The sequence below is a fragment of the Hoplias malabaricus genome, chromosome X2 (assembly GCF_029633855.1).
Source record: "Hoplias malabaricus isolate fHopMal1 chromosome X2, fHopMal1.hap1, whole genome shotgun sequence".
Lineage (NCBI taxonomy): Eukaryota > Metazoa > Chordata > Actinopteri > Characiformes > Erythrinidae > Hoplias > Hoplias malabaricus.
In genome coordinates, this window is record NC_089819.1 from 22,480,193 (window position 1) to 22,761,900 (window position 281,708).

Genomic DNA, 281,708 nt, shown 5'->3' on the forward strand with positions numbered 1-281,708 from the left:
AAAAATGGCTCACTCTTTCCTGGCAATGATGCATTATGGCCCATTACTGTGTGCCAAAATTCATAAGAGGATTGTCAAACATTGCAGAAACAACATTTCAGTTGTTTAATCCAAGATTATGTTATATTTCATCTTCTACTGTACATAACATTGTCAAATGACTGAGGTAATCCAGAGAAGTCTGTTTGTGTTGAAGCGCATAAACATTGAGTCCTCAGACAACAAGGCATGAGAAACTGTCATGCTGCTGTGATAGCTTTGGCCTAATGGGCTTGGGAACACTTTGAAAAACCCTTGTCGCACAACGCAGTCCAATGCTGCAGCAAGCTATTCAACCTGAAACTATTAAACAAAGCAGAAGCCACAGAGCCCAAGCTCCTCCTTGATGGCCAAGGTAATGCTAATGATAAAAATAAACATCCAGACTGTTATCAGCAATAAGTGCAAAAGCAAGTATCTCTTGTGATACGGGAGTGCATCAGTGAGCACAGCATTGGTGACTTACATATGTGAGAAATTTTCATTGAATGTAGACTCATGGGTTTTTAGCAAGACGTGCTGCTGTCAAGACAATGTCTTATACTGAGAGGTACATGGTTATTTCAGCAAGACAAAGCTAGGTCTTATTCTGAGTCCCGGTGCTTGACTGACTTGCCTCTAGCCTCTGTTCAAACATACTATGTGTGTTGCAGCCATCAAATTCTAAATGTCTTTATTTTTAGAGAATACAACCAGGTTGTTGTGAAAACAACAATTTATTGTGTGCTTTTGTCAGTTAAATAATGCTACAAGTGAATTAACAAATGACAGATTGCGGGGGTGCAGCAGGTAGTCCCACAGTCACACAGCTCCAGGGACCTGGAGGATGTGGATTCTAGTCCTGCTCCGGGTGACAGTCTGTGAGGACTTACGCCCCCTCCAGGGTGTGTTCCCGCCTGGCGCCCAGTGATTCCGGGTAGGCTCCAGACCTATCGCGACCCTGAATAAGCGGTTCAGATAATGAATGAACGAATGTTTTAACTGCATTTGACAAAACGTCCAAACTTTCCTAGAAATGGGGTTTGTAAACAAAAATAAGACCCAAGGTATAGACTTGATTCTGACACTGATGACGATATTAAACTGGTCCACAAAAGACCACCTGGGAGCTTTTTATATTTACGATAGACCTCTGATCTAAATTAAATTTTATCCAGAATCTTAATTTATTATAAGACTTAAAATATTTAGAAAAATTGGTAACACTTTAAATGTAAGCCTGCTAATTACTGACTAAGTGCAGAGTAAGTACGTGTTAAATAAGCTGTAAGATATAATAAGTACTGAGTAAGTAAAAGGTATGATACTAGAAATATGTGGTTATTACTGTGTATCTTACAAACACTTTCCAAATAAGGCACGTAACTACGTTCCGAATCCATTTGTACTTCTCAGCATAATTATAGATGACAACATTGAATTAAAAGTATAACTAATTATGTAAGTGATCATAACAATTATTATCATTCTTCATAAATAAGGAATGCAGCTTCTATTTTCAATTGACTGTGTTTCTGAATGTAATTATAGATTCTTTATAATTATTTACAGTGCTCATACAGAGAAGGACATGGTCGGCTACTTTCATTACGGGCACTAGCAGAGTTTCATGGTGCTTTGTAATCATTAGGTTCAGGGCATGTGATTTACCACAGTAATCATCACATACTTCAGAGATATTTTACACTGTTTTGTCTACATGTATTAAGGCATTATATGAACATAGCTAGTGCGGCATGGTGGTGCAGCAGGTTAGTGTCACAGTCACACAGCTCCAGGGGCCTGGAGGTTGTGGGTTCGATTCCTGCTCCGGGTGACTGTCTGTGAGGAGTTGGTGTGTTCTCTCTGCGTCTGCGTGGGTTTCCTCTGAGTGACTATCTGTGAGGAGTTGGTGTGTTCTCCCTGTGTCTGCGTGGGTTTCCTCCCACAGTTGCCCTGTGAAGGACTGGTGCCTCCTCCAGGGTGTATTCCCGCCTTACGCCCAATGATTCCAGGTATGATTCCCACCATGACCCTGAACTGGATAAGGGTTACAGATAATGGATGGATTACTTGGAATCAGACAATGGTCACCACAGATGTTTGAGTACCTATAGGCTTGTTTTAAGCAAGGATGGGCAAACATTCCACTTACAAACTCACAACAATTTGTATCCTCTCTACTCAAATTATTAAACAGTGTAATTAAAAGGAAAGGTGTTTAAAGTAGTAAACATTCCTCTGTCCCATGTTTTTTGGATTATGTTAAAGGCGTCAAATAGTGTGCTTACAAAATAAATTCAGGTTGGTAATGTGAAGTCATTGGAAATATTTTCTTTGTACTTTTGTCAGTTAAATAAAGTTTCAAGAGAAATAACAAACCACAAATATCTTCTTTATTGCATTTTACATAAATATCCCATTTCCAATTTGTCTGGAAATTGTTTTTATTGAAGTATACAGCCACATTTTATGCCACCCAAGAATATGATCTCTTGGCCAACTTCACTGTATCCACTGAAGGCATAAAAAACATATTTAATATTTTTTAAGTGATGGAAAATGTTTTGGTCGTTCCCGCTATTGGCTGTAGACACTTGGCTGTAGTTATTTAGTGTCCAGAAGTACAGAGCCTGGGCCAGTGGCCTTATGAAGGGAATTTGTTCTGGCAGGACCTGAAAGAAAGCACCTGAATAGTGCTCAGGGCTGGTGGGAAGCCCTTTTATATTCACTAATTTCTTCACCCAGGATTAGGATAGCATTTCAAGGGGAAAATTTTGGAACTAATATCAGCTGCTGCTGACTGGGGGCTGGGAATCGAGTCTTTGATGTCCGGGTAGCAGCTGTCATTCTCAGCTCATGATCAGTGATCAGTGCAGTAATGCCATTTCATGGTTGCACAATCTGAGTGCAGACAACAGCTAACTGGGTTCATACTCAACCGACATTTTCAGATGTGTCACTATTTCACTTTACCATACGTTACATTAAAACTGAGAATACATAGGTGGCTTCTCTGGTCATTTGGGATAGTACAAATAATTGAAAGTTAAAATCTCTGTAAAGAAAATCAGTAAGTTGTAGCTATCAACAACTTTCAGCACCAAACCACTTTCAAGTACTTTCTTTTTTTGCTTTAATTTAATTTTGCAGAAATGTTGAATGTCTGTGAAACCACAAGAGAAAAAAAAAGTTTCTTTTACAGGATGATTTGACCCATATGGATTTTCTGTCAGGATGACTGCAGCTTCAGGATATAGTTTGCTCACAGTTGAAAATGTAATCCATGCTTATTCCATCTTGATATCAATTTTGCTGCACCTGTTCCTGACGAGTACACGGATCTCCAAGGAACCCCACACACATCCATCAAAAGAGACCTCTATAGAGTGAAATATGTAGGATGAACATTTCAGATGAAATGTGTAGGATGTACAGTGTTTCAAACAGATTCCTAAGGCTTATTTAAGAAATATCAGAGGTGTCAGACAGCAAAGACAGTAAGAATTACACTGACATTGGCCACACTGTCTGCACTCACTGCGTATCATAACCATGAGGAACATTTCTACCAGTAAGATCAGCAACAACATTAGTGCATCCAGTTTTTTTAATGTGATATACTCCATTGGTAATCAGACTAATGACTTAGAGAGAGAGAGAGAGAGAGAGAGAGAGAGAGAGAGAGAAGGCAGAGAAAGAGGGAAAGGAAGTCAGAAAGGCAAGACAGATAATTTGTACATGTTAAAATAAATAACAGCAGGTAGGTGTCGCAGTCACACAGCTCCAGGGACCTGGAGGTTGTGGGTTCGATTCCCGCTCCGGGTGATTGTCTGTGAGGAGTGTGGTGTGTTCTCCCTGTGTCTGCGTGGGTTTCCTCCAGGTGACTGTCTGTGAGGAGTGTGGTGTGTTCTCCCTGTGTCAGTGTGGGTTTACTCCGGGTGACTGTCTGTGAGGAGTGTGGTGTGTTCTCCCTCTGTCTGCGTGGGTTTCCTCCGGGTGACTGTCTGTGAGGAGTGTGGTGTGTTCTCCCTGTGTCTGCGTGGGTTTCCTCCGGGTGACTGTCTGTGAGGAGTTTGGTGTGTTCTCCCTGTGTCTTAGTGGGTTTCCTCCGGGTGCTCCGGTTTCCTCCTACAGTCCAAAAACACACGTTGGTAGGTGGATTGGCGACTCAAAAGTGTCCGTTGGTGTGAGTGTGTGAGTGAATGTGTGAGTGTGTGTTGCCCTGTGAAGGACTGGCGCCCCCTCCAGGGTGTATTCCCGCCTTGTGCCCAATGATTCCAGGTAGGCTCTGGACCCACCGCGACCCTGAGCTGGATAAGGGTTACAGATAATGAATGCATGGATGGATGTCTGTAGAATTGTAAAAAAAACTTGTTTACTTCCAAAATCTTTCTTAATACAAACACAATTGTATCATATTTTCCTTTTCACATTTTCTCTTATTTAACACGTACATTAAGAATTATCAATTGAAGAAAACGGAAAAACTGTGGCTTTATTTTATTTATTTTTTTGCTGCAAACAGCCTACTCATCAGCATGGAGAATATATGAAATGGAGCGTATAGCTCGGTTAAGTACAGGAGATAAGATTAAGTAATGAGAGGGTTAGGCTTATGTAGAAAGGAATTATGATACAAATTTCTTTGCATTTCTTGGCTCTTTAAAGCAGCAAAAGTAAAGAATAATGGGATCTCTACCACTGTGGTACAGACACCATGCGATGCCACTGCAGCTTTGGAATTAATGCCTGCTCTGAACAGCAGGAGACCAAATTGAAAATACTGATCTGGAAGAAAGGAACCTTCACAGTAGAATGTGGTCAGTTAGCCCAGACTGAGACCTGAGGACTGTGAAGTTATAACTGAATTTATGCCAATTTTCTTTTGCTCTTATTCAATGATGTTCAAGAGTTTTCCTAAAGCATCATCAATTCTCTTTGTACGGGATGTACAGTGGTCAAATTCTCTCAGACGAATTCCAGACAAATGATCAAATGTTGAGAAACAAATGGTCATGGTACAGTAGCAATTAATCTGTAGGACAATTAGAATTAATATTCATTCATTCATTCATTCATTCATTCATTCATTCATTCATTCATTATCTGTAACTGCTTATCCAGAATCATTAGGTGCAAGGCGGGAATACACCCTGGAGGGGGCGCCAGTCCTTCACAGGGCAACACACACACACTCACATATTCACTCACACCTACGGACACCTTTGAGTCACCAATCCACCTAACAACATGTGTTTTTGGACTGTGGGAGGAAACCGGAGCACCCGGAGGAAACCCACGCAGACACAGAGAGACCACACCACACTCCTCACAGACAGTCACCCGGAGGAAACCCACGCAGACACAGAGAGAACACACCACACTCCTCACAGACAGTCACCTGGAGGAAACCCACACGGACACAGGTAGAACACACCAAACTCCTCACAGACAGTCACCCAGAGGAAACCTACACAGACACAGGGAGAACACACCACACTCCTCACAGACAATCACCCGGAGGAAACCCACACGGACACAGGGAGAACACACCACACTCCTCACAGACAGTCACCCAGAGGAAACCTACACAGACACAGGGAGAACACACCACACTCCTCACAGACAGTCACCCGGAGGAAACCCACACAGACACAGGGAGAACACACCACACTCCTCACAGACAGTCACCCGGAGGAAACCCACACAGACACAGGGAGAACACACCACACTCCTCACAGACAGTCACCTGGAGGAAACCCATGCAGACACAGGGAGAACACACCACACTCCTCACAGACAGTCACCTGGAGGAAACCCATGCAGACACAGAGAGAACACACCGCACTCCTCACAGACAGTCACCCGGAGCGGGAATCAAACCCACAGCCTCCAGGTCCCTGGAGCTGTGTGACTGCGAAACTACCTGCTGCGCCACCATGCAGCCCAGAAATAATATTTTTTAAAAGTAATTAATAATATTCAGTTATAATTTTTTTATTCACCAAATTGTCAAGGAATACACCTTTTACAATATCTTTAAAAGAAACGTGATGCAGAACTCCTGTACTCTTCATTAAAAGCTCAGATGTACTCACGAACAGTATTGTCTGCTGAGTGAAATCAGCCATGTATTATTCTTACTTATCATTTAATGAATGAATATCTGCAGCAGCTCTGTGGTACAGGCAGAGAGAAATCTATAGAGGTAAAAGGCCATTGTTCAAAAGAAACAGAAAACACTTCAGATTCATCCATGTGATGAATAGAGAAACCTGAATAACCTGAACATGACATGGTGCAGATTAACTAGTGCATTGTCACAGCCATTTGGAAGTTTCCAAAAGTGGTCTAAGTTGTTTTGTGCTTATTGACTTGCACATATTCTTATTTATTTGTTTAGTTTAATTATTATGTATAGATTCGTTAACACTTTAATTTCCAGCCCGCTAATTACTGGGTAGGTACAGAGTAAGTACTTAAGTAGTAAGTATGCTGTAAGATAAAATTAGTAATGAGTGTAAAGGGTATGATACTAGAAATATGTGGTATCTTACAAACATTTTACAAATAAGGAAGAAGAGCAGAAGAGAAACACACTCACACCTACGGACACTTATTTTTTTGAGTCGCCAATTCACCTACCAACGTGAGTTTTTGGACTGTGGGAGGAAACTGGAGCACCTGGAGGAAACCCACACAGATACAGGGAGAACACACCACACTCCTTACAGACAGTCACCCGGAGGAAACCCACGCGGACACAGGGAGAACACACCAAACTCCTCACAGACAGTCACCCGGAGGAAACCCACACAGACACAGGGAGAACACACCACACTCCTCACAGACAGTCACCCGGAGGAAACCCACACAGACACAGGGAGAACACACCACACTCCTCACAGACAGTCACCTGGAGGAAACCCACACAGACACAGGGAGAACACACCACACTCCTCACAGACAGTCACCTGGAGGAAACCCACACAGACACAGGGAGAACACACCACACTCCTCACAGACAGTCACCTGGAGGAAACCCACACAGACACAGGGAGAACACTACCTGCTGCACCACCGTGCTGCCCATTGTTCCTTCTTAAGCATCTTTATTTTTAAAAGTGTAGAGCTGTTTCACAAGATTAAATTTTGAGGTGCTCCCTTGTTGATCTTAAGGAATAATTTTGGCTTGTTTTCCACTATATGGCCAAGCCTTGTGTTATGTAAAAAATGGATTTGTTCAGTGTTGTGGTGTCTGTGGTGAAGGTTGAAAATGAGAGTGGTATCATTATTGTGAAAAAGATTGTGCCAGTTTTCCCAGAAATTGAAGAGAGGGGAACATATTGTTGGGAACGAAGCTCTTATCAGCCGCCATCTTGTAAACCACATTGTGTTTGTCAGACACAACTCCATTTGGAAGTCACTGAGGTATTGTAGCAAACCAGGCACTTCTCCAGCCTCTTGAATCAGAAAAATGTACTCTGTGAGAGAGCAACCATTGTATTCTCCTATACTGTTTGCTTCTATTGCTAATAAAACACTATTGAACCGTGCTAAATCTAAATAGCTATTGTTTATTCATTTTGAGGGAAATAAATTAAGAAAAAAATTTTATGTTTAAAGCTGGCAGCTTTTGGCTTTTTGTTTCTGCGGAAACGCTTGTGTTCACCTTGTGTTACCCATGTTCATGGCTCTGAGCATGTCATTAGGAGAATAATTATTTTCCTTTGTGGAGGAAACTCAATGAGCTGAACTGTGGAACAATGGCTCATGACAAATAACTCAAAGAGAATTTGCCTTGCCTAAAGCATCAGTGCATGACTTACACCATCATGTGTAACTTTCTACAAAATAAAAATTCTGAATAACACCTTTACACATGGTTTTAATTAAATGTCTAGGACATGCTTTGTTCAAAATATCATAAGGATCAAACAACACAGCAGTGCGCTCTCCCTGTTAGTACTCTTGTTTCTCCACATTAGATTTGTTGTTCCTCTGTTTAACCTAATATTTGCACCCTCGTATAAATGTTTGTCCAGCTCTGTGACTGGAGGTCCAGAGACAACGAAGCAGGACAACCCTGAAGTACCTGCTTTCTACAAAAAATGAAGCACAAAATCAGAAAAATATATTTTTATCCCATGTTTTCAGACTCTCAGAATTTCCTTTTTTATAATATGTCTTCTTTGATGTTTCCAGTGTAACAAAATTTTAATATGAATTTGTGGAGTCACTGGGCGGCACGGACGTGCAGCAGGTTAGTGTCGCAGTCACACAGCTCCAGGGGCCTGGAGGTTGTGGGTTCGATTCCTGCTCCGGGTAACTGTCTGTGAGGAGTGTGGTGTGTTCTCCCTGTGTCTGCGTGGGTTTCCTCCGGGTGACTGTCTGTGAGGAGTGTGCTGTGTTCTCCCTGTGTCTGCATGGGTTTCCTCCGGGTGACTGTCTGTGAGGAGTGTGGTGTGTTCTACCTGTGTCTGCGTGGGTTTCCTCCGGGTGGCTGTCTGTGAGGAGTGTGGTGTGTTCTACCTGTGTCTGCGTGGGTTTCCTCCGGGTGGCTGTCTGTGAGGAGTGTGGTGTGTTCTCCCTGTGTCTGTGTGGGTTTCCCCCGGGTGACTGTCTGTGAGGAGTGTGGTGTGTTCTCCCTGTGTCTGTGTGGGTTTCCTCCGGGTGACTGTCTTTGAGGAGTTTGGTGTGTTCCTGCTGCTCCGGTTTCCTCCCACAGTCCAAAAACACATGTTAGTAAGTGGATTTGTGACTCAAAAGTGTCCGTAGGTGTGAGTGTGTGAGTGAATGTGTGTGTGTGTGTGTGTGTGTGTGTTGCCCTGTGAAGGACTGGCGCCCCCTCCAGGGTGTATTCCCTCCTTGCGCCCAATGATTCCAGGTAGGCTCTGGACCCACCGCGACCCTGAACTGGATAAGGGTTACAGATAATGGATGGATGGATGGATAATGAATGAATTTATGGAGTCACTGTGAAATTTTCACAGACCATAAATGTCACAAATGGACAAATGACAAACATGGAGATATAAGGTTTTGTTCAGACAGCAGCTGCTTTTAAATATATTTTGTCAAAAAAAAAAAAAAAGAAAACAAACAAAAATCAAATAATGACAAAATCAGATCAAATTATAGTTCTGCCAGCAACAATATGAAGTTTACTCAGTTATATTCAAAGCAACAAATATATATAAACTCATGGGAAATAAACCTCAGTCAAGAGGCAGCCAAATATGGTGCAAACACAGGTTTTCTTGATTTTAAACTATAAGGAAAAGCATGTAGTGACCCGACTGTTTAAAATAACCTCTACTTAGCACTCAGCACACGCAAAATAAATATGTTATTGTATCAAAACTACGTATCTCAGAAATGCTAGTCATTTAGATGAAGAGCGATGAGTTTTTACAGGGTTTATCAATGACTGGAGGGGCCTTTACCAGTTTATCACTGTTCAGAAGTGTTAATAAACCACCACTCACTGATGGATAAAGGGATTGTGGACCACTTTCTCTCGACTTCACAAAGAGAAATATTCAGTGAATGCTTGAAAACACTGGTGGGCAGAAAGTTCTCACTCCCAGATCTCTCGGGAAAAAGTGTCATAAATCAATTTCAAAGCCTGAGTTTCATCCATTGCAGGGCTGTGAGGTAAGAATCGCTTGTACCTGAACCTTGGTGGGAAAGACCTGAACCAGGGAGAGAAAAAGTCCAGAATAAAAGTGTGAAAAAAACACAAGAAAGTGGTGGGGTAAAAAACAGAAGCATGGTGGAAAAACTCACATCTGCTTTAGAAAAATCACAGCTCAAAAACTGCACGCTGGAAATAACCTCCTATTGTGTTGTGTGAAATTAGATGTGATCTGTAAATATTAAAAAAGAGATTTGAGCAGCTGCACATGGGCCAAAGTCTATCAGGCCCCCAGTATTGGATGGTGGAAGAGTGGAACTGTGTTCTCTATAGTGATTAATGAGCAGATATGTGGGTAACCAAGTGTGTATACGTTTTTGGACATATGGTGTGTTTGACTCAAAGACGGTGAGGAAATGTTTCTTCAGTAATAGTCTAAAATACATCACAAGCATTGGGAAAGGAAGAGTGAGTCACAGTTCTTACAACACTCATTTACGTCTTGAAGGACATCATGAAGGGTGGCGCAGCAGGTAGAGTTGCAGTCACACAGCTCCAGGGACCTGGAGGTTGTGGGTTTGATTCCCGCTCCGGGTGACTGTCTGTGAGGAGTGTGGTGTGTTCTCCCTGTGTCCGTGTGGTTTTCCTCCGGGTAACTGTCTGTGAGGAGTGTGGTGTGTTCTCCCTGTGTCTGCAGTGTGTGTTGCCCTGTGAAGGACTGGTGCCCCCTCCAGGGTGTATTCCTGCTTTGCGCCCAATGATTCCAGATAGGCTCTGGACCCACCGTGACCCTGTACTGGATAAGAGTTACAGATAATGAATGAGGACATCATGAAACTTCTCAAACCTTCACATTTCATATTTCATCTCCATCCCAATGTCTGGTCAGTTCAACTGTGACCTCTTGCACCTGGTCCAGCTCTAATGGCCGTCTGCTTTCCTAGTGCGAGGCTGCGTCTACATTTGAGAATCTCTCTACCACTTCACTGTAATCTTTTATTCTCATCTCAAAGCTCTGAAGCTGACAGTTTATATAGGAAATCTAATATTGGTGATGGAAGTCTTTTAGGGAGGAATAGTTTAAAAATCAAATTCCTCTCTATCTGCCACCAGTGACAGTCTCTTGCTAAAAGTGTAATTTAATAGCGCACAGAGCGTGGATGTTTCCACGGCTAAAGCTGTTTGTCAAAGTCAACAAAACACTACGAATGTAATTCTTTCCCTGCTTTCATCCATCCAAGAGAAAAAGAGATTGATGTTGTGTGTGTGTGTGTGTGTGTGTTGGGGGGGGGGGGGGGGTCAGGTCCATGTGCCAGTCAAAACAAACCCAGAGTCTCTCTGACACATTCTCCCAGAGGAAATGAGAAATGTGAATAAACAGCAGGCCAATTTGAGCTCCTGACCACTACACACTGCTTACATTTACAGGTCAATGTGTCAGGTTTCTGTTTTTTTGTTCCGTTTTTTTTTTTGAGGGATATTTCAGAAAAGAAAGAAAAGTTGGTGTCACCATTTCCTGTCGCCCCCTTTCAGTCTCCTTGTCACTGTGTTTAATAACAATGCACAGCCTAGCGGCACGGTGGCGCAGCAGGTTAGTGTCGCAGTCAAACAGCTCCAGGGGCCTGGAGGTTGTGGGTTCAATTCCCGCTCCGGGTGACTGTCTGTGAGGAGTGTGGTGTGTTCTCCCTGTGTCTGGGTGGGTTTCCTCCGGGTGCTCTGGTTTCCTCCCACAGTCCAAAAACACACGTTGGTAGGTGGATTGGCGACTAAAAGGTGTGAGTGTGTGTGTTGCCCTGTGAAGGACTGGCGCCCCCTTCAGTGTGTATTTCCACCTCGCGCCCAATGATTCCAGGTAGGCTCTGGACCCACCGTGACCCTGAACTGGATAAGGGTTACAGATAATGAATGAATGAATGATTATTTGCATTGGTGATGCTTCTACCTCAGTGTGCATCCATTATGGTTACAATTGTCTGATTCTACAGTTTCCTTAACTATTATGTTCTGCATGATGCTTCCATATTGTGACATATTCCACCACGTACTAGTACTATTAAAGTACATTTCTAGTACTTTGAAATATACTTCAATTTTTTACCTGAGATTTTAAGTTGGTTAGAACATTTCAGACAGTGCCAGTGTACTTCTAAAGGCTTCTTTGGCCAGTTTTAACTTTTTAATAAAATATGATTGAAAAATTTTCTTCAGGATCCTGAGATGCAACCACCCAACCACAGCATCCCCTGCCCTTTCTGCCCAGTGTGGATTAAAGGAGGATGTGAATGTCAATAACACATGATATTTGTGTGGTTTTAATGCTGTTATGTCGGAGGTACTGGCTCGTGGGTGGCTTGAGAAAGGCAGAAAGTGGCCAGTTATCGGAGGACTGTGTGTGTGTGTGTGTGTTGGGGGGGGGGGGGGGTATGAGAATGTGCACTGCTGTGTGTTCTGCAAATACTGGATCAGCGCTGAAAAAGCAGCGGTGTGTGTGTGTACAGCAAAGTCCTTCCAGTAAGAAGGAGCGCAAAGAATGCCTTTAAAGATGACTGTCATCTAAACAGATGGGAGTGTAAAGAGGAAAAAGATAGAGAGATAGAGAGAGCGCTGACATATCTGCCTTGCCTTCCCACAATGCAAACACCTGCTAGGCTCATGTGTTTTAATCCATTATCCTTTTTTCAGACATAAATTCCACCAAAGCACATCAGGCTGGAGGCCTGTGCTCTATTCAGCTCTTTGGTCACCTAGAGTGAACCCACCCTAGTGGCCCTCTACACGTCCAGCCTGGCCAACTGTACCACAGCCAGCACTGAAAATGGCACTGAAGATGAAAAAGATAATTAAATAAAAACAATGCAATTTAAGCGGGATGTCCAAATATTTGTACTGTAGTCCATCTGCTACTCTGGATACTTTATTAGCCCCATTTCACCTTGTTCTTCGATGTTCAGGATCACTCCAGAGCAGGTATGATGTTGGTGCTGGATCATTCTCAGCGCTGCAGTGACACCGACATGGCTGTTGTGATAGTGTGAGTTGTGCTGTTATGAGTGGATCAGACACAGCAGTGCTGCTGGAGTTTTTAAAACCCTCAGTGTTTCTGCTGGACTGAGAATAGTCCACCGACCAAAACATCCAGCCGACAGCGTCCTGTGTCAACTGATGAAGGGCTAGAATACGACCAACACAAACTGTGCAGCACCAGATGAGCTACTCTCTCTGACATTACATCTATCAGGTGGACCGCTGAGGTAAGAGTATCTAACAGAGTGGACAGTGAGTGGACATGGTGTTTAAAAACTCGAGCATCACTGTTGTGTCTGATCCACTTGCACCAGTGCAACACACACCAGCACACCACCACCATGTCAGTATCACTGCAGCACTGAGAATGATCCACCACCCAAACCATATTTGCTCTGTTGTGGCCCTGTGGGGGTTTTGATCTTTGAAGAGCACAGTGAAATAGGGATAATAAAGTATGCTAAGAAACAGGTGGAATACAGTCTGTAACCGTAGAACTACAACATGAACCACAAAAATGGAGTTACGTGTTTTACACTGGAGAGTGACGATATGAACATTGTGCCATAATTTATTGCAATTTGATGCTTTTGCAAATACATGTCCTTCTCTCTGGACCTATAGGCAGTCTGCAATTTTTCCTGGAACTGAACTGTAGTGTGTTTGTATAGCACTCATTCTGTAGCTCCACTGAGTGAGTGAGGTGCCACTTAGTAGAAGAAATGGTCCTCACAAGAAAAGAGAGAGAGCGAGAGAGAGAGAGAGAAAGAAAAAATACACCCAATATGATGTTGAGATGTGGTCAAGTGAGGATGTGCTACAACAATTCATCTTACAGAATCACTCACAACCTTTAAGAAGCAGAACAGTACTTTTCCAGAATCATGTTGCCTTTAAGCTTTTTATTTGTTAGTTTTCTTAGGCCCAGTCCCAAATGGCAACAATAGCAATATTTTTGTGTGTCCTTAAAACGTTTTTGAATTTTCATTTATGGAATTGGACCGATTTTTATGACAAGTGACATTCAATTTAATCATGTTACAGACATAGCTAATGCAACAGTGGGAGGCTTGTTCAAGGACTCTCACTGGTTTTAACAGGGTGTTCATACACCCCTTTCTACAATGTGGAAATATTTGGATCAGTGGTTCTCAACCCTAATCCCGGAGGCTTCCTGCCCTGCACATTCATATTTTTCCCTTCTCCCAAAACCTGGTCCAACTAATCAGTTAATTAATAAATACTTCACAGTTGTACTGGGTGTGTTAATGCAGGGAAGCTACTAAAATATACAGGGCAGGTTGCCTCCAGGACCAGGGCTGTGAAAAGCTGATTTGGATCATTTTTAACACAGTTACACAGTTGCTGTTCTGACATTTTTATTAGATCAATATTACAAATCACAAAAAGATTTATAACTAATAAGGCCATCAGAGGTCATTATACCTTTTTCTGCTATTCTAGTGTATCTGATATTTATGTAGCCTACATTCAGCACCCCACTCACCTCATTTCTAGAAAAAATGTCATACAGAGCATTCAATTTAAACTGAAGCAACAGATTGGATTAGTTCAGGAAACAGTTAAATCTACATTTACCTATGATGTCCTGCTATGTCTTACAAACCTACTACTCTCTGTTGTCGTATAAATTCACACTGTTAATTTGCCATTGTATTTAAGGCACTCAATTATGCATCTTCAAAAAGACTTCTTTGCTCATGCTGAACTGATGGCAAATGACTTTTCAAACCAGTTCACTGTTGCAGACAAATTTCCAACATCTAACCAATTTTGAGTTTTGAGTTGTGGTGGGTTCCTATCTTTTCAACCATTTGGTGTAAGGTGGTAAGAACAGCTGTTAAGTCGGTTTGTGTCTGGCCTCGGAAAACATCAGATTTTGAATCAGATCTTGTTCTATTTTCTGCTTTTGTTGGATGCGTTAAAAATCAGGCCGACCAATCAGAGCGCTGTTGTCATGGTTACAAACCAGCAAATGAGCAGGATGGCGGCAGCTGAACAGCTCGACATGTTCAGAGCAGAACACAAAAGCTTAAAAAATAACCAACATGCTGAGAACTTAAATGCAGAAGTAAACGAAAATATAATCCCTTTTAATGAGAAGAGTAACATGCAGAAGCAGAGCTTCAAACTCCCCCAGTGACCTTTAGAAACACTGCTGAACTCCCTGTGTTGTTCTGTAGACTGTGGTGGATTCAGTGGATGTCGTTTAGTTGCAGTGTTTACAGTAAAATGACAAATTCATCATTGTTCCTACTCAATAAATACATTTATTCATCCTCTTCCAGCATCTTCCTGTGATTTCAGAGTGCTGAGACAAAAAAAAAAAGTATCGGACGCAGTGTGAAAGTTCCACTATGTTAAAAATCACATCAGTTATTTTTTTATGTGCGAAAACATCATATTCTGTGTGAAACAGCCTTAAGAACTGGGTACAGTATTACACATATAATCAAACTCACTCCCTGTTTCCATCTACTTTCAGGGGAACAGTGGTACACAACATAATCCAGCCCACTCCCTGTTGTTTACATGTATTTACAGAGTAAACTTACTTTGTGGTTTCTGTGTTATTGATGAATAAATACATTTGTTTAAACCTTTGCTTTTCTTGCTCTATAAATTAGGGAATGATGCACTTAAAGTACCAGGTAAGTACACTTTAAAATGAGGGGAAATAAACCCTAAAATGTGGAAGGATACACTGTAAGTGCTGGGCAAGTACATTTTAAAATGTAGGCTGTATTTATGAAGATTGTTCATAACTTGATTGCTGCTGCACAGAGTCTGTAAAACATCAGATTTAATTGAAAAATTTAAAGGTGGTAAATACATACATATACAATATATACTAGAAGCCATCTTAAGTGAAATAAACAGTCAACGCTAGGCTAGGGAAATGTGAAAATAGAGGCTAGGACTAATTGCTAATTTATTATTAGTTAGGGTGACCAGATTTGAGATGGTGAAAAAGAGGACACTTTCCCGTGGGGGGACGTGCATACTGACCAATTAAATGTTTACAGAGAAGGTTATCGACCAATGACGGTAGATCTACAGTCAGAGCGTCCAATCAGAAGATTTTAGGCTACTTCACCACGCCCCCTTCTCACTCAAGCGAACCAATCGGAGTAGGGGAGGTCGGGACTAGTTTGTGAATGAAACTTCTCGAAGTTCTATATAAGCTCTAGAAAAACAAAATCCCGGACGTTTGTGAAATTCTGGCCGGACATTTTTTTAAGTCTAAAAAAGAGGACGTCTGGTCACCCTATTATTAGTGACATCATGTAGGTGCTCCAGAGAGTCCCATTTTATTTCATGATTTTCTACGGACACTATACAAGAGTGGGCACCTGTATCCAAAATGGAGGCACCTTAAATGACATGAATTCAGTCATAACAATGATTTTAAACAAATGTTTAAACATGTAGTGTGTGTGTTTACTGAACTCTTTGTGGTTTTACATCTTAAGTACCGAAAACATTCCTCAATCTTCAAGGCTGCCCAAGCCTCCCAAAGACCATCTGTGTACCATTCCTCATCGTCCCAAACCTGGATGCGGGCAACCAGCATATGAGTACAGACAACTACAGCTGTACATGGCTTCTGTATGGCAGCTTGTCATATATAGTGAGGCTGTCTGTCATTTAAAAGTGGTCTGTATGCAAATAGCATCTCGTCTTTGTCGTCTCACAGCATACACCACCAACCACTGCCACAGAAAAACCACAGTCCTGTCCCTGAAAACACGTCCATCCCAATAACCCTCAGTCTCTGTGGACTCAGCTGAGAGGCAGAGCAAAAGCCAAGCATCCACATGAGTCCCATGCTGCTTATGAATAGTCACGTAAACAGCTAGGGGCAAAGAGAACAGTGGTAAGGTGGGGACAGCACTTTTGCATTTCTTGATAAGCCAAAAAAAAGAAGCAAACTATATTTATAGATTATTTATTATACATTTTCATATATACGTTATGTTCCAAAGAGTGGGTCTCTGATATATATCTCTAAGACATCCAGACCACAAGGTATGTCTGTTTCATGATATTTTCACTGCAGTAACAAAAAGTATTGGAGTATACTTGCATTTAATATTTTGTCTGGAATGCATTTAAGAAAATACTTTATATATAAAGATAAAGTAAACTTGGCTTGGGTATTTGGGTGGAATAGCTGAGAGTAAATAGTACAGAGGTGGAAGTAAACCTGATGTACACTGTTTTTAGCCAACACAAAACCTGATAAACTTTTGGCTTATTTTATTGACATATGATTACAAGGTCTGAGCAACATGATTTCACAGCTACTATATCTAAATAAACTACTAAAAGACCACTAGTGGCCCTGTTTCACTGCATATACTCAAACCCTCTATTTTTTGAAGTGTATAACTAGTAAAGTTCATTCATTCATTATCTGTAACCCCTATCCAGTTCAGGGTCGCGGTGGGTCCAGAGCCTACCTGGAATCATTGGGCGCAAGGCGGGAATACACCCTGGAGGGGGTGCCAGTCCTTCACAGGGCAACACACACACACATTCACTCACACACTCACACCTACGGACACTTTTGAGTCGCCAATCAACCTACCAACGTGTTTTTGGACTGTGAGAGGAAACCGGAGCACCCGGAGGAAACCCACACAGACACGGGGAGAACACACCAACTCCTCACAGACAGTCACCCGGAGGAAACCCACGCAGACACGGGGAGAACACACCAACTCCTCACAGACAGTCACCCGGAGGAAACCCACGCAGACACGGGGAGAACACACCACACTCCTCACAGACAGTCACCCGGAGGAAACCCACGCGGACACGGGGAGAACACACCACACTCCTCACAGACAGTCACCCGGAGGAAACCCACGCGAACACGGGGAGAACACACCACACTCCTCACAGACAGTCACCCGGAGTGGAAATCAAAATCACAACCTCCAGGTCCCTGGAGCTGTGTAACTGCGACACTAACCTGCTGCGCTACCGTGCCACCCAACTAGTAAAGTATACCTATCATTTACTTTTTTATAGTTGCAGTACAAAATATAATGTTAATTAGGTGTGTACTCAACTTTTACTACTATTATCCTATCATTTACATTTTCTAACCTAAAAAGTGGGCACATTTAGTCTCAAGAATGATTGAAATAGTACACTTACAAGTTAAATACTAGTAGGCTACATTGATGTTAATATACATACTACATAAAATATACTTGGGGAAATAAACTTCAACTTACTTAAGTTTCCCTCATAAAATAAACTTTAAGTATACTTTTTTGGTAAGGTTGGGAATACTAGGATTAGTTCTGGATCACAAAGCCCACCTCCGCTGACCTGCCATTGAATGGATCTCCATTTTTCAAGTGTACTCCACTGCTTCACAGCCCAGGGTGGATCTATAGCCCTCTAGCTGATGTGTGGATATGAGCAGAGTGAACTTAAGCTAATGTGTGACTATTGTGGAGCATCTCATTAATAGGTATAGCTTAACCTAAACCACTAATACGCATTCAGAAGAAGTGATTTGCTATAGAGTCAGGCATATTACCATTTTGCTCAAATGTACATAGCATGTTAGCCACCGTAGGCACCAGATGATCACTGGAAAGTGTCAAAGTGACTGGTAACAACCTAAAACATTTCTTTCATTAAAGGCCTTAGCACTAATCAGTGTGAACAAGTGTATGGGCCATTCTCAGCAGAAGTCAGTGGGACTTCTCTGTGTGTCGTCCATAACAAAGGTACCTACGCATGTGTAGATAGAAGGCACATTAGTTTGGATTCTGCTGGAGGCCTATGTGAGGACATCAAGGCCTCCTCATTCACAAAGTTCAGCAAGCTTCCAAAACGCTGATCCCTGCAGAGACGATGAATATTATCGGCAGCTCCCTTGAAGCGATGCATACAGGGCTAAACAAGCGCTCTGGAAGAGCTGAACAAGCCAAAAAAGTGATACAAACTACCACCGGGATCAGATATTCCAATAATAGGAAGCACCTGCACCTTTCACTGGTTCATGCCTGATGCTTTTTTATGCCACTTGGAAAAGGAATTTTTTCAAAAAAAGAGAGAGAGAAAGAGAAAGCCTTGGCCATGCAGAGCGCTGATCAGAACTCACAAAGGCTACAGAGGAATAGCAGGGATTGTGCTGGCACCTGACTCTCCAGCTGCCATCTCTTGGCACGGCTACAAGGATTACCATCCAATTTATCTCTTTCTTCACAGGCTTACCACTATCTAAACAGCTCACCACTTCAAAAGCGTGGAGCGGCCATGGCCCCGTAGCCTCGGAAAGAAATGGGCTTAAAGCAGCTTCAGTTAAACACGCTGAGCACAACACCACACATATGTTTTTGATCTCTTAGGGGGGAAAAGAGGAGGAGTCTCTATATTGCCCCCTACCTCTCAGTGGTGGTAACACACATGGGGATTGACATGTAGCCATAGATAAGTCACTAGGTTTCCTCAGCACAAGGGTCAAGTTTATACTTACCAGTAGCGTATTGAGACAGCCATAATACAAACAAGCAAGTGTTATCGAGGCTTTACAAGAGCATTGATACAAAGGCAGCAAGGGACAGACAACGCAGACAAGAGAGACACCTTTAACACTGCTCCGTGTAATCATACTTTATTATTGTTTGGGAACTGAGGATACAAATTGTTGCAGGTACATGTAATTTTTGCCCTTTCTTACTCAAGAAAAGTCTTAAGTGGCATGTGATTCTCCTCTAAATAATGCATCACAGGACCACTGGCCTGTGGTCAGGCCAATCAAGCACATGCACTCTGTGTCTGTGAAACCCCACTCTTGTAGCACATGCAAAATGAGACCTGGCATGTTCTTGCTCAAATAACCAAGAACTTCCTGGAAAAAGACATCACTTGATGGCAGAATGTCTCTTTTGGAATCCCAATATACACCTCCACAACAATGGTAGCTTCACAAATACAGTATGTAAGTCACCCACCGTGTGGGCAAAGGTACACCTCCCCAAACCATGGCAGGTGCTGGCTTTTGCACCTTTCACTAATAACTCTCTGGATGATCCCTTTCCTATTAGAATTTAATTTGTTTTTTTAGGGTGTCCAGCCTTGGCCTACAGAGATTTCTTCAGATCTCAGGATTATTTTCTCAGCATTACGTTTCCTAGATGGTGAAAGACCTTAATCCTTTGAAATCTGGTGTTGAGTAATGTTCTTTTTGAACTGTTTGAAAATGCTCTCATGAAGTTTACCACAAAGTTGTGAGCCATGACCCATCTTGGTGGGTGCTTTTTATCTGTCTTACGTTCACTTGCTCATAGTGGAATGTGTGAAAATGGTGGAATTTGAATATCTGACCAAATTTTAATTTTGTTAGTTAAAGTTTCAAGAGAACTGACACTTCAGATTCTTGTTCAATGCATTTTACATAATGTCCCAGTTTTTTTTTTTTTTCTGGAAAAGGGATTGTACATAAAATTTGAACTATCATTTTGAACAGAGGAATTACACTTTTAGCTCTTATATACTTTGCTTCGTAAACTTACACCATGTTGGGTAGTTTTTGTAGCTTTAAAATCCATTTCTTTTATACCTTTCTTTTATACACTTCAGCTTGATTATTATTGAATACTACGTTTTACCAAGTGTGTATTTTGTGGTGCTCAGACTGTGTTCCAATGCAGTCTGGCAGCTCAAATCAAAGCATGCCCAGTGCTGAAATGAATAATAACATTTTTAACAGTCTGAGCAAACCTGCTATCATCCGTAAACATGCTAATCAATATCAAAATAAAGTATATATAGCAGGTTTGAACCTATTAAGCTGTTGGTGGGAACACAATCAAACCTGGTAAATATTGTTCAGCTGTAAGATTACAATTATGTGCCAGTGCACTATGTTCAAAATCAATATCAATATACACCATATGATCAACCATAACATTAAGAGCACCTGGTTTCTACTCTCACTGTCTATTCTCTCAGCTCCACATTCAACAATTACAAACTGGAGTTCATCTGTTGCCCAGTATACATTGTTTGCCGCTTTCTTCAATATTCAGGGCTCCTACAGGATCACCACAGAGAAGGTCAGCCACACGGATCGTGGTGGTGGTGGTACATTAGTGTGTGTAGTGCTGGTATGAATGGATCAGACACAGCAGTGCTGCTGGAATTTCCTTTGCAATGAATTTTAAAGTTGGTTTAAAAAAAGCCAAGAGGTTTAGGTTGTTTATATGGATTTCAGATTTATACCATATAGACTTAAATTAAGAAGTATAGTGAGATATAAATTTTTGTCCAACTCTATGTATAGCTGCATTTTTTTTGTTGCTCAATGTTGAGTTTCTAAATAAGCCTTTTAGCCAATTCCCATTAACTTAGTAAAGATACTGAAGCACAGACAACCCTTCAAAATCTGACGTTTATTTGCTTTGGGCTATGAGATACAACCACAAAGACAATGTGCAAAGAAAGCAAAGATTGACATTTCAGGAAAGCTGATGAGCAAAGGGTGAATATTAGAAGATCTCAACGGCAACAAGAGGACAGACAATAAGAGAGAAAACTGACACTAATACTGGTATAAGTAAGTTCATGAAAATACACAAACTCATAGCATTCAAAATATCAATATATCAATACAGTATCAAGGTTTACAATGAGCTTGTTTTTTTTCCCCAAAAAATGTTTGGCCTCTTAACAAAACCACAAATCTTTGAAAAGAGAATACAAAAATATCTGTGAGAGCTGGTATTAAAGGCAAGATACACAAGAGGCCTGAATGAAGAAAACAGACAGAGGTCTATAATGTCTGAGTGAATCTCACAAAACACAGGAGCACCTCCTCAGGCTTCTCCAGCTGCTGAAACAGCACGAGGTCCATCAGCAGGTTGAATCAAAGACATATCCCAAGGTACAGCTGCTGCTTTTTTTTCCTTTTTTAAAATTTCATTTTACTGAGCTTATTAATAATCACAAAAATTAATGAGTTTAGGGACATGAACCCGTGTTGTAGGAATATCACTAAGGACGACTGGCAGAATATATGAAAGAAGACACTGGTTTGACCATGAGTCTCTATATTACCAGACAAATCTCTTAGAAATCATATATATATTTGTTTTTCATTTCATAGCTTATATATGAACTACAAAAGCATTCTGTCCTTCTGTCAGTCCACTCATGAAATGTCAGGTAAAATATTGCGCAAGGGATAACATACATACAAGCATAGTGAAAGAGCTTCTTCAGTACGTGTAGTGAAGCCGCATGATTGAGTTGATTAAACAGCCACTTGTGCACTTTTGTGCCTCTGCTCTGGTGAAAACAAGAATGTATGTTTTCTTCTAAATGAAGGTGATCTTTAAAAACCAAGCTGCAGAGACACAATGAGGTCCACAGAGAAAAAGAAGCTGGCGAAGGTAAAAATGAACAAAAAGCAAACCAGCCAAAAAGAAAAAAAGGAACATAATGAAATGATCATTCGTCCATCAGCTGGTCTCGTCTTCTTCACTCGTCTTCTGTGGGGCTGCCTTCTGACTGCTCCTGAGAACACACACCAGCCATGGAGAGAGATTATTATTCCCTTTATTAACAAAAAACTATCTTTCCACACTCCAACAACTTCCCTCAAAACCCACCCCATTAAAAAAAAAAAAAAAAAAAAAAAAAAAAAAAAACACAACACTACAGCAACAATAACAATTTGTGCGATGCCCCGTTGTTTTAAAACTGGAAAAACGAATGTTATTGCTCATGTGTGCATTGCACTTTGTGACAAGAAATTGGCTTAGTGCCAAATGTCACCCTCCACCCCTGAAGAGGCACACTGTAGATCAGAAAATAACAGCTTCAGTTCCAGTCAAACTAGTCCCCTGTCTGTTTGTGTGTAGTTTTTATTCATCTGTGTAGTGCACTATGAAGGGAGTTTGGTGCTATTTGGGACACAGATCGAGTCTCTCCTTCATAGCTGCTTCATGTGTACAGGCAAATCGATGCATGACGTCCGATCTTGCCGTTCACATTCGTGTTGCATGCCCGCAAATCTGATACAAAAACAATCTAGGATTACTTATGAAAGTGATACATATCAGGGCAAAAAATATCAGATGAGTCTCTTCAGGCTGGTGATGTGAACATAGTGCAACAGTCTGATCCTCATATGAGGGTCTAGGACACAGAGGCACCAATCCTTTGCCCCAAGACTAGCCCAAGGTACAGGTATTACAGATTTATACAGTACTGATGTCCATAGTCATAACCTGAATCATCATACCTCCCAGGTTAAACTAATCCACTCGTGGAGCCATGTGAAATCATTAATAGAAGCATTACATTTGTCTGGATCTGGATGACAGTAATGATTAAAACATTTATGAATTACTGTAACCATAGTAAAATATTATTTTAATAAGCCTACTCCTGACATGCGTAGACCTGCTCCTCCTTCTGAAATCCAGGCCCCACTAGTGTCCGGCACTGACAGCTGCTCTGAGGAGACTCATTACATGAAGGGGCTGGGATACATTCTCACCCCTGGATAATGAGACACTCTGACAGAGACAGCCCCATAACAATCCTCACGCTACATAGGACCTGACACTCTGACTACAGCTGACCAGATTAAGAGCACAGAGAGGAACATTCTGGAAAAGTGAAGCCAGAAAGGACTTACGTTTTTCGTGTGAACTGCAGCCGAGGGGAACAAAGACAAGAATAGAGTGAGTAAAGGAGAAGGAAGGGTAAACAAAGGGAGAACACTGATCTTAAATCGACACCCTGTTCCACAGCCTGATAAACAACAGTAATTGTAAATGTATATGATGATGATGTATGGGAGAACACATGAATATTCGAATACACAACATATTGAAACAAATATATAAAGAAGAGGGAGAACAAGGTTTAAAAAGCTTTGGCCTAAAGGTTAAAGAGGGCTTGGGACTGGTTTGATCCCCTCAACTGCCAGGAAACTGAATGAACAGTGTGTCTCCATCCTCATCGTCATTTATGGCTGCTGTGCCATGAGCCAGGCACCTAATCCCCAATGTGCATGTCTGCCTCTAATGCCCTGTGTGTGAGAGTTAAATACGAACACAATATTTTATAGCACTGATGTGCACCTGTGTGTTTATGGCTGCATGTGAATGAAAGAAAACAGCACTTAAAATTGTAGAATGTCATTTTTAAAAACGTGGAGGATATATTAAATTTTTTAAAATCAACAAAAGATATCACAGAGCGTTCAATCAAAAGCAAACGACATCCTGCAGTTTTCCTCAGAATCAATAAAGTGTGTTCCAAAGACGTTGGTCTCTAAACATTCACACATCATGTTGTTTTTAGGAATTTCAGAGCAACTTCTTAGTAGTCTGTGGATGATAAATAATTTAAAGACAGTGCTGCCACACAATCCTTAAAAGCTTAAATAACCTGCATTCTTGAACACAATCTAGCGACAGCAGCACACAGTTCTGTAGTCAATACTAAAAGAGAACTATCAAAGAATGTGTGTGTGTGTGTGAATGTCAGATGAAGGAGCATGTGCTTTTGTTTGCTGATAGTAACGTAGACCTACATTCTCCTCCTGGTCCTCGTCACTGTCGTCGTCACTGACCACAGGTTTGGCTTTTGCCCGGCCTGGACGCTTCCTGCCTTTGTCATGGCGCTCCTCGCGCTTGTTCAGCTTGATCTTTACTTTCACTGACTTGGCTAGAGCAGGAGCCCAAAGAAACAAGAGTCAATCATACATTACATTGCTATATCCATAAATAACATTCATTTTGGATAATATATACATTATGGTTCACCATCTCAGCTGTCACTGTCCATTTTCTCAGCTCCACTGTCCACAGAAGAACCTTGTAGTTCTACAAATGCAGACTGTGGTCCAGTTGTTGCTGTGTATACATTGATTACACCCTTTCACTCTGTTCTTAAATGGTCAGGACTCCCACAGGACCAATTTGGATGGAGGATTTTTCTCAGCACTGAAGTGACCACCACGTATGTGTCACTGCAACACTCATACCTGCTCTATGGTGGTCCTCTGGGGGTCCTGACCATTTAAGAACAGAGTGAAAGGGTGGACTACAGTCTGCATTTGTAGAACTACAAGGTGCTCCTGTGGACAGTGGAGCTGAGAGAATGGACAGTGTGTGTAGAGACAAGGTGGTCATTATTTTAGGGTTTGATGTGTGTATTTAAAGTTGACAAATTAGCTCCCTTGTTCACAAGTGGACAGAGTTCTGGGGTGTCTTACTTAAACATCTGCGACCTGCTTTAGTAAAAATACAAATCAGGGAGTACAGTACTGTTCTCCCCTTTCTAAAAAACCCTTCTCTTCTCCATCTTCATTTTCACATATTTTGGTTCCTGGTACAAAAATATGCAAATGCATTTTTATAATGTTTTTTTAAGAATAGGTTCCCTACAAAAGAATTTCCCCTACATAACCTTGAGCAGAAATAACAAGAAAGCAAGAAAGCATTCTACACTGGTGAGAAGAAAAACTAATTGTCAATCAAAACTGTGAAGTGGAGCGATTGCCTGGTCTGACATAAAGGTGTTTACTTTTTATCAGCACTTTATCAGCAAGGTTGTGTTGCGAGTGTCATCATTCAATCATTAATATGCAATGACATTCTCAGTTCAGGTGTTCTGTAAAACAATATCTCACTTATACAAAACTGTCATTTGCAGTGCACTAGACGACTGGCAACAAAGGGAACATATTTCTGACATTTTTAAAAGCCTGCACATTTAGAAAATGTAACCAAAAACCAATTTTATGATACAGGTTACTCATTAAAAATAGTAACAAATTGGACTTATTTGCAAGAAATACAAGGAAAAATAAAGGGAAATTCTTACACTCAGCCTCTGACTCATCATCATCATCGTCATCATCATTGCTGTCATCTTCGCTCTCTTCTTTGGCAATCTTCTGTCTGGCACTCTTAAACACAGACTGCAGCACAATGGAGTCCTCATAAATCTGAGGGGAAAAAAAAAAAAAAACACCAGTGTGTTAGTCACAGCTAGAAGATAGCAATGAGGACCTTGGTGCATGGCTGAAGAAGCTGTCGTTTCTTCAAGTACAATTCAATATAGAAATAGTGGTTAATGAACAGGTGACATAATTTAAAAAAGTATACTCTTTACAAATAAAAGCCTTTCCTTTTCTAACCGGAGAGCAAGAGTTATACACAATAGCTAATGCTATCATACAGTTAGGTCAATGTAAACAAACCAAATATACACATATAAGAGATAATTTTCAGAAGAGTTGTGTCTGAAAGAAGGTTTACTGAAAGCTAAACATACCATTATCAAGTTATTACATTGACATAATAGGGTATGGCTGGGCGATTAATCGAAAATTAATCGAAATCGACATTCAGAACTTCTAATCAACATAATCTTGTCTATATCGATTATATTCATATTTTATTCTGGTATGTCCCCACTGTGTGTTCATGTACTGCCCCTTTAAAACCGAACTACCAAGCTGTAGTCACATGATTCTGCCCCTGTCTGCCTCATGAGAGCAACCTAAACTCAGAGACCGACCGTGTGGCTCGAGCAGATCAGACCAAAGGAAATACAGTGTCTGTGGTGTGGGCGTGCTGTGTTTTGACTATAATTAAGATGACACTGAACAAAAGAAGTCAAATGTAAATGCTAAGAAAGTTTCAGCCAAAGCTCAATCAAACACCAAATATAAACAGTGCTCAGAAAACAAGAGAGGAACAAGCTCCCGGCAACATTAGAAAAAATACGCCAGCTTTAACACTGGAGCATATTTACAGCACGAGCCTCGTCACTGAGCTATGAGGGTCAAAAACACAAAAAATATTAGTTCATTAATCATAATCGTGGTTTAAGGTACAATTCATCGTGATATTGATTTGTGCTCATATCAAACAGCACTACAACAGGGGGTTTGGAGGCCAAGAGTACAAAGTTCTACAAAAATGTTGGGAGAGTTATTTTTTAATGTGAGTTCTCTACAGATGTGAGCATTTGAGAGCAGATAAAACGATGGAATCAATTATAGAGAGGAGGATTTGCGTCCTTAATTTCACTCTTTCTGGCAAACAACTGGGGACACTTTTATAGCAATCCAAAAGAAACATGCAAAAAAAGAGGTTATAAGTGGAAAGAGATGCTTAAATCTCAAACATGCAACATTTGCTGACAAAACTCCAACTAGAGGAAGGACAGGGTTCTGATAGAAATATAATTTATAAAGAAAATGTAATAGAGCAGACAAAAATCGAATAAAATTCGACAAGCTTCCTCTGAGACTCAATATATGACAAAATACCCCTAGATACCCTCCAAAACACAGCTTAAATACGGCACATTTTACTAGTGAATAATCTGAAGCATCACCAGATGTCAGTGGAGATTCTTCTGCATGGTGATCTGTGATCTGACTTTCATAAAAAAAAATTCATTCCATAGTGTTGTTAGAGTATCTTCATTGAGATAATAGCAGTGGACATTACCCGCTTTCACTCACTCACCTGGGAACCTTCCAGATTGTATAAAAGCAATAGAACAATCAAGGTCATGTGCTATCATGAAATAACAGCACGGCTGAAATGGACTACAGTGACTACACTGCATCACAGCCATGCTGTTATTTCATGATAACACACTACCTCTCGTGTTCTACTGCTTAAATGCGTAAGTGGTAAAAATACAACCACACAAGTGAAAAAATCTATACATAAAGGACAATGTACATCACAAACGAGCAGCATAATGATTTTTGCACTAATGGAGTTCAGCGTTTGTGAAATTGTCAGTAAATGTATTCTTTGTACTAAGAGCTGCAGAGAGAAACGTAGTCAGTCTAAAGAGTAAACTAAAGTGGACTAGTATCAGTAACAATGAGTGCATCATAGTAGTATAAATGATTAGACTCAACAGGTAACAGTGTAGTGTAGTTTTGCACAGTTCAGACAGCAGATCATCAGTCACTTAATCTCCTTAAAGTGTCAATTAAATGTCACTTTTATGTGGAACAAATAGACCTAGCTTTTCACTGCCGATAATTCTGAGTAGCAAATATTGTGGTGAGTAAACAAATGACTTTATAAGAAAAGAAATGAGCGGCCGTTTCTGTGTCACACACTTGATACCTTTGTTACCTCAAATATGAATCACGATAGATGTTACAGCCATTCAGTGTTAATTTCTATTTTTTTTTTATTTATATTGTTCAGAAGCCTAATATCCAAGCTTCTCGTCTGTCAAAATCAGACCCACGACGCACAACGTAAATTAGTCAGACAACCATAGCTTTCTGTCTCTCCGTGGCTGCTGTAGAGAAAATTTAGCCCACTGTTGATGCTACCTTCTAATGCCGAGCAGAGCACTCAGTGTCGTCTTCACTTAATTTCCAACTGTGAAAAAACTGCCAAATGAAATTTTCATTCCTAACAAGCATTTCGACAGCTCACTAACACTTTCCTGACACACAAACCTCTCCTGAGAAGCCACCTTGTCAGTGTAGATGTCAGTGGAGATTCTTCTGCATGGTGATCTGTGATCTGACTTTCATAAAAAAAAAAAAATCATTCCATAATGTTGTTAGAGTATCTTCATTGAGATAATATCAGTGGACATTACCTGCTTTCACTCACTCACCTGGGAACCTTCCAGATTGTAGGTTTGAGCATTAACACAAAGGAGCATTACGTCTTTCTCCAAATCACCCAGGCTTCTGTACTTATGGTTACGAACTCTCTCCTGAAAACAAATCACAAAGTGATTCAAATATACAAAGCACTCCAATTCCCATGCAGCAACTATAGCCTCTATTCACACTGCTGAAAAAAGAAAAGAAAGGCAGACAGCAATGGCACAGAATAACAAACTGAAAAAAACCCACAGTGAACTGTAAGCATTTAGTATTATTATTCTATATAATACTACTATTATAATACTACTATAATTAGTAGTATTATGTTCAATTGGGCATTAATAATCAAAGGCTTCATGCCTGGTTAATCCCATTATCATATGTCCTAAGTTAATGAAAGGGTCAGTCAATCCTTTATCATGTCACAACTCTGAATAAAGAATAGAAAGTTGAGATTCAAGTTTAAGTTAAATAATTATCTTCAAGGGAGGGACTGAGCTCTTGCTTTGATATTTACCTTGATCTTCTTGAAGTCCACTGGCTTCGTTATCAGTTCGTAATACTCTGGCAGCTCTTTCCTGGAGGGCAGCTGCACAAAGACTTCACTGAGCTGGCGGCCTGATCTGTAATCAGACACAGCAAGCCAGGTTTAGTCGGATTCTTCTGAACAGCACGAACATTAAGAAAGGAATACGTGGCTGGCAAGGATATCCTGCTGACAGCATCTGATTTTCAGAAGCGCTTGCTGTACAAGTCTGTTTACATTAAAGGAAAAAGGATACCGTCAGCCATGGACAGTTGAACACGACTCTTCCAGGAATCAAACCTAAATTTTAGCTGAAAGTATTCTTCTAGTGAGATATAGAATTTAATTTAGGTGTGACAAATAACAGAGAAATATAAGATGTGTGTCCTTTTACTTGGGTGAAACTAGAATTGATACATTTATAAATCATGTTGTAAACGTAGATCTCCCCCTCTCCTTTCCTTGCTTTATTTATCTTGCACAATGATAATTTTACATGTAAAACAATCGTAAACAGCCAATCACAATAAATGATACAATAACCATAAACATATTATGGACTGCTTTAGTTCTGGTGTGATGTTACAGTGTAACTTCACTTATAAATCAGCCAACGAACCAATCCAGTAATACAAAACACTGTTACAATATCACAAACTATTTTCAGCTTGTAACAGCTTGCCTTCTTAGACGCGGCCTGAAAGTGGGTTTTTAAACAGGTGGTAAATGAGATTTTACTGTCACAGGGGTGGTACTGCACTAACATGGTTAAATCATCCCCTGCCAGAATCCTAACAAGGTAGAAGCACACATGTCTTTAGATCACTAGTGCAATAATGAGTCATTCTTTACAGACAGTAAGTGTCTGTCAAGAATCATAGAAGGTTGATTCATCACCAATTTCACCATTAATTCAGGCTTAATTCTGGTTAAATGGTTGTGTGCTGGCCTCCACAGACCAATCAGAATTATAGTATGTAGCTCTTTTAGAAGGATAAACATCATTATTTATTCATTCATTATCTGTAACCCTTATCCAGTTCAGGGTCGCGGTGGGTCCAGAGCCTACCTGGAATCATTGGGCGCAAGGCGGGAATACACCCTGGAGGGGGCGCCAGTCCTTCACAGGGCAACACACTCACACCTACGGACACTTTTGAGTCGACAATTCACCTACCAACGTGTGTTTTTGGACTGTGGGAGGAAACCGGAGTCCCAGAATCAAACCCACAACCTCCAGGTCCCTGGAGCTGTGTGACTGCGACACTACCTGCTGCACCACTGTGCCAAACATCATTATGCACATGATTATTTACCATCAAAATTTACTGCATTGTTTAAACAGCTCTGCTGATCTAAAAACTACAGTGGATGGAATACAAGTAGCAATATTTGTGTATTAGTCACACAACTGCTGCCACTCTAAATACCCACAGACCATGTTACACAGATGCCAGATATTATACAGAAGCAATAACTATAAAAGCTTGCCATATTTAAATACGAAACAATGAAAATACAAAAATAAAGCTAATTCTGAAAAATCTTCTAGTTTTTGATTAGCACCAAATGAGTGCTCATTGCATGGAGCCTATGAGGGATACAGACAGGTTAGTGTGGCATTTAGTGTGAGCAATTTATTGTGCAGAATCCATTCGGATGAATTATTGATTAACACTGTAGGGGACAAATTATCCTTTCAGTTCAGAAGTGGACATGTCAACTGGTCAATAAAAAAACAACTAGCAGCATCATACTCCCTCTCACACAAAAAAGAGAGAAGGATGCAATGTTGGGAAAAATTACACTGAGATATTTTGTCTTTCAGCAGTGCAGGGTGAGTCAAAATTTGCAGGACACCCTTTTAATTCCTTGATGCGCTACCTCATCACCTTCCCATTGGAAAAACGTGCTCTTTTTTGATCCAATATGGCAGCTTTCAAGATGTTCCCGACATATCCCAAAAGATAAACCCCTCGCCTGTTTTATTAATAATGCATAAAGGGCTCATCTGAGAATTATAAATGTGGTGTCTAGAAGGGATACAGGATATTACAGAAGCAAAAACTCTGCTCATTGTTAAAGCAGCATTAATATAACGAAGCTTAAATAACATTTAAGGGAATTTATATGAGTGGCAAAATTGGCCATTTATAATAGTGTTCAGAATTGAAAACTTTAATACAAATAAAAGAGCAGCTATACACTGCTCAGCTATTCACGCACTACTGTGTGTCACTCACAGCAACCAGCAACAAACTGTGTGCAAGAATGGAGCAAAATAACTGATACTGGGCAAATATCTGCTCTGCTGTGGAAAATGGGAATGGTGTGACTTTTCCTTTGTGTGTCAGGCAGCCAAAAATACTAAATTAAGTCATATATAGCAGTGTGTGCACCTCTCTCTTGGCTCCTCTCGGTTGTTGTCTGCATTTCCCCCACTACCTCCTTGACTGTTCTGACTGTGAATCTGTTTCTTTTTTTTTCGTAACTCAGACATGCAGTGCCAGCTTCATCCATGCTGTGCTTGTGACATCACACGCCCTGAGATTTGACTATCGCACATGCGCTCATTGCGATGATGATGATGCAAAAATGATATCATGCAGCAGCTTCCAAAGTAAGACTTTCAAAGACAAGTCTTCTGTCCCACTGGAGACCGAAGGTCAAATATATAGGGTCATTGTTTCTGAAAAGAGGTGCTACTGTAAAACTATTAAGACTTCCACAGATGCATGGTGCATCTACCAGCTTCTGTATTGTTTGAAATTCTGGATACAGTGATCTTGGTTCTTTTAAACCATTCCAGAGTATTGAGTCCATATGACTAGAAGACGGCCAGCCTCCCTGAAGGGCTTGAGTGGAAAATGTGCGCAACAAGCCAGAGCGTAGCTACAAGAATCACTTGCAATTAAGAAGAAAAGTCATACTCAGAAAGGGAAAGAATGTGACTTCATGGAAATCAGGTAGTAGGTTCTTGAAAAGAAAGTGATGTGGTGGGCTGTGAGGGGAAAAGACGAGGCCAATGGGAGCATATTTAAGAAAAGCAATCTAAAAATGCTGCCCGTAAAAAAACACCATACATTCAGTACATAATCACAGCGAACTGAAAAATGACCCAGCAGGTTAATCAGAACTGCCTGTGCAATAAATCACCTCCACCAAATATTAAAGTTAGCCTGACTGTGAAGTAATTGCTAAGAGACCGTTTGAACTGAGGGTGAAGACGATGAGATTGGTCAAATTTAAACAGTGTTCTTGGCTTAAAGAATGATTTTTTTTCCATTCTCTTACCCATCTCTGTAGTTGATAACAGTATCAATGATAGCAGTCATCTGTTTAGTAAGTTTTGGGGGGTTGGGGGAAAGCTTCTCAGCCGGGGGTCGACCCCTCCTCTTCTTGGTTTTCTCTCCTTCTTCGCGCCTAATGCCTTTGTCCACATGTCTCCTCCGTTTACGCTTCTTCAGTCGGATCTCTTCCTCCATCTCCTCCAGGTTGCCATCTTCAATAGCCTGCAAGATCAAACCGAGATGACAATGAGACTGTAATGGAGCTTTCAAAGTCCCGTCTACAAAAGGTCAAATCCTGCAATTGAGTGAGTTCCCATTTCACTGATCTGGCTACTATGCATGACAATGAGTTTCTGACTTGAAACTTATTGTCATTTTCATCTGGCTGTCATGGCGGTGATCTCTCATTAAATTTGTCTTCACTGTATCTAGGGATGACTAAAACTACAGAATAGATTATGTCTGATTAAATCAGTCAAATATGGGGCCGCTAGGAGTCACATCACCCTTATAACCTAGTTTGATTGAAACACGTTAATTTAATGCAGTAGTGATCTTAATTACACATCAGTCAGTCTCCACCTCCTCTGCTCTTATTTTAAAGGATCCTCAGTTAAGACAAACAGTTGTTTATAGTACCATAAACACAATAATTGCATGCTTAAAATATTCTTTGCATTGTGAAAGGGTTCCTTAGATCAGTGTAAGTTGTATATGGTTCTATAGAACACCTTTTTGGAAATGGTTCTATAGAGCACTAAAAAAAAAAAGTTATATTCTGCAGAAGACCCCTTTTTGGTTATATTTATAACTTGTTTTAAAAACAATACGTTCAATACATTTCAATATATTTACAATCAATCTAAAGAGCATGTTCACAATGAAAATAAGTATCCTGTAAATAGGCTAAGGTTATCTTGACATCGTAGATTCAATATAGGACAACTGACATTACTGAAAGACCCATGGAGAACCATCTTCTTTAAGAGAAAAAAACAAAACTGGGACAGAAAAAGCATTGACCTGAATAAATAAAGGGCAGTTGCACCTGACAGTGACCCACCTGCCACTAAGTATGACTTATGAGTCCTTCAATAGACTGAATGAGTCCCCACCGAAGGCTTCAGAGAAGACAAAGATGGAGACAGAGTTTTTGACAGCCCAAGTATACGGCAAGACATGTCAGAATGGAGGGGCATTACTATTTGTAGTTATGTTCGGAGTGAGGTGTGCACTGACACACCGTGTAGTACATTGCCGGGTCATTTGCTTCTCTTTTCTTATGGTTCTCTATAAAAACATAGATCTGAATCCTTGCTCAATCTACTTGTATAGTTAGTCACAAAAAGCAGCTATTTTGCCTTGTTAGATGTTTGCGTTTTCACTGCATTGACATGGACTACTGATGCTGCCACTCACTCAGTCTTATTGACACTTACAGAAGTTTTAGCAACAATTTAATAGTTACATGCTCATAACACTACACAAGTGTATTTAGTCCTCAGGAAAACAGAGGAGGATGTTTTGAGACAATAATGTTTCTACAAGATTCACAAATAGAGTTTCACAATTTGTTTTCATGGTCATCTAAGTCTTAAAAACTTTCAAACATTCACAGCTTCAAGGCTATATATCTGAACCTGGTAAAAATAATCATTCATTGTCTGTAACCGCTGATCCAGTTCAAGGTTGGGGTGAGTACGGAGCCTACCCGAAATCACACTCATACATTCACCCCTAGAGACTCTTCTGAGAAGCCAATTAACTTACCAATGCATGTTTTTGGAAACCAAAATCTGCCTTAAATCCCACAGAAAATCATTTTTCTACAACAGAAAAAAACTAGACCACAGAAGGATTTGTAAAGCCATATCATATTCTTAAATGTACTGCACTGGCATATTCAAGTAATAAGTCATTAGAGGCCTTGTGGTTTTACAGTGGTTAAAGGGCTTTTAATTATGTAATTGTTTTTAAGATTCTGGTGCTACTGCTGTATTTTTCTTTTCGGCTCAGACAAGGCTTAACCAGTTAAAGGCCTTCCATGATGAGCCTGAAAACTGTTCATTATTCTGCTTGATTCAGCTTTGAGTATTTTTAGACAGGTGTACAAACTATATGACATTATATTTATTACCATTATGGGATGCCACCTTTCTAATAAGCGCACTCTGTTCGTTATTATAGAGTATAAATGTCCAGGACAAACAAAATAATGAGATGGAGAGTTTGAATTCAGATAGTTTCTTTGTGCACTGCTTTTTCTTTAAATGCCTGATTTTCCTTTTTCCTCTCTCTTTTTTTGGTTGAAGGAAATCGAAGAAAAGTGTGAAAGTGAAACTAGTTTAAGTGAAAAACTTAATTCAAACCCCATTTTCTCTGATGAATCTCTTCATTTTCTAACTTCACCTATCCATCATTTAGACTTTTTTATTTGCACTAAAATCCCAGTACATAACTGATTAATCATCACAATCAAAGCCTGATCCTTAGCAGTAATTCTGCGCACCTGCTAAAATTTGAAGCCAGGTGCTCAGACAGAGAGACGGATCATCTGAGATAAACTGATAAGCTGATGCTATCAGACTTCCAAATTTAAAGAAAAATACTGTGTAAAAGTTCTGCAATTGTAGATTTGATTCTAAGTTAGAAGATATGCTCATGATCTATATGAGGCTTTAATACATAATAATAACCATGATATCATCAACACCAATTAAATAAATATAATCTTTAAAGGCTAAGCACCAGCTCTATGAAAGTGTCAAACAAATAAATACAGTGGAATTTGAGTTCCTAACTTGTGTTTATTGATAGTCAGAAAACATGTTATTTCTTACTAATTCAAGGAATAAGGTTTAAAAGACCGTTGGTCCCCCCCACAACGGTGTTGGGAAACTCTAATAGGCGTCTTGCCTGTGACGTAGATGGTGGACAACAACTCTAGAAGCTGCACTTAATTTAATGCAAAATGAGGAAAAGGTGTGTTGTTTTTGGCTGCAATCATTCAATGTACAGTGGGACATCTGTGCACAAATGGCCCAAAGATCCCAAAATATCCAGAAAAAGTACTAAATTTGTCAAATTTGGAAAGGACCATCCGCTCACTCCGTTATCTGTAGCTCATTTCACTGGCACTTTTCCAACAATATGGGCATGTAAGGACACCAACGAAAGGTGTTCAAGAGCCTCTGTAACATGGAGGTAAACAGGGTAAGGACACTCACTTCGCCTGTTTTAGTTGGTGTTAGTTGACGTTAGCTTGACTTGCTAAACTCTGTGTCTCAGATTATAAACCGGCGTAATGCAGCTACGTAGCGGAGTATAGTGTCGGATGAATTCGAGTTCGACTTCGATCACATTTACAAGAATAACGGTACCTCTAAATTTGAGTTTAGCTTATTGCTAGGCTATTGTCGTGAATAATGTTGGTTATTTAGCTAGCTAGATACTGTCATAACAGTCAGTCATAATGGTGTTTTACGCAGCGTTGTTCAGCTGTTGTCCACCAGTGACGTCACGGTTGCGTTCAAAAATTTCCGTAGCGTAGCCAATTTTGATAAACTTAAACTGTTAGTCAAAGAGCACAGAGATTATTAATATTAATAACCTTTTAAATTATATCTAACAATGGACCTTAAAACACTTACTGTCCTAAACCCTGTGACTTCTTTGTGCTAGATGGTATTCACATACCTTTAAAAGATTCTGTGCATATTATACCTCTACAGCTTTTCATACTGTATTTCACTGTATACTGTATACTGTCTCATAAACTAAGAAATTCAACTTGGGGTAACAGTCAACTGTATCCCAAACTCACTCAAGCATTGAAAGCAATTTGTTGAGCCACTGAGCCATGTAGATATAAAGATATTTGTTCATAATTCCCCATGTAAAAGCAAATTTAAATGATGACTTCCAGGCCTAGTTACAAAAAATGTCTTTGAAGATTGCAACAAGTAACAGTTCCTTTTCTATGACAACTTCTTGTGTTGATCCCTCAAGCTCAGTGCGGAATTGACAATATTTCATCAGCAACAAAAGCATGAAATATGATGACAATGGCAATTCATCTATAAACCAACTGACAATGAAAACAAGTTATTGACGTACTGGCACACTGAAATGAAAAGCCTCTTTGCTTTGAAAAATGTACAGAAGATTCATGGTTTCTGCAAAATCTAAAGAAAATCTGATAACAGCATGTCAACCCCCTGAAAGAGCCCTTGAGGCATACACCCACTTTTTGTTTTTTTGTGTTGCTTCTGACTCCCGTACTGTACAAATTTACCATCACTGAATTTCTCTGTTCCTTGGCGGTCTGGCTCTCTAGCTTGACTCTGTTTACCTTAAAACACAAGCACTGGTACATGGACTCCTAACCTGAAAGCTATTCTGCTCCTTATCATCATCTTGTGAATCAGCTAGCACTGTCAGTCAGTCGTTACCTGGAGTGGAATAGGAAGTAAGCATCTGAGGTGGCTTCTCAGGAGAGGTTTGTGCGTCAGGAAAGTGTTAGTGAGCTGTCGAAATGCTTGTTAGGAATGAAAATTTCATTTGGCAGTTTTTTCACAGTTGGAAATTAAGTGAAGACGACACTGAGTGCTCTGCTCGGCATTAGAAGGTAGCATCAACAGTGGGCTAAATTTTCTCTACAGCAGCCACGGAGAGACAGAAAGCTATGGTTGTCTGACTAATTTACGTTGAGCGTCGTGGGTCTGATTTTGACAGACGAGAAGCTTGGATATTAGGCTTCTGAACAATATAAATAAAAAAAAAAATAGAAATTAACACTGAATGGCTGTAACATCTATCGTGATTCATATTTGAGTCATTTGTTTACTCACCACAATATTTGCTACTCAGAATTATCGGCAGTGAAAAGCTAGGTCTATTTGTTCCACATAAAAGTGACATTTAATTGACACTTTAAGGAGATTAAGTGACTGATGATCTGCTGTCTGAACTGTGCAAAACTACACTACACTGTTACCTGTTGAGTCTAATCATTTATACTACTAAGATGCACTCATTGTTACTGTTACTAGTCCACTTTAGTTTACTCTTTAGACTGACTACGTTTCTCTCTGCAGCTCTTAGTACAAAGAATACATTTACTGACAATTTCACAAACGCTGAACTCCATTAGTGTAAAAATCATTATGCTGCTCGTTTGTGATGTACATTGTCCTTTATGTATAGATTTTTTCACTTGTGTGGTTGTATTTTTACCACTTACGCATTTAAGCAGTAGAACACGAGAGGTAGTGTGTTATCATGAAATAACAGCATGGCTGTGATGCAGTGTAGTCACTGTAGTCCATTTCAGCCGTGCTGTTATTTCATGATAGCACATGACCTTGATTGTTCTATTGCTTTTATACAACAGTTCAGGTATTAAATCTTGAAATATATAAACGAAGCTGTGAAAGTAGTGTCAAAAATGTTCATGAAATTAGTAAATCCTTCCGTCAAATTATAGTTCCTCAACTTGTAGCGTGTTGCTGCGTCACAGTTACGAACTCCACAGCACTGCACTCACCGCCCAGAGTGGATCAGCCTCAGTTCACCACTACAGAATCACTAACCTGCCGAGTAAACTACCCAGACCCCTAATCTGCAGAATAAACTACTCCAGATAAACTTGCTTCTGACCAAGAGAGTCTTTACCTAGCCCGGTGAGCTCAGCTGAGCTGCAACTGTCTCAAATTTCCACCTGTTCTCTTTGAAGTGCACCATAAGAGGTAACAAGCCATAATGCGTTATACTTCTAATGTAACATATATCCATATTGAAACACGGTTGCATGACTTAATTTTAAACATTTAGTGCTCTGTCCCAAACTCAGTCATGATTTACACGTAATGTTAGTGCACTATGCAATGAATGGGGAATGATTTGAGACACCCTGGATGTGCAGCAAATATAAAAAATAAATAAATAAAAAAAATGAAGCTCCTTGTGAACGCTAAGGACGATTACAGTAACTGAATCTCCAATCTGCCTTCTCTCCTCTGGTATGTATTCTCATTTTGTGTTCTTAACTTGGCTTTGTCTCAAGTAAATTTACTTAATGTCGTATTTTGTATTTGTGTCGAATTAAATGGTCTTTAACGCCAGTCACTGCCCTCAGTCTCCATTTATTTCAAGAGTTAAAAGTGTTTATAACAGTGAATGATTATAACTGGAGCGTGATTTTTTTATTGGTATTAGTATTCTCAAAGTAAACTGAAGACTGAAGTTATTGGTGTGAAAAATAAACTGAAGCTAATTTAGCGGTGAAAATTTTTTATATGGACAGCTGCAGCGTAGAGGGTTGTTAGCAACGGCGTTCAGCGGACTGATACAGTGGTTGTGAAAAAACTAAAGCATGCTTTATTTCGCAATAACCGCACAGAGCGCTTTTCAACCAATCAGAGTGCGTGACTGGAACTAACCGTATAATAGTGCAATACCTGCTAAGGCTGCTCTTATACAGAACACTTATGTATATATATATATAGATTCTCCTCACTCTTATTATATTATGATTCAGAGCACTGTTGGTCCAAACCTATATTTAATTCTGTAACCCACTTCTACATCTCTACTCTATTTATTGTTATTTCTGTATGTCTTCTCTTGTGCACTATGTACATTACTGTAACCTTATCATTTTTTTCAGGATGGATAAAGTGTTATCTTCTTTACAATTGTAATCAAAAAACAATTGCATTAAATTCTGAAGATGTTCCCTCACCATTTGCTGATCTCCAGTCTGTTTGTGTCTAATGTGTTTATATAAATAAAAAAAAAAAAAAAAAAAAAAAAAAAAAAAAAAACACACAACATGGCTGGTCCGGTATGCTAGACTTTCTCAAAGGCATCCAGAGTTTAAGACAACTCCAAACATCAAAAAGCATGAACCAAAATGCGGATTTTGTTCTATTTCTTGCTCCATGTGGGTAATTCAAACAGTGAAATAAAAGTTAAAGGCAAGGTAGACTTCAGCCATATACAAACAGCATTTTTCCCCCTCAAACATACCATTCCATCTTAAAAGACACAGGGCTTCTGAACATAAACAAACCAGAGAGAACTTACATTTCGCACAGCACAAAAACTTTTTTGGAAATGGGGTTTATAAATAAATTAATAAATAAATGGGACTCACTCGCAACCACTGTTTTTCAGTCAGAGTATCGCTGTAGTCCACATCCCTACGGTGACGTGAGCCACGACCAAAGATCTTCTCCTCCTCTTCCTCACAGGTTAGCCGCTCCACCTCAGCGTCGTCTTTGATAATCCAGGATGGCAACTCATCCTCCTCCATGAGACGAGGCTTACGTTTGGGGTTCCGGGCGTCCTCACGACGGCGGTCCAGGTCCATACGCTGGAAAAACAATGCAAATTTATTCTCATTTAGTCTCTTATCTCTAAACTTGATACAACTGAACAAGTGTAAGGAGATGATCATGTTAAACTTACCATAAAAAGCTCAAACTCATCCTCATTGCGGGCAATCATTTGATTTAGAGTTTCATCATCTGGAACTTCATCTTCCTCCTGATATTGCAAGCAAACCAATATAACTATTACTGCTAAAACACATATGTTTCAAGGCCTGTTTAGTTACTATTACCAAAGTTGAAGAGGAAATAAAAACAAAAGAATATGACATTGAAGTCAATATGCTTCATTCTCCATGTAATGTTTTTGGGATTTTTAATACATTTTACGTTTCTTTCATTATCAGTGAATCATTGCTGATAACCAGATTGATGTCATTAAATTATGGTTAACTTGTTATTATCTGTTATTAACTGTGTTATTGGTGTCTTTTCTGTTAAAGGCAACAGTGTGATAATGTTCCTAAACAGTTCTTAAAATCAACAGCTACAAATTTCCTACTAAATTATCATCGAGTGTACACAAAAATTCAGGTTTTACCCTTGTACGATTATGTGAGTTACAGGATCTCAGCAAGCCAGAATCAATAAGTAAACAGCCCTTTGAATAACAGCTAAGTTCTGCTTGTTTATCAGTAAATACTGAAACAGAGACAATTGACTGCAATTGCTATGCAAACCGCTGTGACATGATAATCAAATTCACTGCATACTTGTGTTTCAAAGCTTTTCAGGGCATTTGGGTGCACCCCACTGAGAAGCTGTATTTTTCACTGAATGCTGAAAGTGGATGTAATGCACACTGAGCTATAATATTGTATGTTTTAAGAGCACACTCTACTGGTCAAATAGAAATCTCTGTTACACTGCTAATGCAACTGTTATGTATAATCTATGCCAGCTGTGCCACTGAATGCAATATTCACGGAATATTCCATGAAAATGCTCATGAACCTTTTAAGTAATCTTACAAGTCATGTACCAACTTGTGGCATAATGCTGATCGCAGCATCCCTGTGGATTCTCTTGAAAACATCTGTGCTCGGAGTACTGGTATCACAGCGATATTCCAAAGACAAATAGTTTCTGTGAATGTTTCAGCTTCCCATTCCTTCTTAAGCATTTGATCATGAAATTAACTAAATCATATTCCGTAGCATATCAACTTCAGTAATTGCACCAACACTACTCAAATAAAAAAATTAATTCTCATTTTCTCCAGTGATAAATATGCATTGACCACAGCAGCTAACAGGCTGACCTTGCTTTTTCCTGCAGACATACCTCATTCTGTTCTTCGTGCTCCAGAATAGCCTGCAGGAAGGCCCTCCGCTCATGGCTGGAGGACTTCTGGTCAAACATGCCTGCCTGAATAACTTTCTGATCCACGTTGAGTTTGTACTTGGCTGCAGCAAGGATCTTCTCCTCCACGCTGTTGACGGTGCAGAGGCGCAGGACACGCACCTCGTTCTGCTGCCCAATTCTATGAGCACGATCTTGAGCCTGCAGGTCCTGGAGACAGGGATTAAACTGTCAGTCATGTTTTAATAACTTGGCTGCTATGGAAAACGAGGTAAGGTGCCTTATACACTAGGGTCCTTCAGAAAAGGGAAATGATGCTCACTCAGTAAATTTGTAACAGAACCAAGGTTAATGTGTAGCATCGTGCAGGGGATGTAAAATATTTCAGAACCAGAAAAAAATCCATGAATTGGCTAAAGCTGCCAGCTGAAAAATGTCTAAACTCCAGGCATACAAATATCTAATGAAAACCATCATCTTATCTAAGGCTAAAGAAAATAATCCTCACATCCTGGAATAGGTTTTACCCAAAACCATTAGCACAACATTAAAATGTAACTCATGAGAGCTTCATGTTTAAATGACTGAGGTTACACTGCCTCGGGCATCTATCTTAACTTGCTACTCATCGGCTTTGCCACAGTACAAGCCTCTAATACTCTCCACTTGCTAAGGTTATGAGAGAGAGAGAGACCTGGTGGGGGTTCCAGTCGCTGTCAAAGATGACAACAGTGTCTGCGGCCTGCAGGTTGAGGCCCAGGCCGCCTGCCCTTGTGCTCAGCAAGAAGACGAAAAATTGTGAGCCCTCCTCATTGAACTTCTTTAGCAGTAAAGCACGGTCTTCAGATTTGGTCGTTCCTATGTGACAAAAAACAAACAAGTACTTAAAAGGATATAATTGTGGTACTGCACATGGAGGTGTTGAATATCACTCCCTTCTTACCACTTGGTAAACTAATGCTTGTGAAACTCTTCTGACCTCTTCGGTAAACTAATATTTTCTCATTTCTGCTATTTAACCTGGAGGTTGTGGGTTCTATTCCCGCTCCGGGTGACTGTCTGTGAGGAGTTTTAATGTGTTCTTCGCATGTACAGGTGGGTTTCCTCCGGGTGCTCCGGTTTCCTCTCACAGTCCAAAAACGCACATTGGTAGGTGGAATGACGACTCAAGTGTCCATACGTGTTAGTGTGTGAGTGAATGTGTGAGTGTGTGTCGCCCTGTGAAGGACTGGCCCCTCCTCCAGGGTGTGTTCCTGCCTGGCACCCAGTGATTCTGGGTAGGCTCCGGACATGTGCTTACAGACAATGAATGAATAAAAAACAGAATAGTGAAAATATAAAACACTAAAATGGGAACAAAATACAAAAATTTTGGGGAAAAAAAAAAATGACAGACTCACAGGACCCTAATATATGAATTGGACGTATATTAATAATAAATACAAAAAGTGTCTGAATACGTGTTTTCCCTTGCTGTATCTTTAAAATACACAGGATTAGTAAATATACATGACTGTGCACTTAAAACGAAGGTGTGGGTCACCATCTAGTCGTAGGTAGAGGAAGTTGCGGTAGGCAAAGTAGTCCTCCATAATGGTCATTAGAGAGGTCATCTGACAGAAGAGGAGAACTCTGTGGTTGGTGGCGTGCAGCTTAGGCAGGATACGGTCCAGCAGCTCAAACTTTCCTGAAGCCCGGTACAAGTCAGGACTGGGTGATAAACAGTGAAAAAAAAATGTCAAAATGGCACAGCACACCAACAGAGTCTGCGGAGACAGATGAAGGTTTTTTTTTTTTGTGACCCACTTATGAACCAGGTCATAACTAATCCTTTTTGGTCATTTTAAAGTTTATGCATGAGTTAGTTTAATTTCAGGACTGCTTACCCGTTTATGATGCCATTGGAAAAACCTAAGTGTTCAGCAAATGACTCCTGAACAGATAAAGAGAAAAAGTGTGAAACGTTTGACGCCACTTGAGATTCCCGTTGATTTTTAAAATGCTTCTCTTTTGTTCTGTCATTTGGCACTCACCTCAATGTGCTGGAACATGTAAGGGTGGTTGCAGATCTTCTTCAGCTGCATTATGGTGTTCATCAGTGTTTTTGCTCCACCTTTTCCCTGTGGAAGTGTAAAGCACAGTAAACAGTTTTGTCTACAGTCAACAGTTTTGGTGTGACCAGAACAAAGTGAAGTACTCGTGCTCTTCCTTCACTTACCTTCTTGTCTTTCTCTGAGCCATCAGTAAGCAGGATGCCCTTGCCTTGCATGTGTCTATAGAGAACCTTCTGGATAGCTGACATATCACACTTGATAACATACTCCACCTGCAGATAAATGAGATTTTAAATTAATTGTTGTCCAACTGCAGAAGTGTGCCGTGTCAGATGTGGCAAATCAGAAACAAAAACGGTGTTTTCGCTTATTTATTTTTTTGCATTTACCTTCTCGGGCAGCTGAGACTCCACCTCTTTCTTCAGTCTACGCAGAAGGAAGGGACGCAGCACTTTGTGAAGGCGGCGGATAATCAGGATGGTCTCTTCTTCATTCAGGTCCACCTGTCGAATTATCATTATTATTCAGATTTGTTCACTCTTTCAACAGGCTCATCTTCTTCTCTATGCTCCAGTATATTCAGTGTTTTAACTTAACTTAAAACAGAGGTATCATACCCTTTCTCCCGTCATGGCAAAGGGAGCATTGAACCACTGTTCAAAGGTGCTGCAACTTTTAAAGATGGTGGGCAACAGGAAGTTGAGCAGGGCCCAGAGCTCAGGCAGCTTGTTCTGCAGAGGGGTTCCAGTGAGCAATAACCGCCGGGGGGCCACATAGTGAGTGTTTAAAACCTGGGTCAGCTTGCAGTGATGATTCTTCATGCGATGGCCTTCATCAACAATCATGTACTTCCAGCGAATCTAAGAGAAAGAAAGAAAGAAATATATACTGACTAAAGAATCCAAGGATACTTGTCAAGCAAAAATAAAGCAGGAGAATCTTAGTCACTGAAAAAGAAAAGAAAACCTTTTGAAATGGAGCTCTCTGTACCAGACAGTTCTCACCTTGGCAAGAATGTGCTTGTCTTTGATGATGTACTCGTAGGTGGTGATAAGAACATTGAACTTCCCGCTGCGAAGCTGTGGCACCAGTGACCTCCGCATGGATGGTGTGCCCTTTCACAAAAACAAACCCACACATGAGCCATGGTGTTTTGTTGGCTTATTCCCCAAGTGTTATTTACTGTTTCCTGACATGCACAAAGACTCAAAATCGGTGCTGACCTTGTAAGCAATTTTAACAATCGATGGCGCCCACTTGTCAAGTTCATAAACCCAGTTGGACAAAGTCCTGAGAAAGAGAGGAAAAAAAGATCAATACTGTCATTTTTATGTGAACAATTCCCTCAACACTGAAAAAGATGCGATGTGCGTGGGGCGACTGGGGGTCAGAGTTAATAGGGAATTGTGCAAAGCGTGATGCAGCTCAGAACGCATTTTCCACTCCCAGACAGATCAATCTTTGTTATTAACTTGAACCTCCTTCTCTAATTTGTCATGCTTTATATATTTCTCCCCCCCCCCTGATTTTCTGCTCACAGCTTGCGGTTCTCAGAGTGTGTGCCACACAGAGATCACAAGTCTCCAGCACAGTAATAGAGGGGCAATGATCCATGAATAAATTCCGAATATAGCCAGTTTAATGTGAGGGTTTCTTTCATCTGGAAGCAAGAAATCATCTGTGCTCCCAACAGGCATGAGAAAGTGTTAGGGCAGGACACACTTTGAATCTTTAAATTGTAAAGCTGTATTTATAACATGTACGCTCCTCCTGAATTAATCATGGTAAATACAAATTATTTACATCGCCAGATTGTAGCCTATAACATTTAAGTTCTTCTTATTACACTCTGTTAATATTCATAGCCTTATCTCCTTTGAATAACTGATCTTTATCTGCCAGTGCCAGCAATACCATGTTTTACGCTTTGTTAATAGCCTGGCTAAATCTGCTTACAGAACCCAAGCCTTCATCTTTTTCTATCCTCTCTTTCATGGCTTCTTTGTACGTTAGACTATCATATTGTGTCAGTTGGCCTGTAACTCACGACAGTGGTACGATGATCAGATAAGGGCCATTGAGCCTCTTGTGTTCCATTAGGTAAGTAATAAGGGCAATGGTTTGGATGGTTTTCCCTAGGCCCATCTCATCAGCCAGGATGCCATTCAGGTTGTTGTTATACAAGGACACCATCCACTCCAGTCCTTGGATCTTAAAAAACGGAACAAAGAACGAGTATTAGTTTCTTACACTTTGAAAAAGGCTGTTATAGGAAATGAAAGGAAAACTAGTTTTAAAAGGAACTTTAAATACATCCTAACAGACTAAAAAGCGTTTTCTACAAACATTGGACATAATCAGAATATTTCTGGAACTTGCATTCAGTCCAATAAGCTTTGCCAAGACTCCTATAAATTTAAATTATCAATCAGGGAAGTACTTGAGCAATCAGGAGAAGGGCTGATAAGAAGAGAAAATAATGTTCTCTCAAAATCTAAAGATAAATCAAAAAACTACACATTTCAAGAGCTACAGACTAAGTACCAGGCACCAGCTTCTTTTCAAGTTTATCTATTTTTATCTCCTCTCACTTTTTAAAGAGTCTCCGGACAATATGAAAATTAAAGCTGGGAGAAGATCACTCAGAGCATTACAGCAGACTGTGAATCTTTCCTAGTGCACTGGAAAACTACTTCTGTTCTAACTTAAAATTAAGTAACAAGGCTTCACCACATTTCAAGTTAACTGAATAACTTCCTAAGATCTATGATTCTCATTCTGTTAATTGTCTAGTAGTCATCATCATCATCATCTTTGCTGCTTAATCCATTTCAAGATTGTGGTCAGTAGTCCTTCAATTACCTCTACATTTTTAAAATTTCCTTAAAACTTTTTTTTAAGTAAGAACAACATTTTTTGTAACAGTTGGCTTTTGGATACACATCACCTGGTACTGTTTGAGTGTCCCATTTATCAGTAAACTCGACTGTTTCTCCACTCTTTCAATGACGGCATGGGCGACTCCATAGTAGGACTGAGAACTGGTCTGTCCTGCCTGGACACTGTATTCATCGTCTACATCCTGCTTGGCAGACCTACAGAGGGCAGGGGCAGGAAGAGTGAGCTCACATCCTATGATATCAGACTGGTCTGAATAGCTTGGTAAAAGTTTACGGGCGAACATGAACTCATTTACCCTCTAGCCCTAAACAGTGATTTCTGCATCACACAGTGTGCAATACTGAACAGACAACTCATAACAGGATGAGACAGGCAGAGCCAAGTGACCTCAGGCACAAATAAATAAATAAAATGAAAAAGAATCTGACAAAAGGAGCAGTGAAAAACACAACCCCAGCAAAAAACAACAGTTATTGTAAAGCAATCAGCCCAACATCCATCTACCTCCAGATCTAAGGCTTTTTTTTACAGCTTTGATGTGAAAATAGTCTGCGTACTCTATGATGTGCTTGGCTGCTCTTTCAGACACTTCATCGCTGTTGGGATCAATGATTTTCTTTTCCTCTGATTCTGCTCTGGAGACCACCTCTTCTTCATCCTGGGAGGAAAGAAGAGCAGATTATGTCAGTCTGACCCTTTTACTGAAAGCAATAATGTTACAAATATTACTTGGTGGCAGAAAAAAGAAGGCCTGCTATGAAGGAATATTGGAAGGTGTTAATGGGTGTTGTTGGGAGGAGACAGACACAAGGTGCAGGTATTTGTGCAGTGGAAAAACAGCACACTGACCTCCTCTTCAAACTCAGAGCCACTCTCTTCGCTGTCTGACCGAGGGGCCACTTCATATCTGTATTCAAAATGATACAAATGTAGGATAGAAGCAAATGAGCTTGCGTAGGCAATATATTAAATCTGTAAGCGAAATGTAAAAAAGGATTCCATGGACAAATTAAAGGCTAAGCACCAGCTCTATGAAAGTGTCAAACAAATAAATACAGTGGAATTTGAGTTCCTAACTTGTGTTTATTGATAGTCAGAAAACATGTTATTTCTTACTAATTCAAGGAATGAGGTTTAAAAGACCGTTGCCCCCCCCAACGGTGTTGGGAAACTCTAATAGGCGTCTTGCCTGTGACGTAGATAGTGGACAACAACTCTAGAAGCTGCACTTAATTTAATGCAAAATGACGAAAAGGTGTGTTGTTTTTGGCTGCAATCATTCAATGTACAGTGGGACATCTGTGCACAAATGGCCCAAAGATCCCAAAATATCCAGAAAATGGACTAAATTTGTCCACTTTAAACGGGCACTTTGGAAAGGACCATCCGCTCACTCCGTTATCTGTAGCTCATTTCACTGGCGCTTTTCCAACAATATGGGCATGTAAGGAAACCAACGAAAGGTGTTCAAGAGCCTCTGTAACATGGAGGTAAACAGGGTAAGGACACTCACTTCGCCTGTTTTAGTTGGTGTCAGTTAACGTTAGCTTGACTTGCTAAACTCGGTGGCTCAGATTATACTCGGCTACGTAGCTGCATTACGGAGGTTTATAGTGTCGGATGAATTCGAGTTCGACTTCGATCACATTTACAAGAATAACGGTACCTCTAAATTTGAGTTTAGCTTATTGCTAGGCTATTGTCATGAATAATGTTGGTTATTTAGCTATCGCTAGCTAGATACTGTCATAACAGTCAGTCATAACGGTGTTTTACCGCGCCGTTGTTCAGCTGTTGTCCACCAGTGACGTCACGGTTGCGTTCAAGAATTTCCGTAGCGAGCTCGTGTTTTTCCGTCAATTTAATAAAATTGTCAGTTTTAAAGCAAATTAAGCTGCTATTTTCATTTTAATTCATACTTATATCTGTCAGTAACTAAAATAATGTGAAATATATTAATGGAGGTCCATTAAGTGGTGCTTCGCCTTAGACTAGAGCATTAAATCTGAAGTAAGTAAATGTCACACAACTGAAATAAATACAGAGGGAAATAAAGTGACGACATCCTACCCAGGGTTCATCTCGAGCCAGGCTTCCAGCTGACTGGACTTGGGTGCGTCTGTGCCCTGTAGTACCTTTCCAGTCTCTGTTTGAATGACTTTGACTGGGAGCTCACTCATCTGACTGCTCTCATCTATGGGCTGCAGAGAAAGAAAAAAAAAAAAAAAAAAAAAAAAAAACAAGACAAAGATTTATGCTTAAAACTACTCTAATTGAGACTAAAAACTTCTAAAAGCCACAGAGATGCAAAGGCTTAAATACACCTTAAGCTTACTTACTCTGCTGAGAGTTTACACTGATAAGGCACAACATTAAATATTACTTCTCTGTTTCTATACTCTTTCTTTTTTTTCAACTTCAATTTTATCAGTGTTTTCCTGTGCAAGGTGCTCCAAAATGTTAGATGTTTCAAATAATGTGGCAAGTGAGTGGGCACAATGTTTGAAAACCCAAGCAGCACTGAAGCATCTTAACTTAATACACACTAAAACACCACCACAACATCAGTGTCACTGCTGAGATGGCTGCTGTACTCTGTCTGTTTGATCATTAAGGAACGGTTAAAGGTGAATAACAATGCATGCAGAGCAACATGTGGACATGTAGTTTGATCAGAGGTGGATGGATCCCCTTTGAGAGTCTTGGTTCCTCCCAAGATTTCTTCCTCCAGCCTCAAGGGAGTTTTTCCTTGCCACTGTCGCCTTCGGCTTGCTGGCATTGGGCTTTGATTTAAATGTTCTGTTCTGATACTACGTGAAGCTGCTTTGTGACAACGCTATATAAAGAAATTTGATTTGGACTACAAAACATGAAATGTTTGTGGACAAGAAGTACAGAAACAAGGAGGTCATTTTAAATGTTGGGTCAGATCTGTGTATACAGCATTATTTGGGGAGGTTTTTATTGGACTAGAAAGTATAATTTTTGTTTGAAATAATTTCTCTAAAATACTGGGGGAAAAAAAAAATAAAAACAGCATGGGATGCCCAAACTTTTGCATACAACTTTAGATTAGGAGACCTCCTAATGCTTTTAGTGACACACCTCTCCATCAGGTCCAATTCCTCCAAGACTTTCAGCTTCTCCATCTTCCTTCTGTAAGGGTCAATGACAACAAAAAAAAAAACACAATTAGGCTAATGATAATAACTACAATTGGACACTCTATATAAAGTTATTACTAACAGGTTATTATTAGTAGATATTCTGAAACTTGTTCCCACGTACCTTCTTTTTCTTTCTCTTTTTCTTCTTCTCCTTGGCGGCCTGAGCAGCCTTGTGCTCGTAGACCAGAGTTGTGAGGTTGGCCACATACTCATCTGTCTGCTGGAGTAGGTACGCTAGACGTTTGTCCTTCTTTTGGTCAATCAGTTTCCTGTAGCCTTCTTCATCTTCAGCCTATACCAGGACAAACAAACAGGGTTGTTTCTGCATACTATTTACATAAATCTGTGACTAAAAAAAAAAAAAAAAAAAAAAAAAAAAAAAATCTGCGCAAGTGTAAAAGATGATATTTCCCAGAAGTTAGTCAGATATACCTTAATAATTTTGTATGGGTATTCAGAACAACAAAAAGTACCATCAGTCTCCTCATTCGCTCTTTCTCAATCCTCTCAGTTTCCTTCTTCTGCTCCCTCTCTGTGTTTGTATGCCAGGTGGCGACTGCCTTGGAGAGCTTCTGAATCTTTCCAGAAATGGATCTATGGTATTCCTTGAAGTCCTTGGCATGCTGGAGGATGCTGTTAAGATATTCCTTATAAAAAGAACACATATCATTACATCACACATGTGCTGTGGAAAATGTCAATACTTAGAAATTTGATGTGCCCAAAAACAACAATATTAATTTAACATAATATATACAATCATTCATAATAGTATGCAGCGGCGATTGCTCCAAGACTGCAAGGGAAGCTCAGCTTCCCCTAAAATGTAAAAAAATAAGTGAACAAATATATACTGTTGTGTGCCTTCAGTGCTTTAAACTGTGAGGACGCTGAGCGTCCACAGAGTTCAATAGCGAAGCAGCGAAGTGCAGCGAAACGAGACGAGTCATTGGATAAATGCTGGGCTTTGTCCCGCCCATCGGACGCTCAGCGTCTCTGGGGGTCTACGGAGCAGTGGCCAGCCCGAACGCTCAGCTTCTGTATGATGATTGGATGATCGGTCTGAGGCTGAATCTCTTTTTGATTGACAGCGAAATGAGCGAATCAGCGATCCTTTGGTGTAAAGATCCGTGGGAGCACAGGCGGACACACTTCACATGGGCCAAGGCCGTTTAAGCCTAGCTCTGCTGGCCATTGAGAGGACACTAGTCAAGTCCCTGGAAAAGACGCCTTGTTGGTACGACAGGGTCACAGATCATTTTGTTGAAAAGGAACAGAGAGTAGAATCTACGTATAAATAAACTGACACATTTTATGATGTAGGCCGAAATTGAGCTTTCCCTCCTTGAAAGAGCAGCATCCCCCACTGATAGCATGATTATTCATATCAGAGATTTCTAAAACAGGAATATTATTAGAATTATAACAGATCATTTTATATGTTTATAGTTGCCTTTTTGCGTTGAGCAAGTTCAAAACAAAAGTGAATCAAAGTGATTGAGGCTGTGGATAGCAAAAATACCTGTATATGCAGGTTTCACTCAAAATACTTTCTATAAAACAGTGTTTATTAAATACCCAACTACAGAGCTATAGGACGTTTATTTAACCTGATCAACGTATGAAGCAGCTCAAGGTAAATACAGACGGAAACAGAGAACACATACACAAATGATAGCATGGTGAAAACATCAACACGTAACAAGTAAATCTACTGCGCCCTACCTGATGTTTCTGGCGGCGCTTCCTCTCCTGCTCAATCTTCTGCTGTTTCTCCAACTTCTCTGTCATGCGCGCCTCTCTCAGAGTCTGCCTCTTGCTGCGCTTGTAGGCTTTCGAGTTGAGGGCCGTCTCCAAAGTCGTGTCTCTGCGCATACAAGCCACTACGTCCTGCCGGAGCTGAGCAACAGAGTGCAGTGTGTATTTGTGTTTAGACATGAAGAAACACAGCAGGGTAGTTTATCAAACCTTTCCACTTTAATTATCCATATTAAAAGAGATCAGATCAGTAGATGTTAGGCCTAATGTTTCTCTACATTTTGTAATGTTTAGGTGTCTTTTGAGCATTCCTAGCAGCAAAAGATATGTTTAAAATACCGTTTTAGTTCTCTTTACACTCTTGTAAAATTTCAGATTTAGTTTGTTTCTCTAGAGTAAAATATTTAATACCAAACCACTCTAAAGAACATAACAGTTTATTTAAGCTGAAAAATCTATTGTGTTCACTCCTAAGTTTTTAACTTTGAAATCAGTTTGACATACACCAATCAACCATACCATTATGACCATTCAATGTCCATTCTCTTGTCATACACTCATTCTCAATGTCCATGTTTCACTGACCATACCAGAGCACTTTATGTAGTCTTATAATTACGGACTATAGTCCATTAGTTGTTCATCCTGTACTTTAATGGTCAGGAGCCCCAAAGGACCATCACAGAGAAGGTATGATTTTCATGATGGATTATTCTCAGTGCTGCAGCAACACTGTGGTTGTGGTGTGTTAGTTTGCGTTGTACTGGTACAAATGGATCAGACACAGCAGTGGGGATGGAGTTTTTACACACTGGGTACTGTAGTCTGTCATCAATGGACACAGGACCATGTTTGCTGGATATTTTGGTCAGTGGACTATTCTGAGAGCTTTAAAATCTCCAGCAGCACTTCTGTGTCAGATCCACTCATACCAGCACAACTCACACTAACCACCAGCATGTCAGTGTCACTGCAGAATTGAGAATGAGCCAGCACCCCAATCATACCAGTTCTGTGGGTCCTGACCTTTAAAGAACAGGGTAAACAACAAATGGACAATAGTCTGTAATTATAAAACGAGCTCCTGTATGCTCAGTGGAAAATGGACACTGAGAATGAGAGTATGACAAGAGAATGGACCGTGATGGTAGAAACAGGAAGGGTGATCAGAATGTTATGAATGGCACAGATGCACATCCACCTCAGAGTTTATACATTTATGCAATTCCCTTTGTTAATATATACATTATTAATGCACTGATTGAGGTTGTTTCAAACACATCCAGCTGATAGATTAAGACTAGCAGAGGCTTACTACATTTAAGAGTATTTAATGAAGACTCTTCATGTCTTCAGTATGTAGTAAGAGTTCCACCTAATGGATATCTTAGGAACAACATTTTTGTGATAACACTGGGGCTGTAAAACGGTACCTGGCGCTGGAAATTGAGCAGTCTCAAGGCTTTCAGTTCAACTGTTGCTTTAGTTCTCAGGTCAGGAGGTAATGAACCTGGCAAATTCTCCAGCTCTTGAATTCTGTGGGCAATTCTGGCTTGCAACCTTCAACAATGATACATGCAATACACTTCACTTAATAAAAAAAAATACAAAAAAAAAAGAAAAGAAAGAACATTACTTCTCTTTTTGTACAATTGCAGAGTTTTCAAACTTAGGAACCATAACCAGTCAAGAATTTTACTGAGAGCACAGCATCAGATCTAGCTCTCCATTCATTTAATAAAAAACATTTTAAAATCTCCATTGGGAAAATTTCAGGATTTCTTTCAAAAGTGCAATTTAAAATTCAATAGTAACAAACCTGAATTTACCCCTCTGCCAACACTACAGTTTCATTAGCTAAATTATTAAATTAAGACAGAACTAGCTTAAAAGCAAGCTAAAGCCCTCCTCTGATCTACAGGGAAGACTGTGGTCACTGCAAAATCACAAGCTGTCATAGCACTCACATGTAACACATACACAACAAAGAGATATTTATTAGGGATGCATGAATACCGAGACTGCTATTGGGTATTTGCCCAATATCATGTTCATTTAGTCATACTCTTATTCGCAAACGAGGCTCTAACACCAACATCCGATACCTTGTGCCTAATGCATGTTGCTGTGAGAACTCAAAATGTCGCGATCTGGAATTATTTAAAAATCAGTGATGGCAACCCTAGTAAAGTGGACCGCAGTAAGAACCCGAGAGCAGTGAGTATGCCAGGCTGTTTTGACTGAATTTCCTCATGTTTGCAAGAGCATTGTTTGTTGCCTGACGTTATTTTTCCTCAAATTAAATAATTTTATCATGTTCTTAAATAAACACTGCCAATTAACAAACGCTCCCATGTGCGGAACTTCCCAGCCGTTATCGTATGACGGAAACTGTCTTCCCAAAGATACACAACACTGTACAAATGCATATCAAGAGCTTAATGCAGCTCAAGTTACTAATTTATAGATAGACAGGTACTTAGTTGATCCCAGAAGAAAATTCACATTATTTGGTCGTGTAATTTGGGGAAACGCTAAATAAAAATGGACAGTTCCAGAAATAAACAATAAAGTTTTATCAATCATTCATTCACTATCTGTAACCCTTATCCAGTTCAAGGTCGTGGTGGAACCATTGGGCGCAAGGCGGGAATACACTCTGTAGGGGGCGCCAGTCCTTCACAGGGCAACACAGACACACACACATTCACTCACACCTAAGGACACTTTTGAGTCACCAATCCACCTACCAACGTGTGTTTTTGGACTGTGGGAGGAAACAGGAGCACCCGGAGGAAACCCATGCAGACACAGGGAGAACACACCAGACAGACAGTCACCCGGAGCGGGAATCGAACCCACAACCACAAGGTCCCTGGAGCTGTGTGACTGAGACACTACCCACAATAAAGTTTTAATTAAACAAAAATGTTTTAATTAACAACTACACTATTACACAATGCTCCTGACTGGTTTATTCAAAGCAAGTATCGGTATCGGCACGTACAAAAATACACATACTTGTACTCTTACTAGGTTGGAAGGGGGAAAAAAAAAAAAAAAAAAAGAAAGAAAAAAGGTATTTATGCATCCCTAATATTTTAACAAAACTTTGTAAATGTAATATTGTTTGTGTAATTCATGACTCAATACATTAATTTGTGTAGATTTTATCCTCGTCTGACCACAGAAAACTGAAGTGTATAAAACCAAATATACAGCTATATCTCAGTTCCTTTCTGGGGAGCTCACACCAACCATATGGACACTTTTATAATGAGAGCATCTGGGAAGATGTTCTCATCTTTATCAAACATTAATTGCAAGCCAAATAATATTTACAGCGGAAACGATCAGGTTAAAGGTCAGTATCTGGAGCACAGTCACATAGAAAGAATGTACACCAACTGGGGATGCAAAAAAAGAAGAAAAAAGAAAAAGAATAAGAGGGTTAACAGTCTGTCTAAACAAAGCCTTTGTCTTCACAAAAATGCCACTTCAAATGCTTCCTCTAACAGGTGTCATAAGAGGGGACAAGTTAATGTGCTCACTGCTCAGTAAAAGAAAAATAAGAAAAAAAAGAAAAAAATCAATGACGGTCAAAACAAATGTCTGTGGCTAACAATAGTCTTGTCTCTGTCCAAAAAAAAAATAATATCATAGGTGTTGTCTACCTTTCCTTGCACAGCAAGAAGCCACTAACAGTTCCACACACATCAACAACAGCAAAAGGTTATGGCACAGGTTGGAGTAAAAACTTTTTAACAAGCTGCAAACAGCTGTGGATGTGAGAGACATGTACCTGTACTCTCGCTCCTGCAGGAGCTCCACAGGGTCGAGGCCCTGGGGTTTCTGAACAGGAGTGATGCGGTTTTGTTTTTGCTGGAGTTGGATGATGAGTGATGGCTGGCCTGGGCCCTGCTGAGGCTGCTGCTGTGGCTGAGGTTGGGCCTGAGGCTGAGGTTGTGGGGTGAGTGAAGTGCTGGGCATGGGCTGCGGGGCTGTGGGGGCCTGAGGAGGGGCAGGAGAAGGTCTGCCACTTGGGGCTGGGACAGGAAGCTTCTGGGGGCCAGCTGGGGCATCAGCACCTTGTCCTGAAATAAGAGTTGGAAATTCATTCATTCATCAATATATTGTAACCGCTCATCCGGTTCAGTGTCATGGTGGGTCCGGAGCCTACACAGAATCACTGGGCGCTAAGAAGCAACACACCCTGGAGGGGGTGTTCAAAATTTTTCAAGACAAAATGTAATGCTTTTTAGGGGTGGGCGATATGGCCGTAAAATAATATCACAATGTTTCAGGGTGTTCTGGCAATAACAATATCATTGGCGATATGAACAAAACACTTGAAAATACTTTTATTAATTTCAAGAACACATTAATGCAACAAAAATCAATGTTATATTAATATTAATCACATTAAATATATATTAATAGCATTCAATTGTATTATTTATGTTTTTAAAAAATCAAATTACAAATGCAATAGTTTCTAATATTCAAATATAAAAGTGACAAAAGAAATCAGTAAACATTTGCTTATTTTCGTAAACAACAGATGAAAATAAAATGACGATATTATTGCAAACGATACGATGTGGCACAGCCCTAATTTACAGTTTCATTGACTCAATTTTGACCCCAACAGAGCTTTTGACTGATTAATTTTTGTTGCATTAGCGCTGAAATTACAGTTACAGCTAAACTACAAAGTCATTAAGAGAAAATGACTGCCTCATGTACATTTCATCATCCACAGATTTTGAAATAAAATGAGCAGGAAAACATGCATTTTGGATGCTGTTAGCTGACAGTTATTCAAATCAAACAGTTCACATTTAGTGCTTTTCCACCAAAACAACTCTCATTTTTGAACCAGTTCCATTCCTAATTGTTGGAACCTTGGTTCTTTATAATGAACACATTTCTACAAGTTTAGAGGGGAACCAAGGATACATCATCAGTGGCGGGCATCGCTGTGGCTGTATACAGTGCCACAGATAAACTATTAGAGTCATGATAGAGTCATTGATTATTTTTGTTTACAGTGGAGTCAGATCAGAGTGAGATATAATACTGTGTAAATGTTGCAGAGTTCCGAGCCGTTCTGCTGAGCATGTGAACAGCGGAGAAACATAACCAATGCAGAACCACAGCTCTGACCAATGTGCATGGCGTCACATTAAACACAGCACCAGAAACACATAAAAACAGCCATGGACGATGCCACGGTACACTCTGAAGAACCAACTCTTCTTTGGTTCCAGCTAGAAACCAACAGAGTGCCAAACTGTTCCAAATTTAGTTTGCGAACTAGAACCCTTCCGGTTCCTCATTGGTGGAAACAGGGGTGAAGCACCAAATTCTGGGCCCTATGCACAAGCAGTGCCCATGGGACCCCCCTCAACCACCAAACAATTAATTAATAAAAACATTATTTATAGTTCACCTCAGATTAGCGATAATGTATCATGTTATTTCCAATTTTGTGTTATGACGTTTCAGCACTGACAATCGCAATGGTATTGAAGCGTTTTATAACCACAGGAGTGTATTTAATGTAGGCTATTTGCTTTCACATTTGGGCTAACCTTCCTTGGGCCTCAACTTGTCTCTTTTTTGCCTCTGTTTTCGGATTTAGCTTTCTTGGACATCATTTTCCATAGCGTGGATACAATGCGCACTGCTGCTTCAGCAAAATTAATGCTAAGTTAAATGCGCCTTATTAAAAAGCCTGGTGAAGGCAGACTAAACCATTACATGCAAGGGATGAGGGTGCCTGTCCTCAGACAAGATATGTAGGCTAGGACACACAATTAAATCCATCAATCAACCGATTTATTTACCCACAATATTACATTTTCATTAATTAGCAACATGTATTGTGATCTTTAAATAATATTAATACTTAAAGTAAAATTCCAGATTCCTCAAAGGCCCCCCACTTGGGGCACTGGTAACTCAGTCCCACTTTTAACCCCACTACAACACCCCTGAGTGTAAAAGCGGTAATTGAGATCCTAACATCTGAGAAAATACACATAAGATATTCTATATTTAAACAACAGTATTAAAACCATGTACCAGTTGAGGATAAATATTATTACATACTTTTACAATGTACTTTATTACTTACTACTGTCACTCGTCAAAAAAAACTTATTGTTTCCATATTTAGACACATAGTCATTCATAAAAAAATTGACCCTTGATAGAAAATATGCTGAAGGTAAATGGCAGGACAGTGAGTTAGATAAACTGCAATCCATGTCTGCATAGGAGTGTTTAAATTTGTTCACTGGAGTCACAGCTTGTGTTGACAGGATGTCTAAGAAACCAGCCATTTATGAATCCATTGGAACTGTACACTATGACAAAAACGCAGTGCTCCAAATATACTGACCTTCTGACTATTTTACTTATCAAATCAGATATTGCCAGACTGTAGTTCCAATTACAGCATACAGCTCAGAGGGTCCTGAACACAGACTTCAGTACTTTCTTATCTATCAGAGCTGTATTAACGGCAGAGAACAGAGAAAGTTCATTCAAAAGAAGAGCTGAGTTTAAAGATGACCAGACTCACCCTCAGCCCACGGTTTTGGCCCTGAGCTCTGAGCATGTGTAGGCATGGCAGGAGTGGGACATGGACCAGAGTTAGGACCTCCATGGGGCATTGGCATGCCTGCAAAAAAATTAAAAAAGTGCACTAACCAAAAATTCACTGTACAGCAAGTGTAAATACAAACTGGTGGAACTACAACAGAATTTTCTTTATTTCTGTGTTTTGGCTACTCCCACAGTGGATCATTACAATCCACACATTCAACTTGGTGCAGGTTTTATGTTTAATGCCCTTCCTAATGCAAAATGACCCCCCCCCCCCTGATTTGCCTTTAAAAATTCTATAACTCCCAGTACGTACCTGGAGGTCTGTTGTAAGTACCACTGTTGACAGGCTGCTGCTGCATTGTGGGAAGGCTTCTCTTGCCCTGTACGGCCAGCTGCAGGTTCTCAGGAAGTGGCTGCCCCCTTCCCAGGATCTTGTAGGCCAGGATCTGAGCCCGGAGTTGCTGCAGTTGGATGGGGCTAAAGGCTGAGTGCCCACGGCCTTGTTGTCCCATCCCCTGAGGGTCCATTTGCATCATGGGGCCTGGCTGGGCTTGGGGTATTTGAGGTGGGGTAGGACCCCCTCCTGACATAGGGCTTGGCACATGCTCTGGCACAGGTCCCATTGGAGAAGGGTGTGGGGACATGTATCCTAGAAAAAAAAAGAAAACAGGAAATGCGTTTAGAGGGAGTAAACTTCTATTTATAGTAAAACTTTTAGCATCATTATTCTTAAGTTGTAGAAATAACAATGTGACACACCATATACCAACATATTTATTGTTGTCTCTAAACCTGATACAATGTAATAATCAGACCTTGGCTGTGCTGATCCATTGGACTCTGTGGAGGACCCATGCCACTGTGCAGAGATCTCATCCCAACACCTTTCATCTGGCCATAGTGCATGTCCTCCCCCATTCCCTTCTCATGCATCCCCTCCACTGGCTAAAATGTGTCAGCAAAAAAAAAATAAAAAAAAAAAACATAAAAAAAAGTAATAACATCAGCCTAATCAAATAATATATCTCATTAAGGACACAAGCACAAAGCATCTGTTCAAAACTGTAAACTGCCAGAGGGAACTGAAGCAACACAGAGTAAAATGTAAATCCTTGAATCTAGTCTTTTCAGTCATCCTCCTACATACCTTGTGCAAGGGATGCATGCCATCCTGAGAGAAGTCTCCTGTCCCTTGACCCTGCAGGACATGAGGAACACTAGGAGGTCCTGGGCTTGGTCCCATCATACTGTGAACAGAACCTGGAGATGGACCTGGACCAGGACTGGGCCCTAAAATTGGGCCTGGGGACAAGCCAGCACCTGGAGAGGGACCAGGATGAGACATTCCAACTGATGGGTCGTTTGGCGTGGACATCTATCAGCTGAGAATCTGCAGAGAAGTTGGGAAATTCACAGAAAGGGATTATTTAGGGTATTGCTACCAGACACATATTTTTAAAAAATGAAGGACTGGATATTAGCAGGACAAAAACAAATCTGACAATTGCCTAACAATGTGTTAGACCGACTCAGACACATTCATCTTTAGAATAAAAAACATGTTATGTAGCTAAGCAAATAGTGTTGAATTTTATAAATATCCTGATCATGCACTATGCAAAGGAATGAATGAATTAAGAACTAAAATGAAACTTTTAATAAAAATACACTAGGACTTTTTAAGGGGGAAACTTTCATGAACTAACGGAGGCCTAATGCTTGTTGTAAACAAATATGGCGGGCTGACTCCCAAATGGCTAGGTACTACCTACATAGTGCACTTCAAAGGGCATAAAACTACAGACTTACACCTAAATAACTCACAAAAACGTTGGACGGTGTGTCCTGCACCCTATGTCTAACCTTACGTTTTGCTTTCGTTTGTAAATATAACTCAGTATTTGGGTGCACAAGCCTTAATTTCATGACTTACGTTGTGCACTAGATAGAAAGCTTTGTGCCATTTGGGATACAGCCCACAGACATTGAGCGCGATTTTTTATTATTATAATATCCAGTGTTATTTGCCTTTCTTGTGGTGAAGTACATGACTAGATAAAAGCCTGTGATAACGTTAATTTGAGGGTGAGATGAATTAACGTTATTATTTTGGGACGGCAGCGCCATTGCAGTTCCGTTAAAATCTGGCAGAGAAAAGTTTGAACGACTTCGCCATGACAGCTCTGCGTAAAATAACACGGAGCTCGAAACACGGGCGAAAACAGTCGTGTTTTAGGACAAAACACCAATTTATCTTTGCAATCCGAGTACCTCTATAATACTAAATACATGTTAAAGTCCGAACCTACGCACAACAATAACAGGCTAGGCCAGCTTCACATTAGAATTCTGTGTTCCACCTTAAATGGAGCAGCAGGTCAAGCGCTAGAATGCAATCGCTCGGAACAGCAGCTCCATTTAAGGTGGAACGGAGTATTCCAACTAGGAAGCCCAAATTTCAGCTCCAAACCCTGCATGTACAGTTATGTTAGCATGTTTTAACAGCCCCGAAGCCGTTTCCTTGACACTAAAACTGCCTTCTGTTGTAAAGAACATGCATTTTTTATAATTTTAAGATAAACAATAAAAGACTTGATTACCTTAACGGGGACAGAAATCGATATTTGAACCTAGCGCATTATCTCGCCTTCAAAAAATATGACTGCCATTAGTGGATCCCCTCCCCCTCTGTTTTGCTGACATCTTCAAGTTTTTAAGCATTAGTTTTCTGATTGGTTTATAGGAGCCGTGGCGTCAGAGTTTTTGCAATATGACTGGTTTAGTCTGTTGTCAATCAAACGTTTCTACATTTTTTAGGGGGCGGGACTTTATGGTCACTTTCACTATGCAGCGCCGAACTTGCTGGAACTGTAGAGAGACAGCACTGTGTCTCTGTCTCTCTCTCTCTCTCTGGTTGACTTTGGGTGTTTTAACTCACCCAAAGATCATTTAGCTCTCTTCAACAGTGGTGGTCACTAAGGGCATAAAAAAGAGGTCCTAAATAGATATGGAGTGGAGCTCCAGGGGTGTAACATTTTATCAATGAAATTTTCTGATTTTTTTTTCACTTTTGCAATGAAAGTGGTAGGACTATAATGGCCGACTGGGTGAGAACAGCCTGTGCTGATGCTCCCTTCACTTCGGTTACATCCAGCAGCTCTCACATTCCTGTCGTCATTTTCCTATCAGAAACAGTTTCAAACCAAATTACATATTCCATCTTTCCAGGTCTTGAATGATCAAATTAATAAAAGTCTCATTCTAATCAATGGTGGATTGATGAAGTAGTGGCCCCAGTATGGGTTCATACTGGGTCTATAGTACATGCTGGTTATCTGCATGTAAACCCAACTTTCCACTAAACAGCAATGGTGTATAATTGTAATATTTTAACTTCTTGCAGTGACACAATCTCATTGACTGGTCACATACAGGTGTAGCATTCTGTCTGATGAGTCCTGCTACTTTATTATAAGACATTCTTCATTCATTCATTCATTATCTGTAACCCTTATCCAGTTCAGGGTCGCAGTGGGTCATGGAATGCGCCTGGAATCATTGGCGCAAGGTGGGAATACCTCCTGGAGGGGGCGCCAGTCCTTCACAGGGCAACACAGACACACACACACCTACGGACACTTTTGAGCCGCCAATCCACCTACTAACATGTGTTTTTGGACTATGAGAGGAAACCGGAGCACCCGGAGGAAACCCACGCAGACACAGGGAGAACACATCACACTCCTCACAGACAATCACCCGGAGGAAACCCACGCGGACACAGGGAGAACACACCACACTCCTCACAGACAGTCACCCGGAGGAAACCCACACGGACACAGGGAGAACACACCACACTCCTCACAGACAGTCACCCAGAGGAAACCCACGCAGACACAGAGAGAACACACCACACTCCTCACAGACAGTCACCTGGAGGAAACCCACGCAGACATAGGGAGAACACACCACTCCACCATGCCGCTCTATTATAAGACATGATAAGTGAAAAATCAGGAAACACAGTCAAGTAATTTTTCTTTGTTCCTGAAATTTAGTTTGTTAGCAGCAGAAATGATAAACTGCAAAATTGGAAAAAGGGATGGAAATGTTAATTTCTTACTAATGTAAAAACAGACACTGAACTGAATTTTTAGTAGAGACATGGTCACAGCAGCACTGGACAGAAAAAGAGGCATCAAATGCTCCGTCCTCCAACTCTCACCAGCTACCCTTCTAGAGACGAGGAAGGTCATGAAGATCGTTTCTAAGAGTGACGTCATGAACCAAGCAATGGAGGAACCACAGGCTTCACAACAGCTCTGGATCCAGTAAGTGTGGACGTACCTGTGGATGTTAAACATATAGTAAACAAAAGGCTGGGTCACAGAAACATTCTCCAAACATGAAGAAGATGCTATGATAAATATTACCTCAACAACGTTTAACACATTTCTGTTCAAGGCTCCAGTAAAACACCGAGCTGCACGGCGGTGGACGGTGGACCTGCAGCGCTGAACCGGCACAAGTGTGTAATGATTCAGCTCTCAACTCTCTGACCACTTGAACACGCATGTTTTAGGTCCCAAAAGAGTATCTGTCCATCGAAAAGTGGACCTCTGGTCACTGCCGAATGGTTCCAAATATAGTTAATAAACTGGAGTGTGAAATATAGCTGAGCTAACAACAGATGATGTAGTGTAGTTCCTATTCGTGTATGTGCGTTTCAACATTAGGCACAAATGCCTCTTCTTATCCACATACTGAACAGAGTAATTTATCAGTTCCAATTTGTGAATTACGGAGCCCTTAAAGTCCGATGGTGGAAAAATATTATTTAGAGACTCAATTTAGTAATCCGTCCCTCAATTTAGTAATCTGTTTCCTCAATTTAATAATCAGTTCCCTCAATTTAGTAATCCATTCCCTCAATTTAATAATCCGTTCCCTCAATTTAGTAATCTGTTCCCTCAATTTAATAATTAGTTCCCTCACTTTAGTAATCCGGTCCCTCAATTTAGTAATCTGTTCCCTCAATTTAATAATTAGTTCCCTCACTTTAGTAATCCATTCCCTCAATTTAGTAATCCGTTCCCTCAATTTAGTAATCCGTTCCCTCAATTTAGTAATCCGTTCCCTCAATTTAATAATTAGTTCCCTCAATTTAGTAATCTGTTCCCTCAATTTAGTAATCTGTACTCCCTCAATATAATAATTTGTTCCCTCAATTTAGTAATCCATTCCCTCAAATTAATAATCCGTTTCCTCAATTTAGTAATCTGTTCCCTCAATTTAATAATTAGTTCCCTCACTTTAGTAATTTGTTCCCTCGATTTAGTAATCTGTTCCCTCAGTTTAACAATCCTTTTCAGACAGACATGACACAGGCTATGCATTAGGACATTGTTTGATATCTCCTGTCCATTCCATATTTACACATTACAACCACGTTTTATAACTAAAACATTAATAATTCAGGTCGAGGACTCCATTTTGTTTTTAACTGAGTGAGTTTGGCGCTGCACATTCAGCTGGAAGTGGGACAGTGGACTCCTGTTGCGCGGCACATAACCGCGACCAAACTCACATCTCATTCTCAAGTAAATTATTCAGTAAAATCCAATTGACCTGCTATTGACTTTATTTATCAATTATCGCATAAAAATTTAAATAAAACCTAACGGGGGTATTGTGGACATAATTAAGCCTCAACCGAGGAATATGAGGTCGTGCAATACCTTAAATTGTCCGCAAGAGGGCACCCTAAGATTAATTTGACACCTCATTCAATGTAATGGGGCATGGACACTTTGGGGGGAATAAAAGGACACAGTTACACACCTAGTGAGTCCATTATTACTGGCCAGAACCCAATATTGCCCATTGTCATTGTCCATAACACAATCCTTGCAATGAATGATTGCAATTAATATTCACATAAATTACAGTACAGACACAATCACCCTTCCGTTTAGTCGCAGGGACTACATTCCCAGTAAACAATTAGCCGTTGATTCAACGTTGAAATAACGTAATGACTGCCGTCTAATCAACGTTCTCTTAAGGTTGAAAATGAAAGTTGAAAAGACGTCCAAACACAGACATTGAAAAGACGACTATTAGACGTATTTTGGACATCCATTGATGTTATTAATTGGTCCCGAAATAAATTACTTGTATAAAACGCATTTTGGACGTCCACTGACGTTATCGATTGGTCACCACTTAACTAACTTATTAAGATGGATTTTGGACGTCCATTGACATTTAAAATATGTCCTTGACGGACAGACTACTTTTAGACCTATTTTGAACGTCCAGGGACATTCCTTGTTTACTGGGTTTATTCATTATCTGTAACCCTTATCCTGTTCAGGGTCGCGGTCCAGAGCCTACCTGGAATCTGGAATCATTGGGCGCAAGGCGGGAATAAACCCTGAGCAACACACACACACCCCTAAGGACACTTTTGAGTCGCCAATCCACCTACCTTGGACTGTGGGAGGAAACCGGAGCACCCGGAGGAAACCCACGCGGACACGGGGAGAACACACCACACTCCTCACAGAGAGTCACCCGGAGCGGGAATCGAACCCACAACCTCCAGGTCCCTGGAGCTGTGTGACTGCGACACTAACCTGCTGAGCCACCATGCCGCGCGCGGTGATGGCTCCAGTGAAAAGTTCCACTCAGCAGATGCAGTGTTTTTCCTCAGGGTGCCAGCGTGGTGCTGCAGGAAGTTTCACTGCCACAGTGCTCCAGGTTCCTGTGTTCACTCCTCAACTACCGACTTTTCCACCACCGAGCAACAGGTCTGTCTTTAAAGGAGTTTGATGTGCTCTCCCTGATCCTGCCAAGTTGTCCACTAGGTGGCAGCAAAACCCCTCATTTCGGTCTCAGTTTTTCCTGTAATGTTATGGATTCAGGTTGTTCTGTAAATGTGTAAACAAACAAGCAAACAAACAAACAACAACTATCCAATAGTATTCAATCTGCAAACTCTGGCACTGTTCTTATTTACGAGTAATTACTGTTCTTAACACCTTTAATGTGACCCCTTTCATATTTGTTAAGTTTATACACTCTACAAAGCTTTCTGAGTAATAGAATGAAGAAAAATATTGATTAAGATACATTTCAATATAAAAATAATCATAGAAATGAATGAATTTGAAAATTAGAGAAAAGTTATATTTATATCTGGACACAACACATCGGTGGAATGATTTATCCTCAGGCCATAAAAGATCAAGGATTTCTGAAAATAACCATTTATACCACGGAAAGTGCTTGCCAAAGACTTTTTGTAAAATGCATATTTATTGTTTTAATAAGTTTTCTGGCCTATTTATCATTTCTTTACATTTTTTGCCTGTTACATAACTTTCTGTTTAGACATCTCTGAGGCTGTGGAAATTCCTATACGTGTGTAGACTCAGTGTCTATTCTCAAAGCTTCTTAATCGGATTTTCCCAAAAGGAATGACCCACGTATTAGGAGCAGTCTATTTGTGGAAAGTGAAAGTGAGTGATGCGTTTTGTATAAAAATGAGAGAGGGTCATTTGCACCACCCTCTTCGGTGCACTTTGTTTTGTTCTTCACTCGTCAGCCTTCACCATGAGAACCACCACTTTCACACTGCTGTTTCTAGTCATTTTTATGATGACTACAACTCTGTGTGCAGGTAAGATGATATGTGACTTTAGCAATGTTATAAATCTTATTATTTGTTATCTTTTCCCATTGGAAAAAAACAAAAATGAATATTTTTTTAGGACTTTCTTAACTGGACCTTGTGCTTTATTTAAACAAAGTTATTTATTCATGAACGTACTTATTAACTCACTCCTTTTTGGCCTCTCCTACAGGGCGCATTGGAGGACAATCAGAGCGCTGTTTGTGCGGAGGAAAGCTCCAGAAACGGGTGAAGTTTCAAAATGTTAAGGAGATTAACTCTTTCTCCCCAAGTGCCTTGTGTCCCAGGACTGAGCTCTTGTGAGTACACACTTTTTTTAAAACTACAATAATGCGCCCAAACCCTTTTCCCAAAACCCTTGTTATAAGAATAAGGATTAATTAAAGGTTAAAAATAATAATAATAATGAAACAGATGCATACACAATGATCATCATATTCACACATTCCTTCGTTTAGGACCTGTGGGAATTTAGGTTCACATGAGCCCCAGTGCCAGGTTCACAGCAGACGTGACTTTTATTCAGAACAACAGAAACATAGGGATTTCAGCCACTCACACGTTGTGTCTGTCTCTTTCTCCTCTATCACCTCGTCTGGTTCTCTGTACCTGGAAGCACACTTCTGCACATTTGACAATAGGAGAGTGATAACAGATAATGAGCCTGACAGAGTGAGAGGAGTTATGTGGCCTCAGCCCCCTCTCTGTCAGTGCTGTCTCCTGGGTCAAGGTTTCCTGTATTTTCCCAAGTTTACTTTGTCACTAGGGCTGTGGGGGCCCATCTGACAGCTGACAGAGGTGACTATAGGTCTTGTTTTTCCCAGGAATATCCTCTCACACACCATGCCAGTCCTGTACTTGAAGTCCCCCTACAACATCCTAAAAATGATGGGATGTGTTCCCACTTTGGTAGAGACACCACTCCATCCGGCCTCTGGGGGCACTATTAGTATTAAAATAACACAGTGCTGGTGTTAGTTTTTTTACGTTCATGTTGTTAATGTAACACTAATAGAGTTGGTTTAACACGGGTTAATTTGCTGAATTAGAAATATTCAAGAAGTCAGAAAAATGTCAGCTGTGTGCACCCAGTAAACAATTAGCCGTTGCTTCAACGTTGAAATAACGTAATGACTGCCGCTAATCAACGTTCTCTTAAGGTTGAAAATGAAAGTTGAAAAGACGTCCAAACACAGACATTGAAAAGACGACTATTAGACGTATTTTGGACGTCCATTGACGTTATTAATTGGTCCCGAAATAAATTACTTGTATAAAACGCATTTTGGACGTCCACTGACGTTATCGATTGGTCACCACTTAACTAACTTATTAAGATGGATTTTGGACGTCCATTGACGTTTAAAATATGTCCTTGACGGACAGACTACTTTTAGACCTATTTTGAACGTCCAGGGAACGTTCCTTGTTTACTGGGCAGTACCTGGCAGTTACAGACTGTGAATTGACATGAGAAAACCCAGTGTGTGTGTCATTTATCTTCTTTGCTACAAAGGATCACACTCAAGACAGGAAACAAAACATGCCTGGATCCAGATGGAAAACAAGGAAAGAAAATCCTCAAAGGGAAACTTGGGAAAAAGTGAGCATCTCCTACCACTTACATTTAAATTTCTAAAGTGGATAAATGTGGAGAGCTTGCTGAAACTATTGTTGACCTGTGTTTTTCCCTTCTACCTTCAGAGGAAAGATGTCCAAACGACAAGGAGGAAGGAAGCAGGCGAAGAACCAGCCGTGAGCCCACAGTGCGCATCCTAAGACTTCTGCAAACAGATCACTTTTTATAGTCCATATATGTTCTTAAACAATATAAACACAAAACGTATCGTATTGCTTTATATCTTTTTAAACATTGTTTGGATGCACTGAAATTGTGAGAAACTATAATGAGGATTATTACAATTTATCTCTTGTTTGTGACATTTACTTACTCCGATAAAAGAGAAAGAAAAACAATAAGCCACATGTTGAAAAGGAGGAAGGACAATAAAATAGTATTCAGTACAGGATTCATCAAAGAATATTACCAAACTACTAAGGGTTTAATCATGTGGATGGCAGTGTGGGTACCTTCTACATAATACCAAATAATTTATGGACAATACAGGTCTTTTGTTGTAAATGTCTCTGCACCACTTTGTAATTCACAACAGCAGCTGGTTTGCTTTCAGTTGCTGTTTTTTCACTGCTTCAATTTCTCTGCTGTAATCGCTAAACTATTACCTATGCTGCATTTATGATTACGCAATCACATGGGTTTAAACACAATGTGTAGAACACTGTATTCTGATTTGTGCCACAGGACGAAGCACAAAGCTTCACAAACCTCTTGGGCAAAGAAACATGAACTGGATATTAGTAATATTCTGTGGGCCCAAGGTTTTTACCTCCTACACCTATTTTAATTCCAGGTGTATAATTTAGAAGCTGATTTAATGCCTGTAACATTTGTGAAAAAGTGATACCTGTAGATGTTTTGAAAGCTTTCCAATGTATTAATAACATCCAGAAATATGTTCCAGTTTGGCTTTTAAATTCAAAAATGAAACATTGAAATTAGGCATTACATATCAGTAAATATACTACATAACTGGGATTAACCTTAAACAAGCGCAGTAAGAGTCTTTGCTCTGATATAATAGTGTAGTCATTTGAAAGCTAAAGGAATATACCCCACTGACGCATATCTAAATCAGACCACACCCAGTTTGGGAACCCACTGCCCTAAGGTCTGTGTGCCACTGATGTACAGACGGTATCTGCACAAACAGTATGATGTAATGTTTAAGGTTTGATTGTTGCTTTTCTGTATCAGCCGCTGCCTTCTCCTTTCAATGACAATCACCAAAGAAATGTGTCAATCATCAAAAAAAAATAAAATGATCCACTTTCATATTCTATATGTTTCAGCGTATAGATGGTCTACCTCTTGTTCTTTTTCCGCTGTTAAATGATACATGTGCATTTAATTTTCTAAAAAATAAATAAATATGTTTTGGAAATTATTAGACTTATTTATTTAAACCCAAAGGCTCTGATGTGTTTTCTAGTGGGATCTTTACATCATTTTGTCGTGAAGCTTCTGAAACATTTGGGTTTAAATTAAATGACCTCATTTACTTACTCATTGTCTTTTAAGGAATACTGTGGGAGAACTGTTGCTGAGTGAAATGCATGTCTCAATTTATTTTTTTTTTTTCAATTCAGCTTGGCTTTATTGGCATGACTGTTTCAGTAACAATGTTGCCAAATCACATAAACAAAATTACACTGAACATATATTTTTTATATATTTGAAAAAAAACAAATACTTAATTAACCGATTATTTAAGCAAATTATCATTAATTTGCTTAAATAATTACTATAAAAAATATTTTAAAATACAATGAATAGATAAAGTCTTTCTCTCTCTGTCTCTCTCGCACACACACACACACACACACACACACACACACAAAGACCTTCTGAGCCGAAGAATATTCACATTGTCATGAACGGCTCTCTGGGCTACTGATAAACACATGCACAAACTACCTCAGTGCTGAGCCTGGGGAGTGCGCATAAATGAATAAAATGATGTTGACTATTATTATAATAATATAGCACCTTTTTACACCCAAGGACGCTTTACAATTCACACTGCTCAGAACATTCAATCCACACACACTGGTGAGAAGCGGCAGCCAAACGCGCACAGTTCCCGACCAGGAACGACCGTCCACTGAATCGGGCACTAGGATTTCACCCAGGACAGAGTGCCAATCCATATCTGGGCACACACACATTCATTCACTCACATTAGAGAAGTCAATGTTTTTGGACTGTGGGAGGAAACCGGAGCCCCCGGAGGAAACCCACGCAGACACAGGGAGAACATGGGAACTCTAACCAGATGGGACTTGAACCCAAGATCCCAGTGCTGAGAGGCGAACGTGCTAACCACTAAGCCACCGTGCCGCCATGACTACACTGAGTCGTGCTATTACAATCATAAAATGTAACTTTGAAGGTACTCTAGCCATTATAACTACACAACAATCGATAGAAAGCACTTATTACCAGAATCAATGTCCAACGTGCTAATCTGGCTAAAGCTACCACTGGCCCTTTTTCTTCAGTAACCTTTAAAAACTTATTATAGCACTGTGCTCAACAAGCTTGGGTTCCACTGACACAAAACGTAACTCTGTCTATTATAAACAGCCAGAGCTAAACAGCTAAAGTTAGCAGCTGCAAACCCTGGCTCACTCATTAACGCTCAAAAACCTGATTAAAACACTTGTCAACAACATTTATCATTGACTAATACAAGAATAACATACTACAAAAGTTACTTCTCCAATTTGGGTCTTGATGCCTGTTTCAACTCACTATTGAGTAATGTCAGTCCAAAATTAACACTTGAACAGCTGCTCTCACTCTCTCTTTTTCACCTCCTAGCTGTCTCTGCCATCATGTCCGTACTGGGAAAACCAATCTTGGTTCTTTTTGTAGCGAGGCAAACACCTGTGTGCTATGTGCCATAAGGCGGTATGCAGTCCTTGCGAGAGATCTCTGCCATGTGATTCTGAAGTTGCATGGCCAGGTTTTTAGCTGAGAATCCCCTGGAGCAGTAAGAGAGGCTTTATTCTCCTTATTACAGGTCAGAGGAACATTACAATCCATTTAAAACTGTCATTTTTAGGTAAAAATACTACATAGAGTCTCTTTAGTGGTTTATCAAGTTCAGGGCCCAGTGTGTCTGCCCAGCAAATTCACCAGTGTTAAATGAACATTTTTAGTGTTAAATTAACAGTTAGTGCAATAAATTAAAACACTCTCAGTCTTAATTAAACACTAATAGTGTTAATTTACCACTGGAGAATTTGCTGTGTGGAGCCTATAAGGAATCATTTCATCACAGAACATCACGCATTCACTCAACCACTCACATCAGTGGATATTATTGTACAGTTAATTCACTTAACATCGTGTTGGCTTTGATTGTGTGAGAGGACCCAAGCACTTTGTGGAAACCCACACAGACACAGGGAGAACACACATCCTCACAAAACCTGAAGCTGTGTGACAGCATTACTAAATGTCAAACCTATGTGCTGGGTGGCACGATGGTGCAGCAGGTAGTGTCGCAATCACACAGCTCCAGGGACCTGGTTGACTGTCTGTGACTGTTTGTGAGGGGTGTGGTGTGTTTTCCCTGTGTCTGCGTGGGTTTCCTCCAAGTGACTGTCTGTGAGGAGTGTAGTGTGTTCTCCCTGTGTCTGTGTAGGTTTCCTCCAGGTGACTGTCTGTGAGGATTGTGGTGTGTTCTCCCTGTGTCTGCGTGGGTTTCCTCCAGGTGACTGTCTGTGAGGAGTGTGGTGTGTTCTCCCTGTGGCTGCGTGGGTTTCCTCCAGGTGACTGTCTGGGAGGATTGTGGTGTGTTCTCTCTGTGTCTGCATGGGTTTCCTCCGGGTGACTGTCTGTGAGGAGTGTGGTGTGTTCTCCCTGTGTCTGTGTGGGTTTCCTCCAGGTGACTGTCTTTGAGGAGTGTGGTGTGTTCTCCCTGTGTCTGCATGGGTTTCCTCCGGGTGACTGTCTGTGAGGAGTGTGATGTGTTCTCTCTGTGTCTGCATGGGTTTCCTCCGGGTGACTGTCTGTGAGGAGTGTGGTGTGTTCTCCCTGTGTCTGTGTGGGTTTCCTCCGGGTGACTGTCTTTGAGGAGTGTGGTGTGTTCTCCCTGTGTCTGCATGGGTTTCCTCCAGGTGACTGTCTGTGAGGAGTGTGGTGTGTTCTCTCTGTGTCTGCATGGGTTTCCTCCGGGTGACTGTCTGTGAGGAGTTTGGTGTGTTCTCCCTGTGTCCACGTGGGTTTCTTCCGGGTGACTGTCTGTGAGGAGTTTGGTGTGTTCTCCCTGTGTCTGCATGGGTTTCCTCCGGGTGACTGTCTGTGAGGAGTTTGGTGTGTTCTCCCTGTGCCTGTGTGGGTTTCTTCCAGGTGACTGTCTGTGAGGAGTGTGGTGTGTTCTTCCTGTGTCTGCGTGGGTTTCCTCTGTGTGACTGTCTGTGAGGAGTGTGGTGTGTTCTCCCTGTGGCTGCGTGGGTTTCCTCCGGGTGACTGTCTGTGAGGAGTGTGGTGTGTTCTCCCTGTGTCTCTGTGGGTTTCCTCCCACGGTCCAAAAACACATGTTGGTTGGTGGATTGGATACTCAAAAGCATCCGTAGGTGTGAGTGTGTGCGGGAATGTATGAGTGTGTGTGTTGCCCTCTGAAGGACTGGCGCCCTCTCCAGGGTGTATTCCTGCCATGCGCCCAATGATTCCAGAAAGGCTCTGGGTCCACCGTGACTCTGAACTGGATAAGGGTTACAGATAATGAATGAATGAATGACCCTATGTGCTGCCAATAAACAATTAGTAAAAAGTAATAAGTAAACAAAGCAGGAATATATTATGTTTATGTGCAATTACTGGTCATTGTAAATGTGCAGTGAAATGAGTTTTCTGCATTTAACCCATCACACACACAGAGCTGGGGGCAGGTGCTTTGCTCAAGGGCACTTTATGAATGGATTGATGGAGGAGGACAGTTCTTTCACTCCCACCACCCCCAGTTTTCCTGCCAGTCCTGGGAATCAAACCAGCAACCTTCCGGTCCAAAACCCATTCGGACCATTAAACCATAAAAAAACAAAAAAACAATTGGTGTATTTCCAAATATCTAAATAAGAAAAATAAATATAAACCTCCCAGCTGGCGTGAGGTCTCAGGGGATTGCCCAGAAACGTCTAAAGGAAGTGAAGAGAGTCAAAGAAGTCTGGGATTGTAGACACTGCAACCCTGAAATGGATAAAGCACATAACCAGATGAGATATGAAGGAATTCCCCTGGTTAATGTTAATGTATTAATGTAAATAAATGGATGAATAATAAAATTTTGTGTATTTATTTTTTTTCTGGAGCATACATATATAAATAGCAAAGCCTAAAATATTCAGACATTAAAAGTCGAGTGTTTACCTTCTGAGCATGAGGAACTTGACCTTATGATGTGTCTCATATGACCTCTTGATAACATTGCATTTTGTGCATTAAGTTGGCATTCATTCAGGGGGAAAAACACTTAGAGGAACCACATCATGCAGCAGCTTTCATTATAACTATGTCTCATCACCAGATGCACTAAAAAAAGCAGGGTTTAAGCTTTAGATCCTCATCCTTGTAACTTAATGGCAAACTGTGTCAGCTGACACACTCTGTCTGTGTTTGCGTATCACTCATGCATGTGTCTTTCCAGATCTATGAGACCAGCCCTTTCAATCCTTTTACTTGAAGAGAACTGAACTAAAATGATACAATTCAATAAAATACTAATATAAATGTGGTAAAAAAAAAATAAATAAATAAAAAAAAAGTGAGATTGCATTGTATATTTTTTTAAAAGTGAACATAAAGTTTGCAGTGGATTCAAATTCAACTGAAACTTATTCTATCTAAAATTATTACCCAAGGAGTCTTATGATTCTGAAATCACTTTTTTCCCCCCAGCGTTTTTATAGCTGCATTTCTGCATTTTCCATTTGTTTTCATTTACACAATGTCAGTGATATCCATCCTCACCACTAGGAGGGGTTCTACAAGCTCCGCTGTTAAACTTTGTGTGATACAGTACATTAATGATGCAAAGTCAATAAGCAGACGATAGTAAATGCTGGATGAATACACACACACACCCCACTCTAACTCATCTCGAAGGAACTGGTGGTCCATCACTCCAGAGAACGCTGCTCCTTTAAGCCCATGCTTTACACTGGGCACCTGCTCCATAGCATTTAATTCACATAGCAATGCTACACTGTCTGAAAAACCGTCTCTGTGCTGGTACCCTCAAGAGTATATATATATTTATTTATATATATCATATATATATGTATATTCAGTTACTTTAGGGAACATAATTGTACCTTATTTTATTATAATTGTATAATTGTAGATTTTAAAATTGTGTTGATTACATACACCTCATTGCATCTTCAGGACACATAGTATGTTCTTTTATTTAACACATCCCTGCAATGTAATCTTTTATATATATTTTAAAGAGCACAACTGGACTTTAAAATGAATGTTGGACCTTTAAAGGTACATTTACACTCTGTATACCTTTGGTGACAATAATGTATCTCCAGCGTGTCTTTATTAGCTGTGTTGGTGTATCCAGGCAATGGATGGAACGGAATGATGGTCATGTTTATATCTGTGATAGATAAGTCTGTGTTTATAACAGATATGAGATGTCAGAAACTTTGTGGAAAACACCTTGCAGTCTGCCTTTAATAAACCTAGAAGATTTCTGATCATCAGTAGCAGGAGCATTTTGTAAAATCCAGCCTAGACAATACCCCAGGCTTCATTTTGTCACAGTGATCTAATGTTACCTTGGAGCTGAGCTGAGTATAAATAAAACGGTTTTCCGAGAAACGATAACAGTTGGCACGAGAGGAAGTTGTATAGCCCACCATCAGTGGCTTCCTGCCAAACACTAAGTAGCTATACAGGCATGCAGCGGTAAGCCCCATTGGTTTACCAGTAAGTCTCACCAGTATAATTTAACATCACATTCTTAGGCCTTTTATCTACACATTGTATTCTTTTTGTCTTTTTTTATTTCCCTTTACTCAGTAACAGCTTCAAAGACATCTCCACCAACATTGAGACTCATAATATTGATTTGTCTTCTCAAAGTGAAGAGATGGACACAGGCAACTGTACCTTTTTCAAACCTGAAGATAAAGAGGAGCTGGGTCCTCTCCTATTTCTCAAAGATGAAAGTTCGGAGCTATTTCTAATTTAATTTGGATCTCCAGCTTTGGAAACTAATAGCTTCTACACTGCATATATAAAGTATATACTAATATTTCTAATATTATATTGTTATATTTGTCATTATGAGATTCTGATTAATAATATTATTTAGTTATTCAAATATAACTCAGCTATTAAATCGGTTTCTATTTACTTGTTTGATGTTATGTAGAGAAAGTGTCATACTGAATAAGTCTAAATGATGGTTATAAGCACTGCAAAAACACACTGAATCCAAACGCCTAGAAATAGGCTCAAGGATCTTATAATATTCCTACGACAACCTCATACAGTGTAATATTGCACACGGAAAGATTTAGAAATACACTCCATTATTCATTTCTATTTTCATTTTTAATGAAATATACATCTCAGTTAATTAGGTCTTAAATATTACTCAATCAGCACAATGTAGTGATGTGCAGCACATGCTAATTATCTCTCTTCTTTATGTTTAAAATAGATTTCATGGGGAATATTTGTGGTCGGAGAGATTAGTTTCAGCTGCCTTTGTTCCTCCGAGGAAAAGCAGAGAATTAAACTCCTACACGCATTGACCCACTGCGCTGGATTAAAGACTTCTTCTTTCTTTAAAACGCTACAATTTCAACGAATTCTCAAGCAAATGGCCTTTAATGCTGTGGTGAGCTCAGAGAGATACTATTTTAAGGACATCTGCAGAAAATGACTTAGCACATGTAAGTCTTTAAAGAGTTTATCAAAAGAATTCAAGAGTCAAGAGAGTTTTATTGTCAATTCTGCATATGTGCAGGACGTACAAAGGAGTGAAATTACGTTACTCTCCTCTCCAAGATGCAGTAACATTTAACAAAAATATACTAAATTCAACTAAACTAAGTATATAAATATATGAAAGTGTATAAACAGAAGACAAGTGCAGGACACACGATACCAGCAGCTCACTGATAGACATACATGAGACAATGGGACACTGACTGGAGGTAGGATAATGGATGTACAAAGAAAATATGGAATGGAAACGTTTAGTTTTATTTTAACGCTCTTTTTGGGTCCTTGTCTTCAAACAGCAGTCACTACATATATGTATTGCACAGTGTTTACTGTGTTACAGGTGATATAGTTTACCATGTTAAAAAAATAAATGTCCTTACAAGAACACTAGGTACGTTTCGTTATTTTTACTCCTGGGCTCCCCCTGCAGTTGCAGAATGTAATTGACTTATACAACACTTTTTTTTTGAAGCTGTAATTTTAACGTAAAAAATACTACCTTTTCCTTTACGCAAACCTCCTGATGCTGCATCTCTGTATAATAGTATCTTCCAAATCAATAAATATAACACTGCTATGTAACACTAACAGATACATTTATTGCTCAGTTTCACACAGGAAAACTATGGTGCAAAATTGCTTCATTTTCCTCTCATTAGTTTCCATTACAAACAGCAACAAAGTGTATAAAAAGTGCTGTTTCATACCAATGATGTCACCAACATTTCAGCACCTAAACAAACATGACCCGAGAGCCCCAGCTTTTGTGAAAATGTGGGAAATTCCAAGACAGAAGTGGAAGTGTGACATCATAAGTAAAGTGAAAGTCATTTAACACTTAAGGAGAGTGAAGCACAACCCTGAGCATTTAAAAGGGCTTCATTCTCGAGGATCCATGAGCATTCACACTAGCACCTTCAAGATCATCACCAAGAAAATCACCAAGGAAAATATGAAGTGTACAGCAGCTGTTGTGATTCTTGCTTGTCTGGTTATCGTCCATGTACAAGGTATGTGTTTTTCTCTCATATTCAGACCTTAGCCATTTTGACTGGACATCTTTTATATCTTTTATTCTGTTTAGAGCATTAAACATTGGAAAAGTAATGCAGCAATTTTTGTTCTTTTAATCTATTCACAGGACAAGCCAGGCCCAGTGTAATGAGGTGCTTATGTCAAGGTGCTGGTGTGAAAATGCTTAATCACAAACGTGTTGAGAAGATTGAAGTTTATCCTCCAGGTCCCTCTTGTGGAAATATGGAAATTATGTAAGTCCTTTATCAACCAAATCATAATCTATAATGCCTCAAGATTACATTCCTTTCAGCCATCTGATGTGTTTGTTTTTGTTTGCTCTATTTTAGTGTCTATTTGAAGAATGGTGCTGGGGTAAAATGCCTCAATTCAGCTTCAAAATTTGCCCAGAACATCATCAGGAAATTCATGGAAAAGAGGTGAGACTGTCAGTTTAAATACTGAATATTGATAGTTGTGTATAAACAAAGCTGATAATCAATTAAAAAAAATACAAAAACAGAAAGAAAAACTGAAAACTACTTGTATGTTTTTCTTTTTTATGCGAGATTAAATGAAAAACCAGCATAAATATATTGTTTTAAATAAAATGTTTGTTTTTTAGGAATGCTAACCAGGCCAAGTCCCCGTGAAGATGTGGAAGAGGAGACCCTTAGCATCTTCCATTTCAAAAAAGTGCCCAGCTACTTGAACTGGATATACCTCCGTGTGCTGCATGAAACTGTAAACATTCCTGTGTTTCATTCATTCATTCATTCTGTAACCCTTATCCAGTTCAGGGTCGCAGTGGGTCCAGAGCCTACCTCGAATCATTGGGCGCAAGGCGGGAATACACCCTGGAGGGGGCCACTCCTGTGTTTATTATTATTTATTTATGAAAGAACATGTTTGTCCTAATTCTGTGTGTTTTATGTATAATGTATAGAACATTTTGAACATATTGTTCAATATTTATATATTTTATTTATGGTTTTCATGTTTTAATTATAAGTTAATAAAGATATAAAATGCCTACAAGTCCAGAAATCTTTTTTTTTTTTTTTTATGAAAAAGCATTCTCAGTTATCAGGATTAATCCACTGTCTATTAATAATTACAGTTATGCAGTAATTTGACTTTTCAAATAATATTAGATAAAAGAACAAATATCAGAAACCCAAACCACCAACGAAAACTATAACCCAAAACCACCTAGAGAAACCCAAACCTAAGCTATAACCCAAACCACCAATGAAAACTATAACCTAAACCACCTAGAGAAACCTATAACCATCTCTGTGTTTTCTAAATGTCCCACATTTATCGTTCATTTCAAAATCATCTGTAAAATACTGCAATGTATTGTTTTGAATACATCATTTAGATATAAGAAATGAGAGCTGAAACAACATCATTCATCAGACCCCAATGCATTTGGTGGCACTCATATGGTTAAGATGGGCATTGGCCAAATATGTTTTGATAAATGGGCTGCTAGTGGGACCCAGTGGTGTTTTCTACAAAGGATAAATGGTGGCAGCCCAGTAGCACTCAATGTATGAGGCTCAATGGTCCATAGCATGTTGTAATGATTTAGAGAGTTTGTATTTTGTGTGGGCTGTTCAGTTTGGGCATTCACATGGCATTCAAAGGGCATTCATATGTGGGGCCCACATATAACCCATGGACAATTCTTGTTGGTACTGAGCTGGACTGACCATGTGTGCCCCACAAAATCAAATGCACACAGTGTTACTGTGCAGTGTATATATCATTCACACACAGTTGGTAACATTTTCACTTAAAAAGCATAAAATAATGTACTGAAGTAGTTGTACATGAGCCTAAGGCAGTCCAGGCTTTGTCTGATCAGTGAGTGGGCTGTTAAGACAGATCTTGTCAGAAGAATAGACTGATCACCCCAGGTCCCGGAAGTCAAGTAATATCAGTAAATCAGATTTTTACTTAAATAACCTTTAGGTGCATAGTAGTGTATGCCATTTACTGTTTGGTTTTACTGTAAACTACAAAAATGGAATAAACTTTAATTAACTCAAACAATCACTCACAATTTTACTTTTTAAAAATGCAATGAAATATAGTGCTTCTTGTGTATTTTATATATAAAAAAATATTGCATTAAAACATCTTCCTGGTTTCAAGGGACCTGAAAGTGAGGTAAAATATAAAACAAATAGATATATTCATTCATTATCTGTAAGCGCTTAACCAGTTCAGGGTCACAGTGGGTTCAGAGAGTACCTGGAATCATTGGGCACAAGGCAGGCACATACTTTTCGCAGGGTGACACACACTCTCACATTTACTCTTGAGTCACCAATCCCCTTACCAACGTGTGTTTTTAGACTGTGAGAGGAAACCAGAGCAAACCCACGGAGACACGGGGAGAACACACCACACTCCTCACAGACAGTCACCCGGAGCGGGACTCGAACCCACAACATCCAGGTCCCTGGAGCTGTGTGACTGCGATGCCTACCTGCTGCACCACTGTGCGGAACACAAGTACACATAGTTACGCGTAAACATTGAGGGCACAGAATATACAAATGTAACTCTTTAAATCTGATCAGAAAAAATATACTCAACACTCAAACACCTATAAACCTATAAACAAACTCATACAGCTCCTACTTCCCAGAAAACCATGCTTTCCCAAAAACAGTTAACTGAAGGAACTTTGTATTTATAAAAGTATTATGTCATTTCCAAGTCAACTACAGAAACATGCATTGTATATTTTTGTGCTTGTGATTCAGAACTAATTATTCAACACCAGCACCTAACTTCAGTATGGTTCTCACAGCCCAATACAATTATATCCTCACAACAATGTAACAATATCTAGTGTGAAACTATCCTAGAAGAGTGGAAGCTGTCACTGCAGCAAGGGAAGACAACCTTCTTGTCATAGCCTTTATTTCATACAAAATGTTGGATGAATTGGTGTAAAAAAACTTTTGAACACAGGAAGTGTATCCCACCGCATGCTTACAATAACTCAACAAAGTAAAAAGCAATGTATGTCTTTTAATGAGGAATGGAAATCTAAAATAAAAAAAATCTGCATTAGATTTCAACATTAATTCAAGAGGGATCTCCAGGTGGAAACAGGAATGGATAAGAACCTTTACAGTTTCGGTTTTAGTTTTCTACAGATCAGACACATGCCCATAATCTCCTCTAAATAAACACAGAGCTGCCTCAAACACTTCTCTTTTCTCTGAAAATCCTCAGTTGCAGAGAACTCACCAAACTTTTTGCTTTTACTCTGGAAAACAATATTTATATTAATGGAAGTAAACACAGGCTCTTATCCATAATAATGTGCCATGTAAATTGTATTAATGACTGTAACTGGTTTGTATATATATTAACAATCACTTCAGGGGTCGGGTCAGGACAACAATTATATATGTTCAGGTGAGTTGAGATAATGAAGATATTATTCAGGTCCAGGATTTATCTTGAAATTCTCTTTAATTTGACTTGTCCATTAATATTAATCAGGTACAGGTCTCCACATGTAAATAGAAGTGAGTGTGGTATTCTATACAGAGATAATAAACAAATACAATTAGAAATACTGATCTACAAATCTCCTTATTACAAATACAACATAAAATGTCTATAATAAATAAACATCATTAAATGCTTGTCACGAGGCTAAGACCGAATCATAACGTACTGCGTCACATACAGGTTTACATATATCAATTAGGTAAAGCTAGTAGCTAGCAGCTACTTTCCCCAAATTACTTAAAACACTCGACAAAACCCAGTGAAAATATATATATCTCGGTCCTATACAACCTCGGTCTTTAACAACAAAAGATAAAGCAAAAATAATGTCACTCACGTTCAATGGACGCACACTACCAACGAGAACGACCAAATGAAGACCGTTTCATGCCTCTCTGAACCACGTTTTTTGCATACATTTGTTAGTTATACATTGTTGCATTTGGGTAGCCACCTAGTGGCGGAAAAAATAACTACATACAAAACTTAACTACATGCATACTAAACTTGAAGCATGAGAACATGTAAATTAATAGTCTTTTGTACAGCCGCCCCCAAATTTGGTGGGCAAATTTGACCACTAGTTGACTGTATTATCTTGAGGTAAGGCTGACAGTTTGATGAGCCGAACAACTGGGCGTGTGTAGGTCTGGTTCTTTACTTGAACCACAGCTGTTCTCACACGTCCATCTGATCCAGGTATGACGCTCTTCACTGTTCCTACTTGCCAGAGGGCTCTTGGTGCTTGATGATCAACAATGAGCACTACAGTGCCTACAGCGATATTATCTTTCTCAGTCTGCCATTTCTGTCGGATCTGTAAGCTGGGTAGAAAATAGTGGATGTAGTGCTTCCAGAAGTGATCCGCTAATACTTGAGAATGACGCCACCTTTTTTGACTTAACAGCTCAGAATCGGGATAGACCACTTGTGGAAGGGAGGAGTCTGGCCGCCCCATCAACAAGCAGTTGGGTGTGACTGGGTCTGGGTCAGCAAGGTCAGAAGAAATGTATCCCAGAGGCCTAGAGTTGAGTATTCCCTCTACTTCGATAAGGACTGTCCTTAATACCTCTTCTGGCACTGTCTGAGCTCCTAAAGTGGTGCGGAGGGCATTCTTAACAGATCTCACCTCTCGCTCCCATGACCCACCAAAATGGGGAGCATTGGGGGGATTAAACCGAAAGTGAATCTGTTGAGAAGCAAGTTGGGTTTTAACTGCAGGTTCAATTGCATTAAAGGCTTCTTGTAGCTCCCTGCTTCCTCCTTTGAAATTAGTGCCCTGGTCTGAGAGGATCTCATAGGGTTTTCCTCTGCGAGCTATGAAACGTCTGAGTGACATAAGAAAGGAGTCTGTATCCATGTTTGGTAACAGATCAAGATGGATAGCTCTAGTTGTAAGGCACTTATATAAAATGCCCCATCTCTTTTCAGTGCGTCTTCCTATCTTTACAAACATAGGGCCAAAACAGTCAACTCCTGTTGAATAGAAAGCGGGTCGGAAAAGACGTAAACTGGACGGAGGTAAATCTGCCATTCTTGGGACTTGTGGGCTGCCTCTCCATTTTCTGCAATCAATACAGTTACGCTGGTGATTCTTGACTGCCTCTCTGCCTCTTAATAGCCAGTATTTTCTGCGCAGCTCTGCAAAAACACGCTCTGCTCCAGGATGGTGCAGCTGATTGTCATAATGCTGAATCAGTAACTTGGAGACTGGGTGAGAGGAGGAAAGGAGAATGGGATGCAGCACAGCTGGACTTAAGCTGTCGCATCTGCGGAGCCTACCTCCAACCCGGATTAAACCTGACGTCTGATCATATTCAGGGGTTAGCGTAATCAATCTACTGGTCGACGGGAGCGCCTTACCGGCTTTGAGTAATGTCACCTCTTCAGGGAAGCTCTCAATCTGTGCATGTCTGAGGAGTGCCAACTCAGTGTTGTGATAGTCATCAGCAGTGGGAGAGGTGTCACAGGGAGCCCCTTGTCGCGCTCGCATAGTAACTTCTAGTAGCTCTTTGAAGGTATTAAACTGCTGTACTTCAGGAATAGCTGGATCTGTTGCACTAGTTGTCAAGCCACAAAAGACGGTACTCCTTAGCTCCTCTGTTTCTTCTGTGACTTGGGCAGATGGTGTCTCAGGCCAATGGTCAGATGAATGCAGCAGAAAAGAAGGTCCATTGCTCCAGCGACTCACTCCACTGAGCTGAGATAGTGTCTTCCCTCTCGTGATATCGTCTGCTGGGTTAGAGGCTGAGTCAACGTAGTGCCAAGCTCTGGTGTCTGATAACTCTTGTATCTCTGAGACTCTTGTGCCTACAAACACTTTAAATCTGCAAGATTCGGATTGGATCCAATTAAGTACTGTAGTAGAATCTGTCCAATATACTACCTCTCGGATCTGGATGGTGAGTTCTTTGAGCAACACTGAAGCTAACTGTGCTCCGGTTAAAGCGCCACACAACTCTAGTCTAGGAATGGATAGTTGCTTCCTTGGCGCAACTCTGGATCTGGCCGCTAAGAATGCCACTTGAACTTGTCAGTTACCACCGTCAGTGCGCAAATACGCCACAGATCCGTAAGCGCGTTCAGAAGCGTCACAGAACACATGAATAGTTTGAGTGGTGGTACTACAGTATGTGTTGTGGTCAGTATAGCACCTGGGCAATGTGATCTGGGACAATTGAGGAAGTTCTTCTTCCCAAGATTTCCAAGCTTGAATCAGATCTTCAGGGAGATTGGGATCATCCCAACCTCTCTTCTTGTCCCAGAGTCGCTGTACAATGATCTTGGCTCTGGTTGTGTATGGAATAATATATCCCAGAGGATCGTATTGTTGAGCAAGAAGGCGGTAGATGTTGCGCATAGTCAGTTTGAGGCATTCACTGTGGTGCTGCTTATAACGAATTGTGTCTGACTTACACTGCCATAATAGTCCGAGTGTGCACTCTTGAGGATCAACCTTCTGTTGTGTGAACCAGAGTGTGCTGCTCTCTGACCTCGAGCTTTTGGGCAGATTTTCAATGACAGCAGGGACATTGGTGGCCCATTCTCTGAGCTCAAATCCACCTTCAAGGAATAATGTCTGCAATCGACTCACCAGCTGCTTGGCTTGATCTTCTGAATGGAGGCTCTGCAAACAATTATCAACGTAGAAGCAACGTTCTACTGACAAGCGAGCATCCTCTTCTTGAGCAGTGTGCCTCTGGACATGAGTCTGTAGTGCAAAGGTAGCACAACATGGACTGCATGTTGTGCCGAATGGAAGCACTTGCCACTCGTAGATGGTAGGATCCTGGTCTACATTAACATCTCGCCACAGAAAGCGAAGGAAGGGTTTGTCCTCATCCAGCAGGCGGACCTGATGAAACATTCCCCTCACGTCGCTGCTGATGGCTACAGGGTATTCTCGGAACCTAAGTAGGACTCCCAAAAGGCTGGCTCCTAGCGTGGGTCCAGGAAGGAGGTGATCATTGAGACTCTGCCCATTGAAATTAAAGGAGCAATTAAAGACTATTCGGTACTTCCCATTGTGTTGAACAAGGTGATGTGGAATGAACCAGGAATAATTGCTCTCTTTGGCTCTGGATGATGATATGGCTTGGACGTAACCAGCGTCAATAAGCTTGTGGATTTCTTTGGAATAGATAGCAGCTTTCTCTGGGTCTCTAACTAGCCTTCTCTCCATCCCACGCAGCTGCGACAGAACTGCTTCTTCAGATGCATGGAGAGGGGGAAGGTTCTGTTTCCATAACAATGGAGTTCTATACCTGTTCACACCATTCACCATTACTCTGGTGGTCTTTTCCTCTAATATGCGGACTGCCTCGGCATCCTGTCTCGATCTAGTGATCAACCGCTCACTCCTGTAAGGCAGCGTATCTAGCTGCCACAACCTTTCCACATGACTTAGGAGCTCAGCTTCTGGGGACCGGCAGGTAGTGAAGAGACACTGCTGTGTGGACAGCTGGTGGCGTAATAGACTTGTAGGGCCTTGTAAAGTCCATCCTAGTCTAGTGTGAACAGCTGCAGGTCCACCGGGTGGACCAAGACGTACTGGTTCCACTGGAGTCACTAAATGTGGGTAATCTGACCCAATAAGCAGTAATGGTTGGGCCCCTTTAATGGCTGGCAGTGGAATGTCTCTGAGATGGCGGTACTTTTCCTGCAGAGCTTCGACTGGGTATGTATGACATGCTAGATTCAATTCTTTAGCTGTAAAGGCTTTGTTGATTTGATATGACTTGTTAGGTTGTGATACGGGAGCAACTGAGAAGGAAACAGTGGCTCCACTGATGGTACAGAGTTCTTGACGCACTGTGCAGAGTGTGAGATCTTCAGGTTTCCCTTGAAGACCAAGATGAACTGTAGCATCATGTAGCAGTATTGTGCGCTCTGACCCATCATCCAATATTGCATAGGTCTCAAGTACATTTGGGCCGCTCTGAAGGAGGACACGAATCAACTTGAGTAACACTTGGTGGCTATTAGCTGGACGATCAATGTACAGAGTCTCTGACACAGAACTAGTAAGGCATGTGCTTGGCTCAGGTGCTTGGGGTTTCCCAATCGCTGTAGGATTTTGGCCGATATTGACCTCATGCAGGATATCCAAATGCTTCCTCTCGCACTGTTTGCACTTGGCTTTGAGGTTGCACTTGGCTGCCTGATGTTCTCGGCCACATCGCCAACATCGACTGTTTGATTTAATCCACTCTGTCTTCTGCTCTACTGACAAGAGCTTGAAATTGCGGCACTGATTCAAATAATGTTGCTCAGTATTACAGAAAGGACAGTATTTCTTTGGCTTGTATTGGATGACTTCTTTCACAGTTGGCTCCTTATCCCCTTTTACCTTTGAATGACAGGATTCACTACCGAGTAAAACAGCAGTAGATCTTTGTGACTTATAGTCGGGACGACGACTCTTAAACAGAGCTTGTCTCTCTCTAACAAAGGTACTGTTTTGCTGGTCACCGCTAACTTGAACTCGTATCTCATACTCAAGCCAATCCGCCAGATGAAGCAGGGTTGGAACTGGAGTGGTGATGGGATTCACAAATCTGTAAAAGTTTGCTCTTAGATCATGTGGCAACTTGACTAATAGGCGAGATACATGTGAGCCACACCTCAATTCTGTCCATCCTTGGCTTCCAAGTTGTTGCAGCATCCCCACTAATGCGCGAACTTGAAGGGCGAATGACTTAAAGGCTTTAATATCCCCAGTTCGGATATTAGGTCCATCCATCAGATTTGAAATCCTCTTCAATGCCAGTTGCTGCGGTTGACCATACATCTCTGTGAGTGCCCTTATAGTGTCAGTAAATGGGAGTGGACTGTTAGTGTATGAGTCAGCTATAAGTAATGCCTCTTCACACTTGAGATGGTCCATGAGTATTTGAAACTTAAAGCTCTCTGAAGCATCATACGGAAGTAAGTTGTCCAGAGCTAGTTTCAATCTAGCAAATTCTCGTGGATCCTCGGATGTAAAGTCAGGGATAGTTGGTTTGGGACCACGATAGGAATCTAGAGCTGGGGTTTTACCATAGGACGGATCACAGTGTGAGTAATAATATTGTTGGTCAGATGAATATCTGCCTCCTTTATATCTATCTCTGTCATATCCATAATGAGATGAATAAGAGTCATCAGGATGAAATCTGTAATCAGAAGAGTATCCTTTCTCATGCCCATAGTAGCAGCCATCACGGAGAGCTCTTGGATTATTTATTCGATAGGGCTTAGTCAGACTATAATCATCACCATAATATGGATGACTTGGATTAGGTGTAGAGATGCTGTAAGAGCGGTAATATCTGTCATCACAGTGATAGGGCTTATCATAGCGATTGTGTTCGTCATCAATTTTGGGACGATACTTGACGTAATGACTATCACGTGAATTAACACAAGCTTTACTACGTGTCTTACAGTCCTTGTGACGTGACGGATCCTTCTCTGGACAGTAATCAATGTCTAAATCTAGCATTTTGGCTTGGGAGCAGGGAGATGAGCTTCTAGATGTTGCTGGCGAAATTTCATCTTTAGTGATTAATCCTGCTTCCTGCAAGCGGCAAGCGAGGTCTTCCACAGAATCACAGTGGCATTGTGGAGATGGAAGGGCATCACTACACACAGGTGGAGCACTTACCAGCAGACGTGGGCCTTTATGACCACTAGATGGCGTCGGCTTACTTGTATGTGCTGGTGCATTGGATGTATTCTCATCTCCCCGTTTGGACGGTAAATGATGTTGTGAGGCCTGTCTAGGAGATTTTTGGATCATGTCTGTAAGACGCTGGACATCTCTGCGTAACTGATCATTTTCATCTCTCATGCTGTGGAGATATCTGATCACTTCAGATGAAGATACCTGCTGTTCGTCAGAAACGAGGCACCTTGGGTTGTAACTGACTTCATAGTCCTGGAGGTAGGATGGTATATGCCTTGATCTCTTTGGCCGGTCTACGTCTCTGATATCTCTCTCATGTGGCCTGGACATATTGACTGAAGTGGTTGTTTGTATCCGGCTCGAAGGACCAATTTTGTATTAATGACTGTAACTGGTTTGTATATATATTAACAATCACTTCAGGGGTCGGGTCAGGACAACAATTATATATGTTCAGGTGAGTTGAGATAATGGAGATATTATTCAGGTCCAGGATTTATCTTGAAATTCTCTTTAATTTGACTTGTCCATTAATATTAATCAGGTACAGGTCTCCACATGTAAACAGAAGTGAGTGTGGTATTCTATACAGAGATAATAAACAAATACAATTAGAAATACTGATCTACAAATATCCTTATTACAAATACAACATAAAATGTCTATAATAAATAAACATCATTAAATGCTTGTCACGAGGCTAAGACCGAATCATAACGTACTGCGTCACATACAGGTTTACATATATCAATTAGGTAAAGCTAGTAGCTAGCAGCTACTTTCCCCAAATTACTTAAAACACTCGACAAAACCCAGTGAAAATATATATATCTCGGTCCTATACAACCTCGGTCTTTAACAACAAAAGATAAAGCAAAAATAATGTCACTCACGTTCAATGGACGCACACTACCAACGAGAACGACCAAATGAAGACCGTTTCATGCCTCTCTGAACCACGTTTTTTGCATACATTTGTTAGTTATACATTGTTGCATTTGGGTAGCCACCTAGTGGCGGAAAAAATAACTACATACAAAACTTAACTACATGCATACTAAACTTGAAGCATGAGAACATGTAAATTAATAGTCTTTTGTACATAAATCATATTGCACATGCAGGGGAATGCAGTTTTATAAGTCCTACCAGAGGGCTCTTACTGGTGAAGCAACTCCCCTAAAAATGGAATTGAGCCCTAAGCCTAATGCTGCATCCGGGTGCCCTTCGGAAGGCTGTAAAAACCAGGTGGTTGAGTACTTCACTGTGTTCGGGTGCTTGGCTGAAAATCTGCCCCAGGGGCCTGGAGGTTGTGGGATCGATTCCCGCTCCGGGTGACTGTCTGTGAGGATTTGGTGTGTTCTCCCAGTGTCCGTGTGGGTTTCCTCCGGGTGACTGTCTGTGAGGAGTGTGGTGTGTTCTCCCTGTGTCTGCGTGGGTTTCCTCCGGGTGACTGTCTGTGAGGAGTGTGATGTGTTCTCCCTGTGTCTGCATGGGTTTCCTCCGGGTGCTGCGGTTTCCTCCCACAGTCCAAAAACACACGTTGGTAAGTGGATTGGCGAAAAAGTGTCCGTAGGTGTGAATGTGTGTATCTGTGTTGCCCTGTGAAGGACTGGCGCCCCCTCCAGGGTGTATTCCTGCCTTGCGCCCAATGATTCCAGGCAGGCTCTGGACCCACCACGACCCTGAACTGGATAGGGGTTACAGATAATGAATGAATAATAACTAAACGCTTTTTAAGTAATAACAAATCTGATCATTATATTTGACTTTTATATACAGAAAACAACTAATGGTTAATACGACTTTGTCCACCATTCATCTGCAATTAAAACAATTAAGTTGGTAATCCCCAGTTTCCAACACAACATAAGCACCATTTTTATGCACCCAAAGTCAATTTTGGAGATTACTACAAAAAAAAAAAAAAACACTTACGATCAGTTTATGACGAGTTATTTTCACTAATAGATAAACATGTTAAAACGAGTGAAATTCAGTAGAGTCACTTGGTTTTAACTTACTGCTGTTCATTGATTAACTTTGTCCAAATAATAAACAGCAGAATGTTACTTTTTCTCAAATGCTTCTTTACATTTCTGAGAGACACACTTTCAACTCTATTGTTTGATTCCTGTAGCCACACCAAACTGGTACTTTTTCCAGGATTAGATAAAATCCAGGATGTGGCTCAGAGCCCAGACCCATGACTCTGCTACAATCCAAACAACGAGATAAAACTGGACTTTGACTGCTGCTGGCCACAGGAAACATATTTGAAAAGATTTTGAAACGGAAAGGAAGCTGTACTGTGCTATGGAAAGTGAAAGCAGTTCAATTAAAATCAGGATGAAAAGGGAAGTTGATCTTCTGATCCAGGACATAACATTGTTTCTCTAATATATTAATACATTTTACATACATTTTCCCCCAAAACTGTAAAATATCGGCTGTACTTTACCTGGTCTTAAAATGTTGTGATGAAGAGATTAAAACGGACTCTCTGGATGTAATTTTCTAAAATCTGCATTAACATCCATTAAATGTTAAGAATATTTCTATCTATCTATCGTTGCACTTATATGGCGCCTTTTTAGATACACAATCCACTTTTAAAATCCACTCTGCTCAGAACACTCAATCCACACCCTGGTGAGAAGTGGCAGCCAAACGCACACAGCGTACTCTTGACCAGGAACGACCGTCCACCTGGAGAACCCCATCGGGCACTAGGGTTTCACCCAGGACAGCGCCAATCCATATCTGGGCACACACACATACAGACATTCATTCACATACACACTCATTTATTTACATACCAGGGCATTTTATTACAGAAGCCAATTCACCTACCCTCCATGTTTTTGGACTGTGGGAGGAAACCGGAGCCCCCGGAGGAAACCCACGCAGACACGGGGAGAACATGGAAACTCCACCCAGATGGGACTTGAACCCAAGATCCCAGCGCTGGGAGGCAAATGTGCTAACCACTAAGCCCGCTTCTGCTTTTTCTTTCTGCTTTTTCCCTCTGCTATGCTAAGTTTCCATTTTGAAAATTAAAACTGAAGTATGAGTAATTTGTTTTTAAAACTGCAAGAGCAGTGATAAAATCATTTGAAAAACAACACCAACATAGTCTTCATAAACACTTCTTTCAATGATCTGAAGGGCGGCACGGTGGTGCAGGTTGGTGTCATAGTCACACAGCTCCAGGGACCTGGAGGCTGTGGGTTTGAGTCCCACTCTTGGTGACTGTCTGTGAGGAGTTTGGTGTGTTCTCCGTGTCTCTGTGGGTTTTCTCTCAAAAGCACGTGTTGGTAGGTGGACTGGTGACTCAAAACTGTTCGTAGGTGTGAGTGAATGTTTGTGTTGCCCTGTGAAGGACTGGCGGCCCCTCTTGGGTGCGTTCCTGCCTTGTGCCCAACGATTCTGGGTAGACTCCAGGTACACCTTTACCCTGAAATGGATAAGTGGCTAGTGATCCCTAAACTAAAACATTTCAATTGCTATGTCTAACTTTTCTGTTAAACTCAGCAAAAGGTAAAATTCTGGTCTTTATCCTCACTGTCAAAACAAAACCTGTTGAAAACTTTCACTACTGCTGACCACAGTAAAAAAAGAACTTCCCGAGAAGAAAGAAGATGAACCTGAGAGGAAACTGTACTGTGATTTGGAAAGTGAAAGTACCTCAGTTAATATTTGGGAGCAAGGGAAGCTCCAATCTGAGTTGAGAAAAAACCTTGTGTCTCAATCTTGCTGTGTTTTTAATATTAGTTTCCCATTATTTTAAAATATCAGCATTGCCTCCAAATTTTCTGATTATTTACAAGTAGAAATGCTCAAAATATACTTTGAATCTTTATATTATTGTTCATTAAAAGTTAATATGGTCCTTCCTTCTCATCAAATTTGTCCATTTTGAAAATACGAGGGATTTGTTGTTATTTACTTTCTCCAGGCAGCATTCATTTTAAGAGCGGCATTATTTATAAATGCTTCTTCAGCAGTGACAGGATCATCTTAATGAATGACCCCAGCAGGGTCCTAAGAAACACGTCTGTTATTACTGATTGTTTAGATATAATGAAATGTATGGTATTTGACAAATTCAGAGTGCATCATCAAACATTCATTCATTCATTGTCTGTAAGCACTTATCTAGTTCAGGGTCACGGTGGGTCCAGAGCTCACTGACTTTCCAGTTAAACCTGGTTCAGCAGCAAAACTTCTTGGTGTCATAATTGACCCGGATTTATCATTTGATCAACACATAGTCCATATCACTAGGACAGCTTTTTTACATCTTCACAACATCGCCAAGATTAGAAATGCCTTTATTACTTCAAGGCTTGACTACTGTAACGCACTACTGTCAGGATGCACCAGCAGAAATTTAAGAAAACTTCAACTAGTTCAAAATGCTGCAGCCAGGGTTCTCACTAAAACTCGAAAATTTGAACATATCAGCCCTCTTCTATTATCACTTCATTGGCTGCCTGTAAAATCCTGCATTGATTACAAAATACTGTTATTGACGTATAAAGCCCTACATGGGCTTGCTCCTGAATACCTTCAAAATTTCTATTTCCTATTATGAGCCTCCACGTTCACTCAGATCACAGAATACTGGATTTTTAATTGTTCCCAGAATTCAGAAGGCCTCAGCTGGGGGAAGAGCCTTTTCTTATAAAGCCCCCCAACTCTGGAATGATCTTCCAGAAAATGTTCGGGACTCAGACACAGTCACAATCTTCAAATGTAGACTAAAAACTCACTTGTTTAGTTTATCTTTTTGGTAGTTAATGCTCCCCCATAAATAAAGGCGGCAGATCCAGGGGGTCCATGGACACAGGGAATTATAGTAAACTGAGACGCTGGTGCTGTCGTCCCGCCGCTTCACGCGATCACTCAGGTTTCTTGACGGTGGAGCGGAGGGATGTCAGTGTTTCAGGAAGCTCCCGCGTCTAAACCTTTCTGGTTCTTCTCCTTTTAGTTAAAGCTGTCATAGTCAGATCTGCCAGAGTCCGCCCACCTGTCCGTCTGGACACTGATGGATGACTGTCGAGATCCTCCTCCACGCTTTAAACCAGCTGCCCATGCTCCAGCCACCACCGAGTGCCTTGAAGCTGCCCCTACACTGAAGTTCTCATGGACTACTAACTATTATCACCAGTAGATTGACCAGAGGAGGATAGGTCCCCCCTTGTGAACGTTGGTTCCTTCCAAGGTTTCTTCCTCAGCTGAGGGACTTTTTCTTTGCCACTGTCGCCCTTGGCCTCGCTCACCTGGGGATTTTTACATCTTTACATTCTTTACATTTTTACATTCTTTACATTTTTACATTTCATGTCAAATCTTTGTCTTAGTGAAGCTATGTGAAGCTGCTTTGTGACAACATCAGTTGTAAAAAGCGCTATACAAATAAATTTGATTTGATTTGATTTGATCTTTTAACTAACAATTTAATGGAGAGAAAAAAGTTAATGTATCATTTTTTCAATGTTATGTTTAAGTTTTTACAACTTCACAGAAGAATGATATTCTGGCCAAAAAATGTAAGATAAAAAAAATAAATATATAAATAAATACAATTTTAATTCAGTAGTATTGTATTTTGGTCTAATGTTATTATATTTTTTGCAGAAATTACTTAAGGCAAAGAACATGCTGTGGGGAATAACATGACTGTGTAATGAAAAACATCCCTTCAATGTTTTATCTGATATTGTAAAATTACAATCTGAACAACTTTCAGAATATTGCAAAAAATAAATGAATCTATAAAATTTTCAGTTGTCAAGCCCCTTCCAGGGTGTTTTCCTGCCTTGTACCCAGTGATTCTGCGTAGGCTCGGGACCTGCCGTGATCCTGAATCCGATAAGCGGTTACAGACAATGAATGAATAAATGAATTGTGGTCAGATTTATTCACGTATCACAAAAGTCTCATAAAGTAAAAATAATAAAAATATCAAAGCATTTAGGGCAGGCGTGGGACCAACTATTTAAAGCAGTGGAATGAGGCGTGCGCTTTCCTGAATGGGTTAAAAATCCAGCAGCCACACCGGCCATTTGCAGATACGATTGCCCAGCCCTGCTTTAGAATAAGATTTATTTATTCTTTCTGGTCTGTTTGCCCAGTTTTCTCTTAGTGAAAATGTGAAAATGTCCTGGTGCTGCTTTGAACAATGATAAAATTCAATGACAAAGGAAAATACATCCAGATCAGTGTGACGTGATTTTGTTGAGTAAAGACTAAACCATTTCAAAGAAATGCGAAAGCACTATCAAGAAGAAGCAAGTTTTAGGGAAGTGAAAGCTCCTCCAAATATGGCCCTTTCCGTGTCATCAACGAGGAAAAGCCCAGCGTGAGCGTATAAAAGAGACGATCGTGCTCACTTTCAATCACTGCTTCATCCTCTCAGCTGTCTGAGCAGAAACAAGCCAATTCAACATCCAGCATCATCCAGAACATCATCAGAAACAGAATGAAGTCCGCTGCAGCTGCTGTTGTTGTTGTTTTCCTGCTTTTCGCACAAGTCCATGGTAAGAATCTCTCTTTCATTGACCATACCCTGATACACAGAACTGGAGCTGATTTATGAACTGATACACACCACTACAGTAAAGAATATCACTGTATGCATTTACAGGACAGATGAGGAGCGGAGTGAAGAGGTGTCTGTGTCAGGGTCCTGGACTCAACATGGTGCGTTTACAGCGGGTCGAGAAGATCGAAGTTTATCCTGCTGGTCCTTCCTGTGAAAACGTGGAGATTGTGTAAGTGTCGTAACAATTCAGATCCATAATGATGTGCACTACCACATTAACACACTGCATTCAGGTTTTTAACTTTTTGATTTTGTTCTTTTAGTGTCACATTCAAGAACGGAGCAGGGCAGAAATGTCTGAACCCAGAATCCCAGTTTGCTCAGAACTACATCAAGAAAGCTGTTCAGAAGAGGTGAGGACTCCCACTGGAACATGTTTATATTCATCATTTTGAATGTTTGAGTTATTAATTGGTGAAAAAGCAGAAGTTGATCAAAAATAAGAAGATTAACAGAATGCTGTTTTTTTTCAGGAGTAACCAGTAAAACCTGACAAAACACCAGCAGGATGTGGAAATGGAGCCTGTGAATGTCATTAGAACTCTGCACATGACTGAGTTTTCAGCCATATTTAAAATATAATTTAAGCTTGACATGCTTTATATAATTTAACTGTATATTGTGTATATAGCTGTATATTCCCTGACAAATGTATAAACTATAGTGACGTTTTAAAATAAAAATAAAAACTTTTCCAAGACTTTGTGTATGTTGCTGTTTTTGAGGTTCTGAATGTTGGTTGTAAAAAATAATATAATAATATAATCCTTTCTTAAATATACCATAAAAGACCTGATGACACTAGAAAAATGCCAAATAATGATTTTGCACAACACCATTTGCAAAAAATTGGGGACATTTTGTAAAACGCAATTAAAATATAGAATCTGTGGTTTGTTATTTGCTTTAAAGGTTTATTAATGTTTGGTGGCCAAACAACTTTGTAAGTAATGTTACTGATGACAACACCAAAGTCTGTTCAAGAACCAATACTCAACAATATTAGTAGCCTAAATGATGGGAATATGTTAAACATTTAAATCACACACTGAAAATAATTATTCCATTTATATTCATCCATTGTCAGTTTGATTTGAAAGCTTAACATTTCTAAGTAGACTACAGTCGTTAGAGACCCTCCCACAGGCGGTGAAAATGGGCCTCTACTGACTATAAAACTTAAAACAGGCACAGGGTCCTGGAGGTTGTGGGTTCAAGTCCCGCTCCGGGTGACTGTCTGTGAGGAGTGTGGTGTGTTCTCTCTGTGTCTGTGTGGGTTTTCTCCGGGTGACTGTCTGTGAGGAGTGTGGTGTGTTCTCCCTGTGTCTGTGTGGGTTTCCTCTGGGTGAATGTCTGTGAGGAGTGTGGTGTGTTCTCCCTGTGTCTGCATGGGTTTCCTCCGGGTAACTGTCTATGAGGAGTGTGGTGTGTTCTCCCTGTGTCTGCGTGGGTTTTCTCCGGGTGACTGTCTGTGAGGGGTGTGGTGTGTTCTCCCTGTGTCTGTGTGGGTTTCCTCCGGGTGACTGTCTGTGAGGAGTGTGGTGTGTTCTCCCTGTGTCTGCATGGGTTTCCTCCAGGTGACTGTGAGGAGTGTGGTGTGTTCTCCTTGTGTCTGCATGGGTTTCCTCCGGGTGACTGTCTGTGAGGAGTGTGGTGTGTTCTCACTGTGTCTGCGTGGGTTTCCTCCGGGTGACTGTCTGTGAGGAGTGTGGTGTGTTCTCCCTGTGTCTGCGTGGGTTTCCTCCGGGTGCTCCGGTTTCCTCCCACAGTCCAAAAACACACATTGGTAGGTGGATTGGTGACTCAAAAGTGTCCGTAGGTGTGAATGTGTGTGTTGCCCTGTGAGTGACTGGAGCCCCCTCCAGGGTGTGTTCCTGCCTTGTGCCCAATGATTCCGGGTAGGCTCCGGACCCACCGTGACCCTGAACTGGATAAGTGCTCATAGATATGAATATATTAATTCATGAATGAATGAATGAATGAATGAATTATGGATATGAATAAATTAATTACTACTAGTGAAAATTAAATGTTTACTAATAAAAATAGATTTTGTAATATCCAGAATTACCTATGTGTTAATTAAAATTAATTTCTTGATATGATTGGGTTGAGTTTTGTTATGAAGTACTAAGATGAGAGTAAAAATGTCACTCTTAATTTATAAAATACATTTTTATTAGTACAAATTGTATAAAGCTTTTCAAATATTGTTTACTGAAAACTGTTAAATTCAAAAGAAAGTTTGTGTACTTTTTAGAAAAAGTTTCTTATCTATACTCAAGGCCATTTTACTCTTTCCCACTCTGTTTTTTCTTCTGATTAATTGTGTTTCTGTTTTTCACAGCCTCACAGCCTTTGACAATCTCTAGACTAACACCTGGCTTTTCCTTGTCCTCCCAAATACATCACGCCCCTTGATCATTATTTTCAAATGTTGTTATTGTTTATTTATCATTATTGTTATATCATTAACAAGGGTTCTATTATTTTCCAGCCAAGTTTTACCAAATAACAATCTCAGGCTTCGTGTCTCAGGCCTGGCCTTGGGTTGGTTGTCTCTCACAGCTGCCCTGTCTGCTAACACTATTGCTGATACTAATAGCTACAAACTACCACAGGCCTCTGCCTTGGATCCAGTAGGTGCTGTAATAATAAGACTTTTTGTCAGAGCCTTTGTTCACATAAAAAATGTATGTGAACTCTTTACCAGATTTCTGCTGAAATACAGTGGGCTTCTCTAGTGTCACTGATAAGCTTTCTCAGGCCTAACAGAGCACACAGGCTCACTGTATGTTGAAGGTATGTTGCTGGTTTCTTCCCTTCGCTGCCATAAGTTTTTTGCCCATTGTTTGTTTTTAAGGTAGATATATAAATGTGTCTGTGTTTTAATGTGTTTCAGGTGTTTTATGGCTGAGTTATAAGTGCAGTGCAGTCAATTGATTTCTGCTGTAATGCAGAAGGTATGTTTAGGGCTCACCTGGTTTCTTAATTAAAATGGTTATTATATATTGATTTAAATGCTATGTGATTTTAGGTTCCTGGTTGCCTTGAGAGTTGGGTGCGCCATTTTACCTTGTAGGAGGTTAATGGTCAACAGGTAATTGTCACCCACATAGAAGTGTATTAATGCTGGGTGCTCTTATGTTTATATTTTGTTTGTTTTAAAGAGAACAATAGCTTGACTGCTACTGTTTTAGCCCCTTTTTTTCTTTGGATTATTTGTATTATTTGGTTTAATTTTATTAGTTTTTTTGTGTGAGTCCACTTTTGAGGAACTGAGGGACTTATATTTTGGGCTTAGTCCCAAACCGTTTGTTGCTAATTCTCTTGTTAAATCTAGGTACCTTCCTGACAGGTGGTTAGTGGTTGATGGTTGATTTGCAAGAAGGGTAAGGTGCAAGGGGGCAGCTGAAGTGCCCTTGAGCAAGACACTGAACCCCCAAATACTCCTCGGGCACTGGGGATGGCTACCCACCCTTCTGGGTGTGTATTCACAGCCCCTAGTGCACTAGTGTGTGTGTGTGTTAACTGCCACAGATGGGTTAAATGCGGAAGACACATTTCGTTGTACGATGTACAGTGACAAATAATTGCACATTACATTACATTTGGGGAACGTCCAAGCCCTGGTGGTTTGTAGCATGTTTGATCATTGTTTCCCTTTCATTTCCCCTCCCTTTAATGGATTGACTCCCAAATCTTCCTAGTTGCAGCCAGCTCCCATCTTCCCTGTCTTTAGCTGTCCACTTTTGCTGATTGTGCTTTTAATATTAAAATTTTAAAGGTTATCGCTGCTATTACATATTTGCTATTAAATTTAGCCAAGTGTCTAATACATCTTTATAACTCAAACCTATCAAAACAATGTCTGTTTTCTTTATCATACCATATACAAACTTGTGTTCCTCTTTAAAGGATTTTAAGTGAGTAATTCTGTTGGGTGTTTAGTGCAACAGGGGTGTATTTGTTTTTTTTTTTTTTTTATTAGGAACTGTAACTTTACCAGTGATCACTTCCCTCACATGGTCCTCACAGACTAGTTCATATATTTGATATATATAAGTGCTTACTTACTTTAATCAAAATAATAAACAGAAGAAATGTGCTCAAATCTTGCAAATATTCCCCAGCAACACATTTAACTCAATTCAGTTCAGTTTCATTGCGCTACAATCAAAACTTCCAGTCTTGGTCAAGGCCGAGACGCATCCGACTCTCCTTCAATACAAATAGTGTGGTGAAACTGGACTTTCACTGCTGCTGATTGCTTTATTTAGAACTTCCAAAGAACAAAGTTGAAACTGAGAGGAAGCTGTATATTGCTGTGGAAAGTGAAAGACAGCTCAATGAATGATCTGGGAGAGAGGGAAACCACAATATTTGAAATTCTTCCAGAATTTAAAAATGCCATCTGCACTTTACACAGTCTCAGAACTTTGTGATCAACAGATCTGTAGAAATTGTTTGTAAAATATGTAAGAATATTGTCCTTCACTGAAATGTACCCTATGCTCACAATCACTAAACCAAAACTCACATGTACTTTTGCAGTTTTATCCCCAAGAACAGAACAAACTGATGCATGTGGTTTCTACTGTGCTTTTTCAACTTATAACAAAAGTAGTTACAAAACCTTCTCACGCGCATTTTCAAATTTCCAACTTTTTACAATTTTCTTTTTGTTTTTGGATTTTTGAATTACAAACACACATATTTATAACTTATTTGTACTCCTAATATTAGTTCTTTCTCACACGTGTCAGACTGAGTGTAAAGTTGTGCTTGGGTGATTGCAGTTCATGTACAAGGTTAACGTACAACATTAATATTGTGAAAATTAAGAAATTGTCAAATTTACGTTTAATCTATTATGTTAAATTTGACATTTTCTTCAACTTATAATAATACACTATAATTATGATATAAGTTTAAAAAACTCAAACTGCTGTTTACCATCTTTGACAGAACAGAACCTCAGATCTCAAGCACTGAAACTTCATAAGGGAAAAAAATTCAATACATGATTTAATGCAACTCACTTTAACATTCAGCTGTATACTGTTTTCTTTACATGACATTATGCCTTTTGCTGAAATTACTTATTGCTTATTATTACTTATAAAGTTATTGTTGGAAATAAGTTGATGCATTGAGGAAGCATTTTCCAGGACCCTATAAAATAAATACCCTTCCACTTTAAAAATTCTTCTAAGGACTTCATTAAAATGCCATTTTGTTACAAATTACCTTGTGCTGCTTTGAACAACGATGCAGTACAGTGACATGATAAAAAATACAGGCCAGACTGACAACATTTGGTTGAGTAAAGACCAAAACATTTCAAAGAAATGAGAAAGCATGGGCAAGCAGAAGCATGTTTTAGGGAAGTGAAAGCTCCTCCAAATATGGCCCTTTCCGTGTCATCAACGAGGAAAAGCCCAGCGTGAGCGTATAAAAGAGACGATCGTGCTCACTTTCAATCACTGCTTCATCCTCTCAGCTGTCTGAGCAGAAACAAGCCAATTCAACATCCAGCATCATCCAGAACATCATCAGAAACAGAATGAAGTCCGCTGCAGCTGCTGTTGTTGTTGTTTTCCTGCTTTTCGCACAAGTCCATGGTAAGAATCTCTCTTTCATTGACCATACCCTGATACACAGAACTGGAGCTGATTTATGAACTGATACACACCACTACAGTAAAGAATATCACTGTATGCATTTACAGGACAGATGAGGAGCGGAGTGAAGAGGTGTCTGTGTCAGGGTCCTGGACTCAACATGGTGCGTTTACAGCGGGTCGAGAAGATCGAAGTTTATCCTGCTGGTCCTTCCTGTGAAAACGTGGAGATTGTGTAAGTGTCGTAACAATTCAGATCCATAATGATGTGCACTACCACATTAACACACTGCATTCAGGTTTTTAACTTTTTGATTTTGTTCTTTTAGTGTCACATTCAAGAACGGAGCAGGGCAGAAATGTCTGAACCCAGATTCCCAGTTTGCTCAGAACTACATCAAGAAAGCTGTTCAGAAGAGGTGAGGACTCCCACTGGAACATGTTTATATTCATCATTTTGAATGTTTGAGTTATTAATTGGTGAAAAAGCAGAAGTTGATCAAAAATAAGAAGATTAACAGAATGTTTTTTTTTTCCAGGAGCATCCAGTAAAACGTGAAACACAAGCAGGATGTGGAAATGGAGCCTGTGAATGTCATCGGAACTTTGAACTCAGCCATATTTAAAATATAATTTAAGTGAAACATAAATTTAAAATATAATTTAAATTAAAAACTTTTTAAAAATATTGTAAAACTTGTAAACTGTGTATATAGTTGTATATTGACAGATAAATGTGTATAAAATGTATACTGACATTTCAGGAAAGATTATTGAATGTATTATTATTTTTGGACGTCTGGGTTTCTTGGACCTGTGCCCGGATAAGCAATGGATAATGGATAGATGGATGTATGGATGGATGGATGGATGGATTACTTTTGATGTTTTACATGTTATACATGTTAAATAAATTAAACTGAACCTAAATCCATGCCTGCCTCTTGACACATGTATTTTCTCAAATATACTGTAAAAACTTCAAAATATAACCGTAGGGAAAAATAAAATCTGAGCACTATTGTATGTCCTATCCGATTTTTGGATGTAAGTTGCCAGACAAAATTTAAAACCAAATATTAGATCAAGTGAAAGAGGTAAAGCAGGTGAAACATACCATTTGAACTGGCTGAGAGATATATCAAGAAAGATGTAAGAAAGTAAAAGAGGTCCAATCGTTAGATAACTCACCATATGTTCTTATATTGTATTTCTGTTAGTCAAATAAAACACATAAATAAAGAAAAATCTATCTTGGGCTGATACTGTTGGAGAAAATTGAAGATGGTTATATTCAAAATATATTTCAATTTCGGATTGAGGGAAGTATGTGGCAATACTTCAGAATTAGAATCAGAATATAAAAGAGTTATTCTTCATTTAGGGGAACTTTGATGTCCCCAGGTTATAAATTCATGTTAGAAATACTTTATTACATAAAAATTAGCTTAGGTATTAAATATATCATTTATTGTATCATCAAAAAACATATGTGACAAAATTATTATGATTTCTATATTTAAAAATGTTATAAACATCAATACTTTGCTACTATGGCCTTGTCCTAAACCCAGACTTTAAAAGTTCTCCACTCCAGTAAAATGACATTTCATAAAATACATCACAACGTATTTATTATTATTATTTAAAAGAAACACAGAATGTGTTACTTCAGTTCATATCTATACAACCTAAGGAATATTTTAAACAATTAATTATTGTCACCAACATACCTGCCATTACCACAACACCCTAGGATTTCTGTACGGAATTATGTGAAGTGTCATAAACATGGAAACAGAGACTGACAGAGGAGAACATGTCAGACTTGAGATAAAAGTGACATGTTAATGTTTGGAAATGTGAGTAATTTAATAATGTATTCCTCCTGATCATAGATTAAGTTTATTCAGTATCATTACCTTTTATGCTATCATAAACACAAAGGTAATCTTAACATTATGTACATGCGTTTAAAGTGCATATTTTAATAGCCGTTGACTAGTGCTAGCAAAGCCACAACCTAGGATATTTTGACCTCAAAAAGTAAAAATTGCCATTACCACAACATCATTACCAACACATTACTGACTGTGATGCTAAAGACACTCCATGATGGCAATGACAGATTTTCAGTTTCACCATCAGTATCTTTTTATCTGTTTTGATATTAAACATTATTAAGCATAGTAATGTAATTCTACAATGAAATTCAAGTAAAATGCCTTAATTTCTAAAACTCATTTTCAATGTTGTTTAGTCAATATGGTCCACAAGACATCAGCAGACAGGTCTAGGGAATACAGAACAAAGTAAAGAGAGTTCCAGTGAAATACTAGGAATATCTTGATAGCGAAAAAGGGAAATACAAAAAAAAGTAAAGAGACAGGAAGGCTTAAAGCAATATCACAACTTTCAAAATGGGAACAAGACACACAACGCAGACAATGGAAAGTTAATCTATGAAATAAAAGAGCCAGTGATAGGATAAAACAGGAAATACAAAAACATTTAATGACAAACACCCCTCCTAGGTCTCCTTGCACTCTCTCTCTCCATTTTTACATTTTTTCTGAGCATTGTTTATTGTGCTATGTTTTAGATATGCTGTTTAATAATGTCATTGTTACATTTAATTCTCTTGAAATCAAAGGGGATGCATTTTTTTATTGATGTCATCGCCAAAACATTACGTTATTATCAGAACACCATTGTCATTACCGCCATGATACTTAATTTATAGCAAAAGTAGTTTTAAAATTTGCAATGTTGATTTGTGCTGTTGATGTGAAAAACCTCATGAATACTTCATTCAACCATCTAAATATATATATATATATATATAATGGGATATCCATACATTAAAAACATAAAATAATGATTTATGAAATCAGCTATATCTTAAATTTAACTGTGTTTACTACTTAAATGAGTTTAAACAAGCCACATGGCTCTGTTTGTTATTGTTCTTGTTCTTGTACAAAGCCTCCTTTGTAGTCCTGCCCTCTTGTTATCTGTCCCAGGTGTTCCCTTGTCTGTGCTGTGTATTTAAGTTCCCGCCAAAACATTACGTTATTATCAGAACACCATTGTCATTACTGCCATGATACTTAATTTATAGCAAAAGTAGTTTTAAAATTTGCAATTTTGTGCTGTTATGTGAAAAACCTCATGAATACTTAATTCAACCATCTATATATATATATATATATATATATATATATATATATATATATATATATATATAATGGAATATCCATACATTAAAAACATAAAATATTGATTTATGAAATCAGCTATATCTTAAATTTAACTGTGTTTACTACTTAAATGAGTTTAAACAAGCCACATGGCTCTGTTTGTTATTGTTCTTGTTCTTGTACAAAGCCTCCTTTGTAGTCCTGCCCTCTTGTTATCTGTCCCAGGTGTTCCCTTGTCTGTGCTGTGTATTTAAGTTCCTTTGTGTGACTGCTTCTTTGTTTGACATTTACCTTCTCTACCTGTGCTCTACTGTTTAGATTACCTTTTGTGTGCCTGTCTGGTCTATCTGTTTCTTTCTCTTCCCCTTCCCCTTCATACCGGTACCGCTCTAATCAAGTCTGTTTGTGTTTCTAGCTAATTTTTGTCTCTCTCTCACGTTTCCTCTCTATCTCAATCTTTATCTCTCTATCCCTTTCCATCGCTCTTGCTTTGCCTGTTTGGTTAGTCTGTTTAACTCTCTCTGTCTATGTTTAGTCTGTTTAGCTCTCTCTGTCTAGGTTTAGTCTGTTTAGCTCTCTCTGTCTAGGTTTAGTCTGTTTAGCTCTCTCTGTCTAGGTTTAGTCTGTTTAGCTCTCTCTGTCTATGTTTAGTCTGTTTAGCTCTCTCTGTCTATGTTTAGTCTGTTTAGCTCTCTCTGTCTATGTTTAGTCTGTTTAGCTCTCTCTGTCTAGGTTTAGTCTGTTTAGCTCTCTCTGTCTATGTTTAGTCTGTTTAGCTCTCTCTGTCTATGTTTAGTCTGTTTAGCTCTCTCTGTCTAGGTTTAGTCTGTTTAGCTCTCTCTGTCTATGTTTAGTCTGTTTAGCTCTCTCTGTCTATGTTTAGTCTGTTTAGCTCTCTCTGTCTAGGTTTAGTCTGTTTAGCTCTCGCTGTCTATGTTTAGTCTGTTTAGCTCTCTCTGTCTAGGTTTAGTCTGTTTAGCTCTCTCTGTCTAGGTGTAGTCTGTTTAGCTCTCTCTGTCTAGTTGTCTCTTGTCCAATTATCCTGTCTTTTTATCTCTGGTTTCCTTTGTGTCTCAGTTCATTGTCTTTGTTTCAATAGTCAGTTATAGCATTTGCTTCTGCAAAATTCTGCATGAGCTCAGTTGTGGCCATAATTCATTTTTAACTTTAAAGCATGAACACATTGTGACAGTAAATCTGGGTAGGCTCTAGACCCACTGCGACAATTTATTAATCAATCATCTGTTATTAATAAGCGATTGATAACGCACCAGTCAACAGACACACGCCATTTGTCGTCCAGCTAATGAATGTTTATATGACATGTAAAATGAGGCCTTCTGTAAAATTATGGATAACTGTAGAAATTATTGATTTAAAATACTTTGTTTACATACAGGGTATAGTTCTTTTCAACTTTGTGTGTGAGTAAAAGGAAATATAAACAAATTCAGATTTCATGATTAACACATCACACAATATTTTCAACTTCACTTCCAACTAAAAGAAAAAAAAAACGTTTTACATTAAACTCGATGGACAAGAAACTTTTGATAACACACATTGAGGCATGATATTTGGTTTTCTGTGGGAAATGGCGAACAGAAACTTAGGTTTCAGTTTCTTTTATCCCTCTGAGTGCAAACATTATTCTCCTCCAAAAAAAATTCAACCACCTCAGAGTTCTCTTTTCTCAGAAATTCTTTGTTGCTGAACTTACAACTTACATTAGACTCCATTACAAAGCCAGCTGGGGAGAACAATTAGTTATAAAATAAACACAAGATTAATTCCTTTAATTTATTTAGTCAACTGCATAAATATATTAAAAGTCATTAGGCTCCACATATTGAAAGTGACCCACTTGTACCAGCGCAACCACCACATCAGTGTCACAGCAGCACTGAGGATGATCCACCACCCAAATCATACTTGCTCTGTGGGGGTCCTGACCATTGAAGAACAGGGTGAGTGGGGCCTACAAAGAATGTAGAGCAAAATATGGAGTACAGCCTGTAATTGTAGAAATACAAAGTGCTCCTGCAGCTGAAAGAATGGACAGTGAGTGTAGAAACAAGGAGGGGGTCATAATGATATGGCTAATCTCTGTGATTTCTCCTGGAGAGTAGTTCCAATCGCCTTCTCAGATGTTTCTGCTGAGAAACAAAGCACAAGAGAGTCTCCTGAATATGAAACATACTGTATACATATTCTTGGATTCCCAGTATTTCTCAATATTTAGTGTTTGTCTGCCGATTGCATAAAATTAAAGTGTAGACACTGCTGACAAAGCAACATACTGTCAAGGAAGAGGGAAGTAGATACTGAGAGGAAGCTGTACTCTGGAAACTGAAATTAACAAAAAGTTTTTAAACACTTTTCTGGATTTCCCAAATATAATTTACCATTTGTGAAACAATTCATCCAAGAGCACCCCACATCGGATTACCTGCAAATGTCATAACCTGCCCAAAATATTTAGTTTATATCTCAGAATTATATATATATATATATATATATATATCAAAGGAAATGTACACCATGACCACAACAGGCACAGAGAAAAGAACCAAGGGAATATGGCTAAAAGCCAGCATTTCCGCACTTGCCTTAATGCTGGGTGCCTTGCATTTGAAAGTAAACAGAGGTTCGTTCTCTACACGGGCTGAACTCTTTGAACATGCCAAAATTGGATTTTATCAGTTATAAGTTATCAGACTGCTAGTTAAATATTAACAAGATGTGTCCAACTTGCCAACTTGTCCTGATTTTTGATGACTATCCAAACCATTTAGCAAAACCAATAGCAAGCCTGTGCAGCACGGTGATGCAGCAGTAGTGTCACTGTCACCCAGCTTCTGGAGTTGTGGGTTAGCTCCTGGCCTTTTGACCCTGTCTCCCCCTGTTACAATTCTTGCCTGAAGGCCTTCCTGTAAGTGTGCATTTTGATGACAGTGTCAAAGGGTGAGCGCAAAGGTACAAACGGTGTAGCAGAATGGGACACTCACAGAACACATACAAATGTAAATATACCTGCATAAATCGGTGGTTACTAGTGTAATCAAATGTAATTTAACTTGTGGGTCGCAAGCCTACCCTGAATCATTGGGCGCAAAGCAGGAACACACCCTGGAGGGTGAGCCAGTCCTTCAAAGGGCAACACACAAACACAATCACTCACACCTATGGACACATTTGAGTCACCAATCCACCTACCAACATGTGTTTTTGGGCCGTAGGAGGAAACCCATGCAGACACGAGGAGAACACACCAAACTCCTCACAGACAGTCACCTGGAGCAGGACTTGAACCCACAACCTCCATGTCCCTGGAGCTGTGTGACTGTGACACTACCTGCTGCACCACCGTGCCACCCTGCCATTAAAATAACACTGTTACATTGGAGTCAGTTTCTGTCAGAATCAGTTTTCTCATGTAAGGCTTTCGATGATGATACACTGTTCTGAATTGTCTGACATGCAAAAAGACACATTCGTTGGTGGGTTGGCAATGAAAAAGTGTTCACAGATGTGAGTGAATGTGTGAGTGTGTGTTGCCCTGTGATGAACTGGTACCCCATCCAGGGTGTGTTTCTGCCTTGTGTGTGCTTTGGACCCCACTGTGACCCTGAGCTGGATGAGTGGTTGCAGACAATTAATGAGTGAATGAATGAATGAATAGCTGGCCTTATTAAAGCTATACAGATATAATATAATATAGTACATAAAATAATATATGTACTATTTAACCAAAATGTAAAGCTAACTTGCTAAATAACATGAACTCCAGCATTTCTTAATAATATTAAAAACATTTCTGCACCATTATTTTTAAGACGATCTGGTTGATTGTCCATGTTCTGTTTGATGGTCATGTCTAATCCGTACTGAATAATACTACCTTTATATATTTCATGAATGTTTAATGAGATTTAATGAGTTTATTATTATATTTTAAAGTTTTGTTTTGTTAGTCGATTTTATTGTGCAGCAATTTGGCTGACGCTTGTCTTTTAAATGTGCTCTATAAATACATAAGACTTGACATGACTTACATCAGCTCTAAACTCAGCTTACATTTCTGACCAATTTATAATGCAATGTTCATGCTTTTCCCAAATAATTCTGCAAAATACCATATTCAGCGCTATGCCAATATCAGCCAAAAGTGTGACAAGGACCATTTCAAAAAGATCTCTGTAGAAATCAGAGAAATGAAAGAGGAAAAGGAACCAATTACTAAAACAAAGTAGACCTGCCGGTGTCAAAAGGGAAAACCCTAGAGTGGAGAAAAATTAGGGCACATGATGACCTTCCTTTACCAGTCAAATCGTATTTCAGTTATTTCTGAAATCTGTATTTTACTTGTTATAACTTACAATTATTATCATGTTACAGATTAAAACATAACGAGTTAGGAGTCTTTCCAAAGGACTCATACTGGTACTGGTACTGAGCTGAGAGCAGTGGTGTTACACACAGCACAATACCAACTACTTATAAGAAACACTACCTTAGTCAACTGAAGAGATTGGTGGGAGGATGTGACGTCTACAACATTGCATCGATTCAATTTAATTTCCAAATCACACCTCCACGTGCCATTCATTCACACATTCACACCTGTGGAGAACTTCACACATTCATCCAGTCACTCACACACTCACATGTGTGTTTGGATTATCAGAGGAAAGCAGAGCACCTGGAGAAAACCCATACACACACAGGTAGAACACACCACACGCCTCACAGGCAGTGAACCAAGGCAAAAAACTCCATGGACCCCCGGGTCTTGAGTTGTGTGGCAGCGACACCAACTGCAGCACCACAATGCTACCCCGTCTTTTGGGTTGTTATAGTAACATAGTTGTAGGTTTGAGGAAAAATATTCATTTGTGCAGCTTTTTCCCTTAAAATATCCTGCATGGGTTTAAAAAATGCACAGAATAAGACTAAAAATATAAAAAGATTACATTTAACATCTTTCTTTGAGGTAGCTTTCAGAGGCAGTATATGGGTTGGAAATCTCGTTCCTAATGGCATGCATTGGAGTGGTATTTGTGATCACAAACTTAGCACCAGCAAATGACATCATTAAGATTCTCACGGTTGACTGACATTAGATCCTCACAGAATTGTCCCAGAATCTATTGTATCATTCACAAATCTTGAACACACCTGTGATGTATGGCTTAAGTTCTGGCAATTGATCTAATTTTAAATGATTTTAGATGCACAATTTAAAAGATTCAATAAATACAATAATTATGTGATTATCTACAGTATGACAATAATAAGGAAAGTCAATGTGCAATAATTGAATTCATTTAAATTATAATTAATTGAATTATTTCATAAAATAGCTTGCATCACTGCTTTAAATAGCTGCAATTTAACAAAACATAGAAGACATGAATCAGCATGACGATAGTTGTCCTTGTGAACTTTTGCATGAAAGTCAAAACATTTCAAAGAAATAAGAAAGCCATGCAGAAGTAAAAAATATGGAAGTGAAAGCTCCTCCAGAAAAGGCTCTTTTCCACCACAACAGTGGGAAAAGCCCAGCGTGAACATATAAAAGAGTAGATTGTGTCCGCCTTCAATCACTGCTTCATCCTCTCAGCTGTCTGAGCAGAAACAAGCCAATTCAACATCCAGCATCATCCAGAACATCATCAGAAACAGAATGAAGTCCGCTGCAGCTGCTGTTGTTGTTGTTTTCCTGCTTTTCGCACAAGTCCATGGTAAGAATCTCTCTTTCATTGATCACACCCTGATACACAGAACTGGAGCTGATTTATGAACTGATACACACCACTACAGTAAAGAATATCACTGTATGCATTTACAGGACAGATGAGGAGCGGAGTGAAGAGGTGTCTGTGTCAGGGTCCTGGAGTCAACATGGTGCGTTTACAGCGGGTCGAGAAGTTTGAAGTTTTTCCTGCTGGTCCTTCCTGTGAGAACATGGAGATTGTGTAAGTGTCGTAACAATTCAGATCCATAATGATGTGCACTACCACATTAACACACTGCATTCAGGTTTTTAACTTTTTGATTTTGTTCTTTTAGTGTCACATTCAAGAACGGAGCAGGGCAGAAATGTCTGAACCCAGAATCCCAGTTTGCCCAGAACTACATCAAGAAAATGACTGAGAAGGTGAGAACACCAGTTTGAATTGAGTGTGTATATATATATATAGATAGATATGCACTTCTCTTAGCATTGACAGAAAAGATAATTATCCATGTATGTTTTTCCCTTTCCTTTCAGGGGTCTACACTAACGGAATAAGAAAAACAAGAGTGAAGATCTAGATCATCAGTTACAAGCTATAGTTTACCATCCCTTAAATCTTATTTCTGTTCAAATCAAAACAAATATCAATTAATGTCTGTTTCTACACTGTAAAAACTGTAAATACGCCTATTGAAATGCTTCTATTTAAGACAGCTTTTGATGACTAAATTAATGTACAAACTTTTTGGAAACACATTGTAAGATATTTTCCCTCATATCTTTAATATATGTATTACATCTTTTATCCTTTGTATTTTATATAATTCAACTTATCAGACAAATATCTTAAGCATATGTCACTTTGATGGTCCTGAAATGTATTGAAAAAAGTGTTATGTTCATGTGTTATGCCAAATAAAAACATCATTTGAATGTGAATCTGAATGTGTGTCTTGCTTTTGGTATCTCAAGATTTTGGATGAGATTAGAGTTGACTTTCTGAGTCACTTTAAGGTACAATTTACAGATAAATCAGAGCCCAAACAATTCATTGCCTTTTTAAGATTAGACTAATAAATGAACTCACTGCTCTAATGTGCATTGGGCAGTGAACTTGGCAATTAATTAGACAGCTAGCAGTAATTGTAGAAACTGGTCCATTGGTGCAAGAGTCAAAAAGCACACTGTCTTTGAACAAACTTAAGTTTTTATTCAGGAACTAAAACCTGGTGTGCAGAGCTATTTTTACATGGCTGTCTGCATGAGAAAAGTATCTCTGCATGAGGTACAACTGAACACTAAACCTACCCCTAACTCTAAACCCAACCCTAACCCTAACCTCACGCTTGCTGATTTAACCTACTTACTGTGTAAGACCCTTCCACTTGCTGGTCTCCAGACTGCAGAGATATAGACTTGTGGAGGGTTGGGTCTGCATGACTGAAAAACCCCTAGGGACTGGCCTATCCATAGTACACATACAGGTACGGTAGCTCATGATGGACAAGCAGGGCAAACTTTTAGCCAAATGATCCACACAGTAATAGTGCACATGTTTCTTCACTGCATTAACAGCTTAGCCTAATGGTGTTAGATGAATATTAACAGCAGTGTGTGAAAGAGTTGTACTCAGTTTGTTCTCTAGTTCTGAATAGGTTAGATATCTAAAGGTCTGGATGATATCTGGTGGAACTAAAGGGACAGTTCCTGTTTTGTGTTTCACTCTCACGTGTAACTGAAAGAATAAACAAGACATTTTTTTTTCTTTTCTGTAGGGGATATTTTCCAAGGGTCCTGATTTCCCCCGTTCAGTATTCTGTTAAAATACATTAATTTGTGCATCAAATCTAACACATTAAAAGCCAAATTATTTAATAAATAACATTTTTTTCACCCTATTGACCAGTTTCCAAAATAGTCATTTATTAAAGCAAAACCTGGGAAACTAGGACCCTTTGCCATGTGCCAATAATCAGTGAAATAAATGTGGGAAGCAAAAGAGCCCTGGAACATACTCTGAAAAAAAACTTACTTTGAATTGACTTACTTTCTATTATGTCCGAAAGGTAGCGTGAAATTTAATCATTGACCTCTAGAGATATGGTCTGAGAAACATGATGGACGTTAATCAACACAATGCTCACTAAACAAACACTTTTAGGAAAGTCCTTTTGAAAAAAGGAGTTATTACTTCAAACCCATCTGTACATTGTCTTGTCGTCATATCTCATTAGCATCATGTTATGTTCTTTACCTGTGCATTGACTGTCCTGTGTGTTTTTATTGCATATTGTCCATTCGTACATATTGCTGTGGTTCTGCTCTAGAGCCTGAAAAACCACATTTAATTCCTGTGCACATCATATGAGGAATGACAATAACATCTTAACGACTTTACAATAATTCAGGAAAATATAAGAAACAAGTCGACCACAGCACGCTGTAATAAATCCGAAATCCCACGCCAATAGTGACTTGCACGAGGCCTATTCAGCGATTAGAGACATTCTTTCCAAGAAATGAAAGGAAGATAAGAAAAGGAACCTGTGGCTCTGTGAAACAAAAACTAAACCTTACTTTGGGTCAAAACAACCACAACATGACATGGGGAAACCCAGATGTGGTGTATATATTACAGCCCTGGAACACTCTCACTTACACACTGAACTCCAAATCATCTCTGCACCTGCTCAGATCTGCAAGACCAAAGACGATGAAGACCGCTGCAGTCCTTGCTCTGATCTGTCTGCTGCTGGTGGACGTCAGGGGTAAGAAGAAACATTTTATTGTGTTAAATGTGGAATTTTCATAAGGTATGACATCACTCTTAAACAGCAAATTAGGTTTCAGATCCCAGCTCAGACCCCACATCCCTCACTATATCAAAAAGAGACTAGACCATTAACAACTGACTTCAGACCAGCTAGTATTGATGCGTATTCTACTTGCTGATGGAAATTCATTTGGTTTTCCAGGACAGGCCAGAAACCCCAAAGGAAGGTGTTGGTGTGCTGATGCTGGCCTCAAAATGGTGCGTCTAAATCGGGTGGAGAAACTGGAAATTTTGCCTCCAAGTGCTTCCTGTGGAAAACAAGAAATCATGTAAGTAGCATTAATATTATTGCATATTATTGAATTTTTAAGAACCTTTCAGTTTATTTTGTTAAGAAATAAACACACAGTGCAGTTTCCGAAAAGATGAGCGCATCAAAAGATCAATCACTCAACTCACGTGGATATGTTTGTGCCCTTATTTGTGTTCAGTGCTGTTATGAAGGATGGTGCGGGAAAGAAATGCTTGAATCCAGAGTCCAACTTTGTCCAGGATCTCATCAAGAGAATGATGGAGACTAAGTAAGTTATAGTGGTTATAGTATTATTATTTCAAAATACCAAATGCTGTTTACATTGGGCTGAAATTTCATAATCAACGGACCATTAGAAATGATCAACAATCACAAGACAATTTTATTAAGTTTCTTTTGAATTGAAAGTTCTCCAAGCATTTCTGTATTTGTGTGAATGAACCTATTAGTAGATGTTGTTTTTATAGTGACAGTATAATGATGCTGCATCTGAAAATTAATGAGAATAAAGCACTTTAACAGCTGTATAAGTAAAATCATAATGTTATATGAGTGAGCAATAGATTCATTGATGAATTACTGGCTGTAGTCTTATTCTAAGAGCTTTTGGGCCATTGATTTGGTTGGTTTGTCCTGAAATAGCGACTCAGGGGAAAGTCTTCAGGCATTTTCCTGTTATTTGAAAAAATATTTTAAAAAAAATTCAATGATGGAGTAAAATGAACTTTTTTAACAGTTTTTTAACAGTTGAATCCGTATTTACAGAAGTTTTTATGTGTGTTTGTGTTATAGAAAGCAGCAGTAAAAAATCTGATATCTCCTGCGATTTCACACCAGAAATGTCCTGACGGCAACAGAAAAGGCAGCTTTTCATCACTCAAACTCTGTGATGATATTTGAATACTCCCCAACTTTGTTTTTGCACCTTCCTTTTCAATTGAAAATTTTAAATTTCTTTTAAACATATTTTGAGTAAAACGCTAAACACTGAGATGTACACTGTGATTTCTTTTATTACCTTGTGTCAGTACACCTTGTCTTTTTCTGTTCATTTGACTTTCAATATGCAAAGGTTTGAAATAAATTCTACAGTCTTCATTTGGCTCTTCATAGATTAATTAATTATATTCCAGAATGAAAGGTTTAAAGACAATAAAACAATGAAATAATACCATCCTGAAATATATGCCTTTTAGATTTTATTTGAAATGTCTAATACATACACTAAATAATTTCCTTATGTTTTTATACTACTACTACTACTACTACTATAATAATAATAATAATTATAAACTCTTAATAAAGCACCCTTCACACATTAAATAGAACCCAGTGTGTTTAAAGCAATTAAACCTAAAACCCAAAGTTAGAAAAAAGCAGATTAGTGTCACAGTCACACAGCTCCAGGGACCTGGAGGTTATGGTTTCGATTACCACTCCGGGTGACTGTGAGGAGTGTGGTGTGTTCTCCCTGTGTCTGCGTGGGTTTCCTCCGGGTGACTGTCTGTGAGGAGTGTGGTGTGTTCTCCCTGTGTCTGTGTGGGTTTCCTCCGGGTGACTGTCTGTGAGGAGTTGATGTGTTCTCTCTGTGTCTGTGTGGGTTTCCTCCGGGTGACTGTCTGTGAGGAGTGTGGTGTGTTCTCCCTGTGTCTGCGTGGGTTTTCTCCGGGTGCTCCGGTTTCCTCCCATAGTCCAAAAACACACGTTGGTAGGTGGATTGGCGACTCGAGTGTCCATAGGTTTGAGTGTGTAAGTGAATGTGTGAGTGTGTGTCAGCATTGCGATGGACTTGTGCCCATTCAAGGGTGTGTTCCTGCCTTGCCCTAGGTAGGCTAAAGACCCTGAACTGGATAATTGATTACAGACAATGAATGAATGAATGCATGAATGAGTGAAATAATGAATTAATTAATAATCACATTATTCATTCATTCATTATCTGTAAGCGCTTATCCAGTTCAGGGTCGTGGTGGGTCCAGAGCCTACCTGGAACCACTGGGCGCAAGGTGGGAATACACTCTGGAGGGGGCGCCAGTCCTTCACAGGGCAACACACACACTCACACATTCACATCTACAGACACTTTTGAGTCACCAATCCACCTACCAACGTGTGTTTTTGGACTGTGGGACTGTGGGAGCACCCGGAGGAAACCCATGCGGACACAGGGAGAACACACCAAGCTCTTCACAGTAATCACATTATATAATAATAATAATAATAATAATAATAATAATAATCATAATAATACATTATATCTAAATAAGTTTAGAAGACCTCAAGCTTTGTGAATTTCGATCAATAACCACTGAAATGAGATCAATGTAAATTTGTGCTGCAGTAAATATTTCTCTCAGCAGTTTAAAACCAAACCGAATTGACCACATCTGCATGTGCTGCTCTTTCTGCGGTCTGTTTTACTCTCAGACAGAGCATTTCTAAGAAACACTAAGAAAGAAAGAGGAAGTCCCAGTGGCACAAGGCCAGAATGATGGACCTGAGGAATTTACCACACAAATTTAGCAAACACTGTCTTGTTTAAGAGACAATTTGTCCTGATTTTAAACAGCTTCAGCAGATGGTCTCATTCTCCTCACACTGCTCAGGGTAAACGTTCAACAGTCATATTATGATATGTGTGATAACTTTAACACAGACCCCAAATTATTTGTGTTCAGCAAACGTGCCCTACACATCCTCACCAAGGATTCACTTCTGCACGATTTAATTTCTAAACGATTTTGAAATGCTCAGCTTAAAATACCAAAAGAGAGAGGCGCTAAAATGAGAATGTGCCAGATTTATGACATATATTCTATTTGTCGACACATTTATCTCAATAAATAAAAATGGTGAGCACAAATGTGTTTCTTCATTGTGTGGATTTATTCAAACACAATAAGCAACAATGTTCTAACACAAAAAACATGTAATTTGACTATGAACTCTCTCATTTAACTTATTGGTTTATGTCTCAATATTTGTGGACAGCTGTTAATTCAGCTTTTCTTCTGAAATGCAGGGCATTAACAGATAGTTTGGTCTCACGTTACTGGATAACAACATTTGCTTTTCTAGAGGGCGGCACGGTAGCGCAGCAGGGTAGTGTCGCAGTCACACAGTCTGGGACCTGGAGGTTGTGGGTTCGATTCTTGCTCCAGGTGACTGTCTGTGAGGAGTGTGGTGTGTTCTCCCTGTGTCTGCGTGGGTTTCCTCCGGGTGATTGTCTGTGAGGAGTGTGCTGTGTTCTCCCTGTGTCTGCGTGGGTTTCCTCCGAGTGACTGTCTGTGAGGAGTGTGGTGTGTTCTCCCTGTGTCTGCGTGGGTTTCCTCCGGGTGATTGTCTGTGAGGAGTGTGGTGTGTTCTCCCTGTGTCTGCGTAGGTTTCCTCCGGGTGACTGTCTGTGAGGAGTGTGGTGTGTTCTCCCTGTGTCTGTGTGGGTTTCCTCCGGGTGCTCCGGTTTCCTCCCACAGTTTGGATTGGCAACTCAAAAATGTCTGTAGGTGTGATGTGTGAGTGTGTGTGTTGCCCTGTGAAGGACTGGCGCCCACTCCAGGGTGTATTCCCATCTTGCACCCAATGATTCCCACCGCGATCCTAAACTGGATAAGGGTTACAGATAATGAATGAATGCTTATCCCTTTTTTTGTAAGGATTTGATTGATTTTGGCCACAGGACTGTAAGTCATGTCATGTACTGATGTTAGATGATTAGTTCTGAATCATGTACAACAGTCTAACTACTGAAAAGTACTCAGTCACTCCAGTGAACCCAATTCCACTCTACATCTGAATGCTGAGGGGCTTTATGGCCCTCTAATCAGTGCTCAGCTTTAGACAAAGGCATGACAATCTTGAGCTCATATTAAATCATTAGAATGTGACTTTTCTTTCGTCGTCATGACACATGACTTTCTGAGATGACTTGATGCAGTCACGTGAAACAGAAGCACGTTTGACGGAGTGAAAAGGGCTGCTTTGTGGGTCCCTACATTCCAAACTAAATGATTTCTTTGATTGATACAAAGGCCATGTAGCCCCCAGCTTGAAATATGTGAAAAGCGCTTACACACAACTGCACTGAAGAACATAGCATGGCATTAAAGAGCACAAAACTGACTGTTTTGAAGAGGAAATAGAGGAGGAAATTCTTTCATTATAAAAAATAATGAATTTTGTGCTGGCTTTTACCACATATTGCGCAATTTTAACCGTTTTAAGCCTTCTACAGTCCTTTCCCTTTCACTGTTGTTTCTATAAGAACATCAGATGCCCTCTGTGTAATGTATTTATTTATAAACACATGCAGAGTAAAGATGAAGAGTGAATGTAACTATTAATAGATGGGCTGGACCCGTTCTGTTGCAAATGTTCTCTCTTTGAAATACTGCAATTTCCCGCCAGTCTCCATCTCCACATCTGTACATCAGTGGATATGACATTACAGCTTAATGTACTTATACACTATGGGGTGGTTTCCCAAAGGCTAGTCCTGGACTATATCCTCCTTTTAATGGAAAATCTCAATACAAATGCTGTGTAGTTCAGGACTAGGCTTAACCACCTTGATAAATTACTGTAATTGAAGTTAAATTAAATAAATACATATTAATGTGCATAGCTCACTGTCAAATTCAATGACAGGTTTTTCATTAACATTTATTCATTCATTCATTCATTATCTGTAACCCTTATCCAGTTCAGGGTCACGGTGTGTCCAGAGGCGGGAACACACCCTGGAGGGGGCGCCAGTCCTTCACAGGGCAACACACACACTCACACATTCACTCGCACGCGCACACCTACGGACACTTTTGAGTCACCAATCCACCTACCAACGTGTGTTTTTGGACTGTGGGAGGAAACCGGAGCACCCGGAGGAAACCCACATAGACACAGGGAGAACACACCACACGCCTCACAGACAGTCACCCTGAGGAAACCCACGCAGACACAGGGAGAACACACCAACTCCTCACAGCTGTAACATTTAAACGACCTAAAATATTTAACAAAAATAATCTACACAATCGACATCCATATACAATCTCCCAAACTCGCTCACTCACTTCCAAACTCATTCAAACACTCACTCACATTTTCTTTATTTCAGTCTCACTCCCTCATTCTTTCACTCACTCACTTACACATATACATACACAGTCACTCACTCACTGACTCAGTCTCATACATACTCGCTCTTTCACATCTAGTTCTCTGTGTAATGTGTGGATAATGAGGCTACATCGGCTTTTAAAAGCACTTCATTTAAAATAGTCCCCAGAGAAAAACTATGTTTGGTTTTGGTCACATGTTTTTCATTGGCATGAAGGTAACTCTCAGGAGCATGGGAAAACCTGTCAAAAGTAAACACAGTTCCTATGACTCATGAGCAAGGACAATTTCTGGAAAAGCTGCACGTTGGACTGTGCATCCTGTAAAGACCCCTCTGGTTTATCTGCAAGTGTGCATAAACACTACCCAAAAGGCTGGAGGTTAAACTGCCTTTGAGGCGGAAGGACCATAATTGGAACATAATTGATATATGTGATTGGTTAAAACATATTTACGTTTTGTATTTAGTATTTTTAGGCAGGGATTTTCAAATTCCACACCAGTAAAGCTTTGCCTAGACCAGAGCAAACATATCAACTTAAATCTGAACTGAGGGCACAAAACATAAAAGTATGAGCGGTCCACCAGAATCCACCAGAATCCTCACACATTCATTCAACAATGTGTTAACTCATGTTCCCTTAAAGTTGCTTGGAATTTGGGTCTATATAAAAAGAATCTACTGACAGAGGGTTGTTAAAATAAATATAAATTAATGAATGGATTAATTAAGCAATAACTAAGCAAAAAATGTTGAAATATATTGAAGGATACTTGTAACTTGTTTTGGCTTTCAGTTGTTGATGATGTAAAATGCGAATATAACTACTACACTTTAAAAAGAACCAGCTTAATTGAATTGCTTCAATTGGTAACAAGTAATTCAATTAAGTTTATCCAACTTAACTTTTTAAGTTTTTTAAGGTTAAACTTAAAAAATTAATGTTAATTGTTACCAATTGAAGCAATTCAATTAAGTTGGATCAACTGATCTCTTTTTAGAGTGTAGGCTATTTCTGCACAGGATATGGCACTGAATCATAACACAAAAAAACATTATGAAGGTCTGAACTTTAGCCTGAGGAAATGACCTCTAACCGGATCTTAAATACCTCTGGCCTAGACCCTAGTGGTTTGCCTGCTCTGTCTGCCACAAATGACTTTTGTTACTCCACATTTAGTTCTCTTTCCTTATTGGTTGGAAGTGAGGCAGAACTCTTAATATTCTTTGCTTGAATGGAGGGTAATGAAACTCTGTGGCTTTGAGGAAGTTGGAGAATGTTATAATGCTCTGCTGCCTCTGAGGCATATTCTGAAAAAGTACTTTAATGTACATATGAGCTAAGACTGCTGCTTCAGGGGAAGGTTTACTGGTTTATGGCAAAGGTTTACTGGTTTTAGGGTGGCACAGTGGCGCAGCAGGTTAGTGTCGCAGTCACACAGCTCCAGGGGCCTCGAGGTTGTGGGTTTGATTCCCGCTCCGGGTGACTGTCTGTGAGGAGTGTGGTGTGTTCTCCTTGTGTCTGTGTGGGTTTCCTCCGGGTGACTGTCTGTGAGGAGTGTGGTGTGTTCTCCCTGTGTCTGCGTGGGTTTCTTCCGGGTGACTGTCTTTGAGGAGTGTGGTGTGTTCTCCCCGTGTCTGCGTGGGTTTCCTCCGGGTGCTCCGGTTTCCTCCCACAGTCCAAAAACACATGTTGGTAGGTGGATTGGTGACTCAAAAGTGTCTGTAGGTGTGAGTGAATGTGTGTGTCTGTGTTTCCCTGTGAAGGACTGGTGCTCCCTCCAGGGTATATTCCCACCTTGCGCCCAATGATTCCAGGTTTTATATCTCTGCCCAGTTTGTGTTAACCAGTCACATTCATCCGCACCTGTTGGCTGGTAACCAATTATGTCCCTTCTGCCTCAAAGGCAATACTGCCCCCAGTACCATATTCAGTAGCACTTTTCTGCACGTGAAGTTTACCTGCAGTAAAAGAATTAAGAAACTGCTTTGTGGCCTCACCTAGTAAATCAAAATGAGGTGTTTTTATGAAAGCTACTGTACATTTACTATAAAGAATATGGCATTTTTAATACAGAATCGGTGGTGACCAAAACAATAGTATATCAAACCAGAGCAGAGGAAATATATCGTAATCCACCCACTGTCAAAACATATTTGACTTTAATGACATGAATGAGGTCAGCTCTTCCTGAATTTACAAGGACATTTTCAGCCTGTATGGCCTGATGAATAAGGCACAATACCGGTCAGCCAGGCACACACACAGTCACTCACACACACACACACACACACACAAACAAACTCACTCACACACACACGTACAGTCACTCACACACACACACACAGTCACTCACACACACACACACACACACACACACACACACACACACACAAACTCACTCACACATACAGTCACTTACACACACACATACACACACACGCACACACACACACACACACACACACAAACTCACTCACACACTCACGTACAGTCACTCACACACACAGTCACTCACACACACACACACACACACAAACTCACACAATTATTAACCATTCCACACAGTCAGTCAGTCACACATTCATACCTTTTGACAATTTTTGACATATACACATTCACCCAGTCATATACACATTCATTCCTGTGAAAAAGTTCACACATTCAGTCACTCACACAGGATTAAACCCAGGATTCTGAGACCTTGGGGCTGTGTGGCACCGTATACAATATATTTAACTTTGTGGATTTTTTATTTTTACATGGGTTCATCTTTATTGTACAGTTTGTGCATTTTATGTTTTCTTTAATTCCTTGATTCATTGATTGATTCATTTATTGAATTAATTTAATTTACTTATTTATCAATTTATTTTCCCACGGCATCTTGTTTTTCTACTTTGTAGAAGATAAGGCCCACTCTACACTGGGAGGTAAAAGGCCTCAATGAAGAAGGTGAAGTCCTGTGGGTACAGTTAATTAAAGATGTACTGACCCTTTAAGCAATGTTTGTTTATTCTGTCCTCACATTGACACGGTGTGACAGCGGATTCATGAGTTAATTCTCTTTCCTGTGCTTCTTCCTGTATTTGTTTTTTACTCTCTCCTGAGATTTTCAAGAATCTCCGTTTCGTCATGCAACGTACCACACCCTTTATTCATGGTCTGTAACCTCTTATCCAGTTCAGGGTCACGATGGGTCAGGAGGCTATAGTGGAATCACTGGACGCAAGGAGGGAACACACCCTGGAAGGGGCATCAGTCCTTCGCAGGGTGACACACACTCACATCTATGGCCTCTTTTGAGTCGCCAATTCATCTACCAGCATGTGTTTTTGGACCGTGGCAGGAAACTGGTGCACCTGGAGGAAACCCATGTAGATACAGGAAGAACACACAGACTCTGGAGAATCTCAGAAGAGCAGGCGTCCATTTAATTTAAAACCACTCTCCTTTAAATCAGCTATTGTCCAGTAAACATGGCAGCATGCAAACAGAGACTTCTGACTCCATGAAAAGATATCCCACTAGGCCCCATCACCAAATGTTCTAATAACATTAAATGGCTCCTGTCAGTTACAGGGCCTTAGTATCAGCCTACCCCCATCAACACCCCCCAATTTCCCATACACAGACAGGAGGATGGGTGTGTAGGAGTGTGTAATTACTAATTTCTTCACTGTTGTTGTTAAACACACCTCTGCAGCAGATGTTCAGCTCTGACCCTGCTTTTCAGATGTTCGGATTTGTCTCTTGAAAGGACCCAAATGTCCTCGTTTGTAGTGGCATGAGTTGTTGTCTGTGGGCTCACCATCAGGAAGAAGGGTGTCTTGTGGTGCTCCTGAATCTTGCTACACAGGAAGCCCAAACACTGTGTTTTATTTCACCTATCTGCATTTGTGCCCATATTTCAGGGTACTTAAATGCAGGCTGCTTTGGCAGTATGGCTGTGTCTCAATACCCAGCCTCAAAACAATACTTTGCTACTTGACAAATGTCCACATTGGTGCTGTCCAAACAATTCAGAATCATACATCTCCAAATCTAAAACTTTGCAGGAGAAGGCAGGGACCTTCATTAGTTCTATTGTAAGTCAAAGTAAACAGATTTAATTTAAAGCAATTTTCATTTCCCAAAACCAATAATATTGAGGAAGATGTTTTCCATCGGACAGTCAACATATTCTCAAATGGTTTGAATATGATGGAATTAATGACTGTGGCATGTTCATCACTCATTCATTCATTCATTATCTGTAACCTTTATCCTGTTCAGGGTCACAGTGGGTCCAGAGCCTACCTGGAATCATTGGGCGCAAGGCGGGAATACACCCTGGAGGGGGCGCCAGTCCTTTACAGGACAACACACACACATTCACTCTCTCTCTCACACACACACACACACGGACACGTTTGAGTCGCCAATTCACCTACCAACGTGTGTTTTTGGACTGTGGGAGGAAACCGGAGCATCCAGAGGAAACCCACGCAGACACAGGGAGAACACACCACACTCCTCACAGACAATCACCCGGAGCGGGAATCGAACCCACAACCTCCAGGTCCCTGGAGCTGTGTGACTGCGACACTACCTGCTGCGCCCTATCACTCATTCACTCATTCATTATTCATCTAATCACTTCATCATTGTCCTGTTCCTGAAATCTATCTGAAATCATAGGGTGCAAGACAAGGACACACACTCACCTATGGACCATTTCAAACAGCCAGTCCGCCTACGAGTACATGTTTTTGGACTGTGGGAGGGACAGGAAACCCCTTCAGATACAGGAAGAGCATACCACACTCATCTAAACATATCTACTACCATTTCAGGTTTAAAGACCAGAAAACCTTTACAAAACAACAAATGCTTCAGGAGATACCATCAGTTTGAAATTCATTCATTCATTCTAGATGGCTAGAGTCAGATAACAAACAACACTGCTAGAAATCCAGACATCATATCTATTGCTTCAGCTGGATCACAGTGGGAGGTATTGCAGTGGTTAAATGACCAATGGTGGACAATGGATACTGTGTATTTTAGTCAGCGGGTTAGAAACTATAATGTGAATTCTGTCAAATTGATGATGCTAACGGATATAATTATTTCCCTAAATAGAAGTGTTACATAAAAATGAGACTGAAATTCACATTTAAATGTAGTTATTGTCGAATCAGAGCTACACTGTGACTGAAACCTACACAGAAACCTTACACTTTTCAGTTTCAGTTTATTTCAAAACAGCCCATAATATGATGTTGATGACAGTTTTTCATATAATTTCCACTTACCGTCATTATCACTGTGTGGCACTAAAAACCGAATCTAACTAGAGCTGGCTGCTGTGAAAACAGTTACTGTGATGCAATGCAGAAGAATCCACTGAACTTTCTAAAGCTATTTAAAGCTCACAGGCAGTTTTCTGAAGGAATATAGGGGGATTTTTGAGAATTCAAGGTGCTTTCTGATGCTCAGGTATTGCTTAAACCTGCTCTTACATTTCCTGAGTGAAGTCATCCCTTATGCTGTGCATAATAAGATTTCTATTCTATTTCTTTGTTATGGTTATGTGTTGAGATGGAGATGGAAAGTAAAATCTTTATGTAAAATCAAACCTATTAATTTCACAGAGGAATGCCTCTGTACACAGCACTTTAATGCACTCATACAGCACTCATATTGGCTTCAAGGATTAGGTTGCACACATAGTGAACAGTGTGTCTGCATTTCTGCACTGACTTGTGCTGGGCTTCTGAACTACTGCACTCATCACTGGACAGGATTAGTGACACTTAACAATATATTTGCCATTTAAGTAAAAACGTAATAAAAAAAAGCTTTTGCTGTTTCCCTGTTGTAACTTAATTGAATATCTCTGTATAGGTAGCAGCTATAAGGATAATCTCACTCAGCCAATTCAAAAACGTGTTTTAGACTGTGGAAGGAAACCAGAGCAGACACTGAGAAAGCACACCTCCACACAGATAGTGAGCGGAGGCATGGATTAGACCCAGGATTAAAAAACCCTGGAGCTGTGTGGCATTGACAATGCCTGCAAATCCACCATGTCACTTATTTATCAGTCCATTTGTAAGGACATTTTAACTCATTTTAATGTGTGGCTGCCATTTTTGAGTTACAATATAAAATAATATAAAAAAAAAAGTATAAATTGGTTTGAAAATGTAACATTTTTTTATAAATAATACATGACCTTGAATTCTGCCTAACACCTAAACCTATTTAAACCATTAAAATTAGGTTTGAATAAGTTTATACGTTTTGGCAAAGGCTTCTGTTACTTATTAAATAACTTAGAATCAGACGCCAAACCTACCTTGGTTGATCAAATAAATATTGGACAGAGGGAACAATACATATATTGTATCATACCAAAATCCTCTGTTAAATTCCTCAATTCCTTGCTGGATTCCAAACTTAATTCATCATTACATTCTTTATGTCATAATTGCAACATCCATGAAGCAACGGAAAATCCCACTTTGGGGGCCATCCCCACAGAGCTGAATAAATTCATCCTAAGGTTTCTGTTTCGGCCAGTTCATTCTTTCCTCTGTTTGTGAGTAGACAGGCAGCTGAACACAACTCAGCCATGAACCGACCCATCCTGCTTCTGATCCTGGCATCTCTGGCATGTGCTACTTTCAGTTCAGGTATGTGGGGATTATATAATCGTTTGGAGAGAGGAGGATGAAGTGTAGCTGTTACTAAATCAAGGACTGGAAGCAGAGACTCTAGCAGCGATTATCTGAATATTGTTTGTGTTCTGCCTAGATAGAGAGATAGATAGATAGACAGACATAGATTTGTTTAATTATTATTCTTTATGCTGACATAGTAAAAAGTCAAATGTTTGTACATCTGGTATTGAGCCACTGTGCAAAGGTCAGAGCCACAATGTATTGATACATTTTCCACTTATTACTCATAATGGAAAGTACTAGAATTAGTCTGAAAAAGATTTTTCTACTACACACTTAGTTCTAGTTCTAGTTCTTGGCTTTGATTTATGGTCCTCAGTCTTTTTTGCAATCAGTTCACTTCCCACATAAGACAGATACACAGTTACTGGACAAAATGGCGGTAACAGTTGTTGCAACTGTTTGGCTCGTTTGAACAGCAATCATGTTATTTACATAACAACCAACGGCTATTGCATACATTTGAAACATACAGCCATTAAAAATCAATGAAATATGGAGCGACATATACGTTTGAGCAGAGGGCCCATGGTCATTTATCCCTGATCAAGAGGAACCATTTATTTGCACATAACTTTTACATTATGTCTTACATTCTTTAAACTTTCAGCAACAGTTTGTGTCTAACTAAAAAGGTCTATCCTTATGTGCAGCTTTCCGACTGGACGGACGACAGCGGTGTCTCTGTACAAAAGACTACACAGTCCAACCCCAGAACATTGTGCAGTGGAAAGTGTATCCTCGCAGCCCTCTCTGCAGCAAAGTTGAGATTGTGTAAGTGTCCACAAATAAATTCAGCATATGTTTTGCTATATTTTTACATCCACTTCAAATGTACAGTTTATATTTTGTGAAGAGAATTTAAAGTTGTTGCTCAACAGAATGTGATCTGAAATAATCTCAAGTTGTCAACACAACAACAGAAAAGGCCCTAATTGTCAGGATTCACGGAGCGGACTGACGGAGGCGGACGCATTTGCTAAAACACGGTATTTTAATTATAATGAAAGAAATAACAAAACAATGACAGGAAACAGTAGTTACAACACAACACGAAATGAAACTAAACTAACACTTAGACAGACTAGACTGGGGAGCGAAACGACGACGAGAGAAACTACGGAGACAGACAGATAACATGACTGACATGAGAAAGGATAAATGAGAATGTGAACGAAATGAACGACCAACAGGACACGAGACAAGAGAGCTTAAATACCAACACAAACGAGACACACCTGGACAGATAACGAGGACGGGTAACACATGACACGGACGAGGAGGCGGAACAAAGGCGGAGACTCGAACATAAACAAAACAGAGCCATGTGCAAATAAAGCACATGGCGGGGACAACAAACTGACAGGACGAAGGCGTGACAGATGCCCCCCCCAAGAACGCGCAACTCCTGGGCGCGTACTCCTAAACCCCCCAGGAGCTGGCACAGGAGAGGGCACGGAAAACAAGACAGGACAACAAACCAACGGGTGACAGGACTCAGGACAGGACGGGAACAGACACAGGAGCTGGGGACACGACAGGACCGAATATACTAGACGGGACATGGGACATGACAGGAGACTGACAAAGGGGGGCCACAAGAGACGAGAACGGACTGGACAGGACAGGAGTGGACACATGGGAATTGACGGGAGACTGGACTGGAGACAAGACAGGGGACTGAACGTGGGACGGATACGGAGACTGGACACATTTGGGGACAGAAGACTGGACATGAACAGGGGACTGGAATGGAGACGGGACTGATGACAGGACCGGGTGCTGGGACTGGACGGGAGCAGAGACTGGTGACAAGACACTGGACAGGATAGGAACATTAGACTGGACAGGGGTATGTGACTGGACAGAAGACAGGACAGGTGACATGACACTAGACGGATACGGAGACTGGACATGAGACAGGACAGAGGGTTGAAACGGGGACTGGACAGGACTAATAGGGGACTGGACATGAGACTGGACAGGGGTCTGAAACAGAGACTGGACAGGACTAACAGGGGACTGGACATGAGACTGGACAGGAGACGGGACAGGTGACTGAACGCGGGATGGATACCGTGACTTGACATGTTTGGGGACAGTGGACTGGACAGGAGACGAGACAGAGGGTTGAAACAAGGACTGGACAGGAGACGGGACATAGGGTTGAAATGGGGCCTGGACAGGACTAACAGGGGACTGGACATGTTTGGGGACCAAAGACTGGACATGGGCAGGAGACAGGACAGGGGACTGGAATGGAGACAGGACCGAGGGTTGAAACGGGGACTGGAGAGGAGACGAGACTTGAGACTGGACAGGGGGTTGAAACATAGACTGGACAGGGCTGACAGGGAACTGGACAGGACTCACAGGAAACTGGACTGGACTAGGTAGGGGAACAGGGACCAAGACATTCAGGGGGACAGACATAAACACAGTGACAGGGACCGGGACAGACACAAAGGCAGAAACGGGTACAGGGACAAGGACAGAGACGGGAACCAGGACAGGGACAGACAATGGAACCAAAGTAACAGGGGGGTGCCCAGGACTGGCTAATGTCTGTGTGGCAGTCTGAGGAACCAGCCTGGGCACAGTTCTGGGGATCGGCCCTGAAGTCCTTCGGGCCGACCTACGGACATGGACAGGGGAGGCCGTAGCCACAGTCACGGGGACAGGAGCGGCCGTAGCCACAGTCACGGGTACAGGAGAGGCCGTAGCCACAGTCACGGGTACAGGAGAGGCCGTAGCCACAGTCACGGGGACAGGAGAGGCCGTAGCCACAGTCACGGGGACAGGAGAGGCCGTAGCCACAGTCACGGGGACAGGAGAGGCCGTAGCCACAGTCACGGGGACAGGAGAGGCCGTAGCCACAGTCACGGGGACAGGAGAGGCCGTAGCCACAGTCACGGGGACAGGAGAGGCCGTAGCCACAGTCACGGGGACAGGAGAGGCCGTAGCCACAGTCACGGGGACAGGAGCGGCGGGAGCCGCCATAGTCACGGGGACAGGAGCGGCGGGAGCCGCCATAGTCACGGGGACAGGAGCGGCGGGAGCCGCCATCACAGACACTGGAGCGGCGGGTGCCGCCATCACGGGGACTGGAGCGGCGGGTGCCGCCATCACGGGGACTGGAGCGGCGGGTGCCGCCATCACGGGGACTGGAGCGGCGGGTGCCGCCATCACGGGGACTGGAGCGGCGGGTGCCGCCATCACGGGGACTGGAGCGGCGGGTGCCGCCATCACGGGGACAGGAAGCCCTGCGACGTCGTCCACGGAGGCAGGGGAACCTGCGACGTCGTCCACGGAGGCAGGGGAACCTGCGACGTCGTCCACGGAGGCAGGGGAACCTGCGACGTCGTCCACGGAGGCAGGGGAACCTGCGACGTCGTCCACGGAGGCAGGGGAACCTGCGACGTCGTCCACGGAGGCAGGGGAACCTGCGACGACGTCCAAGGAGGCAGGGGGACCTGCGACGACGTCCAAGGAGGCAGGGGGACCTGCGACGACGTCCAAGGAGGCAGGGGGACCTGCGACGACGTCCAAGGAGGCAGGGGGACCTGCGACGACGTCCAAGGAGGCAGGGGGACCTGCGACGACGTCCATGAAGACTGAAGAACGTGCGACGACGTCCACGGAGGCAGATGAATCTGCGACGTCGTCCACGAAGACTGGAGAGGCGCGTGTCGCGCTCACGAAGATAGGCGCGGCTGGAGGTGCCGCGCTCTCGAGGACAGGCGCAGCTGGAGGCGCCGCGTTAACTAAGACAGGCGCGGCAGGAGGCGCCGCGTTAACGAAGACAGGCGCGGCAGGAGGAGCCGCGCTCTCGAGGACAGGAGTTCGTGCTGCTCGCCGGGCTCGCGCTGGAGCTGTAAAGGGTTTAGGGGGTTTCACAGGCGCACCCATCAGATCACCTCGAGGTGCGCCCCTGTTAGCCTCAGACCTCGGAGTTACGGAGGTGAGGCTAACAGCCCCTACCCTTAACGCCCCCCCAAAAATTTCCCCGGACCTGAGGGGGTAATCCTCCAGCGAGGGGGGAACTCCAGCACGCTTCTTCCGCCGGCTCCTACGACTCGCGCTGGAGCAATCACTCGACTCATGAATTGACTCATGAATCGATTCCTCCCGAAGGCGTTGAGCCACTGTGGCATGCATTTGTCGGAGCCGGCTATTCCACATCGCAGCCCTGTCGAACATAGAGTCTGTGCTAGCTGCGTCCTGGTGGTCGTTCATTCTGTCAGGATTCACGGAGCGGACTGACGGAGGCGGACGCATTTGCTAAAACACGGTATTTTAATTATAATGAAAGAAATAACAAAACAATGACAGGAAACAGTAGTTACAACACAACACGAAATGAAACTAAACTAACACTTAGACAGACTAGACTGGGGAGCGAAACGACGACGAGAGAAACTACGGAGACAGACAGATAACATGACTGACATGAGAAAGGATAAATGAGAATGTGAACGAAATGAACGACCAACAGGACACGAGACAAGAGAGCTTAAATACCAACACAAACGAGACACACCTGGACAGATAACGAGGACGGGTAACACATGACACGGACGAGGAGGCGGAACAAAGGCGGAGACTCGAACATAAACAAAACAGAGCCATGTGCAAATAAAGCACATGGCGGGGACAACAAACTGACAGGACGAAGGCGTGACACTAATGTAGAACCCTGTGGGACTCCACAGGACATGTAGTGTTATATAGGTCTACATTACATTAGAATTGAATAAACTATTTAAATCAATTTTTAAGGTACTTTTTCTTTGTTTCTTTTGTTGCAAACAAAATGATAGGGAGTCAGTTGTATGCAAGCAGAATGCATGAGAGCAATAAAATGCTCTTGAATAAATCAGAACTTTGTGCACTGTGTGATTGACACTGTAAAGGAAAGAATGCCTGCTTATTTTTCAGGGTGACACTGAGGAACAAGAAGAAAGTTTGCCTGAAACCAACAACAACTTCATGGCAACTCATCATGCAGAAGGAGCGCGTATTTGCATGAACATCTAAGAGATATAAAGCTTTAAAGTGACATTAAACATAGCCTATTTAAACTGGAAAAACGGAGGCCTTGACATTTCCTGTGTTTGGCATTATAACATTGTAATCATGAAACCGAACGTGTCTGCATAAGTGTGTGTGTGTGTCTGTGTATGTGTGTGTTGGTTTGGGGGTGGGGGGGGGGGTCATGAGTGGGTGGAATGTTTTTATTGCTGAGGATAGCATTTCATTTTCTTCTGCAAAAAACTTTAAAAAATTTATAATAATAAAAAAAAACATTAAGGAAATGAAGGTATGGCCACCAATCAGAGGTTAATATATGGCAGCTATTTTATTAATGTATGATAATCAGACTCAAACGTATTCCTCTGTCTGACTGCTAAGATAAGCTAGGATTTTGTTGATTATTTCTGTTGTAGGAAAGGAATTGTGTATATTTATATTAATCAATGTTTTTCTTCTCATCTTTATCTTTTTAATTTCTTTTTTTTTTACCAATAAATATACTATAAATACTAAAACTATTGAAATAATTAAACTTATTTCAAAATTAATTTTGGCCATTTCTACTGACTTTTTGACCCAGACAGATTCACACAGTGTCAAAAGCAGCAGATATTTTACAAATCTTGGGAAACAAAACACTTATTGGTGCAAACAAACATTGGTGCAAACTGCACAATAGCACCCCTTGTGGAGCATTTGTTTAAAAGTGAGTGAGTATACAATAAGATAGTTATGTGATACTTTTATACACAAATATATTACACAATCGCATGACACTTTACCTAAAAGATTATTTGTTTTAATCGAAAGCTTTAGATTTACTGTCTGAAAAATGTTATATGCGACCAAGTATATGTCTATAAATAAACAATGGAGAAAGCAGGCCACCACAAAAGAGTGCAAGTTACTGCAAGTGGGCAAGGTGTGAAAAAAAACAGTGCCATACCACGTCCCTCTGAGACTGAGGCAGCCGTACAGAGGTGGGCTGCTTTCCTTTATATGTCCTATTTATGAGAAATCATGTGACTGGCAGAGTATGTAACACAAAAACAATTTTCGAATGCAAACTAATGGGAGATATGGGGAAGCCCATGCAGTCTTACTGCTGCCACACACACACACACACACACACACATGCACACATATAAAAGTGGAAAAAGTTGTACATTTTCCAGGAGAATGTTAAGGAGATTGTATGAGATAATATACAAGAATATCTGCTTAGATAATGAAGGGAAAAGTAGGGATCTTAATAACAGCTTGAGCACCAACCACCCCTTGAGATAAACAGTATGTAAAGGTTCAAAGATAATAGAAAATCAAGGCAATAGAAAATCAAGCTCCATTCTTGCAACTGAAAAAAAAAAACACCCACAGGGGTTTTTGTCAGTTCTTCTGCGATAAGAAAACAATTCAAATCCTTGGGTCTGAAAGGACGTGGGCTGCCAAGAGGCCATGACTGAGAAAAGGAGTTATAGATGATAATGTGCCAGTTTCATGGACATGAATTAACGTTAAAATAATATTGAGGGCTAACCACTGGAAATAATGCATAGTCTAGGCTTTGTTTATCTAATGTCAGATTTTTGTTTTCTGAGAAATCCTTTTATTTCAGTGTCTTTTAATGTAGCAACTGATCCATTTGTTCATGACATTCAAGCTCCTGGTCTCTTGTATGAAGGAATAACAGAATAATAGGGTCATTGTCACAGGGAACAGAAGATAGAAATTTTCCCAGGCACCCTGAAACACCCACCCACCATTTAACATGAGTGTTTCCTGATTTGATCAGATGTGTGAACACACCCAAAAACAGTTTAGATTTCAAAATATGTATATCTTGTGATAAACACCTCAAATGACAGGTGTGATTTCAAATGTACAGTTTTTCTCAGTCACTTTGAAGCATTTGTCGAATCATCATTTAAATTTCCACAACGTTGGGTGCATTTCTCAAAACAATTTGTACAAACAGCACCACACAGTGGATTACTGACAAAGGCCTGTAACTCGCTCAAAATCCTTAGTTCACGTCCCAGAATGAAGTATTTATGTTGATGAACGTCAGTGTCCCCAGAATGACAAGACCTTGTGTCTTTGATTATGAAGAGGACGGTCAGAGTGTTTAGCCACGTTGTCAGTACGTCTGTAACTCTGTGAGTTTCTTCTGAATGTTTTTGATGACAGTGAAAATGCCAGAAGCTGCATTTGTACTGTGAGGTGCATGTAAACAGTACAAAGTTTCATAATTGTTTGTGGGAGATTTACTGAAAGAGACTGGACCAGATTCACATTCATGCTCTTTACTGTGGGTCAGTGGCAGACCATGGCACTATGACACAGAACAGAAAGACAAGACTGTTTAGCACTAACCAGTAATATCAGCATGGGAAACACCCTTCAGGCAGAGATGTACACACAGGGCTACATGGGGAATTACACTGGAGTCTTTCTAGACCTCCTGATGCTCCTGTCTGTCGGGCCACAGATTCTCATCGACATCACATCGATACCTTTCCTTGCATTGCAGCGTGGAACGAACCTTTTGAACGTCTTCTCCAGCCTCAACAGGCGTCAGCTGTGATGTCCCCACATGCTGCACCCACAGCAGCCGGCAGCGTCATCTGAGTATGGGGCTGTCCTCTTTCTTATTTCAGGCTGTTGACCCTTGGTTATTTCACTGTTCTTCTGTTGTCAGAAACTGTAACACTGTGTTGTGCTCTGTCTGTAGATGTTTGGTAACTGAAGGTCCATGAGATGCACCTCTGAGCTGTTTTAGACGATTCCCCTTTATCTGCCTTTAAGGCATGGCTGCCTTTAAGGCATGGTTCACCTGAGAGCTGCTCATCAGTTCAGTACACGTTTAAGAAAATGTCAGAATTATACAGAAATGTAAAAATATGCATCACAGCTCATGACTGGATCAACATTTCTGAGCGTACTGACGTAGGCAATGATCTAGTGCCTGGATGTTTTAGGGGTTGAACCGTTCAACAGAGAACCAGTCTGATACATTCTGACCCACATGATAAAAGCAACTGATAATGTAATAAAGAGCAGACAGCTCTACATCATCTGCGTGATCAACCAAAGCGTGTGCTGTTTGTACAAAATGAATAAGTCTTTTATGAGGTGCACTAATAACTAGATGGAGTGGGGTTTGAACAAGTCATTTTGATACATAAAAAAACATTAAGGAAATGAAGGTATGGCCACCAATCAGAGGTTAATATATGGCAGCTATTTTATTAATGTAGGATAATCAGACTCAAATGTATTCCTCTGTCTGACTGCTAAGATAAGTTGAATTTTGTTGATTATTTCTGTTGTAGCAAAGGAATTGTGTATATATCAGAATCAGAATCAGAATCAGAATCAGAAATACTTTATTGATCCCAGGGGGAAATTGCAATTATTACAGTATATATATATTAATCAATGTTTTTCTTCTCATCTTTATTTTTTTATTTCTTTTTTTTTACCAATAAATATACTATAAATACTAAAACTATTGAAATAATTAAACTTATTTCAAAATTAATTTTGGCCATTTCTACTGACTTTTTGACCCAGACAGATTCACACAGTGTCAAAAGCAGCTGATATTTTACAAATCTTGGGAAACAAAACACTTATTGGTGCAAACAAACATTGGTGCAAACTGCACAATAGCACCATAAAAAGCAAACAGCTGTACATCATCTGCGTGATCAACCAAAGCGTGTGCTGTTTGTACAAAATGAATAAGTCTTTTATGAGGTGCACAAGTAACTAGACGATGTGGGGTTTGAACAAGTCATTTTGAGACATTCAGTTCTGATCTGAGAAAGGCTCCAAACCGACTGAAAAGTAAATTCTGTAAAGTAGATTCTGCCCTCTCCTGGTAGAATGATGTCTCACAGAGAGCTTTTTTTTCATTTCTGAATTACAGTTCCACGCTGGATGTCACTAGAGTGTCACTAGAACGACAAGACCCTGTTCCATTGTTTTTGCAAAACAAAACAATCAAAACACTTAGCTACATTGTCAGTACATCAGTAACCCTGAATTCAGAAGGTTGCACTTTTACTGTGAGGTGTAGTAAAAACTACAACATTAGACGTTACTGTATGTGAGAGATTGACTGGAAGAGACTAGACAAGATTCATATTCATGCTGTTGACCCTTTGTTCTGTAGGTCATTGGCAGACTGTGTGATACAGCAATGAAAGACAAGACTGTTTAGGCAGAGATGGACAAATGGGGCTGCATTGGGAATTACACTGGAGTCTTTCTAGACCTCATCAACATCACATCTGATATCTCCCCCTGCAGTACAGCATTGAAAGAGTCTTTTTGAAAGTCTTTACTATAATCCCACCTCTACAGGCCTCAGCTCTAATGCTGCATCCACAGCAGCCAGCAGGGCCTTCTGAGTAAGTGGCTGCCTTCTTATTTATTTCAGGCCCTGAATAAAGAAAGAGAACTGCTGGAGAACCAGTCTAATAAATTCTGATCAACATGATAAAAGTAACGGATAATGTAAGAAAGCGCAGACAGCTGTACAACATCTGCATAATTAACTAAAGCATGTGCGTTTGTTCTAAATTAATGAGAAATTAATTTTGAGGAGGAAGTAACTAGATGATGTGGAGGTTGAATGAGTCATTTTGAGAAATTCAGTTCTGATCTGAGAAATGCTGATCTGAGAAAGTAAATGAGAAAGAATGCTTGCACTGACTGCTGATAATGACTGTTATTTTAATATCTACATATGGGGAAACTATTTAATTAAATGCATCATTTGGCTCTTAAACATTCTCAGATCAGAACTGAATTTCTCAAAATGACTTGTTCAAACCTCACATCATCTAGCTACTTTCTCGTCATAAAATTAATTTCTTATTAATTTAGAACAAACAGCACACGCTTTGGTTGATCACGCAGATGATGTAGAGCTGTCTGCTCTTTATTACATTATCAGCTGCTTTTTGCTAGTACGGACCACGCCCGCAGAGGCTGAAATGGGGAGGCAAACTCAGAAGTCTTTTGGGGAAGAGTTTAGGGCGGCTTATGAATGCGTATGAAGCCGGACCCCCCCGTTGGATAAAGTAATATGAGAAAAGGGTGGAGATGGGGTGGAGGTGGGAGCGAGTTTAAAACAGGAGGCTCAGTGGGCTTGATAAAGGCCGAACACGGCTCCGAATATGGGGATCAGCAGGAATGACTCAGCGCAGAGGAGCAAGCTGACGTCGTGAAGCAGTCGAGTCAAGATCCGTCTCCTGAACTAAATGAGGCGAGTTTGTCTGTCGCAGAAATGACGTAAATTTGCAGGGTATATATAGGGCTGAGAGGAGGAGTTTGGGCATGGTCCAACTCCCAAAATTATGTTATTAGCATAACTTCACTTTGCTAGTACGGACCACACCTGCAGAGGCTGAAACGGGGAGGCAAACTCAGAAGTCTTTTGAGGAAGAGTTTAGGGCGGCTTATGAATGTGTATGAAGCCGGACCCCCAAAAATTTACAGGAATGCTTGTCATTAAGTGCTACAGAATGGATAGGTTCAGGTACTCTGGTCAAAGGTTTGATTGGTGTCCTGATTGTGTTTAGGTGAAATTAAGGGTTAGTGAGTCTTTGAATGAACTACCTTTAATAAACTGGTGTATGACTGAGTGTCATGTGAGACGGTAGAGAAATAGCATGAGTAAGTTGAATGTCCTTTGTTGATTATGATAACGGAAATTCTAGTGTGACTGGTAATTCGAGTATTCAGATGCCGCAGTGGTAAAGGGGTGATGATTGCAAAAAGTGATATAGAGTCAGAGTTGGTCTTAAGATGGAGAAGATCATCGCATTGGCAGAAATCAAATTGATCAACTAATAATAGAATTTTAATGTATCACAAGCTTAATGACATTTTGCTACGGTGTAACAATAATAGTGACATTTATCTAGGCCGCCATGCACTGGACAGAGTGTTGCTAAATCTAATTTCTACTTCAGTGTAATTGATGGTGATTGGGTAATAGTGAGGGGTCTGAGGCTGGCAATAATGGGTGGAAAGTGGATTAGTAGCAGCCTTGAAGTCAAGTACTACAGAGGGGCAGTGTTAATAAAGCGAGATATTCTTCGTTGGCAGGTGTGCCCTGGTGGTGCCTTTCCAATGGCATAGAGAGAATCGAGAACGGAATGGTGATCTAGAGGGATGACAGATGAGGCCAGTTAAAAAGCCCAAAAAGGTCAGCACCGCAGGAAAGCGAGATAGAAAGAAGGCATTTTGTCACAAGGGAGAAAACTCTGAAAGAGGAAAATCCAAAAAGTGCCGAGGAGCTCAAGCAAGGTGGCGATGTAGAAAGTTGACTACAAGATAACGAAGATGCCTAGAGGGTGTTGAAATAACAGGTGCCCTAGGTGGCATCAAGTGTCAGTCCAGGTAACCTAGGGAGAGAGCATAAGCTGGAACTTAGGGGCTAGATAGCAGCATGGTTGTGAAGACAGGAGGACAGGTTGAAGGTCCACAGTGCCTGGAGGAATCAGTGCGAACCTTACCATAGGAGGCAGGGTGAGGTGCTGTTGCTAGCGAGAGATGATTAGAAGAGTAAGGTCCTCGCTGGCACCGGTTGGAAAGTTAGAAGCTGAGAGCAACAAGGCTGCATGTGAGAGAGTGAATAGAATTTGAGGTGGCATCAAGGGCCAGAGTGCTGCGTAGGGGGGCTGGTCCAAGGCCGTGCCTGAGAAGAGAGCATAAGCTGGAACTTAGGGGCTCGGAGCGGCATGATCGTGAAGAGGAGAGGTCAAGTTGAAAGCCCGCAGCTGTTGGAAAAATTAATACAAACAATACCATAAAAGGCAGTGCGAGGTGCAGTCGCTAGGAGAAGCTTAGCTGCAAGCAGAAGCAGAAGGTAAGATCCAGCAGGAGAGAGTGCAAGCCGTACAGTGGACGCAGGGCGCCATTTGTTTGTGAGGGGAAGGCATAGGGATGAGCGTCCACGGCAGTTTTTGAGGAGAGTGTGCAAGCTGAGAAGTTGAAGGTGGGTGGTGCGGCCGCAAAGCTATGGGGTTGGGACGAAGGTCTGTGGCATGAGAGAGGAGGGCTGTAAAGGAAGAGGCAGGATGCAGTGAAACCACGAGGGGAAGGGGATTAGGATGAAGGTCCACATCAGGAGAGAGGGTGTGCTGTAAAGGAAGAGGCGGGGTGCGGGACAGATGCAAAGCAGAGGATTAGGCATGGCCTGTAACGGCACCCGGGAAGACGATGAGCTGGGAAGTAGCTGAGTAGCTGAGTAGTGCAGCAGTAAGAAGTGGGGGATGAAGGTCCACCGAAGCACCTGAAAACAGAGCAGGAGCTAGAAGCTGTAGAGTGTGAGCAGCAAGGCAGCGCGGAGGAGGGTCTGGTACGATAGTCCACAGCAGCATCTGAAAAGAGAGTATAAACTGGAAGCCGGAGGTTGGGAGAAGCACATCAGCAGAGGAGTCAGGATGAGGGTCTGCAGCAGCACCTAAATAGAAAAATGAGAATTGTAATGTTAGAGGCGGGGTATGGCGTGGTTGCAAATTAAAGAGTTTGGGATGAGCGTCCATGAAGTATGCAAGCTGCTGATGTAGAGGCTGGGAGAATGAGACGATCGGATGGGAGCGAATCTAGGGTGAGGAAGCTGTGCAACAAGGAAACTGCATAGAATGCCCAGAACGCCAGGAAGGCGGCAGGCCCGCAACGGCAACCTATAGAGGGGGTGTGAGCTGGAAAGTATGAGGCATAGAGCAGCAGCAGGGGAAGAGGGTGGAAAGAAAATGAATTAGCAATGAGGAAGCCATGCAGTGAGAAGAACGCATCGAGTGCCCAGAGCGCTGGACAGGAGACAGGCCCGCCGCAGCACCTATAGAGGGGTGTGGGCTAGAAGGTCTGAGGCTTACAGCTGCGGCTGCAATGGGGAAAGAGTGGGAAGATGAAGGGAGGGGTGGGATGATGCGTAGAGTAGACCTATGAAGAGTAGACCGCGTCGAGTGCCCAGAGCGCTGGACAGGAGACAGGCCCGCCGCAGCACCCATAGAGGGGCGTGGGCTAGAAGGTCTGAGGCATACAGCTGCGGCTGCAATGAGGAAAAAGTGGGAAGATGAAGGGGGGGTGGGATGATGCGTAGAGTAGACCTACGAAGAGTAGACCGCGTCGAGTGGTCAGAGCGCTGGACAGGAGACGGGCCCGCCGCAGCACCTATAGAGGGGTGCGAGCTAGAAGGTCTGAGGCATGCAGCTGCGGCTGCAACAGGGGAAGAGGTGGGATGATGAAGGGAGGGGAGGGATGATGCATAGAGACAGATGTAGAGAAAGAAAAAAGGGGAGGGGTGGGATGATGCGTAGAGACAGATGTAGAGAAAGAAAAAGGGGGAGGGGTGGGATGATAAAGGGAGGGGTGGGATGATGCGTAAAGACAGATGTAGAGAAAGAAAAAGGGGGAGGGGTGGGATGATAAAGGGAGGGGTGGGATGATGCGTAGAGAGGATAAGAGAGAACGAAATGAACTCGGAGGGCTATCTAAATGGGTGCGATGCTGTCAATCAAGGTAGTGTTCAGATGGAAAGAGGAGCCGGTTTGGAATGGAGGCTTAAACATTCTGCCTGTTTTTTTTTGTTTTTTTTTCAACATTTCAGATAGGACCAGTTTGGCAAGCAGTGTAGGTAAACTACTGCATGGGAGATGTGCATAAATAATGCAGATTCTAAGCCATTATCCATTTCAGCTCAGATAATTATATTATTATCAAAACAGCCCTCTAAGGCACCGACCTGTGAGACAGCAAAGACTATAAGACATTGAGGCTAATGTCTCCAGCTTAGACACGACCAGAAAGGGTAACGGGAAGACGAAGGATACTCCAGCAGGGGGCGTCGGAGATAGACGGTTGTGATGTCATCGCATTGCTGCGCAGGGGATCCTTACACCGGCAGACGGGTTTCTCTCTCTTTAGCTGAGTGAGCGATGCCATTGTTTCGGAGCACGTTGCTGGAACGCCAAGGCTGTTCTGCCGGAGAGGAGGAAATGGGAGTCTCAAGGCGCTGTAGAGCTCGTAGATGTGGAGCCGCAGCCGTGACGACGATAGATTCGCGTTCCCCAAAACGCGAGGCAGTCCCGTGGCAGTGTAGCCGAAGATGAAGTTAAGGGGAGGCTCGAAGCCTTTCGCCAGCGTCGGAGGGATATGCGGGGGGTCACTCGGAAGGCCGAATGTGGCGGGAGGAGAAGCAGGAGAACAGAGTACCGATCCGGAGCGGGTAAGACAGCAGAGCACAGAACAGTTGAAGCGGTTGCAGGCGTGACAACGGCCGTACGTTACTTCAGATACCGGGCAGTCCTGTTTAGCAGGAGCGAGTTTAAAACAGGAGGCTCAGTGGGCTTGATAAAGGCCGAACACGGCTCTGAATATGGGGATCAGCAGGAATGACTCAGTGCAGAGGAGCAAGCTGACGTCGTGAAGCAGTCGAGTCAAGATCCGTCTCCTGAACTAAATGAGGCGAGTTTGCCTGTCGCAGAAATGACGTGAATTTGCAGGGTATATATAGGGCTGAGAGGAGGAGTTCGGGCGTGGTCCTACTCCCAAAATTATGTTATTAGCATAACTTCACTTATCATGTGGGTCAGAATACCGGGTATTTCTTCCGGGCCTGGCAGAATGGGTACAAGCTGGTGAAGTCCAAATATCTAATTTTCTCGCCCTCCTTTGGTTTGTAATACAAATTATACGCATTTGTTCGACCACCAAAAAGTGTGTCTCTTGGTTTGAGCCTTTCAGGAGCTGTGTAATTAGAAATGAACGTGACAACATCCAAATCATCCCTCTTAGCAGATGCCCACTGACACTCCCACATCACTTCAACTTCTAGACTATATGCTTGAACAAGCGTCTCCACCTTGGTATCAAACCGCATTCGCAAATCACCATAAAAGACCTTTGACATAGGATGGCCCTGGTTCGGGTTGTAACGACATTCATGACCATGATGCATGCAACCATTAAATTCTAAAGCTTTTTGCACCATCTTTTTCATAATAACCATCCACATAATATGCGCCAAACTTCAATTCCCCGTGAGTTAAAGCGTGGTGCACATCAACATCTCTTACATGCTTAATATACTCAAGCCATTCAATAGAGACGTTAGAGAATGTCTTGTTGGTTAATGTATGCATTGTTGTGTGTCAGCGCCAGCGTGTCTTTTGGTAGAAAATGTGTTTTGTATACCGCCATACAACATGATGCTAATGTCATATAATTAAACGGGTCTAGCTTTGTGCACTGAATGAATTCTTTGCGATACTTGATACATGCTTCGCGCAGTAAAACAACGTCGTTCCTGCCGTAAACATACAACTCCTTTTGGAAGTCAAAAACACCGTTTGAGACTGTGTTGTACCATTCGTCAAACTCTTTATTGTCTTTGTCGTTCATAGTGTCATAACCATAAAAACCCTTTTCAGGGTATGTCCCCACATAGTTCTCATTTTGTTTTAAATTGAATTTGTGTGGGAAATGTCCTTTCTCAGAGCATGTTAGATTTAAGGCTGATGTTGTTTTAGCCAAACGCATTGGAATGAATGAATATGAGTCTATGTAACGTTGTTTGTATGTTTCATCATACATGGAGATCAGTCTACACCCCATCATGGTGATTTTGACAGCGACACCCACACTTGAAAAATATTCCAATAATAGAAAATTGTCAAAACCGGCCGCATTGTGTGCTAACCATGTGTACCCTTGATATTTAAGCTGTCTAAATGTTCTCATAAGCCGTTCTATGCAGTCAGACCCTTCTGCAGTGAATTCTGTACCATCATATGTAATAGCGCAGACAAAATTAGCTTCATGCAAACATGCGGCACCCCCATGAACGCTTTCAAATTTTTTACCAAATAATAATGACCATCATGGAGGTACAGAAACACAGTCTTAGTATGTGGTTTGTCTTTTGTTTGGTACTTTTCTAATTTACCCGAACGACTCTTGTGGAACACAACTATTTTAATACCATACTTATATTCAAAACGACCAATATCATTAAAACCTACTCTATGGTCACGTGTGTAGCCAATGTTTATCTGTATCTGTTCGGCTATAGGTTCTAATGTGTTATGTGGTACATGCGGATTCAGAAAAAGAGCAATGCAGATTGCAAAACACAGATTGTTTGAGATGTTTGTTGGGCAGAAAAGATTCAGTCTGTTCCTTTTGATCACCTGATCGTGTGCTAGGTCACGCACCTTACGACGAACACCACCATTTTTACCCACGACTATCGAGACAGTCAGCGCCAAACTCTCATCCGTTTTAATACTGTTGTTTGCCTTGTGTTTGTTAACCATTCATCCGGTGTAGTTTGTAATAATCCATGTGCGTTACTACTGTTATCGCTGTCTTGTATGTCTACGTCTTGCTGGTTAATACTAAGCTCGTCAATAGCCATGTCACACTCGTCAATAAGACAACGCATTTTTTCACTCGGAGACAACTGTTTCCACGTTTCATATATTGGGTCATCACACGCAAAATCTGTCGATTGGCTGTAGCTATTGTTATTATTACAAAGATTTGTCAGATGTGTTTGTGATGTTTGACTAGTGTTTGTCAACCATTCGTTCAGTGTAGTTTGTAATAAGCCATGTGCGTTACTACTGTTATCGCTGTTTTGTATGTCTACGTCTTGCTGGTTATTACTAAGTTTGTCAATAGCCATGTCACACTCGTCAATAAGACAACGCATTTTTTCACTCGGAGACAACTGTTTCCATGATTCATATATTGGGTCATCACACGCAAAATCTGTAGATGCCATGACTGTTTAGACCTATTTGCTTTTCGATACACAAATTGCAGTGTATCGCAAATTGCAGCAGCGTTGTCCTCCTTTACTGTAAAGCTGTTATCATTCCATGTTTTAATGAACTCATCAGACCATCCAGCGGCGCACAGACCAGGATCAACACAGTCCTCATACACCGAAAGATCGAAAATGTCCAAATCTATGAACAGATCAAATAATGAAACACTCGTTAACACGCAAACATCATGTTATAAATAATACAAATAATATTTAATTGTCTTTTTATTACCGTTTCTTTTGTGGATATCGTCCAATTTAAGATGTTTACCACTAATTGAGCGCGATGTTTGAGCACCACCAGATCCAAAACTATCACGTTTTCCTTGTGGAACAGGCACCCTGATGTCCCTTGGGATGCTTTGATTAGATCGGAAAGGACTGCTTGTTAAACACGGTGTAAATGTTTGCGGCGCTTGGTCGTTGCTGGCGTACGTAGCATCCAACGGTTCAACAGCAGCAGAGGTGCCGGGAACAACTTCAAACCCTGGCGGTGTTAAGAGATTTGTTGCTTCAACTAAACGTGTCAACCCTACAACAGAGAACATATAAATTACACACTATTGCGCCACACAATCAAAATATAACACCATGAGTTATAAGATGTATCAGACAACCTACCAAGAGGATTTAAATACCCCGTAGCATCCACAGTTTCTGAAGAAATGAAAAAACAATCTCATGAATAACAACTAAAATCTAAAAGACACATAAAACAATAAGGAGCAGAGTCATACCTTCACAAAGTTGTGATAAACCTTCAATACTCCTAATGGCTCGGATGTTTTCTAACTCAGATGTACCTAGACAAAATAAACCCTGTTAAATGGGTAAGAAAATATTATATCACCGAAATTCTGACAAAAAATTAGGTAGAAATCTGTAGTTTAACACTTACCGAGAATGTAGGACTCCATTGCTACTTCCAAATAGTGTCTGAACGGCGTCTAAATTGTATCGGTATAGGGTTTGTCACACAGGATTTAAGTTAACTGTATATACATGGGGGCTGTGGGGGTGTCAGGGTGGGTGTAGGTGTGAGGGGAAGCCCGTATAAGGACATCCTGTAGGATGTCCTATAAGGACCTGTCACCTAGGTCATAAATCAGGGGTCATAAATCAAGGGGTCATAAATCATTCACAGAGGTGTTTGACAGAAGGTGTAGGATATATACTACTAGCCTGAAATAAGTAATAGGACAGCCCCATACTCAGATGACGCTGCCGGCTGCTGTGGGTGCAGCATGTGGGGACATCACAGCTGACGCCTGTTGAGGCTGGAGAAGACGTTCAAAAGGTTCGTTCCACGCTGCAATGCAAGGAAAGGTATCGATGTGATGTCGATGAGAATCTGTGGCCCGACAGACAGGAGCATCAGGAGGTCTAGAAAGACTCCAGTGTAATTCCCCATGCAGCCCTGTGTGTACATCTCTGCCTGAAGGGTGTTTCCCATGCTGATATTACTGGTTAGTGCTAAACAGTCTTGTCTTTCTGTTCTGTGTCATAGTGCCATGGTCTGCCACTGACCCACAGTAAAGAGCATGAATGTGAATCTGGTCCAGTCTCTTTCAGTAAATCTCCCACAAACAATTATGAAACTTTGTACTGTTTACATGCACCTCACAGTACAAATGCAGCTTTTGGCATTTTCACTGTCATCAAAAACATTCAGAAGAAACTCACAGAGTTACAGACGTACTGACAACGTTGCTAAACACTCTGACCGTCCTCTTCATAATCAACGACACAAGGTCTTGTCATTCTGGGGACACTGACGTTCATCGACCTAAATACTTCATTCTGGGATGTGAACTAAGGATTTTGAGCGAGTTACAGGCCTTTGTCAGTAATCCACTGTGTGGTGCTGTTTGTACGAAATGTTTTGAGAAATGCACCCAACGTTGAGGAAATTTAAATGATGATTCGACAAATGCTTCAAAGTGACTGAGAAAAACTGTAATACACGAGGCAGTTGTGTAAAGACAGAAATAGTAAAACCAATAGCTCTACTCCAGAGCTCTATTCACTGTACATTACTTTCTTTTTTAAAAACAAATGAAGTCTCCTTAAGTCTAATGATAATTTTTATGTAGAAATGAGAACTGATTTTCCAAACAGACAGACAGACAGACAGACATACAGATAGATAGATAGATAGATAGATAGATAGATAGATAGATAGACAGACAGACAGACAGACAGACAGATAGATAGATAGACCGACAAACAGATAGATAGATAGATAGATAGATAGATAGATAGATAGTTCTTTATTTCCTTCTCTGTTTTGCTCTGTTTAGCTTTGACAAATGGGAAATAACCAAATTTTTAATAATGTTTTTTTGGTGGGGTGCAATTTACGAACTCCACTCTGCCACACTCCTATAGCTTCAGATTCCTGAACTTAGCTGGAATTCATTTTTACTTTAATGTATCCAGCAATAACACAAACCACATGATCATCTACTTGATTAAAATGATCTAAGTTGAAAATAAAATATAATCTTTAACTTTTTAAGTTTAAATACAGAGGAAACAGAAGAAGTTGACCTCTAATGACAGTCATGACAGAAACAGGAGATGGTGCTGATGGACTCCATTTACAGCTTTCATATGAAAGTGAAAGACATAAAGGAGCAAGGATTTGACATATTTATTGCTCACTGTAGGCAGGCTTTGCTCTGTCAGCAGTGGAGAGTGTCTCATGTTTTAGCGTAAGCCACTCTAATTGTATGAGACATTCAGAAATAATAAATAAATTAGGACAAAAAACCAAGAAACCCCCACTGGTTTCATTAAGGCCTATTATTAGTCATTAAACATGTGGGAGATGACACTCAGGGTTTTATTTGTTGTCAGCTGTCACTGTGACATTTAGAGCTTTATGTCTGTGGTTCCAGGGAAATTAAAACTGAGAAAAAAAATATATAGAAAAAATATGAGGCATAATGATTCAGCATGTTGTGGGCTCCAACCCTGACTCTGACAATCCGAAAACATATTTAAAAGTGTCCACAGATGTGAGTGACTGAGTGAATGTGTGATGCTCTGTGATGGACTGGCACACTCTCCAGGGTGTTTCTCTCTTGTGCCCAATGTATGTACATTAATTTATCCCAGATACATTTATAATCTGTGCAACTTTTGTCAGGTTTCTCTCAATGTAGATTTGACTCAGATGTAGGCCAACTGTCCGTGTTGTGTGGGTCGGACATGAGCACAATGTCAATTTTGCTAAGATTTGTTCCTCAACATCCCTGACATCTGGCCTACATAAGTCAACCTACGGCTGAGTAAAAACAGAGAGACTCAGAGTCAGTGCCATTATTCAAAGCCAAATAAGGGCCAAAGGAGAACTGCAGATGAGGGCCATATTCAGAATTTAAAAAAATGTTCATTTGTAGCATATTTATGTTTAGTTTAATTTTCTATATATAAGTGAATATCTATATTACACTTTTCGGCGTCACAGTGGTGCAGCAGGTTAGTGTCTCTGTCACAGCTCCAGGAACCTGGAGGTTGTGGGTTCGATTCCTGCTCCGGGTGACTGTCTGTGAGGAGTGTGGTGTGTTCTCTCTGTGTCTGCGTGGGTTTCCTCCAGGTGCTCCGGTTTCCTCCCACAGTCCAAAAACACACGTTGGTAGGTGGATTGGCGACTTAAAAGTGTCTGTAGATGTGAATGTGTGAGTGTGTCTGTGTTGCCCTGTGAGGGACTGGCGTCCAGGGTGTATTCCCGCCTTGTGCCCAATGATTCCAGGTAGACTCTGGACCCACCGCGACCCTGAACTGGATAAGGGTTACAGATGATGAATGAATTACACTTTTTCTCCATTGCATACACAAAAAAACCTGAAGTTCATGTATCAGTAACATGACTCTAAACTAAGCTCCAAACACGATTCCATTTGTTTTCACTGAAATATCATACTAAATCAGTTTTACAACACAAACTGAATCATTTAGGAAACTTTGGTCACCTGGAAATACTGGCCTCACTCATGTTGCACCTGTTCAAATTCAGTTGGGAGAAGACTTTGATCATTTGTAAGAGTATAAAAGAGGCAGGATGTGGAGAAATATGTTTCATGCATTTTGCAATAAATACATTTCTTTGTGACCTTTTTGTATCTGCCCTTTTTTTCCTTGTAGTGTTTCTCATTGTTTTGCTACATATTAAGTAAAAAGGGTCATTGTATTACATACAGTTTACATTTAGTATTGTAAATGCTGTTTCACCAAAATGAGAAAAAAAGACTGATTTTCCACACACTCATATGCATTTGAATATATAACATTGCCTCAACAGCATCCATACACACGTTTGATGGTAGTGTTTTGGATTTGTCATATCAGTGTGTATTTGATGCTCTGTAAGAGATAAACATATAACAGCTGTCTGTAGTGTGAAAGGTAGTGTGTTTAGTGAAAGGAATCAGTTTTGAGGAGAGAGAACATGGTTCTGAGTCAAGTTTCTGGAAATGTGTTTAAACATTTGGGGAAAACTGTATTAGTTTTCATCACCAGTTATGGACATTTATTCTTAAGACCTTGCATAGGACATGTGACATCACATGGCTGGATGCCATTAAATTCTCACAGCCTTCTCATAAATATTGACACTTTAAAATGGGGGGAAACTCCTTTTAATTCCCCTGGTTTTACCATAATTTTAGGGTCCTTGCTTAAGGTTCATACGACTATTAATTTTAGACTTTTAAAATTCTGTGGGTATTTCACTGATCTAAAATAGCACCTTCTCGTTACACATCAAATCATTACTTTTGGTCCTTCCTCTTAGACTTGACCACAGAAAAATTTCACAGTACTTCATCTTTTAGTTGCAATAACCACACAACCAACCAACTTTCAAGTTGGTTACTGGCCTAGAGATTATAACCGAGATGCAGAGTGGATATGTTCTTAGTAATGTTAATCAGTGACAGGTCATCAGCCTTCTTTCAACTGCTAACTGTAAGCATTTCTGAAATAGGTCGAGGTCTGAAGCCTATGATCAGATTAGTTGTAAGTGCCTCAAAAAGACTGTAGAAACATTATACACTTAATAAATCAAAAGAGGATTTAAGCCTATTATATGCCTAAGGCTACAAAGTGTAATCCAGTATTAATTCTTTGTGTGTTAGTCTTTATTCTGTTATCTTTGTGGGCAGGAAACATATCTGCAAAGTGGCGCAGCTGTGGTTATTAGGTGGATTTAGGCAGATTTTGTGCTCATAGAGCATGGTGTGGTTAGAATCCTATGGTTTGTGCACCAACAGTGGTTTAAGGTTTAAGGTCATGGAGATTTGCGCGTTTTCATTCGAGATTGGAACGAACAGCTCATAATCGATCTGTGATAACATGCCCTTTCAGTGTACACATTCCACCTACAGCTTTCCTCTGTCAATGCGCTCTGCCATCCCTTCATGTGACCTGGTGTTTCCAAACATAATGTCAATGATTTATTCCAGTGGAATCAGTAATGAATGTGAACTAAAAAATTATTTCCCTGAGTGAAATAACATTAGATAATTTCATTTAATAAAATATAATATATAGGTGGATTGTATAATAATAAAGGTGGACCTGTCTATATCTGTGAGTGACTGGTGACTGTGTGAAACTGTCTAAAGGTGTGAGTGACTGGTGACTATATGAAACTGCCTAAAGGTGTGAGTGACTGGTGACTGTGTGAAACTGTCTAAAGGTGTGAATGACTGGTGACTGTGTGAAACTGTCTAAAGGTGTGAATGACTGGTGACTGTGTGAAACTTTCTGCAGGTGTGAGTGTGTGAGTGACTGTGTGAAAAGGTGTGAGGGTGTGAGTGACTGTGTGAAATGGTGTGAATGTGTGAGTGACTGTGTGAAATGGTGTGTGTGTGAGTGACTGTGTGAAATAGTGTGAGTGTGTGAGTGACTGTGTGAAATGGTGTGAGTGTGTGAGTGACTGTGTGAAATGGTGTGTGTGTGTGAGTGACTGTGTGAAATAGTGAGTGTGTGAGTGACTGTGTGAAATGGTGTGAGTGTGTGAGTGACTGTGTGAAATGGTGTGAGTGTGTGAGTGACTGTGTGAAATGGTGTGAGTGTGTGAGTGACTGTGTGAAATGGTGTGTGTGTGTGAGTGACTGTGTGAAATTGTGTGTGTGTGTGAGTGACTGTGTGAAATAGTGAGTGTGTGAGTGACTGTGTGAAATGGTGTGAGTGTGTGAGTGACTGTGTGAAATGGTGTGAGTGTGTGAGTGACTGTGTGAAATAGTGTGAGTGACTGTGTGAAATGGTGTGTGTGTGTGAGTGACTGTGTGAAATAGTGAGTGTGTGAGTGACTGTGTGAAATGGTGTGAGGGTGTGAGTGACTGTGTGAAATGGTGTGAGGGTGTGAGTGACTGTGTGAAATGGTGTGAGTGTGTGATTGACTGTGTGAAATGGTGTGAGTGTGTGAGTGACTGTGTGAAATGGTGTGAGTGTGTGAGTGACTGTGTGAAATGATGTGAGTGTTTGAGTGACTGTGTGAAATGGTGTGAGTGTGTGAGTGACTGTGTGAAATGGTTTGAGTGTGTGAGTGACTGTGTGAAATGGTGTGAGTGTGTGAGTGACTGTGTGAAATGATGTGAATGTGTGAGTGACTGTGTGAAATGATGTGAATGTGTGAGTGACTGTGTGAAATGATGTGTGTGAGTGACTGTGTGAAATGATGTGAGTGTGTGAGTGACTGTGTGAAATAGTGTGAGTGACTGTGTGAAATGGTGTGAGTGTGTGAGTGACTGTGTGAAATGGTGTGTGTGAGTGACTGTGTGAAACGGTGTGAGTGACTGTGTGAAATGGTGTGAGTGTGTGAGTGACTGTGTGAAATGATGTGAGTGTGTGTGAGTTACTGTGTGAAATGATGTGAGTGTAGTAGTGACTGTATGAAATGGTGTGAGTGTGTGTGAGTGACTGTGTGAAATGGTGTGAGTGTGTGAGTGACTGTGTGAAATGGTGTGAGTGTGTGAGTGACTGTGTGAAATGGTGTGAGTGTGTGAGTGACTGTGTGAAATGGTGTGAGTGTGTGTGAGTGACTGTGTGAAATGGTGTGGGTGTGTGAGTGACTGTGTGAAATAGTGTGAGTGTGTGAGTGACTGTGTGAAATGGTGTGAGTGTGAGTGACTGTGTGAAATGGTGTGAGTGTGTGAGTGACTGTGTGAAATAGTGTGAGTGTGTGAGTGACTGTGTGAAATGGTGTGAGTGTGAGTGACTGTGTGAAATGGTGTGAGTGTGTGAGTGACTGTGTGAAATGGTGAGTGTGTGAGTGACTGTGTGAAATGGTGTGAGCGTGTGAATGACTGTGTAAAATAGTGTGAGTGTGTGAGTGACTGTGTGAAATGGTGTGAGTGTGTGATTGACTGTGTGAAATGGTGTGAGTGTAGAAGTGACTGTGTGAAATGGTGTGAGTGTGTGAGTGACTGTGTGAAATGATGTGAGTGTGTGAGTGACTGTGTGAAATGGTGTGAGTGTAGTAGTGACTGTGTGAAATGGTGTGAGTGTGTGAGTGACTGTGTGAAATAGTGTGAGTGTGTGAGTGACTGTGTGAAATGGTGTGAGTGTGAGTGACTGTGTGAAATGGTGTGAGTGTGTGAGTGACTGTGTGAAATGGTGAGTGTGTGAGTGACTGTGTGAAATGGTGTGAGCATGTGAGTGACAGTGTGAAATGGTGTGAGTGAGTGAGTGACTGTGTGAAATGGTGTGAGTGTGTGAGTGACTGTGTGAAATGGTGTGAGTGTGTGATTGACTGTGTGAAATGGTGTGAGTGTGTGTGAGTTACTGTGTGAAATGGTGTGAGTGTGTGAGTGACTGTGTGAAATGGTGTGAGTGTGTGAGTGACTGTGTGAAATGGTGTGAGTGTGTGAGTGACTGTGTGAAATGGTGTGAGTGACTGTGTGAAATGGTGTGTGTGTGTGAGTGACTGTGTGAAATGGTGAGTGTGTGAGTGACTGTGTGAAATGGTGTGAGCGTGTGAGTGACTGTGTGAAATGGTGTGTGTGTGTGAGTGACTGTGTGAAATGGTGTGTGTGTGTGAGTGACTGTGTGAAATGGTGAGTGTGTGAGTGACTGTGTGAAATGGTGTGAGCGTGTGAGTGACTGTGTGAAATGGTGTGAGTGTGTGAGTGACTGTGTGAAATGGTGTGAGGGTATGAGTGACTGTGTGAAATGGTGAGTGTGTGAGTGACTGTGTGAAATGGTGTGACTGTGTGAGTGACTGTGTTAAATGGTGTGAGCGTGTGAGTGACTGTGTGAAATGGTGTGAGGGTGTGAGTGACTGTGTGAAATAGTGTGTGTGAGTGACTGTGTGAAATGGTGTGAGTGTGTGAGTGACTGTGTGAAATGGTGTGAGTGTGTGACTGACTGTGTGAAATGGTGTGAGTGTGTGAGTGACTGTGTGAAATGGTGTGAGTGTGTGAGTGACTGTGTGAAATGGTGTGAGTGTGTGAGTGACTGTGTGAAATGATGTGAGTGTGTGAGTGACTGTGTGAAATGGTGTGAGTGTAGTAGTGACTGTGTGAAATGGTGTGAGTGTGTGAGTGACTGTGCGAAATGGTATGAGTGACTGTGTGAAATGGTGTGAGTGTGTGAGTGACTGTGTGAAATGGTGTGAGTGTGTGAGTGATTGTGTGAAATGGTGTGTGTGTGTGAGTGACTGTGTGAAATGGTGAGTGTGTGAGTGACTGTGTGAAATGGTGTGAGCGTGTGAGTGACTGTGTGAAATGGTGTGTGTGTGTGAGTGACTGTGTGAAATGGTGAGTGTGTGAGTGACTGTGTGAAATGGTGTGAGCGTGTGAGTGACTGTGTGAAATGGTGTGAGTGTGTGAGTGACTGTGTGAAATGGTGTGAGGGTATGAGTGACTGTGTGAAATGGTGAGTGTGTGAGTGACTGTGTGAAATGGTGTGAGCGTGTGAGTGACTGTGTTAAATGGTGTGAGCGTGTGAGTGACTGTGTGAAATGGTGTGAGGGTGTGAGTGACTGTGTGAAATGGTGTGTGTGTGAGTGACTGTGTGAAATGGTGTGAGGGTGTGAGTGACTGTGTGAAATAGTGTGTGTGAGTGACTGTGTGAAATGGTGTGAGTGTGTGAGTGATTGTGTGAGTGACTGTGTGAAATAGTGTGTGTGTGTGAGTGACTGTGTGAAATGGTGTGTGTGTGTGAGTGACTGTGTGAAATGGTGTGAGCGTGTGAGTGACTGTGTGAAATGGTGTGAGCGTGTGAGTGACTGTGTGAAATGGTGTGAGCGTGTGAGTGACTGTGTGAAATGGTGTGAGCGTGTGAGTGACTGTGTGAAATGGTGTGAGTGTGTAAGTGACTGTGTGAAATGGTGTGAGTGTGTAAGTGACTGTGTGAAATGGTGTGAGTGTGTGAGTGACTGTGTGAAATGGTGTGAGCGTGTGAGTGACTGTGTGAAATGGTGTGTGTGTGTGAGTGACTGTGTGAAATGATGTGAGTGTGTGAGTGACTGTGTGAAATGGTGTGAGTGTAGTAGTGACTGTGTGAAATGGTGTGAGCGTGTGAGTGACTGTGTGAAATGGTGTGAGCGTGTGAGTGACTGTGTGAAATGGTGTGAGTGTGTAAGTGACTGTGTGAAATGGTGTGAGTGTGTGAGTGACTGTGTGAAATGGTGTGAGCGTGTGAGTGACTGTGTGAAATGGTGTGTGTGTGTGAGTGACTGTGTGAAATGATGTGAGTGTGTGAGTGACTGTGTGAAATGGTGTGAGTGTAGTAGTGACTGTGTGAAATGGTGTGAGTGTGTGAGTGACTGTGCGAAATGGTATGAGTGACTGTGTGAAATGGTGTGTGTGTGTGAGTGACTGTGTGAAATGGTGTGAGTGTGTGAGTGACTGTGCGAAATGGTATGAGTGACTGTGTGAAATGGTGTGTGTGTGTGAGTGACTGTGTTAAATGGTGTGAGCGTGTGAGTGACTGTGTGAAATGGTGTGAGGGTGTGAGTGACTGTGTGAAATGGTGTGAGTGTGTGAGTGACTGTGTGAAATGGTGTGAGTGTGTGAGTGACTGTGTGAAATGGTGTGTGTGTGTGAGTGACTGTGTGAAATGGTGTGTGTGTGTGAGTGACTGTGTGAAATAGTGAGTGTGTGAGTGACTGTGTGAAATGGTGTGAGTGTGTGAGTGACTGTGTGAAATGGTGTGAGTGTGTGAGTGACTGTGTGAAATGGTGTGAGTGTGTGAGTGACTGTGTGAAATGGTGTGTGTGTGTGAGTGACTGTGTGAAATTGTGTGTGTGTGTGAGTGACTGTGTGAAATAGTGAGTGTGTGAGTGACTGTGTGAAATGGTGTGAGTGTGTGAGTGACTGTGTGAAATGGTGTGAGTGTGTGAGTGACTGTGTGAAATAGTGTGAGTGACTGTGTGAAATGGTGTGTGTGTGTGAGTGACTGTGTGAAATAGTGAGTGTGTGAGTGACTGTGTGAAATGGTGTGAGGGTGTGAGTGACTGTGTGAAATGGTGTGAGGGTGTGAGTGACTGTGTGAAATGGTGTGAGTGTGTGATTGACTGTGTGAAATGGTGTGAGTGTGTGAGTGACTGTGTGAAATGGTGTGAGTGTGTGAGTGACTGTGTGAAATGATGTGAGTGTTTGAGTGACTGTGTGAAATGGTGTGAGTGTGTGAGTGACTGTGTGAAATGGTTTGAGTGTGTGAGTGACTGTGTGAAATGGTGTGAGTGTGTGAGTGACTGTGTGAAATGATGTGAATGTGTGAGTGACTGTGTGAAATGATGTGAATGTGTGAGTGACTGTGTGAAATGATGTGTGTGAGTGACTGTGTGAAATGATGTGAGTGTGTGAGTGACTGTGTGAAATAGTGTGAGTGACTGTGTGAAATGGTGTGAGTGTGTGAGTGACTGTGTGAAATGGTGTGTGTGAGTGACTGTGTGAAACGGTGTGAGTGACTGTGTGAAATGGTGTGAGTGTGTGAGTGACTGTGTGAAATGATGTGAGTGTGTGTGAGTTACTGTGTGAAATGATGTGAGTGTAGTAGTGACTGTATGAAATGGTGTGAGTGTGTGTGAGTGACTGTGTGAAATGGTGTGAGCGTGTGAGTGACTGTGTGAAATGGTGTGAGTGTGTGAGTGACTGTGTGAAATGGTGTGAGGGTATGAGTGACTGTGTGAAATGGTGAGTGTGTGAGTGACTGTGTGAAATGGTGTGACTGTGTGAGTGACTGTGTTAAATGGTGTGAGCGTGTGAGTGACTGTGTGAAATGGTGTGAGGGTGTGAGTGACTGTGTGAAATAGTGTGTGTGAGTGACTGTGTGAAATGGTGTGAGTGTGTGAGTGACTGTGTGAAATGGTGTGAGTGTGTGACTGACTGTGTGAAATGGTGTGAGTGTGTGAGTGACTGTGTGAAATGGTGTGAGTGTGTGAGTGACTGTGTGAAATGGTGTGAGTGTGTGAGTGACTGTGTGAAATGATGTGAGTGTGTGAGTGACTGTGTGAAATGGTGTGAGTGTAGTAGTGACTGTGTGAAATGGTGTGAGTGTGTGAGTGACTGTGCGAAATGGTATGAGTGACTGTGTGAAATGGTGTGAGTGTGTGAGTGACTGTGTGAAATGGTGTGAGTGTGTGAGTGATTGTGTGAAATGGTGTGTGTGTGTGAGTGACTGTGTGAAATGGTGAGTGTGTGAGTGACTGTGTGAAATGGTGTGAGCGTGTGAGTGACTGTGTGAAATGGTGTGTGTGTGTGAGTGACTGTGTGAAATGGTGAGTGTGTGAGTGACTGTGTGAAATGGTGTGAGCGTGTGAGTGACTGTGTGAAATGGTGTGAGTGTGTGAGTGACTGTGTGAAATGGTGTGAGGGTATGAGTGACTGTGTGAAATGGTGAGTGTGTGAGTGACTGTGTGAAATGGTGTGAGCGTGTGAGTGACTGTGTTAAATGGTGTGAGCGTGTGAGTGACTGTGTGAAATGGTGTGAGGGTGTGAGTGACTGTGTGAAATGGTGTGTGTGTGAGTGACTGTGTGAAATGGTGTGAGGGTGTGAGTGACTGTGTGAAATAGTGTGTGTGAGTGACTGTGTGAAATGGTGTGAGTGTGTGAGTGATTGTGTGAGTGACTGTGTGAAATAGTGTGTGTGTGTGAGTGACTGTGTGAAATGGTGTGTGTGTGTGAGTGACTGTGTGAAATGGTGTGAGCGTGTGAGTGACTGTGTGAAATGGTGTGAGCGTGTGAGTGACTGTGTGAAATGGTGTGAGCGTGTGAGTGACTGTGTGAAATGGTGTGAGCGTGTGAGTGACTGTGTGAAATGGTGTGAGTGTGTAAGTGACTGTGTGAAATGGTGTGAGTGTGTAAGTGACTGTGTGAAATGGTGTGAGTGTGTGAGTGACTGTGTGAAATGGTGTGAGCGTGTGAGTGACTGTGTGAAATGGTGTGTGTGTGTGAGTGACTGTGTGAAATGATGTGAGTGTGTGAGTGACTGTGTGAAATGGTGTGAGTGTAGTAGTGACTGTGTGAAATGGTGTGAGCGTGTGAGTGACTGTGTGAAATGGTGTGAGCGTGTGAGTGACTGTGTGAAATGGTGTGAGTGTGTAAGTGACTGTGTGAAATGGTGTGAGTGTGTGAGTGACTGTGTGAAATGGTGTGAGCGTGTGAGTGACTGTGTGAAATGGTGTGTGTGTGTGAGTGACTGTGTGAAATGATGTGAGTGTGTGAGTGACTGTGTGAAATGGTGTGAGTGTAGTAGTGACTGTGTGAAATGGTGTGAGTGTGTGAGTGACTGTGCGAAATGGTATGAGTGACTGTGTGAAATGGTGTGTGTGTGTGAGTGACTGTGTGAAATGGTGTGAGTGTGTGAGTGACTGTGCGAAATGGTATGAGTGACTGTGTGAAATGGTGTGTGTGTGTGAGTGACTGTGTTAAATGGTGTGAGCGTGTGAGTGACTGTGTGAAATGGTGTGAGGGTGTGAGTGACTGTGTGAAATGGTGTGAGTGTGTGAGTGACTGTGTGAAATGGTGTGAGTGTGTGAGTGACTGTGTGAAATGGTGTGTGTGTGTGAGTGACTGTGTGAAATGGTGTGTGTGTGTGAGTGACTGTGTGAAATAGTGAGTGTGTGAGTGACTGTGTGAAATGGTGTGAGTGTGTGAGTGACTGTGTGAAATGGTGTGAGTGTGTGAGTGACTGTGTGAAATGGTGTGAGTGTGTGAGTGACTGTGTGAAATGGTGTGTGTGTGTGAGTGACTGTGTGAAATTGTGTGTGTGTGTGAGTGACTGTGTGAAATAGTGAGTGTGTGAGTGACTGTGTGAAATGGTGTGAGTGTGTGAGTGACTGTGTGAAATGGTGTGAGTGTGTGAGTGACTGTGTGAAATAGTGTGAGTGACTGTGTGAAATGGTGTGTGTGTGTGAGTGACTGTGTGAAATAGTGAGTGTGTGAGTGACTGTGTGAAATGGTGTGAGGGTGTGAGTGACTGTGTGAAATGGTGTGAGGGTGTGAGTGACTGTGTGAAATGGTGTGAGTGTGTGATTGACTGTGTGAAATGGTGTGAGTGTGTGAGTGACTGTGTGAAATGGTGTGAGTGTGTGAGTGACTGTGTGAAATGATGTGAGTGTTTGAGTGACTGTGTGAAATGGTGTGAGTGTGTGAGTGACTGTGTGAAATGGTTTGAGTGTGTGAGTGACTGTGTGAAATGGTGTGAGTGTGTGAGTGACTGTGTGAAATGATGTGAATGTGTGAGTGACTGTGTGAAATGATGTGAATGTGTGAGTGACTGTGTGAAATGATGTGTGTGAGTGACTGTGTGAAATGATGTGAGTGTGTGAGTGACTGTGTGAAATAGTGTGAGTGACTGTGTGAAATGGTGTGAGTGTGTGAGTGACTGTGTGAAATGGTGTGTGTGAGTGACTGTGTGAAACGGTGTGAGTGACTGTGTGAAATGGTGTGAGTGTGTGAGTGACTGTGTGAAATGATGTGAGTGTGTGTGAGTTACTGTGTGAAATGATGTGAGTGTAGTAGTGACTGTATGAAATGGTGTGAGTGTGTGTGAGTGACTGTGTGAAATGGTGTGAGTGTGTGAGTGACTGTGTGAAATGGTGTGAGTGTGTGAGTGACTGTGTGAAATGGTGTGAGTGTGTGAGTGACTGTGTGAAATGGTGTGAGTGTGTGTGAGTGACTGTGTGAAATGGTGTGGGTGTGTGAGTGACTGTGTGAAATGGTGTGAGTGTAGTAGTGACTGTGTGAAATGGTGTGAGTGTGTGAGTGACTGTGTGAAATAGTGTGAGTGTGTGAGTGACTGTGTGAAATGGTGTGAGTGTGAGTGACTGTGTGAAATGGTGTGAGTGTGTGAGTGACTGTGTGAAATGGTGAGTGTGTGAGTGACTGTGTGAAATGGTGTGAGCATGTGAGTGACAGTGTGAAATGGTGTGAGTGAGTGAGTGACTGTGTGAAATGGTGTGAGTGTGTGAGTGACTGTGTGAAATGGTGTGAGTGTGTGATTGACTGTGTGAAATGGTGTGAGTGTGTGTGAGTGACTGTGTGAAATGGTGTGAGTGTGTGAGTGACTGTGTGAAATGGTGTGAGCGTGTGAGTGACTGTGTGAAATGGTGTGTGTGTGTGAGTGACTGTGTGAAATGATGTGAGTGTGTGAGTGACTGTGTGAAATGGTGTGAGTGTAGTAGTGACTGTGTGAAATGGTGTGAGTGTGTGAGTGACTGTGCGAAATGGTATGAGTGACTGTGTGAAATGGTGTGTGTGTGTGAGTGACTGTGTGAAATGGTGTGAGTGTGTGAGTGACTGTGTGAAATGGTGTGAGCGTGTGAGTGACTGTGTGAAATGGTGTGTGTGTGTGAGTGACTGTGTGAAATGATGTGAGTGTGTGAGTGACTGTGTGAAATGGTGTGAGTGTAGTAGTGACTGTGTGAAATGGTGTGAGTGTGTGAGTGACTGTGCGAAATGGTATGAGTGACTGTGTGAAATGGTGTGTGTGTGTGAGTGACTGTGTGAAATGGTGTGAGTGTGTGAGTGACTGTGCGAAATGGTATGAGTGACTGTGTGAAATGGTGTGTGTGTGTGAGTGACTGTGTTAAATGGTGTGAGCGTGTGAGTGACTGTGTGAAATGGTGTGAGGGTGTGAGTGACTGTGTGAAATGGTGTGAGTGTGTGAGTGACTGTGTGAAATGGTGTGAGTGTGTGAGTGACTGTGTGAAATGGTGTGTGTGTGTGAGTGACTGTGTGAAATGGTGTGTGTGTGTGAGTGACTGTGTGAAATAGTGAGTGTGTGAGTGACTGTGTGAAATGGTGTGAGTGTGTGAGTGACTGTGTGAAATGGTGTGAGTGTGTGAGTGACTGTGTGAAATGGTGTGAGTGTGTGAGTGACTGTGTGAAATGGTGTGTGTGTGTGAGTGACTGTGTGAAATTGTGTGTGTGTGTGAGTGACTGTGTGAAATAGTGAGTGTGTGAGTGACTGTGTGAAATGGTGTGAGTGTGTGAGTGACTGTGTGAAATGGTGTGAGTGTGTGAGTGACTGTGTGAAATAGTGTGAGTGACTGTGTGAAATGGTGTGTGTGTGTGAGTGACTGTGTGAAATAGTGAGTGTGTGAGTGACTGTGTGAAATGGTGTGAGGGTGTGAGTGACTGTGTGAAATGGTGTGAGGGTGTGAGTGACTGTGTGAAATGGTGTGAGTGTGTGATTGACTGTGTGAAATGGTGTGAGTGTGTGAGTGACTGTGTGAAATGGTGTGAGTGTGTGAGTGACTGTGTGAAATGATGTGAGTGTTTGAGTGACTGTGTGAAATGGTGTGAGTGTGTGAGTGACTGTGTGAAATGGTTTGAGTGTGTGAGTGACTGTGTGAAATGGTGTGAGTGTGTGAGTGACTGTGTGAAATGATGTGAATGTGTGAGTGACTGTGTGAAATGATGTGAATGTGTGAGTGACTGTGTGAAATGATGTGTGTGAGTGACTGTGTGAAATGATGTGAGTGTGTGAGTGACTGTGTGAAATAGTGTGAGTGACTGTGTGAAATGGTGTGAGTGTGTGAGTGACTGTGTGAAATGGTGTGTGTGAGTGACTGTGTGAAACGGTGTGAGTGACTGTGTGAAATGGTGTGAGTGTGTGAGTGACTGTGTGAAATGATGTGAGTGTGTGTGAGTTACTGTGTGAAATGATGTGAGTGTAGTAGTGACTGTATGAAATGGTGTGAGTGTGTGTGAGTGACTGTGTGAAATGGTGTGAGTGTGTGAGTGACTGTGTGAAATGGTGTGAGTGTGTGAGTGACTGTGTGAAATGGTGTGAGTGTGTGAGTGACTGTGTGAAATGGTGTGAGTGTGTGTGAGTGACTGTGTGAAATGGTGTGGGTGTGTGAGTGACTGTGTGAAATGGTGTGAGTGTGTGAGTGACTGTGTGAAATGGTGTGAGTGTGTGAGTGACTGTGTGAAATGGTGTGAGTGTGTGAGTGACTATGTGAAATGGTGTGTGTGTGAGTGACTGTGTGAAATGGTGTGAGTGTGTGAGTGACTGTGTGAAATGGTGTGAGTGTGTGAGTGACTGTATGAAATGGTGTGAGTGTGTGAGTGACTGTGTGAAATGGTGTGTGTGTGTGAGTGACTGTGTGAAATGGTGTGAGTGTGTGAGTGACTGTGTGAAATGGTGTGAGTGTGTGAGTGACTGTGTGAAATGGTGTGAGTGTGTGAGTGACTATGTGAAATGGTGTGTGTGTGTGAGTGACTGTGTGAAATGGTGTGAGTGTGTGAGTGACTGTGTGAAATGGTGTGAGTGTGTGAGTGACTGTATGAAATGGTGTGAGTGTGTGAGTGACTGTGTGAAATGGTGAGTGTGTGAGTGACTGTGTGAAATGGTGTGAGCATGTGAGTGACAGTGTGAAATGGTGTGAGTGAGTGAGTGACTGTGTGAAATGGTGTGAGTGTGTGATTGACTGTGTGAAATGGTGTGAGTGTAGAAGTGACTGTGTGAAATGGTGTGAGTGTGTGAGTGACTGTGTGAAATGATGTGAGTGTGTGAGTGACTGTGTGAAATGGTGTGAGTGTAGTAGTGACTGTGTGAAATGGTGTGAGTGTGTGAGTGACTGTGTGAAATAGTGTGAGTGTGTGAGTGACTGTGTGAAATGGTGTGAGTGTGAGTGACTGTGTGAAATGGTGTGAGTGTGTGAGTGACTGTGTGAAATGGTGAGTGTGTGAGTGACTGTGTGAAATGGTGTGAGCATGTGAGTGACAGTGTGAAATGGTGTGAGTGAGTGAGTGACTGTGTGAAATGGTGTGAGTGTGTGAGTGACTGTGTGAAATGGTGTGAGTGTGTGATTGACTGTGTGAAATGGTGTGAGTGTGTGTGAGTTACTGTGTGAAATGGTGTGAGTGTGTGAGTGACTGTGTGAAATGGTGTGAGTGTGTGAGTGACTGTGTGAAATGGTGTGAGTGTGTGAGTGACTGTGTGAAATGGTGTGAGTGACTGTGTGAAATGGTGTGAGTGACTGTGTGAAATGGTGTGAGTGTGTGAGTGACTGTGTGAAATGGTGTGAGTGTGTGAGTGACTGTGTGAAATGGTGAGTGTGTGAGTGACTGTGTGAAATGGTGTGAGCGTGTGAATGACTGTGTAAAATAGTGTGAGTGTGTGAGTGACTGTGTGAAATGGTGTGAGTGTGTGATTGACTGTGTGAAATGGTGTGAGTGTAGAAGTGACTGTGTGAAATGGTGTGAGTGTGTGAGTGACTGTGTGAAATGATGTGAGTGTGTGAGTGACTGTGTGAAATGGTGTGAGTGTAGTAGTGACTGTGTGAAATGGTGTGAGTGTGTGAGTGACTGTGTGAAATAGTGTGAGTGTGTGAGTGACTGTGTGAAATGGTGTGAGTGTGAGTGACTGTGTGAAATGGTGTGAGTGTGTGAGTGACTGTGTGAAATGGTGAGTGTGTGAGTGACTGTGTGAAATGGTGTGAGCATGTGAGTGACAGTGTGAAATGGTGTGAGTGAGTGAGTGACTGTGTGAAATGGTGTGAGTGTGTGAGTGACTGTGTGAAATGGTGTGAGTGTGTGATTGACTGTGTGAAATGGTGTGAGTGTGTGTGAGTTACTGTGTGAAATGGTGTGAGTGTGTGAGTGACTGTGTGAAATGGTGTGAGTGTGTGAGTGACTGTGTGAAATGGTGTGAGTGTGTGAGTGACTGTGTGAAATGGTGTGAGTGACTGTGTGAAATGGTGTGTGTGTGTGAGTGACTGTGTGAAATGGTGAGTGTGTGAGTGACTGTGTGAAATGGTGTGAGCGTGTGAGTGACTGTGTGAAATGGTGTGTGTGTGTGAGTGACTGTGTGAAATGGTGTGTGTGTGTGAGTGACTGTGTGAAATGGTGAGTGTGTGAGTGACTGTGTGAAATGGTGTGAGCGTGTGAGTGACTGTGTGAAATGGTGTGAGTGTGTGAGTGACTGTGTGAAATGGTGTGAGGGTATGAGTGACTGTGTGAAATGGTGAGTGTGTGAGTGACTGTGTGAAATGGTGTGACTGTGTGAGTGACTGTGTTAAATGGTGTGAGCGTGTGAGTGACTGTGTGAAATGGTGTGAGGGTGTGAGTGACTGTGTGAAATAGTGTGTGTGAGTGACTGTGTGAAATGGTGTGAGTGTGTGAGTGACTGTGTGAAATGGTGTGAGTGTGTGACTGACTGTGTGAAATGGTGTGAGTGTGTGAGTGACTGTGTGAAATGGTGTGAGTGTGTGAGTGACTGTGTGAAATGGTGTGAGTGTGTGAGTGACTGTGTGAAATGATGTGAGTGTGTGAGTGACTGTGTGAAATGGTGTGAGTGTAGTAGTGACTGTGTGAAATGGTGTGAGTGTGTGAGTGACTGTGCGAAATGGTATGAGTGACTGTGTGAAATGGTGTGAGTGTGTGAGTGACTGTGTGAAATGGTGTGAGTGTGTGAGTGATTGTGTGAAATGGTGTGTGTGTGTGAGTGACTGTGTGAAATGGTGAGTGTGTGAGTGACTGTGTGAAATGGTGTGAGCGTGTGAGTGACTGTGTGAAATGGTGTGTGTGTGTGAGTGACTGTGTGAAATGGTGAGTGTGTGAGTGACTGTGTGAAATGGTGTGAGCGTGTGAGTGACTGTGTGAAATGGTGTGAGTGTGTGAGTGACTGTGTGAAATGGTGTGAGGGTATGAGTGACTGTGTGAAATGGTGAGTGTGTGAGTGACTGTGTGAAATGGTGTGAGCGTGTGAGTGACTGTGTTAAATGGTGTGAGCGTGTGAGTGACTGTGTGAAATGGTGTGAGGGTGTGAGTGACTGTGTGAAATGGTGTGTGTGTGAGTGACTGTGTGAAATGGTGTGAGGGTGTGAGTGACTGTGTGAAATAGTGTGTGTGAGTGACTGTGTGAAATGGTGTGAGTGTGTGAGTGATTGTGTGAGTGACTGTGTGAAATAGTGTGTGTGTGTGAGTGACTGTGTGAAATGGTGTGTGTGTGTGAGTGACTGTGTGAAATGGTGTGAGCGTGTGAGTGACTGTGTGAAATGGTGTGAGCGTGTGAGTGACTGTGTGAAATGGTGTGAGCGTGTGAGTGACTGTGTGAAATGGTGTGAGCGTGTGAGTGACTGTGTGAAATGGTGTGAGCGTGTGAGTGACTGTGTGAAATGGTGTGAGTGTAGTAGTGACTGTGTGAAATGGTGTGAGCGTGTGAGTGACTGTGTGAAATGGTGTGAGCGTGTGAGTGACTGTGTGAAATGGTGTGAGCGTGTGAGTGACTGTGTGAAATGGTGTGAGTGTGTAAGTGACTGTGTGAAATGGTGTGAGTGTGTGAGTGACTGTGTGAAATGGTGTGAGCGTGTGAGTGACTGTGTGAAATGGTGTGTGTGTGTGAGTGACTGTGTGAAATGATGTGAGTGTGTGAGTGACTGTGTGAAATGGTGTGAGTGTAGTAGTGACTGTGTGAAATGGTGTGAGTGTGTGAGTGACTGTGCGAAATGGTATGAGTGACTGTGTGAAATGGTGTGTGTGTGTGAGTGACTGTGTGAAATGGTGTGAGTGTGTGAGTGACTGTGCGAAATGGTATGAGTGACTGTGTGAAATGGTGTGTGTGTGTGAGTGACTGTGTTAAATGGTGTGAGCGTGTGAGTGACTGTGTGAAATGGTGTGAGGGTGTGAGTGACTGTGTGAAATGGTGTGTGTGTGAGTGACTGTGTGAAATGGTGTGAGGGTGTGAGTGACTGTGTGAAATAGTGTGTGTGAGTGACTGTGTGAAATGGTGTGAGTGTGTGAGTGATTGTGTGAGTGACTGTGTGAAATAGTGTGTGTGTGTGAGTGACTGTGTGAAATGGTGTGTGTGTGTGAGTGACTGTGTGAAATGGTGTGAGCGTGTGAGTGACTGTGTGAAATGGTGTGAGCGTGTGAGTGACTGTGTGAAATGGTGTGAGCGTGTGAGTGACTGTGTGAAATGGTGTGAGCGTGTGAGTGACTGTGTGAAATGGTGTGAGCGTGTGAGTGACTGTGTGAAATGGTGTGAGTGTGTAAGTGACTGTGTGAAATGGTGTGAGTGTGTGAGTGACTGTGTGAAATGGTGTGAGTGTGTGAGTGACTGTGTGAAATGGTGTGAGTGTGTGAGTGACTGTGTGAAATGGTGTGAGTGTGTGAGTGACTATGTGAAATGGTGTGTGTGTGAGTGACTGTGTGAAATGGTGTGAGTGTGTGAGTGACTGTGTGAAATGGTGTGAGTGTGTGAGTGACTGTATGAAATGGTGTGAGTGTGTGAGTGACTGTGTGAAATGGTGTGTGTGTGTGAGTGACTGTGTGAAATGGTGTGAGTGTGTGAGTGACTGTGTGAAATGGTGTGAGTGTGTGAGTGACTGTGTGAAATGGTGTGAGTGTGTGAGTGACTATGTGAAATGGTGTGTGTGTGTGAGTGACTGTGTGAAATGGTGTGAGTGTGTGAGTGACTGTGTGAAATGGTGTGAGTGTGTGAGTGACTGTATGAAATGGTGTGAGTGTGTGAGTGACTGTGTGAAATGGTGTGTGTGTGTGAGTGACTGTGTGAAATGGTGTGAGTGTGTGAGTGACTGTGTGAAATGGTGTGAGTGTGTGAGTGACTGTGTGAAATGGTGTGAGTGTGTGAGTGACTGTGTGAAATGGTGTGAGTGTGTGAGTGACTGTGTGAAATGGTGTGAGTGTGTGAGTGACTGTGTGAAATGGTGTGAGTGTGTGAGTGACTGTGTGAAATGGTGTGAGTGTGTGAGTGACTGTATGAAATGGTGTGAGTGTTTGAGTGACTGTGTGAATCTGTCTACAGGTGTGAGAGTGTGAATATGTGTATGTGTATGTGTCCACACGTGTGGCCTGGCCAAAGAGGACAAAGGAGGCTGTTGCTTAGGCATTGTGCACATCCTTGGTTGAGTTTATTACTTCCCATATGTCTTGAGGTTAAAATGGTTAACAATTTATGGTTAAACTTTCTTAAGGAAGTACTGTGCACTAAAATGTAAAACTTTATACATTGAAAACTGTTACACATGATAAAGAAAGGCAGTATTTTGCTGTTCTCATTAGTCAGCTGATAGGATTCTTGTCAACAACCTTGCTGAGATTTATTTTTCTATTCTAAGAAAAGAGGAAAGTTTCTCTTTTTGATTTTTTTGGATTAGTAGACAAATCAAGGGACCAAAAATACCATAGGGTGCTGGGTGCAGAGCTGTTTAGTGCCTACTAATACTAAGAGAAATGTAAAGAAACTATGATTCATAAAAGCCAAGCCAAAGATATGAACTGACACAAAGTGAAGGAATGAAGAAATATTAAAATCTTCATTTAGAATCTATATTTGTGGGTATATGGAGAATGTGCCACTGTGTTTCAGTCAATAAAAATACATTAATCAAATACATAATATAGGAAATACAAATTTACTTTTAACCACAGTCTATAGTCTATAACAGTCTTTATCAATATAATGTTAAAGTTGACAAATACATTACAGTTTAAGGACAGAGGTGGATTTCTGTGTTACATCATCTTTCATTTTAACTACACTATTTACATATTTGGGAACTGGGGATACCAAATGCTGCGGTTTGCTGAGTGAAAACCACTTCTTATTTGGTAATAGATTTTTGCTGCTCAACACTTTATGGTCATTGTTACCTAATTCATGGACATCTCCCTAAAGCCAGCAAAGGCCAGGCATCCTCGTAAATGTAACCACATTTGCTGCCAAGCCTCCAGTTTTAACACCTTTAATTACTGCATTAAAGATGGACATACTCCCAGTTATTGGCCTCGATTTTAAAAGAAGGTTTGATGAACATGTGTCCATAAACGTCTGGTAATACAGCGTATTCATTTATAAAGAAATATTAGGAACTGTGCCATATCAGTCAACTTATCAACTGTTTGTATTCTTTTATCACACTTTTTGGTTTAAAATAAAGGCTCGGGGGCCGGGTGTAGACTAAAGAGGATGTCCAATCAGCATTACAGTAAAGACCACAGGTCTAAATCCTTTAAAAATAGAAGGAATGCCTGACATTTAGGTTAGCATTTTCTGTTCCTTATTCTGACCCTCTGTCTACCAGTATTAAGTGCTAAACAGAGGAGAGGGACTCTGCACTCGTAAACTGCCAAATGCATGTTTGGAATTTTATAGAATGTGTTAAAAAATACAAATCTGCATATATCACAAAATGCTACTACAATACACACACCCTCTAAAAACACTGTCATTTACAGTACATTTCAGAGCTTATCAGAATCTGTTTATTCATCAAGGATCTGTTATATGGGGAGTTTTTTTTTTTGGTGCAGATGTCATAACATAAAAATTAAATATAATAGTTTAAATAGTGGGTGGCACTGTGCAGGTAGTGTCTCAGTCACACAGCTCCAAGGACCTAGAGGTTGTGGGATCGAGTTCCACTCCGGGCGACTGCCTGTGAGAAGCTTGGTGTGTTCTCCCTGTGTCTGCGTGGGTTTCCTCCGGGTGACTGTCTGTGAGGAGTGTGGTGTGTTCTCTCTATGTCTGCGTGGGTTTCCTCCAGGTGACTGTCTGTGAGGAGTGTGGTGTGTTCTCCCTGTGTCTGTGTGGGTTTCCTCCGGGTGACTGTCTGTGAGGAGTGTGGTGTGTTCTCCCTGTGTCTGCGTGGGTTTCCTCCGGGTGACTGTCTGTGAGGAGTGTGGTGTGTTCTCCCTGTGTCTGCGTGGGTTTCCTCCAGGTGACTGTCTGTGAGGAGTGTGGTGTGTTCTCTCTGTGTCTGCGTGGGTTTCCTCCGGGTGCTCTGGTTTCCTCCCACAGTCCAAAAACACACATTGGTAGGTGGATTGGCGACTCAAAAGTGTCCATAGGTGTGAGTGTGTGAAATGGTGTGAAATGTGTTTTTATTCTTCCTTTCTGTGTGCCAGAATACTCCTTGCAGATATAAACCTGGCACAAATTAATAGTTACTGAACAGATTAAAATAAAAAAAAATTTAATGAGCGGGAAAATATTATCAGGCACGTTTTATTGGCTCAGTTTCTGTTTATATGGAAGGATTTTGAAAGTGCTTTGAAAGGATTTTGAAAGAGGAGGGTCACTTCTGTTTTTTGTTTCGATTTCCAACTTATTTCATTTAAACAGAAAAAGTGAAGAAATAATAAAATTCATCATTTTTCATTCATTGTCTATTACCGCTTATCCAGTTCAGGGTCGCGGTGAGTCTGGAGCCTACCCAGAATCATTGGGCGTAAGGCAGGAACACACCCTGGAGGGGCGCCAGTCCTACACAGGGCGATACACACTCACACATATGGACAATTCACCTACCAATGTGTGGCCTATCATGGAGGAAACCCATGCAGATACTGGGAGAACACAGCAAACTCCTAACAGACAGTCACCCGGAGGAAACCCATTCGGACACGGGGAGAACACAACAAATTCCTCACAGACAGTTTCCAGGAGCTGGATCTGAACCCACAACCTCCAGGTCCCTGGAGCTGTGTGACTGCGACACTAACCTGCTGTGCCACCGTGCCGCCCAATAATTATAATAAATTATTAATTATAATAAACTTTTACAGTATAGACACCCAAAACTAAATTTCACATCATTACGGCTAATTTGAATAAACAGCCTTTGATGTTTTATTCACTAGAATCTTACCCTTCGTTCTGGGTTGGTTACCATCTGCCACCAAATTGCAGCTACAAATTGTCTGCTCTCACTTGAACTGAATGGTAGCCTTTCCTTAAAATTTCTCACAATGATCAAGACAAAACAACAGTCAACATTGCACCAGCTTTTCTGACATGGAGAACACTAAGTGCTGGTAAAAGGTTCCAACAGGACTCTGAACTTATGTTTCTTCTTCTTGATGATCTCTGTTGGCCAGATGAGTTACTCTTGTCCCCCACAGCTGTGTAGTGTGTCAGTGGACTGGGAAAGCCTGCTTTCACTGGCGCATCTCAATCTCTCCTCCACAGGTAAATGTGTGCTCCTTTCCTCTGCCTAGTGGTGAGCTGGTAGACTACAAGAAGCAGAGGCAAGCATCGTGTTTGGTTTTCCCATTCCACATAAAATTGTGCTCTAAATTACACTGGTTTTTGGTTCGCTTTACTTTTTCAATCCAGGGTTTTACACTGCATTTTACATACATAGGCCTATCTCAGTGTTAAAACACAGTGTAACTGCAGCCCAGTTTAAAGGTGGAACAGGGAAATTAATCTAGCTAATGAGAGGCTAAATGCAGCCTTGTTGGACGAGAGGTTGAATGTAGTTTTTTATTCGGATTTCCCATTCCACATTAAACGGTATACTATGTGCTAAATGTACTAATTATGTAATTGTGTACTGTCCTGCTGCTGTGTGTTGTTCCTTTTTCACTTAAGCTATTTCTTAGTGTTAAACACAAATTTCTGCATCACCACTTAGGTGGAATGACAAATTTGAATGAGATACTAACTACATGCTGATTGAGAGAGCCTGGTTTTTCCTGGCTGCTGACTGTACTTGCCAGTGAATACCTCTTTCATTTGCTCTGGGATCATAGAAGGCCGGTTGCTCTCCTCTCCCAGCTGCAGAATTTCAGTTTTTTACTGCTGTTTGCTCCCTTTCCTTCACACCAGTTGAGAATAGTGAGTGTCCCTGAGCACATTTGCTACTCCTGTTCTCCCAGGACTCCCCAGAAGGCTGAATAAGGATTTGTTAGAATTGGAGGGGCTGGTGGCCATGTGTGACCTCTGGTGGTATTATGGTGCACCTTTAAACAAACAATTTCTTGAGGCTAGCTAATGTTATTGCAGCAGACTAGTTCTTCCTGCACATCCCTTTGCTCATTGTTAATAAGCATATTACTGCCCTAAGAATCCAGTGGAATACTCATGTGTATTTTTTTACAAAGTGAATGTGTCATATACTAGATTTTAAAATATGTCCTTTGGCACCCTTCTGACAGTTTATAAAAGACATCCAAATGCTGCTACTGCTTGCAAACAAAAGTATATACTGCAACAGGAAACCAGCCTAAACCTAAGCACGAATCAAGAGTATGAAAGACAGTAGTCTCCAAAAGTTCACAGTAAAAGCACTCCTTCAGACCACAGCTGTGGTAAAAAAGCGAAGGCAGCACACTTTCACAGCCCATGCTTCTCTATTGTGGATGGAAACTTATTAGCAGAGAAAAGAGAGGCATAGATTGATTGCTGTGAGACCGAGATGGTATTATGGTATTATTTGTTTCCATTAGAATGTTAGCTGAATTTGACTGAAAGGAAATGTGTGGTATAAATGAAATTCGTTTATACAATAACAGAGGCTAACACTTTAATGTATTCATTAGAAGCTAATGCATCTCATCTGTCAGTTCAGTTCAGTTCTAACCTTATTTTTAAAGACAATGAGGACTATTTCTATTCTGTTGCTGTTGTGTCAACAACACCTTACATAAAGTCTCTATGACAACTGTAAAACCCTCCATGACAAGAGACGTACACAAAAGCACAAACATTAATTATACAATGTGTCTTCAAACTGAAAAGACACATTTTAAGACAAATTTGAGTTTCCTCTGGGCACTTCTGTTTCTGTTTCCTCCCACAGTCCAAAAGCACACACTGAAAAACGTTTTCCTGTCTTGCGCCCAGTGATTCTGGGTAGGCTCCTCACCCACCGCAACCCTGAACTGGATAAGTGGTTATAGATAATGAATAACCTGCTGATGTATTGCTTAAAATTAGTGGTTGTGAAACGCTTACATTGCTGATTCTAATCTAACAACCTTCTATAGCAAAACAGGAAGTGAGCAAACAGTTGGGATGCAGTAACTTCTAACTATTATTAGAATTATTAGAATCAAATACAAATACGAATCTTCATCCAAAATATTCCACACATTTACATTTTATCAAATGAAGCTGCAGTCAAAGTCAATATGGCTTTAGTTTGTTAGTCAAAATTAACTCTTAGTTTACGTATATTTTTTTTAATGTGGCCCAATTCCAACAACAATTTCTCTGCTATATTTTATCAGTTTAATATATGCGTGATATAATAATCACAGTTTTAGTCCATTGTGTATGTGTTTGATGATGTGTTTCCAGTCAAATGTCTTCATTAAACCAGAAAAACAAACAAATATACGATAAAACTACGTCAGTAAAGCCGCCCCCACATGGCTTTTTATAAAATACACAGATACAGAGTCAGAAATTGTATATTCTAAGAGCCATAACAAAGCTTTCCAGTTAACACCCTATGTTTGCATCCTCCCACTCTTCCTTTCAAGGCTGGCTATTGGGTCTTTCCTACAACATTAGCATATGTAATATTTCCTCGTCTGAGCATCCTTAAATACCCGTCAAAGCACAGCACTCATCCCAGATCGAGTGCAGCCTCATCGCCAATCCTCCAGCTCCACCATGACTCTCAGTGCCCGTCTGCTGCTGGCAGCCACTGCCCTCTGCTGCCTCTCCACACTGCTTGGTAAGAGAATATTTTACACTGATATATGCCATAGGATGTAATAGAATTTTTTTTGTTTTCATGGTGTCTCCATGGTGGGTTTGTTCATGTGGAATGATCCATATAGGGAACATGCTTTTTATTTATGAACAAGAACAACTACCACCATGAACACCTCTCCATGAAGGCAACCACATCAAAATGCAGAAGATTTGGGGAAAACAAGTAAACGCTGTGCTGTTCATGACAGTCAGGAAGCATCCATGTCACTGCAGCATCTAGATATTTAAAAAAGGGTGAAGGCCATTACTCCTGGCCATTTTTATAGGAACGTAATAACCATGAAGGGTCAGCCTTGCACTGTTGGAGAGCAGAATGGAGCAGAACATTGTGACAGTGGGTGTTTAATGTAATATGTATTTTGTTTTACAACTCTAGCCATGCCCATGGAACTATTTGCCACTAGCCACAGATGCCGCTGCATTGACACCACTGAGCACCCAGTGAACACAAGCCTTTTCAAGAGGATTGAGGTCATACCTCCAGGACCAAACTGTCGCAACACAGAAATCTTGTGAGTCACTATGCGCCTCAGTTTACTTTGAAAATATGGAGGAGGGGGAATAACGTCTGACATGAAAGAAACTCCTTAATTGATTCATTAACCCTTTACACTTCAAGGACCCATTGGAAATTCCATTACCTTAAAACTACAGCACATATGAGCATCACGAATACACTTTCAGTTAACATTCAGATTCAAATATAGTCCATCACTGGGTTTAGTCCTTGCTTAGGAAACTGGTAATAAAAATAACAGGCTCAAAAAAAACTCCTCTAGTCCCCAGTAGCAGTGCAAAGGATCTTTTTAAGCTGTTGATGTCTATCAACAAAGGAATGATCTTTGGATAAAATAAAGGTTAAAAGCTTATAGTGACATCAAGCCTCAGCAAAAATTAACATCAAAACCAGCATAAAATTCAATTAACAAAAATTAAATATGCAGCAAACAAGTGGAATTTAGTAAAAGAAAGTATCACATTTGTTAATTAAGCTTTGCCCATTACCATGTAATCTTTACTTAGAGATTTCAACTGACTTCTGAACTGATTTCTATTTCCTCAGAATCACCTTGAAGGACAGTTCCATTGTGTGTGTGGCACCTGAAGCCAAGTGGATTAACGGCATCCTCATCAGATTGTTAAAGGGGTAAATTTTGACACTTTTTACAAATCATTTTTAAAGTAGCAGTAAGTCACAGTTACAATCGAATACTAGCAAACAACTTTAACAAATATTATTATTCCTTATTTGAAGTATCAAATTGTTATGTAGTGCCCTGTATGAACAGGTCCGTGCTCCATAAAACGAGTCCTCCGTTTTTTAAATGGTTTGGTGTCAGTGTAATGACTGAGTCATAAAATGAAGAGCCATCCATAAAGAAAATGGCAGATTAGTCCTTTAAATTGTCTGTGGTAATATTCTAACTATTTCTCTTGTTAATGCTGCCTCACCTTGTAATTTTCTTTTTAAAAACAGCAGAAAATCAAGATCCACCAGCAGCCAAGCCTGAAAACGATGAACAGAGACGACCACCTTCAGAAAAATCACTGCCCACTCATTTTTTGTTGTTTTTTTTTCTTTTGCCTTTCTGTCAAATCATAAACATAAGCTAATTATGTATCCACTCAATGATTTTTAACTTGTCATAAACAATCAGTGCTTCATGAAATAAATTCTCTTTTTTTTAAAAAAAAACCTAACAACTGAGTTTTTATTTAAAAGAGTGTTTATAAAATGTAACATTGCTAAAATTTTAAAAACTAGTTTTTGTCTGTATTTGAAAACTTTTATTTTGCATCATGGTTGTGACATCACATTTACACTTGACCATATTAAACATGCATTCTGAAATGATGGAGTAAAGGCAAGAATGAAATCAAATACTCAAATATACAAATACAGTAAACAAATACTGCAATTGTGATGAAGGGCACCATGCTGAAAGCCAAGTGTTGGCGACAAGGTCATGAAATTTCTCAGCATTTGCCTGTGGAGAAGTGGAAATGTACCCTAGAGTGGTAGGAGGTTCAGTGGGATGAGAATGTTCTCATACAGCATAGCTGACCTTCTACCGGCTTTTGCGGCTGAATAAATTCATATTTCCAAAGCAATATTCCAAGAGAAGTGCTTATAGAAGTGTTAGCAGGACCTGGTCATTTACAATATGCATGCAGTTAATCAGTGACTCGTTTTCAATCATCCATCTTTTCTGTGCTCTTTTCCTGTTTTTCTGCGGAGGAATTTTGTTCACTAGGACCTCATTATCCGTGTATGGGTGATTCATACCTGACTATTTCATGAAACATGTTTCACGGATTTGAGGGACCTGGAGGTTGTGGGTTCGAATCCCGCTCCGGGTGACTGTCTGTGAGGAGTGTGGTGTGTTCTCTCTGTGTGTGCGTGGGTTTCCTCCGGGTGACTGTCTGTGAGGAGTTTGGTGTGTTCTCCCTGTGTCTGCGTGGGTTTCCTCCGGGTGACTGTCTGTGAGGAGTGTGGTGTGTTCTCCCTGTGTCTGCGTGGGTTTCCTCCGGGTGCTCCGGTTTCCTCCCACAGTCCAAAAACACACATTGGTAGTATCCAGTATCCATAGGTGTGAGTGAATGTGCGAAACCTCCAGGGTGTGTTCCTGCATTGCGCCCAGTGATTTCAGGTAGGCTCCGGATCCACCGTGACTCTAAATTGGATAAGCGCTTACAGATAATGAAGGTTAACTCTGACATATTTGTGATGCACAATAGTGTGTGCTTTATCTTTAAGGTTCTTTAACAGTACATGCTCAGAACAAGCTTATAAACATTCATTCATTTTCTATAAGCCGGTTAGCCAGTTCAGGGTCATGGTGGGTCCAGAGTCTACCCGGAATCACTGGGCACAAAGCAGGAACACACCCTGGAGGGGGCACTAGTCCTTCACAGGGCAACACACACTCACACCTATGGACAATTTTGAGTCAGCAATCCACCTATCAATGTGTGCTTTTTGGCCCAGGGGTGGACAAGGTCATGAAATTTCTCAGCATTTGCCTGTGGAGAAGTGGAAATGTACCCTAGAGTGGTAGGAGGTTCAGTGGGATGAGAATGTTCTCATACAGCATAGCTGACCTTCTACCGGCTTTTGCGGCTGAATAAATTCATATTTCCAAAGCAATATTCCAAGAGAAGTGCTTATAGAAGTGTTAGCAGGACCTGGTCATTTACAATATGCATGCAGTTAATCAGTGACTCGTTTTCAATCATCCATCTTTTCTGTGCTCTTTTCCTGTTTTTCTGCGGAGGAATTTTGTTCACTAGGACCTCATTATCCGTGTATGGGTGATTCATACCTGACTATTTCATGAAACATGTTTCACGGATTTGAGGGACCTGGAGGTTGTGGGTTCGAATCCCGCTCCGGGTGACTGTCTGTGAGGAGTGTGGTGTGTTCTCTCTGTGTGTGCGTGGGTTTCCTCCGGGTGACTGTCTGTGAGGAGTTTGGTGTGTTCTCCCTGTGTCTGCGTGGGTTTCCTCCGGGTGACTGTCTGTGAGGAGTGTGGTGTGTTCTCCCTGTGTCTGCGTGGGTTTCCTCCGGGTGCTCCGGTTTCCTCCCACAGTCCAAAAACACACATTGGTAGTATCCAGTATCCATAGGTGTGAGTGAATGTGCGAAACCTCCAGGGTGTGTTCCTGCATTGCGCCCAGTGATTTCAGGTAGGCTCCGGATCCACCGTGACTCTAAATTGGATAAGCGCTTACAGATAATGAAGGTTAACTCTGACATATTTGTGATGCACAATAGTGTGTGCTTTATCTTTAAGGTTCTTTAACAGTACATGCTCAGAACAAGCTTATAAACATTCATTCATTTTCTATAAGCCGGTTAGCCAGTTCAGGGTCATGGTGGGTCCAGAGTCTACCCGGAATCACTGGGCACAAAGCAGGAACACACCCTGGAGGGGGCACTAGTCCTTCACAGGGCAACACACACTCACACCTATGGACAATTTTGAGTCAGCAATCCACCTATCAATGTGTGCTTTTTGGCCCAGGGGTGGAAACCGGAGCACCCGGAGGAAACCCACGCAGACACAGGGAGAACACACCACACTCCTCACAGTCAGTCACCCGGAGCGGGACTTAACTTATAAACACGTTTTTGTTAAATCTTTGCAAATCATGTTAGTAATAAACAGCAAAACTCACTGAGAGACTGTGATCTGAGTGTCTTCTATAACGGTATATTTTATTTTTATACAAACCGGATTCCAAAAAAGTTGGGACACTAAACAAATTGTGAATAAAAACTGAATGCAGTGATGTGGAGATGGCAAAGGTCAATATTTTATTCGTAATAGAACATAGACAGATCAAAAGTTTAATCTGAGTAAATGTAACATTTTAAAGGAAAAATATGTTGATTCAAAATTTCACAATGTCAACAAATCCCAAAAAAGTTGGGACAAGTAGCAATAAGTGGCTGGAAAAAGGAAATTGAGCATATAACGAACAGCTGGAAGACCACTTAACACTAATTAGGTCAATTGACAACATGATTGGGTATAAAAAGAGCTTCTCAGAGTGTCAGTGTCTCTCTGAAGCCAAGATGGTAAGAGGATCACCAATTCCACCATTGTTGCGCAGAAAGATAGTGTAGCGATACCAGAATGGTGTTACCCAGCGTAAAATAGCAAAAACTTTTAAGTTATCATCATCAACCGTGCATAACATCATCAAAAGATTCAGAGCATCTGGAACAATTGCTGTGCATAAGGTCTAGGCTGTAAAAAACTCTACTGGATGCTCGTGATCTCCGGGCCCTTAAACGTCACTGCACCTCAAACAGGAATGCCACTGTCAAGGAAATAACAGAATGGGCTCAGGAATACTTCCAGAAAGCATTGTCAGTGAACACAATGCACCGTGCCATCCGCTGTTGCCAGCTGAAACTCTACAGTGCAAAGAGGAAGCCATTTCTAAGCAAGCTCCACAAGCTCAGACGTTTGCACTGGGCCAGGGGTCTTTTAAAATGGAGTGTGGCAAAATGGAAGACTGTTCTGTGGTCAGATGAGTCACAATTTGAAGTTCTTTATGGAACACTGGGACGCCATGTCATCCGGACCAGAGAGGACAAGGATAACCTAAGTTGTTATCAACGCTCCGTTCAGAAGCCTGCATCACTGATGGTATGGGGTTGCATGAGTGCTTGTGGCATGGGCAGCTTGCATGTCTGGAAAGACACCATTAATGCAGAGAACTATGTTCAGGTTCTAGAACAACATATGCTCCCATCTAGACGACATCTCTTTCAGGGAAGACCCTGCATTTTTCAACAAGATAATGCCAGACCACATTCTGCAGCAATCACAACATCATGGTTACGTATGAGAAGGATCCGGGTACTGAAATGGCAGCCTGCAGTCCAGATCTTTCACCTATAGAGAACGTTTGGCGCATCATAAAGAGGAAGGTGCGACAAAGAAGGCCCAAGACGATTGAACAGTTAGAGGCCTGTATTAGACATGAATGGGAGAGCATTCCTATTTCTAAACTTGAGAAACTGGTCACCTCTGTCCCCAGACGTCTGGTGAGTGTTGTAAGAAGAAGGGGGGATGCCACACAGTGGTAAAAAATGGCCTTATCCCAATTTTTTTGGGATTTGTTGACGCCATGAAATTTTGAAACAACATATTTTTCCCTTAAAATGATACATTCTCTCAGTTTAAACTTTTGATCTGTGATTTGTGTTCTATTACGAATAAAATATTAGATGTTGGCACCTCCACATCATTGCATTCAGTTTTTATTCACAATTTGTTTAGTGTCCCAACTTTTTTGGAATCCGGTATAACAGAGTTTAATGCATGGTGAATTCTATAATTTTCCGTCCTACACTTTGTGGTATTACTTATGGAAAACAGATGTATTTCTGTGATAAATAAGGGAGCTTTACTTCTTCTTTCAGGGTGTTTCCTTCTTGCTGAATAGTCCATTTTTGTTATGTAACACCCCATTTCCAATTTACGCTAAGCACGCTTTTCATGAACTGATGGCAGGTTATTTCACGGTCTTGACCTATGGGCATATTTTTCCAAGAAGGGGAACAGTTGGTCACCGTAACCCCAATGACCGTAAACCAGTTTTATAACTGTAAATAAAGATACATAATATTTGTACACTGCAAACAAGTCAAAAAGCACAGAGAAGCACTTCTTAAGATGACATCCTCTGGTCAGACAAAACCCTTTGGCAATATTTCAGCTCAAAGTGTTTGAAGAAAGCGTAAATGCAATGAAGTGTTGTGGTGGGAGATTCGTGATTGTGTACAAGCTGGTACTCTGTAAAAAAAATACTAGAACATAATAAGTCACTAAGGGAAACAGGGACTGAGCCATGTACTAAGAGAATTCATTCTCACTGGCCAAGAAACCTAGTGCATTAGAAAGTATAAACAAGACAATAAGCAAAGCAAATCTAAAAAATTAATTTAAAAAAAATAAGGATGCCCTCTCCTGGAAAAGGATGCCAGTTTCCCCACCTTCCTCCTCCGGGTAATGACCAAAAGAACAGGACTGTGGATACAAGCGGCCGAATGGGATTTCTCCAGCAGGTTACTGGACGTTCTCTCTGTGATTGGGTTAGGAGCTCAATGATCTAAGCTTGAACATAATAGAGCATAAAAGCTTGGAGTAAAATCACTGCCCTTCTGCTTTAAATCTAGCCCATTGAAGTGGTCCAGGAATCTGATCAAGATGTGTCCTGGACAACTCCCACTGGAGGTGTGTCAGTCACAAAAAACAAGAAAGAGGCCCCACGGTAGACCCAGGCTGGTCTGAGAGTGCCTGTGGATATTGCTGGGGACAGAGCTGTCTAGGCTTCTTTGCTTGCCCCGTTGCCCCTGTGACACTGAGATGGATTAAGCAGAAAATATTCTAATAATGATGATGATAATGATGAATCCCATTGAATAATCATGGAATAATTTGCAATCGCACATCGATCAAAGAGAATCTTGCAACCTTGTAGAATTCCAGATGGTATGCCATATGGCAATATTTGAAACACAATGCAAAAGCCCAATTACTTATCAGACTTAATGACACTTATTAGAGTACAAACCTCAAATCTGCAACTGCTAACATTTTGGAACAAAGCAGTTCTTCGTTTTTAGTGTCTGAAGATATCTTCTGCATCAATCTTTGTTTATGCTTATGAACACATTAAGTTAAAAGATATAATAGGTGTTAAAGGAACACTACATAATAATTTCACCTTAAAATTACAGCTTCAAAATCATTGTGATGCTCCACTGACCTGTAATAGGGAGAATAGAGCCTCTGTTGTTGCTCCTCTGGGTTCAGCACTGCAGAAACCGTACTATATAACTTTTGGAGGAGGGTAGGAAACCACCCCCTGTGAAGACAGTTAATCATACACTGCAGCTGTAGGGGGAGGCGCAAAATGACCAAATCTTACCTGGTGTTCCTTTAATCTGAAAGGATTTTATGCACCAGCACTAGACGTATATTATCTAACAAAACCTCTAAATGCTTGTTTCCCCTCAGTGTAACCACCAGCAGCTCGTGACTATTCTCTGTTATTCAGGCTTTTTCTGAACTCAGCAGAAAAACATATGCAGGACGATTCAAGAGAAATCTAGTGTTAAACCGGGCAAAAGGGCAAGAGGAGAGCAAAAGAAGGAAACACAGTGTTTTATTCAGTAGGGCTGGGATCCTCTTTAATGGCATTCGTGTTGGACTTTGCAAAAGACCATTTTTGCATAATATCAGACATTGCACATATAGGAATTTCTCTGACGGCTTCGTCCCATGTTAGGCACACGTCTATACCATAATTTCTGAATTGTAAATGTTCCAAAGCAAGCCACAAGCCCACTTCAGTGAAGACAGAAGGTAGATGGTAAACTTGTCTTTATAAAGTACCAGATGCTACAACTGCACAGTTTACAATAATGTTATAACTCTAGGCGGACTGTTCTGCATAAACTCATACATTTACAAATGGGATTTCTTCTATGAGAAGTTTCAGTTGCTAAAACACGAAGGAGGACATATAAAACATATTTTAGTGACAAAAATAGAAAAATTATTTTTTTTTAACATTTTTTTCAGTTCAGTGGCTGAAATTGTTATGCTACATGATACGATAGCTATGTCTTTACATAGCCCACTAACACTGCACACATGTACAGTATATTGTCATAAAATTAACATTCAGCCACAGACATTGTCATGAGGGCCATATTTGGATTCACTTTTTGAGAAAACGTGTGGAGTCCCAACCCTAATTTGGTATCAAGCTTTTTTTAAAGTTGGAAAAAAGTACTAATACAATCCTGTGCAAAGGTTAAAAAAGGAGTAAACTGTGTAGAATACTTTACTCCTGGGTGTATGGAGTTGTCCTTTACTGCAAGGCTTAGGAAGTGAAGGATAGTTATGGGGGGACGGGGGGCTGTACTACCTGTGGATGGCCAGGTGAAGCCCATTGAGGGAGGGTAAAGGCTGGTGATACTCCAGCTGAGCAAGGAGAGAGAAGTGGTCAGAGGGGATGTGTGGGTGAGGGCAGCCAGTGATGCAGTTGTCCACAAGCCACTGTGTCTCCAGAGGTCCCAGCAGCCCCAACACACTCATATGAGTCTTAGTGAAGAAGATGTAATCGATCACGCCCTGGGAATACAGAAGACAAGAAGGATAATAATAAGACACTTTCATGCATGCACATTTACCTAAAACTGGTCTGGAGTACCCTGTGTCTGCGTGGGTTTCCTCTGGGTGCTCCGGTTTCCTCCCACAGTCCAAAAACACGCATTGGTAGGTGGATTGGCGACTCAAAAAGTGTCCGTAGGTGTGTGTGTGTGTGTTGCCCTGTGAAGGACTGGCGCCCCCTCCAGGGTGTATTCCCGCCTTGTGCCCAATGATTCCAGGTAGGCTCTGGACCCCCCGCGACCCTAAAATTGGATAAGCGGTTACAGATAATGGATGGATGGATGAATGAATGAATGAATGAATGAATGGTCTGGAGTAAAGCCGGAGGAGCTGTGTGTGTGAACGCAAACACCTGCAACGTTCCTCCTGGATTTTACGTGGCTTTTATCCTCCTACTGCACATATCAGTGTATATGTGAACACAGCCACTAATGTGTTTCATGCATGTGCTGCACAGGTGCCACTCCATGCCTAAAGCACGCAGAGCACATTACCTGCTGCTAGAATGCGTCTGACACAGGCAGCTGTCATGTCAACACAAGAGCTGACAGGATTTCCAAGTTTCACTAATAACCAAACTTAGTGATAGTGAGTTAGAGCCTATTTGCAAAACTGCAATTAACACATATTCTGTCTCTGAAAAGGTGCTTAATAACCAAGTGCCATTGAAGAGATATTGAGTCAGTTTGGGACATGATTTGTGGCTTGACCTGAGTGTTCATTCATTCATTATCTGTAACCCTTATCCAGTTCAGGGTCGCGGTGGGTCCAGAGCCTACCTGGAATCATTGGATGGGAATACACCCTGAAGGGGGCGCCAGTCCTTCACAGGGCAACACACACACTCACACCTATGGACACTTTTTGAGTTGCCAATCCCTCTACCAACGTGTGTTTTTGGACTGTGGGAGGAAACCGGAGCACCCGGAGGAAACCCACGCAGACACAAGGAGAACACACCAACTCCTCACAGACAGTCACCCGGAGGAAACCCAAGCAGACACAGGGAGAACACACCACACTCCTCACAGACAGTCACCCGGAGGAAACCCACGCGGACACAGAGAGAACACACCACACTCCTCACAGACAGTCACCCGGAGGAAACCCAAGCAGACACAGGGAGAACACACCATACTCCCCACAGACAGTCACCCGGAGCGGGACTCGAACCCACAACCTCCAGGTCCCTGGAGCTGTGTTCAATTCAAATTAAATTTCAATTAAATCCGAATTTGAATTCAAACTTGCAAAATGGACACTTATGAATCTTCACCTTGAAGTCGTATGTGAAGTTAGTGTAAGGCATCAGATTGCTCTCATATGCGCTCTTCAACTGGAAGCTGTGCGTGATGCTCCCGTCAGGTTTGCCGTTCTTGCCGTTGCAGCTGAAGTTGGTCAGACACTCACTGTAGCGCAGTTCTTTGAAGTCTTTGTGATTCTCTGCGACTCCACCATTGCTCAGGTACTCCACAACACCTGTAAGAGCAGCAAAGTATCGTATGCAGCAGTTACTGGCAGTCTGACAACAGCATATCTGACTCATTTTAATACAGCTGTATTGTCACATCTGTGGCTACCCATTCCCGCCCACACCTGCAGAGATTTCTGAATCAAGAGTTCTAGTCTAATTCGCCTCCTGATACCAGTCAAAGACAATTCTGGTTTAGTAAAACGCACACAATTAAACATTTATACATTGCAAAGTCATTTATGCATTTGTCCAGTTTTACACCCCCAATATGAACTCACCTGAGGATTTATTCCCTAATGGTTTACTTTACCCTGTGATCGCCTTCATTATGTTGATCACTAGAATTCTGTCTAAGAGAATCCTTAAACACTTACTGTATGTGACTACTACAGATGGCTAAGAGTTTGACTTTAGCAACAAGTGTCTGGAAAAGTGCTAAACAGGACATTTTTGAGCTAAATACTAAAATTTTATCATAGGAATAAATTATAACAATTTTTCAGATTTCACTATTGATGCCAAACACAATTTAGGTGTGTTATTGTTTTAAAGCTCTCTATTCATTCAAAGAGACAGGAGCCTAGTCACCAGTTCCATTCCAGTCAGCACACCCAGTTTTGAACTGCACATTTCCACCAACATAAATAGATTTCAGAGCCCAAACATTTGTTCCCAGCTGGAACCAAAAAACTGCATGCTCTTCAGCATGAACCATGATGATGTCCATGGGCATTCATTCATTCATCCGTTATCTTAACCCTTATCCAGTTCGTGGTGGGTCCAGAGCCTACCTGGAATCATTGGGCGCAAGGCGGGAATACACCCTGGAGGGGGCGCCAGTCCTTCACAGGGCAACACAGACACACACACATTCACTCACACTTTTTAATTCGCCAATCCACCTGCAACGTGTGTTTTTGGACTGTGGGAGGAAACCGGAGCACCCGGAGGAAACCCACGCAGACACAGGGAGAACACTCTCTACGTTTATCTCTGGCTCGGACGAAGGTTAAAAGAGACACTGTGAGGCTCTGTGAAGTGACCTTGGTTCCCATCAAAACTAGTGAAAACGTGTACTTGTTCGCTGGAAAATACCAATCTTTTGTTGTTCGTTTTAATTATTGATTTATTTCTTTTTATTTATGTATGTATATATCTTTTGAAAAATCAAAGCAAAATTGCCAATACAATACAAGAAAAATTACTATCTAAGGACTTAATAGCGCTTACCAGAGTCTGGGAGAGAGTTGAGGTCAGCACAGAGGACGACAGGGATGGAGACGGATTCAGAAGCAGGTGGTGTAGAGCCATTTGAAGTGGAGGCTCTCTCTGTGATGCTCTTCAGCTCTGACAGGAACATCATCGTCTGGATGAGCTTGACGTCAGAGTATTCTGGGTCCCAGTGCATGTGGGCGTTCGCCACCAGAAGGAGCTGCTTCTCAGCAGGGGGCTTCAAACCTGCAGATTAACTTTAGTAAATCAGAAGAGGGTATACTTTGCTGCTGTCCAAAATACCTCTCAGAATGAAAACATTAAAGGAGTGCTACCATATCTGATTTATTCTGACACCTATGTAATAATCAGGTATAATTCTGCACATTTGAGACCTCACAGTGAAGAACCATATATGTGCATTTGCTTCTAAAAACGTCTTAAAGTTGAAATGACATTTTTGATGCCCTCTATTTAAACCACAGCTGTCACTAAAGCACTTCTTCTATTCATTAGGTAGAAAAAACGTGAAATGATATATGGTTCTTCACTAGTAGGGCTGATTTTATTGAGAAATGTGTTTATCTACTGCCATCTAGTGGAACAAAAACACACTACACAAACAACAGGCCAAAACTTGGCAAAACATCTACGGGTTTGGTATCGATTACAGTCCAAACCCAGGCTAATCTCTTACCTCCAACAAACAGCTCCTGTTTCACCTCCAGCAGGACGGCCACTCCGATATTGTCTTTGGTCATGACCCGGTTCAGCATGACTTCTGAGCCTTCGGAGTTTGCCATGGCCACTTGATTAAACTCCACTGTGTGTTTCTGGACCAGTGCAAATCTAAAAAATTGTACATTACGACAGATTTACACACAGACTGTGGTCTGATTAGAATCCAAATGACTGCTCTGAGGAACCATCATTCCACTTTCCAGAGAAATGCTCACTTTTCTGTTTTGAAGAACACAGCACAGCCATCCACATGCTTCCTCTCCTGTTCAGACACGTGTTTGGCACGAGACTTTGGACAAAAAAACCCGTCGTATCCACGCTCTTTTAGAGTTTCCAGAAAGAAAGTGTAGTACTGCTCTGTTTCCACCTCCTGCAGGAGCAAAGTGACAGTCGAGAATGACTTTAGATCCTATGGATCACATTATACAGGGTTGCTTTTGGACGGAAACGTGCAGGCTGGTGGTTAATGAGAACCAGTTTGAGAGATACAGCTTCAAACGTGTCCTGGTTTGTGTACCTGCAGACTGATGATATCAGCGTCACAGTGGGTGATCTCCTCCATGATGCCTTTTTTCCTGTACTCCCAGTTCAGGGCCCAGGAAGGACAGTAGCCGTACAGCTGCCTTGTGGCGTACTTGTCGCAAAGCACATTGTAGCACATGACAGTGAATACAGCTGGAGGGGAGCAGGGAGCAATTAACTAGAATTATTTATCTCCAATGAACAAGTGTACATGCACTGCAAGAGACGAGAGACAAGGCAAAAACACCTAATGTATTCTTACAATGAGGTTTTCCAGAAACCTACCACATTCATTGCTTGTATTTGCTTTCAGTTGTGAAAGTATTCGGCCCCCTTGAACTTTGAAGTGAAGTGGAATGAAATTTATTGGATGTGTCAAAATTTTTAACAAATAAAAAAACTGAAAAGCGTGGAGTGTGATATTATTCGGCCCCTTGCGTTAATACTTTGTAGCGCCACCTTTTGCTGCAATTACAGCTGCAAGTCGCTTGGGGAATGTCTCTATCAGTTTTGCACATCAAGAGACAAATTCTTGCTCATTCTTCCTTGCAAAACAGCTGGAGCTCAGTGAGGTTGGATGGAGAGCGTTTGTGAACAGCAGTCTTCAGCTCTTTCCACAGATTCTCGATTGGATTCAGGTCTGGACTTTGACTTGGCCATTCCAACACCTGGATACATTTATTTGTGAACCATTCCATTGTAGATTTGGCTTTATGTTTTGGATCATTGTCTTGTTGGAAGATAAATCTCCGTCCCAGTCTCAGGTTTTCTTCCAGAATGGTCCTGTATTTGGCCCCATTCATCTTCCCATCAATTTTGACCATCTTCCCTGTCCCTGCTGACGAAAAGCAGGCCCAAACCATGATGCTGCCACCACCATGTTAGACAGTGGGGATGGTCTGTCCAGGGTGATGAGCCAAACACATCGTTTTGCGTTGTGGCCAAACAGTTCGATTTTGGTTTTATCTGACCAGAGCACCTTCTTCCACATGTTTGGCGTGTCTCCCCTGTGGCTTGTGGCAAACTTTAAACGAGACTTTTCATGGATATCTTTGAGAAATGGCTTTCTTTTTGCCACTCTTCCATAAAGTCCAGATTGGTGCAGTGTACGACTGATTGTTGTCCTATGGACAGACTCTCCCACCTCAGATGTAGATCTCTGCAGTTCATCCAGAGTGACCATGGGCCTCTTGGCTGCATCTCTGATCAGTCTTCTCCTTGTTCGAGGTGAAGGTTTAGAAGGACGGCCGGGTCTTGGTAGAGTTGCAGTGGTCTGATACTCCTTCCATTTCAGTAAGATTGCTCGCACAGTGCTCCTTAGACTGTTTAAAACTTGGGAAATCTTGTTGTACCCAAATCCGGCTTTAAACTTCTCCACACCAGTATCTCGGACCTGCCTGGTGTGTTCCTCGGTCTTCATGATGCTCTCTGCGCTTTGAACAGAACCCTAAGACTATCACAGAGCAGGTGCATTTATACGGAGACTTGATTACACACAGGTGGATTCTATTTATCATCATCAGTCATTTGGGACAACACTGGATCATTCAGAGATCTTCACTGAACTTCTGGAGTGAGTTTGCTACACTGAAAGTAAAGGGGCTGAATAATATCGCACGCCCCACTTTTCAGTTTTTTATTTGTTAAAAAAGTTTGACACATCCAATAAATTTCATTTCACTTCACGATTGTGTCCCACTTGTTGATTCTTCACCAAAAAATTATAACTTTTTTTTATATCACATAACTTTATGTTTGAAGCCTGAAATGTGGCAAAAGGTTGAAAAGTTCAAGGGGCCGAATACTTTGGCAAGGCACTGTATATATAACTGTCCTCTACTATAATTAAGCCAGATTCAGAGAAATAAAGAACAAATACCCCCCTTTTTACTCTGCCATAACAAAAGGAAAAAAGCCAGTAAGAAGTTACTTGGATGCTGAAAACATTTCTTAAGATCCAACTCGTGATTGCGACTTAACAAAACACAGCTTTCAGGTTGGAATACAGCATGATACACTAACTTGCAAAGGAAGGTTTCCACTACCTGTGGGCATGGTCTGGTCTCGCTCCTTCAGCGTGATCCAAGGTCTTTGAGGGAGTTGTTCTGGGTGGACTGATTTTGGAAAGAAGAAAACAGATACACATTATATGTGCATATTATTCAAAGTGTAAATATTACCATATCAAGAGTTGAGAGGATTTACCAATTCAGCAGACAAGTTACCTGCAAGATTGTCAAGCATGTAATTCAACAGCTTTCTTGTTCCGTCAGGCTCCTGGTAGAGGTTGAGTATATCTTGCGACAGTGGATTACCTGTAAGGGTGTTACACACACACGTTTTTCACAATGTAATGTATGTAATTTCCATACGTTACCACCTTTTAGAATAGAGGGGTATACGCCCCCCCAGCATTGGGCTGTGGAGCAGTGGTAACTGTGTACTCTGGAGTAACAGAGCTTAAGAATATATAGTGGCTTTTGTAATTCAGATATAACCACCCAACATGTGTATCTGACCCCTCTGATGATTCTTGAATGAATGCAATCAAATCCTGGCAGGAAGTATTCCAAAAACTAGGCTAAAAAAAGCAAAGGCTGTTCCTGTGGCAAAGAGGAACGTTACCTATTAATACCCTTCATTTTGGACGAGCACATTTGGATAAACTTATGGTCACTTATTTATAATAATAATAATAATAATAATTATTCAATCAGGTTTCTGACTGCTTTAAAAAAAGGGAGGGACTTGCCTTTGAGACCAAGGGTTTGTAACTGGAACAGCCGCCCAAGTTCATAAGGCAAAACCCGTAAACAATTGTTGTTCAAAAGCAATTCCCTGTGTAAAACATTGAAAAGACAATAGAGGCCATATTTAATAAAGCAATATTATTTTTTGCAAACCACTATTATATTATATTACAGCATGCTTATGTATGGAAATCCTCAGCATTGTAATTATTATTATTTCAGTGATACCTATGATAGTATGAGTGAAAATATGAACGTAAAATGACACAGACGAGTATTAGATATAATTTTTCTATAATGTAATGACATCATTCTCTTTAGCCCTTCAGAATGTCAACGTCAAAGCAATACTCTGCCAAGTATTTCCCAAAGACAGTGTAAATACCGTGATGTTCTATCTGTAATAACATAAACAGGTCAATCTGCTTTGATGACAAAAGTACACACATTTTAAGTTTCAATATGGATTTTAAATCACATGATATATGATGTTTGGGGGTGGCTCTTTCATCATCCAATGAAAAGAAATACCAAAACAAACTTCCATCCTTCTGAGGTTTTATAGTTTCCCGAAAGCCTTTGTGTGCAGATTGTGTTGACTCAGTTGTCGACATAGATTTTGTGAGACAGATTCAGAGGAAGAAGAAGTAGTGTGGGGTGTCAGTAGAATGACCTCATTCCTCAAGCCAAGGTTCAGACAGTAACAGAATTAACTGTAGTTCCTCTAAATACGGAAACACGATTGTGCAGATCAACAAAATAGAGCCTTTGTGGCTTCTGTGTTTTCAGTGCAAGACTCATTCCACCGAAATGCACTACAGAGCGCCACAGGAGGTCTTTCCAACCTGTGGTCATCAAACTCTATAACTCCCTCAAAGTGTGACACCATGGTTTATCCGTGCGATACTCAATACCACATCATACTGATCATATGTACAAAAACAATAATAATGTGATTCGTTTTTCTTAATGTGTGCAATCATTCAGGGGTGCAATAATCTATACAATGTATTTTATATTTATTATCACAGGCAATGCCACTTTACTGTATTTTGCACGGTGGCGCATCAGGTTAGTGTCGCAGTCACACAGCTCCAGGGACTTGGAGGTTGTGGGTTCGATTCCCGCTCCGGGTGATTGTCTGTGAGGAGTTTGGTGTGTTCTCCCTGTGTCTGCGTGGGTTTCCTCCAGGTGACTGTCTGTGAGGAGTGTGGTGTGTTCTCCCTGTGTCTGCGTGGGTTTCCTCCAGGTGACTGTCTGTGAGGAGTGTGGTGTGTTCTCCCTGTGTCTGTGTGGGTTTCCTCCGGGTGACTGTCTGTGAGGAGTGTGGTGTGTTCTCCCTGTGTCTGCGTGGCTTTCCTCCGGGTGACTGTCTGTGAGGAGTGTTCTCTCTGTGTCTGCGTGGGTTTCCTCCGGGTGACTGTCTGTGAGGAATGTGGTGTGTTCTCCCTGTGTCTGCGTGGGTTTCCTCCAGGTGATTGTCTGTGAGGAGCGTGGTGTGTTCTCCCTGTGCCTGCATGGGTTTCCTCCGGGTGACTGTCTGTGAGGAGTGTGGTGTGTTCTCCCTGTGCCTGCGTGGGTTTCCTCCGGGTGCTCTGGTTTCCTCCCACAGTCTAAAAACACCCGTTGGTAGGTGGATTGGTGACTCTAAAGTGTCCGTAGGTGTGAGTGAATGTGTGTGTTGCCCTGTGAAGGACTGGCGCCCCCTCCAGGGTGTATTCCCACCTTGCGCCCAATGATTCCAGGTAGGCTCTGGACCCACTGCGACCCTGAACTGGATAAGCGCTTACAGATAATGAATAAATGAATGAATTGTAAAGAAGTCTGAAGAACGGTTTTAACTGATGAAGTGAACTAAATGAAAGACCAATTAAAGAAAAAAATATATTGGTAAATGCCTAAACATGATGCATTCAGAAATTATATGATCCAAAATTAAAAGACCAACGGTCTTTTAAACCATATTCCTTGAATTAGTAAGAAAAAACATGTTTTCTGACTATCAATAAACACAAGTTAGGAACTCAAATTCCACTGTATTTATTTGTTTGACACTTTCATAGAGCTGGTGCTTAGCCTTTAAACCAATGCACCAATATGTCCACCAACTAAACTTCAGGACTGTTTATGGGACTATGTAACATAGGAAACAAACTAGAGTTTCAAGAAAAGGTGAGAGTAGTGTAGAAAAGTGCTGATAAGAGGTTTAAACTGTTGGGTTTTTTTGCTGCAGCACACATAAACTCAAGTGCTGCATCTTCTTTATGGTATCATTTGTTTGGCATGATGCGAATGTTGATGTAAAGGATGCTATCTACTAACTAACCAAACCCAAGAAACAAAAGCAAAATGCAACCTGACAAGGCAAATATGAAAACTAATTATTACTTAAGGTGTATTGTGGATCCAGGTTGTGGAACAGTGCACATTTAGGTCATTTCCTCTCCAAAGAAAAGCGTGAATGAGTGAGATGCCTGAAAATATTAGAAGGGCCTCGAACACTGTGGAGCTTGAATAGATAGCTTAAAATGGACTTGTCTCCTGCCTGACACCAGATCAGCCATACTGCTTCAAATCCTGACCTGGAAATTCACTTCAACAGCAGCGCACATCATCCACATTAACTCATACCTGAGAGACACCATGTTTCCGAGTTCTGCTGGCAGGCTGCGGAGTTTGTTGGAGGACAGATTAAGGTAGACTAGGTGTGGGAGCTTGGCGATTTCAGGGGGAAGCCGACTAAGGTTGTTGTTGTTTATGTGCAGAGCAGTCAAATGGGTTAACGTCCATAGTGAACTGCTCAAATTCCTGACCCGCCCTGTGTGGAGAGAGGGAGAGAGGGAGATCAGAATCAAGAGCAACTGTTCAACACAGTCAGTCACTAAATCTGGAAACAAGACACAATTACACTATTTGTGAACCACCATTTGGCCTGGTGTAGTCACAGCACCACAATATCTATCCATCCATCCATTATCTGTAACCCTTATCCAATTTAGGGTCGCGGGGGGTCCAGAGCCTACCTGGAATCATTGGGCGCAAGGCAGCACCACAATATTATTAACCTAAATAAATAAATAACACATGACTTCATGGCTGTTTCAGGGATTAACTTCTGGACCACTTCAGTTCTGGTTTACCAAAAATACACAGCGCATTTAAAACGTGAAAAATCAAACACAGATACAAGCTGGTCAATGAAAACATCTTAAATCACACAGAGTGGAACTAACCAGTTATCTCTAACTCAGCCCAGTGAGACTTCTTCCCACTGGCCGCCTCCTCCGCCGACATGATGGTGTAGAGCCTGCGTGGATCCGGAGGATCATATTTTTCCTTTGGCATGCCTGTTAATCTGAAGAACAAAAAGACATAAGGGCTTCACCATGTGCACATGCAAAACACACCAGCTAAACACATTTATCTTAAATGTAGCCCATCAGCCAAGAGATACGTCTTTCTTTTGTAAAACACCAATCAAAACCAGGCATTTAAGTGTCCTATCTATTTTTGTACTGTTCATCTCTCAGTTGGTTTTTTTCATTCATTCATTCATTCATTATCTGTAAGCGGTTATCCAGTTCAGGCTCGCGGTGGGTCCAGAGCCTACACCCGGAGGAAGCCCACGCAGACACAGGGAGAACACACCACACTCCTCACAGACAGTCACCTGGAGGAAACCCACGCAGACACAGAGAGAACACACCACACTCCTCACAGACAGTCACCCGGAGGAAACCCACGCAGACACAGGGAGAACACACCACACTCCTCACAGACAGTCACCCGGAGGAAACCCACACAGACACAAGGAGAACACACCACACTCCTCAGACAGTCACCCGGAGGAAACCCACGCAGACACAGAGAGAACACACTACACTCCTCACAGACAGTCACCCAGAGGAAACCCACGCAGACACAAGGAGAACACACCACACTCCTCACAGACAGTCACCCGGAGGAAACCCACACAGACACAGGGAGAACACACCACACTCCTCACAGACAGTCAAGGAGAACACACCACACTCCTCACAGACAGTCACCCGGAGGAAACCCACACAGACACAGGGAGAACACACCACACTCCTCACAGACAGTCACCCGGAGCGGGAATCGAACCCACAACCTCCAAGCCCCTGGAGCTGTGTGACTGCGACACCTACCTGCTGCACCACTGTGCTGCCCTGGTTTATTTCAGAAGATAATAATTCTGAACAATAATTCTCAGTCAAACAAAGTGCAGTACACCCATGGTTCTGTAAGACATTGTTGATTTCCATTTTTCTGCTTTTCATTAAGAAATTTCACAATATGCTGGAAAATGACCTGGAATTACAACTTTTCATAAACTCACTTCAAAGTATAAGAACATATTCATTTTTTCTGTCGTCACCAGCCACAAACCAGGCAACAGGCAAGCTTCTGAAATTGCTGACGTGCATTGTGTTTAATTGTTTTCCATTATATGCATTAAAAAGCAAACTGCTTCATTACTCTATAGCGTATGTCAGAAATGGCCAATTCAGTTTCAGATCACTACTGCACACATGATAACAGGAGCATGTGGGAACTGATGATAAATGTACAGCACATTTCTAAACTGAAACTTGAAAACGTTTTCCAGGTAACGTCTTTCTTTCTTCTTCTTTCTTTATTTATTTATCTCTAACAAGTGACAGTCAGCCTGTTAGACTCGAAAGCAGCTTATCTCAGAGTAGACTGTTTATTTTCTCTGTGTGCTCTGATACTTTGGACTGTTTACAAGACTGACTCTTAGGCGATCGGCCCCATTTTAACACAAAGTAGAAAACTAGAGACGCATTAACACCTGAAGAGTATACAATAAAATGGCATTCAGGTTTTAAAGGGAATAAGTGACATTTTAAAAATCAATTCACAAAATTAAAATAATTGATCACGTTTTTAAACATTTTTGTAAATCTATTTTATTTGACTATGTTTTAAAAAGATCCATTTTCACATTTAAAATGGTTCACTTTTTATTTTTGGAGCCAAATGTAAAATCATAAAATCAGTTTTGCACTTAGAATCTAAAAATGCATAATTCTGGGGAAGATACTAAAATAATTAAAATATAAATTGAAAAATAATGTAAGAAACAACAAAGCAATCAACACTACAGAGACTCAAAGTGCCATGGTTGTGTTTGTTTAATACAGAATTTGGTACAAAATCAACAAACATCTCATTTGGCCAGGGGTGTTTGTCTGCAAAGAAAAAAGTAACATTTATTAATGCAAAAAATTATAAACACAGAAATACATTAAATCTACAGCCTACAGTAGGCCTTGCTAAACAGTGACCTTATTTGCCTCATATATAAATATCAGCTGAAGAGTCAGGTCACAGCTGTTGCATGGACAAGTTCAACAGGCTGCCAAACTCCACACACACACACACACACTTTAACTGAGAACTCTGTTTCACACTGAGAACTCTATGGTGTTAGTAACAACTTCAACTGCTCCAGCTTTAGCCTGAGATGCACCACATAACGCAAAATTACTGAACGTCTCCTCATCTAAAATTTACACTAAAAGGCCATTCATTCCCTTTGCTGCAGTTACAGCTTCTTCTGTTCTGGGATGGTTTAATAGGAGATAGTGGAACATTTCTGTGAGAATTTAATGGAATTCAGCCACAAGACTTTTGTGAGATTAGACACTAATGCTGGATGATTAGTTTAGGATTACAAACTCTACTCCACAGCCCAGTGCTGGGGCTTTTTGACATTAACAGCTGACATTAAGCTTGGCGTAAGCTCAAGTGCTACTCTTTCAAAGTGACCCAATTCAATCATGCTTTTCTGTGGCGATAATAAAAGATGTTTCAGCACACCTGAAAATGTTTTAATTTTAGGATATAGCCACAGTGTATATTCATTATAATTCAGTGTCACTACTAGAATGAGAATATATGCTATGAACTATAGTTGACCATCGAAACATATGCAGCCAGAAACAACATGAGCTACTATCTCTTACATGTACAAGGTGGACCAATGAGGTATCACTAGGTGTATCTAATAGAGTGGACAATGTATGGAAACAGTTTTTAAAAACTCTAGCAGCAGTGCTGCATCTGATCCACACCACCATGGCAACATTAACACAGCATACCTGCTCTGTGTGGAGTGTGGGGGTCCTGAACATTAACAACAAAGTGAAAGAGGGCTACCAATGTATGCAGAGCAACAGATGGTCTAGTCTTTAGCACTAGAACTACAAAGTGCAAATTTATGAAAAGTGGCGCTTATGAAACAGACAAGTGTACAACCCAGTAAACAAGGAACATCCCTGGACGTTCAAAATAGGTCTAAAAGTAGTCTGTCCGTCAAGGACATATTTTAAACGTCAATGGACGTCCAAATTCCATCTTAATAAGTTAGTTAAGTGGTGACCAATTGATAACGTCAGTGGACGTCCAAAATGCGTTTTATACAAGTGATTTATTTCGGGACCAATTAATAACGTCAATGGACGTCCAAAATACGTCTAGTATTTTAATAATAGTCGTCTTTTCGATGTCTGTGTTTGGACGTCTTTTCAACTTTCATTTTCAACCTCAAGAGAACGTTGATTAGACGGCAGTCATTCCGTTACTTCAACGTTGAATCAACGGCTAAATGTTTGTTGGGAATATTAGCGTGTGCTTCTTTTTGGCCAAGAACTGTTTACAAAACAATAAACAAACAAATAATTCTAATTAATAAACCATAATTTAAAAAAAAAACATAGTAAATAAACATTTTAAAAGTAAAATCGACGGAGCTGTCTCGGTTGTCATAGCAACAGCTGCTGTAACTCTACCGCTGTCGGTCGTTACGTAAACGCAGCTCTTCGGAGAAGTTTCAGAGCAACAACAGGTCAACACCGAGCTTCAGAATAACAAACACACAGCGAGCTTACACTCTGTCTCTTTTTTAACTACCCGGTATACGGATACCGAGCCGTATCACTCATGTCAAGAGTCAATAAGTGGTTAAAACAGGGAACACAACGTTACTAGCTACTACGCTCCTACTATTCTTAACGGCTCGACCTATTTTTACAGATCTACAAATCATTTCCCTGTTCACATGTGAAGCAACGGTTAATCCTAGGCCTAAACACTCCGACTTAAGATCAGTTCTGGTGCCTATTTCTATACCCAAGACGGGTATCTCTAAAAGAGGCAACATCCCAGACCAGAACTGATGATCGCTTTTGAAGCAAGGCTCAAATTAGCTCGCTGTAACCGATCCGCATGATGTCCATATCCCTCCGCCTTGGGTTATTAAGACTGTTAACGTTAGCGCAGCTAGCCACCTCGGGAGAAAAACAACCCAAACCAGAGACAAAACGCAAGAGACAGTCGGAATAAAGGGGGCGACTGCTGTAAAGAAACTCCGGAGCATATTTACCTTCATTCGGGTGGAGGGAAAGGACTTGTCTTGCAGATATAGTTGGAGACATGCAGACACAAACTCCGGTGACTGTTCGTCTCCGAACAAGCTGAGAAACAGAGGGTGAGTCCCAATCCGAGGACTCGTGTACTACAAAAGGTGGCACTCGTGTCCTACTAAGCGCACTTGTGTCCTAAGACCCCTCAGTTCCTAAGTTGTCTTGTTATTGTTTAAAAAAAAAAAACAAGCAAACAAAAACCTTTGTGAGCCATACCACATACCAGCGTGCTTTTGGACTGTGGGAGCACACAGATGTCACCTATGCAGACACGGGGAAAACACACACAACTCTTCACAATGACCCAATGATAAGATCGAACCCAGGACCCAAAGACTATGGAGCTTTGTCACTACATGCAGCATATATATGGCGTATATATATATATATATATACCCCATAATCTCTTGAGCAGTATGGCACTATTTGGAGGCAAGTGCAGATAGGGAGTAAGATGTAATTTGGGATTTAGCCCTAGTGTCCTTTTGGGGAAACGTATGGCCGAATGTCAGAATGCCTCTTGAGCATTGTAGTCCACTATTTGGATGTTAAAGCATATGAAGAGACCTAGATAGGCCGTAGAAGGTCAATTGGGATTGGCCCTGTGTTTATTGATTTGCTACGTGGTGTATACTAAAGTATCGGAACTCTTCGAGGTACTGTCTGTGTGTTTCTACCCGGACGCAGAAGGGACGTGTGTGGAGATGGCGGCCTCCTGCAGGAGTGTTCTGAGAGGTCAGGTTTTATGGAGTTTATTTATTGCGTAAAGACATTTAAACTGAGTTATGAGTAGTTTAAATCTATATTAACAATTCGTGTTTACTTGTTTGTTTTTTTAGTAAGCTGCTTTTTATGAATAAGCATGTTGTTGAGAGGTGGTTGTATACATCGTATTCAACCAGAAGATTCAAACAACCGCCTTGTTTCTGCACTCACTGTCCAAGCCCTGAGATTCTCTGTCCATACAGGAGCACTTTGTACTTCTAAAACTACAGACTGTAGTCCATCTCTTTCACCATGTTCTTCAATGGTCAGGACACCCCCAGGGCAGGCAGTCTGTTATTTGAATAGTGGATCATTCAGAGTGACATTGTGACGTGTTGGTGGTGGGTGGTGGATCAGACACAGTAGTGATGCTGGAGTTTTTAAACAGCGTGTCCACATTGGAGATGTAAAGTCAGAGTCAGTTTGAGTTGGTCGTCCTCTAGTCCTCCATCGGTGGACACAGGACGCCTCCCAAAGGACACCGTTGGCTGTATGTTTTTGGCTGGTGTACTATTCTCAGTCCAGCAGTGATACTGAGTGTTTTAAAAAACTGCAGCAGCACTGCTGTGTCTGAGTGATATATCCTTCAAATAACAGCCTACCTAATGTTTTGTGGTCCTGGGCTCCTCACCATTTGAAGAACAGGGTGAATATAGGTTTCTGACAGATGGACTATGTATAGTCTGTGATTGTAGAACTACAAAGCTTGTCTATGGTCAGTGGAGCTGATAAAATGAACAACAAGAGGTATAGAGTACTACTGGGGGTAGAACAAATGGAGAAACACTAGACCTTTAAATTAAAGGGTGAAAAGGTACAATAAAACTCTTCTGTTCTTTATTAGCCCCTAAAATTACAAGGTAATTGTTTGTAGTAAAATTGATTGTGAGCCTATGGATGTACACAGACATTCCTGTAACATTTGTATGATCTGTCACACAGTATTAGCGGGATGCCAGAGACAGCACCTTATCTCCAGCGCTCCACCCGTCTCACCTTTTTTCCAGAATTCATCTGGACTCCATTCTGTCAGGAACTATGCTGCAGCAGCCAAGTGAGATCTGTGTTGTTTTTGTTTTATGGGAAAGCTTTTTATACGGTGGGGAAATTAAATATATTAACTGAAGAAAATTGGGTCTTACAGGAAATTACTTGTATCTTGGGACTCCTCCTTTTGTGAATGCCGGGTGTATTAATGTTGTCACTCTGGATCACTTAATTGCTGACATGCAGTGCATTTCTGAATTTTTGAATTGCTCTTCACTGTAAATCTTATCATATCTCTTTGGATATCTTCATTTCACTCTCTAGACCTTTTCAGTAATGTATTTTCCTGAATGTGAGGCAAGTGAAATTTGATTTAAGGAAATATATATGGAATTAATTGTATTTATTTGTCTTACAGGCCAGTTAAGAAACATAGGCAAGAAAAAGATACAGCTAAAGATGCAAAAGAGGAGGAAAAGAAGAAGCAGAATCAGAAGCAGAAGATTGATGAGACAGACCGCCATAAACCCTTTGGTCTCACAGCCTGGGCTCCAGTAGATGATGTGTATTTAGTGAGGTTCTACCCTAAGCCGGTGTATGATGCAGATGCGGCAGTGGACCTGCTGAAGAGCTTCCAGAAGCTGGACTTCACTCCTGAAGATCAGCCTGTTTTCATTGACCTGCAACTGGACATGAAGCTTGAGAAGAAGGTAAAACAAATATAGATGTAAACTTGTTTTCATTTAGTTATTTTCCTCAAACTTTGATCTTTGCATTATGTAGACAGCCTAAATGTGGTGACTTTGCATTGGTCAAACTGTTTTGAAGCATCACACTATAAACTATAAATAAAAGATATTTAAGAAAAGCACAAATAGGCTCTTCCTCATCACTTTATGCACTTTTAGCATAATATTTGTCAGAATTCAGTCTGTTAGTCAGTCATGCTGTGAACATCCTTATTAATTGAATGTCTGTGAATTTTTAAATAAATCAAAACCATCGGTTCATCCAAGAAAGTAAAACATTCATTCATTCATTATCTGTAACCCTTATAAAGTTCAGGGTCGCGGTGGGTCCAGAGCCTACCTGGAGTCATTGGGCGCAAGGCAGGAATACACCCTGGAGGGGGCGCCAGTCCTTCACAGGGCAACACACACATTCACTCACACCTACGGACACTTTCGAGTCGCCAATCCACCTACCAACGTGTGTTTTTGGCCTGTGGGAGGAAACCGGAGCACCCGGAGGAAACCCACGCGGACGCAGGGAGAACACACCAAACTCCTCACAGACAGTCACCTGGAGGAAACCCACTCAGACACAGGGAGAACACACCACACTCCTCACAGACAGTCACCCGTAGGAAACCCACGCAGACACAGGGAGAACACACCACACTCCTCACAGACAGTCACCCGGAGGAAACCCACGCAGACACAGAGAGAACACACCACACTCCTCACATACAGTCACCTGGAGGAAACCCACGCAGACACAGGGAGAACACACCACACTCCTCACAGACAGTCACCCGGAGGAAACCCACGCAGACACAGGGAGAACACACCACACTCCTCACAGACAGTCACCCAGAGGAAACCCACGTAGACACAGAGAGAACACACCACACTCCTCACAGACAGTCACCCGGAGGAAACCCACGCAGACACAGGGAGAACACACCACACTCCTCACAGACAGTCACCCAGAGGAAACCCACGTAGACACAGGGAGAACACACCACACTCCTCACAGACAGTCACCCGGAGTGGGAATTGAACCCAAAACCTTCAGGCCACCGTGCCGCCCCCAAAGTAAAACATATAATAACTAAATATGGACAAAATAATTTAGAATAATCTTGAATCATCTCAGTGTTATGCATCATATACTAATAATATATTACAAGACATATTACAATATGTAGTAACAAAGTTGTATGATGCTACTTGGTCCACACTGAGGAGCCCTAGTGCCAAGTACTATCTGTCAATATTACTTTTTATATCCTTATGTGTTATATATGCATTTTTCTTCTTCCATTTCAGAAAAAAATAGATCCTTTTGTTAGCACTGTCCATTTACCACATCCCTTCAAGAAGGACATCAACAAAGTTGTGGTTTTCACAGAGGTGTGTATCTCCTTGAGCAGGTTTGGCTCAGTATGAGCTTCATGTTTAGTCCGTCCAACTCCTTCTGTGTATAATATCAACATTTAAAACACGACTGATTTTATGGTTGTTTTTCAGAATCCAGAACAAGCGAGAATAGCCACAGAGAATGGGGCAGCTATAGTCGGAGGAACTGAGCTTGTGGATAAGGTGAGACTTAAGAAGCCCTTTCATTCAATGTCCAATTGTACTGGAACTGTGATGAGGGTTGTCTCCTGAAACCTGAAGCTGTTTAGTTTTGAGGTCTACAATGTAACAGGGGTGGTCTGCTGATTCAGCACATTAGCCCAAAGCAAGTGTAACCAGTGCAGCTCAACAGCTAGGTACAAGCACAGCATATTTGAATAATTCTGTTATTGTAACTCTAGTTAGGAGTCTGAATTTTCACCTCAACAAAATGTCCATTGTCCAAAGTGACTCATCTTACTTTTTCTTGACTTTAGATTTTAGAAGATGAAATCACAGCAGACTTTTATTTGGCTGTTCCTGAAATCATCTCCAAGCTTGTTCCTTTGAAAAACAAACTGAGGAAGAAATTTCCCAAAAGCAAGAGAGGTCAGTACTTTATTACAGAGAAACTACGGCTTGGTTCAGTGTGTGAAGTTTAATTTAAATGTGTTGTCCCCCCCAGGTTCAGTGGGTGTGAACATTCCTAAGATGCTGGGACTGTTTAAGACTGGTCATGAGTATCTGGTGGAAAGGGACAGCTACATCGTTACACAAGTTGCATTGGTAAATCAAAATGAAATCATCTGGCTGAATGCGTTATAACAGTAATATAAAGTCTTAGATAATTACCCTGATATAATTACAGTGCTGTCTTTGGGCAAAAACCACTGGGACAATGTTTGAATATGAAATGCCATAATTTGTGTAAAAGATTCTCTTCAAAAATATTTAAAATGAAGAAAACATTTTTATCAAGCGTTTATATTTAAATAGAAATGACACAAACACTATCAAATTACTTTTGAACAGCTGGACATGCCAAAGGAACACATCCTGGACAACATGCGGGCCATCGTTCAGGATGTTGCTTCCCACAAACCTGCAGAGTTTGGTGAGTCTCATTTTGCCTTTGTTAACTTTAATAAAAGAAAAGTTCTTCACAAAATATTTAGAAAAGAAACCTTGTATAAAACAAATCAGCGGCATTTTTTCTTTTTTACAACTGTTTCTTTAAAGCAAAATACTTTGTACTCAGTCGACTTTAATTCAGTTTATGATCAGAAATATTAATGGTAGCTTTGGAATGACAGGTTAATTTATTCATATTTTATAAACACTGTTACAACTGTCAAACGAATAACACATTATAAGAGGCATTTTCGGGCGGCACAGGGAGAACACACCACACTCCTCACAGACAGTCACCCGGAGGAAACCAACGCGGACACAGAGAGAACACACCACACTCCTCACAGACAGTCACCCGGAGGAAACCCACACAGACACAGAGAGAACACACCACACTCCTCACAGACAGTCACCCGGAGGAAACCCACGCGGACACAGAGAGAACACACCACACTCCTCACAGACAGTCACCCGGAGGAAACCCACACAGACACAGAGAGAACACACCACACTCCTCACAGACAGTCACCCCGAGGAAACCCACACAGACACAGGGAGAACACACCACTCCTCACAGACAGTCACCTGGAGGAAACCCACGCGGACACAGAGAGAACACACCACACTCCTCACAGACAGTCACCTAGAGTGGGACTCGAACCCACAACCTCCAGGTCCCTGGAGCTGTGTGACTGCGACACTAGCCTGCTGCACCACTGTGCCGCCCATAAAGCCCAAATATGCTTTGATATTTAATTGTTCTTTAATTGTTCTTTTATTTTTCTTTTACTTATTTTTTTATTCAGGGCCTCTGATCGAGAGGGTGATCACAAGCAGCCAAACGAGTGAGGGGTTACGCATCAAATTAGACTCCTTATTACCACAGGAGGTGAAGGAGGAAGACTGAGGAGACTGAATGCATCAGTGTGTTCCCATTGTGTAATGAGTTGTATTGTAATGAAACACCTTAAATATGTTGTAATACCTGGTGTAATACATTGTCATGATGTGAGGGTTAAAGTAAAAGAGCTTTCTGATATTAAGGATCTGAAGCAGCACATTACATTTCACAAAAAATATTCATTCACATTATATTTTTGAGAAAATGAAGAGATTAATTTCCACGAGAATAGACCCAGAGATCTCCTTTTTATGTTAAATTGGTAATTTACTTGACTTCTATTTTTTGTAAAGACAAATATTAATGGAAATCTCTGAGAAAATAGTCTCAGGGCCTGTATTAGGAAAAAAAAATCTCAGATTGCAATGTAAACGCTGTTAAAGCTTTAAAATAACACCGTTCCCTCCCCACTCATACAACTCACATATAGAATTAATCTGTGTTAGACTCATTGTGTTCAAATACAAACATATTTACATACATCCACCTACATTTTACTCCAAGTTCAGTCAGGTTATAAGGGCATGTCCTTACACCTACTGTAATGTGAATAGGCCACAGCACTGGGCAGTCAGTTGTTTACATTCATTCCTGTTCTGTGAACACTTTATTCTGTTCAGGGTTGTGGTGGGTCCGGAGCCTACCTGGAATTATTGGGTGCAAGGCAGGAACACACATTGGACAGGGTGCTAGTCCATCAACACTTTCAGCCTCTCACTCATATGCACTCACACACACCTGTGGACAGATTCACATAGCCAGTCCACCTAACAACATGTGTTTTTGGACTGTGGGAGGAACTGAACCCGAGGTGTGAACTGAACCCGTAACCCCAGGATCCTGGAGTAGTGTGCCACACAAACTGTTCACATATCAGTCTTAAACAGTTTGAACACTGCCCGTGTTAAAGTTAATAAAGAGATGTTGGTCAATGTTCATTTTTACGAATTAAAACAAAAATATAAATTTATATTAGGACAAAAATATAATGCAAACAAAATGGAGGATATGGGCATTTTAAGCCACTTTCCTCCAAAAAGGGCCCTAATTTGAGCCTAGCAGCACATGAAAAACATTCCTACCAAATTGAAGGGTTTGTTAATGACATACACTCGAGGAAATCTTTGTTTCTTGTGTTCATGTCCTAACAAAAACATAATTTAACTTTGTGGAAGGCTCAGAGCTCAGATTTAATCGCATGGTGTTAGCAAGAAGGGAAGAAATACAAATTCTCTGCCCTCAAAGCTTAACGTTTACGAATCAATATTTCAAAACGCCTTCCTTTGGTGCACCTCAAAACGGAACTGACAGGGGTCAGTGTTCCGCGGGAATGTCTTCTAACAGCAGGTGGCAGTGTTGTTCCCTTGGTTTATGCACCTGAACGCTGAAAACTAATTCTGGAAATATGACATGAGCACATATTTACAATATAAATACACACCATTATATTATTCCACACAATATTTACACCTGATTTTTAGCTATCAATGATTATATGTTATATTATTTTTATATAAATATGTTGATATTTAGTGGTTTCAGGCTAATATATCCTGTGATATTTCAGACTTATTCAATATAACCACCTAAACAGGTCATGTAAGCAGTGCACAACTAACACAGCACAGGACTCCAACCGACTGATGCATTTTTCACAAAAAGATGCCAAAACCTGGTAACCCTACTGATTCATACTGAAACAAGACTAATACAGAAGCAATGTTCATGAGGTATTCAACAAGCACACCTTACCCAGTAAACAAGGAACGTCCCTGGACGTTCAAAATAGGTCTAAAATAGTCTGACATATTTTAAACGTCAATGGACGTCCAAAATCCATCTTAATAAGTTAGTTAAGTGGTGACCAATCGATAACGTCAGTGGACGTCCAAAATACGTCTTTTCAATGTCTGTGTTTGGACGTCTTTTCAACTTTCATTTTCAACCTTAAGAGAACGTTGATTAGACGGCAGTCATTACGTTATTTCAAGGTTGAATCAACGGCTAAATGTTTACTGGGTAGTGGGGCTTACAAGGGTTGAACACGGCCTAGTTGGGTCAAGGCAGGTATTGGGTAAATGTGGGCAGCCAACTAACTCTACAAGGTTTTGATATAGGTATTTTGGTTGTGTACAAACAAGTCCTGCCTAATATGTAGCTTGTGGATTTCCATGACAAGTTACAAGGTCTTTAATATTTGAAAGCGCAAATAAATGTTTTATTATAGCCTTTAAAGACGTCTGGTTCCTATCAGTGCTACTGTAACCAACTCTGAAGGGGCAAGGTTCTCTAAAAAACGGAACCTTTCACCTCAACAAGAATGGAGGATGTTGTGTAAATCTAGACCCGAGTATCATACAGATGTGTTGGAAAATTGGAGGAATTCCCCTTTAAGTAGCTCTCCTGGGCTGTGTAGTGAATGGAGAAAGGGGGGCGTCCTCTCAGAGCAACTTTAACCCAGCGCTCTGTGGGAAACCTGCACTTTTCACTCTGTAATTACCGCAGGAGCCGAGGACGAGGCGGTTGTTTCCTCACAATGGCTCTGGGCTCTTAAAACCGCGGATTTGGTGAAGTTTTCTCTTTCGGTTTGGGGAAGTTTGCCGTAATAAACGGGTCTGTCTCTCTCTCTCTCTCTCTCTCTCACTTCTCCGTCCAAACACCATCTATCTGCACATCCTCGGACCATCACAAACCCAGCATGGTGTTTCGAGGTCTCTGTCTCTTGTTTTCGAACTAAAAATCCGCACGATTCAGTTGTAATTTCTCCACACTGGATTAACAGAGGGACGCTGTGCTGAAGTGAGGATGGCTGTGGTGGGGATTTTTGTCCCGCTTTTTACTCTTCTGTTCGCCACAGTTTCTCAAGGAGTCCGAGGTTAGTGAAAAAACATCCAGTATTCTTATAGCACAATTAGCTAATTTAACAACTCAAATATTGTTTCTCGGTATTTCCAAGCCCTGCAAACTTGCTGTTCTCTCTGGACTAGGTTAATGTAAATTTCATGTAAACGCTGAGACGTTTCTCCACAGGAAAAATAAACTCTCACAATTTTAAAAAGCTTGTGAACACTCTTCCTAATCTTTTCCTGCCAGTTTGTGGACACACTTTGGTCTCCATAGAAAAGCAAAACACCAAGACCCTCTGGAGAAATGTTACATGAGCATAATAAGGTCATGCTCAATGCCCAGCGTCGGCCAGAGGGGTCTAAGAGCTGCCATTGCTGCCATTGGGCTGTGGAGCAGTGAACCTGTGTGCTATGGAGTAACTGAGCACCATCCAGTACCTCTGGGTTGAGCTGGGGTGCTCACTAATGCCATCAAATATTCACAGAAATGTTCCAAGTTGGTTGTAGCCTTCCCAGAGGAGTAGAAGCACTTTTAGTAGTAAATAGGGTTAGCCCTCTATAGCATAATACACTTTCAGAAGAAGTTGTTCCGAAGGTTGGTATCCACAAACTTGGCCCTGTACGCTACTGAACATCTGAATGTACGTGTTCACAACTGTACTACATTTTATTGCACTTTAAACTATGCTTGGAGTAACATGCCTCACAGTCCCTGTGGGGAAAGTGTATTTACAGTAGGGACACCCCTGGTGGAATGGCTCCTTTAGTTGATGCTCCTAAGTGAAAAGAATTTATTTGCTGAATGGAATTGGAAATACAGCTGAAAGGTTTTCTGTTCAACACTGAGACTACAGTTGTATTTTGTAATAATAGTTTCAATAAATTAACATATACCTGTTTTTATAAGACAGCCCAGTGTTTGTTTGCCTCTGATTGATCTAACTCTCTTAAATAAAAGTTAAAATCCCAATTAAAAACTTGTTAAGACATTGTTGATAATGTAGGCTTTTGCAAAACAAACAGGTTAGTGTCGCAGTCACACAGCTCCAGGGGCCTGGAGGTTGCGGGTTCGAGTCCCGCTCCGGGTGACTGTCTGTGAGGAGTGTGGTGTGTTCTCCCTGTGTCTGAGTGGGTTTCTTCCGGGTGACTGTCTGTGAGGAGTGTGGTGTGTTCTCCCTGTGTCTGCGTGGGTTTCCTCCGGGTGACTGTCTGTGAGGAGTGTGGTGTGTTCTCCCTGTGTCTGCGTGGGTTTTCTCTGGGTGCTCCGGTTTCCTCCCAGGATCCAAAAACACACGTTGGTAGGTGGATTGGCGACTCGGAAGTGTCCGTAGGTGTGAGTGTGTGAGTGAATGAGTGTGTGTGTGTTGCCCTGTGAAGGTCTGGCGCCCCCTCCAGGGTGTATTCCCGCCTTGCGCCCAATGATTCCAGGCAGGCTCTGGACCCACTGTGACCCTGAACTGGATAAGGGTTACAGATAATGAATGAATGAATGAACTTTGGTTTACAAAAGTGTAGGCAGCTTTTGGCAGAAATCATAGCCTCCAGATATCTGCTGTATACAGCTAACAATATTTACCCAAAAATAAAAGCACACTTCAGCTTCAGAGTGATTCATATGTTATCTTGAATGGATATAATATTTAGATGATAGTTTCTATAATATTTGAATATAGGGACTATGAAGGTCAATCCATACTTCTTTAAGTAGTTCAGAGTTGATTTTGATGCATGTCTAGCGTTGTGGTCCTGTCTCACTGACTCTGTGACATCAGCTTTCAGCATTTGCTGATGTTTAGTAGAGTCCTATCTTTCCTGTTCACTCTTTACCATGCCATTTCCTTTGAAACTGGCTGCCAAACAACCCCAGAGCATTATACATCTACCCCTCCATGCTTAAAGGTTGGGAAGGTGCTCGTTTGTAATACTTTTATTGCCTCTGAACACATCTTTGGAAACAGTAGCTGAAGGGGCCTTTAGGGACCGCAGAGTTCAGTTTTTGATTCATCAGACCACGGATTTATGCAATGAGATCATTGTTATGGTTTTCTGTAACAGCTACAACATTGCAGTCTGTGCCAGTGCTGCACTGTCTTTCTGTATGTCACTGACAGAGATTTGGGGTCTTTGCTTTGCACACTTTCATTTAAACTGGTGATTCAAACATGTATGTTTTTAAATGTGTAAAAAAAAAAAAAAAAAGAACTGCAGATTTTTTTCCCTTTTCAGTGCTTCACACAGAATCGATTAGTTACTCATGTCAGAATTACATCCCCAGGCAAAGAAAAATCATGGCCCTCTCTATGTTGGCATCTTCTTATGGAGATCCGGCTTTAATTTTGAGTGCTAGTCTGTCATTTAGTCATGGTTATTTTCATATATGCAACACAGGGTTTGGAGCCTCTGATTGGTTTAGATTCAGTTATATAGAAGCTAGAGCGTCACGGTGGCGCAGCAGGTAGGTGTCGCAGTCACACAGCTCCAGGAGGTTGTGGGTTCGAGTCATGCTCCGGGTGACTGTCTGTGAGGAGTGTGGTGTGTTCTCCCTGTGTCTGCGTGGGTTTCCTCCCGGTGACTGTCTATGAGGAGTGTGGTGTGTTCTCCCTGTGTATGTGTGGGTTTCCTCCTGGTGACTGTCTGTGAGGAGTGTGGTGTGTTCTCCCTGTGTCCGCGTGGGTTTCCTCCGGGTTACTGTCTGTGAGGAGTGTGGTGTGTCCTCCCTGTGTCTGCGTGGGTTTCCTCCGGGTTACTGTCTGTGAGGAGTTTGGTGTGTCCTCCCTGTGTCCGCGTGGGTTTCCTCCGGGTTACTGTCTGTGAGGAGTGTGGTGTGTCCTCCCTGTGTCTGCGTGGGTTTCCTCCGGGTTACTGTCTGTGAGGAGTGTGGTGTGTCCTCCCTGTGTCTGCGTGGGTTTCCTCCGGGTTACTGTCTGTGAGGAGTGTGGTGTGTTCTCCCTGTGTCCGCGTGGGTTTCCTCCGGGTTACTGTCTGTGAGGAGTGTGGTGTGTTCTCCCTGTGTTTCCCTGTGGGTTTCCTCCGGGTGCTCCGGTTTCCTCCCACAGTCCAAAAAACACACGTTGGTAGGTGGATTGGCGACTCAAAAGTCCGTAGGTGTGAGTGTGTGAGTGAATGTGTGCATGTTGCCCTGTGAAGGACTGGCGCCCCCTCCAGGGTGTATTCCTGCCTTGCCCATTGATTCCAGGAAGGTTCTGGACCCACCGCGACCCTGAATTGGATAAGGGTTACAGATAATGAATGAATATAGAAGCTAAATATCCACATTCTTTATTTAGCACTAGCTCACCACTATTATTGTGAAGAACAAATAATAGATCCATAAATGGTAATAGAACACCTCTGTGGATAAAGTCTTTTGCTTTTAGTAAAGTCTAGAAAATCCTTCATAAATACGACAGTTGTTCTCAACACAATCTCTTGAGCTAACAGGAGTATAAATGCTTTAAAATGACACACCACGGCCAGTAAAGTAGCACTTTATTATCAGTAACCACTGTTATGACCCTGTGTCTCTAATAGGACTTGGCCAATGGTCAATATTCATCAAGTTTTAGACTTATTTTTATCACACATCATAAAAAGGCAAGGGGAAATAGCCCCGAAAAAGAGAGAGTTAATCGTCTGTGTTGATAATGTCCACTTTTGAAGCCATTTGAGATTCAAACTGTTAAGTTTTATTAATGGACGCAGTGAAAGTGAAGATTTGAACAGTTGTTCTAATACTGATTTACTGATTCTGTTTTCTTCTCCATCTCTAGGAGCGTGTGTCTATCAAGGGGCGCTGGTAGCGGTACGTATTGATTTATCTCATTACCTTGGCCCCAATCTGGTTTGGCGCTATCTCCTGACAGTTATTCTAGCTCAGAGTCATATTTCTGCCCCATTTACTCACGCCGGACTTGGCGGCTTTAATAATTCAGTAGTACATTATCGTGGCACCGCCTCGAAGGCTGTGGCCTGATAAAGTATCAATCAGAGCAGACCGTACAGCTACTGGAGATGTGGATGAGCAGAAGTAGCTCATGAAAAAATGAACAGTCACAGGGCTTTGTGAATGTTAATGGGGCTTAGAAAGTGGCTGGATCAGGAAGTTTGAGAAATGCTTCGTTGTCTTGTTGAGGGCCTTCCTCTGAAACATCTTGTTCGGGATTATACTAAGAAGTGAGAGAGCTTTCTGCAAGTTGGAGAACGTGCTTTGCTTCTCGTATGGCTTCGTTTGCAGTTTGGTGAACCTCTGGGTGACTGTCTGTGAGGAGTGTGGTGTGTTCTCACTGTGTCTGCGTGGGTTTCCTCCGGGTGACTGTCTGTGAGGAGTGTGGTGTGTTTTCCCTGTGTCTGCGTGGGTTTCCTTCGGGTGACTGTCTGTGAGGAGTTGGTGTGTTCTCCCTGTGTCTGTGTGGGTTTCCTCCGGGTGACTGTCTGTGAGGAGTGTGGTGTGTTCTCCCTGAAAATATGCACAGTTATTATGCAAATATCCAACTAATCACCACAGATGTAGATATAAAATAATATATTTTCATTTAAAAAATCAATAAATGAATGATATAGCTACATAGTTTTGTCCTGTCCCTACATTGTCTTGTTGTTTGTAATTTTCCAAGTAATGTTTGCCTGTTTGATATTGTAGTAAAATTATTCTTTTAAAATGCCATCTGGCCCCCAGTGCATTCTGAGATTTCAGTCTCATTTCAGTCATTGATTTGTCATTAAAATTATTCATCAGCAACAACTGGTAGTTTCTTCTGGGGAGGGGTGGGAGAGGGTACGCATGACTTGGCTTTTAAAAGCAGTCTGACACTACACACCATGTTTTCACCAGCTTGTAAATGGTGGATAATGACAAATCCCAACTTTCTGGCACTTTGCAATTAGAGCCGTTGTAAAAGCACAGCAACCCATTCTCACCCATGTTGCCTTTTAGATAACTGATAGCTTCCACAACCCGTGGTATGTGCTTATAATGCTCTCTCCATGGCCTCTGTTAAGGCTGAGAAGGGTTTGTGGAGAAAGAAAGAGGGATAGAGGGGTAGGATGATGGAGGTGGACAGGTGGAGACATGCTCACACACACTCTAAAAAGAGGCCCTTCAGAGTTCAAAGAGAAAAGCTGCCCAAACACCTGGAGAACGAGCCAGTTTGAACCAGGGGGAACAACAGGACAGTTGGGCTCATTCTGTCCATAGACTTTGGCCATTAGCACTACTAATAAAACTATTAGATGTGGTTTGTATGGGTTTTCCAGCACCTCACAGGCAGAATACATGTGATTTGTCACTTGCTGGGTGTTTCAGATTGGCTTGAAATAGTAGTCATAAATGAAAAAAATGTTGAAACCTCATGGCCAAACTAATCCCTTGTCCATGTCTTTGTTTCTATGTAGTTCCAATGTGTTGTATTGTGTGTAGTGTCTCAGCAGGAAGAGAGCAGTCCTGTAAAGTAGACTTTGACTTGGTAAAGCAGAGCATTTTCTGGCAGCCTTTACAAACATAATTTATGAATGCACTACTTTTCTGGCCTTCAAGACTTTCAGAAAAAAGAGGGGTGTTTTAAACGTAACCCAACAAGAGCAGAATTATTTAGTGGAAGCTGTGTATCCTGATGTCCTGAAACTGTGCCCCGTGGATTTGGAAGGGAAAGAAAACATGCTGACACCAGTAAAAACTTCCAGGGGCTTTTTTATTGAAGAGGGTTGGCTAAATGCATTGACCACAGGTGGGATACCCTGACCCAGAGGAGGGACAAGTATTATTAATATCTCTCGAAGCTCTTCTTGCCCTTTCTGTAATGCAGTGCACTCTTACAGTACACCACATCCAAATATATCGCTTGTGCTCCGGGGCATGAATTCTTGGCATTGCAAGTAGTTCTCCTTGACGAGATTGAAAATCTAGGGCACTTTCTTTGCAAACAGAACTGTCTAAACAGAGGCCTGCTGAAATGACGCACACGAGCTTGCATTGGAGGGCATGTGGTAATCAAAGATAAGATTTCCACACTGTCAAAAATCAGTTTCTTCCAAACTTCTCTGAAGTTTGCTGATTGTATCGTTTAAGAGTAGCCTTGTGATGGACATGGGACGTTTCTAAACATATAATAAAGATCTATAAGGAACCCAAACCGGGCGGCACGGTGGCGCAGCAGGTAGGTGTCACAGTCACACAGCTCCAGGGGCCTGGAAGTTGTGGGTTTGTTTCCCGCACCGGGTGACTGTCTCTGTGAGGAGTGTGGTGTGTTCTCCCTGTGTCTGTGTGGGTTTCCTCCGGGTGCTTCGGTTTCTCAAAAACCGTGGCGGTTGGTGACTCAAAAGTGTCCATAGGTGTGAGTGAGTGTGTGAGTGTGTGTGTTGCCCTGTGAAGGACTGGCGCCCCCTCCAGGGTGTTTTCCCGCCTTGCGCCCAATGATTCCAGGTAGGCTCTGGACCCACCGCGACCCTGAACTGGATAAGGGTTACAGATAATGAATGAATGAATGAAGGAACCCAAACCCAGTTTGCTACACCCTCAATATGTCGCCCTTGATTAAGATTTGGGGTCAATCCCATTTAAAATTTTACTCCTTACCCTTGGTTTTGAGTGTTATTTTGCCCCTTGGAACTGAGTTACAAGTTGTAGTGGGTAAAAACTCTCATATGGACAACGCTTCAAGAGCCTGGTACATTGTCAGAGCACAATAAAGGGCAGCACTTCTGCTGTGCTCTGCTCCCAGTCTGTAGTGATATCAGAAAAATGCTGCAGGACTTTAACATAGTTCAATTTAGGGCATCATATACCTTCAAAAGTTGTCGACAATTCTATGTTATCAGCCACTCCTAACTCTCTGAGATATGAAGCTGAATTCAGCTGCTTATTGGGCGGCTTGTTGTTCAGAACATTCAGTTACTCCTTAAATTTTGAGGTAGCCACAGGTGCTAAAATTAATTGCTTTACCACTTAATGTGGAACTGGAAATTTACTCGCCAACAATTGAGGCAATAACAATAAGTATAATAAGATAATATAATGGGCGGCACGGTGGCACAGCAGGTTAGTGTCGCAGTCACACAGCTCCAAGGACCTGGAGGTTGTGGGTTCAAGTCCCGCTCCGGGTGACTGTCTGTGAGGAGTTGGTGTGTTCTCCCTGTGTCTGTGTGGGTTTCCTCCGGGTGACTGTCTGTGAGGAGTTGGTGTGTTCTCCCTGTGTCTGCGTGGGTTTCCTCCGGGTGACTGTCTGTGAGGAGTGTGGTGTGTTCTCCCTGTGTCTGCGTGGGTTTCCTCCAGGTGACTGTCTGTGAGGAGTGTGGTGTGTTCTCCCTGTGTCTGCGTGGGTTTCCTCCGGGTGACTGTCTGTGAGGAGTGTGGTGTGTTCTCCCTGTGTCTGCGTGGGTTTCCTCCGGGTGCTCTGGTTTCCTCCCACAGTCCAAAAACACAGGTTGGTAGGTGAATTGGCCGTAGGTGTGAGTGTGTGTGTGTTGCCCTGTGAAGGACTGGCGCCCCCTCCAGGGTGTATTCCCACCTTGCGCCAAATGATTCCAGGTAGGCTCACCGTGACCCTGAACTGGATAAGGGTTACAGATAATGGATGGATGGATGGAAGATAATAAGATGCCTATAGTTCATTCATTCATTCATTATCTGTAACCGCTTATCCAAGTCAGGGTCGCGGTGGGTCCAGAGCCTACCTGGAATCATTGGGCGCAAGGCAGGAATACACCCTGGAGGGGGCGCCAGTCCTTTAAAGTTTAAATTTGTAATTGGTTGGAGAGCCCATATTCATATCCCAGCTTTAACAATATGCACATTACAAAGCATTGTGATAAACACATTATATGTAGTGCACCCCTACTCTCTAAACAGCTGAAACCCAGTTCATTTATGGACAAACAAATATTTGAGGACATTTCAGAGTCTGTAGTTTGTTGTTGTTTGGTGTTGTTGGTTACCAAATATAACGGGTGAGTATTGCTTATTTGCATTATCTTGGTCCTTGGACGACAGACTGGTTTGGTTCCACAGCCAAGAAGTTCCTGGAAGTCTTTAACCTCACAGTGTTTCCTTGGGTGGTCCAGCTTAGCATTTTCTAACACATTAACCTGTAGGCACTGACTTCATTTTGGCCCACTGAGCATATGAGAGATTTTCTCTTAGATTTGACTGATTATACCTTTACTTTTTAAGAGCCATAGACATAGTCTGTTATCAAGTCTTTAAATTTAGATGCAGGAAGCGCTGTTCTTTAAAGCAACTTTGAGTTACTTAGTGACCAGTGCATTAGTTCAGTTTGCCATTGGCCAACACAGAATTTGCTTAGCAGACAAACAACAAACAAAGCGAGCGGAATTTTCTTCTTCCTTAGGCTGGTCCTTCTCTCTCTCTCTCATCATTTGCTTTGTTTGCCAAGAGGTTTTTTGCTTTGTCTCGTAGTTCCTTCCCACTGCTAAACTCACAGCCATTAGTAAAGTATGTGTGTGTTCGGTCTCGACAGTGGAGAGGTCTCTAATCCCGTTTGCACTTTGCCCTCTTTAGTACTTTTTTTTTTTTCCAAGCCTTTCTACAAATGTGTGCATGTCTACTGTTACTGTGTGCATTTAAAGGCTAAGCACCACTTAATGGACCTCCATTTCACATTATTTTAGTTACTGACATATATAAGTATGAATTAAAATGAAAATAGCAGCTTAATTTGCTTTAAAACCGACAATTTTATTAAATTGACGGAAAAGCGGTTAATTCTCGCTACGGAAATTCTTGAACGCGACCGTGACGTCACTGGTGAACAACAGCTGAACAACGCCGCGGTAAAACACCGTTATGACTGACTGTTATGACAGTATCTAGCTAAATAACCAACATTATTCATGACAATAGCCTAGCAATAAGCTAAACTCAAATTTAGAGGTACCGTTATTCTTGTAAATGTGATCGAAGTCGAACTCGAATTCATCCGACACTATAAACCTCCGTAATACAGCTACATAGCCGAGTATAATCTGAGCCACTGAGTTTAGCAAGTCAAGCTAACGTTAACTAACACCAACTAAAACAGGCGAAGTGAGTGTCCTTACCCTGTTTACCTCCATGTTACAGAGGCTCTTGAACACCTTTCGTTGGTGTCCTTACATGCCCATATTGTTGGAAAAGCGCCAGTGAATTGAGCTACAGATAACGGAGTGAGCGGATGGTCCTTTCCAAAGTGCCCGTTTAAAGTGGACAAATTTAGTCCATTTTCTGGATATTGTGGGATCTTTGGGCCATTTGTGCACAGATGTCCCACTGTACATCGAATGATTGCAGCCAAAAACAACACACCTTTTCGTCATTGTGCATTAAATTAAGTGCAACTTCTAGAGTTGTTGTCCACCATCTACGTCACAGGCAAGACGCCTATTAGAGTTTCCGAACACCGTTGGGGGGGGGGGGGGGGCACCAACGGTCTTTTAAACCTTATTCCTTGAATTAGTAAGAAATAACATGTTTTCTGACTATCAATAAACACAAGTTAGGAATTCAAATTCCACTGTATTTATTTGTTTGACACTTTCATATCACTGGTGCTCACGTTCTTAATGTGTTTGAGACCATAACTTGGTTTGTGCAGAGGTAGGGGCTGGTCCACAGTTCTATAGAGTGAATAGCCCTATTCCACCAATGACTAATGAGAAGACGTGTCCAAACTTTTGACTGACACTGTACATTATTTCTTTGTGAATATAGTATATTACATTAAAACACATATGTGTAGTTTATTTACTCTAATCAATAATAGTGTATTGATCTGTGGCAGTCCTGTTAGTGTTAGTGCATGGTGGGTGTATGTGATGAATTGACCAGTTTGTGTAGGTATAAAATACTGAGCCCTTTAAACTGACAGTGTTATGAACTACATGGATGATGACATTCGCTCTTAAACCTGTAAACACAGTGATAGCTGTGGAACTTCTGTTGTAGAGAAAACTCTAGAGAAGTGTGGTTATCTTTAGCTGTTCCCGATGAGTGTTTCTGTTCCATTTTTGAACATGGCTGATAGCTCCCTCTGTGAATACCACGGAGATGGATGATGTCAGATGGCAGAGAGCTGGATGGCCGCCTGAGGGAATTAAGATCCAGACCAGGCCTGTCTTTGCTTTGGTTTCCCTTCCATCTCTCGGATTATGGTTCTTGCTCATGTTCTTCCTTGTTCCAGCAGCAAGACAATAAGTTTCCAGGGTGGCCCGCTGCAGACAGCAGTGTTGGAGTGGTATGTTTCCCTGGTAACCAGGAGGTCTCTGCATATCAATAACCATATTTTAGGCCAATCTCCAAACTGATAACAGTGAAAATTACGGAAGTAAATCCCATCAATCTACGCTTTGTGGAAGCTTTGTATGTGCAGGGTGAAATGCGTTTTATGGAGTGATTGCTTGATGTATTGATATACAAGCTTCAATCACAAAGCTCAGTGCAATCCCTGATTAAGTGACCATTAGTAGTTGCCTGTCTGTTATTTGTCCGAAGATGTCTGGCTTGAAATATGGCTAAATCAGGCCAACACCATTCTCGTACAAATAATTACAAATGTGCCAAGTCACCCACAGTCCCATTGTGATGACTGCTAATGACAGATTTTACCGAACAAATAACATATTTCATTAGAGTCTGATCTGCAAGGAAATGGCCACTGAGGTTTCTAAACAATGCACTTAGCATATTAAAGCAGGAACAAATAGCTTGAATTCTTCAGGGTGTTTCGGAGGGAGGGTTGCACCTAGCTGTAATGTTGTCCCAACTGCTGTCAACATTTGCTTATTTGCATTTTCTTTTTGCTGCTTGTAGACCACCAGGATGTTCCTTGTACTTTTTTTCCTTCTTTAAACATTAAGTGTCAAAACTTGTTGTGGTTTGGTGTTGTGTTAATATTTGTGGAGGATGTACAAAAGTCACAGTACCTTTAACAACGGTACAGAAGTAATGGGGCTTTAAAGGGGAGGTTTAAAATGCTCAGGTCAAATGCAAAGATTTTATAATTGTCCCATGCTCTCGTCTGAGTCTCTCCAGTCACAGCACTGGACCCAGGTTTATGTGAGAGAGCAAACATTATGTTAAACGGAGTAAAACAGAAACAAGTTAGGAGTGAACAATGGCTCATTACCGTTCTAAGAGAAAGGCTCTGAAAACAGTAATTCTGAACATGGCGTTTAGACTGGAGGAGAACTAGGGGCGAATGGTGCTGTGTTGTATGGTTCTTTTAGTATTATACCACAGGTAGTTCCAACCCTGCGATGTGATTGGCTGAGAGATGTGCCAGAAGTGCCAATGTTACACGATAAAGGCACTCTGACCGAAGCTCTTCAGGTATCACTACGCAAAATACATGTAACCTAGCAACGACTTACAAGACAGAGCTGTGCCTGGACTTTTTCACCCAGTGGAGAACTGGTTCATTTTCTGTTTGCGCATTTTAAAGTACCGTAAAATTAAGAGTTATGGCACACGGCACCATTATCTGTTTTCTGATAAACAAAAGAAAATCGGAAATATATAAAAGTAAATTGCTACGTCTGTGTGGTTTCAGTGATTGTGTTTAACTTGAATCGAGACTTGTCTTTTTTCTCCACTGTTCTCATTCACCAGCTCAGCAGCACAACTCTGGAGCGATACTCAAAAAGACTCACTTTTAACTTAAACAGACAGAACTTGCCTTCGTTTAGTGTATGATATATATCACTAGGATCTGAATCCACTGTAAACAATCGTTAAACCATGGCGTTTTATTGACTTGATGCATTTATCTCTGGTTCTGTCCTGATTTAGACGGGTTTAACGTCGCACAAGTTAAAGTTCGCTGAAAAGAGCAAGAAGGAATGTGTGACGGAATGGAACTATATTTCCTCGTGGAAGGTTGACAAACAAATAAACACATTTTCCTGGTCTTCTTTATGTTAAAACCTAATAATAAGCGGTGATAACGAACTGTGGTATCATCGCAATAATACACTCGAGGTTTGTGCTATAACGTGAGATTTTGGCACCGGTGTACTGAGCTCCACTCCCTCTCGTGTATTATTGCCTAATTATGACCTAAGCATGTCAAAGATGGTAAATGTAGACCCCAGAGGACTATGCTAACTTGTGGAAAAGGGGTAGGATATGAAGGTTAAAAAAGTTTGGTCCAAAACAATACTCAAGGAAATCATTCTGTTCAAGCCCGACCCAGTACAAATTCCCCTGTGGTCCAGAGTTGACCCAAGCCCAAACATCAGCCAAGACCAGAAATGTATTAAGATTTCAGTCCTAAACTAACGCAGTAATTCTGTTAAAATTCGACCAGATTGTAGTTGAACTACAGTCAAGTTCTATCTAAAAATATACCCCTGCTTGTGTGTAAACCTCAGAGCTAAATACTGTTACATACTGTGTTCAGTGAAAATAACACCAAGTATAATGATATCCAGTGTCAACAATTGGCCTTAAATATGCACTTTATATGAGGAGAAAAATGCAGCCAGAAATCATTTGTATGCAAGGAACTGATGCAACACATCACAGTCCCTCACAAGATAAATGCATCCTTTGATTAAGGCTAAATTTATATCAGAGGGAATATCTGATGAAACATTTCCGTTCCACATTGAACTCTTCGGGAAACATTTGCATAGACCCTGTGTATTTTTGACCATGGTTTAAAGCCCCTCCCTGCCAAAGATAGCAGCCACAGGGGATTGAGAACGGGGACGCTTTCAAGCAGGCTTAAGGGATAGAATAGTGCACAATAGGGGTTTGAGGTTAAGTGAGGACAGCGGAGGTGACTGACCCCATATACCATTATGAAACATTCTAGCTGAGATTACGTACGTAATGAGTAAAACATGGGTGGCACAGTGGTGTAACAGGTCCAGGGTCGCTCCATGGACCTGGAGGTTGTGGGTTCAATCCCCACTCCAGGTGATTGCCTGTGAGGAGTTTGGCGTGTTCTCCCTGTGTCCACGGGGGCTTCTTCCAGGTGCCTCGGTTTCCTCCCACGTGCCAAATATCACACGCTTGTAGGTGGATTGGCGACTCAAAAGTGTCCCTAGGTGTGAGTGAATGTGTGAAAGTTTGGTATTGGACCTGATCACAGCAATATTTTTCTGATGTTTATTGGCTTTATTGGGCTTAATCTTAAATCCAATCCTCTGTTTCCACTTGGCAACAAGCTTTAACTCCTCCTCCTCCTCGAGCTGGGCGTGACCAATGTGAATATTCCCTCCAACACCGATGTTTCTAAAATGTAGCACAGTTTGTAAATGTTGTTGTGATCTGACTCTGCTGGACACCGCAGTCGAGTGTCATCACGTCTGCCTTTTCTGTAGCCATCATTTCAAATTAAAAGCCATAAAAGTCCAGCAGTGACTCTGTCAAAGTCTTGGATTGCGACTGGGAACATCGAGTTTTAATTAATATTAATTTTGTTGTGGTGCACTTTCTCTATCGAGATTATTCACGTTCATCCTTGTACATAGCCTTTAGTAAGAGGTTCATGTTCTGAATAATATCTTTTTCTAAACACTCCAGTACATTGTATATGCACCTAAAATTACAGGTAGGGCAGTCATCATTATCTATAATGGGGAGCCAAAGGGGATCAAAGCTTGTGCTTGCATGAGCCGAGTGCTCACTGAAAGGCTATTTCAGCTGAGGACTGCAGGGCTGCTGTAGAGTCCCTGCTTCTCGATGCACTTAAGAGTGTAATAATACCAAACAATTACACCTGTCCTGGTCTCCAAGCCACACAAGCCTTTGGAAGTGAGCATGCTTTATCTCATCCGCAGGAAATAGCCTTTAGACAAAACTCTCTCATAAAGCACTGTATCAGCAAAGACTGCCTCCATTTGTGGCAACGGTGCACAAGGTAAACAAGCCCCAGGCCCTTCACTGTCCCACATCATTGATCACCGCAGCCCAGGTGTGGCCTCGTTAGCAAACTTTAGCTGAAAGGCCAGGCCTTTAGGAAGTCTGTTACCCTTCTCTGTATTCTCCCAGCCAAAATGTGTCTTGGGTTTCTGGAGTTAGACGAAAGGCAGCAGCCACTTTTAATCCAATCTACTTTAAGCCTAGTGTCAACTAAACTGGATAACAACAAGTCAACAACCCTACAGAATGAACAAGTCAAACAAATCTCACCTACAAAACAGAGGGGGTGGTCGGATGGGGTTGGGAATGGTTTCTAAGCAGTGATTGGTTGGGTGTTTTGTCGTGGGTGACACTCTTACAGTCAGAGCGATAGACTGAGGTTTGATTCCCCAATCAGGTAAACACACCGTTCATTCTACAATTACAGACTGTATCTCACCTGTTGCTGTGCATACTTTGTTAGCCCCCTTTCTCCCTGTCAGTCAGTGCTCAGGAACCCTACAGAGCAGGCATGATTTAGGTGAAGGTGAGGTCAGATCAGGTGGACCAACAAGGTAGGTGTGTCCAATGAGTCGACACAGGGCTTAAAATCTCCAGCGGCACTGCTGTGTCTGATCCACTCGCACCAGCACAACTGCGGGGGTCCTGAGCACTGAAAAACAGGGAGAAAAGTGGCTAACAAAATATGCAGACCAGCAGATGGATTACAATCCTGTAAGGGACCTGGAACTGATAAAATTGATAATGAATGTAGACACAAGGTAGGTGTAGCTATTAAAGTGAGCGTTGAGTGTAATTGAGAACATAGATTCCAATTCTATCTGCTGGGCCAGATATAAACCAGTTTCGACCCCAGGGCCACACTTGACACCCTTTCTATAGCACGTCCTTTCAAGGGCTTGAAACTGTTTCTGCATCAGTCTGGTTTCTCTGCCCATCACCCTGAGAACAATCTTTTTTTTTACTTGGCACCACCAAGCTCTCCACTCTCTGAATAATGCATTTTGTGAGGTGTTCTCGATTGCCTATGCAAGGGGCATAGTGCCGCAACACTGCTGCAGCTAGGCCAGAATCAGATATCCCTTTGAGATTTCATAGAATCGCCAACCCAAAATAGACTCCCAGATGAAAGGCTTGGACAAAAGTCACCCCCAGTGGTTCATGCTTTTTCTTTTTTTTCTTCCCCTCCTCCTCTACTGTAACTTGATCGCATGTCAAGTGGAATGTACTGTGATGGACCTATACACTCAACTCTTGCTGCACTTTTTTCTATTTGCCTTTAATGTCAGTTGTTCTGTGGCCTGATGGCTCTGCGTTGAAAGGAATGCCCTTGTTCTTGGTCCGTCTGTCTTCAGCCTGAGGTCGAGGGCTGGCTAAAGGCCAGGCGCCGTGCAATAGCTGATGATTTACACGTTGACGAATCGGCCGGCTGAGCAGTGCACATTCTCTTCGTAGTCCTTATCTGTATCTCTTTCTCTCTACATCTCCCTCTGCATGCCTGTTTTTTTGTTCTGTCATCTGCCCCGGCATTAAAAGGAACGCTACAATTAGCCTCTTCAGGTTCCGGTTTATTACAGATGTAATGCAGCGTGTTGTTACTGCGGCAAAACACCTGGATGAGATCTTCTCCTTCTGGGAAAAGGGACAAACTGTAATTTGGAGAGGAAGTGCTCTAAGAAATGAAGTTGAAGAGAGGGGAGAGGAACAGATTTTTGTCCTTTAAAGGCTTGTCATAAGCAAGCACACGTCTGTCATTAGGTCAGGCTCACAGTCATTTCACAGGCATGCTGGGAGAATATTGTTGTCCGTACAGGTGAGGGAAAGCTGCGAAGCTCTCATTGGCACTGTTATTTCTTGGTGTTGTATTAGCATTGCATATTTTAGCACTTCCTCTAGAAGGTGTTAGGCATCCACACTGTAGCAGTGCATTCCCAACACTTAGAAGACATGAAAAATCTTTGAATAAACCACAAAAAGTTGTCTGTATATGTTTTGTTCTGGTTTTTAATTTCCCCTATATACTATGGGTGAATTACATTTCTTATTTTTAGCCCTACCACTCGTTTTCCGGTATGATCTTGTTATTTGGAACTTAGTTTCAAGGCGTAGTGATTAAAATATTCCCCTAAGAAATGGGACGATCCTTCAGGAGCCTGATACGTCAACAAATCAACAGTCCCAGGCTACTAGCGGTGACACTGCTCTACCAGTCTGCAGTGATATCAGAGGAGCACTGCTGGACTTTAGTTAAATTTAGAGCATCATATGATGTCAGAAGCATTTGACAATCATATATTTTCATCCACTCCCAACTCTTCCATGATATGAAGCTGAATTCAGCTTCTTATTCTGTAGCTTTTTGTCTGAATCTTCCAGTTCCAACTTAAATGTTGCAGTAGCCACAGGCAAGAGAATGTAAATGATTCACAATTTAACATGGATTCGCTAACTACCGAGATATCAGTATATTACTAGCAATGTTTTATGCTTGTTATGGAGCAATCAGACAGTAAAACAACTTTACAGTAAGATAATACCATGCTATTATTTAAAGGGAAAAAAGTACTTCAATTTTTAGGTTTCTTTTTTTTTTCAATTACACAGCCATCTTTTTGAAGATTCATAAAGGTATTGACAACACTCTGTTTGGAGTGTGTGTTCTCCCTGTGTCTGCGTGGTTTTCCTCCGGGTGACTGTCTGTGAGGAGTGTGGTGTGTTCTCCCTGTGTCTGCGTGGGTTTCCTCCAGGTGACTGTCTGTGAGGAGTGTGGTGTGTTCTCCCTGTGTCTGCGTGGGTTTCCTCCGGGTGACTGTCTGTGAGGAGTGTGGTGTGTTCTCCCTGTGTCTGCGTGGGTTTCCTCCGGGTGACTGTCTGTGAGGAGTGTGGTGTGTTCTTCCTGTGTCTGCGTGGGTTTCCTCCGGGTGACTGTCTGTGAGGAGTGTGGTGTGTTCTTCCTGTGTCTGCGTGGGTTTCCTCCGGGTGCTCTGGTTTCCTCCCACAGTCCAAAAACACACGTTGGTAGGTGGATTGGCAACTCAAAAGTGTCCGTAGGTGTGAGTGTGTGAGTGAATGTGTGTGTGTTGCCCTGTGAAGGACTGGCGCCCCCTCCAGGGTGTATTCCTGCCTTGCGCCCAATGATTCCAGGTAGGCTCTGGACCCACCGCGACCCTGAACTGGATAAGGGTTACAGATAATGAATGAATGAATGAATGAATGTTTGGAGGGTGCTTCTGAAAAATATAATTTTGATGGCCATGCCACCCCAACTCTTTGCCCTACCCCTCTATCCCAACAAGGGTTGAGGCACCATACCCGTAGGCAAACCGGAGGGGTAGAGCTAAGTACCTAAGTAGGTGAACTCGGATCCTCACAGCACCTTTTTAATACAGTAAAGAGATATTTTTTCTGAAAACAATACTGTGATCATAACAAATAACTTTTCATTCAGTTTACGTTATAATAATAATATATCCCCTGTTCCACTTAAGGACTGATATCTGGTGCTGTTTGATAGTTTTGGATCTGATCAAGGAATTTCTTCACTCATTTTAAATGAGCAACGAGTGAGAAATAATTAATAACAACTGGTAGCACTGTGACTTCTTAGAGTGGATTTAAAACAGTGGCAGATTCACTAGATATCTAAGGAAATGTGTGCTCTACTGAAGTAGTAGTCCTCTTTTTATGTGGAATGATATGTTGCTTTAGGCTAAATGCTGTGTGTTACCTGGTAATGACCTCTTCTCTTCTGTAATAAATTGACCGACTGAGTGTGTGTGTGACCCAGACACCTTCCTTCACACATTTCCACGATCTATTCCTAAGCATATTAAAAATGGTTCTAGAATATTTCAGCCATGTAAATTGGCTGCATGCATATTCAGCAGTGTAGTGAACACCATGACAACTAAGGAGACTTTTCTAGGAACTACACAAGAGGACAAAAGCCAAGAAACACATTAAATATACACCTTTTCCAGTGTTATGCAAGCTGTTCTCTACAGTTCATCTCAAGTCCTGAATGGAGTTTCTTTGTAGTAATGTAGTAAACTTTATGGTGTCTGTTGTTTGACTTGCTGTCAGGAAAAAGTCTTGTATATCCATTATTGTTATTTATTTCCACATTCTTTCACAGAGGAAGTATCATAGTCTGTGAGGTGAATACAAGATCATTATTCCTGGTTAAAAACTTTACCCAATACCCTGCCTGGGGCAACTGTGGACTTAAGGTTAGACACTGGGTGGTCACTGGTTCATTGCCCAGGACTGGTAGGAAACATTCATCCAGGGTGAAGTGACCTTGAAGTGACCACCCAACCCCCGAACTGCTTCCCAGGTGCCATGGCTGGCAGCCCACTGCTCTGTGTGTGCGTGTGTGTGTGTGTGTGTGTTTATCGCCCATAGTGTATGTGGCTAAAACATTGCTCACTGGTGTGTGTTTTTGTGTTGATTTTCACAGATTGGCCTAAATACAAAGGATCAGTTTTTTCTTCTTTTTCATTTCTTCTTCTTGGTGAAAGTGCCATGTGGCAGCTGGTTTTGACACTGTGAGAATATACAATGATAAAACAATAAGTAGAAAGAATGAAACATGTCTTTTAGGGTCTAGTTTGAAGGAAGTTGACTCAGTAAGTAAGTGCCGTTATGAAGCTTATACATTAATCCATGCAAGTTTTATTCCAGGCGGGACAGTGGCGCAGCAGGTAGTGTCGCAGTCACACAGCTCCAGGGACCTTGTGGAGGTTGTGGGTTCGATGCCCGCTCCAGGTGACTGTCTGTGAGGAGTGTGGTGTGTTCTCCCTGTGTCCGCGTGGGTTTCCTCCGGGTGACTGTCTGTGAGGAGTGTGGTGTGTTCTCCCTGTGTCTGCGTGGGTTTCCTCCGGGTGACTGTCTGTGAGGAGTGTGGTGTGTTCTCCCTGTGTCTGCGTGGGTTTCCTCCGGGTGACTGTCTGTGAGGAGTGTGGTGTGTTCTCTCTGTGTCTGCGTGGGTTTCCTCCAGGTGACTGTCTGTGAGGAGTTTGCTCCGGTTTCCTCCCACAATCCAAAAACACACGTTGGTAGGTGGATTGGCAACTCGAAAGTGTCCGTAGGTGTGAATGTGTGTGTGTTGCCCTGTGAAGGACTGGCGCCCCCTCCAGGGTGTATTCCTGCCTTGCACCCAGTGATTCCAGGTAGGCTCTGGACCCACCGAGACCCTGAATTGGATAAGGGTTACAGATAATGAATGAAGTTTTATTTTAGAATAAATGCAACAGTTGCAAACATTCAGTAGAAACAAAGAAAAAAACTTACTAAGACTTTGTATAAAATAAATCACGTAAAAAAAAATAAACTACCACAAAACTATTCTCTTCCTCCACAGACCCCCTTTCCATCACACTTACTGCTGTGTGTAAATGACTCCCGTAATGACTCACGTAACTGCATGACGTCTTCGCATATACAAGTCAATATATCAACATTTTTTTTAAGTTGTTTTAAAATGTACACCTGTATGAAAGGTACAATATGGCACAGCCCGAGTGGGAACCGATCCGTCTTCAGTCAGGACCCCAGCTCACAGTTTAGATGGTGAGGTCCATTACAAATGATGTCGGCATGACAACTAGGGAGGGATGTACAAGTATTTAAATATTTTAATCATTTATTTGAGGGTATTTGTTTTGAACACTTTTTGTACACATCTTTGTGGTCTAAACAACAGACTTTTCCTTTGTGAGGGTTCCTTGGGATGTATTTAGAACAAAGCCACTTTAAAAAAAGATGGCTAACTCATTAACTCAGATTAGAAACTACATTAACTTTGTTTAGTTGTATAGACTGTAGAGTATGACCGACGTACAGCCAACACTACTGTGGAGAATGATGTCATAATTGGAGCTGGATATCATAATTCTGTTGTATTTTTAGCTATACCAGAGTGAGAAGGAATGTTGGTTTAGTTAATGTTCAAACTGGGGAAAACAACCCAGTGACTGTTGGTCTGGCCATAAGCAGCACATATGTCCCTGAAGTGTTACTGCCTTTTAATCACGGACTTGGCTTGACTAATGAACGCTTCAAAGTTTGTAAGTTCAGACGGGCTCTATTCATGTGCATTGTTATGGATTAAGCTTCATTTAAAGGGCTTTTCGTTCCCATTGTGATTTGTACCCCCTTTAGAAACTCCCCCCGGGCCTTGGACATTTCACTATGAGTCACCAGTCACATTCAGGCTGTAGGTCAGGGCCTAAACAGAGCTTTAACAAACAGGCCGTTCCACTCCCTGCCCCGGAGACACACCATAACAAAGCCAAGCTAATGGGTGCTGTAGGCTTAGCCTTAAGCAGGAGATTTCCCGCCTTTTTTCCATATTAAAGAAAGGAACCAGCTTTAGCTTCTCTGAGACCTCGCTCCTCCATCAGCGGACCATGAAAAAGAAGTGATATTAGCTCGTCCAGCACCAACCAACTACCCCTCGGCTCCACACCCAACCCCCTTCACCAGGACCCTTGTAACAGTCTTTCAGAAGAGGTTAACCATGAGGTCACCAACAGTAACTACTTCTCACTTTAAAGGGGTGTATAGGTTCTTTTATTCAGTTCATCAGTCAAGTCAGTGTCTTGGTTTTGCTGCTTTGGTTTTGCGCTACAAGCTGAAGAGCAGCTTGAAATTTACCTGTACTTTTTAATGGGTTTTTATAGATAACAATAGCCACGTTTATATGCAGCCTGATAATCTACTGTAATAGCTCAATCGGAATAGAATATGTCCATGTACACACCTCAGTTGAAATAGAGTAGTCTGAACGAGGTCATTCACGATTGCATTTTCTATCCGATGAAACCATTTTCTAATTTGTTAAATAGAAGAATAATAGACATGTAAACACTTGTATCCAATTCCACATCCAATCGGAAAGCTTATGTACATTCTGTGCATGAGCTGAGCTTGTACAAGGCAACAGCAGCACGCATTATCACTAGTCTCGGGGTCATATGGTGTCTGTGGGGGGCCCAAGATTATCTTTCATCAACTCCCATAAAATCATGAAAGACTGCCGTGCCACAATTCTGCTTCCACTCAGAGTCTGTGAGTTTCTTCAGTGCTCATCTCTTCCACTACTCAGAAGGGGTTTTGAGGCGAAATGAAGCTTTCTAACTCCAGAGGAGGAAAACTTTATTTTAACGAAGCAAAAACACAACCGATCCCTGCCTGAGTATGTGCACAAGACCACTCTCTTTTAATCAGATTGGTCAATGGAGTGTACATGATGTAAACACATCGGTCTGCATCTATTTGAGGATTGGAGGAAGTCTTTGCATGTAAATGTAGCCACTGTCAGTGTCATACGGAGACTGCAGAAACATGTCTTTTAACTATGAGCTTATGTAGGGTTTAGCAGAGATGGAGAGCAGATACAGAGAGAACACACCACACTCCTCACAGACAGTCACCCGGAGGAAACCCACGCAGACACAGGGAGAACACACCACACTCCTCACAGACAGTCACCCGGAGGAAACCCACGCAGACACAGGGAGAACACACCACACTCCTCACAGACAGTCATCCGGAGGAAACCCACGCAGACACAGGGAGAACACACCACACTCCTCACAGACAGTCACCCGGAGGAAACCCACACAGACACAGAGAGAACACACCACACTCCTCACAGACAGTCACCTGGAGGAAACCCACGCAGACACAGGGAGATGGAGCCCTGGAGCTGTGTGACTGCGACACTTCCTGCTGCACCACCGTGCCGCCATTTCTTCACGTTAGAAACCTTTATTCTGAAGGAGTTAAAAAATTTTAAAGATAAGAGGTAAACAACTTGAAATTGTGTGGCCACACAGCTCCTGGGTCTTGGGGCAGTGAGTTCAATCCCAACCTCAGGGCACTGTATGTGGGTTGTGTGTGTTCTCCCTGTGTCTGCGTGGGATTCCTCTCACAATTCAAAAACACACTGGTAGATTGCCCACAGGTGTGAGTGTGTGTGTGACTGTGAGTGTGTGATGTTCTGTGATGGACTGGTGCCCTGTTCAGAGTGTGTCCATCCCTTGCACCCAGTGATTCTGGATAGGCTTTGGAGTTTTTTGTTAGTCTATAGTTATTTATCAATTATTCAACCAGGAAGTCCCTTGAGATTATTAGCTTTTCCAACCTTAGACTCACCAGCTGCCCCCATAGTTTTATCACAAAACTACAGAAGTAAATTCCAGACCCGTGCATGTCTTGGCTGATTGACTGTCTTGGGGTAAAGAGGAAAACTGTGTTTACTTGACCTTTGAGCCATTTCTCTAAAATACAGTTTCAGTGTAGCAGAAAATGCAGAGAGACAGAGAGACAGAGAGACAGAGAGACAGAGAGAGAGAGAGACAGAGAGACAGAGAGAGAGAGAGAGAGAGAGAGAGAGAGAGAGAGAGAGAGAGAGGAGCTAAGACTTGAGCAAGTTAAAGTAAAAGGAAAAAGATTCATGGTGGAACCCACCGGGGGACCCTCGTCCTTATTCTCCACCGCTGGGTTGTGTCTGAATGAGAAATGTGCCTTTTCCCAAGCAGCCGCCAGCCTCCAGCTCAAAATGGCACATACCTTTGTCCTGTCCTAATGGCCTCTGTGGTGAGATGGCTTTTGTCATTGAATCAGGTTCACAATTCATGAGCCAGGCTTCCACAACGCTAGTCTGGTCTAAGGAGAGATAGGAAAGGCTTTCAGTCATGGGGTCATAGGACAGGATCTGTTGTCAGAAATATAGCTTTGTTAAATGATCAAGTCAGATAAGGGGGTCTTGCACTGGGTTGTAATGGTTATATCACCCTTATGAAGATGTTTCTACTCTGTTTTTGGGATCTGGTGCTTGTAACAACCTACTACTGTGTTGTTTGCAATAATAATCTGCTGTACATTGTTCTAAAATTACAGGATAATGTCTGAAAAGTAATTGGTATGAAAGGCCCCTTGAGGGAAACAGAGGCTTGTCAGATTAGGTTTGCTGATTAAGAATAAAGGCAGTTTAATTTCAAGGCACTACTCCAAGAGGTCACATCTGAAAGAACCTCAGAGGGTGCACGAATGCCTTCATTAGATTAGTTACAACACAGACTAATCAGGCAACAATAATAAATAACCTTGAGTACGTGGTTCACCTGTAACCCGATTAACTAAGAAAAAAGTACAAGCACATTTCAGTACTTTTTCCTCTTAAATAGAAACTTATTTACAATAATTAAATAATTCTGATGATGTTTCCTCACGATTTGCGTGCTCTAAACTGGTCTAATGTCTTTAAATTAAAATTTACAGTGTCGGTCAATGGGTAAAAAACAAAGGGTCTCAGTCACTAGGCTAGGCTTTGTTTCTCTCTGCTCACAAGAATCTGTTTTTTTCCCAACACAACCTCTAAATGTTAGAAAGCATGATCCAAGATGAAGATGTTGCTTTATTTCTGCACCATATATAGGTCATACTGTCTTATTTTTGCTAGAGATTGAACAGACTCTAAATTCAGGAGAGGGCTAACTGCATGAAAGTAAACGCAGACCTAGCAATACAAACTAAACAACTCCAGTAACAAATGAGTTTCTGTGGTAATTTAAACAGCGAATAAGACACACAGACCAGTTAAACTTCAGTCACGTGCAAACAACAGTCGTTTTGTTCCCTCAAACATACTGTTCCACCTTAAAAATACGCTGAACAAAGCTTCTGAACACATACAAAAGAGAGAACAGAGTTTCCTCACATTGTAAACACTGCCTTCAGTGCTCAGCTCTGATTTTGACAGGAAAACTTTGGCATTTTTCAAGGCAAATTTTCATCATCCGTAGAACTGCATATCATTCGTTCCACATGTGTCTCTTTCTGATCTTCTAAACAGCCACGACAAGAGCGCATCCTTCAAATTAGCCGAATTTGGCAGATCAGGGCCTTGTTGTTTACTTTCAGTCATGCGTCTTAAAGGATGGGGGAGGGGAGCGCAGAATGCTAAAGATATGGCAAACCCAAAGGGTAAAGAATGGGGGCCAGAGTTTTTTTTTTTTTTTTGAAAGCCTTCCGTGCGGCTCCCACAAAAGAGATGGCCGGGGATGAGTTATGTGTGAAATCCCGCTACGTTGAATTTGACAAGCTGCCATGAATGAAGCCATTGTTGGAACCTCCAAGGGAGTTGACCTTGTTCCAAAACGCCCCTTCACTGTCTCCGTCCGCCCCCATTGGCTTTGGTGCCGTCTCCTTGCTTTTCACCGAGGTTCAAAGTGACAGAGGACTCTCGGATGCCTGCGCCAATCATAAAGGACCAGAAATGCAGTATCATTGTCCATGAAGGACCACTGTAGTGTAATTCAGGGCTTGATCCTTTAGTTTTGGCTGCGTGAGATAGCTTTGATCTACCAACAGAATTCACAATGTTATTTACACCAAACACTAGCTGTTGTAGTAGAAATTTCATAAAGGGAAAGGAGGGAAGAGATGGCTCAGGGATTCTCCTGCTGAGCTCTGACCTTGTTTCTGGTCTGGCTTTACTTCTGTGAGCAGGTGTCATTGCTTCAGTAAATTAGATGTCTACACAGGGGCATAAAAGTGTGGATATGGGTCAGGTAGAGGTCCATAATAAAATGTTTGGGTGTGTTTGAGGTAATAAGGTTCTAATTTGGTATACAGATGTATTGTATAATTATTTTTCCCTTTAGTAAAGGTGTTAAGCCTATACAATAACAGTAATGGAGCTATGTGGTAGATTCTCCTGCTTTCCTGAATTTCTGAGGAATTTGAGAGATTTTCATTCATGGATATCTTATAAAAAGTGTACACATGATGACATCTCAGTCTCACCTGGAATCATTGGGCGCAAGGTGGGAATACACCCTGGAGGGGGCGCCAGTCCTTCACAGGGCAACACACACACACACCTATGGACAATTTTGAGTCGCCAATCCACCTATCAACGTGTGTTTTTGGACTGTGAGAGGAAACCAGAGCACCCGGAGGAAACCCACGCGGACACTGGGAGAACACACAAACCCCTCACAGATAGTCACCCGGCGCAGGAATTGAACCCACAACCTCCAGGCCCCTGGAGCTGTGTGACTGCGACACTAACCTGCTGCGCCACCGTGCCGCTCTAGAGAGTAGCAGATAGCATTAAATAAATCATAAATATGCCTTTGCTAGTTACTATGTTTCTAGGGTTATTAATAAAACAGATACTCGCTATCAAAAGCTACCCTCTCGCAAAACCACCCCGTATATTTCTGAGCTCCACGAGACAATTAATGTTTGGCTTTATTGGAATATTGGCACTACTCCAGCATGCCATCTGCACCGCTTGTGTTTCTGTGTTTTAGCCAGACGCCACAAACTGCGCGAGCCCTAGCGTGAATAAAAACATGTCTGAGAAGACGCTAACATCACATTACATGCAAACGCACCAGCCTGTCTCCTTGGATATAACACAAATGTGGAATTCAGCTGAGGGACAACGTAAAAAGAAGTTAAGTAGCAATGTTAGCAGAGCTAGAAGTGTTTCTGGCTTGGCTGCTAGGGCTGTGAAGTGATGCCAGAGGCTTGCTGGCAACTACTTTGTGTGACCAGGCTGACTAAGATGCCTAAAGTTCTCTGGAGTGCTGCCATTTAGCCGAGCTGTTTTTGCTCTAGGGACCTGAGCAATGTGTGACGCATGCCAGGTAACAGTGGCGCTGCAGCTCAATCACGGCGCCATGCTCCACTGGCTCCTGAACTTCTGAACTCTGGCACAAAGGGCACTTGATTTACCTTGAAAGTGTTGTGGTTTGGACTCTGGAATTGTTATTATAGTCATTCCATTACTTAAACATCTAGATTTGGACATTGTATGACCAAACAGCCAAGGTGATAGGTATTTTACTTAATATATATTAATATGCTGAAAGCTCGATTCTCAGTGTTTGGCTGAGGAAGAAACCTTGAGACCAACCAAAACCCCAAAGAGGGACCCATTTTCATCTGATTTAAGCTGCAGTAGTAAAAAACAGAGCAGTAATTACAATGAGCATGCTGCAGTATAAAGTGTTATGCATGTTTTACATGGCGTATGGTTGATTGATGTCATTTTCACTGTGATTTCTAGTTTGTTCCATCAACAAAAAAAAATCTTTCTACATTGACTTCCTCTCACAATAAGAAGAATATTTTCTTTCTCCTACAAAGTTACTAGTTTGAATATACGTGTTTTCTTTGGACAGCAATGATATATAACATATGTTGTGCATATCATTTTGCTGTTTTACTGTTTTTCTTCTCATTTATTGTTGTTATAAAAGTGGTTACTGCTGTTTCGCTGCTGCTACTGCCTACTTTACTAACCCTGTGAGATACCTGAGGGACTGTGGAATAAGATTAGGTTCTGTTTTGTGGGTGTTGGCCCAGTGCTGGGACTAGCTATAATGCCAGTCCATTTTCCACATTTGAGGATCAACATTTAAATATATTCATTGTTTTTTGACCAGTAACCATGAAAATAATTAAATGTTGCAGCAGTTGTGAATCCCTCGCAGCCTTTAGCTTTCCCACAGTGAGGCGCCTAATGGAGATATTGCATTTGGAGGAGTTATAAACTTGATGTGGTGCATTAGCAAAGATAACTCTCAGAGCCTGTCCTCCTACTGCTGTCTCTAACCCTTTTCTGTGCGTCTTTGTTTGGAGCATCAGTTTACTCTGTGCTTATCTTCAGTGGCTCTGTGGGGGAGGAGCCGGGAAGGTCAGGAGTTTCTACCTCCTCACCATGATTCACCACACACCAAAACACACAGTAATTAAAGCTTGCTCCGACAAACTGCACCGGGGAGGTGATCTCAGGGGAGCTGCGTTCCTGTAGCGCACCTCATCCGGGGGGAGGGGGCCACGCCACTCCCTCCAGCGCCTTTCAAATAAGTTCTGAATCTTTGATAGAGCTATTAGCAGCTAGCAAGTTTGCCAGAGATCATCTCAGACAGAAAAAAGAAAAACTTCAAAGTGTCCCCTTGAGGTCTGACTGAATTGTAAGGTTTGGTATATCAAACAAAAACCTCCTACTCAGCTCCTTTTATCCAGTGTTTGCTTAAGGTTTCGCACAAGCCTTGACTTTACCATCAGCTTGGGATTGACAGTATACACTGCTGTGTTCACTGCCACAGATGGGTTAATTATTATTACATGTCCAAAAGTATGTGCACACTTGCTTGTGCAAAGTCGCCTCTGAAACATTGGTATATTCTACACATATAAAGTATTATTTATCGCCTACTCTGTAGTTCATTGATTGTGACCTCTTCGTTTTGTGCTAAAGTTGAGAAGCCATTATTGTTAGTTTACTTGTACAGGTACGAGAGCAGGTTGCCAAGGCAATAAAGAAGTTTTCCCTCTGGTTAGGGATTCAGAGACCTGAACTAGAAAAGGCAGATCGATTTCTGATAAGGCTCTCCGACATATTGTGGGTGTGTTTGTGTTCAAGCAAATCTTAGGGGCTACTTCCTTTTGTTTACTTTAGGGAAAAAAATATATAATGAAATATATCATAGTGTGTTTTGTTTGTGTGGGCTGCTCCCGTGAAACAAGGAGAAGGTATTACGCTTATATAATATTGGCTGTATGTACCGCTGCAAACCTCTCACTGTGGATAGATTAAGTGTGTGGGAACACCATTTAATCGAATCATTCACGCTAAATATTTAACGCTCTGCTTTTGAATCATTTATCAGACCAAAGAAAATAAACCTGAATGAAGGAATTTGAAGTGGAAATCGTATCTAGACAGAAATGAAATTCTTAAAGGAATGGTTTGGCAAGATATTAAGTTTAGTTTAGCCCTTAGCCTAAATGTAGGCAATCAGCCAAGAAAGTAGGTTCCTAAAGCCCTATAGCGGTATTAGTTTTATGTGGGGACCTTGGGTAATATCATTTCACAAAAGAACGTCAATGACGTTTATAGTGGATTTGCACTGGATTAGAAATCTTAGTGACAATAACAGATAGGACTGACTATTAAAGTTATGCATTGCTATCAGACAGTGTGGATCAGACACAGCAATGCTACTGGAGCTGCTTTCTGAGAACAGCCCTCCCACCAAAAATATCCAGCTCTCTATGACCTTATCTTCTAGTTCTTCAAAGGAGATAATAGGTGAAAAGATGGCAATACAATTTTACACAAGTATTATAACTAATAGTATGAACCATTTAATGATAACTTAATAAGTAGGACATGTTTATAACATGTAGGGAGGCTGCTATTGTGAACAAAACACACCTAGAGCTGCCAGAAACGTCTCTTCACTGAGTGATCCTTTAGGTCATTTTGTGGATTTGAATGTGGTGTGTTGTTCAGCAGCTGAGCTAAGACTTGTGTTTGAACCTTATAGTTAATGAGTAAAAGCATCCTGCAGTTACTCAGTTCTCAAGAAAACCTGTGAAAAACCTTTGTACCACGGGACATGACAGACTATATACACACGTCTATTCGTACGTGATTATATTCATTTCTTGTAGGGGTGGCACGGTGGCGCAGCAGGTTAGTGTCGCAGTCACACAGCTCCAGGGGCCCGGAGGTTGTGGGTTCGATTCCTGCTCTGGGTGAGTGTCTGTGAGGAGTTGGTGTGTTCTCCCTGCGTGAGTTTCCTCTGGGTGCTCTGGTTTCCTCCCACAGTCCAAAAACACACGTTGGTAGGTGGATTGGTGACTCAAAAGTGTCTGTAGGTGTGAGTGTGTGTGTTGCCCTGTGAAAGACTGGCGCCCCCTCCAGGGTGTGTTCCTGACTTGCGCCCAATTGTCCTCACAGAAGTGTGAATGCAGTCTGAGGCCTTTAAGGTAATTCTCTTTCAAAAAGGAATTTGTGAGGGCTCCCTGAATCTTTCACAATGTTTTCTTTGTGCTGTTGTCACTTAAATAAACATCCAAGAAAATGACAATGATTGCAGTTACACAGTACCAACTTATTGCTGCTGATTTACTGAAACAAATACGTTGTCACAATTTTGTAATGTTGGGACAGTCCTAGCACTAACACAGTCAAGTGTGCTGTGATACTATGGCAGCAGTAATTCTTTTTATATAGTGGAAAGGCAGAGGGTATTAAAAGCGGACAGTGATGGCTGTTGCTTTTATGAGGTCACAAATAGCTTGCTAGCTGTATCATGTTTGCTACTCAAATATAGGCCAATCCACAGAGACTGCAGCACATTCACTACCGGCAAACGCCCTGCTTAACACTGGCACATGCTGATCAATGAGAGGAATGCTGCCATTGTGGCAGAAAACATGCTATTGTTACGGAAATAGAGAGCAGTGGAGTCGGGTGGGGCCTTTTATGCATGATATGATCTTTTTTTGCATTTAAATATACAACTTTAAAACAAAGCACTAGTTCCTTTTATGTGATTTAAATAATACATTCAGATATATCTCACTGTAGGGCAGGGTTTATATTTCTTTTTCATCCAGCCACAAGTTCATTAACTGATGTTAAATATTACCAACCCAAACTGATCCTAAAGGTACTGGCTTAGAGTATGGAGACTATACACACTGTGTTTGTACAATGGATCTTTGTAAGCAACGAATTCATCTTAACCCACGCAGATGCAGGGAGAACACACCACACTCTTCACAGACAGTCACCCGGAGGAAACCCATGCAGACACAGGGAGAACACACCACACTCCTCACAGACAGTCACCCGGAGGAAACCCACGCGAAAACAGGGAGAACACACCACACTCCTCACAGACAGTCACCCGGAGGAAGCCCACGCAGACACAGAGAGAACACACCACACTCCTCACAGACAGTCACCCGGAAGAAACCCACGCAGACACAGAGAGAACACAGCACACTCCTCACAGACAGTCACCCGGAGGAAACCCACGCAGACACAGGGAGAACACACCACACTCCTCACAGACAGCCACCCGGAGGAAACCCATGCAGACACAGGGAGAACACACCACACTCTTCACAGACAGTCACCCGGAGGAAACACACACAGACACAGAGAGAACACACCACACTCCTCACAGACAGTCACCCGGAGGAAACCGACGCAGATACAGAGAGAACACACCACACTCCTCACAGACAGTCACCCGGAGGAAACCCACGCAGACACAGGGAGAACACACCACACTCCTCACAGACAGTCACCCGGAGGAAACCCACGCAGATACAGGGAGAACACACCACACTCCTCACAGACAGTCACCCGGAGGAAACCCACGCAGACACAGGGAGAACACACCACACTCCTCACAGACAGTCACCCGGAGGAAACCCACGCAGACACAGAGAGAACACACCACACTCCTCACAGACAGTCACCCGGAGGAAACCCACGCAGACACAGGGAGAACACACCACACTCTTCACAGACAGTCACCCGGAGGAAACCCACGCAAATACAGGGAGAACACACCACACTCCTCACAGACAGTCAGAGCTGTGTGACTGCGACACTAACCTGCTGCACCACCGTGCTGCCCCTGATTGTAATTTGTAAATATAAACAAATTTAGATTTTGACACAAACAACACAACATTTGTGACAGAAGTGTGTTACAAACTAGTGGAAATCACTCATTTCACAAGATGTCTACAAAGTTTTGGACACAGTTTGAACACATGTAGTGGAAAACTGTCATAAAGTGTGTGTGGGGGGAGTAATAATGCTCTGTATGGTGGGATGGTGTGTGTGTTCCTCTTCTGTCAGACTCATCTTTAACTTAGCCATATTGAATGGCTCAGGCCTTATGAACTCCATGTTATTTTCCCCTAATATACAGTTACAACAAAGTTAAAATAGACAACACATTTTCTGCATGGCGCCGGCGGCAGCTGCTCTTCCGGTGCCTTGTAATGCAGAGCGCCAAAATAATCTATCGGGCAGTTATGGGAGTATCAGAGGATTGCTAAAAATGGACGCTACTGAATTAAATACAGTCAAACACCCGCTTTAGCCATCCATGGGCAGATATGTACCTTAGAGGTCCATCCACTGAGCTGCCTTCACTGTGGGTTGTGTCTGCATGTTAATATAAATACTTATATATTTTATTTCCCAAGTATTGATATTGGTTCATCTGTGCTGCACATAAACAGCTTTTTTATGAGACTTATTTGACTGGAGAACAAATGGAAAGTGGGCTTTGAATTTTGAACTGTGCCACTGGAATTTCACACCACACCATCGCATTGTTTTATAGAAACGAGGACTGCATCTCTTCACGAAGCTTTCTACCTCTGTATCGATTTGTGTGCAGTTGACCTTTTTTAGGAACAGGAAAACGGGAGGCATTTGAATTAAGCATTTGAAAGATGACTCCGTCCATCTGATGCAAGACACTGAAACTGTCCGTGGAGCTGTAGATCTGTCTGTTCTGCAGGAAAAGTGCAGAAAAAATTAAATGCACACGGACTTTAGCCAAACAGAATAGCTTTGTAGAGTACACCTTTCAGCTGGGTGTTAGAAAACACTTGCGCCTTGCAAAACCAAATCTCTCCCAGCATCCGGACCTGTTATAGTGTAAATCAAAAGGCAGGCGGCCACAATTCCCCATCTATTCTCCATCTCTTAAAACAGGGGAACATCGATCAGCTCCGAGCAGCATGTTGTCTGCCTGGCCGTGTACCTGTGGAGTAATGGGCTGTAATAGGGAGAAAATTGCGCTGCCATTTGGAGTTGGTTGGGTTCTGTCAGCTCCGTTTGGCCCAGTCTGTCTCTGCGTCATTACCCTGGTATTACATGCTACAAGTGTTTGTGTGTGTGTGTGTGTGTGTGTGTGAGAGTTGGGGTGGGGGTATGCTATCACCAACAGTTGTCAGCACACAACTGAGCTGAAGTTTGATCTTCAAAACTATTGTATTCAACAATGTTTCATAGTGTTTAAGTCCTGTATCATACATACAATCATAGTCTATTTATTTAAAGGCTAAGCACCAGCTCTATGAAAGTGTCAAACAAATAAATACAGTGGAATTTGAGTTCCTAACTTGTGTTTATTGACAGTCAGAAAACATGTTATTTCTTACTAATTCAAGGAATAAGGTTTAGAAGACCGTTGGTGCCCCCCCCCCCCCCCCCCCATCCAACGGTGTTCTGTTTTAGTTGGTGTTAGTTAACGTTAGCTTGACTTGCTAAACTCGGTGGCTCAGATTATACTCGGCTACGTAGCTGCATTACGGAGGTTTATAGTGTCGGATGAATTCGAGTTCGACTTCGATCACATTTACATGAATAACGGTACCTTTAAATTTGAGTTTAGCTTATTGCTAGGCTATTGTCATGAATAATGTTGGTTATTTAGCTAGATACTGTCATAACAGTCAGTTATAACGGTGTTTTACCGCGGTGTTGTTCAGCTGTTGTTCACCAGTGACGTCACGGTTGCGTTAAAGAATTTCCGTAGCGAGCTCGGGTTTTTCCGTCAATTTAATAAAATTGTCAGTTTTAAAGCAAATTAAGCTGCTATTTTCATTTTAATTCATACTTATGTCAGTAACTAAAATAATGTGAAATATTCATGGAGGTCCATTAAGTGGACTTTTTGCTACAATGTCAAGTTCTACCGTTCTAGGGAGCAAGGACCCGATGGCATTCTAGCACAAAAATATTAGTAATATCAAAAACAAATGTTGTACAGTTAGTTAGATCACAAACACCAATCTCCCTCACTCCAGAGAATGTGTTTCTACTGCTCCACAGCCAAATGAAAGGTGAATATATGTTCAGCTGCTTCAGCAACTTTCATCACTTTCTTCATTTCTGTGAAATGTGTACAAGCTGTGTGCACTACTGAAGGTCTGTGTATACAATTATACCGCTTTCCACAAGTGAGCACAGGTCTGGGTTCCAGTAGAGCCCATGAGTGAGGAACGAGGAGCACATTTTTTTAACATTTTCAATGAGTTCTCTTTCTTCTTCATTTTCGTTTATGCCGTATTTATTCAGTACATTTATTTCTCCAAACTTGTGTTAGCGCTCTCACATAAAAATGGGTCCAGCGTTGTGATTGGAGAGGCTCAGATGAAGGGGCGGGACAATCCTGAAGGGTCTGCTTTCTACACAAGATGCACCAAACAATCAGATACGCTTCCGACTTAAGCGGCCAACAGAACGTGACTGGTTTATTTTGTTTGTGGATTGATAGTCTCCAGATCCCCACACGAATGTTCTAATGCACAGATGAAGTAGTTTTTTCATTATAAGTCCTATTTAAATAAGCTGAATTCACCAATGCACACTTTTGGACACAGTGCACATTAGCCTTGTGAATCTGGAAGCTTCCCATAAGAAATTCAGTCCAACGCTGCATATTTTTCATGGTGAAGATCCTACAGAATTCATTTGTTTCCCAATAAATAAATGATTAGGTTCAGAGCACATCGTTGCTTTCTTGTTTTAGTGGGCCAAGGATTCACACGCTGTCTGTTAATGCATCTTAAGATTCAGGATCTTGGACCCATGCCCTGATCTGGTACCAGGATCCATTTAGGTCAAGATTAATGGGAGTTTCACATTCCAGAGCATCTTGCAAATCAGTCAGACAGAAAGCCCTCTAAAGCACTCTTTATAAAGACATCACATAGGGTGCCATTTTGGCAGAGTCTACCTTAATCTCAGCCAGAGAGAACTATAGGACCTTGAGATGAGCACCGTTCAGGTCTTATCAGAAATACACTCTATGGCCAGGAGTTTGTAGACACCATCTCGCTCAACATTTCCTTCTGAAACTGAGGCGTATAGAGTTGGTATTTTGGGGTTGGCCTCCTCTTTGCTGCAGTAACTATAACAGTTGCTACCTTTAATTATCTGTAATGAAGCTTCACATCCCTTTACTTTGTTTCACAGTAATTCACACTTGTTATGTATTGCTCGGTTAAAGGCTAAGCACCAGCGATATGAAAGTGTCAAACAAATAAATACAGTGGAATTTGAGTTCCTAACTTGTGTTTATTGAGAGTCAGAAAACATGTAGATCCCAAAATGTCCAGAAAATGGACTAAATTTGTCCACTTTAAACGGGCACTTTGGAAAGGACCATCCGCTCACTCCGTTATCTGTAGCTGATTTCACTGGCGCTTTTCCAACAATATGGACATGTAAGGACACCAACGAAAGGTGTTCAAGAGCCTCTGTAACATGGAGGTAAACAGGGTAAGGACACTCACTTCGCCTGTTTTAGTTGGTGTTAGTTAACGTTAGCTTGACTTGCTAAACTCGGTGGCTCAGATTATACTCGGCTACGTAGCTGCATTACGGAGGTTTATAGTGTCGGATGAATTCGAGTTCGACTTCGATCACATTTACAAGAATAACGGTACCTCTAAATTTGAGTTTAGCTTATTGCTAGGCTATTGTCATGAATAATGTTGGTTATTTAGCTAGATACTGTCATAACAGTCAGTCATAACGGTGTTTTACCGCGGCGTTGTTCAGCTGTTGTTCACCAGTGACGTCACGGTTGCGTTCAAGAATTTCCGTAGCGAGCTCGGGTTTTTCCGTCAATTTAATAAAATTAATCAGTTTTAAAACAAACTAAGCTGCTATTTTCATTTTAATTCATACTTATATCTGTCAGTAACTAAAATAATGTGGAATATTCATGGAGGTCCATTAAGTGGTGCTTAGCCTTTAAATGCAGGTTGTACACCTAGTTTTTCGATGAGAGTGCAACAAGATACAAGCATTATTGTTGTTTTATTTAACAGATTATTCCAAGGACTTCTCACCTCATTTAACTGGATACAAATTTTGTTCTTGAATTCTCTTGGCCCTTCCAGAGCGACTTACCCTAATTTAGGCCCCAGCTCTGTGGAGTTGTTAATTCAAACAATCTGAGTCACTTATTCCTGATAGAGATACTTCAACCAGAATCCATCTGAAGATCGCTGCTGCTTCATGTGTGGATGATTACAGGTCTGATTTACAAGTCTTCGCATCAGAACGGCCTCCGGAAACGTTCAGTCATAATTGCATACATGGATTCTAAGAATCCCTCGGGGCGCAGCTGTTGTGCCACACACACACACACACACACACACACACACACACACACACACACATACATACACACACACACACTTCCTCACTGACTTTGCAAGCATGTTCCCCCATTAACAGCATTACACGGCTTGATGCTTGTACTGTCAGATCAGTCCCTGTTCAGACTGCACCACACAGCACTCTGAAGCGTGGAGAAGACGTGCTCCGACTGCAGCATCAGGGCAACACCAGACGTGATTTGACTGTATCACTGAACCTCCAGACAGAAATGTCGAATACCTGAAGAGCTTTTACTGAAGAGGAGGAGGTGCCACTTGATTAGGACTTAAAGCGGGAACTCACTAATGTGTGAAAGCTTACCACTATTTGATCAAAGATTAAAGTTTTCCTGAGAATTAGTTTTAAAATGATATTTTCTTCAGCTGAACTGAAAGAGCAGGTTGGGTTTCCTTAACTCCTTTCATTGACCAAATGTCCTTTACCTTGAATGGAATTGAACAGAAGGGTTCATCTGAATGCAGCAGATGCTGTATTTCCAAGCGTGGGGTGGGGGGGGGGCTGCATCTAATAGAAATTTTCATTTCTTTAAGTGGTTTCTTTAAGCGAGGACGAGGGAGGTGGACGTACATGCAAGGAATCTCTTTATTAACTAAAACAGAAGCAAAACAAAGCACAAACTGAAAATAATCACTAGCTGCTGACTGAAACAGCCATGGAGCACAGACAAGGAACACCTGGGAGAGGTAAAGAGAGAGCAGGGCAACAAAGGAGACACATGTAGATACATTGATAAAGGTGGGGCTAGGGCGGAGCTAAGGGAAAAACAGGGCCATGTGCTCCTTAGCACGTGGCAAACAAGGAAACTCAGACACACCCTGAGTCCAAAATGGCTCCCTATTCACTATTCCCTATATTATTCATATATAGTTTACTATTATAGGGTTAGGATTACTACCTCATGTGGGTTTTTACCAAACAACGCAGTGGATTATGGGTAGTCTGATATCTGTTAGTGTACATGTTAGTGTCCCCCAGGAATTATTTCTTATTTCTTATTGTTGCAGTAAACAGCTGTAACTTGGAGTAGTTAAAGCAACAGCAGACGCACATAAATAATGAGACAAATTACATACTGATAGATATGGCACTGCTCCACAGCAAAGTTATTTTCCATGTCACAAATATGACAAAGCGTATTTAAACATAAAAAGATTACTTAATAAAATACCTACTTAACTACTCCTACATATGAATGTCTTACTAGAACATCAATCCATCCATTATCTGTAAGCGCTTATCCTGTTCAGGGTCGCGGTGGGTCCAGAGCCTACCTGGAATCATTGTGCGCAAGGCAGGAACACACCCTGGAGGGGGCGCCAGTCCTTCACAGGGCAACACACACTCACATTCACTCACAAACTCACACCTACGGACACTTTTGAGTCGCCAATCAACCTACCAACATGTGTTTTTGAAATGTGGGAGGAAACCCACACGGACACAGAGAGAACACACCACACTCCTCACAGACAGTCACCCGGAGGAAACCCACGCAGACACAGGGAGAACACACTGCACTCCTCACAGACAGTTACAGTACCTGAGACACTACAGTACCTGAGACACTACCTGCTGCGCCACCGTGCTGCCACTAGAACATTTAAAGTTAAAAAATTAATTACCCTTCAACGTGATAACGTTTTAATGGCATTATTTGTTTTGAAGCGGTTAATACCTTTTCATAGTTTGTCCTTGTGAACCATTCATAGTTTTGGTCTAACTGAAGCCCAGTCACTATCAGAGACCCTCTGTCATGTCCTCTGTGTAAAAGGCATAACAGGTCATGAGCATGAGACCAGAAACTCTGCAGAGTGAATGTTTGACACTCATACTTCATGTATATCTCTGTAGTGGACTTGTTGATTATTTCAGTGAGTGTTCAGTGCAAAAACAATTAAAAGCCTTAAAGATATTTCAGTAGATATCCCTGGAAATAGATTGTAACATAATCCAACAATTGGTCCATGTGTGTGTGGAAAAACCTCTTCCAGTGGCCTGTTATTCGCAGCGGAGAGTCAGTATGGAAAGACTGAATCATATAGGTGACCTGAAGCCCCTTCTTAATCCCCAGCATATGTGTATAATCCTCTTAGTAAAGACTCTCAGTGTTATATGTCAATCTCTCCCCCTCTGTATCTCCCTCTCTCTCTCTCTCTCTCTCTCTCTCTCTCTCTGAAGGGCATTATCAGTCCAGTTACGGTGGCTCTGCTGAGTGTATATATCAGGTAGAAGGGAAGCAGCAGGAGAGCTGGCAGGTCCATTCGGCTCGGCTCAGCCGCAGCATCCTCAGAGAGCTGCAGGGGCATTTTGCCAGTGTTTCTCCAGCACCTGATTGACTTTTCCATTCACCGCAGCCGGCTTGCAGGCGCTCAGCTTCCAGCATCAGGATACCACTGGCTCCTGAAGCTGCCTGACCGGTGGGAGGGTGGTAATCCATACGTTCTGATTTGAACAGACGGTGTACTTCTGACTGAGCCACTGGTTGATGTAACTGCTTGTCAGATTTGAGAGAGAAAATGTCTGCCATTTTTGCTATTTGTCCACCTTGGTAAATCTGTAAAGAACCAATTAAAGGCTAAGCACCACTTAATGGACCTCCATGAATATTTCACATTATTTTAGTTACTGACAGATATAAGTACGAATTAAAATGAAAATAGCAGCTTAATTTGCTTTAAAACTGACAATTTTATTAAATTGACGGAAAAACCCGAGCTCGCTACGGAAATTCTTGAACGCGACCGTGACGTCACTGGTGGACAACAGCTAAACAACGCCGCGGTAAAACACCGTTATGACTGACTGTTATGACAGTATCTAGCTAGCTAAATAACCAACATTATTCATGACAATAGCCTAGCAATAAGCTAAACTCAAATTTAGAGGTACCGTTATTCTTGTAAATGTGATCGAAGTCGAACTCGAATTCATCCGACACTATAAACCTCCGTAATGCAGCTACGTAGCTGAGCCACCGAGTTTAGCAAGTCAAGCTAACGTAACTAACACCAACTAAAACAGGCGAAGTGAGTGTCCTTACCCTGTTTACCTCCATGTTACAGAGGCTCTTGAACACCTTTCGTTGGTGTCCTTACATGTCCATATTGTTGGAAAAGCGCCAGTGAAATGAGCTACAGATAACGGAGTGAGCGGATGGTCCTTTCCAAAGTGCCCGTTTAAAGTTGACAAATTTACTCCATTTTCTGGATATTTTGGGATCTTTGGGCCATTTGTGCACAGATGTCCCACTGTACATTGAATGATTGCAGCCAAAAACAACTGGAACTTCTAGAGTTGTTGTCCACCATCTACATCACATGTAAGACGTCTATTAGAGTTTCCAAACACCGTAGGGGGGGACCAACGGTCTTTTAAACCTTATTCCTTGAATTAGTAAGAAATAACATGTTTTCTGACTATCAATAAACACAAGTTAGGAACTCAAACTCCACTGTATTTATTTGTTTGACACTTTCATATCGCTGGTGCTTAGTCTTTAAGGGTGGTTTTTACTAAAAACTTTAGTGAATGGCAATATCTGCCTTTAGCTTGACTCCCCCAATCACACAGTGCTGCCAAGCTGACGGTTAGCAAATGCTTCCCTGACGATATACATAGCTAACTGCTGCTAACAAAATGCTATTGGAGCTCGACAGGCTTGGAGAGGAATGCTAATGTCACTGGATAAATGGTCTTCCAGGAGAGTGATATTATAGGAGAAATGTCGAATATGGACCATTTTTAATGGATGAGATATTTCTGGGATTTACCGCAGCACAGCAAGGTACAGAAATATATTAAAGTAGTGGTTTGGTTGAGTGGAGATGACCAAGTTCACCTTGGTGTTGTAATAATCTACAGATATAATCTACAGGTATAAATTTGAGTCCCACACGCCATAAAACAGGTGGATGTTAAACAGTAACAAACCCAGCATTGTGAGCATTCTTCAGTGACAGGAATGGTTGGCTCGAGGCCGTGGCTTCAAAGTCACGCCGCTCACTTCCACACGTCGTATGCAGAGACAGCTGGCACTGCCCACCCTGAGAACTTCACAGCATTGCCCCCAGCGAAGTTCTTTGTCCTGAATAATTTATCAGTTTGCTTTCTCATGTCCACATGAAGCCGGTGGCTAACAGCCTCTCAAAAGTGCACACTCAGGTGACCAGTGTAGAGATGTCCAGTGTAGTACAGATGTTAAAACTCGATACAGGCGTCTGTGTTTTCAAATTTGAACTTTTCTTTTGTTGTTTGGGCTGCTGAGTGTTGGTGTGTATCAGATAAGGTTCAAATAGCTATTAATTACGGCGGTTTTATAACTAATCAAACCTGTTACGGATTTGGACATTGTGTTGTAACTGATGAAGCACTGTCAGCCAGTAAAATTATTGAAATATGGGAGGAGGTTGTGCCCAAATTTGGTAAAATGATAAACTAGCGTTTAAAAAATGAACACATTAAATTCCCACGTGCATGAACCTACATTATTGCCTTAATTCCCCTTGGAGCCGTGTGGCAGTGACACTACCTGCAGCGCCAAAAAGACCACCCTATAATTACATATTTATTTTAAGTGAATTGAGGACTATGTTTAATATTCACTGTGCTCTGATTAAGATCTTTTATACATGAGGCACGCTTCTGGTCCGTTTTCATCTTTTTTTTACTATTAGATTTAATGAGCAGTGAAACACAAGGCATAAAAAGGTGAAGATTTTCCACCAGAACGATGCTCAGCCTCCTCCTCTCCTGTCCTTCTTCACCTTCCCATTATCCTGAACCCCACAGCTTTTTATTCTCAATGAGGTTTTTATCTCAGAAATGACTACAGTGCACTAGATCTTAATCATTCCTTTCCTCTAGCAGTTTCTCTTATTAATCAGGCTGGACACAATTCTGGCACACTGGATTAATATAGCGTTGCTACTAGTACGTCTAGTGCTCTGTTCTGTCTTTATTACTGCAGTTTTATTTGTAAATTACATTGAACTGGCACAATTCAATCTTCATACATTCATTCATTCATTCATTATCTGTAACCCTTATCCAATTCAGGGTCGTGGTGGGTCCAGAGCCTACCTGGAATCATTGGGCGCAAGGCGGGAATACACCCTGGAGGGGGCGCCAGTCCTTCACAGGGCGACACACACACACACTCACACATTCACTCACACACTCACACTTTTGAGTCGCCAATCCACCTACCAACGTGTGTTTTTTGGACTGTGGGAGGAAACCGGAGCACCTGGAGGAAACCCACGCAGACACAGGGAGAACACACCACACTTCTCACAGACAGTCACCCGGAGCGGGAATCGAACCCACAACCTCCAGGTCCCTGGAGCTGTGTGACTGCGAATCCTCATACAGCTCTTGTTTTTAATTGTAATATGCTGTGTGTAGCATACTTTACTGATAGATGCACACGACTGTCCATTTTATCAGCTCCACTGAGCATAGAGATGCACAGATACGACTGTAGTGCGTTTGCTGCTCTGCATACATTGTTAGTACCCTTTCACCCTGTTTATAGTGGACTGGACCCCCACAGGACCTCCACAGCATAAGTATGAGATGGGTGATGGATCATTCTTATCACAGCAGTGACACTGGTGTGGTGTTGTTACAGTGCTTCGAGTGGATCAGACACAGCAGTTCTGTGGCTTTAAGGTTATGGCTGATCATTGTAAACTGTGTTGAAAGAGCCAACTTCAAGACAATGCACTAATAGTAATGTAAGTGGTGAATAAAGTTGATTGGGATTCTGCGCAGCTAGGCAAATGTGAGGCCATTAATTTAAAAGCCTGGGAATAACATTATTTTGCTCGTATATCTGACAGTTAGTCTATAATTAAAGTTAAAGTGCTCTGGTGGGTGTCCAAGTCATTTACAAGGGAGATATCTTGGCAAAATTATAAACCGTTCCATGACTAATACAGGCAGATGTATGAGGCTGGAAAAGTCACCTTGGAGGAAGCTCTTTCACCATTCTGATGGAATTAAATGTAAATGTTGGGGCTTTAAAAATGTATGGATTGTGCCGCAGTGATTGAGAGATGGCAGTTATTTTGCAATTCTTGGAATTGATTTTAAGTAATTATGGTAATACACTATTAAGAATTGTCCATAGCTTCAGAGGTAGGTAACCCCAGTAACCCTCTCCAAGGCGGGATACACTTTTTTCCTTTTAGGCTGGTCATAGGGTTGCTTCTTGAATCGTGTTTGTCTGGATCTTCACTCCAGACCTGTTCGTCATGGGAGCTAACAGCCCCCGACGACATAATCCTGCAGGTCATTAGACCACACAAACCCTTCCGCCAAGGCAAGGCACCGGTCCAGGAAGGACCCACTGGAGGTACACCAGGCACTTCCAACTGGAAAGAGGCTCAGGAGTACACACAGGAGGGATAATCTCCAGCTGGCCTGGGAACGCTTAGGGATCCCTCAGGAGGAGTTGGTGGAAGTTGTGGTGGGACAGAGATGCCTGGGCTTGTTTGTTCGCCCTGTTGCCGCCATGACCCTGAAATGGATTAAGCGGAAAAGAAGATGATAATGACCATAAAGAATACACTATTTTGGCTATGTCCAAACAGCTAGGTCTCCTGTCATAGTAGAAGTGGTTTGTTTGTATAAACACATTTTAATGGAACTAAAAAAAATGGAACGCTTGGAGGAGAAGTGCAAATTCTCAGTGAGGAGTATTGTAGGCTTGGTATCCTTGCCCCCCCCCCCGCGACTTTCAAAATGATTTATTTGATGTACATATAGTAGTGGCACAGTGGCACTGCAGGTAGTGTAACTACCACAATGCCCTTGGGGTGCCAGGATGGACCCTCTCCTCGAGTCATTGTCTGTAGGGAGCCTGGTGTGTTCTCACAGTGTCTGTGTTGGTTTCCTGTTTGGAGGGGTTCATGAGAAAATGTTGCCATTAAGCTCAGATAATAAAATTTATTTTTCTGCAGTAAAATGAATCCTTTTCTTTATGGAGAGATTGGAGTCTTTGAAGATTCCAACGATTTCAAATAGGATTCCAAATTAAATTAAGAGAAGTGCCTAAAAGGTTTTGTTGTTTTGATCATAATGTGACGAAAGATATCAATTCTGAAGGCTTTTCCGTAGCATTACTTCAGAAAATTGCCTCTAGTTTATTCACTGCCTCAGGATTTGGGTACGTAATTTCAGGCGGAAAATGGAAAAAATACTTAAATAATCGTGATAATGTATCTTTGCCATATCGCCGACCCCTACTTGAAACTTGGGGCAGAGATAATTGTTTTATTTTTGCTGTGTTCTTACAGAGAGCAATAATTACTGTATTTACTCCTTAGTGAGAAAGCAGATTGTTTTGAAGTCGTCTGTTGAAAACTCCAGGCTCCCCACAACTTTAGGGACATTAACTCCACCCCTCCCCTGCCCCAAAAGAAGAGCATTAAGGTTTTTATGCTGTTTTAATATCGCACCAAAACAGGAATAAGGCCATTTGTGGCTGTCAAATAGCTTTTGCCATTCCTCGACTTCCAGGTGCCTCTTAGCTTCACCGCTTGCCTTGCAGGAAATTAGCATATAATCATGCTAGGCTGGCGTTGTAAAGAAGTTGTAGAGAAAGCAATTAAATCGCAAGAACTGAATACATTTGAATGTGCTTAACTCCACATTTCTGCAGCAGAGCTGGTCCAGTGCAGCTGTTGTATTCAGCTTCACTAAAGCATGGCAATTCCTTATGTTTTTAGGAGGTCACTTATATAGGGAGAAGTGTTTAAGGCAGTGATGTGTCCTGAACAGTTCTCTCCCTCATTTATCGCAGGCTAAAGCTTAACTGGGGAAGAAATGTGCCATCTGATGAAGTTCTAACTTGCTGAGTTCAGCAACAGTTTTGTCTTGTGCCGTCACAGACGCTGGAGAATATAGAAACCAGCTGAACCCTAAATGGATCTCCAGAAAGCAGTTTTGCTAATTAGTGTGTGCAAGCAGTAATTAATTGGACAGTGACACAGTCTCACTCTTTTGGCTCTCTCATCAGGCATTTTGGATTTGAAATGAACCACTGACAGCTTTATTTTGAGAATACTGAGACTACACCCAAATTAGATGCACTCTGTAGAAACATCAGCTATATATATATATATATATATATATATATATATATATATATATATATATATATATATACAGGGGGTCCTCGACCTACGACGTTGATCCATTCCTACATCGAGTCATAAACCAATTTCCGGTGTAAGTCTGAACATACGTACATACTGTACGTAAATAACATACTGTATACATACAGAAGAGTCTGCCTTACGCTTGGGAGCCATAATGAAGGGCAAAAAGTTCACAAAATCAAACACACGTGCACACGTGAGAGAGAATGACATAGCAGCAAGCTAAATTGGCGTAAAATGCGATTGGGATAATGCCGTCCTCCTCGGTCCCGAGCCACGTAACCGTGTATTCTTCCGCCAGGCACACCAAACACGAAGTTCGCGTTACGACGTTTACGACACAAAACCACTTAAGTAGAAACAAGGCTTTATACGGTAAATGGGGGATGTGTCGTAACCACGAAACATCGTAACTCGGGACTGACGTAACCCGAGGACCTCCTGTGTGTGTATATATATATATATATTTACAAAGCCAGGTTTATGTTTAATTGTAACATCATGTTTCTTGTTTGTTTTTGGAAGATTTTCAGTTGCTTTTATACTGTTTTTAATTGATATGGGAATTATATCGTTTCGACCAAAATTAAGAAGTATATCATGATATAAATGTTGGCCATATCGTCCAGCCCTAACCTGGCTGGTTTAATACATCCGTTACATTACATTCAAAATGAATAGTGTCTCCTGAAATAGATGTACATACTCTCACACTAAGACTGACAGGGTGTGCTTTCATTTCCTACGTATTACAGCATTGTTTCATTTAAAATCTATTGCACTATGAAAGCATACATTTCAAGACCAGTGTGATGCTGACCACTGGCTGTGCCTAATGCAAGACCAGGACCATTAGCCCCTGCTTTAGTGAACCCGAATGGCTGGGGACACGATGTAGTACACCCTGTAATGGAATTAGCTGGTGGAACAGTTCAGGATTTGGCAGTCCTGTTACGGCATAAATCAAGGTCAGCTCAATTTCAGTTCAATTACCTTCTGCTGGCTGGCGACTGACCCTCTGGAGTTTAACTAATCAGACTTTGAAATGGGAAAAGGAAAGTGGTGGCCATATAAGTTAGAACTTGTAGTGTTTTACTGTGTGCTTATAGCATTAAAGGCTCTGAATATATGCTGATTTAGGAATATGTAATTTCTCACTTGGTCTCTGACCAGGATGTTGTAGCGCTGGAAAATGGAGTAAAACGAAGAAAAGAAGCTGAGAATATGCCCCCTAATAACAGAAATTGAAGATAAATTAGAATAGTCTCCATAGACAGTGACTAAGCTGTTTGGCTGTGGTAAATGGTGTGCATCTGAACTTTACCTTGGAGGCTCACCAAAGATGTCACTTCCCCTCCGGAACTGATTTATCAAACATGCTCCCTATAGACCGTGCAGACAGTCAGGAATGTAGCTTGAATATATATTGCAGGTTTACCATTCCTCCATAGCATGGTTCCATTAGCTTAAACATGTCAGTGGGACCTAAAGCAGACAACACAGAGCCACGTCTTATTGTTTATACCCTCCTCCAAAGCTGTGTTCTTCTGCTGTGCCAGGCTCCACTCATATTGGACTAGGTTCATCATGGAAACAAACCATATGTGAAACAAGGCAGTGTTACACAAGTAAAGTAAGAGTAAATATCACCCAGAACTGTATCGCTTGGGGTATATTTGAGATATATTTGTATATTATTGTGATTTATTGTCTAGATTGTGTCATGGGAATTTATATCCCTGTGTATTCCATTATTTGTTATTGCCTGTTGCATTTTGTGTGTGTGTGTGTGTGTGTATTGCATCATGAGATGAATAACGACATTCCAGTGTATACAAGCTATATTGAGGAATGATGATGAACACCATTTGCTTTGACTCTTAAATGTGACGTTAACCATTGTAATTTAATAAATGTATACATTTCAGAAGATGTAGGCGCAGCAGGTAGTGTCGCAGTCACACAGTTCCAGGGACCTGGAGGTTGTGGGTTCGATTCCCGCTCCGGGTGCGTGTCTGTGAGGAGTGTGGTGTGTTCTCCCTGTGTCTGCGTGGGTTTCCTCCGGGTGACTTTCTGTGAGGAGTGTGGTGCGTTCTCCCTGTGTCTGCGTGGGTTTCCTCCGGGTGACTGTCTGTGAGGAGTGTGGTGTGTTCTCCCTGTGTCTGCGTGGGTTTCCTCCGGGTGACTGTCTGTGAGAAACTGGTGTGTTCTCTCTGTGTGGGTTTCCTCTGGGTGACTGTCTGTGAAGAGTGTGGTGTGTTCTCCCTGTGTCTGCGTGGGTTTCCTCTGGGTGACTGTCTGTGAGGAGTGTGGTGTGTTCTCCCTGTGTCTGCGTGGGTTTCCTCCAGGTGACTGTCTGTGAGGAGTGTGGTGCGTTCTCCCTGTGTCTGCGTGGGTTTCCTCCGGGTGACTGTCTGTGAGGAGTGTGGTGTGTTCTCCCTGTGTCTGCGTGGGTTTCCTCCGGGTGACTGTCTGTGAGGAGCTGGTGTGTTCTCTCTGTGTGGGTTTCCTCTGGGTGACTGTCTGTGAAGAGTGTGGTGTGTTCTCCCTGTGTCTGCGTGGGTTTCCTCTGGGTGACTGTCTGTGAGGAGTGTGGTGTGTTCTCCCTGTGTCTGCGTGGGTTTCCTCCGGGTGACTGTCTGTGAGGAGCTGGTGTGTTCTCTCTGTGTGGGTTTCCTCTGGGTGACTGTCTGTGAGGAGTGTGGTGTGTTCTCCGTGTCTGCGTGGGTTTCCTCTGGGTGACTGTCTGTGAGGAGTGTGGTGTGTTCTCTCTGTGTCTGCATGGGTTTCCTCTGGGTGACTGTCTGTGAGGAGTTTGGTGTGTTCTCCCTGTGTCCGCATGGGTTTCCTCCAGGTGACTGTCTGTGAGGAGTGTGGTGTGTTCTCCCTGTGTCAGTGTGGGTTTCCTCCGGGTGCTCCGGTTTCCTCCCACAGACCAAGAAACACGTTGGTAGGTGAATTGGCCACTCAAAAGTATCCGTAGGTGTGAATGTGTGAGTGAATGTGTGAGTGTGTGTGTTGCCCTGTGAAGGACTAGTGCCCCCTCCAGGGTGTATTCCTGCCTTGCGCCCAATGATCCCAGGTAGGCTCTGGACCCACCGCGACCCTGAACTGGATAAGCGCTTACAGATAATGGATGGCTAGTTCTCCAGTCTGTTTGCGTGCTCGAAACCGGTCTAATGTGTTTTAAAAATGAGTAAAAGATATCAACAAATAAGTTAACGTGAAAAAAAAGGCATCTGGAGTTTTTTAGACAACGGAGACAACTCCAAAGTTTAAAAAGCAAGAACAGCAATGAGGATATTGCCCTATTCCTTCTTCATAGATGGGTAATATTTACTTATTTGTGCTGTTTTAAGGTGGAAACTTCTCCAAACTCGTGGACAGCTAACTGCATTATTAAAAGTGCTACAAAAAAAATCTCGAGTTACAAATAGTTTCCGTGATAATTCAACCACATGCAAACAACAGTTTCTCTGCTCAAACACACCATTCCGCCTTAAAAGAAGCTTAGCTTCTGAATGTAAACAAGCAGAGAGAACTGCATTTAACCACAATCATAGATGCCCCCTTTAACTGTAATAAAGCAGAACAGTCGGTTTTTGTGGTCTGCCTGAGACAAAAAGTGTGGAATACAACGAGTCGTTCTGACATGTCTTGCTCCCAGTCCTACATCAAATGCAGAGGTCCTCCTCTGAGTTTTCTCCCATCACAGTGCTGGTCTTGTGTTGATGTGAGAACTCAAAGACGAGGTTAAACAGATAAAAACACAACAATTGCAGAGAATTACAGGGTACTGGGTAAATTGGGGGGAAGCAAGAAAGAAGAAAGAGAACAGACTGAAAATTGTTACAAACCAGAACTTTGACTCCTCGCTCCTCACTGCTGGGCTGAGGGATGAACTGAGCTGTGGCTCATTCTCATTTAAAGGAACAGTCACTGAAACCTGTCTTTCTGAATAGGGCTGTTTAGACAGGGGGAGAAGTGCTGTGGTGTTTTATCCTTGTCTTATTTTGACCAACCCAGAGGAAAGAAAACTTAAAAAGGACTCCTATACATCAAAGAGATCAGATGGAAAGACAAAAGAGATTTTAGACTCCTGCTGCTCAAATGTCGCCTGAAATTAAGACCTTAGAATACGTTCACACAGCAGGTGGCTCAAATCTGTTTCTTGTTCTGCTGGCGTTGGACAATAAAAGTGAAACACCTGGATTTAGACCACAATAATTTATTAGTATGGTGTAGGGCCTCCTTTTGCGGCCAATACAGCGTCAGTTCGTCTTGGGAATGACATATACAAGTCCTGCACAGTGGTCAGAGGGATTTTAAGCCATTCTTCTTGCAGGATAGTGGCCAGGTCTCTACGTGATGCTGGTGGAGGAAAACGTTTCCTGACTCCTCCAAAACACCCCAAAGTGTCTCAATAATATTTAGATCTGGTGACTGTGCAGGCCATGGGAGATGTTCAACTTCACTTTCATGTTCATCAAACCAATCTTTCACCAGTCTTGCTGTGTGTATTCATGCATTGTCGTTCCGGATGCACAGCACCGCCTTCAGGATACAGTGTTTGAACCATTGGATGCACATGGTCCTCCAGAATGGTTCGGTAGACTTGGCAGTGACGCGCCCATCCAGCACAAGTATTGGGCCAAGGGAATGCCATGATATGGCAGCCCAAACCATCACTGATCCACCCCCATGCTTCACTCTGGGCATGCAACAGTCTGGTGGTATGCTTCTTTGGGGCTTCTCCACACTGTAACTCTCTTGGATGTGGGGAAAACAGTAAAGGTGGACTCATCAGAGAACAATACATGTTTCACATTAGCCACAGCCCAAGATTTGCGCTCCTTGCACCATTGAAACCGACGTTTGGCATTTGCATGAGTGACCAAAGGTTTGGTGTATATTGACTCTGTGGAGCTCCCGACGGACAGTTCTGGTAGAAACAGGAGAGTTGAGGTGCACATTTATTTCTGCCGTGATTTGGGCAGCCAGGAGAACCACCATTTTGTGTCCTGAGCCATTACAGAACAACCTATGAGCTATAACATTTTCTTCCTGGAAAAGAATGTCATATATGTTTCATTAAGACCATTAAGGCTCAAAATTAACATTGAGTCTTTATACAAAGTTATTCTGTTCAGTGGTTTCTAAAGACTTTTATTAACTCTCACTTACATGCTGATTATATGCTGCTGTACTAAAAGAATTCCCATTTCAGACTTTACTGTTGTTGGGAGAAGTGGCACTTCGGTTAAAACACCAGGTGCTGTACTGACTGTGAAGTACCTGACACGCTAGAGGCAAATGCAAAAGTGGTTTTTGACGGTTCTACGCCACCACTCTGACTCCGTCACTTGAGCTTTGCTTCCTCACTGAGGGTCAGAGGGGTCACCTGAATGGACGCTTCTAAAAGCAGCCTGGTCACAAGAGCTCTGCCAATGTTTATGTTTAGTGACTTGCTTCTTTTACCAGTTCTTAAATATACAAGGGCAGTGGCCCTAAAATGGGAGTTGAGAATGTGTGAATTAAAGGGCTAATGCTTTTCAATAAATGACAGATACTGTGTTATTTGCTTTATATTGTTACAAACACATATCTTTTGTTATCTGTTGTTTAATTTTGATATTTATATCGTTCGTTATAATTAGATCCGTGACCAACTGAAATAACTAAACTCCGCTCTCTCTCATTGGTTCAATGGTGAAAAATGACAAAAACTGAAAAATGAGTGCAAAAATTGATGGAACAAGGCATGCACACAATATTTATGGAGTCTGATATCCATCAACCAATAGGAATGATGATACACTACATTGATCACACCCCTCATTATCATAAGGACGATGAAATAAGAATAAATAGCTAGATAAATAAATAAATACAAAATTGAATAAAGCTATGCCATATTTTATTGTGTGCAGTAATGTCGATTAAAAAATCAATATTGTGATTATTGTGATAATCTGACTTATTTAGATAATGATGTCCTGCAGTCACAGGTTATATGCTGTACATTCATTACGTGAGTCATTGAGGCACAGCGACAGTTACGGTGGAAATCTTCTGAATGTTTGAAATTGTTGGATTTCTACTAAAATAAAATGTAATTGAATTTAATTTATTAATAACTTAATATAATTCAAATTGATATAAAAATAGATTTTGTTGCAATAGTGTGTTCTTGAAATTCATTCATTCATTCATTCATTATCTGTAACCCTTATCCAGTTCAGGGTCGCGGTGGGTCCAGAGCCTACCTGGAATCATTGGGCGCAAGGCAAGAATATACCCTGGAGGGGGCGCCAGTCCTTTACAGGGCAACACACACACTCACATTCACTCACACACTCACACCTATGGACACTTTTGAGTCGTCAATCCACCTACCAACGTGTGTTTTTGGACTGTGGGAGGAAACCGGAGCACCCGGAGGAAACCCACACAGACACAGGGAGAACACACCACACTCCTCACAGACAGTCACCCGGAGGAAACCCACGCAGACACAGGGAGAACACACCACACTCCTCACAGACAGTCACCCGGAGCGGGAACCGACCCACAACCCCCAGGTCCCTGGAGCTGTGTGACTGCGACACTAACCTGCTGCACCACAGTACCGCCCATGTTTGAAACAAGTCTGCAATTTTCAGATCAGAACAGCTACAGTTTAATTATGAATTCTAAGCAGGGAAATGAATCCTTGTTGCTTGATGACATCATGTAATGGCTAGAACTGAGTGTGTAAAATGACATCCTATGACTAAACTGGAGAGGAATATTTGGTGGAACCCAAGAAACTGGAAATTACCCCAGATTTGTAGCTGTACGTCTAATGTAGAGTGAGTTTTATATCTCTGTCACACATTAATACACAACACTGCTCAGTGTTCTCCCTTTTCATTCTCTGTGAGATGCCTCACTGCTCAGCTGAGCAAAATTCCATTAGTGTGTGGCTCCAGTGTGTGTGTCTGTGTGTGTGTGTAAGCACATGCAGTGCTCAAAGAACTATCTTAGCAGAGACTGCTAGATAAGCACAGTGCAAACTGTCATAACAGAAACCAGCTATTAAAAATTCATTCACTAGGGTGGCGTCTCATTTATGTAAGCTAGCACTGCAACAGAAAATCAATGTCAGGAAACAAGTGTGCAAAGTGTTGATGGCAAGGACAGTGGAGACAATGGAGGGGGAGTCAGTTTGTTGAGGCTACAGTATTCTTCAAACCCATGATCTGTTCATTTTGATTACTATTTATAATATCCAGAAAAATGATAGGGGTTTGTAAGTGGCCTTTATTTTATATAATATTAAGAGCGTGTGGTGTGTTATCATGTTTCTCCGCCAAAGCCAAACCCAGTATCTGATTTTTTTTTTAATTCTGCAGCTGCTCTCCTGTATACACATGATGAAAAGCTAACAAGTGTCTATCAGCAGTGCTTTTCAGCAGCAGTCGTCTGCTATTAAAGCTGTACATTTTTCAATTTTCCAGAAGCCAGAACCTGAAGGTTGGGCAGAATTCCTTCTTTCTCTTTTAGCTGCACATTTACACAGTGTGGCTGTGTACATTCATACACATTCCTGCTACAGCTTTAACCAGGCTTGACAGTTTGGTCCAAACTCAACTTGAGCCTAATTGAAGTCTGATTTCAGCTCGAGCTGCACACAATCTGCCTGAACCCAATCGTGGCCCGACCAAATTCTGTATGAGCTCGACTGTAATCCGACAAATTACTTTATGAATTATTATGTGCTCCATCAAGTTAGGAGTTTAAGTCTTGCTTCTGAGTTGGGTTATTGCAAATATATGGGCTGTGATCCGAGTCACATTAAGACGTCTGTGTGAAATGAACAGCTTCAGGTGCTGTGCCGAAACGTGTGGCCTGTCAACACTTGCTCAAAATCTCCGAATGACTTCCCAGGGCAGCTGTCACTGACAGAGAACTGAAATAACCGGATAATATACTGCAGCCATTAGCCTTCATTACAGCACCAGCTTGGCTGGTAGTTACTCAGATGATAAACACAAGCTTATGTGCAAACAAATGTAGTTTTTATACAGGGGTTGCATTTCACTTTTTGCCACATGGCCAGTGAAATGTGACCTGTACCACTGGTGCTGTCCTTGTTATTTTTGCCATGCTGCACGTATTATCTAATTACTTACTGTCTAAGTGAAATCCCCCATGGGATACTTTGCTTCACATTTCCTGATTGTCCGATTAGCTTGGGCAAGTGAACCTGTTGATGACTTCTCTAGTGCCAAAATGTAACCGATCAGTTACCATGTTTTTGTATCAAGCGATCGCCTGTGAGAGTGCACAAATACACACAAATATGAAGACAGTCAAGCCAAGCACACACACACACATGGGTCTAATGTGTGGTGTTCTGTGATGCCATGTGAACATTTGATGGATTGGTCACATACATGATTTATTCATAAAGACGTCAGTGTTAATAATTAATGGCGCATCAAGATGGTGCTATAATACTGTCATAACTCAATACACAGTAGACGTATTATACAGCACATATCTACCTACAGTCAGTGATGTGTGGTACAGTTTACAAGGTGCATTGTTACATCAACTCTTCCAAAAATGCTGCTAAATATCTGTGATAAATAATAATGATTTCAGTACTGACAGCATTATTTCCTCAACCTAGAACTGGGAGAAACACCCACACTTCTTGCTTGATTCTGGACCTTCTACAGCAGTATTGGTTTAGATCAGGGGTGTCAAACCAGATCCACGGAGGGCCATGTGGGTGCAGGTTTTCTTTCCAACCACACAGAAGCCACACCTCATTCCACCTGTTTTTAATCATTGGATCTAATCAATAGATCTTGACTTTCAGTAGTGTGGGGCTTTTGCGTGGTTGGAAAGAAAACCTGCACCCACACGGCCCTCCGTGGATTTGGTTTGAGACCCCTGGTTTAGATGGTCTTTAACTAATGGGCCTTTGTTTATAATTTTCTGGCTTTTTTGTTGCAGAACCACACATCTTGGAAATCAGAAACTTGCCAAGACTGCACCTGCCATGGAGATGTTGTCATCTGTAAAGCTACTCGATGCCAAAATCCTCTGTGTGACTTTCAGAAGGTAAAAGACATGCTTTTGAAGTGTGTTATTAAAGTAATTTTCTGGTGAGATTAATACACGGAAGGATGAGAGGATCGGCTGATTGATGGATGAATGAGCGGACGGATGGATGGATGGTTGGGTGGGAGAATGAGTCAGTAAGATGAGTGAATGGATGGCTGGATTAGGCTGATGGGGGTGTAACTGGAAAATGAATGAATACAGGACACTGAATGTTCTTACTGTCGTTGTAAAAGAGGGGGTAAATGTTTGATATATTTGTGCTGCTTTGACTTAAGAAAAGAACATTAACTACTTTCAGTTTATATCCTTTCCTGCCTCAGTAAACCTCTGCAAAATCAAAAATCCATTCTTCTGCAAACTTTTCCAGTGGCTTCCATTTAAACGGCAATAAAACTCAAGATATGGCACTCACAGAAGCATAAGCTCAACCCTGTGTTATCAGCCCTTAATTATCTCTTATTTTTTCTTTAGAAACTTGAAAGCGATCAGCTTATCTGTGTAATTGCCTGCTTTTGCTTCTTCATCAATATCTCATTTAGACAATTAGCAGTGCTGCTAAGGCTTAAGCTAGCATGCTAACGCTGTTGTTTGGATGCATTCCCAGGGCGAGCGTTTGAGAATCCCTCCCAACAAGTGCTGTCCAGAGTGTTTCCCACAGTCGTCAGGCTCCTGCCAGCACCATGGAGCGGCGTATGGGGTAAGTGACTCTCCTGTGGAAAGACATCAAGAAAGGCCTCAGCTTTACTGCCCTGCTGGCAGACCCTGCCTCTTCTCGAGAAGTGTAGAGAGGTTGATTGCTTCAGTTGATGAACAATTGCCTTCTTGTTAATGTCTCACTCTTCCCTGACACACAGAAACTCCTGTTCTTCCACGTTGTTCCTCTAACAAGCATTTGGGCTCTGTTTAAGATTCTGCCAGAGTAGCGTCCATCTCGAGTGGCTGTGAGCCGGCTGTGTTGGCACAGGGGCCTAATTCTGTAATTAACTTTCTCCAAGTTCCTTCAAAATTTCATAAAACCCAGCTTATTTAAATAAAGAGGGTTTTTTTCTTTATTAACGAACTGTTTATTTCCCCTAAAGTAAAGAGACTGTATCTCATCTTGTCAAATGCCATATGCCAAACAACAGGGTCAGGTAGATTTAAAAATATGTCGAGTTGTGAATGCTTGTGGATGTTTTCATGACAAAACAGAAGCAATTCTCAAGAAAATAATGAGGTAAACAAGACAATTAGCGAACGTCCTTAATAACAATACATTTCTTGATTTTTTTCTGACACTGTTAAAATAAATAGCTTGTATTTACTGCCCATTTTTTGATAATTAAACAATTGATGCTTACTTTTGCAAAGAACTGTAGGTAAATATTGTTTCTGTTGCTCAAAAGATACTTGGAAAATTGTTGTCACGTTTAAATTCCTAATAAAGTTCTTTCTTTTCTTTTAAAGTTGCCTTTTTGCAAATGATATTGTGACTTTTCTTTGAATGCACTCTACTCTGCTCCAGGGGCTTTAGGTAGCATTAGCTCGTGGTGATGTCGTCATGCAGTGTAAACAACAGCAGATCTCCCACAGCCTCCTAACCTCTCACTGATCCTCTATCTCTTCAGCATGACAGCCAGTGGAGGGACTCTCAATGTTCAGTGTGTACATGTTCTCTGGGGAAAGTGACCTGTGCCCCTCCTGCCTGCCCTCCACTCAGCTGTGGGAGCGGTCAGAGCCCTTACATCCCAACTGGAGAGTGTTGCCCAAAATGTGCCCGAAATGGAGGTAGGAGTGATCTACAGTTAGGATGTGTCATGTGCAATGTGCAAATCAGTGTTTGTAATGACACTGAGTCATTCTTACCACCATAATGTAGCAAACATCATCCATTCATTCATTATCTGTAACCCTTATCTAGTCCTTGCCAGTCCTTCACAGGGCAACACACACACTCATACATTCACTCACACCTACGGACACTTTTGAGTCGCCAATCCACCTACCAAGGTGTGCTTTTTGACTGTGGGAGGAAACCAGAGCACTCGGAAGAAACCCACGCAGACACAGGGAGAACACACCACACTCCTCACAGACAGTCACCCGGAAGAAACCCACGCAGACACAGGGAGAACACACCACACTCCTCACAGACAGTCACCCGGAAGAAAACCATGCAGACACAGGGAGAACACACCACACTCCTCACAGACAGTCACCCGGAGGAAACCCACGCAGACACAGGGAGAACACACCACACTCCTCACAGACAGTCACCCGGAGGAAACCCACGCAGACACAGAGAGAACACACCACACTCCTCACAGACAGTCACCCGGAAGAAACCCACGCAGACACAGGGAGAACACACCACACTCCTCACAGACAGTCGCCCGGAGGAAACCCACGCAGACACAGGGAGAACACACCACACTCCTCACAGACAGTCACCCGGAGGAAACCCACGCAGACACAGAGAGAACACACCACACTCCTCACAGACAGTCACCCGGAAGAAACCCACACAGACACAGGGAGAACACACCACACTCCTCACAGACAGTCACCCGGAGGAAACCCATGCAGACACAGAGAGAACACACCACACTCCTCACAGACAGTCACCCGGAAGAAACCCACGCAGACACAGGGAGAACACACCACACTCGACACTACCTGCTGCGCCACCATGCTGCCCCTAGCAAACATCATCAATTAAACTAACTATTTATTAGCGTTTTTACACACGATAACAAACTGCTTTGTATTCCCTGAATGAAACTGTTTATGCGCCATGGAGTGGGTCTGGATTTGGTTCAGTATTGAAGGGTTTCCCACTATTAGAAACTGCATTATTTGTTAGCTTCATTAGCCTCGTAGCTTCAATGCAGAATTAAAGAAGCCAACTTTGGACAGCATGCCTATCATGGCAGCTCATCTATATTTAAAGTAAAATGAAAATGTTTATATTTACTTTTGTAAAGACATTTCTCTGAAAGTTTTCCAGTTCACTGTGTTTACTGTCCCTAGGGGGATTCCGTCTGCGTAGCTTGTCTCAGAGCATTTACAAAGCAAAATCACCGCACCATGTTTGCCATTAAATTTTTACAGCAGCACTTCGACAAGTTCTCATTTGCTCCACGAATAAGGGCCTGATTTGCTTCACCTCCACTGAAGCCCATGTCCTATACATCTGCCAAGGCCATCATTTTTTCATCACTCATGTATGTTATACAACGTTCAGAATCAGGTCTGACACGCTCATGCATAAATGTTTGCGATGTTCGTTTGGAGGAGATTTTAAACCTGGCTGGATGTTGCAGTAGCTGTTTGATACACATTCTTCATCAGCCTTTTCTCCTATACCTTTAGCTTTTAATACATTTAAGACATTCAGGAAGCTCTATATCTTACAATCCACACTGCAAAACATAATTTCAACATCTTGATAATATCAGTCTTGTTAATATGTCTTATATTTCTAGTACCATATTACTAGTTAAACTAGGGTAAAAATGTAGATTTACTTATTTTATTTCTAGTACCATTTTAATAACTGTCCTTTTTTATTTCTCTTTTTATTTTTTTAAATTTTACTGAATAGCTTTTAATCATTTTTTTAAAGGCTAAGCACCACTTAATGGACCTCCATGAATATTTCACGTTATTTTAGTTACCGACATATATAAGTATGAATTAAAATGAAAATAGCAGCTTAATTTGCTTTAAAACTGACAATTGTATTAAATTGACGGAAAAACCCGAGCTCGCTACGGAAATTCTTGAACGCGACCGTGACGTCACTGGTGGACAGCAGCTGAACAACGCCGCGGTAAAACACCGTTATGACTGACTGTTATGACAGTATCTAGCTAAATAACCAACACTATTCATGACAATAGCCTAGCAATAAGCTAAACTCAAATTTAGAGGTACCGTTATTCTTGTAAATGTGATCAAAGTCGAACTCGAATTCATCCGACACTATAAACCTCCGTAATGCAGCTACGTAGCCGAGTATAATCTGAGCCACCGAGTTTAGCAAGTCAAGCTAACGTTAACTAACACCAACTAAAACAGGCGAAGTGAGTGTCCTTACCCTCTTCACCTCCATTGTCCACCATCTACGTCATGTTATAAATAACATGTTTTCTGACTATCAATAAACACAAGTTAGGAACTCAAATTCCACTGTATTTATTTGTTTGACACTTTCATAGAGCTGGTGCTAAGCCTTTAATATTCTGTTTTAATTCTATTTTATACTTTCTAATTGTTTTTATTTTCTTTTACTTTTTAAATTCTACTGTGATCTTTCTGTATCGCACTGTAAAGCACTTTGAATTGCCCCTGTGTACGAAAGGTGCTCTATAAATAAACTTGCCTTGCCTAGGGTTCCCAGATATAGGGCTGTGGAGGGTTGTTGTTGCTTTTTCATGGACTCACCGTGGAGCAAAAATGTGTCTGCTGCCGTGTGATGCCCCTAGATCTTGCTAAACACCAAGCGCAAATTTTTGACTCATTCTGTTGACATGTACACATTATATAATATATAAAGTTTATATACAATATAAACTTTTTTAAAGAACATAAATATTGGACTTTTTTGGCCAAACAATTGTATGAAATACTCTGTGGTGGTATAATACATGCTACTGTTGCAACACAGAAGAGTGTAAAGCCTCTGGAAGATTCTGTACTCTGAGTCTCCTTAGAGGGGGGCAGTCTTCACTTGACCAAAGTACTCAGTCATTCTCTGAACCATGGAAACACTGACTGAACTGTCATTGTAATATCAACAGATGTGACATGTGTGACAATAGGATCGACATCCTTTAAAGTAAATGTATCTCCAAAACGTATAATGCCAGAAGTGTTTTAAAATAAAAACAGTAAACTGTAAACCAGACCTTTGCTTTCTGGACATGCAGCATTTCCTTTGTACTTTATATGCAGGGTTTTTTAAAGGGTTCCTCTCTCTCAAAAATACTTATGGACCAGTCTGTCTCTCTCACTCAGTGTCATGCTCATGGGAGGGACAGGAGCACAGGGACGGTGAAGAATGGACCCCCAGCCCCTGCACCAAGTGTGTGTGTCAGAACGGAAACACACTGTGCTCTACAGCAGAGTGTCCGCCCATCACATGCAAACCGGTCAGTACAGTGGCTCAAATAAGAAACTGTAGCCTTGTAAATTGTTATTAAAGTTGAAAAGCAATATTTATGCAATGAAATGAACTTTGACATAAAAGAAGAAGAATCACACAGCAGTGTAAATACGTTTTATATGGGTGTGTTTGTGTTTGTATATTTACAGAATGAAAACCTGGTGATCCAGCCTGGACAATGCTGCCCTCAGTGTGTCTCAAACCCCTGCATCGCAGCTGGCCAAGAATACAAGGTACTGACCCTATTAATGATGTGGATGAATGGAGAGACTTGAGAGAAAAGAGAGAGGGAGGGAGAGAGAGAAAACAAGAGCCATTACTGTTTGAAGATAAGGAGGAAAAGATGAGGCTTAAAGGATCTGTTTACATGTCACAGCTGTCTTTTCAGAGCACCGTCAGGATTAACTCTGTTTCACATGTCCGTTCACATGGGGCCGGTGTTTTTTTAAATTATTTCTGGCTTCTGTTTACAGTACAAACTCATTCACAGATGATTAAATCGAGTATTATAGCTCTCCACTTATTATATGTTTAAGAAAAATATTTTCTAACACAGCTAAAAAGATACAGTCTGCATTTATGCCATAATTGACAAGGCAATATTTATGCCTTAATGTTCTTTATGAATACATTTAGAGAGCATAGGTTATAGTCTGTGGCATCAGTGTTTGTAACGTATTTCTACTGAACGACTGATCGTTTCAGAAACTAAAAAAATAAAAGATGTTCCATTAGTATTTATCACCACAGTTCCCAGTCCCAGTCTCAGAGCCCATTCTCTCTATCATTTTGCCATCTCTCGCTAACTCAGGTGTCTTAGAGCTCTGGACTGGACTAGAAGCACTTGTAAAATCAGCTTGTTAAATCTAGTCAGATTTGAGGGACTAATCAGGGGAATAAAGAAGCTAAAATAGAGAGTGCGTTCCTCAGTGGACCTTATCTAGGATCACATTTCAGAGGAACACAAGCACAGATGATCAAAAGGGTGGAATTCGGGCGAACAGCACCAGGGAGAAGGAGGAGAAAGAAACCTAATGAATGAGCGCGAGAGTCAGGGAAGTTGTCTCTGTGTGTGTGTGTGTGTGTGTGAAAGAGAGAGAGAGAGAGAGAGAGAGAGAGAGAGAGAGAGACTTAGGCCTGAGTGATATTTTATTTCTCTACTACATAGAGAAAGGAAGTCTAGCCATTCACTCAGTACAGCCCAGCAGGACAGTGTGCAGAGTAAAGATCATAGATTTGAGGAAAATATCTTTGCAACTTGCAGTTTTCTCTTTTAAACTTCTTATTATTTTTGTTGACTTGTTGAATGCAGTGTCCACATGGCAGCAGCACTGCCTACTTTACCTGGACGAGACTAATATATATATAATATATACAGAGATAGTGAGAATTCCATTATTTATTCCCATAGAGAGAAAAAAATAAGACATAGAGCTCTTAATGTCTGTCATTTCGTCGCTCTCCACTGAACAACACGTATCTCCATTTTTTTCATTGTTACACCTTTTGGACCCAGCTGTTGTCCTTCATATTGTGTGAAAATTTAATGATGAATGGACCAATAGAAATGCTCCAAAACGATAAGGGAATACAATCTTTTTTACATCGACTTCCATTGAAATGTAAGAAGGCTTATCCCTTTTGTGAAGTTAATATTTTTGGAGATACATGGTTTACTTTGGACAGCAACGATTTGCATTTTTTTGTCTAATTCTGTATTGTATAATAATTTTACGCCATACTACACTACAATAAGCCATTTGCATTTGTCTAGATTCAATAAAATCAGATGCATTTGAAAATATATCAGTGTAGTATTCAAGTCCTATTAATTCTGTGTAACCTTGAGTCCCAGCAGTGCTCTCTGCTGAACACTTAACCCTCTAAACGTACGTTGTTTTCCTAGGAGGGTGAGCAGTGGAAGAAAAACAGCTGTACCACCTGTGTGTGTAACCACGGCCAGTCTCTGTGTCACACAGAGAAATGTCCCCCTCTCAGCTGCAACAAGGTCAGACACAACCCATTACGACCAGTGCTTCACATCAGACACTCTAATAAATAACGAGTTAAGCTGAAATACAGTCGGCATCTTGGATTGGCCCCTTTCAGTAAACTGGTGAAGGGCAGCAGCAGTTATGTTTATAACTGTGAACAGTGCTCCGGCAAAGCATTGGGAGGAATGAGGATTTGAAGGTTTAGCTGCAGGGCGAACCTGATAAACTGGGCCAGAACCACTTCACATGATCCGTCAATACAGTACGCTACTGACATGTTTTTAGTTGTGCTTGATACATTCAATAATTAATACATATGAAGGGAAAAATTTATGGATACGTTTTTTATTTTCTAATTTATCAAAATGGCTTCAGGAGGATTTCCAGATTGAAGTGATGTTATGTTCTTGTCTCTGCTCTAGTCCCGCCCTAGCTCCGCCCCCTCGTCAGTGTCTCCTTTGTAGTGCTGCCCTCTCGTTATTGTCCCCAGGTGTTCCTTGTCAGTGCTCTGTGTATATATAGTCCCTTTGTTTCAGTGTTCCCTGGTCGGTTCTTGTGTGTTTCTCTTTCTCTGCGTCACCCATGTCTACCCCTGTTCTCGGGTTGTCTGTCTGTTCCTGTTTCGTTTGTGTGGTTAGTTTGTGAAACTCCTTACTCGTGTTTGTTTTATTTTTTTGGTCCTGTTAAATAAAAGATTCCTTGCGTTTACGTCCTCCTCCCTTGTCTGTCCTGCCCAACCGTGACAGAAGAACCGACCAGGGAACACTGAAACCAAGGCACTATATATACACAGAGCACTGACAAGTAACACCTGGGGACAATAACGAGAGGGCAGGACTACAAAGGAGACACTGACAAGAAGGCGGAGCTAAGGCGGGACTAGGGCAGAGACAAGAACAGCAACCAGAGCCATGTGCTACATGAGCACATGGTGCGGAAAACTGACAGGGCGTTACACAGTTTTGTCTAGATCATTTTGATTGGCCGTCCAGACTGATCCATAATAAACCCTAAAAACTTTATGTTATATAACTGGTGAATATTGGCTCAGGTTGACAATGAGAAATTGTCCAAATTTGGTAGTGAATTGATGTGTTTTACCTCTGTTTTATAAATTAAGCACTGTCCTATATAACACAGGGCACAGAGGGAAAAGAGACACAGCCCAGAGTCACATCCGAGTACAAAGTGCTAATTTATTCCGATGTATAGCACCTTCAGAAGAATTATAATAAAATCATAGGGCCTTCTAACACTCTATCTGCTGTTCACCTCCTGTCATTTCATGTGTATATCCTCAGGGCCTGATGAAAGTGAAGAGGATGGGTCAGTGCTGTGAGGAGTGTGTGTCCACTAAAGGCAGCTGTCTCTATGACGGTGCTGTTCGTTATCATGGAGATATGTGGAATGGGACGGGCTGTGAGTTCTGCACGTGTGAGCGTGGACAGGTGCTCTGCCAGAGATCTGAGTGTGCCAGGCTGGAGTGCCCACGGGTAATGGGACTGCATTCCACAAGAAAATACTTGTAACACTCTTTCCCTGCAGCAAACACATTGTTTCATTACAGCTGCATCATTACAAGATGTTATTTCACAGCACCGTGGGGGTTCCTGGCCTAAATTCTGCCAATTGAACATTTAAAGAAGGGCCAACTGTGGAGTTCATAAAATGAGGAACAGATCACTGCTAAATGTAGACAGAAATGTAAAAAAATTACTTCACGTTTTATTAAGATTTCATTATATTAATTCAATAATGACCTATGATTATATTTTTACGTTTAACAGAATATTGAGGCTCTTATTTAGGCAAGAAAATGTATTGATACTTTGGTAATTGATTACAATTGTTACCATTCAAAATTCAGTTCAATTGCCCCTTTAGAATAGTTTTATAATCCTATATTTAATATTTATCAGCCTTAAATAATGTGTTAAGTATTAATAAGAGCTGGTCAAGGTCAGAGGAACTCAGAATGATTCATAAAGCTCTTTGAAGTTTTAAATTGGGAACATTCTTAAAGGATTTCCTTGAACTTCTTTTAGAAAGATTTTTACTCTCATGATATTGATGGTTCAATTGGCAAAAGGCAGCTGTTATGTTTCTAAGGTGCTACTCAGCAGGAACTAGGTGGCCCCAAGCACTAGGACTTAGGGTCAAATACCACTCGGGCCATTTGGTGTGACATGTGTTGGTCACTTGTAATAGAATGGAAATGGAAACTAGAATGGAGACAAACACTTAGCATTCTCCTGCAAAAGTACTGAGGCTTTCTATAAGACTGAAAAAGCACACATTTATTGCAAATGTGTTATAGCCTATAGAGACCATGCTATGATCTCTGTGATATACCTTAAGATTTCTATTACAGATATTTGTGATTGATTCTCTGGGATGCTTCATATATTTCAGGAGCTCAAACAGGCACAGTGTACAACACGAGTAATTCACCTGCTCTGAAAACCTTTACATTTTTTTACAATTATTTGAAATTGAAAGTTAGATGAATTGTATATTCCGAAATATGAATAGAATACATATTTACAATTTCTACTTTAAATTACTCAACCACAACAAAGCAAAAAATATAATTCAAAGATTTCATGTTCAAGATGTCTGCTTTTTGCATTCACATTCATCCATGCCCGGTCTAATTCTTGTTAGCTACAAGTTAGAGAGATGAATTATCAGCTTTCCCCAGATGACGGACGATTGAGTGAGGGTGAGAATGAAAGCTATTACTCCACATGTTTCAGTTTTAATGAGATCCTGCTGAGATCTCCCTTTAAAGAGATGATAGCTGAGGCAATCAAGCTGGGTCAAGCAAAACACATGCACACTGACTGTCTCCTGAAGGCCAACCACCAGCAAGCTTTAGAAAAGAGTCACCCAGGTCATTCCAGGCATTCCTGCTGTAATATGAGTCGTCTGGGACATTGTGGAACAATTCAGACATTTCCCGGGTTGTCTTTTTTTTTTAAATTGAAATGAATCTAAAATGTCTGTTTGTCAGGGAGAAGAGCTGGTTTATTTGAGCGGAAAGTGCTGCCCGGAGTGTAAAGCTGCAGTCAGCTCCTGTGTGTACACCCACCCTGGGAAGGAGGTACAGAATACATACTAATTTTATCATCATATAGTAACAGCTTTTGCAAATATGTGGGGGTTTATAATGAGGAGAAATCATTTGCACTAACACAAACTTTGTTCCTCAGGGAACGAAAACAATTGTGAAAAGTTTCAGACGTCTTGCTGTAAGTAGAGCTTACAATAATGCTCTTCAGGAAACACCATACAGGGGGTCCTCGACTTACGACGTTGATCCGTTCCTACGTCACGTCGTAAACCGATTTTCGGTTTAAGTCGGAACATACGTACATACTGTACGTAAATAACATACTGTACGCACTTATACTATCCTAACACCTATCCTCCTCGGTCCCGAGCCGCGTAACCGTGTATTCTTCCGCTGCGCCGCGCACACCACACACGAAGTTCGTGTTACAACGTTTACCACGCAAAACCACTTAAGTCGAAACAAGGCTTTATACAGTAAATGGGAGATGTGTCGTGACCACGAAACATTGTAACTCTGGACTGACGTAACCCGAGGACCTCCTGTATTTATAATGCTCATCAGAAGTTTGGAGATACTTGTTTTTCGAAGTGTTTTCAGTCAATTTCTGTAGTACTTAAATAAAGATGGATAAGGCACCAATTAAAAAACTCACATGGAAAATCAAGCAATTAAGATTAGCTTGTGTGTGCCCAAACTTTTGATGGCAGTGTATGTAATTACACACTACTGATGATCTTTTTAGTAAAAAGTCTTTTGTAATATCTGAAGGGTTGATGATAGACAATAAAATGTGTTGGCAATGTGTGTGTGTGTGTGTGTGTGTGTGTGTGTGTGTGTGTGTGTGTGTGTGCATCACAGAACCTGGAGAGTGTGAGTGAGGGTCCTTGTCGGGAATGTCAGTGTCGGGAGGGTCATGTGACCTGTTACCAGCGCTCCTGCCCCACCTGCCCCACTGGGACCCTTTCTGTGCCAAGACAGGGACAATGCTGCCCTGACTGCCATCCAGGTAATGTATTATTAATGTATTAGTAATGTATTAGTAATGTAAACCTATGTATTATGTTAAATAAATGTATTATTAACCAGGTATATTTTATGTAATACATTCACTAAATCTAATCAACTGTTAGCATCTCAGCATTTCTCTGTTATGAAGCTAATGTATATTGGTGTTTATTTTTGAATAATGAGAGTGACACTGAAAAGGAACAGAAAGGCTGTATTAATAGTTCTAGTTATTTGCAAATTGCTCCTAACTTTTTCTCCTGTTCATTATTTGACAACAAGGTCTCACACCTGTTTGTGATATAGTCACATATATAGGGGACTGCAATTCATGACATAGTCACATATTTTCCACATTATATGCGACAATATCATGATCATACGTGAATGCGCAATTACCATAGAAACCGTCATATCCGTGCCCTGTGTTATGCGACAGTAACACGACAACTCCTCCTCATCAAGGCGTCTTTACCATTCGTTAATACCACGGTCTTATTTTTATTTACGGAAAATATAACCTTACTAATTTATTATTTGTTAAAATATCGAAGCAAATAATGACTAGAGAAACGTCCTTTTCAGTGTTAACCTTTTGAAAATTAGTCAAAATAACGTTAAGTGAAAGAAATGTTCTCGTTAGAATTAAAGCTAAAGTAGGACACCAATAATAAGCACTGCTTAGGAGAAATATTATAATAAAATACTTCATGCCTTTGGTGGAATAAGAACCTATGTTGTGTAATTCGCATTATGCCTTTTTCTATGTTGTGAGTATTGACGCCTGTAATGAGGAGGAGTTTTCCTGTTACTGTCGCATAGTGTTTCTATGGTAATAACCCATTCACTTATGATCGTGATATTGTCGCATAAAATGTGGAAAATATGTGACTATGTCACGAATTGCAGTCCCCTATATATGTGACTATGTAAAACACAAAATCCCTCATCTTGCCTTGTAAGTCATTGGGATGTAAAGAATAACTCTGTTGGCTTAACTGGGTGAAAAGTTGCGTGTAAATCTGCAGAGTATTTCGGGCTTACATAAATGTAAATGATTGAATTGGTTCTGACTTCACTTAACCCTGGACTGACAGTATATATATATCTATGTATCTGTTCCCTTTAAGTAATAATATGCAGCTGAGGTCATGTTTTGCTGGTTTTTATAAAATATGCAAATGTAATCTAAAATATTTAGAAAAATTATTTGGGTTAGGTAAAATAGCCCCCTACTACAGCTCCCTGGAGGAGCTTGTTTGTCCCAGACTCTTTCTTTCTTTTCTCTTCATAACTCTCCCTATGTATTATACATGTTTTAAACAGCTAATAATGGGCAACATTGTGACACAGTGTTACAGTGTTAAAGTTACTCCTTTACTGAAGTTATTCAATGACTATACAGAGGCATCTTTGCCTATGTACAACCATATGCTAATGACTGCAAAAGCTACCGAAAAGAGTGGGAAAACACAGTCGAGATGAACCTTCCGCTTCACTGTGTGGAGATAATTGGATTTTCACTTCCCTGGAGAATCCCTTGAGACAATACTCTCTTTTTTTCTCCCTGTGTGTTTGTTATCAGCGCTATTAATCAAACTCAATGTTAGCCACCTTTGTGTCGATCGTGGAGCTAGCGTGCTAGGCTTTAGGCTAAATCGATTTATTGAAGGACAAAGCAGTGGCTGTGGATGTTTACCTTTCTCTTGGCTTTTTGTGAGAGAAATGAAGTGAGTTTGTGTCTGTTCCCAGACTCTTAAATTTGGTTTTTGATGGTGGTCAGGCATTTTTAATGGTAGCATTATTTATTCCTAAATGGAGCAACATTCCAACAAATCAAGCTACAGCAATAGCTTAGGCCTAGTTCAAGTTATGGATGCCTATGGCTAATGTCTGCTTAACTGGGATTGTTTTTGAACAAAAATGCAACCGGATTCTTTGAATGAACTTTGGTGGTGTGCAATGTCCATTGCTGATTTCTTTATAATTAAAGCATTAAGATGAACTTTAATAAAATTCTGGGCACAGCTAGGGGAATACTGAAAATTTGTAGTGAATTCTATTGTTGAGTTTATTTAGGGTGACCAGATCTGAGATGGTGAAACGGGCTGCCGTTGTATGCTTAGCTGAACCTATGTGTTCTTTCAGGTCCTTTACACCTTTATTTGCTACACAAAACATGGGAAATTCTTTTTTAATTTATCCAAGAACTTACATTTATGTTTCGGCATAGCTGCTCGAGATGAGGGTAGGTACAGGAGCTTTGCCTGACGTAAACAAGGACTACTGACGTGCAGACTGACCAATTAAATGTTTACAGAGAAGGTTATCGACCAATAACGGTAGCTCTACAGTCAGACCGTCCAATCAGAAGATTTTAGGCTACTTCACCACGCCCCCTTCCCACTCAAGCGAACCAATCGGAGTAGGGGAGGGTGGGACTAGTTTGTGAACGAAACTTCTCGAAGTTCTATGTAAGCTCTAGAACAACAAAATCCCAGACGTTTGTGAAATTACGCCCGGACATTTTTTAAGTCTAAAAAAGAGAACATGTCCTGGTAAAAGAGGACGTCTGGTCAACATGTGAAACCTCATCTACAGCGTATAACACACATCGCTAAAGTGATGTATTCAACTGGATGCAGTGACAAACATAAAAATATCTACAAACCATAATATCTGTATTATCAGTGTTAATGCCGAAATTGAGTTTACCTGCTGCTGATTATAAGAACCAGTTAGTTTGGGTGTGTTGGGGAGCGCTTTTTATTGTTAGTGGGTTGGTAGTGTTGCCACACGTCCTGGTTTTCCCGGGATAGTTCTCTCTTTTTTGTACTCTATGTCCCTTAAAATGAATCATCCTTCTCGGGACGCCCGTTGTCCTGGTTTTTCGTAAAAATGCACGTCCTAGGTTTCAGAACACCTGTAAGTTCAAACTCAGTTAAGCAAATGTTGATGTTTGCTGGTCCTCCAGTGTGTTTAATGAATATATTTTGGTCATTTTTGCAAGGCAATGTAGCGAAATGATTAGAGCAATTCGCCACGGTTCGTTTTACTTGAACCAAAACTGACAAGTCTGAACACACCTTAAATACGATGATAATTTAGCTATCACAAATCAGATGCAGAAAGCCCTCTGCTGTTGATTGTGTCTGTTCAATATTGGCCAATGCATCGTAGGTAATGAAGAGGCTCCAAATATTCAACTCACATCCACCCACTAACTTCAATTACAGCAGCAGCACATTCAGCATCTCAATGGCTCCTGACGTTTATCCTCATGTCCTTTCTCTTTGTCCCTCAGCCTGTGTCTCTCTTGCTCTCCATCTCTATTTCTCTTTCCTTCTGTCTCACTATTCCTCTTTATCCATCTCTCACCTTCTCTCTCTTTATCTAAATAGTTCTCTCTCTCTCCCTCCCTCTCACTGTTCCTCTTTCTCTTGTGCTCACACATCCTCTCGCACTCTTCACTTCATTGCTGGGTCAAGACAAGCTCAGAAGTTCTAAGATAGAGATTTATCAGCTGATCAGACATGGGTTAATTAATTTTGGGGCCAAAATAACGGTGCCAGACATAAATAATCTATTATTTTGTGTGTGTTTGTGTGTGTTTAAAGCGGTGTGGTGTGCTCAGGACTGTTTGACATGCTCCTCTTCTCCTGATCACTGTGAGAGCTGTAAAGACCCTGGAGCAATTCTGTGGAATGGCCGCTGTGTACAGAACTGTCCTCAAGGCTTCTATCCACACGGCAGAGTGTGTGCAGGTAACTACTTTGTTTTGGTGTCTCTTTCGCCCCAGTTCTCTTTAAAGGAACAACCAGTTTTCTCGAATGTTTCTACCTCGAAGTGAAACTTAAATGGCTAAAGAGATTCTGCAGTAAACGTATTTTAAACATGGCCGCTCCCATGTAAGGGGCCCACTCCATGGATCATAAACTGGTTCAGACGCAGTTGAGATATAAGCAAGGTCAATAAGAGGGGTTTGATGTGAAATTTGTTCATAAGGGTGGTGATAGGAATTGCAAATGCCATAAAAGTATTAAATATCTATATATTTTTACCTCTCAGGCATCAGGAAACATGTTCATAAATGTTTCTCGTATTAATTTAGAGGCATTCGACTCTGACAGGCGTCTGTTTCCTACCACCATCACTGTGAGGAATCATTTTCATGGAAGAGAACATTTCATTCACTCTGAATAACTGTGTTTATTTTGTCTCTCATTTTAAAAAGGGCAGAGTCACTATGTTCTTTCTTTTGGTGCTTCTCTTTCCACTTGGCACTGCTGCCTCACTGTCTCATTTTCACTTCTTGTACTCTCACTCCCTTTCTTTGTTCTTCTCGTCCTTTAGTTTACCCTTTCTCTTTGACTCACATACACATGCTCATATCTCTGGCACTTGTCTTATTGCAGTGGTATTTAAAAAACCCATAAATACTGGGTGCCAGGAGTAGTTCCGCTGCTATAAAGCTCTCTGGGCAAAGACAATGGCCTTAATGCAGACTTTCAGAGAGGCTTTATGATGTTTCTGCTACAGGAGCCAAATAGCAGTGTGTGTGTGTTTGTGTGTGTGTGTGTGTGTGTGTAAGAAGGCTTATGGTATACCCTAAGCTTCTAAGATTTATACGCTACAAACCAAATGTATAAAAAGAAAGCTGCAGTTGTTCTGTAAAACGTATTCAAATATTAAAGTCAGTTTGCCAACTGCCTACACAACATTACACCTGGCTTAATATTTTGTTTACAACAAATAAGTTCGTTTTCCAGGATGTAATATTGGCTTGCAAGTTTGTACACTCTTAAAAATATCTGAATATTAATTTGTGGAAAAATGTATTTACATATATATCTGCCTATGCAGCTTATTACAGTTTAACTCCACACATTCTTAATGAAGTGATAAAGAGTATTTCATCACATGGCATTTTGAATAAGACACAACAAAGAATCGACAACCCCTTGTCCCGCTCCGGGTGACTGTCTGTAAGGAGTGTGGTGTGTTCTCCCTGTGTCTGTGTGGGTTTCCTCCGGGTGACTGTCTGTGAGGAGTGTGGTGTGTTCTCCCTGTGTCTGTGTGGGATTCCTCTGGGTGACTGTCTGTGAGGAGTGTGGTGTGTTCTCCCTGTGTCTGTGTGGGTTTCCTCCGGGTGACTGTCTGTGAGGAGTGTGGTGTGTTCTCCCTGTGTCTGTGTGGGATTCCTCCGGGTGACTGTCTGTGAGGAGTGTGGTGTGTTCTCCCTGTGTCTGTGTGGGATTCCTCCGGGTGACTGTCTGTGAGGAGTGTGGTGTGTTCTCCCTGTGTCTGTGTGGGATTCCTCCGGGTGACTGTCTGTGAGGAGTGTGGTGTGTTCTCCCTGTGTCTTCGTGGGTTTCCTCCAGTGTGGGCTCAACAGAGGGGCCAGTACTTCATCAGTTTATCAGTTCTGTGCACCGCAAGACAGTCATCAATTTGATCATTTGGTTTCATCATCTGTAAACACATGCAGGGCAGTTTGTGACAGGAAGCTCCAGGTTAAGAAAAATATGTGAAAATGAATTAAGTCTTTGCCAAAAGTCAGATGTGAACCCCAGGAATTATAATATAACAGTGAAACACAACAGAAAATAGGATATAGAGCTTTTAAAGAGATATGCAGCTTAGCCCCACCGTGATCGTGGGTTTGTTATCATGTTATCGTATCATTCATGCCTTGTGTGTGGTGGAGGATTTTAGTCAATGCTCTCAGGTTAAAACTTGCTCCGGGTGCTTTCTTTCTTCTCCCACAGTCCTCTCTGTCTTCCTCTGTAAACCACAGACAGGAGAGAGCCTCACTCCACAGGCATCTAATTGACCCCTAGAGAACCCTCCTGTTTTCTGACGCTGATGTAAATTTATTTGGAGTTGTCACTTTAATTCAGCCCTCTCTCCCGTTTGTCCTCCACTTCACCTCTGTCGTGTTGACTCGAGTTTCAGTTTGGAGACGAGGGGAGGAGATGAAACGTTAATTATACTCTTTAACAGCAGGGTTAATATCTGTAAAAATCTACAGAGTACAGTTCAGCTCTGTCATGTTCAAACACATGTTTTATGTCATAATTTATTTGTATAAATCTATACATGTCGTAATATCTCAGCTCACTCACTCACTTCCACATAATGTTCACTCTTTCACTCACTACAGAGTCATTCATTCTTTTACGTAATGCTCAGTGAGGGACACTAGTCACTGCTTCACTTCAGTGAAACTGCAGTTCCTTGCTGCCTGGAATACACACACACACACACACACACACACGAAATTTCTTTTGCCGTCTCCCATTGTGTTTTGCCCTAAAATGGTCTTTCTTTCTTTCTCTCTTTCTTTCTCTCTCTCTCTCTCTCTCTCTCTCTCTCTCTCTCTCTCTCTCTCTCTCTCTCTTTCTCAGCCTGCCACTCATCTTGTCTCACCTGTGTGAATAGTTTTGAGTGCACAGCATGTGGTGGGGCTTTGCTGCTGAGCAACAGGCAGTGTGTGGCCGCTTGTGAGAGTGGTCTGTACCAGGACCACACACAGTGTCTAAGTGAGTAACACACACACACACACACACACACCTTGTGTAGATTTCTTTTGTCCCTCTAAACTTTAAATAAGAGAATCTTTAACTGTATAGATATTAAGACATTTTTATGATTTTTTTAAAAGTAAAATAAATACTGATTATTTATAAAATTAAAACCAGCGTCATGTTTCTACAACTAAAGACTAGTCCACAGTCTGCATACTTGGTTTGCCCACTTTTGGTGCTCACTCAGGACCCCCACAGCGCAGGTATGAATTGGGTGGTGGGTTATTCTCAAAGCGCTGAAGTGACACTGATGTAGTGGTGGTGTGTTAGTGTGTGTTGTGTTGGTACAAGTGGATCAGACACAGCTGTCTGAAGTTGTAGAACTACAAAGTGCTCCTGTGTGGTTAGTGGAGCTGAGACAATGGTGAGTGTGGGTAGAAAAAAGGAGCTGGTCATAATGTTATGGCTGATCAGTGTGTATTGCACATTAAACATTTAAGATGCCTAGCTTTCTAATGTTGTCATTATCTTAATAATCACATTTAATTTTGTCTGTTTGCTAATAACTGACGAACAATTGATAGACTTTTAAAGTGCCTTCAGTCGTGTTTGCTTTGTTGGATTACAGTGATTGTCCAGGAGAAAGCAAGACCTTCTTTAATGGTAATAGACCAAATTCAAATAATTAACAATTCAATTAATTTTGGAGAATTTCTATTGAACAATTTTTAAAACAGTTATTCATTCATTCTATCATTATCTGTAACCCTTATCCTTATCCCAGGGTCGCGGTGGGTCCAGAGCCTACCTGGAATCATTGGGCGCAAGGCGGGAATACACCCTGGAGGGGGCGCCAGTCCTTCACAGGGCAACACAGACACACACACACACACACATTCACTCACACACTCACAATCACAATCACCAATTCACCTGCCAACGTGTGTTTTTGGACCATGGGAGGACACCGGAGCACCCGGAGGAAACCCACGCAGACACAGGGAGAACACACCACACTCCTCACAGACAGTCACCCGGAGGAAACCCACGCAGACACAGGGAGAACACACCACACTCCTCACAGACAGTCACCCGGAGGAAACCCATGCAGACACAGAGAGAACACACCACACTCCTCACAGACAGTCACCCGGAGGAAACCCACGCAGACACAGGGAGAACACACCACACTCCTCACAGACAGTCACCCGGAGGAAACCCATGCAGACACAAGGAGAACACACCACACTCCTCACAGACAGTCACCCGGAGGAAACCCACGCAGACACAGAGAGAACACACCAATTCCTCACAGACAGTTACATGGAGCGGGAATCGAAACCACAACCTCCAGGTCCCTGGAGCTGTGTGACTGCGACACTAACCTGCTGCGCCACTGTGCCGCCCCATTTTTCACACAGTTATAGAAAAATAGAAATAGTGAAGATATATTTTACTGGACAGAAATATTCATCATCAGCTTAAGATGAATACAGATGTTTTTATGCCAGTCCTCAAGATCCCTCAGAAACCTGCTGAAAGTGCAGCACTTCTGTACTCAAAGAGCCAAACCTATAATTTCCCTGTTGTCGATACAGCTCTATAGGATCTTTAGTCATTTAGCAAGTGGTGGTGATTGACTAAATGTCACTGTCCAAAGATCTTGTATCTCCAAAATGGCACCTTTACACTGGGAGTAAATGTGAATGCATTATTCCTGGTTTGTCTCTGAAATTTTCACACAAATGATACCAAGATGATACAGAACTAAAGTAATGAAATGTGCTTTAATTGTCATCCTTATGTACATTCACCTGAGGCCGATTTTATTGTTAAATATAGATATTGTATACAGTGTCAGTGCCATACGATTTCCAATGTATGGCTAAAAATATTGTTGAAACAGTGAAATGTTGACGTACCTATTGATGGATGCAGGTGTTGGCTATTAGATGATGTATAGGCTTTATGTAGTTTGGACATTCCCTGGGAAGACATTTTAGCAGCTGGGCCTCATTTAATTTCAATTAAAACAGTTATGAATTGTATCTTCATTGTCAGTCTCCCATGAATACAAATATCACTGAGCCAACAGACAAGGAGCTAGCTGACCATAGTGTCTGAATGGGATCGTGCATTACTGCCCATACTGACCGGTTTGCGTCTGCAGGGTTAGCCTGTCCGAAACAATTACGGCAAACCACTGCCGCTTCATTTCACACTTTAATGAACTCGCACCCCAAAATTGAACTTCTAGTGCCTAATTCAGAATGAATGGGGTGTAATCTGTGGCTCGATTTGAGCCCATTACAGAGGATTTAGAGAGACTGAGTTCTATTGTGGTCTAGAAAAAGGATTTTTTTGTGTGCTCAGCTTGGAGATTGGTAGTAACATGCTTAATCGTTTAGTTTTGCCTTGGAGAGCCAATAAAAAAGCTGACTGTAATCAATTTAAGTGAACTCTAATGCGATAATGTAGGGTGGTTACTGTTATTTGTATTCTGTAAAGCGGCAGTCAGCCTTATTCAGCTGCATTCAGCTTTATTAAGCCAGTTTTACCTTAGTCAGCTTATTTTGAAATCTTTTTACTCTTCAACGTTGCAATTATCACGAACAACAACAGCATACAGTGTCATTTGTCACTTGTACTCACTGAAACTAGCAGAGCAGTCCTTTTTAAGGTGCAAACTGTCAACTTTCAATCAGTTCCACATTTATCATCAGTAGAAGATAATTAGATCAAATTAGATGAGGTTAGATTTGGTTTTACATCCTTGTTTGGCAGAGAAAAGCATCCTTTACAGTTGGCCATGCTTGTACTACTTACTTTTCTTTTAATATTGCTGTCTTGAATTTCTTGAATTTCCCCTGGGGAACAATAAAGCTAGCTATCTTTCTTTCTTTCTTTTGGAACAATTTGACCGCTCTAATATTTTATTAACTGAGTCTGCACTCATACGCAATTAAAAAATATATATATAATGTCTTTAAATGTACAACTGTATGTTTTTATGACATAACCTCTTCTTCACAACGTAACATCGAACACACTTCGTACATAACAACTTACAGGTCGAACTGAAGTTATACTGTAATCTCCAAGCAGACCCCCAGTCTTCCCCTCAATGAGCCATGACTGCTCAGTTTTGGGTATTTTTACATCACTGTAAAGCCTTTCGGGACTAAGAATGCCCCAGAGCTTAGTGGAGTTATGGAGACAGACATGCGATCGTATGCCGAGGCTAATTTGCTAACATGCTGGGTCTGTCTAAATCCAGCCAGCATTATTTACTCAGCATTTCCATCGGCTGTCGCTGGCTGTCAGGACCTGTTAGAACTGCGCCAGCCATTGTAAACTCTTCACTCTGCAGGTGCCAAGGTGAAGGAGTGAAAAGAAAGGTGCCATGTTGCGCAGTTAATGGGTCTTCCTCAGTAGGCTTTGTGCCAAGGCACATGCTCTTTATCCGGGGCTCCAGGCCTGAGAGACGGAGAGAACAAGAGAGGGAATCTTGTGACTTCAGTCCAACTTAGTTTCAGCTTTTTTGTGAGGAACATGTAAAGCTTATTTTTACCTCCTCAGCAAATGTATTTCAGATTAATTAACAACTTGACAGGATTCAAGGCAGGTATCTGATGATGGAGAGGTGGTTGGCACAGTGCTAATTGGGGATATATAAGCTTGAATATTGCTTGGTAAGAAAAGTAGCCTACAAAGCAGAACTAAAAAACACATGTCAGACAGCAGCAATGTTTGATTGACTGGTTTTGGGAGTGAAGAGGATTAATAATTGTGTAAATTTAATTTCTGACTATTTATATTAAAGCACACATGACAACGTTGTGTCAGGCAGGACTCCTGCTACCTGTTCTGTCAAGTTGGTGTGTTCTCCCTGTGTCTGCATGGGTTTCCTCTGGGTGCTCTGGTTTCCTCCCACAGTCCAAAAACACACTTTGGTAGGTAGATTGGCGACTCAAAAGTGTCCGTAGGTGTGAGTGAATATGTGAGTGTGTGTTACCCTGTGAAAGACTGGCGCCACCTCCAGGGTGTATTCCCGCCTTGCGCCCAATGTTTCCAGGTAGGCTCTGGACCCACCGCGACCCTGAATTGGATTAGCGTTTACAGATAATGGATGGATGGATGGAAAAGCAGACATTATGAGTTCTCTGTTAAATTACATGGATTCTAAGCCAATTCCCTTAATGTTATGCTTGTGGTTTCAATCTGCTTTATTTGTTTTGTTTGCCAGTCTACACTAAAGTATCCTGCTCACTGATTAACTCACATGGACTTTTGGATTTATTCTGTGGTAGTAAAGCTTCTTTATATTTATATCCAGCTTCACTTCTCAGTTGCCACCCAAGCTAAAGAAACCCTTAAAAGGCCTTTTTCAGCATGTATTTGATTAAAAGTTTATAATTGCTCAACTGTAAAAATGGATGGCCTTGCACAGAAACACTACAGATTTAAACTGAGCTCTATTAACCTATAACTCCCTCTAACTGCTGACAGCACTCTGCATCTGCGACACTGTATTTACTCAGTGTGCCAGCACCGGTCAGCTTTATGGAGCTGTGGTTTTGGAGCTAACAGCTAACTGCTGACAATGTGGTCCAAACATAAAATAAATTGCTTTCTTTCTGGTGCCAGAGAGTGGACACATAATCGCCTTGTTGGCTGTTATCTTTTGATTAAAAAACAAGATTTCCACTTACAGCATTCTTATATTTGTTCTAGGAATGAAAAATCTCATATCCAGTGTCAGTGGAAGTAAAAGAGAAGGGTTTCTCAGCTGTCAATGAGCTTTACGTTTTTTTTTCTGAGATAAAAGAAAGATTCTGGGAAATTCTGATGAAGTGTCCTCGCTGGATCTGGAGGCATGTAATGGGTCTAGAAGATGTCACAGATGATTTGGCTCACTTTGCTTCTGTTTTTTTCTACACAAATTCCTTTACACTCATTCGATGTTTATATATTAGGGGATTTGAATGGTGATGTGAAACTGAAGCCAAAGTGTGGGTGAGAATATTAACTGAAAGGTTCAGCAGAAAACCAGCAGTAACCTATTTTTCCTGTAACCAACATGTAGCTGATGAGCTAAGACATGATTGGTGTCTTCAGTTTTCTTCTTTAGTATCCAGGAGCTAACAGATTTCCAACTAATGGAAACATCTAACGACTAGTTTGTCGTTGTAAACACTGCAAACCTAAATCACCATATACAGTGATCCCTCGTTTTTTGCGGGGGATGCGTTCCAAGACCAACCGGCAAAAAACGAATTTCCGTGAAGTAGAGGAAAGATGTTTTTTATGTATTTAACAAGTATTTGGACTTTTAAAACCCTCCCTGTGCTGTTAACAACACACCCTTTGCATTAAACAGTCATTCTATAATGATTTTCAGCTGGAACTACGTGTGATATCCTACCAATTTCTTTAATAGAGTCATTCCTAAGCTGTGATTTAGTGTCAGTAAATTTCACTCAGATGTGGACATGAACAATACATGTACTGTACGTAAGAAATACTTGTAAATGATATATTTTGTCACCTACACGTCTAGTCTATGACATTTTAATGGATTTAATGAAATATTTTGGCTTTTCATCCTCGATATTGCGGCCGCAAACCCGCGTAAAAAACTGCGAAGTAGCGAATCCGCGAAAGATGAACAGCGAAGTCGCGAACGATTACTGTACTTGCTTCAAACCTGTTTGAGAATTTTGGTTGAGGTTGTGGGTTCGATTCCTGCTTCAGTTGACTGTCTGTGAGGAGTGTGGTGTGTTCTCCCTGTGTCTGCGTGGGTTTCCTCCGGGTGACTGTGAGGAGTGTGGTGTGTTCTCTCTGTGTCTGCGTGGGTTTCCTCCGGGTGCTCCGGTTTCCTCCCACAGTCCAAAAACACACGTTGGTAGGTGGATTGACGACTCAAAAGTGTCCGTAGGTGTGAGTGTGTAAGTGAATGTGTGTGTGTCTGTGTTGCCCTGTGCAGGACTGGCGCCCCCTCCAGGGTGTATTCCCGCCTTGCGCCCAATGATTCCAGATAGGCTCTGGACCCGCTGCAACCCTGAACTGGATAAGGGTTACAGATAATGATAATGATGATAATGTTTAAGTGGTGTATGTTTTCTAAAAATTGACAAAGTAACATGTAAATGCCAGAGACTATTCATTTATTCATTGTCTGTAACGGCTTTATCGGGATCGGAGGTCCAGTACCTACCTGAAATCATTTGGCGAAGGCAAGAACACACTCTGGACAAGGCATCACACACTCCTTCTGTCACACACAAACTTGCTGTTTGGACAGTTTCACCCAATGCACCTACCTTTAAACTATGACACAGGGAGCACATAGAAACCTCCTCACAGACCGTGCCCCGAGGTGAGGAAGTACAGCCTTGGAAATTAGTTGCGTTAAGATAAACTCACTGGTTTGAGGTGATAGCAATGTAGCCTTTGGTATTAGCTACCAAATGTGTCCCTGTTGATGGGTTACTTTGGGGAAGTTGCATAAATTAGTTTATTTTCCCAAACCTGTGCCTTGTAACATCCCGTAAAACCCTTTTCACAGAATCCTCCTGTTAATTTACAGTAAGCCTGATATGTGTGTCACCACAATATTTGCCAATATTTTAGCAGGAGTCTGTTGCTTTTGTTTCCACATGCTACACCATACCTCAGCTAATCCTATTTATCTTATTCACATTTACCCCAAAGCCCATTCAAACTCCAGGTCTTTTCTAAAGCTGGCTCCCATTCAGAATCAATGCAGCAGTGCTGACGTCAGGAAAGTAATTAAGCTTTGATTATTATCGCTGCTTGGAGTGAAGTGATTAAGCTCTAGATCCCTGTAGGTCACCTCGTTTATTGAGGTGAAATCCTGGCTAATTTAGGCGCTAGGCTGCACTCTCCTTTAGATCTGCTAGACGTCTCACTGTGTAGTTCAATAAGGACAGAGAGAGGAGAGGCTACTGAAAGGTCAGCTTTTGTTCCAGTCCACACTGGCATGTCACTCCACAGAAATAACACGTCCTTTATCCTTCAGTGGACAGATTAGGCTCCTTTCCGCTGCCTGTGTTGTTGTTGTTGTTAATGCCCTGCAGTCAACTTCTTAACTTTTGGATTGTGAAGCACATATTATCCTCTTTCTCTGCAGGTTGTCATGAGTCCTGCAAGTCCTGTCAAGGGGCGGGGCCTCAGGACTGTTTGTCATGCTCAGAGCCCTCCCACCTCTTGAAGGAAGGTTATTGTGTGGCAGACTGCGGTCCAGGCTTCTATGTCAATCAAGGCATCTGTTATGGTGAGCATACAATGAAACTGTGCATGAACATAAAACACACTGGGTTTCTAAGACTAAGGCACTCCGTAAACACACAGGGCAACATCCAACAACCAACTGGACTCATATCCAGCTTCACTTACATTTCAGTTACTCTGGAAACCTAGGTCACTGTTTACTGTGGTGCTAATTCTAACTTCAGTTATCAATTTTTTGCATACTTTTCATTGCATTTTTAGCCTTTTGGTAAATATGATAAGATTTTGTCACAGTTATAATCAATGCTGTTTTACGAATGACCATGTTTTGGGTTTTAGTTGATGTTCTGCAGTATTTTAAAGAGGATGTTTTATCCAATTTTCCAAGTTTAGTTAAAATACCACAAGGACCAAACACAGAACAGCAGCGTTCTCCCATTCTCTAAACAACGCTGTTCAGCATGGATGGAAGGTGTGAGGAACAAGGACTAGCAGCTCTGGATATTAGCCATTTTTGCTTAGATGCGTATCTTCTCTGGGATTTTTAAAAATTATATTTAAAATAATAATAATTCACTTATAATAAATTGAACACCAATCAGAAATTAAAAATACATGTCAATATTTGCATTGATTTTAGCAGTAGCTGTAGTAGTAAAATAGTATAAGAAGTATAATAGTAGTAGCTATGCTATTTTGGGAATATTTCCAAACCTCAAAACCCCCATGCATTTAATCCTGTTGTTGTGATGTCATCACTCATAGTGTCCCCATACTGTCATATAACGAACTGTGTACAACATTAGACATAAACAAACACATTTTAGAGCATTTAAGACCTTAAGGCAAACGTCCAGAGAGAGGTGTGGTGTTTCTGGGTGGTCGGAATTTCACTGGGGGCTTAGTCTCAATCATCTGCGGATAACCTCGCATAAGAGAGAGAGATGCTTAAGACTCCTATATGGCAACAATATCACGAATGTCAACTTGTGATGTAAATGTCAGCGAGGATGGGCCTGGTCTCCTGAATGGGAGGGGGTTTAGCCTTTTTTTGTGCACAGATCTCCCTCTAAATATTGTTAGTCACTTTGTTGATGGATGTCACTCCTGTCTGCTCATGTTGACTCACAGCTCTGTGATTGGTGTTTTGGTTGTAGGACATTGTTTAGACATGTTAAACATAGGTGTATATCAAGGGGAAACCACCAGGATTTATGTGTAGCCACTAAAAATGCACAGTGGATAATATATAAAATGGATTTCTTGATACACAACATGTCATTTTTTATTTTATTTTACTATGGATTGTAGTTTTAAAACAGACACAAACCACAGCATTTAAAAATGTAAAAATGTAGGAGAGTTATTTTACAATGACTTTTCATATTTAAAATATTAAACAAAAAACTTGCTGCCTAAAACATTCATTCATCCATTATCTGTAAGCGCTTATTTAGTTCAGGGTTGCGGTGGGTCCAGAGCCTGCCTGGAATCATTGGGCACAGGGCGAGAATACACTCTGGAGGGGGCGCCAGTCCTTCACAGGGCAACACACACTCACACCTACGGGCAATTTTGAGTCACCAATACACCTACCAACGTGTGTTTTTGGACCGTGGGAGGAAACGGGAGCACCCGGAGGAAACCCACGCAGACACAGGGAGAACACACCACACTCCTCACAGACAGTCACCCGGAGCGGGAGCTGTGTGACAGCTGTGCCACCGTGCCACCCCTTCCTAAAACACATATTGACAATTTGTCAAGTTTACCAATTATAATATGTTTGTATGCATAATATTTTGTAGTCAAGTTAATAATTGGTCCATTGAGACCAAATGCATTTGACCATTTGCAAAATAATGACAGTGCATCTCCAAATGCTACTCCTCCGTCAGGTGATGGAAAAACATTGGCAGATCCTCACAGACCAAACCTGAAGTGAGAACAACTGCGATAGAAATGTGGTTTGAATTATTATAGTTTTAAATTCTGATCATCTTGGGCATAGTTTAATTCCTGGAGGTAAAAATATTTAGGAAAACATCTATGTGAAAACTCTTGTACTCACAGTTTCAACTGGTGCCTTAGCCATAGCTCCAGGGTTCGTTAAACATCTCTGAAGGTAGATCATTAACACTCATTTCAGCAGTGTTTTCCGGTCACCTCTGTTTTGGAAGGCTGTTGCCTGGCTAGCTGCCTAAGGAACTTGGTGTAGGTTTTCCAGACCGGGATTCAGTCTAGTCCTGGAATAAATGTTCTATTTAGATGACTCCAGGACATTGCTTATAATATCAGAGTTCTACAGAGGAAAGCTTTACTGTGTTGTGTTTCTGTCAAAACACTGGACATTTTGATTGTATCTGTGTTTTATGTTGTAGCATGTGACCCGTCTTGTGTCACCTGTCACCCGGGCAACCCAAGCTGCTTGAGCTGTGCCACTGGCTACGCACTGCATCATGGGAAATGTGTTTCTGAATGTCCAGATCAACATTACAAGGACAGCTATGGCCGCTGCCAAAGTAAGTGAGAATATGCTTTAGAGCTTTAATTTAATCAGTGTAAATGCATATCTACACTTGCTATGCTACTTTATTACAAACACCTGCTTTATAGTACATACATGTATGAAAATCTATTTCAGTTTTCAGTCTGTAGGTTTTCTGATGTATAGAGAAGCTCATATAGTGGCAAGTAATAAAGAGGATATGATTGTATAAAGTCGATTACATTTCTTGAGCCAGATTTATTTCTCAGTTAAAGAATAGCAGATTGGGTTTTGGGGATTTGGGGATTTAGAGACCTCTCTGGTGAAAATCTGTAATTGAACTGAACATGTGGAAGTGTACTTTTAAAATGCATCGTGGTGCGGTCTGATGAATAGTCAGAGTGGAGTATTTACAGAGAGCTCAGTCAAAGTTTGGTGAAGGAAAGAATGTAAAAGAATTATTGATGACATTCTTATCAGATTAATAAGTGTACTTAGGTTTTAAAGCTAAACAGATTGTCACTGTCTACAGAAAATATAACACGTATATCCACAACAGTAAATATTTAGTTTAAGATAAAAGCATTCTGTCTTTTAAAGCAGGTTAATGTATATACATTTCTGTGTGAAATTTTATTCTGTGTTTTTGAGCTTATTGTTTGGTTCATTTATGATGAAATGTCAGTAAACACACATTACTGATCAGGTTCAGCTCCAGTTGGTCGCACGAGTGGAGGGAGTACTTTTCTTCATTGGTTTAAAAAACTGCTTTCATAACTAAGGTAGAGGTAGAAAGTTTAAATCAATTACATTCTTCACCACAAGCAGACAAACATTATGTATGATGTGCAACTGTTTAACATGTGTACAATAGCTATATAAAGCATCCACTCAATCAGGTATATGTAGTCGTATAGGGTGTGTTTACAAAATCAAATCAAAATTTATTTATATAGCGCTTTTTACAACTGACATTGTCACAAAGCAGCTTTACAGAATTAGTATCAGAACATAGCACTATATGTAGCAAATTATATAGTCAATCCATCCATTATCTGTAACCCTCATCCAGTTCAGGGTTGCAGTGGGTCCAGAACCTACCTGGAATCAATAGGCGGGAATACACCCTGGAGGGGGCGCCAGTCCTTCACAGGGCAACACACACTCACACATTCACACATTCACTCACACACTCTGACACTTTTTGAGTCGCCAATCCACCTACCAGCGTGTGATTTTGGACTGTGGGAGGAGCACCCGGAGGAAACCCTCACAGACACAGGGAGAACACACCAACTCCTCACAGACAGTCACCCGGAGGAAACCCACACAGACACAGAGAACACACCAAATCCTCACAGACAGTCACCCGGAGGAAACCCACACAGACACAGGGAGAACACACCAACTCCTCACAGACAGTCACCCGGAGGAAACCCACACAGACACAGGGAGAACACACCAAATCCTCACAGACAGTCACCCGGAGGAAACCCACACAGACACAGAGAACACACCAACTCCTCACAGACTGTCACCCGGAGGAAACCCACGCAGACACAGAGAGAACACGCCACACTCCTCACAGACAGTCACCCGGAGCGGGACTCGAACACACAACCTCCAGGTCCCTGGAGCTGTGTGACTGTGACACTACCTGCTGCACCACCGTACCGCCAAATTATATAGTGACTAGGATTTTTCAAAGAAGTGACCATCAGTGTTAGCCAGCTAAGCCAGCTTACAGCTATATCATACTACACTGTAACACAGGTACATTACAGGTAACAACATACAATGGCAGACTGACTGCCTGGTTCTGTGTACTCATGAAAAATGTCTTAGCTGTTGAGGAAAAAAAGTCAACTCTGCCTCACTTTTGAATCCCTTCAGGTTACAGAGCTCTCGCAGCCTTATAAAAGCCAAGCCAATATTAATCATGGGTTTAGCAAGGACACTGTCCTGCTCTCTTTTGGTTTACAAGTTCCCTACTGTTATAATTCTCAGATTCTTTTTGGTTTAACAGTGGGTGCACGAACAGGTGATGTGTTTGCCATTCTGAAATCTCCATGTTTGCAGTTTCATTCGTATTCTGTGCCAACAAAAGTTGCCCAACCCACTTTTAAAGGCATGTGACGTATGTATGTGACGTGGTCACGAAAAACAGCTACGAAAAACTGCCAGAACACGCAGTTTTCTGAATGAATAGTAGTCTAATGTGGCCATATTTTTGTTTTCTTGTCCAGGGTGCCACAGCTCATGTGCTTCCTGCTCCGGACCCTCAGCATCCCACTGCTCCTCCTGCCCCAACAACCTTCCCCTTCATGAGGGCCAATGTGTGGAGGCCTGTGGGGAAGGTCTATTCACCCGGGATGGACACTGCTACAGTAAGAGCTGTGTTTATATTGTCTACCCCCTACATTTAAAAGGCCTGCGTTTTATGTAAACATTATTTACATTTTCAAATGTCTTTTACTCGCCAGTCCATAAAGTGTTTTTATGGAGTTCTAAGCTGCAAAATCGGCCTGTTTAATAATCATCATAATTGTTATATTTCTCTCAAGAAAGACTCAATCCAAACAGAGCCTATCAAAACTGAGATCACTGTATAAAAGTAATAAAAGAGCAATCTGCCATTTTTTACAGTAATTCTCCTTCATATTTTCTGCACATTAGTGGCCTGGAAGAATCACAGATTTTGTACTAAACATATTTTAAACATGGCTCTCTCCCACTCTCTGGAGCATAAACTGGTTTATTCAAGGACAATAAAACTTTAAACAATAAAACATTTATTCATTATCTGTAACCCTTATCCAGTTCAGGGTCGCGGTGGGTCCAGAGCCTACCTGGAATCATTGGGCGCAAGGCGGGAATACACCCTGGAGGGGGCGCCAGTCCTTCACAGGGCAACACACACACACACACACACACTGACACACTCACACCTACGGACACTTTTGAGTAGCCAATCCACCTACCAACGTGTGTTTTTGGACTGTGGGAAGAAACCGGAGCACCCGGAGGAAACCCACACAGACACAGGGAGAACACACCACACTCCTCACAGACAGTCACCCGGAGCGGGAATCAAACCCACAACTTCCAGGCCCCTGGAACTGTGTGACTGCGACACCTACCTGCTGCGCCACCGTGCCGCCAACAATAAAACAAGGACTAAACATTTTTCTTCCTATTTCTTAGCTTTCTAGTTGCACTTCACACAAAAATGTATTAAAAATTACTTTTGTTAAAAATAATGATAAATACTTTTATAAATATCCAGATTTTTTCTTTAGAACCGGTTTGATTTCAAAATCTCTAAAATTATAATTTTTTTTTACATTTTTTACATAAAAACACAAAAATATTATTAACAAAATTTAGGGGAAAATGTAAAATTTTGGCTCTATAAAGGTCAAGGCAGGTTGCAGTATTCTCTGAAAATTACTGCAAAAGGAGCTTGATTCTATTTGATTTACGTAGATTTACTTGTTACACCACAAATGGGAGACAGTACAAAGATATAAGAATTATTCTATGCCATGTTGGATGATTAATTAATCTAAGGATGTTCCTTTAAAAACGGTTCCCTTAAAAACACACATCAATTGGAGTCAAAGTTAAGGACGCAAAATCTCACAGACATAAAATGCTATGAAAATAAATTGACGGACATTGCAGTGATGTGAAAAATGATATGTTAGGAGTAGAACTGCATTCCGCCCGACTGTGTAACAAGTACATACACTTATATAGTTCCTTAAAGGGGACATAAAAGGTTAGTATACAAAACATGTTCATGAAGTTCTTTGCACAAAATCACTCACATAAAGAGATCTCAGCAGCTCTATTGCAGTTTAAGGGTGCTATCCAACCCTAAATGTTCGACCCTGAGTCGGACCCAGAACAAGAAGAGGAGGAGCCACCTGCACACAGAGCCGGTCCAGACTTTCCTGGGACCCTAAGCACAATTTAGAACTCTGAGCCAAAATGTGACCATTTTTTGACAGTTGCACCAGACTCTCCATTAGTACTCTCCCTCCATTTTTTTGCTTAAGAATAAATAACCAGCCATATACAGAACAAAATGAGGTGTAAACAAACCATATTTATTAAAAAAAACAACATATAAATAAACAGTTTTAACATAATTAACTTTGTGAACAGCCCTCCAGCATCCAAGTCAGCATTTGTCAGATTCTGTAACAGCTGCATTCCTTAAGCTGGAATAGAAGAAAAAGAAGCAAACTTAGCTGTTTATTCTCCAACTTTCAGCTTTGTGTCACTTTAAATGATGCAGTAGTTTTGTCCAGGCGCCTGTAACTACTTCACTGTTTAAGGTGTTTAACGAAAACTTCAAATATGCCAGTGTTGCTGTGATTGTGTGAATATAGCTACAGCATTTAAGATGGAGCTGAAATTTCGAAGAACTCAACTTAGCACTTGGAAATAAGTACGTCATTTTTTAAGGTGGAATGACATAGGAGAAGCAACTGTTGTGTTTGGGGAAATTTAAACGAATGCTAGACAGTATAAAAACATCAGTATATGTTAACTTTTCACTTTTCAGCTTCAAAGTTTGATTCATGATACTGTGAGAGGCTTTTACAGTTGTGGAGAGCAGATGCGCAGTGCACGCCACCTCTAAATATATTTCTGCGGCTATGCATGTAGACTGTAATTTATTATCCAACCTCTAGAAGAACAGTCACAGGTTTATCTCACTGCTGTTCTTTTTTTGTCCTCTTTTCATTTCCTGAATGATAGTTTCTCTTCATATTCTGATTATACACACACTGTCACTAACTTGAGACAAGGAGGGCTTTCGTTAATTCGCGAGGCCGTTTACAACATGCATAGTGAGCGTATAGGTCGGTCCAGCACTGCCTACATAAACACCTTCACGAATACCACGGTGGTTCTAAGCTAATTTCCCTAGTGTGATGTTACAATAAGGGAGCCATCGAAACGGATGGATGTTATTTTTTTCCACTTTTGGAGTGTTTATAGGAGCAGTAGAGATCCAAGTGGAAATACAAAAGCATGCAGAAAATTAGTTTTGCATAATACGTCCCCTTTAAAGTCTACTTATGGG

The 281,708-nt window shown here is 41.5% G+C and overlaps 12 protein-coding genes across 15 annotated transcripts in view; 10 read left to right on the plus strand and 2 right to left on the minus strand.

The window, feature by feature from the left end:
* Window positions 1-21,108: 21,108 nt before the first annotated feature.
* On the minus strand, window positions 21,109-60,058 carry LOC136676298 (probable global transcription activator SNF2L2). Of its 2 annotated transcripts, XM_066653185.1 has the most exons (35): window positions 59,960-60,058; window positions 58,507-58,749; window positions 58,175-58,304; window positions 57,673-58,008; window positions 57,334-57,432; window positions 54,547-54,838; window positions 52,178-52,304; window positions 50,712-50,885; window positions 49,460-49,633; window positions 49,108-49,278; window positions 48,925-48,975; window positions 47,890-48,020; window positions 46,669-46,726; window positions 46,377-46,477; window positions 45,866-46,013; window positions 44,966-45,129; window positions 44,142-44,208; window positions 43,923-44,033; window positions 43,536-43,778; window positions 43,308-43,421; window positions 43,083-43,190; window positions 42,898-42,984; window positions 42,751-42,797; window positions 42,408-42,574; window positions 41,559-41,722; window positions 40,847-41,074; window positions 39,642-39,719; window positions 39,328-39,546; window positions 32,176-32,393; window positions 28,873-28,978; window positions 28,361-28,462; window positions 25,574-25,697; window positions 24,279-24,412; window positions 23,376-23,389; window positions 21,109-22,246 (listed from the first exon to the last, which is right to left on the minus strand). In XM_066653185.1, the coding sequence occupies exons 2-35, from the start codon at window positions 58,732-58,734 to the stop codon at window positions 22,192-22,194; spliced, it is 4,770 nt and encodes a 1,589-aa protein (XP_066509282.1). In that variant the 5' UTR covers window positions 58,735-58,749; window positions 59,960-60,058; the 3' UTR covers window positions 21,109-22,191. The 2 variants fall into 2 exon arrangements, with proteins under 2 accessions (XP_066509282.1, XP_066509281.1); XM_066653184.1 differs by lacking the exon at window positions 23,376-23,389.
* Window positions 60,059-64,944: 4,886 nt separating this feature from the next.
* LOC136677293 (C-X-C motif chemokine 9-like) lies at window positions 64,945-68,033 on the plus strand. The gene is made up of 4 exons (XM_066654788.1): window positions 64,945-65,043; window positions 65,228-65,354; window positions 66,572-66,658; window positions 66,760-68,033. Exons 1-4 carry the CDS (start codon window positions 64,977-64,979, stop codon window positions 66,812-66,814), a joined length of 336 nt encoding a protein of 111 aa, XP_066510885.1. The 5' UTR covers window positions 64,945-64,976; the 3' UTR covers window positions 66,815-68,033.
* A 7,520-nt stretch (window positions 68,034-75,553) lies between these two features.
* LOC136677284 (C-X-C motif chemokine 11-1-like) lies at window positions 75,554-76,635 on the plus strand. The gene is made up of 4 exons (XM_066654778.1): window positions 75,554-75,681; window positions 75,813-75,939; window positions 76,036-76,125; window positions 76,311-76,635. The coding sequence occupies exons 1-4, from the start codon at window positions 75,567-75,569 to the stop codon at window positions 76,336-76,338; spliced, it is 360 nt and encodes a 119-aa protein (XP_066510875.1). The 5' UTR covers window positions 75,554-75,566; the 3' UTR covers window positions 76,339-76,635.
* A 15,175-nt stretch (window positions 76,636-91,810) lies between these two features.
* On the plus strand, window positions 91,811-92,660 carry LOC136677217 (C-X-C motif chemokine 11-6-like). Its single transcript, XM_066654685.1, has 4 exons — window positions 91,811-91,939; window positions 92,047-92,173; window positions 92,268-92,357; window positions 92,478-92,660. Exons 1-4 carry the CDS (start codon window positions 91,882-91,884, stop codon window positions 92,488-92,490), a joined length of 288 nt encoding a protein of 95 aa, XP_066510782.1. The 5' UTR covers window positions 91,811-91,881; the 3' UTR covers window positions 92,491-92,660.
* A 2,089-nt stretch (window positions 92,661-94,749) lies between these two features.
* On the plus strand, window positions 94,750-110,770 carry LOC136676925 (C-X-C motif chemokine 11-6-like). 2 transcript variants are annotated; one of them, XM_066654224.1, is made up of 5 exons: window positions 94,750-94,806; window positions 109,262-109,335; window positions 109,543-109,669; window positions 109,832-109,921; window positions 110,446-110,770. In XM_066654224.1, exons 2-5 carry the CDS (start codon window positions 109,281-109,283, stop codon window positions 110,456-110,458), a joined length of 285 nt encoding a protein of 94 aa, XP_066510321.1. In that variant the 5' UTR covers window positions 94,750-94,806; window positions 109,262-109,280; the 3' UTR covers window positions 110,459-110,770. The 2 variants fall into 2 exon arrangements, with proteins under 2 accessions (XP_066510321.1, XP_066510320.1); XM_066654223.1 differs by lacking the exon at window positions 94,750-94,806 and having other exon boundaries at window positions 109,219-109,335; window positions 110,446-110,769.
* On the plus strand, window positions 97,500-98,540 carry LOC136677202 (C-X-C motif chemokine 11-6-like). The gene is made up of 4 exons (XM_066654667.1): window positions 97,500-97,628; window positions 97,736-97,862; window positions 97,957-98,046; window positions 98,167-98,540. The coding sequence occupies exons 1-4, from the start codon at window positions 97,571-97,573 to the stop codon at window positions 98,177-98,179; spliced, it is 288 nt and encodes a 95-aa protein (XP_066510764.1). The 5' UTR covers window positions 97,500-97,570; the 3' UTR covers window positions 98,180-98,540.
* LOC136676924 (C-X-C motif chemokine 11-6-like) lies at window positions 106,384-107,433 on the plus strand. Its single transcript, XM_066654222.1, has 4 exons — window positions 106,384-106,571; window positions 106,679-106,805; window positions 106,900-106,987; window positions 107,102-107,433. The coding sequence occupies exons 1-4, from the start codon at window positions 106,514-106,516 to the stop codon at window positions 107,120-107,122; spliced, it is 294 nt and encodes a 97-aa protein (XP_066510319.1). The 5' UTR covers window positions 106,384-106,513; the 3' UTR covers window positions 107,123-107,433.
* Window positions 110,771-121,348: 10,578 nt separating the features above from the next.
* LOC136677198 (alveolar macrophage chemotactic factor-like) lies at window positions 121,349-126,680 on the plus strand. The gene is made up of 3 exons (XM_066654660.1): window positions 121,349-121,450; window positions 122,152-122,272; window positions 126,437-126,680. The coding sequence occupies exons 1-3, from the start codon at window positions 121,390-121,392 to the stop codon at window positions 126,525-126,527; spliced, it is 273 nt and encodes a 90-aa protein (XP_066510757.1). The 5' UTR covers window positions 121,349-121,389; the 3' UTR covers window positions 126,528-126,680.
* A 38,446-nt stretch (window positions 126,681-165,126) lies between these two features.
* Window positions 165,127-166,994, plus strand: LOC136676189 (interleukin-8-like). Of its 2 annotated transcripts, none has more exons than XM_066653028.1 (4): window positions 165,127-165,279; window positions 165,697-165,832; window positions 166,384-166,467; window positions 166,798-166,994. In XM_066653028.1, the coding sequence occupies exons 1-4, from the start codon at window positions 165,216-165,218 to the stop codon at window positions 166,829-166,831; spliced, it is 318 nt and encodes a 105-aa protein (XP_066509125.1). In that variant the 5' UTR covers window positions 165,127-165,215; the 3' UTR covers window positions 166,832-166,994. The 2 variants fall into 2 exon arrangements, with proteins under 2 accessions (XP_066509125.1, XP_066509126.1); XM_066653029.1 differs by having other exon boundaries at window positions 166,801-166,994.
* A 6,028-nt stretch (window positions 166,995-173,022) lies between these two features.
* Window positions 173,023-188,259, minus strand: LOC136677018 (CCR4-NOT transcription complex subunit 6-like). The gene is made up of 12 exons (XM_066654365.1): window positions 188,148-188,259; window positions 183,952-184,073; window positions 183,350-183,536; window positions 180,721-180,806; window positions 180,194-180,283; window positions 180,014-180,082; window positions 177,964-178,121; window positions 177,662-177,816; window positions 177,403-177,554; window positions 176,724-176,951; window positions 175,296-175,498; window positions 173,023-173,980 (listed from the first exon to the last, which is right to left on the minus strand). Exons 2-12 carry the CDS (start codon window positions 184,061-184,063, stop codon window positions 173,771-173,773), a joined length of 1,650 nt encoding a protein of 549 aa, XP_066510462.1. The 5' UTR covers window positions 184,064-184,073; window positions 188,148-188,259; the 3' UTR covers window positions 173,023-173,770.
* A 382-nt stretch (window positions 188,260-188,641) lies between these two features.
* Window positions 188,642-194,965, plus strand: LOC136677019 (large ribosomal subunit protein uL1m-like). The gene is made up of 9 exons (XM_066654366.1): window positions 188,642-188,922; window positions 189,895-190,006; window positions 190,358-190,649; window positions 191,991-192,074; window positions 192,192-192,263; window positions 192,557-192,668; window positions 192,745-192,845; window positions 193,092-193,173; window positions 193,997-194,965. Exons 1-9 carry the CDS (start codon window positions 188,892-188,894, stop codon window positions 194,095-194,097), a joined length of 987 nt encoding a protein of 328 aa, XP_066510463.1. The 5' UTR covers window positions 188,642-188,891; the 3' UTR covers window positions 194,098-194,965.
* Window positions 194,966-196,844: 1,879 nt separating this feature from the next.
* Window positions 196,845-281,708, plus strand: part of LOC136677369 (extracellular matrix organizing protein FRAS1-like) — a 177,743-nt gene continuing 92,879 nt past the window's right edge. The window contains exons 1-17 of the mRNA XM_066654892.1: window positions 196,845-196,966; window positions 200,708-200,739; window positions 249,010-249,117; window positions 249,725-249,817; window positions 250,728-250,887; window positions 254,119-254,252; window positions 254,416-254,499; window positions 256,173-256,274; window positions 257,562-257,753; window positions 259,274-259,363; window positions 259,473-259,511; window positions 260,195-260,342; window positions 263,959-264,105; window positions 266,749-266,883; window positions 274,022-274,165; window positions 276,504-276,644; window positions 278,857-278,997. Coding sequence (XP_066510989.1) covers window positions 196,897-196,966; window positions 200,708-200,739; window positions 249,010-249,117; window positions 249,725-249,817; window positions 250,728-250,887; window positions 254,119-254,252; window positions 254,416-254,499; window positions 256,173-256,274; window positions 257,562-257,753; window positions 259,274-259,363; window positions 259,473-259,511; window positions 260,195-260,342; window positions 263,959-264,105; window positions 266,749-266,883; window positions 274,022-274,165; window positions 276,504-276,644; window positions 278,857-278,997 — 1,960 coding nt within the window. The 5' untranslated portion in view covers window positions 196,845-196,896. The remainder of the gene's footprint in view (window positions 196,967-200,707; window positions 200,740-249,009; window positions 249,118-249,724; window positions 249,818-250,727; window positions 250,888-254,118; window positions 254,253-254,415; window positions 254,500-256,172; window positions 256,275-257,561; window positions 257,754-259,273; window positions 259,364-259,472; window positions 259,512-260,194; window positions 260,343-263,958; window positions 264,106-266,748; window positions 266,884-274,021; window positions 274,166-276,503; window positions 276,645-278,856; window positions 278,998-281,708) is intronic.

What these genes read in the sequence shown, in the direction of transcription:
- LOC136677019 (XM_066654366.1), top strand. Translation starts at nt 188,892, where the DNA reads ATGGCGGCCTCCTGCAGGAGTGTTCTGAGAG. An exon ending in AAGTTGTGGTTTTCACAGAG is followed by an intron (nt 192,075 to 192,191) that starts GTGTGTATCTCC and finishes GTTGTTTTTCAG; the next exon opens with AATCCAGAACAAGCGAGAAT. An exon ending in ATTTCCCAAAAGCAAGAGAG is followed by an intron (nt 192,669 to 192,744) that starts GTCAGTACTTTA and finishes TGTCCCCCCCAG; the next exon opens with GTTCAGTGGGTGTGAACATT.
- LOC136676924 (XM_066654222.1), top strand. Translation starts at nt 106,514, where the DNA reads ATGAAGTCCGCTGCAGCTGCTGTTGTTGTTGTTTTCCTGCTTTTCGCA. An exon ending in GCTTTTCGCACAAGTCCATG is followed by an intron (nt 106,572 to 106,678) that starts GTAAGAATCTCT and finishes ATGCATTTACAG; the next exon opens with GACAGATGAGGAGCGGAGTG. An exon ending in TGTGAGAACATGGAGATTGT is followed by an intron (nt 106,806 to 106,899) that starts GTAAGTGTCGTA and finishes TTGTTCTTTTAG; the next exon opens with TGTCACATTCAAGAACGGAG.
- LOC136676189 (XM_066653028.1), top strand. Translation starts at nt 165,216, where the DNA reads ATGACTCTCAGTGCCCGTCTGCTGCTGGCAGCCACTGCCCTCTGCTGC. An exon ending in TGTCGCAACACAGAAATCTT is followed by an intron (nt 165,833 to 166,383) that starts GTGAGTCACTAT and finishes CTATTTCCTCAG; the next exon opens with AATCACCTTGAAGGACAGTT. An exon ending in CTCATCAGATTGTTAAAGGG is followed by an intron (nt 166,468 to 166,797) that starts GTAAATTTTGAC and finishes TTTTAAAAACAG; the next exon opens with CAGAAAATCAAGATCCACCA.
- LOC136676298 (XM_066653185.1), bottom strand. Translation starts at nt 58,734, where the DNA reads ATGTCCACGCCAAACGACCCATCAGTTGGAATGTCTCATCCTGGTCCC. An exon ending in ATGAGTTTGAGCTTTTTATG is followed by an intron (nt 39,547 to 39,641) that starts GTAAGTTTAACA and finishes TTGTTTTTCCAG; the next exon opens with CGTATGGACCTGGACCGCCG. An exon ending in TGATGAGTCAGAGGCTGAGT is followed by an intron (nt 24,413 to 25,573) that starts GTAAGAATTTCC and finishes CTCCTGCTCTAG; the next exon opens with CCAAGTCAGTGAAAGTAAAG.
- LOC136677293 (XM_066654788.1), top strand. Translation starts at nt 64,977, where the DNA reads ATGAGAACCACCACTTTCACACTGCTGTTTCTAGTCATTTTTATGATG. An exon ending in GACTACAACTCTGTGTGCAG is followed by an intron (nt 65,044 to 65,227) that starts GTAAGATGATAT and finishes CCTCTCCTACAG; the next exon opens with GGCGCATTGGAGGACAATCA. An exon ending in TGTCCCAGGACTGAGCTCTT is followed by an intron (nt 65,355 to 66,571) that starts GTGAGTACACAC and finishes TTTGCTACAAAG; the next exon opens with GATCACACTCAAGACAGGAA.
- LOC136677198 (XM_066654660.1), top strand. Translation starts at nt 121,390, where the DNA reads ATGAACCGACCCATCCTGCTTCTGATCCTGGCATCTCTGGCATGTGCT. An exon ending in ATGTGCTACTTTCAGTTCAG is followed by an intron (nt 121,451 to 122,151) that starts GTATGTGGGGAT and finishes CCTTATGTGCAG; the next exon opens with CTTTCCGACTGGACGGACGA. An exon ending in TGCAGCAAAGTTGAGATTGT is followed by an intron (nt 122,273 to 126,436) that starts GTAAGTGTCCAC and finishes CTTATTTTTCAG; the next exon opens with GGTGACACTGAGGAACAAGA.
- LOC136677202 (XM_066654667.1), top strand. Translation starts at nt 97,571, where the DNA reads ATGAAGTCCGCTGCAGCTGCTGTTGTTGTTGTTTTCCTGCTTTTCGCA. An exon ending in GCTTTTCGCACAAGTCCATG is followed by an intron (nt 97,629 to 97,735) that starts GTAAGAATCTCT and finishes ATGCATTTACAG; the next exon opens with GACAGATGAGGAGCGGAGTG. An exon ending in TGTGAAAACGTGGAGATTGT is followed by an intron (nt 97,863 to 97,956) that starts GTAAGTGTCGTA and finishes TTGTTCTTTTAG; the next exon opens with TGTCACATTCAAGAACGGAG.
- LOC136677284 (XM_066654778.1), top strand. Translation starts at nt 75,567, where the DNA reads ATGAGCATTCACACTAGCACCTTCAAGATCATCACCAAGAAAATCACC. An exon ending in GGTTATCGTCCATGTACAAG is followed by an intron (nt 75,682 to 75,812) that starts GTATGTGTTTTT and finishes ATCTATTCACAG; the next exon opens with GACAAGCCAGGCCCAGTGTA. An exon ending in TGTGGAAATATGGAAATTAT is followed by an intron (nt 75,940 to 76,035) that starts GTAAGTCCTTTA and finishes GCTCTATTTTAG; the next exon opens with TGTCTATTTGAAGAATGGTG.
- LOC136676925 (XM_066654224.1), top strand. Translation starts at nt 109,281, where the DNA reads ATGAAGACCGCTGCAGTCCTTGCTCTGATCTGTCTGCTGCTGGTGGAC. An exon ending in GCTGCTGGTGGACGTCAGGG is followed by an intron (nt 109,336 to 109,542) that starts GTAAGAAGAAAC and finishes TTGGTTTTCCAG; the next exon opens with GACAGGCCAGAAACCCCAAA. An exon ending in TGTGGAAAACAAGAAATCAT is followed by an intron (nt 109,670 to 109,831) that starts GTAAGTAGCATT and finishes ATTTGTGTTCAG; the next exon opens with TGCTGTTATGAAGGATGGTG.
- LOC136677217 (XM_066654685.1), top strand. Translation starts at nt 91,882, where the DNA reads ATGAAGTCCGCTGCAGCTGCTGTTGTTGTTGTTTTCCTGCTTTTCGCA. An exon ending in GCTTTTCGCACAAGTCCATG is followed by an intron (nt 91,940 to 92,046) that starts GTAAGAATCTCT and finishes ATGCATTTACAG; the next exon opens with GACAGATGAGGAGCGGAGTG. An exon ending in TGTGAAAACGTGGAGATTGT is followed by an intron (nt 92,174 to 92,267) that starts GTAAGTGTCGTA and finishes TTGTTCTTTTAG; the next exon opens with TGTCACATTCAAGAACGGAG.
- LOC136677018 (XM_066654365.1), bottom strand. Translation starts at nt 184,063, where the DNA reads ATGCCAAAGGAAAAATATGATCCTCCGGATCCACGCAGGCTCTACACC. An exon ending in AGACCAGACCATGCCCACAG is followed by an intron (nt 178,122 to 180,013) that starts GTAGTGGAAACC and finishes GCTCCCCTCCAG; the next exon opens with CTGTATTCACTGTCATGTGC. An exon ending in ACTTCACATACGACTTCAAG is followed by an intron (nt 173,981 to 175,295) that starts GTGAAGATTCAT and finishes CTGTATTCCCAG; the next exon opens with GGCGTGATCGATTACATCTT.